This window comes from Vicugna pacos, chromosome 14 (assembly GCF_048564905.1).
Source record: "Vicugna pacos chromosome 14, VicPac4, whole genome shotgun sequence".
Classification (NCBI taxonomy): Eukaryota; Metazoa; Chordata; class Mammalia; order Artiodactyla; family Camelidae; genus Vicugna; species Vicugna pacos.
The window spans coordinates 2,064,956-2,324,212 of record NC_133000.1 but is presented as its reverse complement, the minus strand read 5'-3'; the positions used below and the strand labels follow the sequence as shown (position 1 = coordinate 2,324,212).

The window sequence follows — 259,257 nt, the reverse complement described above, 5'->3', positions numbered from 1 at the left end:
TGCTAGAAGATCCAAACGTGGAACTTTATTTTTTAAAAGAAACTAAGGCACATTGTAGAAAACTTCCCTGATGTCCTTAGTGACAGCTGAGAAAACACGGCTGTCCAGGGAGCTGAAAGCCATAAAGAAAGAACAGGCGGAAAATTTAAAACAGGATAAGCCAACAAGAAAGGTGGAATAGGAAAAGAAACTGCAGAGACACTGAAACACAGGGCAGTGAGTGAAAACATCATCACAGCAGAAAAGAGCAGGGCTGTCCAGACGTCTCCGAGAGCAGGTCACGGACGTGGGGGGAGCGGGCGGCCCAGAGCAGCGCAGCCCGGCGAGGCAGGCAGGCAGACAGACGGCAGCGGGACCGCGTGCTCGCGTCCTCCTGCGTCCCCGGCGCCCAGCACGGCTGAGCACGCAGCAGGGCTCTGGTGAGAACGTGCTGTTCCGTGAATTTAAGGAAACTTTTTTGAGGTGAAGGGAAAAGTGAATGTGATTTAAAAGGGAATCCCCAATGGATTCCCAACAATGTGATGTACTTAATGCCACTGACTATATAGTTAAAAAGGGTTCAGACAGTAAAATGTTTCACCTACAATCTTTTAAAGTAAAATAAGTAAGTGCAAGCAGAGAGAATTCTGCATTCCAGGTCGACACGAACAAACAGAACAGTGAAGAGACCCTCACCTGAACAATCTGCCTTTTCTTCTGAGAACTTACATATAAACAGAACTTAACTGGTAAGCCAGCAGATCCCAAATCAGACATTTCCCCGGAACTGTGAGTGTTCCGTGAACTCCAGAGGGTCCCACTGCTGAACACTGAAAGTGCCATCGCGCTCTGATGTGGCACTGCGCACCAGCAGTCCACAGCGCACCACCCACCTCCCAGACGCGTGAGAGGGCCCTCCCCTTGGAGCACCTGCTGATGACATTTCCAGAAGCCTGGGGACTAACGGCTACAAGCATCCAGCTAGAAGCAACACGGTTACACATGAAGGCATAAAAATTACGACGCTCCCAGAATCCGACTGCTCATCACTGTTAAAAGCCGAAGGACAATGAAGAAAGGTTTTAGGAGGCAAAGCTGAGAAGCAAACTGGCCTCCAGTGTCCGAGGGCTCAGGAAACATCTCGGCTTTGTACCTTTCTTCAAAAATCGGTAGAAGGAGGAGTTAGACCAGGAGGCAAAGCAAAGATCCCTAAGGAACGTCTAAGAATGCCAAGGGGTCACTGCCTCTTTTCATAACAACTGGATGAATCACAACAGCAAGTTGTTTTGTTATGAATGCTTTCCCTTGTGATGGGATTGAGCCTGTAACACACAGCAGCTCCTCTGGGGAAAATTCTCCGGAGTTAGGGTTTACCCCCAGCTTCCAAAAATCCAATTTAAAGTACTTACGAATATGTAAATGCTAAAATATAACCTAGAGAAAGAACTGGAGAATAATGAATAAAATGTTATTGTGACTGTCTTTAGTGTTGGGATTTTGGCCTTTTACTTTTCCTTCTAGTTCAGTCTTTTTTTTTAATGGGCAACAGGTTAATTTTAATAATATAAAATTTACAAAAAGTTTAATCACAGCAGAGCTAGGTTTAAAGCATGTTTCTAACTCTGAAGAAAAGCCGGCTACGATAAGCAAATTCAGAAAACGTCTCGGAGACACTCAGGGAACCGTCCATCCAGCCAGAAACCTTCCTCATACCCAGAGTTCAGCCTGATTTGCTGAAACAGACTGCAGTGGAACCCTGGCAGCCGTCGTGCCTGACTCCACCTGGCATTGTTCAGTTTGGGAAGCGCTTTCCCAGTCGGCTCGCGTGCTGCCCATCACGAGGAGTGGGCAGGGCGGGCGGTGTCCCGACACTGCTGCTGTGCTGAGGCAGGCGGGCCGCAGGGCTGCTCACACAGGTGCGGGACTAGAGCCAGCTCCTCATCCCTGCCCGCCGCCCTGTCCGCTGTACTCGGGGCCTCCGGAGAGGCTGCAGGGCTCTGCAGGAGGACAGTCAGAGTGCTGAGGGGTTACACCACCCATCCTGTCCAACCCCGGGCCTGTTGTCGCGCAGACCTGCAGACAGGCGGAAGACGCGGTGTTCCAGCATCACGCAGGAGGGACGTGGGGCGGGAGGACGGAGAGGAGTGGGAAAGTCATACACAGAACCTGCCACCAGCTGTGTGGTGGTGGCGGCCCTGGGTCACCTGCCACCTACACGCTCCTCTAAACTGTGATTCCACTTGATTTTAGAAAATTGCATGGAGGCGGCGCTATGAGTCCGGGGTGGCCATTAATGTGCCCGTTAGGCTGATAAACTACTTCATCCCCATCTTTAGAGTCAGACCACCCAGCAGCGATGAGCTGTCTGGCCGGCCTGCCCCTCCCCCGCACCTGCAGGGAAATCGGGAGGGCCGTGCGCTGCCTCTCTCAGATCCTGGTGCTACGGGCCCAGGGCACTGCCCTGCCCACTCCATGCACCTGCGTTCAGGTAAGTCCTCCTCACGAGGGTGACACTGGGGGAGAGCGTGTGTCAGCAGTGGGGTGAGGATGGGAGTGGTGGGCCTGCCTTCCCTGGGAGCACAGGTCAGGGACCACTGTGCTTCCAGGGGGAATGAGTCTTCAGCAAGATCTTGAAATAAATGGAGGTGTGATTTGGGAAACTCACTCGAAAGAGAGCTCCTCGTGTCCATGGGCTAAATTCACCACAGCGAAGCCTGAGGCTCCACCTTGCTCTTACTGGAGACACGGGCAGCTTTTTGTAATAGCAAATAACAGGATTCAGGAATTTAAAAGGACCTGACACATAAAGGACCCAGGAAACAACTGTGTTTACTGCATAAAAGTGCACCCGCCCCAGGGAGCCCCAAGTTGCAGCAGCCGGTCTCGCAGCTTCCCTCCCACGGTACAAACCCCCAGCATCGAGGCGCCCCAGGAGGCCCAGTGGCCTGCCATTTTTAGAACCTCAGTCCTGAATGCCGTGTTTTTTCAAGCTGTCTCCCTTCCCTGCACATCTCAAAGATCCATTACAGTTGCCCCCAAAATCACACTCTTCATCCCAGCTCCCCTCTGGGGCACTGTCTGGGTCAGTGGGGCCTGGAACGGTGGGTCACTCCTCCCCGTCCCCGTGGTCAGCACGTGCCCTCCGTGCCCCAAGTGACCTGATCAAGAGCGTCTGAATCTCAGGGAGTGAGTGTGTCCGATTCTTGGCTTCTTTCTGCCAGGCTCACTGCCAGACACGGATTAGAACATCCATAAGAGCCTCCAGTGTAGTCTGGGCGTAACCAGTGAAGGTCCAGTTTAGGGAAAGCGGAGCGGGGCAGGAGCCCGATTCCCCGGGGACGTCCTACACTCCATGTTGTGTAAATGTTTCTCTAGATACTGCTTCTTACACTCAGTCTGCAATATGTGCTTCTGTGTGGCCAGTTGCTCCTGGTGTTCCAGGGAAGGGAAGGGATGGCCCGACCTGGCACCCGGGGACCGGCTGGCCGGCACAACCGCACAGAGGCCGTGGCCGAGGGCTCAACCAGCAAGAACATCCTAGTAAGTGACAAAGCGTAACAGGAACGAAGCGCGTGGGGCTGCCACCAGGTGGAGGGCAGTGCGGGGTACTCGATGCGTCTCCTGAAGGCCTCTTTCAGATGCCCTTCTCCCCAGGATAACAGCACCCCAGCAGCAGGGCTCCAGCGTTCAGCTGGCGGGACATGTGTGTGCCAGGGGAAGCAAGCCTTGGGTTAACAGCCTGTTGCTGTTGGAGAAGAGGAGGCAGACGGAGGATTAGTCTGTCGTGCAGAGAGGGCGTGATGGAGATTAGAGATGAGCGTGGAGGTGACCACGTGCGCCACGGGTTTCTAATCATGCTCCATCTGCAGATCCTTCACTCCACACGCCAGCTCCGCGCCTCAGACGGCTCTGCGGGCAAACTGGTGCCCTGCTGCGGGTTCCAAGTCGCTTCGCCTTTCGGGCTGTGGAGGGAAAGGGCCAGCATGTGCAGACTGAACGTCACGTCCCTGAAATGCACAGATTAAGTCCCGCACCCAGGGCACTGGTGCAGGGAGGGCTGTGGAGGTGAGCCGGTTGCTTTCCAAGGTGAAGCTCAGACCCGCCCTCAGTCTGTCCGCCCGCTTTCCCTGCCGCGTCTGCTCCTTGCAGAAATGCCCTCCCCACCCTCCATTTCTGCTTCTCCATTGGGCCAGAGTTTCTAGCCTGGCATTGGTGTCCCCTGGTCCCCTGGCCCTCATGGGAGGACACACTGGGTCCCACGGCTCAGGAGGGAGGCAGAGCCCAGTCAGCATCTCCCGCAGGAGGGGCTGGTCCCGGGCACTGGGTGTGTCGCAGGCTCAGGCTGCCCGCACAAAGCAGTGCAGGCGTCCGTTCCCCACGGCTCTGGAGGCTGCGAGGTGGAGGCCGGGTGTCAGACGCTGGGTTTGGTGGGGCCGGCCTGCCTCCTTGCCGTGTCCTCTGGCCCCTCTGATGTGAATTGTGAGGGTCCCCTCCCATCACTTAATCCCCCCAAAGGCCTGCCTCCAAATTCCACCCCACTGAGCTTGGGGTGTCATCGCGTGAATGTTGGGGGGACACAAACGTTCAGCCCCTCACAGGGTGCTTTCAGACTTCCTGGAGAGTTCCTCCCAGGAGGTACCACCTCCACCACGGCAACGGGAGCCGTGTGCTCAAGAGTCTACCCGAGAACGAGGTCCAGGCACCAGGAGGCCGGGAACAACCAACACGTGCCTCCTGCCGGCCTTGAGGATGGTGCGGGGGCCCAAGCACAGGCCTGACCCCCACACATGCACAGCAGACGCCTGGTGGGAGGGGCAGGGAGGCGGCCCCACCACCTCTGACCTGCCAGACTCCCAGTCGCGGGGCCTCACTCGCACTCGGGACACAGGGTTTCACAGGAAGGGTTTCCTCATCGCTTGTTGCCATAGCTGCCAGACAGCATCGGTGCCCTGCTCCACTGAGGTGGCAGCATCTCTGCAGCCCCTGACTTCTGAGCCAGGGTCTCACCAGTCCCCCGCGTCCAGGCTTCTCCTTGGCTGCCCTCTGTCCAGGGGTGTGCTGACCCCCCTTCTCCAAGCCTTCCTGGGCCCCACCTCCAGTCACTCGTGGTCATCTGAGTGGCCCACCAGGTCACGTCACTGCCAAGAAACCTGAGTCCCTGCTGAACATCTGCAAAAACGCCAAACTATTTAGCCTGAAACTAACAGCTGCCCGAGCCTGGGCCCCGTGACCGCCCGCCCGGCCCCACGCTGACCCTCCTCCTCCTGCATCACAGGCCCAAGCACTCGCTCACTCGGGGCTCAAGGAGAAAGCCACCTGCCTGAGACCCAGAGTGCCTTCTGTCCATGGGTCGGGATGTGTGACACGTAATTACATCTTGTCAGAGCGTCTGTCGACTCTGTGACGTGTTGTGAGCGTGCATCACCACCCCCGCCGCTGGCCCGTCCACTCCCCGGGGAAAGGCTACGGCCTACCGTCTTGGGCGGGCCGGCTGCACCACACAGCATGCTCAGCTGGGGATAAAGCATATTTTACCGTGCTCTGTGCAACCTGTGGGTTACTGTGCTCTGCCTTTTGTGCCACAAAAGGGAAGGGCCTGAAGACAGCTGGTCAAGAGACGTGGTGGGGGTGTGGTCTGAGCACTTCCCGCGTCCATGGTGCCCAGCAGGCCAGACACAGAGCCACACTCACCACTGAAACGGACAGAAGAGGGCACCGTCAGCGCAGGGACCATGCAGAGCGGGGAGGGTGTCCAGTGGGGGGACAGCCACAGAGGTAGGAGGCCGACTAGTTCTGACTCAGTATGAGGACTATCTTGCTAATAACTTGAGCTAACAATGAACAGGACAGCGACTGTGGTAAAGCGATGAGCCCCCGTTGCTGGCAAGGTTCAAGGCAGAAGCCGCTGACCGTCCATCAGGGATGCTTCAGGATGGAGGCCTGTGTGGGGAGGAGGCTGGGTTAGCTCCCAGGTCTCCTCGCTTCATGGTCTGATGACGAGGACCATCACCTCGGACCCCACCTCTGCACGTCTCAGTTATCAGACTCAGGTCTTTGGAGAGGAAAGCACTCGGCTCATCTTAAGGTCTGGTGTTCCTCTACGTGATCCTGGTGGTTTTGTACTGACATCTCTTAGGTGCCTTTTGGGTCCAGGCTCTGCCAAGGACACCTAGGAGGTTTCCCCACTTTCCTAAGGTTTCCGCGTCTTTTACCCAGGCCCGTTTCTCAGGCCTCAACTGTGTCTTCCCTGCCTTCAAACACTGTCTCCTCTGCTGTCCTGCCTGGTCAATTTCTGCACCCCTTCCTAAGACTCAGCAGGAGCGCCAGTTGCTCTGGGAAGCCTCTCGTGATGTCCCCAGACTGGCAGAGGCCTGTCCCCGCCCACGCTCCACTGTTTTTTAACCACATCTCAGTCACAGAACGGCAAAGAGTAACTGGATGTAAATCCATCCTGTCCACCCTCGTGCCAAAAAGACTGCCAAGCACTGGGGGGTAACCCTTTACCTGGCTCCTAATGTCATTAAGGGGTTTATGTTCCATCGGCCCCAGAGGAGAAGGGACAGATGGCAGTGCTTGAGGTGTAGAGGCAGCTGAAACGGGGGAAATGAAGGTGAGAATAAAACATACTTGAGGTGCTTCCCTTAGGGTTCAGACCTGGGCCCCACTTCAGTCTGGAATCCTTGATGCAAGTTTGCCAGTCACACAAGGTCTGGGCAGCTGGATGGACATGAAACTGGCCTGGGAACATGGGGCTGTGACCCTGCTCCAGCTCAGCCTGGACTCCAAGGAGCCCACGAGAGCTGCGGTCGCGGGCACCTCCCAGTGTCCTGGCATGAAAAGGTCACAACATCATCCTACGTCTGCAGAACCCCGGTCATGTCCACATTTTCACTCCTGAGACAATCTGTTCTGCTATGACGTATGTTTTCATGACAAATGAGGTCACAGATGCTCAGACAACAGAAGAACAGTCACAATTACTGTGGCCGCTGAGCTGGTTCACAGGAGATCCTTATCTAGGCGGGGGTGTTCCAGGATGGGGGCAGCTGAGTTCCAACATCCGCAGAAAAAGAAAAAGCACTCGGCTCTGCGTGAAGGAAACGGCCGCCAGGCTCCGTCTGCAGCTGGGTCTGGGCGCTGCCGTCCTCCCGCGCTCCATCAGCACAGCCCTGGTCCCCAGGCAGCACCGTGAGCATCGGCCGAGATGGCCCCAGCACCCCGAGCTGCCCGTCTGGCTGTGGTCCCCACTACCGATTTGTCCATCTTGTCAAGGGTCTACACCTAGGCTTTGAGTTTCGGCCCCAGCTATTTCTCTCAGAAGCCCTGTTATTTTTCTGGGCTTTTTCACTTTCAGTCTCTTCAAGTCAATTTGTCAGACCCTGTGTGTTTTTAAGAACACGTAAAGCACGCTGTAGTTAACTCACACCGTGTGTGTGTGCCTCCTCCTTTTTGGTTAGTTAGGCTCATCAGAAGTTCATCAATCTTCTTAATCTTCCACGAACAAACTGTTGGTTTTGTTGATCCTCTCATGTTCGTTTGTTTGTTTAACTAATTCCTGGTTTATTATTTCCTTCAATTTTCATTACATTTGTTTTGCTGTTCTTTCTCTTTTGTCCTGGGTGAATGCCTAGCTCATTCAGTTGTCGTTTCCAGCCTTTCTTCTTTTGTAAGGCACGCATTTAGGGCTGTGAACGTTCTTTGAAGTGCTGCTTTAATTATACCCTAGGAGTGTTCACATGTAGTATTTTCATTATCATCATCACTCAGTTCAAAATATCTAAAGTAGGCTAGCGAGTAATTTAAAGTGAGTCTTTATTGCACTGTGGTCAGAGCACATACTCTGCACTATGTCAGTATTTTGAAAGTTACTGAGACCCATTTTATGGCCTTGTGTGTGGTCAGTACTGCAAACATGTTAGATGTGCTTGGGAAGAACGTGTATTTTTTTAGCTACGAGGTACAATTGCTGTTTAATCTACCTTAATACATCTGGAAGGCGTATTAAAAATCTCTTGCCACCTCTTGGATTTATTTGTTGTAACTTGGTCAATTTTTGATTTTTGAGGCCATATTGCTAACTATAACCAAATCTGAATTATTGTATCTTTCTGGTAAATTAAAATTTGTTATCACTGTAACTCGATTCTCTGTCTCCAGCAACACCTGTTAGCTCCGGTTTACCCACTTTGCCTGACTTACTGTAACTGCACAGGTTTTCTCTTGACTGATAGTTGCAGGACGTACTTCCCCTTCCTTCACTGTGTCACTTGACGCTGACGTGTCTTCTATGAAGGCTGTGTTGTTCCTCACTCGGATACTGCCCTTTAACTGGACCACTGAGTGCACTTATGCTTCATGTAAAATACTAATTCATTTCTGTTTGTCTGCCTACATGGACATCAAGGAAGTAGCAGTCTTACGGTATGATTTGTTTGTTTCACCTACTTTATGTTCTCCCTCCTTTTCTGAATTCTTTCACTGATGTTTTTGTTATTACATTGTTTACTTATTTTATTATTCTATGTTTATTATCTTCTCTTAGTCTGGAAGCTGTCTTCTTTGTTGTATATATGTGTAATTTTTACTATCTATGTAGGTGGTATTAAGATTCGAGTACATGTTTACTTTTTCTTTTTTAATTGCCCTTTATTCTTCCCTGCACCTCTCACTTTCCATGTGCAACTGAAGATCACCTTTAGCATTTCCTTTAATGGGGCTCTATGGAAGACCCTCTCGGTTTCATTTCTCTCTGAAGTCTTAATTTTTCCCAGTGTTTTACTATGAGAATTTCTCATTTCATTTTAAAAACATACTTTCACTGGGTAGATAGTTCAATGTTAGCAGTTGTTTTCTTTCATCATGATAGTTAACACCATCGCACAACATTTTGGCTTCCATTACTGCCATTGGAAAGTCTGCTGTCCATCTGAATCTTACTCCTTTGAAGGTTATCAGTTTTTATTCCCTCCTGCCTGGCTCTGGCTCTTTTTAAGATTTTTCTTTGTTATTCTATAGTTTCACTATGATCTAGCTAGTAATTTGTTTATCTTATTATTTTTTACTTAGCCTGTTGGAATGTATTAAGATTCTTAGATCTGTAGATTAATTATTTTCAAACTGTTTTTGAAAAATTCTTAGTCACTGTCTCTTCAAATATTGTTTTGGCCTGTGTCCTTCTGGGACTCCAACTAAATGCACGTTAGACCTCCCTGTGTCTCTTTTTCTATCCTTTGTCTATCCACGCTTCATTCTAGATAGTTTGTACCTAGTCTAACTTTCAAATTACTAATTCTCTCTTCAGTTGTGTCTAATAAGGTATTAAAAATCTATGTTCTTAATATGTGTTTTCTGTTCTGGAAGTTGGCTTTGGTTCTTTTTTTCAAGTCTGCCATGGCATTTTTAATAGTTTCCAATTTCCTTTGGAAAATTTCAAAGTCAACTCATCTTGAACATGGCAAACAGTTTCTTTACAGTTCTGTCTGACAATTCCAGTATCTTTTGTTTCTCTGGCTCCTCGTGTATGCCTGTTTATCTTTCACTGAGTACTGGGGATTACATTTGCAAGGTTCTCTCTAGAAAGAGGCTGGATCCTGTGATGACGCTGTCTTTGTCCAGAGAGCACACAAAGCACTAGCATTCTGGACCACGTGCTTCCAGTTTCAGGACTAACGATTTTCTGGGCAACTCAGAAGGCTCAAAAGTGAGCAGGAATCCATACAAGAGCTACCTTACTTCCAGTTCTCCTTCCTCCCTTCAGCATCCAATCCTAAAGCAGAGATGCAGCTCCCACCCTTCCAATTGACCCTTAGCCCTCGGAGTGGCCCTGCAGGGCTGTCAGAAGTGCAGTACAGTCTCACAGCTGTCTTTCCCAGACTGGCAGACATTTCCAGAGCAGACACCCTGAGTGCCCAAGCTCACCCTTCTAAATTCTTATTCTCCCCCAGACTCAACCAGTTTCACATCACATGGTTATTAGCTCCTGAGTGTTTTTAAGATTTTAAGAGACATCTCAACCAGTTTTTTAAAACTGTCTTCTGTGGGAGAGGTGGTCCAAATGCCGGATCCACCATTACCAGAAACCTCTAATTCTGTTCCTCAAAGAGCTAAACATCAGATTACCATATGAGATAGCAGTTCCACTCTTAGCTTTATACCCAAAAGAACTGAAAGCAGGAAACTGAATTCATATTTATGCACCAATGTTCACTGCACCATTGTATTCACAGTAGCGAAAGGTAGAAACAACCCAAATGCCCATCAGCAGGTGAAAGAATGAACAGAATGTGGAATATCCATACAATGGAACATCATTTGGCCATAAAAAGCAATGAAGTTCTGACACCTGCTATGACATGGGTGAAACTCAAAAAATTCTGCTAAGTATAAAGAAGCCAAGCACAATAGGACAAATATTGTATGATTCCACTTATAGGAAATATCCAAACTAGGCAGATTCATAGAGACAAAATTTAGAACAGAGGTTACCAGGGGCTGCGGTAGGGTAATGGGGGAATTACCATACAGTTAGAGAGGTTTTGTTTTAGGTGATGAGAAATTTTTGGAAATAGAGAGTGGTGATGACTGCCCAACAATACGAATGTCATTAATGCCACTGAATTATATACTTGAAAATGATTAAAATGGAAAATTTTGTGTTATAAATATTTCATCACAATTTTTAAAAATTAATAATGCGATATATCAAAACCATTGAATTATATACTCTAAATGGGTAAGTTTTATGGTATGTGAATTATATCTCAATAAAGCTACTTAACAAATAAATCTATAATTACACCTTTTCTCGTTACCACACTGTGAACAAAGTCAGACGAGCAGCTTCTCACTTTATTTGTTCAGTGAACAACACGGTGTCTGGTATATGGTAGTCTAGCCGGCTACATCTCTTCTTCATCAAAGCATCAGTGATGATCAGCAAATTCTTGCCAAATGATCTTCTGCCTCAACAGTTTGATTCCTGAAGCTGGTAGATGTGTTTACTTCCTCTCCTTACTCATGTGGGTGATAAGATCCAAAACATAATGTTTGACTGGAAGTGTAACTGTATTGATGAAATAATTCTACTTTGTTATAAAACTGTAACTTCTGGAAAGTACCTGGTACATATTAATGCTCATAATCTTCTTTCCCTCCCTTTTCAAGGTATATAACCACTTTTTATTTAGTTTTGACACCTTCAGAAATAGAGAAAAATTGAAGATTGATTTTCTCTTGCTATGCAAACTAACTCTGTCAAGTTATCTTTGTCCTACAGGGTTTTTAGGAACACACTTTACTCTCTTGACTGCAAATGATAGAATGCAAACTTGAATTAGCTTAAGTAAAATGGACGATTTCTTATAAAGATACTGCTAGAATGTCTCACAGTCACCCAAGGACAGTCAGTAGTGGTTAGGATGCTTTTGCTGCAAATAAGATAAATCTAGAATCAAAAATGGGTTAAATCATAAGAAAAAAATTGCCATGTCATATGATTATGGGTGATCAAGTGAAAAGTAGCTAAAAAATGCTTCATCTTCATATACTGAAAAGTTGGCCATTTCGACTCTCACTGCTAAAGGGCTACAGATGGGACACTCAGAGCTAAACCTGCTTGTGCCCTTTATGAAAAGGGTCCTGGCCTCCCATCTCTTACAATAAGGGGTGTTTTCTAGAAGCTGAATTGTCCCTTCTTTCATTGACTGATACATTTCCAAGTACTGTGCATCAAAAGAGTTTGGAATGGGATTTAGAAACGCCAAGCTTAGGAAACAGAGTTAGCTCAGGTGTTTTGAGAAGCAGATGTTGAGACAGGATTAGATGTGGAGATGCACAGGGGAAATGCCTGTGAAGGAGAAATGGGATAGCAGAAGCAGGCAGACGAGCCTTAGACACTGATGCAGGCCTGGACCCTGGGAAAGGAGGGGTGGAGAGGGACTGCCAGGCAGAAGAGCAGTCCAGCTCTGAGGAAGTCCCAGGCAGGCCACTGTGGGGTTCCCAAGTCACAGCTGACCGCCAGAGGGGCCCTGCACTCCACAGTGATTACCCAGCATTTGTATGGAAATGTAAGGGACTCCGAACAACCAAATCCATCTTGGAAAAAACAGAGTTGGAGGACTCACACTTCACAATTTCAAAACTCACTACAAAGCTACAATAATCAAGACACCATATTATTTGCTGAACACTGGCACAGGGAAAGACATAGACTGATGGAATAGAATTGAGAGTCTAGAAATAAAGCTTTGCATCTGTGACCAGTTGATTTTTGACAAGGGTGCTAAAATAATTCAGTTGGGGGGGGATAGTCTTCTGAACAAATGGTTCAGAGAAGCTAGATATCACACAAGATGAATGAGATTGGACCTCTACCTCGCAGCACATACAGAATTTACTCAAATGGATGGCAGTCCTGAAATGTAAGAGCTAAAACTATGAATATAACTATAAATATTTATGACTTTGGGTTAGATAATGGTTTCTTAGATACAACACCCAAAGTACAAGAGACAAAAGAAAAAATAGATAAATTGGACTGCATCAGAATCTTAAACTTTTCAAATGAAACCAACAAGAACATGAAAAGACAATCCATTGACTTGGAGAAAATATTCGCAAATCCTCTCTCTGATAGGGAAATTGTATGCAAATATTTAATTTTTATGACTCAGTAATAAATAACTCAATTAGAAATGGACAAAGGATCTGAACAGACATTTCTCCAAAGAAGAAATACAAATAGCCAAACACGTGAAAGATGCTCAGAATCAGTTAAGCCCTGGGAAATGCAAACCAAAACCACAACAACACACCACTTTACATTCACTAGAATGGCTAGGATAAAAAAGACAGTAAGATGTGGAGAAGCTGGAACCCTTGTGTGTTACTAATGGAAATGTAAACCGGCGTAGCTATTTTATGACTCAACAATCCCCCTCCTAGATATACACACAAGAGAAAGGAAACAAATACATTGGATATTTCTATAAATACCTATGAATATAATCCATTCATATGTATATGTGAAATATATCCACCCCGAATTTTGTATATAAATGTTCATAGAAACTTTATACAGAAGAGCCAAAAGTGGAAACAATCCACATTCACCAACTTGTAAGTGCATAAACAAAAGTATCATATCCATACAGTGGAGTATTACTCAGCAATAAAAAGAAACAAAGTACTGCTACATGCTACAACATGTAATGAAAATATTGTGGATCAGCCTTGAAGATACTGTATTAAGTGAAAGAATGACCACAAATTGTGTGATTCCACTTACATAAAATGTCCCAAACAGGCAAATCTATAGAAAGTAGATTAGTGGTTGCCTAGGGCTACGTGCAGAGGAAATGGGAGTGAGTGCTAACAGGCATGAGGTTTCTTTTAAGGAAAGATGAAAATGTTCCAGAATTGGCGGTGATGGTTGCCTAAATCTGTGACTATACTAAAAACCATTGAACTATACACTCTAAATGAGTGAATTTTGTGTCATATGAATTATACCTCAATTAAACTGTCCAAAATAAAAAAGAAATGGTCCATGCTCAGTCACTGACTAGAGGAGCCCGAGGAAGCGTGGCCCAAGAACAGATGGTCGACCTCAAGGCTGAGCTGAAACCGAGTTCCTCTGCCGAGTTTATGATTAACTGATCTATCCAAAACTTTATTCCCTTTCTTGCTTGGCACCTGTTCCTCCTCAAGATTAAGGAGTATCAAAGTAAACGGGGCAGTGTAAACCCGCAGGACCCAATGCTATGGAGCCTTCGCGGACAGACCCTCCCATCCCCGCCCACATCCTCTGCCTGCCTCTCCTCCGTGGAAAAACTTTAGCTTCCCAGGTCTTCCTCGAGTTCCAAAGAGCAGATTTAATCAGGGAAGTGAGAAAATGCAGGAACAAGGAAAACAGTCAAGCCAGACAAAATAATAATAGTTTAGCCATTTAGCAAAGTCAAAGACCTTTACTTCCTCCTCAGGGACTGTAGGTAATTCTGAGCTACCGAGCTGTTCTGCAGATGCTGAAACTCCCATCAGGTGGAAGACCTTGACTGCTGATTGACCGCCAGGGAGGGGACCCCAGACGGCTGCAGCCAGGTTGATGGTATTGACTCCAGGTTACCCACCACAACCAATCAGAACGTCCACCAGCTGCTCACCTCCACCTCCCCCTCTTGTTTATAAACCTTTTCTTGCTTGGCCTGCAGTAAACCCAGCACGACTTCCCTCACCAGGCCCAGTGTCAGCAGGTTGGCTTTGCGCGTGGGCAGGAGACCCCGGTTTGGTTCAGTAGCACAGGGCGCGGCTGCGGGGGCACGGAGGCCCCCCTGAAGGAGAGAGCGCACGCCCCCACAGCCTCACAGCGCCCCCAGCCCTACGGGCCCTCCCCCTCCCCACGGCCTCCCAGCCCCCACAGCCCCCGGAACCGGGAACCACCGCGTGGGACCCACGGTGAGCCATGTTTTCTGGCAATTCGACTCGCACCATGGGCCGGGCCTGGGGGCGCAGGGACCCCCGCCTCCGGGGCGCAGCCCCTCAGGGGCTGCCCACGCCCACCTCACGAGCGCAGCCCACTTCCCGAGGCGCGGCTCTCCACGGCTCCCACCCCCGCACGCCAGCCCGCTCCCGTCACGGCTGACCCGGGGGACGTTTACACCATTTACATGTGTCCAAGATCAAAAACCAATAAAAGGTCACTACCAACCTCCAAGTTCGGTTCTTTCTGGGACAGCGGTCCTCGTCCTGCCTCCCCGCTGCCGCCGGCAACCGCAGCGCCCCCGGCAGCAGCCGGCTCAGCCCGCAGGACGGAGCATGCGCACCACTAGGAACCCCACCCGGCTGCCGGCAATGCCTGGGCGGGCTCGATTGGCCCGGCCCAGTCACGTGCTCGCCGCTGAGCCAAGCGCGGCTGCCAGAGAATTTGGCGCTAAAAGGGTGGCCCCGTGAGGCTCTCGCGAGGTCTGGGCCCCGTGAGGCTCCCGCGAGGTCTGGGCCCCGTGAGGCTCTCGCGAGGTCTGCAGCTCACGTCCTCCCGAGGTGGAGGCAGCCGCCAGTTGGAGGCATGTGGCGTGAGCAGGAGAGCACCCGCTAGGAGACAAAAGGGCCCAGTGGGTGATGTTTGCAGAAGGGAAGCGGGGCAGGAAGCGGTCGGGGCTCACTGCCCCAGCGCAGGGGCCTGGACAGGGCAGCTTTGCGGCGCGGACACGGTGCAGCAAGGTGCCACGTGGCGGAAGCCGGGCTCTGCCAGGACGGACAGGGTCCCGCTTCAGCTGCCCTTCTTCAGCCCTGAGACGACGACGCTCAGCCCCCTAAAGCCTGGGAGCAGTGGCGTCATAGGCTGCAGGGTTCCAGCCCAAAACGCCTGCCCGCAGTGTGTTAAGATTGGGCACACCCCAGGTGAAGGGCAAGGGTCTCCTTTGCTTCCTTGGAATCCTGGGGTGGGGGGTCTCCCGTGTTCACCAGGGCACCCCCCCCCGGCTGCCTTCAGACGGAGACACGCCCAGACTGCCCCACATGGATGACAGGCTTTCTGGCTTTATCACCCGCAGAGGAGGAGGGCCAGCCTTTCCTCAGTCCCTTCTGGAGGATACCATCTCTTGCCACTGCAAACAGCTACTTCCAGGCCCCCTCCCTTTCTTCTGTCTTGTCTTGAAAAAGTGCCCACTGCTCGTCATTCTCCTTGTCACCACCCTTTAGGTAGGGGAACCGTATCCTGCTCATAAGTGCATGGGACAAACATCAGTGGAGCACCAGGCACAAGCCGATGCCCTGCTGGGAGCTGTGGTCACAGAGATGGAAAAGATAAGGTCCTTGCCCCCAAGGAGCTTGCAGTCTAGTGGAAGAGACGAGACAGCGAAAACTCCCTGCTGTCAGGGCACTTACATTCCTCACAGGGAATGACAGGAAATATAGCACCCAAGTGGTAGGCTCAAAGGTGACAACATCTATGGACAAACAGGGAAGGGAATAAGGAATCTGGGGAGGCACACATTGAAGACTGGGTGGTCAGAGGCAGCCTCACAGGGAAAGTGACTTAAAAGAGGGGTGAACTTACTGGGGGAGAGGGGGGCTGTGCAGGGGAAGAGCCACCAGAAGAGCCATGTGCAAAGGCCCTGAGGTGGAGGTGAGCCTGACCTTGAAAGCTGTGGCTATCTCTGCTAAATACCAACAGTGTATTTTAAAAAGCAAAACCCACAGGGTTTCCTCTCACACTTACTATTGTCTATAATTCTGAAGGTTCCTAAACACCTGCTTGTGAATTGGTCCTTGGACTTAGAAATATACATAACATGAACTCAGACCGCTTTCTTCCTATATTTGGAAAACAGTTAAATATTTAAACATTTAAATATTTACTACATGCTAAGTGTTTATAAATATAAACTCAGTTAATCCTTATAATAATCGTGAAGTAGCTACTACCGTTTTCCCCATTTTACAAGGGGATAAACTGACGCACAGAGAGGTTAGGTTACTTGTCCAGATCACACAGCTAATGGACACCAGAGCTGACATTTGAACCCAGTCTGCCTGGCTTTACGGTCCTTGCCCTTCACCTCTGCCCCCTCCAGCCCCTGATGGGGCCGCATCCCTCCCAGTGGGGAGCTGGCATTGCTCAGAACAGCTCCAAAGATCTGGTTGTGCACATTTCTTCCCAACTCCGTGTACTGTGGCTTCCCCTAGGTAACTAGAAACTGGCCCTAGTGGGAGCTGTGACAACAGGAAAGTCAGCAACCGCTTGGATCAGGGTTTCATCCTGAAGAACCGGCTGTCGAGCACCACCCAGCCCCCTACCCTCCACTCCGCGACGGGTTTCCATCCTCCTCTACGCCCAATGCTCCCACCCGACACCGATCACTCCTGGTTCAGCCAGGTTCCCGCTGTGGTTCCGTCACAGCAGGGCCAGCAGGGTTCCTTTGACCAGAATTCATGTCATCTCAGGTGTTTGGATGCAGTCTGGCGGACGTCAGTGACAGGAAAACGTGAGTGAGGGTCCGGGCTCAGCTCAGGGGGCAGGCAGCCGCTCCTGAGAGATCGCTGTCTCCATCCTCCAAAGTCCTCCGTCCATAAGTCACATCCACTGTGAAGCCTCACGTGGGCCACCATTCGAGGCAAGAGTCAGATCTGAACCCATGACCCCCTCTGCAGCTGCCAGGAGCCCCTCCTCTCAGACACGTCTCTCCTCATCTCAGCCTGGTTCCTGAGGCTCCAACCGCATCCTGTCTTGGGACCTATACTCATGTCCTGTCTCCCCACAGGTCCCTGCTGACCGTTCCTCCCAGGACGTCATCTCCAGGCCCCGTCCCTCGGCTGCTGCACACAGCATCCTCCCCAGGCTGCGGGTTCTGGCTGCACCTCCTCCTCAGTACCGAACATTATCCACCTCGTGTGTCCACCCTGTGTCTTGATAACAGCCCCTCGGTTCCCATTAAGCCCCTTAATGGCAAAGCAGTGTTTTTATCATCGTCTCCCCAGCACATGGGGTGGCGCTGGTCTCCAGAAAACCCTGTTTACAGGCGGCAAGTTCCCCTCAGGTTCCCAGCACACCAGGCACACAGAACACATGGAATGTGTGTGTCAAGAAGAACCTCCAGTCCTCCTGGGTCTGGTGGATGGCGCTCTGGCCATGTGTACCACCCCGGCCCAGGGCAAGGTCAGTGTGGAAACGAGAGGACCCCTTCTGCCCCGGGAGACCCCGGCCCCGCCCTTCATCCGCCGGGAGTTGGGGAGCTGAGCAGGAGTCCTGGCGCCAAGTATTTATCAAAGACTTTGGACTTGCAGACTTCAGTTCTCGGAGCACAGAGCAAACCACTCTCTTTCAAGTGGCCTCTGGCAAGACCGTCAGCCCGTCCTCGGATGGTTCGTGGGGAATGCGTGGGCAGAGGGAGCCGCTGTTAAAATCGAGGGTAGAATTTCCTGGCCTTGGGGCATCTTTTTCATTTTGGTTTCTTCCTCTCTCTTTTCTTACTGTTTTTCAAATGGAGGTACTGGGAATCGAACCAAGTACCTTGGGCATGCTCAGCATGCGTTCCACTAACTGAGCCATACCCCCACCCCTGGAGCACCTTTTTAACTCTTTACATTTCCGCTGCTGCTGTCAAAGGAGGGTCCTTCTCAGCCATCATCCCGCCTTGAAGGTGTCAGGAAACCCAGACTTTCGCCTGGAAATCGGCACTTGGTAATTAGTCGTTCAGACGCCCCATCTCCCACCGACGTTTGGAGTCACTTCTCCAAACCTCAGCTTTTTAAGAGGCCTCAAGAATTTCCAAGCATCCGTGATAATGGAGCTCGCAATTTTTACAAGGCCGCGAGGCAAATGGTCCAGGAGAGGCCCGAGGGAGGTCACGTCCGCCACCAAGAGGCCCTGTTGGCATCTGTGGGGCTGGGTCCTGCTTCTTGTCTGTAAACCACCCAGAGACTTGGCCGCCCTTCCTGAGGTAAGAGCCCCACCCTGGGCCTTGGTGACTTCCACTGTGTTCCACAGGCTCTGTCCAGCTCATTCACGGCCACTGCCCCGCATGGCATGCTCATGGTTTGGCTCCCAGGGTGTGAAGCCCCAGTGGGTGGGCATCGTAAGGGCGAGGCAGTCTAGGGTCTGAGCAGGACGCACTCGGCTTGCTGAGACTGACTCCAGTGGGGCCATGGAGTGGGGCCAGCGGAGCAGGGCGCCTGGCGGCGGTAGAGTCCGGCTCTCCAGACCCTCACCGTGTCCCTTACACGCCCCCAGCACTAACACTTAGGTGATGGAGGAGGGATCGGCAGTGATCGGGGACCAGGATGGTTCTCCAGTATCAGAGGCTGTTAAAGTCAGGGCCACAGGGGAACCCCAAGCCTGGCTTTGACCCGGCCATCCCTGGGCAAGAACTCCACGAAGGAGAACTAACTCTGCCCCAAACTCAAGGGCCAAGTAATACACGCAGCGCGTTCCTGCTGGACTGCAAAGGCCTCTGGGAACCAGGCACGTGGCTGGGGCCCGCGGGCTCCTCTTCCCAAGTCCTGCCCCGGGTCTCGGCTGGCTGGACAAGGAACAAGCACCCTCTCCCAGTACCTCCCAGGCCAAGAGCCCCAGGGCACGGCCAGACACGGGGCACTGCAGTCAGGTGAAGGATTTCATAAGCACTAAAATGTCAACGATTTTTGCTTGGATTGCTAATCTTAACCCTTTGGGCTCACCTGTTTTTGTAGAACTCATTTTTTCTCCCCAAGCTGCCCCACCATTATGCATTTTTTGAACCAAATAATGAAACGCTGACGTTTGTTTTTGTTTGTTCTTTTGGCCACAAGTAAATACATGGTTAAGCAATCATTTCCTATGGCTCCGGGATGACGCAATATAAAAATAGCAACGTGTTTTAATTTTGGTTTTGTAGGTCATGTAACTGGAGAATGGTTTTAACTACAATGGAAAAAAAGTAATACGTTCAAAAATGTAGAAAAGGAGAGGTTGAAAGCTATTTCTCATCTCAGCCTCCAAGGGACCCAGGGCCTGCGTTTGCTGGTGGTACATTCCTGGACCTCACCCTCCGCGCCTGCCCCTCCCAGCCCTTGAGCCATGTCTCCCTGTCTCACCCAGTCACACTGAATTTTTCTGTTTTCTGAACACATGGCCAAAAAGACAGCCACTCTTACTTAATGAACATTTTCTTTGTGCAAGACACAGCCTAAGGCTTTTCCGTACATCCACATGTGTCATCCTCAGAACAACCCTGGGAGGTAGGTACCATTTTCCATCCTTATTTGTAGATGAGGAAACAAGGCACAGAGAGGTTAAGTCACTTGCCTGAGGTCACACAGCTTCAAAGCCAGGCAGAGTGAATCCAGCCTCCGCCTTACACATCATGCCTCGGCAGAGCTGCCCTCGCCCCTTCCCCCGCCGAGCTGGACCCCTTCCTCCCGCAGGATCCCACACATGCCTCCCTCACAGCATCTTCACTGCGGGCCTCAGTGGCCACCCCGCCCCTGGCCGGGGGTCTCATCTCATGCCTCTGTTGTGCACCCACAACCCCAGTGGTCAGCTGCTTCCCCGTCCATCCCCCTGGTCCACGTCCCCACGGGGATCCACGCTGCCCACTTCCACACCGTGGGAGTCTAGCACAGGGGTCCGTATACACTGGCACAGAGAACAGAAGCCTGATGCCCTTGGAGGCAACCGAGGGCGTCTGCTCTCCGGCCGAGCCTTGGAGACCCCCAGGAGACCCTCCCCTGCCGCCCCAGCGCCCACCCCGTCGGGGCTTCCGGCCTGCTGCCCCTCTTTCTTACATCCCCTCTGCTTCCACTGCTGTCAGCTCTTCTCCTAGCTTTGTGTGAAAACACAGGCAGAAAGTGGATCCCAAGAAATGACAGGAAGCCCAGGCTTGGTCTCCGCTAACAGGCAGCCCCGTCCCTGTCCCTGCCGAGTTCAGCCTCTGATGGTGTCCTGGCAGCGGCCGTCTGCAAAGGCTGAGAAAACGCGCAGCCCCTTTGCGCTGAGCACACCCAAGGTGCCCCAGGGGCAAGAGCACAGCTGCTCTGCAGAGCTCCCCAGAGGCCACGGGCTGTGGCGCTACCTGGCCTCCAACGTGGTCCCCCTAGGCCAGGGGGCCTCCGACCTCCACACTTGGTGAGGGCTTGCGTCCTCATCCCCTGGCCTCCGGGGCCGGGCCTGGCTGGCCTGTCCCCACTTGCACTTGCACCCAGGGAGCTGCCCTGGGGATTCTCTCAACCCACCTCCTGCCTGCCGCGCCCTCTGCGGGGCCGCTTCCAGTCCATCCACTGCGTCTAAATCTCCGGGGACTGGCCTGTGGTCTCGGGGGCTCCGGGGAGACTGCCCTCTCCCCTGGTCCATGACCTGATACCTCAACTATGCGATTCACGACCGCTGTGCTCGGAGCGGCTGCTTCCCGGGATCCCGTTACCAGCTCACATATAATTTGTTGACCTCTTTGCATTCCCCCGAGGTCTCGCTCAGCGTTTGTCATTTCCAGACACTTTCTCTCCTTGCCATTAATAACTGTGTTTGGGATTCTGGTCCTTCTCAGGGCGAGACGTGCATGTTTTCCAGCCTGGACCGCCTTCTATTTTCCGCCCTTTACGATCGCCTCCTGCTCTCCGCATCCTGTCCTCATCCTCGCCGGGGAGGCTGGGGTCGTTTGGGTCAATGGGCCGCCACCCCCTCCCCGGGTCTTGTTGACAGGAAGGTGGTGACCGTGGGGCCTCCCCCCTTTTCCTGCCTCCAGTCCTGACAGCCAGGCCCCCGGTGGAAGCTGTGGGAAGCCTCGGAGATGTGATCTCTGATGGAAACATAAAACTCCCAGGACCACTTGACGGGTGTTCCTCTTGTGGGCGAGGCACTCTTCTCTCAAGACAGAGATTAGCTGGGTTTTCCATCTCTTTCACATGATGCAGATGGTTAGTGCTGGGAAAAGACGAGATAAAGCTTCTCCATGGTTAAGCCTGGGGCATGGGATGGGGGCCAGAGAAAGATTTCAGGGGGCTGGGGGTGCACGATCTTTAAAAATAAAACAGGGAGTGTTCTCCCCAGAAGGGCTCAAGTCCAACCCTTGTGGAGTGGGGCCCTTAACTCCTTTGGACTGTCGGCATCTGCTGGCTTTGATTCCAGCCCTTTGGACACTGTTCTCAATAATTCTCTCTCCTTCTTTGTACGTTAACCGTTTATCTCAGCATCTCTAGAATCACTCTGGTTTAGGAGCGTAAGCTGTAAGTTACAAACGAGTGGGTTTACCATGATCCTGTTTACATCTTGATCCTGAAAACTCACTCAATCTCCGCGCATCTCATCCCGGACTCTGTAAACCGTCTACATGTGTGGCGTTACTCAGATCTCAAATTGCACCTTGACCGACAGCGTCAAGATTCACCGTCCTGGCCGTCAGCAACCCTGGGGGGCACTCAGCTGAGGGACAATTTGAACTGAGTCCCTACACCTTGGCCTAGTTGCCTGCTGCCTGCGACAGTTGTTACGGGAAACGTGGCAGATGCAGCCCTCGAAAGGATTATGTGTTCGGCGAACGTGTGGTTTGTGGGGATGATAACGTGATGGCAGGAGTGTCCTGAGTCAGCGTTTTCCCCTCTGCATCTCACTTTTCCCGCATTGATTGTTTATAGTCAGGATTTTACCCGTATTATCTATAGTGAGGGCTTCATTGTACATAAGCCCTTCCCAGCTCCCAGATCCACCCCAGGGTCTGAGCTGCCAAGGCGCGTGCCTCCCCGCATCCCACCCCAACAAGGCTCATAGAATGGGATGCATTTTCACAGAATTGGGTGACTTTTCATAGAATGGTACAGACTTTCCAAAATCTTATTCTTTCCCTAAAGTGCTACTTTTCCAGCTTTTTTCTTTGAGCATTTTTTTTTACAATTTCACATTTTAAAATTTATTTTAATTTTTTGGGGGGAGAGTAATTAGGTTTTTATTTATTTTTGATGGAGGGACTGGGGATTGAACCCAGGACCTTGTGCACGCTAAGCACGCGCTCTACCACTGAGCTATACCCCACCCCCTTTTCGAGCTTTTTTGTTTTCTCAATGATGACTGCAGGCATCATAAGGTCTGGAGAAAGCACACAGGATTCTAGCATCCCCGGGCCAGTCCTGGAGGTTCCCCCAACATCCCTCCTCCTACCCCCACCGCTCCCCTGTGCTGTCATCAGCACCCCATGTTTGTAAAGCCCAGGAAGTTATGACTGAGCCCAGCCTTCTCCCCAAAGTGCAGTGATCATGAACCCACACCGAGAGAGTGGGGTCTCCAGTTTTCTTAGATTAACCTGGACCACAGTCCTCAGAGCATCACAGACGCCACCCTGATCTGTCTCTGGAGGGTCCCGCCAGCCTTTTACAGCCATTGTTGGCTGCATTTGTTACATTTAGGAAGACCTCTGGTTTTCTCTGATTGGCTCGTTATCAGGAAATCCTGAAGGAGGAATCATCTTCATTTTCAAGACAGTGATTTGAGATGCTTCAAATATAGCGAAGCCAGAGACAGTGGTGGCTGTTCCTTGTCCCCTGGGCAGGGGCTACTCGGCTCACGGGGACAGGGCTGCCCACACCCTTCTAGACCCTGGTCCTAGTTGGCATGGCGGGCATTTGGGAATGAAGACGCCGGGGGGCGGGCACCCCTACTCCACCTCCGTCACAGCCCTCCCGCGTCTCCCGTCTGCTCACCCCCAGTCTCATCCGCATGAACACGCTGCAGGCCCGGCCCCTGTTCCCACCACACCGGGGCCCCATCCACAATGAAAACAGGGGTCCCTGTTCAAACAAGTACTGAGACTTTCAAGAGGGGGGTTGAAACCAAGCGCAGTCCACCCTGAGCACAGGGCCGTGTGACTCACGCGTCCCTGGATGCCGGCAAGGCCAAGGCGGGCTTGTCAACCCCGGGGTGGAGGCCGGGTCTGGGGGCTGCCGGGCAGGCCTGCTTCCCGCTGCTGAGGGCCCCTTGTTTGGATGAGAAAATGATGGGTCACCGGGAGAAATCTCACCTCAGCCCCGGAGTCAGGGAAGGGATGCTGCGGTTGGAGGGTCTTCAGGGAACAAAGGAGAGATCCTCCTCCCCGGCCACGCCACGTGACGGGATCGGATGGATCCCCGCCCGCCTGCTGAGATGCAGCTGTGGCAACGCCAAGGTTGCTAGCGGCCCAGGTGAACCCAGGCGGCCCCCGTGCCCCTGGCGTGAGGTCCCTGGGGGGGGGGGCACCGGAGGCACCCAGGTGACCTCCACGGCGCAGCCGGCTCGGTCACCATCTCTGAGCAGGCGCCCCACATCCCACACGGTCCCGGCAGGAGGGGGTCCGGTCCCTGCAGGGTAGGGACCCCCGCACGTGAAGGGGAAGTGGATTCCGGCCCCTGCCCTGCCCACCCGTGGAAGTGCCATCAGCGGCTCCCTGCTGGCTCCCGGGCTCCTCCACAGTGGAAGCAAATGGAAACCGGACAGAACACCAAAGAAACAAACAGCTTTTCTCCCCATCAGCATCAGAGCATCTCCTCCTGGCAAGGCTTGGCCTGGTACTCCGGGTGCTGACTTCTGAGCCAGCGGGTGTGGGCCTCGGTGGGGACACGGGGCCCCTCCTGGGCCGCGTCCCACAGCCTTGACCTCAGGGTGAATGCCCGCTGACCCTGCTTGGCAGCTCTCCCAGGGGCCGGTGATGGCTGGGGCGGAGGGAGGCTGGCCTGAGTGCAGATGTGCCTGCCGCGCCCGCCACCCCGCCCGCCATGCCGACTGCATCAGCTCTGACTGCAGCCGCCTGGAGTTCGGGGACTGGCCATCCAGAGCCGCAGGCGCCGCTCGTGGTCCACGGGCCGGAGCTATTACAGCACAATTCCTAACTATTCACCTCCTGAGCCCCTTACGCTGCATGTGGCCCGAGTGATTCTGCTGTTAGAACCACGTGAGGACGTGTACTCATTCTCAGACTCATGAGGGCAGCTTTGGGCCTGATACTCATCCTGAGCATTAAATTATGATCGAAAGGTGGGGATACAGACACTCAGCTTATGAAGACCGTTAGCTTCGTGATAAGACGCCCAACACTCATTTCTGTCTTTGTTCCCTGAAGTGCTCTGTTCCCTACTCCTTTTTCCCCACTGCGAGCCTCCTGTCTCCTCTCTTACACCAGGTAAACAGAGAAACCACAGCACAGACGCCAGCAGCATCACACCTGAGATTAAACAGGTATTAAGCTTTTTCTAGTGGCTTCAGAGGCTTTGAAACAATTAGCTGCCGCTCATCTCTACCCCCCCCCCTTCTCTTGGGAGGCAAATATATCGACCATCTTGAAAGCGTAGTTTTTTTTTCTCATCAATCAGGATACCAGTCCTCTTATTCCCACTGGAGGTGCTGGGAACGGGCCCAGGGCCTCGTGCAGGCTCAGCACGCGCCCCCCCCGAACACCGATCCTCTGCTGGCGTGTGCTTCAGATCTCGTCTCCTGTCTGGGATCTGGCTTATCAATCTGCGTCTGGTGACTTCGTGAGGGAGGATTTTTCAGTTTGAACATGATCAAATTTGCCAGCTCGTGTATTTTTGTTTCATTAAGAAATCTTTCCCCACCCGAGGCCAAAACAGATTTTGTTCCAGAAGTTTCAAGGACACTTAGATCTTTAACTTGCATGGAGCTTGTCTGAGCATGAACGGGCTCACCCACCGTGTTCAGACTGGTCGTCGGGACGACCGACCGTCCCAGCACCGGGGACCTGCAGGGCCGCCGCTCCCGCGGCGCATCTTCCTGGGCTGCTGACGGGCTTCTGTCGTGACCACACTGCGCTGTCCTCATTGCTTCTCCTTTGTAATGTTTCCACATCTGGTGAGTTTGCTCTTCTTTGTCTTCAGAAAACCCTTGGCTCTTCTTGGCTCCTGGCTCTCGCAGAAGAATTTTAGAATCAGCACAATAATGTTTAAACCATCAGGGTTTTGGCTGGAGCTTCACTGAACTGTGAGAAATGTATTAAAATCTCTGACTGACCGCCACTGAGCCTCACACGGAAGATGGCTAAGCTGCTAAATTACACGTTACGTCTATTTAGCGCCAATGGAGAAAGGCTGAGAGAAGCGGCGAGACTAGCTCAGGTGCCCGCACTGAGCCAGAGCTGGGCCCGCCTCCCTCCCCTCACCCCCACCTTGTCCCCCCTGGCCCGACCGCAGGTGCTCTTTCTGCTGGGCATCAGCTCCCCAGGGTCGGTGGCGTGCACACCCCCTGCCCGCGGTCCCCAGTGAACCGGTACCCGGAAGTGGCACAATGACCCTCGCACCCACCCCCGGCCGTGGACCAAGCACCTGAAGGTGGCGGCAACGGCCCTCCTGTCCGCCCCCTCCCAGTGGGATGGACGAGGACCTGAAGGTGGCAGCTGTACGGTGGGCCGCTGGCTGAGGTCAAGGTCACCACTGCAGGCCTGCCTGCTGCTCACGCAGCCTGGCTGAATGAGTGGTGTCCTGACTCCACAGGGGCTGGGACGGTGCTGAGAAAGGGGGGGGGCTGATTCCCGACGCCAACGAGCCGCAGGCTTTGTTCCCATCTCAGCAGAACAGAGCTTGAAAAGGCGGAGCCCAGACTTACCCGAATCACCTGGGGAACTTGCTCCACCTGCAGCCTTGGGCCCACCTGAGAGATGTGGGCTGGGCCTGGGGAGTCCTGACTGAGATGAACAGACTCCGTTTAAAACACCTGTGGTAAAATACACGTACAATAAAACTTGCCACTCTGGCCACTGTACGAGTGCATCTCAGTGGCACCCAGTCCATGTGCAGTGTTGTGTGACCGTCACCCCGTCTCCACCGACACCTTTGTCCTCTTCACCACATACACTCTGCACCCTTTAAACACTGACACCCCCTACCCCCAGACCCTGGAAACCTCTATTCTACCCCCCGGCTCTGGATTTGCGGGTTCCAGGATGCCTCACGTAAGTGGAATCCTTTACTGTTTGTGCTCACAGTGTGCTCAGGGTTCCTCCTGTGTCAGCTTCCTTCCTTTTTAAGGCTGAGTGACATTCCGTTCTGTGGATGGACCATGTTTTATCCATTTGTCGGTTAATGGGATAAACGTTTCTGAGAGGAATGACAGGATCCGCCGACTTCCCAGGGACCCCTGGCAGCTCGTGCTCCCGGTCTGCACACTTTTTATGGGAGCCTGGTGTTTCTGCTCCACCAGCATCCAGAGATAGTGGTGGGGGCGGGAAGGTGGTTCAGATCCCAGCCAGGTCCTGTTGTTTTCCTGGGATGCCAGTAAAAGGAGGAGGGGACCCTGGGACTGGAACTGGAAATTTGGAGGGGTGTGTGACAGGTGTGGAAGGTGAGCTTGGTGGGTGGAGCCAGGACAGTGCAGTGACATTTGGGCCTCTGTGTGGCCTCTTTAGTCTCCGTAACGGGATTCCAGCTCGCAGACCACAAGGGCCTGAAAGAGCCTCTGGTTCCTTTATTTAACAGAAAAAGGAAAATGGTCCAGAGAAGTGATGTGCCCAAGCTCACCCAGCTGTTGGTGGCAGAACTCAGACTAGCATCTGGTCTCTGTGCCTTCTGTCGCAGTGTCCATTTTCAACAAGCCGTGGCCTTCCTCCCTGGAGTTGGAGCCAGCAGAGCAAGGCTCAAATGGGGTTCTCCAGGTTTACGCCTGTCCATCTGCCAAGTAAGAGTTGAATGATCCTGTGTTGGGAGCAGGGCCTCTCCCTCCCTGGGGCGGCCGCCTCCGAACCCTAGGCTCCGCGGACCACCACACTAGAACTCCCGGACCATCTCTAAGGTCCTTCCAGCTCCATCCCGGGGCTGCAAGGAGAAGCCAGGAGTCCTCTGCCTTCATTCCACAGCCAAAAACCCGAGTCCCCTCTCACCGCACTTCCGTGTGGAAGGTGACTTCCGGCTGCATCGCGTGGCTGGGGGACCACGGCTCGGGGAGTCGGAATCCAATTCACATCCCAGCTCTACCGCGACTGGCTGAAAACTTCTCTGCGTGGTTCCCACCACCTGCTACCACTCACTGACTTCAAGGCTGGTTATTTACTCTCTTTGAATCTCCACGTCCTCATCTGGGAGGTGAAACTTGTCACCTTGCTCACAGGATAGACGTGAAGGTCAAATGAAAGAACAGATGGAGAAGTGCTGAGTAAGAGAGGAGCTGTTTTCAAAGCTTCCATGTTACTGTCAGCAGATCCTCAAGTGAAGAGTCTGGTTCTGCCATTCGTCACCTCTGACAGAAGTGGCCGGTGCTCAAGGTCTAGCTGTTAAGTATTGAGGCTTTAAAATACAAACAAGCCTTGAATATCCAAGCCTTGAAGATTAACTTCAAAGACGTTCCTTGGTTGGGCAACTCGTTATTCTAACATTGCTGTTACTTCAGATTTCCTTCAAACACATCTCGTGGAGCTGCCTCCAAAGCTGGTGTACCCTGGGCAGCGGTAACACTCTCTCCACTGGATTGAATTTCGGCAAAAACCCAGTATTTACACGCATAGAGCTATCGACGGTGAATATATGTGAATACAGGGGCAGATCAAGCCAGATAACAACTCCCACGTTGGCTGGAGCCCGGGAGCCTGGAAAGCTGGAGCCCCAGGTCTCAGGTCACGTGACAAGGGCCACGGGGGTGGGCAGCAGTAAAGGTGGGAGGAAAGTTTCCTTTCTACACGTGCCCACCGCCCTCCCCGCACTTCCTGAATCTTGCATTTGAAGAAACACTGAATTTCACTCTCCCTCTAGGTTTTAGAGACATTAGGATCAACGCATTCATTTTACAGAATATGCTCCTCATCGGCTCCGCCCCTCCCCCCTCGCGTCAAGAGCAGGTGTATGGGGGGTCTCCCTCCATGGGAGAGCAAGTTCCGGGAGGGTCTGGGGTCTCAGTGCTCCATCTCTAGCTGCCGATCACGCCTCTCTGCTTGCACTTACTTGGGGTTCAAATTACCCAAGAAGATGTGGGTCACCACTGGCCAGCGGCTCTCCACCCCTCAGGGATGCTGAGTGCAGACAGGCTGCAACCAGGGAGCTGCGACTCTGCAACTCCGCGGGATCAGCAGTGACCAGCGGGGGCGGGGCAGGGGCATGGCAGGGGTGGAAAAGGCCGGCGCAGGGGGCACCCGCCCTGCCGTGCCCCGAACCAGGGTGGCCTTCCAGACGTCCTGGTGGCGTTTCTAAGACAAGAGCAAGAGGCTGGGAAAAGCTTGACAGGCAAGACTTCAGCTCGCAGGTGAAGGCCACTGGAAGATCTGGAAATGGCTGGAAAAGTTCATCTCGCCCTAATGGTCAACGCGGGTGCCGGCCCGGACCACGGGTCTGAGCTGCAGGCGCAGGAGAGAACGGTGTCCCCGCTGCAGGGGGCAGGGGGGCATGGCCGGGAAGGCTGCAGGGTCCCCACTCCGTCTTCTCAGGTCCTGGGCAGAGCGCTGACCTGATGTTAGCAGGTGGTTCACCTTTTCCCCCTTGGAACTGGAAAAGCCCAAGGTGACCCTATGGTAGAGCAGTCTCAGTCCCAGTGTCCCCAGTCGGGGTGCCAGCCCACCGCTCCCTGCACAGCCAGCCATCCTTTCACTCACTGCGGCTTTTCTGCTGTGGTCAGAGCTCTGACTGGCCTAGACATGCCACCTCCAAGCTCCTGGGAGACCAGAGACAGCAGAGCTTCCACGTCACATCACCCACTTGTTTAAAGGCAGACAGACTCCCTGCAGCGCAGCGTTTGCGCCTGGCTGGGCCACCGCAGGCCCTGGTCCAGCCGGACCCTCCCCTCCCACCACGCCCAGTCCCAGCACTCCCAGAACAAGGTGACCGCCACCTTGAACAAGGTCACCCAGCTCCTGACCTTCTCCTGAACACCGCCGCTCCCTCATGCCCCGGAAGAGTCTGCGCTGCCTTTACAATCAAGACCTATTGTATTGTGTAAGTCCCGTATATAAAATAAACAACAAGGACCTACTGCACAGCACAGGGAGCTGTATTCAATAGCTTGTAGTGACCTATAATGAAAAAGAGCACGAAAAGGAATGTGTATGTGTGCGTAGGACTGAAACATGATGCTGTGCACCAGAAATTGACACCACATTGTAAGCTGTACTTCCATTTTAAAAATGGGAAAAAAAGGCCTATTCTGTAAATACCTAGAAGGCCCATCGCCTTCATATTTAGTGGACGCTTCAGCCCTCGCATAGCCCTTGCAACCGAGCACAGACTCTACACAACTGTATAAATACACAGGGAAGGAAGGACGGGGCCTGACACAGCACAGCCTCTCCTCAGAGCACAGCCTCTCCTCAGAGCGCGGCCTCTGGGGGGTCAGACCTGTGCTTAGATTTTAAGGGAGACAGTTCTCTGACACACTGAGGGGCGAGTGCGCCTGGCTGGGGGCACCTGCCCACTTCCTCTGCACGCACGCACACGGAGGGCTGCAGGCCTGCTCCAGAGGTCTTCTGTTTACTGTAAACAGTCAACTCCGGTCAGAAAAATCCCTCCGCAGGGCTCTGCTGGCTACATTCAACCCCAAACAAAACTGCTGGAACACAGGATTTCTGTCTTGAGTTGGAAGAGTTAATGCCATTAGAAACAAGTACAAAGGAGAAGGAATCCCTTGTCTTTACAAACGAGCACTTGAACCTGCTTCAGAAGGCCCCCATGCTTCCAGAGAAAGTGTTCTGCTGGTTCAGTTTTAAAACTCAAGTTTCCTGGAGAAGCGAATTTGGAAGCAGCCGTAAATCACACTAATTCAGATGCCGCTCGTGGTCTAGGCAAGGCCCCGGCCCTGGCCCGCTCCGTGGCCAGGGCCGCAGTGGGGTGAGCAGCACTGCTGTGAACTGCAGGCTGACTCGGAATACTCACCTCTTCAGAATCACAGGCCAGGCCTTGTGAAATGCCTCAGATGTTCTACAAGATTCTGGAACTTCTTGGAGTGCTGGTTAGTTTCAGGATAACTGAACGCATTTTCCTGCCTTATTGGTTGCCAAGTAGGTTTTTTAAAAAAAATCAGACAACGACTTTGCAAGTTAAAATGGGACAAAGAGACAAATTCAGAATGACAAGTAGACACGCGCAAACAGACGTTAAGCACAGCCGCAGTCCTGAAGACACGCCCTGTGTGTGGTGGTGGGATGCGTCAGGCCCCCGGTCAGGCCCTCCTAGGACCCGAGCTGCCTTGCTCAGTGTGCTGGCGGTGCCCGCAGCTCTCCCCGTCTGCATGGGCCGCGGGCTGGCGTGGGGGTGCGGGTGGGAAGGAGGGAAGAAGCAAAGGTAGGTCCTTCCCTCATGGACTCCACTGTCATCTAACACCACAGCTGAGAGAATACTGGGACACTCTGAAGAACCAATTTTTCCTAGGAAGTCTAAAGTCCTCCCCGAATCCAGTGATGAACAACAGGCTCCTCCTGTACAGCACAGGGAACTGTAGTCAACAGCCTGTGATAACCTATAATGGAAAAGAACACGAAAAGCAATGTATATATGTGTAACTGAGCCACTCTGCTGCATGCCTGAAACTAACGAACACTGCAAGTCAGCTACGCTTCAGGAAAACCTCCAGTGGTGCTTTCAAAGCTTTACTGAGGGGAGGAAGGGAAGGAAGAGGGGGAGTGGGAAGGAAACGAGGAGCTCCCACAGGGACCACCGCTGCCCCGTGGGAGCCCCTCACACCCCCAGCCCACCCCCGCAGGAGAACGCCCCACTCACCTCCAGAGAGAATGAACCGAAAACGACTCCTTCTGTAGACCTGCCCTCTTGGTATCATAAAAGAAAGGGGGGAAGAAAGAGATCGTGACAAAATCTTGGTACCAAAGCTTCTCAGACGACTCAGGACGCTCTTCTGCAGCTGGATGGGCCTGAGCGCTGTAAGGAGTCCACATCGCCCTCCTGAAGCCTGAGGCTCAGAGAGGGACGCGGGAGGGATGGGAGCGCAGGGAGACCCCCCTGCACAGCAGGGGGGAGACACGCCTGCAGTCACACCGTGGGTCGTTTTCTCGCCGGATGTGTTCATCAGAATACCAGGTAGCAATTTTATTCACAAATAAAAAAAAAGGTCTTACAAAACGATTTGTGTGAGAAAACAAAATTTACAAATTCGTAAGTCCCAGCAGGCAAAACAGTGACGACGCACTGTAAACCGGTGCGATCTGACTGCCCTAAAGCGACGATGGAGATGTTCCTGTCCTATGTTTTACTAGCACAGACAACAGTGCTTCACCTAGCAACAGTAATGCTTTACCTAAAGTAGAAAAAACCTATACTTGAAAAATGTACTCCATATACACAAAATCAGGAAATCCATGCCTTTACGCGGTTGCTCTCCGAATCCTAGTCGCATCCGTGGTGACGTGTTTCTGCGGAGCTGAAAGTCACAGGGACTCACGCTCCAGCCCTGTTAGCGCCTGACGGGGTCTTCCTGGCACCAGCACCCTCGCAGCCAAGCCTGAGTGCCCCAGGTTATTCCAGTGATGTGAAATGGTAACTGGATGGTCTTCTCCAGGGTTTACGAAGAGCACAGACTGTAACACCACGGAGTGTTCCGGTAGCAGGTGGCGGTACAATGTCTCCATCTTGATAAACATAACCCAGGACTTTCCAAGTGCGGTATCACAGGAAATCAGTTTTTCACCGTAAGTGTTTCTCTATAGATCCAAAGTGATGTTTTAGGATCTGGGGCCGAAGTTTCATTCCCCATCAACCGTAGCTTTATCCCGCAAGCATGTGCCTTTGGAGTTAATGAGGGCTACACATACGGAAAACACTCAGGTTACAAAAAGGAACACAGTGCTAGCCTACCTGGACCATCCCTCCCCCGAACAAGAGTGAGCAGACTGCAAAGGCGGGCCCCACGTGACTCATGGCGAAGCCATTCAAGGAACCTGCGTTTTCATGGACACCTGTGGTCAGACCCGAAGTGCTGTACATGAGGCTCCTAAAGGCAAGTCTCAGAGGAGCTGGTGAGTACCAGAGCTTAAGAACCTCTGCTCTACGCTAAAATAGGAAAAGAAAAAAGAAAAAGTCAATCGACTGTGGCTGGGCTCCAGGTAGACCCAAAAGGCTTGCGTTACCATGAGCGCTCTGGTTAATTTCCTATTTCAGTCAAAGGAACGGGGTCACACACACGACGTACAAACCCGGGTGAGCCAGCGTCCGCACAGCAAATCCTCAACTGTGGATGGAGGAACAATTCCAGCACAAGGAAGAGGCCTTGCAAGATTTCATCAAAGCCTTGCAAAGAAAGAAAAGTGTGGGGTGATAAGAGGGAAGTTAAAATGTCCTAGGAAAGGCAGATTTCTTATGCTCAGTTTAAATGTCAGGTAGAAGACACTGATTTGGCCATGGCCGGGGGTGGGGGGCGGGGGGCAATTTGGAAACAAAGTTTCTGTGCATTCTCTAATACATGTACATTCAAAGGTCTGTTTCTTTTTTAAGTGCAAATGGGATGGAGCTAAGAGTAATCAGTCAAAAGACAACACCAGAGCTGATCGTGCAGGTTCAAGCAGGAAGACAACCCTGCTCTAGTAACTCCTCTCCAGGGCACAGAAAGAGCAAGCGAGCCGTCCCCTGGTTCACGGCTGGGTTATTTCTGTCGTAGTGCTAGGGGTACTTCTAGCACAGAAATACCAAGGTGGTAGGGATGGAACGCCTTCCTAGAAGTGCTGGATGGTTAACTCCAGCATCCTCTGGCTGATGGGAGTTACCGTGCTGACGAAGCTTACGAGGTCGAGGAGAGCCTACAACCCTGGTCAAACAGCCACGGCAGCTACGCACAGTTCACCTGAACGCTGCCTACAAGCTGGGCTTCTTCCTCTGCTTCTAACATGCTGCGTGGTCTCACAGACGCCTCACCCGGTGCTGCTTCAGCAGCAGGGAAACCTGCTGTGTTGTCCTTTCTAAAGCCTTTAGGATAAAATTCGATGCACATAAAAGGAAATTACAAATACCACTTTCCTATCAAAGAGAAGCTCTGGGTCTTTAAAGCGCAGTCACAGGGACGGAGGCCACAGCTGCTCCCTTATTATGACTTTCACATGAACCTGCTCACCAACAATGCAAGCGTCCAGGGGCTTTAACTCAGGGTGACGGTGGGCTGGTCTGCCTTTTCCAGCCACATCCCCTGACTCCGGCCCCTCCTGCTACTAGACAGTGGCTGAGGTGAGGAGTGTCCATTCTGGAAAAGGTCAGGTCTCTTCTGATTCCCGATTAGGACCGTTAATATCGTCTAATAAGCCCAGGACTCGGGCAGCTGTAGGCGGTCAATTCTCACCTCCGACGCTAATTATTTAGATGATGAAAAAGTGACCTTCAGTCAGTAGACACTCCTCTTTGAACCCATCTGACATAAAGGCGAAGGTAACTAATCTGACATTGACTTCTAGCAGGATAATTGGCTGTACGAAATTATTTCTGGAAAGAAAAGGCAAATGCACATGTATCCTCCGGGTCCGCAGTCCTGTGAGAGCACCCACCAGGAATGCACTCTTGCTCCTTGTTAGGCGCACACGCTCGCTCGCGGGCTGCAGACGAGGCCCAGCGGCCTGTGAAGTCCGGCCTGAGCACAGCGGTTCCCTGTGCGGGAAAGACGCAGAGGTTCACGGGCCCGGAGCCTGTGCCTTGAGGTTGCAGCATACAGCTGGTCTGGCTCAGAAGCCACTGGGCGAAAGGCCGAAAAACGCCATCGGTTTGGTTCAGATTTACTCTTGTCCCCCAGAAGCCGAGCGAGGTCCAGGCGGTGTGCCATCCACACGCAGAGGAGTGAGTGTCCTTGGGGCCCGTGCGACACTTCACTGCAGGAAGAAGCAAGTCCTTCTGGCTTCCTGAAAGAGCGACAGACAGAGAGCTCTGAACATGACAGCTTCCCAGTTAAAGCAGCTGAGCTGTGACTGAAAACACACAGCGCAAAACCTCCACGAGGCGCGCACGTGAGCGCAGACCGCGCGGACAAGTGTGTGTCTGGCAGCAGTGTTCCAGCGTCCAGAGACCCGTGTAACTCCTTGAATGAAAATAAAGATGGGCCAGCAACCTACAGTCGGTGTGCCCAGACGGTTCTGAAAAGATGGAAATGTACCCCAAACAGTGTCAACAGATGCTGCTTCTGCTGATGCTCAACCTCAGACATTAAAGCTTGTTTCCGGGCTGCACTCTGTAAAGCCCTCGTCAGAAAAGACTTTAGGGTCTTCAGTCGGCTCTTTGGAGGAACGCAGATGGATAGTGACTAACGCCATTCTTAAATGTCTTTTGCTGAAAACTTCGGTTAAACTACTGGAGAAAGTTCAGAGTTTGGGAACGAGCCTTCTCTTCTAATGACCTCCCTGGAACACCCCACTCTTCACGGAGCCACCGTCCTCAGCAGAGAGCAGCCGTCAGAGCTGACCTTATTACAAGACGGCAGCGACCTCACTCCAGGAGGGGCCAGGCACGGGGCACCTGTGTGTTACTGCACGCGAGGGAAACATTCATTTATGCAGGAGCATTTTGGGGGGGCGAGAGTTCTGCTCCCTCTGCTCCCCCTAAGTCAGCGCTGTGCCCGCTGGAACCCATCACTGCTGCACCTGGTGGGATGTGTGGGCGGGCAGACTAGGGGTGTCCTCTCTCTCCTGATCTCGCTGGCTTCTGGCCGAGAGCACGTCCTGGGTCAGCACTGGCTCTGGCAGTGAGTTGCTGTGTCTCAGTATATCAGTCGTTTCCGTCACGTCTTCAGGGTGAGCTGGCATTGGAGCAGCCTCGCCGACCAGCCCCCGATGCCTGCTGGGGTCCAAGGATGATGGACTTCCGTCTTCCAGGCTGAGAGAAGGAACATCTTCTCCAGTGAGTCCAGCGTAAGAGTCGCAAGAAGAGGTGTCGTCACCACAGCTGGGATTTTGCATCAGAGGCCAGGCGTCCGAGAACTCGCCACAGACGGACCTTGAAAGAGTCCCGAAGAAAGGCAGAGTCAGCTCCCCCGGACCCGCATTTCCAGACACAAGTGTGAAAGAGCTATAAGCACTCTACTGGGGGCAGCTTCCTACAGAGCAACACTCCAGCCACGCCTTCCGGTTTTCTAGATGAAATGAACAGCAATTTACTAAGTCAGAACTCTAGTCTTCCCTTCTTATAAATTTGTTTCCTTCCATACAATAACTTAACACTCCACTTATTTTAAAACTGCATTTTCATACCTGCTTCTAATCAACAGAGTTATATTTAATCCAGGGTCTAAAATAGGCAGATTCCTGGGGCTTAACTGAGTTTCTTTCATTGCTGTTCTAAAATTCTCAGAGTATGTGTGACATGCTAAAAAAGTACTTGCAGGTGACAGAAGTGTCACAAATTATGAATATAAGTAAAATTAATGGAACATAAAGTATAAGAACGTTGCACTGGTTATCAGTAACCCTGAAAGACTTACCTAATTCTTGCCAAAGGTCCCCCCAACCCCCACAAGCTCCAGAATGTCGCTGATAATACTAAAAAAGTGATGTCCCCAGAGTTTCACATGAAAATTGGTAAATGAGTAGAATGTCTATTTGCATGAGGGAATATGAAATGACATGTTACCTCTCCTGGTGAGCGGCCTTGGAATGCACCCTACACCCAGAGGTCTCCCGGCCGACGACACAGACCCTGTCACAGCACCCGGATGCGGTCAGGCGGACAGGCCCTAGGAAAGCCGGCAGGGCCAGGAAGCACACTTTTACACCAGTTCAACATTGCTCTTGACAACTGAGTTGTTCCCTTTTGGGTGAATTTTTTGGGAGAAGGGGGTATGAGGTTTAATTTTTTTTTCTTTTTTTCTTATCTTAAAAAACGATGAACCACTCCCGTGAAGGACCTGGAGGAGCCAGTTTCCTGAAGACGGAGAGTAGGATGCGGGGTGCCAGGGCGGGGGGACCAGGAGGATGGGGAGTCAGTGTTTCGTGGGGACAGAGTTTCAGTTCTGGAGATGGCAGCGGAGATGTGGCATACAATATGGGTGCGCTTAATTACTGGCCTCGGCTCATCAAAAACATTAAGTCATGAAATGCAAAGGAAGGCAGAGGAACTATCCAAACTGAAAGACCATGAAGAGAGCTGACAACCAAGTGCAACCATGTCACATGGGATTTCCTTTTGCTACGGAGGACGCTGTTGGGACAATTAAAAACATCTGAGTATGCTCCGTAGATGATATAAAAGCACTGGCTTAATGCTAATTTCCTGATCTTTGCAATCATGCTGTTGTGTAAGAGAATGTTCTTGTTCTCAGAAAAAAACACTGAAGTATTAAGGGTAAAGGGACATCATGTCTGCAACCGATCTTTAAATGGAAACAAAAAAGTGTGTGTGTGTGTGTATACACAAGTAAAATACACAGCTGGCCCTTGAACAACACAGAGTTGAACTGTGTGGGTCCACTTATTCGAAGATTTTATGACTCTCTGGATGCGGAACCATGGATACAAAAGCCGCAGACATGGAGAAGCCGCGAATACACAGTCAACCGTAAGTCACACGTGGATTTTTGTGCGCAGGGTGGGCGCCCCTAACCCGGCGTTGCTCAAGGGCCCACCACACTTAGAAAGAGGTAAGAACGATACAGCAAATGTGGAAATGAGGTAAATGTCAGTGCTGGGAGAGCTGGGTAAGGGGTATGTGGGAATTCTTTCTCCTATTGTTCCAACATTTTTCTAAGTCTGAAATCATGCCACAATAAAAAGCTAGAAGGGAAAGGCACTGTCATCGAGGGGGAGGCAATTTACACGACGAGCTGCCCGAACCCGGGCGGCAGCAGGGCGAGTTCTGTCCGGTCTCTCCCTTCTGTTAAGAGGACCTGCAACAAAGCCACCTGTTTTACTCTCCCTTTTCGGAGAGAAGTTACAACGAGGCAGTTTGCACAAAGCTGGATGTGATCACACTTAAAGCTTGAGTTTCACTCTTAAGCAATAAGCTTGCTAACTCTGATCTGGTGTCAGTGCCACGCTCAGCATGTAGAAATCACAACACTTGGCCCATCCTGAGAATCACCGAGGTGCTGTCAGGTGACAATCCCAACGATCATCTTCTCAGGAGCTGAGTCTATTTTTTAAAATTTTAACTTAATTAGAAAATTTTAAATAACTTTACTGTGTTTCCTAATATTTCCATCACTTCCCAAGAGGTGCAACTTTCTAACTCCCAATTTGTCCCTTCCCACCTCTTTCCCCCCGCGTAACCATAAATTTGTTCTCCATGTCGGTGAGTCTGTGTCTTCTTTTTTAGAGTCCACATATGAGTGATATCATATGTTATTTCCTTTCTCTTTCTGGCTTACTTCACTTAGAATGACAATCCGAGTCTATTATCTCTGCAGGCAAAAGCAAAAACACACCCACACACACACCACTGGAGGTCCGATATTTCATTTTCACCTCTAAAGCAAGAGATAGTATGGTTGGTAGAGAAATAATTACATTGAAAATGCTGTAGCCCACACATTAAGTATCAGATTTAAAAGCAGAATCCTTCAATTTCTTGAAAAGAAAGCTCAGACAGTTCCAGGAGGATAAGCACTCGAACTGGGAAACATTTAACATAAAGAATGGTTAAAGGAGACAAAATGGCTCTGTGAGTATGTCACCCAAAGATGCGGAGGGGACTGCAACGTGAGGGGGGCGGACTTCCGCACGTGCCACGGGGACGGGGAGCCTGCTTTGCAGGGTGAGGTCCCGGGGCCGGGGCGGGGCACGTAAGAGCGGGAGCCTCGTGTTGGTGAATATACAGAAATGGCAAAGAAAGCTGGTGTCAGCTTTGCCTGTTTTGCCCACATTAGAAACCAAGTCCCTCGAATTACAGGCAGACCCCCCTTTGCTGTGCTTCACAGATGCTGCTTTTCCACAAACTGAAGGCTGGGGCAACGCTGCACCGAGCAAGTCTGTCGGCACCATTTTCCCAACAGGATTTGCTCACTTAGTGTCTGAGTGTCACATTTTGGTAATTTTCACAGTACTTCAGACTTTTCATTATTGCTCTGTTTGTTATGAGGATTCGTATTCAGTGGTCTCTGATGTCACCACTCTGACTCGCTGAAGGCTCAGGTGATGGTCAGCGTTTTCCAGCAATATTTTTGAATTAAGGTGGGTCCACTGTTTTTTTAGACATAATGCTGTTGCACACTTAATGGACTGCAGTACAGCGTAAACATAACTTTTATATGCACTGGAAAACCAAAACTATCACGTGACCTGCTTTCCTGCAACATTCGCTTCACTGCGGCGGTCTGGAAGCGGACCCGCGGTCTCGCCGAGATCTGCCTGTACCTCCCTAAATTTTCATTTCTGTCCATAAGCCCACAGGCAATTACGGTTTGTGGAAAACGCTGCCATAAATCTCCCTCCTCCCTCTTGTAGAAATCCGAAAAGACACTAAGATTGCCACGTCCACGCTCACGTGTGAATCCACCAGACAAGAAGGGACACAAACTACTACTCTACCAAAGGTTCACATGATTTTAAATCAGTCAACCCAAGACCATAAAGACAAACATGCTTAGAAAGTTACTGAGAAATTCTAGACCTTTAATGAGGTGCTTATTTTCTGTTTAATAGTTAAGAGATGCAAAACACCCCGAACGTCAGGGGACAGGGGACAATGACCGAGCCAGACTAGCTTCCTACACTATCTTTTTTGGGGGGTTTGGGGAGGCAGTAATTAGGTTTATTTATTTGTAAATGGAGGTGCTGGGGGTTGAACCCAGGACCTTGTGCATGCTAAGCACACACTCCACCCCTGAGCTCTACCCTCCCCCAGATCAGCTTTGACTAGAACACCCAGCAGGAGCAATTCTTTGCAGCATGGGTGTCTGGGCTCCTCCCATTCCTAACGGACCCCAAGCGCTAAACTTACCGCAGGTCGGGGGGGAGTCCCGGTGGCACTGACAACACACGCGGGGAGCGGAGGTGCTGAGCCGAGGTCTGTCAAAACAGGACAGTTCAGAACCCTGGTACCGTGGGTCCTGTGTCCTCAGAGACCCTGCGGGAGGCAAGAGGTGGGTCAGCAAGACAAGTTCCCCAGATGGAGCCTGAGAGCATCACAGGGTGACTGGCACTGCCCCAGTTCTTGCATTTTAAAAGGACAGGACAGCTGTCATTCACATTTAAAAAGACTTCTTACACAGAGGCACAAATATGACACAATCTGTCAAGAAAACTCAAGACGCAGAGTAGCTGTGTTGCCAGAACCACGCAGGAGCTGTGTTTTGCGAGGGGCGGGGGCACCCCTGCCTCTTCGGGTCCCGATGAAGTGGTGCCGCCCTTGACCACTCCCAGCGCCTCTCTGGGACCAGGTCCCCAGAAGGTCTAATCACGTGTGCTCTGTCCCTTCGCCTGCAAGAGTCTCACCTTAGGGCGCTCGTGGAACACGCGGGCCGGGGACAATGATGATAAACGCCCTACGCCCTAGTGCGGGGGCTGTGGGGAGGGGGGTGGGGAAGGCGCGCAGAACTCACAGCTGGGCTTTTTCTCCATGAACTGCCGCTTACAGTAGATGACGCAGAGGGTGAGCAGGGCCAGCAGGACGGTGGCCAGCGCGCTGCAGATCACGGCGGCCAGGGCCGTGTCCCGCGGGCTGGAGGCTGTGGACGGGATCCTCACCAGGTTGACCTTGCTGCTACCTGAAAACCACAGGGCTGGAATGGGCACACGCTCCACAAGCTGGAGACAGACGCCCACACTGAACTCAGGGCCCCTGGCAGCCGCCGCCTTCGCGCAACGGGAGTCAAACCCCAGAAACCAGGGGGGTGTCCTGAGATGGCTCAAGCCCTCCCTCCTCTCGGGGGGCATCTGGAATACCGCACCTTACCCTGCGCCCCAAGACCCTGCGCATGTGCCTCCCCTCTGTTCCCACGACACGCACCACACGCAACCCTGACCAGGTGTGGCAGGAAGGGGCTGTCGGGCCCGCGGACCAGACCGTCTGTGAGCCAGGAACCCGTCCCCTGGTTCTTGTGTCCCCGGCACTTGGCAGTGTTGGGCACACAGCAAGCGCTTAAAATCTGTCATTTAATTGGAACCAGACTATCTCCATTTTTAAGCAGACTGGCCTAAGGTATGCTTTTGGGGGCAATTTTAGGGAAAAAACAAAGGAGTCAGATCATTCACAACCTCATATTAATCCCCAAATTTGAGACACTAAACGTTTTTTCTTTCTTTCTTTTGGTTTTGGCTTTGGGGGGGGGTAGTAATTAGGTTTATTTAGTTATTATTTTAGTGGAGGCACTAGGGGTTGAACCCAGGACCTTGTGCGTGCTAAGCATGTGCTCTACCACTGAGCTGTACCCTCCCCAAGTAAACACTTTTTTTTAATTGAAGTGTAGCTGATTTACAGTGTTAGCTTCAGGTGTACAGCACAGTGATTCAGTTATACATATATTATACACACATATATTTTTTGTTCAAAATTCTTTTTCATTATATGTTATTACAAGATATTGAACACAGTTCCCTGTGCTGTGCAGTAGGCCCCTGTTGTTTATCTCTTTTATATACAGTAGTGTATATCTGCTAATCCCAAACTCCTGATTTATTCCTCCCACCCTTTCCCCTTTGGTAATCATAGCTTGTTTTCTATGTCCGTAAGTCTGTTTTTGGTTTGTAACTAAGATTTGTATCTTTTTTTTTCGATTCCACATGTAAGTGATAACATACAATGTCTGTCTTTCTCGGCCTGACCACGAGACAGTAACCGTTTCTGAATGCCTTAGCTGTGACATTACTGAACAACATCTAAGTTTTGTAGACAAAACTAATAACTCACACCGTTGTCACACGACGGGGAAGCAGGCGTGTGTTAAGAAAGTGTCAAGAGAAAGGGTCTATTTCGGAGAGTGGTGCTGCATCGTGGTTAAGGGCAGGGATTCTGGCATCCCACTGCCTGGGTCAACCTCCGGCCTGGGGACCCTGAGCCAATGACGTAGTCTCCCTGAGCCTTGTGCCCACATCTGCCCGAGCAGAGGTCACGACAGTGCCGGTCTCCCCTTCTCGCCGGCGGGGAGAGAGTGAACTGAGTGAACGAGCAGAGACCCAGGACAGGCCCTGCACTCAGCCCTGGAGGGTCGCTGGCTGTCAGTGTGGTGGTGACCATAATGAGCACTTTCATGAGCACTTCAGGGTCCAGGATAAACAAAGGCATTTAGACCAGAAGTCTGTGTTTTGTGGAGACACACTGTGTCCTGTTTAACCAACCTCTAAGGGACGTGAGAGGCACTGAGACCTGACGAGAGGCAGCAAGGCCTATCCCCATCAGCAGCTGCCCCTCAGTGGCTCGGGGCTCTCGGCACAGATCCAGGGAGCCCCCTCTGCTGAGGGCCCCCCGACCCCTGCTGCTCGGTGGAAGCAGGTGTGCCTCCCATGCGATTTTCACTTACCTACAAGCCTTGTTGAAAAGGAAAAAAAAGCCAGGTAAAGTCAATCCATTTTCTTAACGCACTATATCTTAAAATATTACCATTTCAACATGTATTCAACATAAAAATTCGTATTGGCATATTTTGCATCCTCCAGTCCATGCAAAAATTTCCAAGTCCAGTGTGACCTCATGTTGACAGCACATCTCAGTGTGGACCGAGTACATCTCAGAGCCCGACTGCCCGCTCGTGCGGCTCCGGGTGATCACGAAGGGCCCGGAGCTCTGGAGGAGAGGTGTGTATCTGCGTCTGCGCCGCACGGCACCTACGGCCACCTGGCACTTCCTCCCCATCCCTGGTGCCCGCGCCCCACACCCAGCCCTATCCCAGCAGCCTGGTTTCCACTGTGTGACACCTCGGGCTAGACCCAGAGACAAGCTCACTGAATCCTAAAAACAGGACAGCAGGCGCCATGGCTTTGGGATGTTGAGCCTGGCACATCTGAGCTCAGTGGGCCCAGGACACCCTGGTACAAGTTTCTCATTGCCTCAGAAAGGCACATAGTCGCGTGCCTTGGGTCTGGGGGAACAGGACTCATAATCCAACCACACGCTGTAAAGGGTATTTGCTTGTAATCATGCTTAATATTCGAAAACGCATTTTATCATTTCCAGCTATGCAGACTGTAATAGCCAAAGAGCACCTATTAAGGCTTCCGCATAGAGTACGTTAAACAAATCACATCTTCGACCCAACAGAGATGAAATCTAGATCTGAGACAGCCCCCGTCGGTGGCCAGATTCACAGGAGGATGTGCCAACACGCGCACAGCTGTGCAAACACTGGCAGTGAACGCGTGAAGAGGAATTCGTATCTAACGAAAGTTACTCGTGGGCTACTGATCTGGGGAATGTTTAAGGATTCCCTATTCTGACCGAGTGGTGAAGTGCGGGAAACTGCCGCTCCCTCACACTTGTGAGACAGCAGTTTACTTCTGAGTGAGATCAGGCCCCTTCGCTTCAACGTCCCACCAAATAGCCAAGCTCTACTCAATATAGGGCTTCAGCAAAACTGTGATCAAAATGAGACAGAATGCATCTTTGGAGTCGAAGCTCTCAAAGTCCCGAGCCATGCTCACTAGTACGTTGAACTCGTCAATCAGCGTGGTACTGGCTGTTCAGAAAACCCTACGGAGAATCAGGAATTCAGGCGGAAGTAGATGATGATTAGAATCTTTTAAGTTCTTACTGTTTAAAATGTTTCTAAAATAGATCAGTCCACTTACCTGCCTTCAGATAAAAGGAACTGTTTCTAACTTATACATGAGCTGAAATGCCCCCAAATGGGGATTATGTTTTTTAATTTGGTAGTTTGTGACTCAGGATTTAAGCCAAAAATAAAAGTCTTGTTAACACACCTTTCCAAGGTAGGGCACCGACACTGTGATTTCAACGCTATCGAGTTGTGGTAAGAGCATCAAATTTAAAGGTAACTACACCAAAAAAGCCCACTTTCTATGCATTTCCCAGGCAGGAGCATCTGAAGATGAACAGGAGAAACACAGAAGTCTCACCCCTCAGTTTTTGAAAAAGGCATCTTGTTAACGCAAACACCCCCCCGAGGGCCCCCGTGGGAAGTGCGGCTCCGGAAGCCAGGTCTTGCTTCTTGGTGATACAGACAAGTTATGACAACACTTACACCACACACCATTTTTAAAAAATAGGAGATGGGCTCATCGTTGTTAAATCTGTCATATAAGCAGTGAGGAAGAATTACAGAAGCCTTGGGAGGCTGGGCTATCATCTACTTGAAAACAACCCCAGTTCCTGATAAAAGCCTATTTTCTTAACATTTTTTTGACTTGAGCAGTAAAACCAGAGGGGAGGGAGAGGGGCTAGCTGAGTGGAGTGGCTTCTGCCCTACCAAGCTGTGGTTCAGGACAGGGTTTATCTATTACGAACTTTGTTTTAATGGCCAAAAGGCACATGAAAAAGTGCTCAATGTCGCTAATGATCAGAGAAATGCAAATCAAAACTACAGTGAGTTATCACCTCACATCAGTCAGAATCGCCATCATTTAAAAGTCCATGAACGATAAATGCTGGAGAATGTGTGGAGAAAAGGGAACCCTCCTACACTGTTGGTGGGAATGCAGTTTGGTACAGGCACTATGGAGAACAGTATGGAGATTCCTCAAAAAACTAAAAATAGACTTACCCTATGATCCAGCAATACCACTCCTGGACATATATCCACAGGGAACTTTAATTCAAAAAGATACATGCACCCCAGTAAAGATTCACAGCAGCACTATTTATAACAGTCAAGGTATGGAAGCAACCTAAGTGTCCATCAACAGATGACTGGATAAAGAAGTTGTGGTGTAGTTATACAATGGAACATTACTCAGCCATAAAAAAGAATGAAATAATGCTATTTACAGCAACATGGATGGACCTAGAGATTGTCATACTAACTGAGTAAAGTAAGTCAGGCAGAGAAAGACAAATACCACATGATATCACTTATATGTGGAATCTAAAAAAAAAAAGGGACACAAATGAACTTATTTACAAAACAGAAAAAGACTCACAGACATAGAAAACAAACATGGTTACCAAGGGGGAAAGGGGAGAGGTGGAGGGATAAATCGGGAGTTTGGGATTTGCAGATACACACTACTATATATAAAATACATAAACAACAAAGTCCTACTGTACAGCACAGGGAACTATATCCAATGCCTTGCAATGGCCTATAATGAAAAAGAATATGAAAAGGAATATATAATATATGTGTACTGAAACATTATGCTCTTCACCAGAAATTAACACAACATTGGAAACCAACTATACTTCAATAAAAAAGAAAAAGAAAAAAACAGATTGTTTTTCTGACCTGAGGCTGCTGTCATGATACTGAGATTAAAGTTCCTTCCACCCGCCGCCCTGACTAAACTCTCTGACCGCAGCTCACCACGCACACTGCCTGCCGACAAGGAATCTTACCCTAACCCTGCTGGGATTCTGACAGTACTTCTGAGGAGTCTGTAATAAGAATGCCCACATTCTTTGGAAAGTTTTAACTTCTCTGGAATACAAAGGCATGTCTCACCCTAACCAATTAAGTTATTAAATTGCACTATAATCTCAGCTCTACCCTTTGGCAATTGACTTCAGAGTGAGAGCTGTTTCTTAGCTTAAAACTTATGTTGCAAGACATACTTTACATGGGTTCAGTTTCTTACTGTACATTTCCTTAGGGGCTCAGCTCCATTGGACGATAAGTACTGAGTGTTATGAGTAAGACGTCTCGGTCCTACAAGGCACGATGCATGAACACATGAGGAAAACAGAAGTCACCTGCAAAGCCAAGCAAGCACTTCTATAAAGCCCGCCTGCCCCTGTGGGAATCTAAACAGCGGAGACACCCTCCTCACATCTCAGCCTCTAAAGAGGTTTCAGCCATGGCTGGAAAGACACGCATTTCGGGGGGATTAGTGTGGCGGCTCTGATGGGTCACGGGAAAGTCTGAGGAGACCACCTGCGGCCTGGAGCTGACCTCTGTGTGCTTTCCCACATCTGACGCTGCTGACACACCGCCGGTGACTCCACCCTCCTGACGACGGTGCGGAAGTCCGCTGACCACTCTCATTTTATAGATGAGAAAGCCCAGGCTTTGAGTGACTGGCTCAAGGTTACACAGTGACACGGACCAGCTTGAGAATGGGAATCTCGCATCTGCATCCTTTCTAATGGACCCTGTCAGAGGTATGCAGGTAAAACATCTGCCAGGTAATGGTGAGCAAAATGTGGCTCATCTCTGTGGGGAGAAGCCGGCCGGGCCACAGAGACATCCCGGGCCTCCCGACCGCAGGCCTGTCAGTCTCTGAAACTGACACCCACAAGGGCAAGGATGCTTGTCAGTCTGGTCCGTCACAGTAGTGATAACACACATGAAAGGTCCTGGCACGCAGCTGGTGCCCAGTGAATATTTAATAAATGATGAAGTGAATGAATGTCTGTGAAAGAAACTGGAAAACCCCAAGTATTTCCCAAGGCTTAACGAGGAATACTCCCATCGATGAGACGAGATCATGCCAACGACAGGTTTGTCTCGTGCCCTCCGCCCCGGCTGTGTAGCTGGTGACGGTGCAGATGCAAACAGCTGGGGCAAACAGTTTCATCTGCAGGCACTCACTTTATGCAACGTTAATTTCTGACTAAGGGTCAAAAAGCAAGGGTTTCTCAGATTTATCAACACACAAGCCTTGAAGATCACCTAATGCAAACTCTGAGTATGAAACAAGAATTTAGCTCTTTCCTGCCACTTTGGGTCAGCGATCTACAGACCCATCGCAGAGGGATCTTCCTTTAGTCGTTACACATCAAACATAACCTTAGTTACCAACACACACGTAGCAATGACTGATTTATAATGAATTACCAAAGAAGCCAGAAAAGGGGATGTCCATCGCATCCTCCAAGGAAAGCTGCCTGGTGCCAATTTCAGAAACTGACCATGAGGGGAACTGGGTATAGGAAACAATTAAATTACATTCCTATCATTTTATCAAACTAGGCACATTAATCGTACGCTTTTACCCCCACCCAAAACCACTCAGAGACATGGAGAAAGTGATGTGAGTATTTAGAGATCTGCTAACAACAGCAGCCCATGAGTACTATTGGTAGAAAGTCATCCAGATTATCACCAGCATTATCACAGATCCCAAATACCAAACACCTGCAGGGTGCTGGCCCCTTGTTACCCACTTTTGAAATGTCATAATAATCCTCCACAGCAAGGGTTTTACAGATGAAGAGGTCTGTACAAATCTATAAATAATTTTTCATTTAAACCACCATCAGGTGGTTGAATCTAGATTTGAGCCTGGTTTGACTGACTCTAAAATTTATGCTCTTAAAACTAAATTATGCTATGCTCTTTCCAACTGTTTACAGCAGAAATGTACTACAGTGTGAAGGATTGCTGATTCAAATTTTGTACAGACCGGTAAGTTCTAATCAATTAGCTAACAAACACAATGTAACTTGACCTAATTTAAAACATAAAGATGGTTTCACAAATTGAACCCCTGTTACCCCCAAGATTGAAGAGGCTATTGCATTTTATTGCAGTGAAAAAGAACATCTGGCTCCTTGACTTTATTTTTTAAATGTTATTTTTAAAGTCTGTGTGGTAGGACTAGATGAGCTGTCACGTAAACAAGAGGAGGGGAGGGCCGGCTGTGAGTGAACTAACGATGCTTTCTGCCTGGGCTTCCACGTGTGAGAGTTCAGTAACGCCCTGTGACTCCATCAGCATTAGCTCAGCACAAGAAAATTCTACAGCAGGGCTCACGCTGTGAGACACTCGGAAAGTCCAACATAACTGGAAATGTGAGCACTTAACAGGATACCCATGTCTTGGCACATGCAAATTTCAAAAGATTTACCATGTGAACCATTCTTTCTAACTTTTTTTTCAGTTATTTTTTATTTTTTGGTGGGGGGAGGTAACTAGGTTGGCTGGTTGGTTGGTTGGTTGACTGATTTGAATGGAGGTTCTGGGGACTGAACCCAGGACCTCGTGCATGCTAAGCATGTGCTCTACCACAGAGCTCCCTCCCCCACCCACTGTACATGCAATTTAATTAATAATTAGTTCTGGAAGTTAAACATACGAGCTAGAGATTTTCTTTAAAACACTTCTTCTCACGATGTATTTTTTAAATTGAAGTATAGTCAGTTTCCAGCGTTGTGCCCTAAACATTTTCTAGTGATTTTCAGTAAAATATTTTATCTTTGACTTTCATATTTCTTTCAAGTAAACTACAGATCAATGCATTGCTTTCTGTGCCCTTTCACCACCACCAACAAAAAAACCATATCGAATACCTGCTCAACAACATTAAAACCTGATGACTCTATTTGTAGCTAAATTCTTTAATTAAAAAAATATATTAACAATGAGCTCTTTGCGATCTTAACCGAGGCCGGAATATAGCCCAGGAGTGTAAGCTTTGTCTTGTTAATCTAAACTGGTTAAACACAAATATCTATGGTAACATTCAATGTACAAGTTCCAGATGAGCCACAGAAGTTGGCCAGTGAACAAAACAGCTGGATTTTTACAATCCACTTCTACCAGGCCCTCTAACACTGGAAACACGTAAAAGAGTGGGTCTTTATCATGTGCTTGTTTTTCATTTTAGACTTTAGTTTTCAAACTACATAGTTTGTCTTTCAATAACTGATAAAAACAGTATTTGAAAATGAGGTTCTTCTGTTTGCACAGGAAAAAATACATAAATTTAAAGCTGGATTGATTTTTTTTATTGTGATAAAATATACATGAGGTAAAATTTACCATTAATGAGACTGAGGACTTCATTGTGAATTCTACCAGATATTCAAAGAAAAATTAACACCAATCCTTCTCAAAATCTTCCCCAAAAATGAAGAGAAAAGAACTTTCTAACTCACTCTATGAGGCCAACGTTACCCTGATAACAAAGTCAGATAAAGGCGCCACGAGGAGAGGAAACTACAGACCAAGATTCCTCACAGGCACAGACGCAAAGCCCTCAACGGAAGCAGCAGCAGGCCGAAGCCAGTGCGCAGGACAGGACTGCACACCAGCACCAAGCGGGACTTGCCCCAGGGAAGCAGCAAGGACCAACCACCCAGAGATAACCGCGTAATACGCGGTAGGTACACAAGGGGAGCGGGCGCACCGCCAGCTCAGCCACGCTAAGAAAGCACCTGCCAGAGCCCAGCCCCTTTTCACGATAAAAACACTCAACAATAAGGAAGAGTGCTTGCCTGTGCCACCCCAGCCAGCGGCTCTCCGCACCCCCAGCGCCCGGGAGGTGTGCCGTGCGCCCCCCGAGCAGACGTGGGCAGAGCCGGAGGCCGCGGCAGACCGGGGCTGCTGCCGGCGCCGCTTCCCCCCGGGCGGACTTGCTCACCTCAGACAACCACCGTGGTAGCACTTCCAGATCCTCCTCCCAGAATGGTCAACACATACAAGGGCCTTACACAGTGGAATATCAAGAAAACAAAAACAAACAAACAAACAAACAAACAACCTGGATTTAAAAATGAGCAGAGGATCTGAACAGACATTTTTCCCGAGAAGACATCAGACGTCCAGCAGGGACATGAAAAGATGTTTAACATCGCTCATCAGCAGGGAAATGCAGATGAAACCCACAGCGAGATATCACCCCCCACCTGGCAGAATGGCTGTCATCAAGAAGACAAACATAACACGTGATGGCGAGGGTGTGGAGGAAAGGGGCCCTCCCGCGCCGACGGTGGGAACGTCAACTGGCACAGCCAGCGCGGGGACACTATGGAGGCTCCTGAAAGGTTGAAAACAGAACCACTCCATTTAAAAAAATTACTGACCCTGCCCATTGTGGCTGCCTACAAGCTCATCACTGAATGAATCTCTGAACTAAAATGAAACCAAAACGTGATTCTGAGACGTGACAGCACAAAGTGAAACGGGAGGAACAAAGCTCCCTGGGCGTCCACGACAGGCAGCGATCTCGGCGTCAGCAGGACTTCACGCCTCAGTAAGCAAGTACCTGACGTGAGAGGGTACCATCTTCCAAATGAACGACGGAGGACGTGCACTAGGATTTGCAGCTTTTTTGAAGGAATCACTCCGACCTTACTTCTGAAGCTTCGCCCAAATGTATATATGTAATTTTGACTCGACAGCTCTGTTTACTGGAAGCTGAGCCTAGTAAGCACTGGCCAAACTACCTTCTAACACCTGTCCCTGGGACCGCCAGTTGTGTGCAAGTAGAAACAAACGTTCGTCACGTCGGACCGGTTTTCAAACACGTTCTGAGTGCTGAGCTTTCCAAGTTAGTGCCCCAAACGATTTTTTATTGATTTTCCTTTTTGAACCGAGAGCCCAGCAGCAGCAGCAGCAGCACAGCTCTGCAAGCATTTTTCTTTTGTTGAGCAGCGCTGTGACGTTTGTTTATAAATACGGAACTTCTGAGCTTCATTCTTTCTTTTAAGTCCCTTCCAGGCACCGCCCTAATTACCAGTCCTTTCATGATTTAAATACAAGTGAATCAAGGCAGAACCCCAAGGCAGCCTCAAGCTCGCTTTCTTTTAATATCCATACAGATGATTCACAAAAACGGTTTTATTACAAGCAGAACCCACCCCTGAGATGTAAACGTCTGTATCTTTACTTCCCACTCAGTCAGGCTGGGTGAAGCCCCGAGGCTGCGTGAAGTAACCTGGAGGAGCTGAAAGGCTACAGGACCAAGAACCCCGGCCCTGTGATGGCCCTGAGGGGCCCTGTGGGACTGCGGGATGGCGGTGCCTCAGGGCACCGAGGGCGGTGGACCCTGCGATCCCCCGTGGCGCACCCCTGAGCCCTCTCTCAGTCCCCGATTCTGCCTTGATCAATTTCTGCTTCCCTCTGGGCTGCTGCCCATCACGGCTTCACCACTGTTCTCAGCCTGTGACCACGCTCCCTGGGAGGAGACGGTTGAGAAAACGTGGCCCGTCCTTCCTGAAACTGGAGCCGGGAGGGTAGTGGATGTAATTCCATCCACTCTTAAATGGAAAGCGTCAGGAGTGCTTTATGCTTTTCCTCTCAGCCTTACATACAGCGTCCTTCCTTTAGGTTAGCAGTAAACATCACCTCTATTATAAGCCGTTTAAAAAGATACACAGCCGAAGTCTCAAATGGCTCCAGTTATTCCATTACCCTTTGAGTTAAAGACAGAAAGACCAAATCTTGCAATTAAAACACTAGTGATACGAACCAAAGCCTTTGACTGTGTTCTGGGAAGCTTCCGCCAAAACATTTTTTCTGAATTTCCTACCCGAGAAGAGGTGTGATTGGAAAGGCGGAAATTTCCTCTACGTAACAGGACTATCGGTTCTTCTTCTGGCCCATCAGTTCTTCTCTGCAACTTCATCTCTGCTCTTAGAAAGTCTTAACAGAAGCCAGTGGAGAAGCAAGGGAACTGACTGCTAATAATCTGGGGCTGACAGAGCACTATTATGAATCGAAGGGTTAAAGACAAGAACACAGTATCAGTGCTTTAATTATGTGGAAGAGTAACTGCTTCACTCTACCCATGACCGTTACCTGACGGGGTCACTCTCCCTCCACGGGGGGGACGCGTTAGTGGTCAGGGGGTCAGCGATGGCGTGTATGTGTTTCCAATAAGCTGGCTCAGGTCTGAAGTTAAGTAGGAATGTGGGGGTTTCAGATTCTCACCAACACAGCTAGCTACATTTTCTGGTACCAGTTACTCACTTGTGTGGTTATAAAAACTGATTTTAAAAACTCGGGCAGAAGTCACCAAGTCACTACTCGGTGTGTGTAGACATGGGCTTGGGTCCCTATCCAACTGAGACCGTATTTTCCATCCCAAACCTCGTCCAACTAAATACTCGGACTCCCACTACACATTTTAATGGTCTCCGGCAGCCAAGGCCTTCCTCCTGGAGATGGCACCTCCCACAGCCATCTCGACTGCTCCAACCGTCACCAGCCCACATGTTTGACTAGTGCACATGCCGGCTGAGACGTCAAGCCCTTGACGACTGAAGCACAGGTGCTGTGATCCTGTCAGGGGGGCTCTGTTTTGTTCCTAAGCCGAAAAGCCGCAGTACCATTTCACTCACTGTGACTACAACAATGAGTTCTTTGTATGTCAATGGCCAGAAAAATCAAGAATGATTCTAGATTATCCTTTTGCATCCAGCAGGGTGTATACTACTTTGAAAACCATCTTTTCAAATACCTGGATCTCTGTCCTCTCCTTCCTCCCAACAGCCTCTCCTCGGTTCCCACTCCCCATCTCCTCCGCCTGCGTCCAGCGGGCCCTGACTGCTGCCTGGATGGGCCCCAGGGCTGTTCTGTTTGGATCCCACAGTGGTGGCTGGGGCTCTGCCTGTGACACAAAGGCAAGGTGTGGACTCTGAGAGCCGCTAGCTCTCACCAGCACTGGCCCAGGGACCCGAGGAGCCCGGGGAGAACCACCTGCCAGGTGTGGAAGCGCTGAGCTGGGGCGTGGCCCTAGAGCGAGGGGGTGACGTGAGCCGCGTCCCGACCAGACCTGTCGTCCCCCAGGAGCGGAGTAACTGACGCTCACCGGTCACTGTTGACTCTGTTGTCAACAAGGAGTGGTAAAGATGCCTCTTTTCCAATTTCTTTAAATTTGGCCTTGGAGCTTATTTATTGAATGACCTGAAGGGCTAGAGGTCAGAGGGGATCCGGAAGTCCAACCTCAACATGCAGAAGCGTCCCGGGAAGGGAGAAAATCCAGGCAGGAACTCACTCCAGGGAGGCTGAAGGTCGCCGTGGCTGAGACCTGGTCTGTTACTTAAACTCCGTTTCTGTTCTTCTTAATCTTGCTCCCAGATTACTTGGCCTGAGATCTGCTCCCCACCATGACGGTGCAGGTCAAATATGATCATGCCCATCTCTGTGCAGAAAAGGATGCAGAGAGGACAGAGAAGGCCACTGTCACAAGAGAGTGGCTGGCGGGGCAGGGAGGTGAACCTCAGGTCATCAGTGCCCACAGTGCCACCACGGGGTCCACTAAAGACTCTGACCACCCTGAGCCGGTCAGAGAAGAGTCTGTTATGCCAAGAGTGAGCTCATTACCTCAGATTTCTCTTTGGCACTTGGTGGATTCTAAGTATAACTGTTTGGTACTCTAATTACGATTAACACCATCATTAACACAAAAAAATGAGCCACAAAACAGCAGCAGATTGTCTATACCATTTCCCTGCAGAGACAATGAATTTGTTCCTTGCTTTCAAGGATTTTTTTTTCTTTTTTGTTCTCCCACAGCCCTAGAAGGTCTTGCTGAGTTTACTTGACTGAAGAAACAATAAGGCTTTTAAACTTCTGCACCAAGAAACAGAGAAGACACCATAAAAGAAACACATCATTATGGCCTCCAACATCTGTGCTAAGGACACATGAGCTCAAAATGGTCTGGCTTCAGCTGAGACGGGGCTGCCATCTGGGAATCCAAACGAAGAAATGACTGCTTAACCCCTTGCATGCCGGCCTCCACGTGGGACTCCGGCCCCTGTGTCCCTGGAGCGAAGGCACGAGCTCCTCACTTCACCTCGTCCTGGAAGAGGCAACGCCTGGCGAGGCAGGCTTTTGCCTGAGGACTCTGCATCCTCTCATCTTCAGGCTCTGTTGTTAGTCAAGTGAGTAACGCTAACTTACCTCCCTGCAGGATGTGAAGAAGTCATCTGTGAGATGACTCGAAGACGACGAAACTCAAGTTACTTCCGCCCATTAACTTTCAACTGAGAGAGAAAAACGGGCCTGTGTCCTGCCCAGTGGAATGCAGCTGGGTCTAGACTGGAGAGGAAATTTCTGGATGGAGACTGTGTTTCTGCTATCTCCTACCCCAGCAGAACTGAGCCTGCTGTTCATTTATTTGTAACTTGACAGCTGACAGAACTTCCGGGAAAGAGCACGACTCTGGGTTAGGCCGGGAGGAGCGTGTATTTCTCGAGGTTTGGAATGTGAGGGAGATGCAGGAATTCAATCGAGGAGTCCAGCCTCTTTTAAAATTATTAGATCTTCATTTAGTACATGAAAAAAACCAGGACACAGACAAGTAACTTGTCTGAAAGTTAGGTGTTGGCGGGTAGAGCTCAGAGGTAAGAGCGCGAGCTTAGCCTGCACCAGGTCCTGGGTTCCATCCCCAGTGCCTCTGTTAGATAAATAAATAAACCTAACTAACTCCCCCCCCCCAAAAAAAAGGAGAGAAAGAAAGAAAGTGAGGTGTTAGAATCAGAACGCAAGCACCCTTTATCATGAAGATTCAATGAGCTTATCCGCAAAAAACATCAAGCAGATGTTGGTCGGCCTTAGTCCTGGGACGATCAAACGAGGCAGTTAGGTGAGCGGGTCCCTCCAGTGCTAATGAGTATTAGAAGTTAGACAGAGGTCTCCCTGACTTGCTGCTTGGATCTTCATGTGTCCCAGAGCCTAAAGTAATAGAAAACGCTTGTGACGCGGTACAATCTCATGATACGATGGAAAACTGGAGGTCACCTCTTCCAAATTTCTGTTTTGCCCAAGTTTAGGAAAAACTCAACCAAATGTTATTCTTCTGTAATTTTCTTTCACATCACAGAGCAGGCAGACTATAACAAATATTATTATATTATTACTATAACTAATAATTAAGCAAATTAAATGCATTAATTTAATTTAATTAGTTAGGCTAATCACTAACTCTTGAGAAAAGGGTGGAAAGCCTGTTCGTCCAAGTGCAGGACGTGTGTCCTGTCAGCCAGACCTGTTGTATCTAACTGGTCCCTCTGCTGCTTAAGGGGGAGGGGTGGGGGGAGGTAACTGCGTTCTTTATTCATTTAATGGAGGTACTGAGGATGGAGCCCAGGACCCGTGCTTGCTAAGCACGCGCTCTACCCCTGAGCTGCACCCTCCCCCAAGAAGGATCTTTTCAAAACGTGAAGTCAGCTCACGTCACTCCTAAGTTAACAGGGTAAGTTCCCGTCACCCTCAGAGTAAAGAGTGGGGTCCTCACAGCCTGGGCCCAACTTGGTCTACACCTTCCCCCGAGGCCTCCACCCACTCCCTGGGCTCCTGCCTCTGCCACGGCCAGCTCCCTCCTCCAGTGCGTCAGGGCCCTGTCCTGGGGTCCCCTTGCTTAGGCCTTCCCTGGCCACCTTATTTCAAACAGTGTCCCTACTCTGAGGCCGTACGAGGCCGACGCCTCGAGGACGGGGATCTCAGTCCGTTTCACCGCGGGGTCCGCAGCACCCGCACCAGCGCTCAGACAGGAGTCAGTGTATTTGTCCGTGAACAAGAGCGCTGCCTGGCCTGCAGGTCAGGCACAACGTCAGAGACGTGTCTTTGTGCCCTCAGATATCTGAGCTAGCCTCAGGCCCTTAGAACGGATCCCTGCCAGGCTTCCTGAGGGAATCTGACAACACGGAGAATTTTAAAATCGATCTCTCTCACTTTAAGGAAGAGCAGGCCTCCCCGGACCCTGCAGAGCTTTCTAGGAAAGACTGATTTTCAATGTACTTTTTAAGTTTGACGCTGAAGGTTCTGCAGAAAATCACTAACAGACAGAATTCAACATTCCACACCATAACCCTTTGGTCTCTGCATAGAAAATGAAATGTGGACAGAGAACAGTGACAGGTGCCCAGGTGAAGTTTCTCAAATGCAAGAGAAGCAAAGGATATCCAGGACAGTGGGAAGTTGGGGGGGAGAGCCCGAGGGCACTCCAGGTGCCGCTGGAGAGGGCACCCCTGCGGGAGAGGACAGAGATGGTCCGCAGCTTCCCGGGAGATGCTGACGCAGGTGCGCACACTGACCTGGAGGCGGGGGGCCCTCACACACCGCCTCCGGGGAGCAACGGCCCTGCGGCGCCAGAGGGAGTCACTGCTCAGCTCAGACCCTGCGTGCTCCCACTGCAGGGTTGGCAGAACCCGTGAGACGGCTTTTCCCCACGCTTGTTTATTTTCAGCATGTCACAGGTACACACACAAATCACTGTTCCATTTGTAAAAGTCCACAAGGTAATGAAACAGGCCTGCCGGATTTTATATTTCTTTTTAAATAAACTGTACTTAATCTAACATTCATTTAATTTAGTGATGGCCTCCAACAACCCACAGCCTGTTTCTTCGTGAGTAAATATTTAAACCAGCTCATTGACTTTAAATGTCTAAAAGAGACTGAAGATAAAGGCCAAGAAGTTAGATTTCTAGCCACCTGGGTAATGATCAACTGCTCCTGTTCCCAGAGGACCAGATCAAAGTCTCCCGCGCCTCCAGCTCAGAGCATCTCCAGACCCGACGGGAACACGGTCAGCGAACCAGTGAAGGCATTTAAACTGCCCTTTCCTCTGTTTCTCTTAGTTCAGCACAAAGTGAATGGCTTACAGATACTAGGCAATTTTGTCCGGGGGAACAGAATGCATGTAGAAGCACATGATTTTCAGAAGCATTTTTCTCTTAAGAATTTTTGCTTTTCATAATGTTAATGAAACCAGGGCTAAGGAAAGATAAGCCTTTGAAATAGCTAAATAATCATTTGGAGCAGCCGCACTTATCCCTGAGAGTGGCCAAGCCATCAAAACCACCCAGCTATTTTCTCCAACATCCTCGGGCAAGTTTGGTATTTTCAGAAAACGGTTGTTTACCTCCACAAGTAAATCCACTTAAAAAAGGATGAACCATTTTTCGATAGAGATCATTTGAAATACATTACAGCAGCTCTCCCTTTTCTTAAAAAGAATGTCAACAAGTGAGATGGGGTCACCCCTGCCCCACCCCTTCTGGGTCCGGAATAAAAATGCGAACTGTAACCATGGTGCTGAGTGGTATCGGAAGACCCCGGGGTCAGTCGTCGCTGGGGGTGGGGGTAGGTCCACCAGCCCTGCACTGAATGGCACAAAATCACGGTGTCCTTGGTGTTCTGTGGTGTCCTGACCCCTCCCCGCTGGACGCAGGCTGCCACTGCTTGCTGCTCCCCCCGTCTCCCCCGGCCCTCCCCACCACCGGCTGGGCTGGAAGACTAACGACCACAACGAAGCATCAGTGGACCCCGGGGGCCCATAAGGCATCTTCCGGGCAGAGAGCATTCGTGTGGGGACCCTCCCGGGAGCCCTGGCCATTTCTGTCTCCATGGTTTACACATCAGCCTTCCACGACCGCTATTTTAGACTGTTTCTCAACAAAGTAAGGAAAGAACATCATACTGAGGACGAGGAAGGGGGGAAAAGCAGGGAACTCTGGTGAGTGGAAGGAAGAGCAGACAACAGGTCCCTAAACCAGCAGACGAAGCAGCGAGCAGCAGAGGGCGTCGGCTGCCGGTGGGGGGCGGGGGCTCTGTGATCAGCGCCCTCCAGCCCCTGCCCTCCCTGCCCTCCTGTCCCTGAAGCTTCTGCTTCGCAGGAAGGGGCCAGATCTTGAAGAAGCTGCCCTCCTCTCTGCTTGGGAGGCACAGGGTCGCCCCTCTGTCCTCAGACAGCCCGGGGCAGCCGTTCCCTCTTCCCTGCCCGACACTTGCTCCCTCAACGTCCTCGGTAAACTGAACCCTTAATTAGCACAGAGTGGCTTTGTGGCCCATCCTGCAGAGACTCTGGGAAGTCAGGCCACGAAGCAGGAGCAGAACTCTGCTGCAGAAACAGAAAACAGACACAGGCACACCACGCGCCGTCTCCAAAGCAGACGGACGGACTTTCGGATTCCAAGCCTCTCCTCTGTACCCCCTTTTCTGTCACTCGCTCTGATCAGACTCAGTGTTTAAGGGCCCACGGTGAGCGGTCCCGGGCACTGGGACGATGGTGGGAACTGGCTTCTGAACCTCGGGAGTGCAAGTGAGACACTCAGAATTCACCACGAGGAACTTCAACACCCACACAGGCACTGATTTCCAAACACTCCCCACTTACTTCCTTTTAAATTTGTTTTCTTGAAAAGAGGGGTTTACCTGGCACCCTTACTTTAAAACAATTTCGCACTGCAGGCGGAGAGACAAAAATACCAGTGCCTTTGGGCACACAGACACCCTGTGGGCATCCACCCACTGACACCCCTGCGGGACAGCTCCGCACAGAGGTGTGAACAGAGCACTGTGACGGGCAGCCCTGAGGCCCACAGGGAGCCCTAAACCCACGCGGCACCTCGCTCGCTAATGCCGTTAGACTACTGCGTGGGGTAGCGTGTGAAACACGCTCACGTCTCAAGTGGAGAAAGGACACCAGATCACACGTACAGCATAATACACCCATTTTAAAAAACCTAGTAGCGCAGACAGAAAAAAGACTGAAAAGGAAACCTTCAGAATGCTGTAGTTGTGCTCTGTAAGCTCTCGTGCTGGAAAGGTTTTGTTTACGAAGCTCTCCCCTCCTTTTTCTACTAAATTAAAAAAACCATCTTTAGCGAGCAAACAATTCTTTTAAACGTTTATTTTGAAATGACTGTTATTCATTATTTACAAGATGGCCTGCGTTTCCTTTGGAAAACAATCTTTAATAGCTCGACGCATTGCTTACTGGCGCGGAGACCTGCGGTTTTCTGAGCGCATTAAGCCGTGTAAATTCCTGAATCGCTGCAGGTCAGCACAGCTCCCGCCTTCCCTTCTCCCCCTTGGGGCGACTTATCTGATCCCTTATCTCTTCGGAATCACGCGGCTTGTTTTACCAAGCCCCCAAGAACAAAGCAAACATCTAGGTTAAACAGCCTACAATAAAACCGCTTTGAATTTTTTCAAAACCATCTGTTCCAAGCACAGCATTTGCTCCAAATTAAGTCAACATTGCTGAAAGAAATCACACAAAATCTGCATCTCTTATCAAGCCCAGGGCAGGATAGATAGACCTCTTCTAAAATTTCTCACATATTTTTCTCTATTTTTCCTCATGCTCCAGAAGAATGCACCTTGCTAGGAGGTGACGTTACCATGAGGAGCAAAGCCTGAAGCAGGAATTTCTACGTAAAGGGTGCCTTTTTATTTATCTGCAATTTACAGATGTCAACCAGTCATCCTCCCGACTCAGTGCTGTGGGTGCACTAATCAATTCTGTCCACACGTCCATCACTATTGTGCGGGCAGGCGAGCTTAAGGCTTGTGCTGGCTGGGCAGCGGGCGAGAGCCCTTGGGTGCTGGGACAGAGGAAGGTGGCCAGCCTGAGCAGGGTCTTTGCAGCCTGGTGTTCTGGCCACTCGAGTCACCAAAACATCTACTGCAACCCCTTTCCAGGTAACCTTCACTGCTCACCCACCAGTGCAGGCGGACGACCAGCAAGTCGACATCCAAGCCTGCTGCACCCGAGCTCCTCCCGCGTGGGCCAGCTCCCGGCCCCGCAGACAGCACACCTGGGGTGGGCGGGGCCCCAGGGGACGCAGGCAGGTGCAGCCATCATTCGGAAAAGGGCAGGCACGTTTCCTAACACAACTCCATTCAGTTCTACCTAAACCCGCCAACATGGGCATGACTGTCCCCATTTTCCAAGGAACAAGCAGAGGTTCAAAGTGGTGAGGTGCCTGAAGGGATACCACCCATACAAGGCCGAGCCTGGACGTGAACCCGGACTTCTGACAGAGAGGGATTCACATTCAGATGTTCTTTACTACAAACCTGGCGGCAGAGAGCGGACCTAGTATCTGACAGCTGACGTCTCCCCCCCGTTATGCTGTGCCCTTTCCTGTCGAGGGGGCAGGTACCCACACTTGCTGCTGGTCCTTGGACCACTGCCTCTGCTGCACACCACGCCCCTGGGCAGCCACCTGGAACTTTCCAAGGCAGCATCTCCTCCCAAACACCGGGAGATGAGACCTGAGCATCCAGGGTGCCCTGCACGGTAGGAGTTGTGAACAAGGGAGGGGGCTGAGAGCTTGGAGACCCTGCCCACGCCGGACGCTGCAGAGAACACTACAGACCCCTGACTGTTTCGTACGTGCAACAGCCTGAAGCCAGTGGGGGCCGCCCCAGTCTACAGAGGTGACACCTAGCCCCCCAGGAGTTCAGTCACCTGCCAGTTACCCCAGCCAAGACAAGGATGGACCTGGTGGCCCTCTGGAGAGCGGACAGAAGTGTAGGACATTTTCGATCTTGCGTTTTCTGTTTGTCTGGAATCTCAGGAAGCGAATCTCTGGTTTGTTTCGGGCAGTATATAAATACGAGAAAGCGTATTACGTTCATTTACAATTATCCTGGTGTCGGTAACGCAGACAGTCATCCTTTCAAAGACTCGTTTGCCGTCTGCTCTAGGCTGCACGTTTCGGGTACAGCTCACGTGTGTCTCGGGGCAGCTTCAGAGGCGGCCTGAGCCGCCCCCGCGGCGGATGCCATCACGGTGTCAGGGGAGAAGCGAGCAAGGCCCCCCTGCAGCCACAGCCCGGCGGGGCCTCGGGGCCCAGGGCCCGCTCTTCTCTAACGACCTCCCTCCTCTCTGCGACGAGGCCCTCCAGCACCCATGCGGGCCCAGCCTCGCCTGCCGCCCTTCTGTTCTCTCGTGTGAGACGGTCAGCCCCTCAGCTCGCTCCCTCCCTCCAGCCTGCACATGAGCAGACATTCTCTCACCTAAAACCAAAGCCAAACAGAACGCGTCCCGCCCGCACACGCCCCGTGCCACCTCCGTCTGGACCGAGTCCGCTGAGAGCACCTCCACTCCTCCTCTCGCTCTCCCTGCCCACTTCGCCGTCGTCTAACTCCCAAGGCCATTACTCACTAAAACCGTCCTCAGAGACCTCGCGGGGCTCCATCCCAGGGTGCTTCCAGGCTCAGCAGACTGGACCCGCACAGGCGCCCAGGGCTGCAGGATGCTCGGCTCCCCGCTGCCTCCTTCCCAGGCTCCCCCTCCCCTGGCGGGTCCTCTCCATCCTGCTCAGAAGTGGGTGGGACAGCCTCCCTCTGGCTCCTGTGTCATCACCCATCACCAGTTCCTAGAGCTACGGATCCCCCGGCGAGGACAGATCAGTCACAACGTGCGCCAGGTGTGTGGCGTCTGAACAGCGGTTCAGAGGAGGGACCTGACAGCTCCCCACCACGCTGCGTGCTCGGTGAAGGACAGGACTGGGCCGACCTGTGCCCCTCAGTGTGCCGCACGCCCAGTGGGCACCAGACATTTGCTCAGCAGGGAAGTGTGCCTCCCAAGACGATGCTATTTCCCTGGACCAATCGGATTCTCCCCTTCAGGGGCCTGAACAGCAGCCCGCAGAGTGTGGGGGGAAACCAGGGGGCGTAAGCTGGTCCTGCAGGCTGAGAAAGCAGCCGCGGGAGCCTCCAGCTGTGGGGGCCACAGCCCCCAGACTCCAGGGCCGCCTGGGGTCCAGCCTCTCACTACGAGGTACGTCCCTGAAACGAGCCCCAGCACTGCAGGCGGCCTGTGCGGCACCACCACCGTCAGGCCTAGGGGCCAAACCACACAGGAACTCCTCAGGGGAATCGCCGCAGAAGCATCACTCCGCGGACGAGTGGAAAAGCTCAAAGCAGGAGAAATGAAAGCATCAGGCGCCTTACATAATTTCCCCCAAAGACTTCAAGATCTCTTTTGAGGAGATTAGTTGCGTTCTGGAATTATTCCCAAGAACTGTGCCAAAGGCAGCAAATCTTCCTTTAGAGAGATAAGGATTAAGGCTCACTGAAGACCACCAGACTGTGGTTTCATAGTTCAAAAGGCTATTAGCTGTGCATGCTGCATTTCTGACTCTGAAAAATAATTTGTTTTCCTTTGCTTTCTAAAAAGTTTCCTATAAGGAGAAATACATCTACACATATAAATTACACTCGCCTGTTTTCTTTTCAAATTGTAACTTACTCAGGGCTTTACAAGACATTAAAAGTTAAATGTGAAATCTATGCTTAAAGGCTAATTTATGATGCCCAAACTTAGCCAGATCCCCAAAGGCAAAAATTCCAATGCCTCAGACTTATGACTAGATTACATTAAATTTAAACCCAATAAATTAAAGGAAAAAAAAAACCCCCAGTACTTTCCAACTCTACACTGGGCAATACTGATCTCTTTACTAAATGTTTTTATGGTGGTTTGGGATGAAGAGCATATTCTTTGCTTTCTGGATGAAGTGATGGCTGAGCTGACCCACAGGCAAGGCCAGGTTGCCGCCATGTTTTAATTGGCAAGAAGACGTGTCCTTTGATGGGCTGTATTGCAAAGAGAGGCTTTCAGTATCTCCTCTATGTCAGAGTTTTAGCTTTTGTTAAATGATGAACATTAAAGCTAGCAATACAAGAAGAATTCAACATGGAGTGGAATCACGTCAGCCAACAGAGGACAGACTGGACAGCTGGGTTCTTCTCAGGAGACAGTAGGGAGTGATGGCAAGGACACGGTATCTGGAGCCAGACAGACCTGGGGTTGAGTACTGTCTCTGCCAAGTACCAGCCAACAACGGAAAGTTACCAGCCCCCTGGAAGTGCCGTCCTCACTGATGAATGTGACTGATGCTGGGACACTGAGAAAATTAAGTAACGCAAATTGTGACCAGTACACAGCAGGCATTCAATATGGCAATGAATTGTTCAGCGAACGTTGACCGATTATAAAGACTCAGGTCAAGGTACGCTTCTATAAAAGTTAGAGTCTTCCATTCTTTCTGCCTTTCCGTCACTTCAGATGCAGAAAGTGATGCATTTTGGTAAAGGGCATAATTATGTAGGCTGCAAAATTCCGTGACACTCTTGGAAACCAACGTACCACGTGACCTTGTCAAGTAACGAGATAACTTTCAGTTAATTTAGAGGGGGCTTCTGTCCCCCAGAGAAGCAAGAGGAGAGATTCCATGCACGGAAATGCTATCAAAGCAAGTGATAGTGAACACCTGCGTCACTCACGCTCCCCCGGAAGGCGAGAGTTACGTATGCAGAGAGCGCGCCCTCCCCGGCCTCCCTCCTGGACTGTGCTGTCCCCACAGCTCAGGAGAGCCCTGCTCAGCAGACAAGCCCGAGCACACCTGGCTCCTCTCCTGGGCCCCCGCCGCTCCTGGGTTTCCAGTGGCCAGATCTGGGCTCAGAATGAAGAAGCCAGAGAAGCCACTGTTTCCTATTCAAAATCAAGGCAGGTTGATAACTTGTAACAAATACCTTTTCTATCTAAGGAGAAAGTATGGTCAGAACGTTCAACTAATGTTCATACAAAGAGGAAAAGGCACAATTTTCTCTTTACCAACATGTGATGGGTTTTCTCTTGTTACGTATTTGTTAAATGAGAAAAACGAAGGAGCAGACGAAACGAACTGGGGCACCGCTGAATGACGCACTAATTAGGCAGGTGGTTCCCGAGAGGGACGTCCCTGGAGAGGCAGAGGCGCCACCCCACGTCAGCGTCTGGGGACCAAAGACGGGAACACACGGATGTGTGCACAAAGACGTTACGCATTAGGCTCTGGACCCCCTAGTTAATTGGAGTGGCCTGAGTTATAATCGAGAATGAAAAATAGAGGTTTGAATGGAACACGGCAGCAGCAAAATGTCTGTATTTCAAACCGAGATTCAATCAATGGACACAGTTTGCTGACTGCGACACACAACAAAGGGGCTTTATGTCCTGCTGGATGGCCGACAAAAGGGTGCTTGCTGTCAGCCCCGCAGCAGAGGGAGGTTCTGTTCCTTTTGCAACTGAAGGAAGGTTTTTAACAAAGGCCCAGAGCCCCCGTGCTGCCGGCCCAGTGTCACTCACAGTGCGGCTCGTAAGGGGGCGGGGGGTCCCCGCAAGGTACACACTCCACGTCCTGAAAACCGACGAGCTTTGTCTTCCTATAAAATCTAGAAGAGAAAGGAAAGTAACCCTTGTTAGCTTTTTCATCACAGCTCGCAGTTGCAGCAAACACATCTATGTCATAAATCACTGGCAGTCTCCATTACTGGCTCTGTTGGTAAAACCAAGATTCTCAAAGGCCTAAATGAAACAGCGTCTCAGACACATCCTTAGAGAGCTCCAAGCACACAGCAAACACCTAAGGATGTAACTCTACGTGTAGCTTTTTGAGGAGCCTCCATAGTGTTTTCCAAAGTGGCTGCACCAGTTCACATTCCCACCGACAGTGCACGAGGTTTCGATTTCTCCACACCCTCACTGACACCTGCTATTGTCTGCCTTCTGGTTATAGCCATCCTGGTGGGTTTGAGGTATGTGGTTTTTTTGTTTTTGTTTTTGTTTTTGCATTTCCCTGATTTCTAATGACTTTGAGCATCTTTTTCTGTGCTTACTGGCCATTTGTGTATTTTCTTTGGAGAAATGTCCATTCAAACCCATATTTTAATTGGGTTGTCTGTCCTTTTGTTATTGAGTTGTCAGAGCTCTTTATATATTGTAGATAAGACAGTCCCTTTTCACAAACATGATTTACGAATAGTTCCTCTAATTCTGGGGTTGTCTTTTCACTTTCTTGATAGTATCCTTTGAAGCACAAAAGACTTTAATTTTGATGACGTCCAGTAGAGCTATTTTTCCTTTGGTTGCCTGTGCTGTTGGTGTAAGACCACTACTTTTTGCATCTGTGCAGGTGATAACTCTGTGCATAGGGGAAGGCTTGAATCTCTAGGTTCTTCCCTGCCCTGTTTCTGCCCTTTAGGTCCAGAGCGCTACCTGCCCTCTGGCCTCAGTAAAGTCACAGAACTAGCACCGGGCCATCTGGTCAAAGCCCTGACCCTGTGGGCATGTGCTGGCCGAGGGCAGTGAGGCTCTCTGTCTGCAGTGACGTCAAGCCTGGATTCTGGTGGCAGCGCCCTGGTCATGGCTCCAAGCTGCACCGCAGACTGGCTGTGTAATCTTGCCTGAATAACCTTCAACAATGAGCAGGCTGACTTTCTTCATTTTCAAAACACGGTGAACATGGTGGGAGGGTGTAGCTCAGGGGTGGAACACGTGCCTCGTACGCACGAGGTCCTGGACGTGACTAGCATCTCCAATCCCTCCAGTAAATAAACAAATAAACTTAACTACCTCCGTCCCTCAACACACACACACCAAATCTTAATAAAGAAAAATAACACGGTGAACACTGCAAAAATCATTCACGTAAAATGCTCACCTGTTTTATCTGGGAAGTCTGCCCGGGGGTCACCTAGAAGCACTTAAAACTTTAAAATTCCTCCTCCTGAGCTTGGTCTCTCCACCTGGCCCAGGAGGGATCCCCTTTCTGTCCATGGCCTGAGTCCACTTTCCCTGTGGACAGTTAGGGTGTCCACTGTCACCTCCCACCCCCGCCTCTGCCCCTGCTCTCCGTCTCCTGAGCTGCCTGGGCCTCGCTGCAGCTTCGGAAATGCCCAGGTCATGCCCCCTCAGGGCCTGTGTCCACTGAGATCTCACCATTTCAGTATCGCCCACCCTGATGACCCACTTTAATCCTCCAACTGCCTCCCCTGCATCCCTGGGGGCTCCCCCTCCCCCAGCTGCTGTGGACGCTCTTTCCCCAGAGCAATCCTCCCTTCTACCTTTCTGCACAACTTATTTCTCATCATTAACCATGAGCATCTTTTTCAAATTTCATCAAGTCAGAAGCTGCACGTGGGTGGGGATCCTTGTCGCCTTCCCTAAAGCCATGCCCTCCCGCCGCTCCACCAGCACACGCTGAATGACCGGGTGGCCATATGTGTGTTTACCGGATCACCACCAAGGACAGGCATCTTCAGGTGACTACAGACCACCTGTGCCTCCTCCTTTGTGAACTGACTGTTTATTCTTTTGTCCCTTGGCCCACATTTCTTACTGATCTGCAGGGCCTCTGCAGAGCCTGGTGACACCCAGCCTGGGCCGGCGTGCTCACCCATTTCACCCTCAGCACGCCGTCTGGGCGCACGGCGCACAGGACGTGCGGAGAACAGAAAAGCCAGGAGCCCTTGGCCAGTGTGTCCAGGTTCAGATCAGTCGTATTCGGGGGAGGGAACCAGAGAGATGCCTGTTCAGAATCATGAAACAGTCACACGGAAGGAGCGGGCCACGTACCCGGGCAGGCAGTCCCCGCAGACGGCGTCCGCTGTGGCGGAGCAGTTGGCCTTCTGGAGGCGGCTCAGCAGCGCGCAGTCCAGACACGGCTTGCACTGCTGAAAGCCCCAGTCCTCCTTGAACCGGAGCGGCCGGCAGCTCACGCACCGAGCGTCCTCCCCGAAGCCGAAGCCACACTCCTGCGGGGATGGACGGGCCAGAGAAAGCTGTTCAGACACTGTGAGCGCGGGCGGGGGACCAGGAGGTACAGCGAGACCTGGGCTAACAGTCACACAGAGGCAGCTCTTTGAGCAAGTTCAAAGGTGTCTCCTGCTGCTAATAATCTCTCTTTCGACCAGAAGGATCCTTAGTCACCAGCTTGACTCAAGCAGCATTTGAGTAAGAAAGCCCCCCCACCCCAGGATCGTGGCCAGATTCAGGCACAGTTACTGCGCTTCCTCCTCTAACTCAGTCGGTCGTGTGAACGTTCAGAAACAGAAGTCAGGGACGCACTCGCTGACTTACTTATCAAGGCAGAAAATAAGAACCTGATAAGTATTTGAACCCGTGGACGGCCACTTCGAAACGTCACAAGCCTACGAGCCTAGAAATGTGCCCCGTGGACAGATCACATATACATATGACACCCGCTCAGCGGTTTATTCTTGTCTGAGAGTAGGAAGAGGCTTCCACAAGCGCTTACGGGCACCGAACTCCTGTCTGGGTAAAACTAAAGGTCTCAAGATTCTCTGGATTTGGGCATCAGAGCACAGCACTGCTCTCCAAGGGCGGGCAACACGTGTGAGTTTCTGACCCACATGTGATCATTTCCACCAGTTCTGGCACAAAATAAATCATAGCACATCATGTAATGTAGTTATAGTGCAGCCACAAACAGATGATATAAAAAAGTGTTCATGATCGTTTAAAAAATAAGTTATCATACAGAAGTAAAAATATGTTCCTTTTTCTTCTTCTTCTTTTTTTTAATGGAGGCACTGGGGATGGAACCCAGGACCTTGCACGTGCCAAGCACATGCTGCCTATACCCACCCCCCGTTTCTTACAAAAACATTAATAATCAGTGCTAACACTTATCAGATGCTTACTCTACACCGCGACCTCATTAATTCACACACCCACCCCTCCCATCTCATGGTGGGAGCACGGAGCTTCACAGCAGGCAGGCACCTTGTCCAGAGCGGCACTGCTACTGAGGACCTGGATTTGAACCTGCACGGTTTGCTTCCAGGATCAGACGTCACGCTGCTACACTGTGGGTCTCTCAGGCACTTTATCTGACACACACACAGAAGGATGTCTGAGAGACGGCACGTCAGACGGTGACACGCTGATCTTTACTGCGTGATGGCTTCTACAGAGCCCGGGCCGTCAGGAAAACAGCAGACAGCAGCTCAAGGGCTGCAGGCGGAGCAGCGCGGAGCGCGTGCGGGACCAGGGCTCGGACAGCCAGACGCGAGCGGCGGCCCGAGGGCTCCCACCTGCAGCCGGCTTCCTCCTCTGTGACCCACAGGCGCCAGAGGGCAGACCCACCAGTTCAAAACTCCCGCTTCTCTATAAAATGTACATATTTAACTTTTTCATCCATATGTATACACAAAGTCACCTGAACAGTACTTGTGGGCCAGAAACTAAATCCAAACCAACACAACAGACAGCAGCCCCCGTACTCCACACACCACCGGGCCAACAAGGATGAGTCACAGCGCCTGAACCCAGACCTCCTGCTGGTGGCTGGCTCACGGCGGGGAGGCCGACCCCGCCCTGCCCACCTGCCATCTCTCCGCCTGTCTTTCAGATGTGCATCTTGAAGGCGCACAGCAAAGAGCAGGGGAGAAAAGCTGAAGTACAAACTCACAACTTAGAATTTCTTTTGAATTGTTACCAGGGATTATCTTCTGAGGGAGGCGGGTAGTGGAATGATGAGGTGTTTTCAGTTTTTATAATTACGTAATGATCTGACTTGCTCGCAAAAAGCTTTTTGACTAATCAGGAAAACACCAAAGACACACATTCAGGGACAATTTCTTGAGACGAGACTTAGTCGCAGAGGGTTCTGGGGGTTGTGCAGTGTGACTCTGTGCTGGGACGAGTGCGTTCGCAGCTGAGAGCGCCGCGTGGACATCCAAAGGCTTTCTTTAGACACCAAAGGGAGTGTCCTGGATCAAAGCGCGTGCGCGTGACTGCGGGGGTGGGGACCTCCCGGCTCACAGGCTCAGCGTCTCCATGTCAAAGGTTCACGAGGCAGCAATTTCAAAACCGTGCTTTGATCTGGGCGGCCTGGACTGTAAGCATCTCACCCACAGGTTAACCCACAACACAGAGGGAAGGGAAAAGGGAGGGGGAGGAAGACAGGAAAACAAAGGCAAAGAGACAGGAGAAGAGAAAGGTCTACAAACTGGTGGCAAACGTCTGGAGTTTTGCTTTTCAAGCCAGGCTGATATGGGGGGAAAGTGTGTATTTTCCTACACGGGAGCCAAAGACACAGTGTTTGAGAGCCAACTCTGCCACTTGCCAGCTAAACTATTTTGGGGCCTCTCTGACCTTAGACTCTTCATCTGTGAGAAGGGATAATAACACCGGCCCTACAGGGTTATTGAGAGGCATAAAGAGGAAAATATATAAAGCCTCTAAACTCTAAATCAAGCACAGGAAACCATCAAACACATGATACGAATGGCTATTAGTATTTTGGACTCTACAGCCCAACAGACCAACTTTCCTGAGTCAAATAAGATAAAGCCACACTGGGCAAGAAAGGGATCTCAGACCCCGATTTTTTCCAGGTTACTTCAAACATCACTTTCTATCTAAAACATTTTTACTGAATTAGAATCTTCCTAAAATGAATCGTGACCACCTGCTCTTGGAAATGGGTACGTAAGCTATAATTTAACCTTTCTTGATGGAATCCTGCCTTAACATAAAGAACTCAGCAGCCCTGCATCTGAGGGCGGTTTTGTGTTTGTAACGCCCCTGCTGAGCGATGGAGCCATGGGGGAGGGGGGCTTCCTCCCTCCTGCTGAGCATCATGGGGGGGGGTTGCTCCACTCACTTCTTCTCTATTTTGATTCCTGACTGTGTTCTAGAGTTTGTGTGTACACGGGGACCATTTTGACCCATGAGTTTTTGCCATACATCATTGGGTGTCATTTACACATCATTAGACTTTGCAGCATGGGGATTTCATGAACCTTTTTTTTTTTTTTTGGTTCATTCTACACTGGACCAAATCGCGTATAGAAAGCAAGCAAAGCCAGGCTCCAGGCGCATCGCAGCTCACCTTCGCTAACTAGATACTGACTTGCTCTTCTGCCTGGAGTTTGTATGTTTTGGGGCAGCAACAATAATTGTGGGGGGCAGGTAGGTTTAGGTGAGGGGTTGAAATAAGACTTTGTCTCTGTGACTGTCACACAGTAGCACCCAGATTTGCAGAGCACACACCGCACGACACGCTCGTATGGAGACTGATCGTCTGGCGGAGTTTTACTTGAAATGTATTTTCTCTGAAGTGTTTGCCATTTAAAGGAGGTATGATTAGAAACACAGCCTGCGATTATTTTTAAACTTTTAAGGATACTATTATAGCCTGCAGTTCATGATAGTCTCAGAAATGTATGAAGTGACCACTCTCCATGTTAAGTTACCTAGACATCTTGAATTAACTAGTAATTCAGAGAAGTTATTTGGAAGCAATGAAATGACTACCTAGCGCCACAGCACCAGCCGCCTTTAGAGCTGATTCGCCGTGCTTCTAAAGCATCATGAATGTAGAGATGCCATAATTACTTGAAATCCAGGCTAGTAAGTAAACAGCATATAAATATCAAATTACCCCCAACATAAATGTCTACTTTGACGTTTTCATTTCATTCAGTAAAATGAGGTGCTTAAGATGCCTTGAAATCTTCCCCACTAAGTTCAACAAACAACTATCAGGAGAAACAGGAAGGAGACAAAATGACAGAGAGAGACAGAGATAGAGGGACAGACTCCACAACCCTGGCCCCACCGTAACCCCCTCTTCCTGTCCTTGCCTCTAAATTCCCATCCCCCCAACACACAGGCAAACACTATTGCCAGGTTTGGGGAACCCTCCCAGAAATATCCTCCTCGTGTGTGTACGTGCTTGTGTGTGTGCGCGCATGTGTGTACACGCATGCATGTGTCTGCGTGTGCATGTGTCTGCGTGTGTGCACTGCGTGTGCATGTGTGTACGTGCGCGTGCATGTGTGTACGTGCGTGTGCGTGTGCATGTGTGTGAGCAACTGTTCTGCATCTAGTTTTTCCTTCTCCCCATCAGCGCTTCAGGGGAGGGCAGGCTGGCTGGCGTCAACCCAGGGGACGCATTTCCCACGCAGGGATGCCGCCGCGTCATGACCCTCATCCCTGCACCCCTCGTGCTGAGGCTGGGAGGGTAACCTTCACGTCCAGAGAACTGCGCTGGTGAGGGTCCCGGGATCTAACTGCATCTACGAAAATAATCTATCTTTTGTCTCTCCTCTCATTACTTGAGGGTAAAAGGGGGCGATTTCCTTAGGCACATTATTTTCAGCGGCAGGCTAGCTGACTACCCCTGGGAACAGAAGGAAAGGTGTGGCTGGGTCTCTGGAGAGTACTGGGGGGAACGGGGCAGGCTGGCCAGGCTGGCCACGCTTCTTCTGCACCTTTGACAGCCCCTCTTTGACCAAACTACAGGCTTCTCTGAGCCTCTCTCTCAATTACGCCCTGTTCTCAGGCCTTGTCTTCAAGAGCCCAGGTGTCCAAGGATCCTGTCTAATTGTAGCCAGAATCCCCCATCCTCAGTGTCTGCTTCTTCTCCATATCTGATCGACCCTCCTCACCCCGCCACCCTCAGGGGATGTCTGCTCCCGGGCCACCTTCAGCAAGAATCCCCTTCCATCTCTCCAGCCAGAACCCCCTCCTCGATGTCTCGTAGTTACCCCACCCCGCCCCACCCCTGGGCTGTAGTCCCCACATGTCCATGCTGGATTTGGAACTGAGCCCAGCTCTGTCCTGAGCTCCCTCCTCCCCTGGTGCAGAAGTTCTTGAACAGAACTGGGGACTTTTACTGCTTTAACCTCGGTCCTGCTCTGGTTCTCTGACACTTTCCAGGCTGTACCGAGTTCTGCCTCTCACCATTTAGTTAGAAGGACTGTGTGTATGTGTGTGTGTGTGTTCATGTGGGAGGCTGGGGGGAGGGCAGAGAGGGGGAGGGCAGAGTGAGTCGGTCACTGGCCTGGGCTTCTGAATTAGATGCATGTTTTATTTTTATGAACACGGTCTGTCATTAACATCAATGGTAGATGTGAGTTTAGGCTTTAAAAAAAACCTGCAGTCTTTGTTTTTGAAATCGTGACCTGGTAGCTTACAGGGACTCCTAGGACTCCCCGAATCCCCAGGAAGACCTTTTTATGAATGAACTTTGAGGTGGGAAAATATACACATGGATTAAAAAAAGAATGCAATTTTCAAAAAGGCTTTGCTGTAAGGTTCCCACTCACTTCCCCGAATCATACAGGTGGTGACTCCTCCTCCCCGAAGCCCCCGCGCCTGGGACCGACAGGCAGGCTTTGCTGGCCGTGCCCGAGTCGGGCTTCTGGACCTCGTCCTGGTCTGTTTGTGCGTTTTCCCTTGTAAAATCGAGTTCCAGCAAGAACCCACAGGTCAGTGTCACCAGAACTGCCCAGCCCAGATCCTCAGTCCCTACCCTCCCCCAGGGGATACCTGACCACCCTGGTCTGTTTTCAGCAGGAGCCCTGTGTGGTCGGCTTTGGTCAGAAACCCCCCTACTCCAGCGCCTGCTCCTGGTAACTGCACCCTCCCACTTGCTGCCCCAGCCCCGCCCCGTGCCTGTGACTCCCCGCCTGTCCCGGCTGTATTCGGAGGGGACCCAGTCTCTCCCCCGCACCGCGAAGACCCTCCGCCACGGCCCCCACGCCTACTGCAGAGCTTCTGAGTAACACCTGCCCTGCCGCCTGCAACACCGGTCACTGCTTTTTAACAGCCGGTGAGTAGCAGACAAATGCTCACTGAGGAGCTAGACGGACGCACACAGACTGAGCAGTGCGTCCCAAAGGGGACGGCGGCCATCACCACTGCTAGTGTCATGACTTTATCCCAGGGAGCCAGGGCCCGTGATGGCTGGAGCAGCACCTCCCTGCGGGCAAGGCCAAGCGCCCCCCGGGCTGGTAGGGGGCAGGGGCGGCAAGCTTCCCTCATCTTGGTCCTGGGCTGGGTCCGGCCGGGCTGCTGCTGCCCACGCTGCAGGCAGCAGTAGCTCTGTCACTCTGCCCAATACTTTTAAGCCACATTTGGTGGCTTTCCAGCAGCAAAATGACTCAGAGTAAACAGTCCTCAAGCCCTCTTCTCCCTTTCTCCCTCTGCAGATCCGGCCCTTAACAAAACACCAGCCGCTCCCACCTCCCGGCCGGAGGGCCGTCCCCGACCGACCGCGGGGAGAGCCTCACAGACCGTCGATTGTCCGGGAGGCACCTTCAGGGGCCTCACGTCTAAAGCACTGTTTATTTGTTCAACCAATAAGTAGTCACTTCGGTTCTTTGAACTTTAAAAACTCAAATTGGACAGAGAAGAAGTTACTTATGGAGAAAATCTAGAGCACACAAATGGAAATGACAAATTACATTCAGGTGGCTGGTGTTTAGAAATCAGCTTTTTAATTTCCTTTCATAAAATACCACCAAAGGCATACTCTCCCCAACTTTCGGTTTATGCAAACCGTAGTTGAGTTTTCTAGACAAAATTACAAGCTAGGGCTTGTTAATATCTGCCAAATACCACTGGGCTCGATTAGGTATAATTAAACGTAAATAAAGTGAGCAACACTGTAATTAAGTGGCAGAAATGAATCTTTTTATGCCTGAAAATTACATTAGTTTTGTGTGGGTGACTTTACTCCTAAGGGTGAAAGCAGTTTTCTGAAAGGTAACGTCTTTGAGAAGGTGAGGCCCACGTGCACCCGCGTGGAGGGAAAGACGCTGCTGTTCACGAGAATTAATTTTTTCACATGAACCAAAGTCATCCCAATAATTGGTTAGAAAAGCTTACTTTGAAAACCGTGCCAGAGACTTGAAGTCTGTTTCCAGAGGCTCATGCAAAAACTAGTTTCCTGATTTACTGCTGGGAGGCGACCGTGTTGAAAGCACATTGTTGGCTTCAGGCTCAGTGCGGAGGAGGGGCCAGGGCTGGGCAAACGCTGGCCGCTGCGAACTGAAGCCTAACGTGGCCGTTCGGGAAAACACAAATCCCCCGCCCACAGGCCCCGATGCTGCTCGCTCTCAGGAGCCCCCAGGATGGCGCCCCCATGCCCACCCACAGCCACGGCACGTGCTGCTCACAGAAAGCTCTATGCGTCACGGAAACCAAACTGGGTATTTTTTTGCCTTGGAAATAAGAAAAGGCATTATTCATGATCTTTAAATTTTCAGAAAATGTTTGAGGGGGAGGTGCTTAGGTTTTCTACATATTTACCTAATGGAGGTGCTGGGGATGGAACCCCGGACCTCGTGCACGCTGAGCACACGCTCTACCCCTGAGCCGTCCCCTCCACCCCATTAATGATCTTTATCACACACTTCCCAAAACTAAAAGCTAAGCCCCGCAGTGGGGAAGGGAGCAAACGCGGCTTAAGGGGATAAAAGCCTCAAAACAGACTCCAAATGTCTCAGTGATCCTTCCCCTATTTTCCCAAAGATTCAGGAAAACGACTTTAAGCTGAGTTACGAAAATGAGCCTGAATGAGAGAGACAGTGCTTGGGGCTTTTGTGGGGATGGCCCTGGGGACCAAAAGGGCTGATGAGATGGGGGGAGCCAGGAGCAGCAGGGACAGAGATGGGTGGGGCTGGGGGCAGATAGCCGGGAGCAGGAGGGAGAGGAGAGGGCTGCGGGAGCTGCTCCTGCCCGGCACACGTGCTGGGATATACGTCTGTTTTAGAAGTTGGTCCCAAAGCCACCACTTCCGGAGGGACGTCGCTCCTTCTGGAACTGCACTGTCCAATACAACAGCCATAACCTCACGTGGAGAAACTTCAATTTGGTTACTTGAAGGAAACGAGATAAACAACCTGTTCCTCGGGGACACCTGCCACAGGTCAAGTATTGGGAGACTGCAGTGCCTGGTAGCTCCCCTGTGGACAGCACAGGGAGGGACCACTACATCATCACCCTCAATTCAGGGTACCAGAGCATCATCGAAAGGAGAGACAGATCGTTACCCCAAGAGGCTCCACCACCTTCCCCAGGGGTGCTAGGCAGATCAGCTAACCTCCGTGTCTCTGGTCCCCCATCCATACCCAGGTAGTCACACTCCCCATTTAGGACACATGCTGGAAGGATTCCATTATCTCACATACGAAGATCACAGAAAACCTGGCTCATTACAGTAAATGCTAGCCAATACTATCTATTTTGGTGTCATGGTATGTACTACAGAGTCACAATGAAAGACACTGCAGATAGAGTCCATATTTTTTATGTTAAGAGACCTCCTGCGGATGAACATACTGCAAAGGTGGAAATAAGTCCTCGTCTAAAAAGTGGCAGAAGATGGGGGAGAGTACAGCTCAGTGGTGGAGTGCGTGCTTAGTGTGCATGAGGTCCTGGATTCAATCCCCGGCACCTTCATTAACAAATAAAAATAAATAAACCTAATTACCACCCCCAAATATTAACAACAACAACAACAAAAAGCGGCAGAAGATAGGAAGGGTGTCATCTCCAGAAGCAATAGCACTCTTACCGGACCTCGAGCTGCTGAGACGTCTTACTGCCTCACACTCGAAAGGAAGTGAAAAGAGGTCGGGGAAACACGGACCACAGGCCGCAAGTGAGCACAGCTCCGTCCCGCTGGCCCCAGGGATGCTATCTGGACCGCGTCCAACAAGCCCCGACTGCACGCTCTGATAGTGGAGACCTGACAATGGGGGAGTAAGCCGGACACCTTGCGAAGAAGCAGGAGTGAATGCCTTCCAAAGAAAATAATAATTAGGAGCAATAAAACCACAGATGGAACCTGCTTACCCAAAGTATTTCCAGGCTTGAGTTTTAAGATATAGATCCACGTTTGTACTTCAGAGACCTTCATGAGCCAGAATTTGTTATTTACACAGATATGGACAGAAATCTTGAGTTATGTTCACTACATAAAAACAAGCTATAAAATAACGTCAGAATAAAGCTCTTTGCTGAAAATGCTCTTTTTTTCAGTCTTAATATAAAGAAAACTTTAGTTGTGAATATTGATCATTTGATCCAGGCTGTCCACTTCTCCATGACTAATTAAAAAGTAACTATTTATCATAAGCCTCAGTTTAAAAGGTAAAAAAACTCTTATACTCATTTGCTTCATTACAAAATAACACCTCCTCCAAACAATCTATTTAGTATTCCATGTAAAAAGCGATGAGGTTATTTATAAATGTAGTTATCCAGAATTAAAAAAACCTCATCTTAGTGAGAAGAATAGATTCTACCTTGAATTGCAAAGCTTAGAAGTGATAATTAACCAGTTGACTATAGTTGTTAATTCAGTGATTTATCTGATTTTAACACTCAGAACTTACTCTTCTTTCCTCTGAAAGATATACAGTATTGCTGAAAATTTACTAAAGGCAGCCTGGAAAGGAGAAACTGCAAATTCAAAGTGGACAGCTCAGAAATTTCTAGCCCCAAAGTTTTCTTATTAAAAAAACTCACTCTCTTTGCCTTGATTAGTGAACTGGGAAATAAAAGTGTATTTATACTTTCATTGGTGTGTTTGAACCCTCTACCCTCTTTACGTTTTTGTACCTTAGTGTACGAGCAAGGCTCACTTGCTAATTTTATTTACTAAGAGCTAAAACCAAGATAAAAGACTTGGCGAAACATACCATAATGCACACAATCACAAACTCATTAGCCTTTCTATTACTGGATGTAAACGTCACCTTTTTCCCCTAAAACCTACCTGAGGCTGACTGGCTTGCTTCCTCCTTTGGCAAAGACACGAGACGTCCAGGTTCTTTTGGGGGGGATAATTAGGTTTATTTATTTTTATTTGTCCATTTTTCAACAGAGGTGCTGGGGATTGAACCCTGGACCTCGTGCATGCTGAGCACGCGTCCTACCACTGTTTAGACAGCTGGAAAGCTGACAGGGCTCGGCTGCCCGCAAGGCGGACTCCTCAGGACACATAGGAACAGGCTCTACATTTGTATATCTGTGCTTCCAAGTGGGTCTTAAGAATCTAGTATTTCAGGCACATCATTACCTTCACTATTACTCTTTCTCACTCAATTTGTCTCAGTCTTTTTTTTTAATGAAGAAAATGATCATAAACATTACTAAGAAAATAAGTACACACAGACGGAAGTATTCCGATTGCTCCCTTACGGCTGCTTGTACTGGAAGAGGGCTGGACAGTTGTTTCAATACTCAGGGAAGACTGCTACCTAATAAAAGAGTATTTCTGCTGGATATCCACGCGAAACGATGAAATATGGAAACTGTTATCAGGTAATCTCAGAAGATGGATTTTTTAAAACAAAACAATATTAGAATTGATAGAACCTTCATTCTCTAAACTGATTCTACAGAATCACATTGGATTCCCCAGGAAACGACGGCTAGAGAGCAATTTCTTAGAAACGATTTACTCATCTCTTCCAGTCTGAGAGGTTTCATTCAGATTTTCACAGAGATTTGGGAAAAGAAGCAGCTTTGAGGGTAGAAACATCGTCATCTATTTCCCTCCCAGGGAGGACACACTCAGCCTCTTTGTTGACAGATCCCAGGTTGCAGATGTGCTGCTATAAAGGACCTTTCTGTATCCAACAGGGCAAGACATATACCTGAAAACGCACGTCACTACCATCCACAGGGGTCACAAAGCATCGGCAGGGCTGCAGCTAACCAGACATCGCAGAGCTCGAATGTCAGCCTGCGTCCACCCCAGGGCACTCCCCACGGTGCCTAAAGCCAGCACTTGTTTAACGCACACCCAGAGAGGCCGTCCACCAGGAGTCACTTGCGGAATGCAAAGTTCTTGTTTTCCCTGGTGTCTGCAGCTCATTGATCAAAAATCTACGCAGAGACGACTCAACTTCATGGGATGGTTGTCTGTCGGGAAAAGGACTCCTCTTTTAAAAGTCACTTAAAATTAAAAAACACATCTTTTGTTCCTTTCTCCAACAGGAAGACCTTGATGCATTATTTAGAACAAAGTGATAACAACTGTCCACAACCGGTAACGTCGTCAAAAGCTCATAAAACAAAGCAAATGGACGAGGACCTCTGAACGTGCTCACGACCAAGAAGGTGCCCAGCACAACCGACTCTGAAAACCTGCCAGAATGCATTTTCTTCACAAACTGTGGTTCAGATGAATGTATTTAAAATGCTCCTGGGAATAGCAGACACTCAAAATGGGGAAAGTAACAATACTAGTGGGCATTGTCAAAGGATGTTCAAAGCCATGGCTGGGAAAAGAGTTGCTCCCTTGGATCTGGTTACCTAAGACACTGCCAGGCTCCCTTCCGGACCAGCAGTGGTGACTCTCGTTTCAAGAAAAGGAAGGAGGGCCTGTAAACAGTAGCATCACCACTTCCTGTCATCATGATGCTCTACCTTTACATCTTTAGTCAAATGTAGATTCCTCTTAATTCCTGCAAATAAACCTGAATGATTCTATCCTTTCAGTGAAATACGATAAACACTAAATTACAGAAAACAATGACATTTATTGAATTGCAGTTATTAGAATCTATTTCTTTTATCTCAGGAAGACACATGAATCACAAGTATTGTAAAGGGAATTGCATGATCTCTGGCTACAGGGACATGACGAACCAAGAAATCTTCACTAGTAATTAACTGAAAGAATTCAGCTGAAAAGGACATGTTGCAGATACAAACTACTATAAATAAAAGAGATAAACAACAAGGCCCTTACTGCATAGCACAGGGAACTGTATTCAGTATCTTGCAATAACCTACAATGAAAAAGAATATGAAAAAAGTACGTGCGTATAACTGAATCACTATGCTGCACATCAGAAACTAACACAACATTTTAAATCAACTGTACTTCAACAAAAAAAACAAAAACAAAAACAAAAACACAGATGGACAACTTTACCACACACCCGTTAGTTACCTTGGACAACTCCATGCCAGGCCCACACTGCTTGCAGAGAACACAGTTTCCCGATCGATCCCTGAATTCCTGCTGGCCACAGTCTCCTGTTTCACACGTTCCTTTACATGCCTGCAACGAATGTTCCACAAAACGTTATCTTAAAGTAACTTAATTCTATTGTTTCTGAGACAGGAAGGCTTTCTTCAGTATTAGTTACATAATCACTGAATGTAAACAGTAATTCGGACTGAGGCCAATTCAGTCTTCACTTTAGGAAGAAAACCACTTTCTGAAAAAGTCAGTGGAACAAACAACAAGTCTGATTCCTCTTTGCACTCCCTGAACGAGATCTCCCTTTGCTAAGTAAGAAGACACACAAAGGAATGGTTATGCAGAGATGCAAGGTCCTTCTGCAACCCGAAAAATTCTGAATTCAAAAATTACATTCTTTGATCTTCAAGAAATACAAACATATTCACATATAATGAATTGAAGACATAGGTAAATGAAACAGACCAGACCCAAGAACTCCACTGTTATCCTTTAGACAGATTTGCCTTCCAGTTCTGATGACGAAGTTTCCACCTCTTTCAGTTGAATTCCATTTACTTAAGAGTTCATCTTTCAAAAAATACCATCTGACAATCATGAGATCACTAAAATTCCTGACAATGATGAAGATGACAGTGAGGGCTCAACTCTCTGGACTCTTCAAAGTACAAGAGTGATGGAAACACGAACTCACTGTCTTACTGATCCTCATTTACTTCTAACGTGGGTCCTAACGGGGTACTTTGGTTCACAGCATAGGACTTGAATGGAAAGATTACCTACATTGCAGAAACAAGGTTGTAAGTCATTTTCCAAAATATTGCCTTTTATTTCTTATTTTATCTGAAAACAGTAAGTTCTTTGTATACACTATCATTCTACAAAAGAGTGTACACTTGTTTCTTAACGGACAGTATTTTGTTAAAAATGTTGGTCTTCACAGAATCTCTGACGGGCGATAACGTTCAGTTCAGACTCTTAGGCTGAGCAGGAACTCCCTCGGTAACACTCCTGACTGTAACTCGGTCTTCGTAAATGACAACAGAGAACGTCAGGAAGCACTGGGGGCACAGGGACTCTGTTTGGTACGACGCCTGTCACACAAGGTGCACGGAAACTGTTTTTGACAGTTGTAACAACGGGCAGTTATTCACATAAACCACCGCCACCTTGAAGCAGAGACATCTGCAAGGACGTCAGTTAATCTCCTTACACAGAACCAAAGTCTTCAGCTCTAGAGCGGCAGGCAGGAGAACTCACGGTGGGGTTCAGGACTAGAACGTGATTTGGGGCTAACGGTCTAGTAATCACCTCCCGCCTCTCTTCACCCCTCTGACAACCAATCTTGGAGGAGTTCAGTTTTATTTAAGAGGGAGAAGAGGCTGCCCTCCACCACAAAGACCCTGCACTTGCTTTGAAAAAGAAACATCACAGTGTCTCTTCCAGACCGTTTCTTCCACTGTTTACAACCTCAGCTGCAGGAAGGGACGTTTTCCTCACATCTCCCTGGATCTCAGACTCCAGTCGGACCCCACTACCTCTTGCTTGGTCTTCCAAGAAGACTTCAGGTACTGTCTTCAGTGGAAATAATTTTTTTATATTTGTAGATGATGACTATCTCCAGATTAAATGTCTCAATGATTCTTTTGAACATCTTCATAGACCTTCTGTGTTAAGCTTTCAAACATTAAAATTCTCCATCCATCTTTGAGGCTTTTTGGAACCAAGAGGGATATAAACAAATATATTAAAACAATAGAATTTTATTATTTTTTTAAGTTCTCACTTATTTTGGGTGGGTAATTTATTTACCTTATTTATTTATTTTTAGAGGAAGTACCTAGGACTGAACCCAGGACCTCGTGCATGCTGAGCGTGTGCTCTGCCTCTTGAGCTACACCCTCCCCCTCCCCAACAGGAGCATTTTAAGAATCAATTTCAAATTCTTCATAAACTGCAAAGTCATGGGCCCCACACTCAAAGCTCCAGTCTTGTTAGTCTAGGCTGTGCTGTGAGGCCCATCTGCCTGTAAACTCAACGCAGCCTTAGTATCACGCGGCTCCAGGTAACGTTGTGATTTTCTGACTTCATCTAGATTTAAACACAGAATTGCAGGAACTGTTACAAAAGGCGAAGGCCCAACAGCAACCCTGGATTTACTAACTAATCACGAGAAAATGTAATTTGAAAAAGGGTTTAAAATACGTGATTGGAAATAGAAAAGAGACTGGATCCTACTTATATACATTCTTACCCCACATTCTTATGAAAGTGAAGAGTTGACTTACCAAACCGGCTAGCAAGACCAGAATCGGGAAAAGTGCCTTCTGCCGCTCCAGTAGGACTTCAAAAGCCATTGCTCTTACTAAACGCCTTTCTGGCTGAAGGGTTCTGAAAGATAAGAAGATGCAGTGAACATTAGTAACACCAGTGAGTGCTCTGTACTTACTCTACGGTGTTTCCCACTTACTGTATACACTACGTAATGTTATTTATGTCTTAAAAGAAAAGTCACCTTTAAAAAAGATCCAAGAGACAAATAATATGCAATTCTTTAAAACTTTAGGTTATAAGAACTGAAACTTTGTCCACCCACCCATCATACACAAAACTCCTACTGGCTCTGAATTCCCAGACCATCCATGGCTTTATTTTCTTTCTATCCAGGTCTCTACAATGTCCAGTCAACTTCACCCAGAAAAGAATTACATTCAAACTGCGACTTACAGAAACCCAACAGGATAATAACAATGATAAGATAACAACGAACACTGCCAAGCGCTATATGCCAGGTACTATGTTTAACGTGACTTAGTTCATCCTCACAAGTACTCTAGAAGGTTAGTACTACCACTATCCCCATTTTAGAGATGGGGAAACTGAGGCTCAGGGAGGGCTGAGTCACTTGCCTGAGGTCACATCGCTGCTAGTAAGAGGCAGAGCTGGATGCAAACCCAAGTGTGTGGCTCTGGTGTCCCTGTGTCACACATGTCCTGCAAACAACCTGCTCCACTTAATAAATACACTGTACCCGGGTGTCAGGGCTTCCGCTCCACCAAGAAGCAGAAGCAGCTACTACCTGGCACCGTGAGCTCTTCCAAACCAGTACAGGTAGATTGTCTATCAACAGAAAAATGAATATTCATTTAAAAACACCTAAAGATCATTTACAAGTGATGAAGGTGGAGACACTCACCTGACATTTTAACAAAAGATAAACGAAGCCTCTTTATCTACAACGGAGAAACAAACCCGTTGTGCTTGGTTTTCCCAATTCACACAAGGTCAAGAGAAGAGATGCATTTAACACATGTTTTTTAAGTGAAGACTGTCCTGGGAGCGCCAACCGTCAGGCAGACACAGCGGTTCCGTTCCTCTTTAACAGAAACCTGGAGCAGGTAACCTGACGGCCTAAAGAGAAGCCCCGAGCAGAGAACCAGTGCCACGGGCCGAAGAGCCCAAGAAAAACAGTAACAAAAACAACAAAGCAAGCGGACGAGCAGCCAGCCAGGGGTACACCCGGACCCAGAGGCACAACCCGGGTGGTCAATCCAGCTGCCCGAGCAGGTCCAATGATCAGGGCAATGAAAACCCATTTTTAGCTTGGCTGAATGAATGACCCTTTTGAGTGAACTCAAACAGCTTTTTTTTTTTTCGCTTTTGCTCTTCTAGCTTTTTGGTCATAGCTTTTTTTCCCTCCTTGCATATCTCAAAATCATCCAGCAAGCACCCAACCATGCAACCTGCTGTGTAGACACAGGATTGGGGTCAGAAGATAAAATCACATTCCCTGAAAGGTAGGCTTTAGGCTCTCTCTTTCTCAGCATGGTCCTGCATTTTTTTAATGTGCTGATTTTTTAAAAGTAAAAAAAAAAATCTATATAGATTAAACTAACATGGAAAAGAGGGTATAAATACCAAAGCATTTACATAAAATATGAAAAATAAAGAGACATATAGCCTATAATATAATAAAAAGAATATGAAAAGGAATATATATACATATATAACTGAATCACTATGCTGGACACCAGAAACTAATACAACACTGCAAATCAACTATACTTCAATTGAAAAAAAAAAAGAAAGAAAAAACATAGTCGGTGCATACCATAATCCAGCAACTAGTTTGGACAGAAAACTCCACTGAGATACTGTGCTCGTCACTGTGGAGGGCAGACAAACGCTGTAGCATCTTCTAAAGACAGTGCCATGCACATTAAGCTACAAGTCATGGCAATATGATTCTATCTTCATAAGAGACACCCATTTTATGTACAAAAATGAACATGCCAAAATATTATCAATGGCTTAGGTTTATACTGTGGCAATCCGGATGAATATTACCTTCTGTTCCCTAAAAATTCTTTGTAAATATCTCATTAATAATGAAAACAATATATGTACAGTGCCCTTGGGGCAAAAAGGTAATTAACACGGTCCTTCTCGAGAGTTTATAAACTAAAAAAGGTCATGAGATAAAAACCACATAAACACTACCAAAGAAAGGAGAAAATTAAGTAAAGCACTGTGATTTTTGCATCATAAAGGTCTTTTTTAGATGCTAGGATAGAAAAAAAATCAATGGAACTATAAATCCAATGTGCCGGTTTGCATTCTCTTCCCAACACACATGCTAAACTGAATAGTTTGAATGGGAAATACAAAAGGAGCATTGCTACGCCTAACTTTTCAGGGGCACAGGCAGGTCTGTCCCTGCAAGTTATCTTCTAAAATCCCTATAGCCTGGTAACCATTGGCCTGCTGGTCTCACCACTGGTTACCACTCCCACTGCCCATCCAGCTCAGCCATGCCCCAGTACCCACATTTCTTCTGGACACCATGATCTGCCCTCCTGCACAGGCTGGAACTGTGGTCTGGAGAGCCTCTCCCTGTCCAAGTCCCTCTGAGGACCAGCTCGGCTCTCTCTGCTGATGCTGTCTGTCCATAATCATGCAGAGAAGAGAGCTGCTCGCAGTGTCCCCACAGCCCCTCTCCACATTCACAACAGTATCTCCCACACTATGTATCAATTTTACTCCGCACATTGAATGCTCCTTTAAAATAGGGTCCATAGCAGAAAAGGGAACTCCTTACACTGTTGTTGGGAATGTAATTTGGTGTAGCCATTATGGAAAACAGTATGGAGATTCCTTAAAAAACTAATCTTCGACAAAGGAGGCAAGAGCATACAATGGAATAAAGACAGTCTCTTCAACAAATGGTGTTCGGAAAACTGGACAGAAGCATGTAAAGCAATGAAGCTAGAACACTCCCTCACACCATACACAAAAATAAACTCAAAATGGATCAAAGACTTAAACATAAGACAAGACACAATAAACCTCCTAGAAGAAAATAAAGGCAAAACATTATCTGACACACATCTCAAAAATGTTCTCCTAGGGCAGTCTACCCAAGCAACAGAAATAAAGCAAGAATAAACAAATGGGACCTAATGAAACTTACAAGCTTCTGCACAGCAAAGAGAACCATAAGTAAAACAAAAAGACAACCTACGGAATGGGAGAAAGTTTTTGCATATGAAACTGACAAAGGCTTGATCTCCAGAATATATAAGCAGCTCATACGACTCAATAAGAAAAAAACAAACAACCCAATCCAAAAATGGGCAGAAGACCTAAAAAAGCAATTCTCCAAGGAAGAAATACAAATGATCAATAGGCACATGAAAAAATGTTTAATATCACTAATTATCAGAGAAATGCAAATCAGAACAATAATGAGGTATCACCTCACACCAGTCAGAATGGCCGTCATTCAAAAATCCACAAATGACAAATGCTGGAGAGGCTGTGGAGAAAAGGCAACCCTCCCACACTGCTGGTGGGAATGCAGTCTGGTGCAGCCACTGTGGAAAACAGTATGGAGATTCTTCAAAAGACTAGGAATAGACTTACTGTATGACCCAGGAATTCCGCTCCTGGGCATATATCCAGAAGGAACCCTACTTCAAAATGACACCTGCACCCCAATGTTCATAGTAGCACTATTTACAATAGCCAAGACGAGTAAACAGCCTAAATGTCCATCAACAGATGACTGGATAAAGAAGATGTGGTATATTTATACAATGGAATACTATTCAGCCATAAAAACTGACAACATAACGCCATTTGCAGCAACATGGATGTTGCTGGAGAATGTCATTCTAAGTGAAGTAAGCCAGAAAGAGAAAGAAAAATACCATATGAGATCTCTCATATGTGGAATCTTAGAAAAAAAAAAGGAAAATAAATACAAAACAGAAACAGACTCATAGAATGCAAACATGTGTTGCCAAGGGGCGGGGGGTTGGAAGGGACAGACTGGGATTTCAAAATGTAGAATAGATAAACAAGATTATACTGTATAGCACAGTGAAATATATACAAGATCTTATGGTAGCTCACAGAGAAAAAAATGTGACAATGAATATATATATGTTCATGTATAACTGAAAAATTGTGCTGTACACTGGAATTTGACACAACATTGTAAAATGATTATAACTCAATAAAAAAATGTTAAAAAAAAGAAACTAAAATAAATAAATAAATAAATAAATAAATAAATAAAATGTGGTATATATAGACAATGAAATACTACTCAGCCATAAAAAAGAATAAAATAATGCCATTTGCAGCAATGTGGATGGACCTAGAGATGATCATATTAAATAAAGTAAATCAGACAGAAATACAAATATCATATGATATCACTTATATGTAGAATCTAAAAAATGACACAAATGAACTTATTTACAAAACAGAAAGACTCACAGCCATAGAAAACAAACTTAAGGTTACCAAAGGGCAAAGAAGGCAATAAATTAGGATTTGTGGATTAGTAAATACAAACTAGAACATACAAAATAGACAAACAACAAGGTTCTACTACAGCACACAGGGAACTACATCAATAGCTTGCAATAACCTATAATGAAAAAGAATATATACATGTATAACTGAATCACTATGTTGCACACCAGAAACTAACACAGCATTGTAAATCAACTATATTTCAATAAAAAATTTTTTAAAAACAGGGTCCACACCTGTGACTCTCCGAGTTGCGGGTGTCGTGCTCAGTCTGCCACATAAAGATGCTCAGTGAACATTTGCTGAATTAATTAACAGAATGAAGAGGTGCAAAACAATGAAGAATACATGGTGGAAAACACCTGAAATCTGGTTGTGTATAACAGATTTAATTCTGTGGTGAACAGAATGAACATTCGATTTCAGATCTGTAGATACAAAATCTCATTACCTCTTCCGGGCATTAAGTGCATTAGATTAGGAGACAGGATTAAATGACACAGCGCATTTTTAAAACCCTAATTCACTTTAAAAAGGCAAGCAGTTCTTCACAGAAGAGTCTGTGCACTGGGAGCTGGAGGCTGAAATGTACCACTGAAACGTGCCAGTTCTCTTTTCTGTGACTTCTTGTTTAACCTGGCTTTTTCTACCTAGAGGCTGGGAGGAAATGTAGACTGAGGTGGACCTTCCTGAGATCAGTCAGGGTGCTATAAAGGCCAGGTTCCAATCATTTTCTGCAGGTAAACCCACCAGAAGTAAAATCAGTCTGGGTGTTTTTGGGAACTGTCAGAGGAAAAGGGCATCCAGAACACCTGGGTTTTCAGTTCCGTTTCTAGGCAAAGTCACTTTGAGATCACACATCTATCGAGATAAACCAGACCCTTTCTCACGGGGGGCGGTGAGGGTTTGCTAAGAGAATGCTCAGCCTAGGACCTGGGACAGAGGACAATTTAACGGACGACGGCCACTGATGTTGTCGCGGTTCCTGCTGCCTGAGAGCATCACTTACTAGCTGTGGACTTGACCCACGTCTCCATTTCCTCGGCTCTGAACTGGTGAGCTGGGGGCAGCGACAGTACCCACCTCCTGGGACTGCTGTGAGGAATACATGAGTTTAACAGCTGTAAGATGGGGCTGTTTCTGGGACCAAAGCACTCCATATGTGTTGGCAGTGGTTGCTGTCATTGCTAATGACATTATCATTAGAAGCCAATGATCCAAGGTATGTGGCAGCCCCTTAAGGCTGTAACCTGCTGGGGAACCGTGAGACTCACTCAGATGCTCGCAGTCCAGGGGCAGGTAATGCTGCAGACCTCTGGACCTGCAGAAGGCTGTCCAAGGCTGAGCGCGGGGTCAGTGCAGCTAAGTATTTACGGTATCGAGGGATACGTCAGTGCTTTATAAAAAGTACAGCCTTCTTCCCTGCCACCGACACTCTGAAGTAGATATTTACCCCATACAGTGGGAGAGAACACTGAGGGCCAAAGGACACGTGTGCTAGAGATGGTGGGAAGCCAACCAAATTCACACCTGGTGACTCAAAACGGGGATGGGGGCTCTGCCAGGTGACACAGGGCTGCCCCCGCTGCTCTGTACATCCAGACCCCCCCCCCACTAAGCATCACAGGGCTGCATCGGCAAACTGGCCAACACTAACAGAGCTTTAGAACAACATAACACATTCAGCGATGTGGCCATTCATCCCTCAAACCTTCATTAAACAGCTATTAGGAGCCTGAAAGGAGGCGGTGCCGTCTGCAGAAGCTTAGCAGGGCTAGTGAACCTTTTAACACCGCCCGGCCAAGGACCAGTTAGACATAAACACGTTAGCTGGTGGAGCGTTATAAGCGTGACCTTGAATTTCCTGAAGTAAAATGAAGTACCTTATGAAAAGCTTTGGCATTCACAGAAAAGAAGGAAAATTTAGTGAAATAATAAGTATTTAAATAAAAATATTTTTAAGTAAAAACAAGCCAATAAAAAGGTATTTGTTGAAATTGCTTTTAACTTCTGGGCATTCAGGGTCTGGCCCAGGTAAAGACATGCTATTATATACTCGGGTCCTATTTATTCGGGGAGGACTTCTCAATCAAAAGACATACAAATTATTGAGATTAGGTACAATGGGTCCACTGGAGTCTTCTGAGCTACACAACATGTACTAACACCCTGGCATCCAGCTTTGCAAAACGTGTGCAGAGAAACCTAGGAGAGCAATCAGGAGAAGACAAAGGATGCCTGGTTTACGGAAACCTAGGCATGTGGGCTTCCCGCCTCACCATCTACTCTCCAACCACAGCGAGCAGGTATCAGGAGGACCAGGCCAGCAAAAGAGAAGACCCAGGAGCCTAAACGCAGAGCTGGCAAACAGTCCGTTCATCGAAGTGGAAAGTGACTGCACATCTGACTAAGCCGCTCAGCCTGCTCATTTGCAGGAATGGTAACTGATTGGCGTCCTGATTGGCCAGCCTTTTTTAGGGAATAAACCCAACAGGGGCTGAGACTACACCCCTTCCCTTCCTCGTCCGGATCCTGAAGACCTGTGCTGGGGTGCCAAAAGGCAAAGCAGCAGGGTTTAGGGGAGCAGCTGGGGAGGACCAGCCCCAGGCTTCCCCCTTCCTAGCGGGGCAGACCACAGCATCCAAACCACAGAGGCTCCATCAACCTGCACCCTCCCTGAATCTACCAGGGGCACCCTCCTTGATGCTCCCAGAGCACCCTGGGTGACCCTCTGTCTCACAGCGTAATTACCTGGCTTTATCCTTCTCTTCGGAGCCCTTGTACTGCATCTCGCCGGGAGTGTCATTTTCTTCTGTCAGGACAGCATGTAATTTCAAAACTATGTTTTCAATATTAAAAATGAAGAATTGGCCTGAAAAGTTAGAAAGTCTGGCAACCATGAGCCCCAGGTCAAGGCAACACTCGCTACAGCTGAACATCCGTTGTCTCTGCCATGGAAGACCGTAGGCTTCTAGTGTTCCAGTCTCCACCCCACCACTGTCACCCAGGGCAGCCCTCCTTCACTTCATCACCAACCAAGCCATTTGGATTTACCACCAATTAGGGTTTGAGGACTTAATGACAAGAACTGTGATCACTCTAGAATGGCAACTCACCCAAAATATGTGCCCAGTACATGTTGAATAAATGAAGAAATCCATTAACTCTAATATTTTTACCTTAGGGTCATTGTAAGGGCTAAAACAACATATGGGGGAAGTTTGTGTAACCACAACTTGATTTTGAAATATAAGTCCCTGTGGTAGAACACAGTTCAGGTGAGGACCCATTCCGCACGGAGTGCTACGACACTGACGAAGACCACTAAGGAAGAGCTGCATGTCGCTGTCTAATCTTAACAACTCAGCAACCTTTCTGAGGCTGGTCTTTATTTTTGATCTTACAAATGATCAAACAGATGACTCTTAGAATAATTCAAATAATCTAGATAATTTTTTCAGAATAAGTTACTTAGTTTTCCTTTTTTCCCATCCCTTCAAGGCGACTGGATTTCTTATCCAACACGCAGAGCATGCACCAGGTAAACGTTGTCTTCTAGTAAAACTGTATTAACATGATGTCATGATGCTACCTCCAACTCATACATTTTTCCAATATGCAATAAACTGAATTTTTTTTAAATCAACATTAAAGTAAACTGGAAGGCTTACAATGTATAAAATCAGCATTGAAATAATGCCAATGCTAAATGTACGGCCTTTTATGTTTTAACGGTGGAACATAATCTTAAATCATTGAGAATGTCAGTCCCATATGCTAAGGGACTAAAACAGTAATCAGAAATGCAGGGTCCCGCTATTTCCAATCAGGACAACAAGCCCTAGCCTCCAGCTACTCTCACCTTAGCCTTCAATGCCACTATCTCCTGAAGATCATTCCTACGTGGTAGAGTTGGCAGCCTTTTTTGTAGCCTAGGAATCTCAGAAAGGTATGCTGTAATAAAAATATACATATTGTTGTTGGCTGCGGAATGAGAATCATTTCCCTTTTCAAGTCAAGAAATATTTTCTACTAAAAACTCCACAAGCTTTTAAAACGTTCTGCTGCCAAATACAATACCCTCAATTCCTCTGAAGTTCAAAAGCACTAGGGGCCGCTCACTGTCAGGCTCCTGAAACTTTTTTTTAACAGAACTTAACCGAGGAGAGGGCTTTTTGAGACTAATCCTTTTTGGGGATCTGAGTTGTGGACGCTATCATCTTGCCTTAGGAAAGTCAGCCATGCAGTGTTCTCAAAGCACCCAGTCAACCGCAGGTAGTAACTAAGGTACTCTTCCCAGTTCACAACATTTCTCAATCCTAAAATGCACATGGAACAACTGTAACATCCAGGTCTAAGGGTGCCTCAAACATCGACACGGTCTAAGAGAATCGTGCATAACAATGTCTGAAACACAGCTGCTTAAATTTTCATTTTAAAAGCAAGTCTGCATAGATTCCAAAGCTTGTGTGCAGTTCTCCACCGAGAGTGGCCTCCATTCTCTTGTTTATTAAAATTCTTTTTTTTAGTTCAGTTTTTGGGGGGTGGTTGGAGGTGATTAAGTTTTATTTATTTTTTTGATGGAGGGACTGGGGATTGAACCCAGGGCCTCATGCATGCTAAGCATGTGCTCTACCACTGAGCTGCACCCTCCCCACCCCCATTCTTTTAGAATTTCCTCGTATTAGGCCCATACGAGAAGACTGGATGGAAGAGCTGGCTGAGGAACACTTAATCTTCAGACAGACAAGCTCCTTTGTCTTATACAGTTGCTGAGGTTGCTTGTTCTCTTTTTAAAAGCCCAGGTTTTAAAACTTCGATTTAAAAGGTATTCTGTGATGTGTGGACTGGACGATAACCCAATACTGTTTAAACATCTTACTTTCAAGTGTAAACATTTGAGACAGATAAAATACGATGAATGAACTCCCTGCTCAACCGGTAAATCATGAAAGGACGCTGTGTTCAGACTGCCTGGCTGTCCTTTTTCTCCAGCTAGGAGGTCACTTTGAAGAGGCAATGGACATTTAATAATCAGCTGCCATGAGACAAATCATGTAACTGTTTAAGTGTTCCTGGACCTCTCATGACAGAAGCAGCTGTCTCTTTATGCAGGTGTGCATTTATTCAAGGTGAGTCTTCATCCAACCTGTAGTCAACGAACGGACAGAGCAGCCTGGCCTTTTCCAGCATTTTTAAATACTTGACTTTAAATACTGATTTATCAGACTTGAGAGGACTTGGCTTTTTCATGGATTACAGATGCCTTTGGTTTTGGGTTTGGGCTGTATAAATTTCTGAATAACTGAACTGGTCGTAGAGGATTGGGTCAAGCTTGGGTTCAGAGATCTAAATACATGGAAAAGGAGAATCAAATTCTCCTCCTCAGTGTTAGCAAAATTCCTCAGTCATGTTTCCTAAGTCCCCAGCACATCCTAGATTCGTGCATTAGAGCTGTAAAGAGTAAATTAAGTTAACATGTTACATACGTGTGACTATTATGTGTAGTATACATACTTTATATATATGAATTAATGTTCATGATCATCTGAAGTTAAAAAAATAATTTTCTGTTCTTTTAAAAAGCCTCTTACATGCTACTGAAATGTTAGCAATGTTCCTTATTCAAGTCTTTCGGATAGAAAGTGTAGTTTATACTGCAATTTTAAGTGCATAGAATGTCTTCATATAGCCTTACTTTCAAATTCAAAGTCCAGCCTGGACTCAGGGTCTAAAGGCACTCCCACCAAAGAAACAAATGACTTCCAGGAGTGTCCCGGAAAACACTAACACAACATTCCAGAGCTAGCACTAGGTGTAGGAAAAAATTTCCAAGTCAGCAAGGCCATGTGGCCTCAGTAACAAAGCAGATGTCCTGAGACACATCTATGGGCTATAACAGACTTTCAGAGCTCATGCATCATGTATTGATGTCTGAGCAGTATTTTCAAAATGAAATTGCATTTCTACCTTTTGTATTATTTCTAGAACTTGATAAATATTATGCAAAGAAAAATTCTTTTTAAGTACCCACATCTCTGCAATTAATAGTCAAAAACTGTCTTCTACAATAGGGCTCCATTTTCACCCCCTCTAGTTACATATCTTTAAATCACATAATAAGTAAGTGGTGCTTGAAATAAAACACATTTTTAAACTACAGGAAAGTAGCATGGACAAAAAAAGCCTACAGTGAAACTGCACAACAGCGTAAATCCTGAACTAATGCAATGGAATCCTCCCTTTCGCCTGTAAGTATCTGATAATGAAGTAACAACATATTAAAACAAATTCTTTTGTTTGCATAAGTCATGTTTAACAAGAACTGTTTCCTGTTTATATAAAGAAACTGTTTTCTAGTAAAGGAAAGCTGTCATTGGAGTAAAAACCACACATTCATAAAGAGTTTGAGTTGAACTTTCAACTAAAGAAATATCCAACAATGTTTATGGTTTTGTGTGTTGCAAACTTCCAAACTTCATCTTCAAGTGTATTAGCTAAATTTCTATTCCCTGAAATGGCATGCGAACCCAGACGAGGGCTGGGTTCTCCGCCCCTCCCATCATTGTACTAACACCCACCGCGGACACTTGGAAACTTTCCTTTTCCGCAGAATGAACGTGTTTATGGACTACCGACACATCCTCTAAGTGTCCTCCCTCCTCCGCCACAACCGGGCAGGCCCGCCTGCACACTGCTTCCCGCCGGGACGCGCGCGGGCGGCTCCGGGCCGGGCTGGAGCGCCCCCAGCCAGGCCCCGGCCAGCCTTGCGCACAGTGACTTACACACACTCACGCACCTTCACCACCACGCACACTTTCTATTTACAAGATCCCTGGACAGTGCAGTCTCTCCTGTCGCCCACGGGGACTGGGGGGCGTTCACACCCTCTGGTTCCTGCAGCTCCAGCAACTTGGTGCCCCTGGCTGTCAGTCCTCCAACAGATCGCCTCCGGCGGCCCCGTCCGCGCGTCCGCGCTCAGCACGCAAGCAGCCCAGGCCGGCGCCCCCTTCCTCCGCCCGCGGGCCCCGCCTCTCCGCGCGCGTCCCGCCGGATCAGCCGGGGCGAGGGCTGGGACCGCCGCGCGGCGCCCACCTTCCCGGGTGCTTGGAGGCTGCCCTGCAGGTCTGGGCGGCAGTCGGAGGCTCCGGAGCGCGCGCGGAGCCGGGCTGGGCGCGCAGCACGCGGTGCGCAGCTGGGCCGGGGTCCCCTCCCAGGGCTCACGATCCGAGCTTCCCTGCGCAGCCCGCCGCGCTCTCCCGTAGCCTGGCAACGGCCGCCGCTCCCGGCCCCGCCCGCCTAGAGCCCCGCCCCTACAGGAGCCCCGCCCACCCCACGCCGCTGGGCTCCCGGCTGTGCCTCCAACAGCCCCTTGGGTACGCTGACCGTGGTCCAGGCACTGGTGGCCCCTGGGGCTGCGGGGGCTGCTGACTGCATCCCGCAGGCTGACCTGGGCGGGGAGGACGGGGCGCAGCAGGACCACCAAGGGCAGAGCTGTGCCAAGGACCTGCCTGCAGCCAGGGGCGCGCCTATGTGTCCACCCTGGACTTGTTTCCAGGCTTTTGTGCCTCTGCGCTGCCGGTCACTTTCTACCCCAGCCCGGAAAGGCCCGGGAAACGATGTGACATGTGTGCGCTGTGGGTCCAGATCACCAGGACCTGGCCCACGGGCCACCCCATCATTCACGACGCTTTTCCGGGGCAGGTCCTCACGGGACATTAGCCTCCGGAGGTCAGTGTGCGTCCACCACCAAGATGCGGGCACAGCCTGCTGCAACCTAGGCCCCCAGGCATCGTGGGGAGCCCAGGCTCGGGCTCCGTGCCTCCACCCACGCATTGTGGACGGGGTCAAAACTTCTCCACTTTGTGCACTTATGAAGCGGGGCTAATGGAGCCCGCTGCGCAGATTTGGTGGAAGGAGTAAAAGAACCATGTACATTAAAAAGTCGTTTTTTTGGCAGTAGAATGCTGGAGAAACCTAAGCAATCATTGTCCATCTGGCCAGTGAGTAAGTGGACAAACTTCCCTCCAACCCAATGCTGCGCAGTGCGTCGGTGGAGAGGCGCCCACACTTCCTGTGTTGGTTTTGATTTCCTGGCACAACTGCGGGTCTCTTTGGATGGAACCAAACCGTATATTTCCTTTCTATACCCCGAGGCCCACAGCAGCCCTCAGTAAATATTGGTTGAAGGAATGAATACCTTGTTACAGCTAATTACTGATAAGCCCATCCAGGGATCCCGCACTGGGAGCTCCGAGCGCAGGACTAGTACTTGTGAAAGAGACATTAAAAATATCCTTCCAAGTGTCCACCTCAAGGTGGTCTACTTCCAACCTAACATGGCTGGAACACAAATTGCAATAATGACTTATTTTTAAGCGTTCACAAACGATATGCACAATCTCATCTGAACCTCAAGGCCAAGTATACGTCTCCCCGGCCTCATTGTCCCCTTACCTAGGACCAACGCACACTCGGTGCTGTACGAACAAGCTCGCTCTTCTCTGGAAGTTACCTGTCTAACTAGACCTCACCCTCCCGAGGGCACATCTTATTTTCTTAGAATCCCAGAGCCTGGCACAGAGGGGATATTCTGTCCACCTTGGTTGGGCTGAATGATTGCTTCTTTGTAAGGTGTCACACGATCACATTCACACTTCCTTCCTCTTTCTCTCTTGGTCCCACCACCTCCACCACCCTGCAGGCCCTTGGCACCTTCCACCAAAAAGCCCAGCTGCTGCCAAATCTCCCTCCCTGCTGCTTCCTCCTGCCTTTCATCACGGTCACTGGCCGATGAAAAGATTTGACAAAGGTCCCTCACTCTAAAGAATGGCTTCTCAATGCCTTGAATTAGCAGTCAGGGATTTCCAAGTTTGGGCTCCACCCACATCTTCAGCCTTATCTCTTCTTCCTCCAGATCCAACACTTTATATTCTGGCCAGACTGGTCTGCATGCCTTGCCTCCAGGGTGCCCTAAACCTGCCCTTCCTCTGCTCTCCAAGTGTCCTCTTTAGACTCACCTGTTTCTCTCAGCTCTCTGACTTCTTAGCGACTCAAAAGCCACGACTCCCATGAGCCTCCCCGAGGCTGGAGGAGAGACGCCAACTTCTTCCTCCAACCACAGCACCGGCCACGTTCTCCCTCCTGCCGGAAGTCTCTACGACTTAGCTTTCTTCCTCAAGGACTTAAAAGGAATTCTGCTTTCAAGAAGGGACATATGTTGCTCAAACTTGCACCTCTGATGGTATCAAGCATCCTCACAAATGTCAACAAATGTTTTCTCAGAGGAAGTTAACCTGCCAGCTCAGGAAAGACTTCTTTGACTTCAGCCGTGAAAAAATGTTTTTTCGCTCTGGCCTCCCCTCAGACTTAGAGACACTAGCACATTATGTCGTCCACTCGTTCTTGCGCCGTTTCATGTATGTTTGACTGATCTTCCCAGTCAGGCGGCTGGCTCTCTAGCGAGAGGCCCTGCTGTTAACCGACATGGCTTCTGGCATCCCGTAATCTGGCCCTGGATGCCAGTCTGCCACTCAATAGCTGTATGCCTTTGGAAAAGTGACTTAACCTTCCCAAATTTCTGTTTCTTCAACTGTGAAGTGAGTTGCTTCATTGGTCATTGTTAAATAAGATGAAGTATTTAAAGCGCTTAGCCCAATGCCTGGCATACTGTAAGTGCTCACTAAATGCAGCCACTGTTAGCAGTGGGGGTACCTTTTGTAGAGGATACAATACCAAGCATCAGAAATCAATGACAACTGAAACATTTGACAGTGGGGACAAAGAGCCTTGAACCTCTGCTATTAAGTGCATCTTACTCTTTAAAGAGGCCGGTTAGGGTAATAAATACTCGCCCACAGGAGACAGCGTCCAAAGGAGAGCGCAGTGGTGGTACAAAAAGAACACGAGTCCCAGGCTCATTCAGGATGAAATCAATGCTTAGAATTAGGGCTGAAAACATTCTTCTCCCTTTAAAACACTATTATTAACAAGTTGAAATTTTACTGAAAAAGCCAAGCTGTTGTGAGAATCTTGATACAGGTGTTGTTTGTAAGATTATGTTAAGGGTTGGCTTTCTGAAGCTGATTTTAGCGATATCTAGGCTGATCCATGGTGTATTTGTTTAGAATATTTTCCTTCAAAAGTTGAACTAATGAAATAATGAGATTCTTGAAAAAACAGTTTCAGTGATAAGCAGGCTCACTGGAAGCAAATTTAAGGGAACGTCGTTTGACTTTCTAGTACTTCCTAGCGTTAAGTCACTATTTCATGGGGAAGGGAGCAGCATGCCAGCTATGTGCAAATCCTGGGTTTTGTCTGTTAGTTCACACTGCCTGGCACATAGTAGGTGCTCACTAAAAATCCATGGAATAAAGTGATAAAGGGGGGTAAGAATCTCAACGAGTAATAAAATCTGCCAAATATAGTCACAAAAATTAGGCGGAAAACAACCAAGACCCAGCTATCTAAGCAGTTCCCGCCCCTGCTGCTGACAGTCATGGACTGGCCATGCAGCGCGGGGCCTGACAGGGAGCGACTTGCCCAAGGTCACATACCAGGTTAATAACAAAGCAGGAGCCAAAATCCAGGCTCCCCGAATCCTAACAATCTTCACCACACCGCTGGTGCACAAACTCACATACGTGAAAAGGCCAACAAGGGTATCCATTTAGCTGACATAATGCCAAACTCATGACATTTATAGAGCAAAGTTGCTGTAAGTTGCAGCACCTGCACTGGCCTCAGTGAGTTTACACAAGGTGCTGGCCAGACTCTTCTCGTGTGGCGCCTGAGGGAGGAAGCAAGCTGCTGACTCTCCTCCTGCCCTTTCTGATGAGCACAGTGCGCGCCTCAGCATATCACAGCATGCAGGACCAGGCGGGCCGGCAGCAGCCACGAGGCAAGGCTGCAGGCTGCTGGATGTGGGGGTCACTTAGGGCGATGGGGAAAGCTGAGTATCAAAGCTCCTCTCGCAGAGACTGTGGGCAGTGATAGAAGAGATGGTTTGAAAGCCACTCAACATCCCCACGCCCCTCCCGCCCCCTTCTCACGAAAGAGCAGAGTTAAGACACAATGGATGGTTTCAAAGTACTTCTCAGTCTAAGGAAGTGAGACTTGGTCACCTGGGTGGTGACTTCAGCAAGAGGGTGGATCTGGGGCAACCGGCAACAAAGCTGAATGGCTGGTGATAGTCAAGGAGAAATTAAGTGCAGCCACCAGGGTGCCTCCTGCCCGCTTTTCATAGCTCATGCCTCCAAGTGGTGCTGACAACATTGTAAGGAATCACTCTTCACAGGGGCACTAAATTCATCCTCCCCGGGTGCCTTGGCCCAGCCCTGCCATCACACAGTCTGACTAACCAAACCAGCATGGGTGCTGGAGTGTGGTCCAGTCCTGAAGCAGAGGAAGAATGAGTCCCATCCTGAGGCCCTTCACAGCTGACAATTCTAGGCCAACTGATGGAAAACGCTACCAAAGAATTCTAATACTGCTTGTAAAAAAAGAAGAAGGAAAGGAAAGGAAAGGAAAGGAAAGGAAAGGAAAGGAAAGGAAAGGAAAGGAAAGGAAAGGAAGGAAGGAAGGAAGGAAGGAAAACTAGAGCCGATTTTTTGTCCAAAATTTTGGCTGCCAAGCTCAGCTCTATGGATTGCTTACAAAAGAAAGAAGTAAGTGCCCGGTCCTGGAACAAAATGACCCAACCTGAAACCAGACAGCTAGACGCTGGTGGTGCCACTTGACCAGTTAGCCCTGTGACCCTGCACTTGCTATTTAATCCCTTTGAGACTCACTTTCCCCATCTGTGTAATTATATTGACAAAGTTAATTGCCAGAAATTTAAATGAAATGGCGTTCCAAAAAGTACTGGTCAAGTGCCTGGCCCACAAGGACTCAGATATTAGTGAATTAATAAATGCTAGTGATTGTGATAAGTAATAATCTATAAAGCTCTGTATGAAATCTTTATGAGGGTGATGAGATGTAAGGGATATTTGGCCTTGAGAGCAGTGGATATGGGCAAAGTTTACAGGCAACAAACACATTTATTCACAAGAAATATATTCTTTTTTACCCAAGGGAAAAACCCAGGAAGAGTTCATGAAAACATGTTCAAGGATTCTGAACATAATCAAATGTAATAGGGAACATACAACATGGACAAGCCCATATTGAATCTGCAAGCTCAAATCTCACAACATCCCACTGGGAATCTCCCCGGAGGAACAACAACTTTTATTAAACTTTTCATGGACCCCACTGACATCCTCTAAGAAAATGTCAATTCCTTGGAAACACACAAAGATGTGTATATAATGTCAAACTTGTGTGTATATATATGTGTACATACACACACAAACACAGACAAGTATATATAATTTCACATTGCATTGATATATTAAGTTTTTTGTGAAAATTATTTTAAGTGCTATGGTAAATTATGTGTTGCACTAATTGGAACTGCTTGGAAAATCAGAAGCAAAAGGAACTCTCGGGAAATAAGCAGACTAATCCAGTTGACTGAAAAGTCTATCACGGAAACAAAAAAACTGCAGTGCAGAAGGAAGTGGCTGACTTGATCTTTCAAACTAACACTGCTCTCTGGTCAGCAGGGCATTTGTTTTAGCAGGTGTTGGAAAGTATGCATGGTGAACAGGAAAGAACACGAGCCCAAGGCTTGCAAAACTGGCCATGTGACCTTAGTTAAGAAAGTCAAGTTACTTTTCTCCCTTCTCAGTTTCCTCATCTGTAAAATGGCTATAAAAATTCCACCCTGCTTACTGCAGGAAGATGATCTGATCAACTCCCACATGGAGAACACTGGGCAGTGAAGTGACTCTCTGGAGGTCACATAGCTAATCAGTGACAGAATCAGGACTAGAAATAAGTCTTTTGAAGACTTGGACTTTCTGCAGCAACAAAGCTGCCATTGAAACAACAGATAGGGAAGTGCTTTGGAAAATGTAATAATAGTAAGGGTTTCGTTCAGTGGATGTGTGAGGAAGTATTTCTACCAAAACCTCAGTCAAGATCATCGCCTGGCAATTCATTAAGAGATGCCTTATGAGACTGTCCCTGTCCCTTCAGCGATAGCCATCCTTCTTTTAAAGCCAAATACAATCTGTTTCATTTCTCAACCAAGACACAAGAAGTAAACAATTAACTGAATTAATTCAGGCAATGAAGTGGATTTTCAATGACCTGACTTGTCCAAGCTAGTTTTCTACAAAGCCTCAATTAATCAGATAATTGCTAATTCTCTCTTTTGTTTTGTGCTGAAGAGAGTCTGTGTTTGTTAAAATGAACTGAGTAGCAGAATAAATAGTCATTAAAAATTTTTTAAGTCTCAAATCTGAACTAAATGACCGAGTTCTTGAGCATACTATTTCTTTAGGCATCTTCTCCAGTCATTACTTGAAAAGTTTAATTTTCTTTATCCTAATGTGAACATTACTACTGCTTTTGTGATTTAATGAGGACTTTTTAAGCAAACAAATGAAAAAATCAACCTAAGCTGGTAATTCAGAACATTGTGAACATGTTTTGTCACACTGTCAGTAGAACAAAAATTTAAATGCCTCTCTTGGCAGGACTAAAAACAGCAGTTAAATCTTTTAGATTAAATTCTTACTGACACATCTTAAAAACATAGTATGGTTTTAAATAATCTTCACTTAACAGCAATCAGAGTTTCAAAATTAAGCAAACAATGCTAATTATCCACCTTCCAATACTAGGAGGAAAGTTGAGAGAGCAATTTAATTAACAGGCTCTGAGAAATTAATCACATGTGAAACGAGATTCATTAGGCCTTTCCTGTCTCATAAGAATTTCAGACAAATGGCTAACTGGTCTCATCACTTACAATTTCTTTGTGGTTGAGCTGGCATTAAGTAGACTATTGTGATGATAAATATTTCACCCGAAAAACTTTTAAGATTAGACCATTACAATGAACTAATGTGAACATGGCGCTCTTACATTTCCACTGTATTTTCTAGCATCTCAATGTGAAGATCTTACACTGTGTGTGTGTGCACGCGCACGTGTGTGCAGGCACACATGTGATCACTGAGTTCACAAAACAAGGTAACTTTCCAATTCAGCACAGCCATATATTTTGGTTTCGCCATGCTGCACATAAACCAGTGAAAATGTGATTAAAAACTCTACGTGACATAATAACTTGATTACAAAGATAGTTTTCATGAACAGTTGGCCGATTTTAACTGACAACAGCTGTCACTGTAAATTTAAAGTAAATGTTAATTTAGGATATTAACCTTGTGAATGTTTGTCCATAAGGCTTGTGCTAGGTTCCAGGAAATCACTAGAGGATGTTTTAACCAAACTTAGCACAACTAAACCCTCACTGTTTGAAAATTCTTCAGTTTCACAAAGAAAGGGCTTTAATCATACTTGAATGCCTCTCCAGTGAGTCCCTTGAGAATACACACTGTAAGTAAATGTATTTGCTAGGTTGACATCTTGGAGGTGAGAGAATAAGCTGAAGAAACAGTATTGCCAGAGACGCACTCTGCGCTTTTATACGAGGAGACAAGGAAAGCGTTGGCGTCAAGTAGGGTTCCTCCGCCTGTTTACCGAGTAAAGCGACCTGTAAATACTTGGAGCAATTACAGCCCCAGACCTCGGGCTCTGCAGCGCCGGGTGTGTGCTAAAGTTAGCACTCCCTGTTTTGTCCTGTTGGAGCAACTCATTTCCAAGTAAAATGTGCACGACAGATTGCAAACCCTTTGTGCAAACTACTAACACCGCATGGAACAGCGTGTTTCCTCTGACCCGGACACGCAGCACAACGCTCGTGCTCCGTGGGCTAAACGCATCTTTTCCGAGAACGCGCAGGAAAAGTGAAGTGAAGAAGTGAACGCCACAACAGAACACAAAACGCCGTACCTTCAACGCACTGAACTCTTTCCAGGACTCACCCTTTCGGCGCCCGAGTTTCTCCTTGGCAGCACCTCTGTGCCAAGTGCTTCTCCTTCCCAAAAATGTCTGTCAGCACAAGCCCAGACAAAACTTCAAATCCAGGAAAATGGAATTAAGCCCGCAGATCAAAGGCAGACGAGCAGGGAGATGAAATGCGTAATCTGACCGGTGATCAGTTGCAGAACATCAAAGGAGGCCCGGTTTGCGTGTGCGCAGGGCCAGCAGGAACGCTGGCTTCCAGCAGGTAGTCGCCCTCCCGCCTCCCGGCCCTCGGATTCTTTTGTTTGACCCGGATCGCGTCGTTTTCCTCCTGCTTTCCTGAAGCGAGGCGGGACCCGCGGCTCCCCGGCGCTCGGGTTCCCAAGCTGCGCCGTGACTGCGCGCTGGAAGCTGCGCCTGGTGCCAGCGGGCTGCGCTTTATCCCTTTCATCTCGCGGAGCCGCGGATCCCATGACATCACCAGCGCCGGGGGCCGGGCGGGAGGGGCCCGGGCGGGAGGACTGCAGCCGCCGGTGGGGAGCGGGCTCCGGGAGGCCGGCGGCCCGGCCTCTGACCGCGCTGGACGCCTGCGCCTCGCAGCCTCTGTCCTCTGCTGCCCAGTTGGAAAGCGTGGCCATCGCTGCGGGACGATTTCAGTAGGAAGAGACCCCGATCCATCCTGGCTCCGAATGACAGCCCCTTCCCTGCAGAAATCACAATTCTTCACAGAGACCGGGTGTCAGATGTCCACAATGGTTAAATATATCTATCACTCTACCGCCATTCGGAGAAGCACCAGGGGCACTGCCAGAGGGAGGGTGACTTCTTCACAGTGTTTGTTTTAAATGTGACAAGTCCTTAAGCATTTTAACTAAGCTGCTTTTTCCTTGAAACGTAAATTATTAGGTTTTGACTGCCAATTAGACAGTGGTGCTTTAATTAAAGTAACCAGTGTCTGGTATCTGTCACCTTCTCGCTTAAGCCCTTGGGCATTTAGCCTTGGTCTTAGTTTGGGATTCAGAAAATCAGATTTTAAGGCAACGTGTGCTTCTTGGATGGGTGTAATTCATTAACACCTGTCAAGTACCTAAAAAATCCACAAAAGAAAAGGATGATGTAAAGCCTCGCCCTGTGCTTACCCCAAATCTGTGTTCTCTGCCTTTTAGGGCTGTTTCTCTGAAATCTTCAGTTCCGACTCTTCACTCACTAAAATCATCACATTGGTCTATTTCTTCATAATTTAAGATTAAACCTACTGCACATTATTTAGCATTATCTTAGTATCTTTCCTTAGCAATAGCAGTTTCAATAAAGTAAGATTATCTTATTTTTAGTATTTATCAAAATAGAAAATAATAAAAAATTTCATCTTTTTTTTCCAATTCAGGATACAGTGCATTTCTGAATTCCAGATCACTCTTTTATGGACTGAAGGAAAATTTTTTACTTTCCAATGGCAACTTGCCAACTTTTAGAAGGTCAGTTCAAAAATGTTTGCAAAACTTCAAAGATAATAAAATTTAATTTATGTAGCTTATACAACTTCCCTTCCTAATTAGTTTTCATCAAATTTTTTCCTGATGCAATACTTGAAAATGTGGTTCATGGTGTGTTTATTTCCAGACTTCTATGATGCTCTTTTTGCTTTGAGCAGTTAACGAGCTCAGGGTAACATGTAAATGGTCATTTCCTCCCCCTGCCCGCCAGCATTTCTTTCATAATTTTCCTACCCTACACATCACTTCTCAAAGATGCGCAGAATTCAGGTAGTGTTTGAAGCACAGGTGTGATTCTCTAGGCTGTCTCAAAAGCAGACCAGGAAAACTCCTGTGATACCTGAACTCCACACAATGTTTCCTGGGCAACTCCGAATACAAAGAAAACACTTAAAAGGACAAAATCTCTCCCAGTGGGCACGTGCCCATTTCTTCTCTGAGTCAATCCAACCTTGCAACCAGCATGAAATCTATATTCCATCACACTGCTCTCGGAAGTGAGGTTTCACGATACCCTGACGCAGGAGATCCTAACACCGAGATGCTCTTTGGAGCATCAGGTACATCCTAATGTCTGCACAGAGTTCAAGAGTGACAGAAATAAATAGGTGAGGGACAGAATTAGGATTCTTGTAGTTCCACCAAAGCTGATAGGAGGCATTTGAAAAAAGGGACTCCAATGGAAACCACTCAAATGATCCTCAACCTGCACAAATCTCACCAAGGAAGATCTGTAGTTCGAAGTGCATCTAGCCTTGCAATGTCATCGCCAGTGGAGTTTATTCACCGAGTGGCTGAAAACTATGTTGACTTGGTTCTCTTGCGGCTGACAACCCCTACACGTGAGATGAAAGGGGAACCAGGTTAGGGCTGCATCTGTCGCCTGGAGCAGAGTGGCTAAACGGCCACCTTGAAGGAGGACTGATCCTGACCCGGCCCATGGAGCCCCCTGCATGGTGGTGACACGGCTGCATCCTTGTTCCTTCTGAACAGCTACACCAGGGGCGCTCCTGCAGGAAGCCCCTTCCCCTCCAAGAAGCTCCGATGAGGGCAGGGTATAGCTTGTGGTAGTGTGGATGCCCAAGGTCCTGAGGTAGTGTGGATGCCCAAGGTCCAGTACCTCCACTAAAAATAAATAAACCTAATTACCAGCCTCCCCCCACCCCCAAATAAAAACCAAAAGCTCAGATTAGAGAAATGAAACCTGATCTACGGGGTTAAGAAGTACATCACCACACGCTACGTAAGGATTTGCTTTAATAACGCTGAGCGGCAGTGTTTTACTGCTGGTTCCCAGGCCATGTCATGCGTAGATGGCTTCCTTTGCTCTCCTCTTCGAGGTGTCACCTGGCTGTGTCGTGGGCTAGGCGGCCGTCCGATCTGTTGGAAGGGGCTGGGGCTGCCTTTCACTGCACTTGAGACTGAGGAGACTTCAACTGTTCATGTCCAAGGATGGAGGGGGTCTCATGTCCCCCCTGTTGCCACTATCTTGAGTGGTATTTTCTTCCCCACACCTGAGACGTGCCTCCTTTGTTTCTCCACCTTGATGGGCAAATCACATAAATTCCAAAAGTGTGAGATCTAGGCTCAGGGAACACATCATATTTTTTTCCATCACTTTTCAGAGTTCTTGGGGTTACCTAGAGATCATCTCCAATGCCATCTTTTCTAAACCCTTCTGCTCAGAGAATACATCCTGGATTACAGGTGATAAGCACTGCTTTCTATACATAAATTAGAAGGAATAATTTTAGGATTCATTTCATTTACACACCTGTGTGTGTTTAAAGTAGCTCAATGTTAAGAAAGGGGTATGGACACAGGAGCCAGAAAGTCTTGGGTTCAAATCTTTCTCATCTCTAACTTGGTAACAGTTTGGAGAATTTGGGCAAGCTTCAATCTCACTGAGCTTCGTTCTTCTAAATTATAAGAAAGGGACACCATCTACCCTGTTAGTGTTGATGAGCCAAGCACTTCTGCAGAGTACCCAGCAAATCCCACTCCTGAGTATTTGTCCAACAGAAAAGAAACCACAATCTTGAAGAGGCATCTGCACCCCCATGTTCACTGCAGCATTGTGCACAATAGCCAAGACACGGAAGAAACCTAAGTGCCCATCCACAGATGAATGGACAAAGAAGATGCGGTGTATATATAATGGAATGCTATTCAGCCTTGAAAAAGGAAATCCTGACATTTGCTACAACGTGAACTTGGAGGACATATGTTAGGTGAAGTAAGCTAGACAGAGGAAGACAGACATTGCATGATAATTCCACTCTCTTTTTGCTTTCATAGTTTCTTATGAGAAGTCTGATGTACTTCTTAGCCTTGTTTCTTGATAGGTGAAGTGTTTTTCTTTTCCTTGTTTTTATTTTGGTTTCTAGATTTCTTTCAAGATTTTCTCTTTGTCTTTCGTGTTCTGCAATTTAAATAGGGTATGCCTAGGAGTAGATTTTTTTGTGTTTGTCCTGGTTGGTAGTTTCTGGATTTCCTGGATTTGTGGTTTGGTGTTTGTCATTAGTTTTGGAAAATTCTCAGCCATTATTATTTTAAATATTTCTTCTGTTCCTTTCTCCCATTCTTCTCCTGCTGACATTCCCATTATTTGTGTGTTATTCCTTTTGTAATTATCCCATAGACCTTTTTCATTTTTTTCTCTTTGCATTTTAGCTTGGAAGTTTCCACTGATATTTCTTCAAGTTCACTGATTCTTTGCTTCACTGTGTCCAGGGTACTGATGAGTCTATTGAAGGCATTCTTCATTTCTGTTACAGCATTTTTTATTTCCAGCGTTTCCTTTTTATTCTTTTTTTAGAGATTGCATCTCTCTGCTTCTGCGTTACATCTGTTCTTGCATGTTGCCTAGCTTTTCCATCAGAGCCCTCAATATATTAACCACAGTTACTTTAAATTTCCTGTGTGATAATTCTAAAATCTGTATCACATCTGAGTCTGGTTCTGAAGCTTCCTTTGTCTCTTCAGACTGTGTTTTGCCTTGTCTTTTAACAGGACTTTATAATGTTTGTTGAAAGCTGGACATGACATATGAGGTAATTAGATTTCCAATGGAATGGTGAGAACATACAGAAAGAGACAGTAAAGATAAATGGTCACTTGCATCAGGCTGTACTGGCTTGAATTCCAATATTTTCACATGAAATTCTGAGTGTGAATAATTTACCTTAAACTTCATATTCCTTGTCTCTCAAATTTGGGATAATAAGAGTACTTATTCCTTAGGGCTTTGGTCAATGTTAGAATAGTAATGGCGTGTAGTAAGGATGGAACACATCTGAACTCTCAGCTATTTAAAGTATTGCTTTAAAAAAAAAGTCATTTCTGATTGTAACAGGTAAAAAAAAACTATTTCTCTTTGGAAGAGAAAGGCACCCTGTATTCTGCTTTTTCTAACGATTTCTCACAGTTTGCATTTTGGCAAATAACATGTTTCACAGCATTTGAAAGTGAACAGCTTTGATTTTTTTTTACAGTGCTACTGTGATATTTTAGTATTACATAATCAAAAAGTCCAAAGTGTATCATGACAATTTTCAGAGGAGATATTTCATTCATGTTTGTGTTAGAATTCAAGGTCAAGGATTCATCATTCTTTAGATGAATGTATAAGATTATGAGTAAACTTTTCTCAAAATAAAAAATGAAGTGTAAATTGTGTGTGTAAACTTCAATGATTGAAGTGGACTTTCACATACAAGTGCAGCTGGACAGTGAGTGAGTCCTCCACTATCAGAGGGCAGAGTGCCCCCAAACAGAGAAGATGTTTGGTCCTTCACCAGCAACGGGTATGGAGGAAGGCAGGAGTCACCACGGAGACAGGTGGGATAACAGAAACACAGTAGAGATGGTCTATGTGTGTTGGGGGTAGTGGGGGGACAGCATTTTGTGAGTCTGCTAGCCTGGTATGGGGCAGGATTCCTAGAGTGAGGAGGGCACAAACTCTGAGCTGCTAGGAAGGCACAGGACCTCTTGTGCTAAGACTAAAGGCATGATCTGGAAGGGATGCATGCAACATGATGAGCAGCAAAGGCAGTAAAAGATGGAGGAAGTCCAACTGGTAAAAAGTCAGAAAGTGATCAGAAGTGAAGGACCCTGGGGCTCAGCGCACGTGGGATGCTGCCAGGAGACGGTCTATGATCAGAGACAGGAAAAGAGTCCAGCCCTCTCTCAAACACCTTGATGATCTGACAGCTCATCTGGGGTCTCCGAGAGGCTGGGCAGACAACGGACCTCTCAGCTTCCATTTGTGTTCTGCAGAGCTATGAGCAGTACTTCCTGGTGAACTGCCCCCTTTCACCTGGTTCTCTGCTAGATTCAACACCTTCCCCAGTTCCCAGGTCAGGAGACCAAGGGTCTGAAAAGCTATGTCAGCCTTCTGAAGTCACATGGTTCAAATCGACCTCAAAAGTGTAATGACCTTGTTTACACAACAGAAATGGAAACAAACTTATGGTTACCGGGGGAACAGGCGGGGGGAGGGATAAACTGGAAGTTCAGGAGTAGCAGATACACACTACTGTGTATAAAACAGATAAACAACAAAGTCCTACTGCATAGCACAGGGAACTACATTCAGTACCTTGTAATGGCCTATAATGAAGAATATGAAAGGTATATATATATATATGTGTGTGTGTGTGTGTGTGTGTGTATACATATATATATATATAATATATATATAACTGAGTCACTATGCTGTACACCAGAAATTAACATGACACTGTAAACTGACTATACTTCAATGAAAAAAAAAAGAGTGTAGGACTCTAAAGTTGTGTTCTTTTACAAGATCACACTATTTCACTTTCTTTTTCTGTCAATTAAATATCTCTAAAACACTGTTTCACTTTTCACAAGTAGGGAATGTTGCATTCACTGCCAATGCAAGTGTTAACAGCCTCTGTAAACCAACCTGCGCTTCTTGGGCTGCAGAAATCCCCCAGAGGAGGCTTGTGGGGTCTCCTTTGAAAAATGTTACATTTCAAGGACTGGGTTTTGTTTTTTTTCTGATTACAGAAACAGCATATATTTGTTAGAGAAAACTGGATAAGTAGACAAAAACAAAGTAAAAACCATTATTCATTTCACCTATAATTCTAATTTATTCTTTTTAAAAAAATTATTATGAATTTAAGTAATTAAAGCAAGAGCAAAAGCCTTGCCTGCCCCAAGAAGTAACCCCCATTAAACACTCTTGAACATACTTCTAGAAAGATATTCCTTTGATTTGAGGACACGAATAGCTCAGTTGCCTCCTCTCTCGTGACCACCGTTTCCATCACCGGCAAGTCCTGAACAGAGAAGGTGACTAGACCTCTGGTTCTTGGAAAGGGCATTCTTCCTTTTCTGTTTATTTAACCTTCTGGTCGGTATCTCAAGTGCTACTTCAGTGTGATATTTAATACAGGAAATGCAGTGCCGCTGCTTTGTCTCATAATCACATCTACGTGCAAAGCTTTATGAAACAAATGTCTCCGACAATCACTCCCTTTATGGGAAATGTCTCTGACACCGGAGGGGGAGGGGCGAGGAGACTGCAAAATAAGACACTGTCCTCAAATGCGGTTCCAATGAGAAAAGGTCTCTTGTGTTGGAATTCGAATAGAAATTGCACCATTTCCTCTCTAAAGGTCTAGCATGAAAAGAGAAACATGACTCAGAGATCAGAGCATCGGTGCAGAAGTCTGTAATAAAAATTCAAAGGACATAGAAATGTGTGCAGTGAAAATGAACTCCTTCCTTCCTTCCTTCCTTCCATTCTAATCCCATTACACAGGCCAGTTCTGCCAACCCGGTGCCAGGAGACCTTCCAAATGTGCATCTGCGCAGGCACACACTCCACATACACGCCACACCACGCACCCATACACGTTTCATTTCTTTTAAACAAAAAGGTGGCTATGCTATACTCTGCTCTACTGTATTACAACTTACTTTTTGTACACTAAACATATCCGAATACTAGCATATTTCCTTATTAACAGATATTCAGTTATTTCCAATTATTCTGTTAGTGTAAATGGTATCATACTTAATATATTTGCCAGTAAATGCTAATATTTCTTTGGGAAAGACTCCTAAAACATTGCTAGGTCAAATGATACGCATTCAACATTTTGTGGTAATGCTGCATTACTCTCCGAAAGGTTGCATCCATTAGCGCTGTCGCCAGCAGTATGTGACAGCCACTTTTTGACTCTGTCACATTTGCTTCACATTGAAGTTTACCAGCACTTTCCATTTTTTTGTCAATTAGATAGGTGAAAAGTAATATCTCATTGTGTTAATTTGCATTCTGTATTAGATTACACGTGAAGCGAGGTAATGTTTTACGTATTTATTGGCCAGCTGTATTCCCACTACTGTGATTTCCTATCTTTTTCTCTTACTGAATGTGTTATGATTTGAAACAATAATTTTCGTATTTGAAATAATACTTTATTATATGTTGCAAACATTGTCTCCAAATCTGCTACTGCCTTTTCAGTTTTTCCGTATTTGTAGGCGTATTCAGCACAAACTGTTACACTCAGCTCAAGGCACACTCTTCTCTGCCCACAGACTCACCTGATGAATTTTACTTTATTCTATTTTGTTTCGTGGCTTTCTATTTTACTTCATTTTATTTTACATGTCTTCCTTTCTATCCTCATTTCTAATTCATTTTCTATTTCCTTCCTCCAGCATCTCCTATGGTATATTAATGCATAATGAAACAATTTTACATTTTATTTTTCCCATGATTTCTGGATTTTGCATTACAATTAGGGAAACCTGACTTCTCTGAACTACAGTCTTCTTGTTTTTTGTTTGTTTATTTTTAAAAATTTTGTACTGAAGTGTAGTTGACTTACCATGTTAGTTGCAGGTGGACAGCAAAGTGATTCAGTTATACATATACATACATGTATACTTTTCAGATTCTTTTCCATTATGTGTTATTGTAAGAAGTTGAATATAGTTCTCTGTGCTCTAGGGTAGGTCCTTGTTGTTTATCTAGAGTCTCCTTGTTTTTAACAGCCATGTCAAGCTGTCCGGTCACCTCTGGAGTACTCAGCGTACACACTGACGTGTTTTCAGCATTTGTACATCTGATGTGACTTACAATAAGAAACACGTATTTGGTCCGTAGGACGTACTACCTCTGTAGGACTCTCTCTGGCGCTTGATGTCTCACTCATAGCAGCCGACACACAGTGCTATAAACTGGTCTCTGCTTCCACTTTGCCCATTAGACCCTACGTTCTTGGAAGGCAGGGACCACGTGGCACTCATCCTTGCCACCTGGAGACTAGCTCAGCGCTGAGAACCAAACAGGTAGTCAACGGAGTGAGCGCAGGGGTGAAGCGTACCAATCATCACCATGCGATGCAGCTCACCCACCTCAACCGTCTTGTCACCAGTGAAATTTTTCGGTAGAAATAACCATAGTCCCAACTTTCAATATTTCATTTGGTAAGTCTGTCCCAGACTGCGGTGAGAATGCTACAGGGGTTCTTGGCAGCGCAGAGTCTTCCTGTTCCAGGCTTAGGTGCGCCCGCGTGAAGCTGGATCTAGTCAGAGAAGGTGGACCAGGCAGGGGGGAGAAACCTCCCCTCTCAGCTCAAGCCTTCCCCTCACCGCCCCGAGTGAAAGGCCGCGGGTGGGCTTGCTTAAACCTCATTTTCCCATTAATGAACCTCATTTGCAAATTTAAGTATATCTATTCTAAGCAATAATGAAAGTGTAAGAATTCGAAAATCTGGCAAAGTAAAAAATCTCCTAAAATTTGCTCATCATAGTTTTAAGAAGAAAGCTAAATTGGGGCTGTCACACAGAGAGAGCACTGCATTCTGGGCAAGAAAAAGGTATTGTCACATACCGGGAATCAAGCCCATTTTTTCTCTGCTCAGTCTTCAGGAGCACTCAGGAGAAGTCACCCAGCCACTCTTCTGGTTCTTCCAACCCTGTGATTCTAAGTGATGCTCACCAACCAAGACGCTGCACGCGGTATACATACAGCGATCGCCACTATTCAAGCGTATCTGTCTATATAACTTGGCTACATAGAGCACATTCTGCCAAAAAAGTAGGTATAGTGTCATTGCCGGGACTTGAAGGAATCTGAAAGCATCTGGGCAACAAGTAGGAGAAGGTGGGTTAGTAAGTATTCAGTGACAGATAAGAGAGGCAAGAGAGCCAAGGATTGACAAATCAGGGGAGTCATCTGTTAGTTCCTGCTGTGGGCACAGTGGACCTATTTCTTCGCGTCGTCTAATGCTGCAAAAACCTCAGTTATCTGTTGGAAATAACTCCCGATATTCTGAAGGCTTTGTTCTCTCTTTAGTTTCACCTTTACTGGTTCACATTACGTCACCTCCAAGGAAGCAAACTAAGGACCTGCCTTCTCTGGTGTTAACACCTTTTAAATATTCGTAGAACTGTTTTCGAGGGCCCAAGCAGGAACCCCTCTGCGCCATTGCTCGGCTAGTCCACACACCACCAGGCCTTTTGATCTCAGTGCACAACCCATCCCTTTTATTCTTCTGGCGCTTTGCTCCAGATCCTCTCCACTCTGCCGGCTCACCTCTGTTAACAGGTGCTGCTCTGCGCGTTCCAGCTGCAGTCTTTGTAGAAGCAGACTGCAGAGAAGATACTTCTTTGCTGTTCCAAGGTGTAAATCCCCGGAGTACTTGACCCAACCCAAGACTTTCTTTTCGACTCTAACCAAAGTTATTTCAAGCTCGTGGTTGAATAAGCTGGTCTTTCAAGTCCCTAGGAATAATACGATGTGGGATAGTTTACCTGGGGGCAGGTAACGGGAAAGACCCCGTGTTGTCGTTTCTGTTGATGGACATCTCCACCTTCTTCCGATTTGCTTTACTGGAGCCAGTCAAGCATTTCAACGGAAACAGATCAGTTTTAAAACATGAACACTATCGGGAGACCTAAAGCCTCATTAAGAAGCAACTGCACCGTATATATTTCCTAGAGTGTTTTTAATCCCGGGGCCTAGAGTTAGAAGATGAACCACAGGGAGGGAAAGTAGGTGGGAGAAGGCTATGAAAAGAAGAGTGGGAAAACAAAGATAAATAAAATTAACGTTGTGTTGTGTGTTTCACAGTTTGGCTCAGGACCCGTCCTGCCCTCGGGGCTCCTTCAGGGACCAGATCCATGCCTCCCGTGAGCTGGTAGCTTTCTCAGCATCTTATACGGGATACCGCTCGGCAGATGGCCAAGAACTAGTTGCTGGATAAAGGACTCACTTCAGGTAGGAATGATCCTTAATGATCCCCCAATTTGATCCCCTGGATTCCGTTACTCTCTCGATGAGTGGATTAGCACGGGTTCTCTTTTCTAAGCTATGCCTTATGTTGTCATATGTCATCTCCATTTTTTCCTCTATAAATTCTTTAGTATTATTCTCCAAATCTATTTTTGAAACTAACGTTTCTCGATTTCACACGAAAATTTCACTAGCCTACCTAGTCCTATTTTCCATCATTCAAAAAAAAAAAAGATGGATTAGGTGTTCAGAATTCTGCTTGCTTAATCTAATGTGAATTAATAGGAAGATTACTAAAATGACACTATCTTCTTTAAGACCAAATTTCATATCCCCTGAAATTCAGATCTTTGCCTTAAAAGCAGTAACTGCCTGCTGTCTTAATTACCGTGAAACGTGCAAGGGAAAGGGAATTCTTACTGAGACAACAGAGCTTTGTAGATTGCATCCAGCCCCGCCGAGTTACCTTAAGCAAAATAGAAACCTTCTGTCAGAGGCCAGAGAATCCAGGATTCTTCATGACTAACTTTCCAAAGCAGACATTGCTACAGAAGGCACTTGTCGAAGTCTGTGAGTGAGATGCAGAGAAATTCTCAGAGGAACTTTCCTACCTGAGGCTGCAAAGGGGCAGACAGCCCTGGCGGCACCTACCAGACGAGCTGTGAACGACGCACACACTTCACAAGGCTTTGAAGGCAGAGATCTGTTTCTCTCTCCTAGTGTATTTATCCTGAAATACCAGACGCTGTGTCTGGGAAAGGGAACATTTTCCAGCAGGAACAGGTCCTTCTTCTTAAAGTGCTAAGACTCTTCCCTGGTGTATAAAATATTTAGGAAAAGACTTCTGTCTTGGCTTCCAAAGCGACCAAAAGTTAAATCAGTTAAAAAATATTTAGTAACTTTTTGTATCATGAGCCAAATGCTGTATCAGACTCAGAAGGCATGAAACATAGCCCTGACCTGGAAGAAGCTCGTATCTTCCAACAGAAGCAGGCACGCACCCAGATGACTGTGAGCAAGAAAACAATTGGTGCGAGGCATGTAAACGAAGGCTCAGGCTGGAAGAAGTCAGGGTTCAGATTTTCAACAGAACTTTATTCAAAATAGATAAACAGCAGGGGCCTCCTGTAGAGCACAGGGAACCATATTTAACATCCTGTAATAACCTGTAATGGAAAACAATCTGAGAAAGAAAATATATACACACATCTGTATAACTGAATCACTATGCTGTACACCACAAACTAACACAACATTGTCAATCAACTATACTCAATAAAATAATAGTAATTAAAAAAATGCCAAAGCCTACCGGCTGGTGTCCTCATACAAAAGATATTACAGGAGGTTGTGAGTGGTACTGTCAGCTTAGAAGACATTTTGCCTGTATTCATGAAGTTCTATCTTAACCTCCATCTCCTTTATCTGCAGTGTAGCAATAACCTGGGTTGGATTATAATAATCGGGGAAACAAAGAGCCCCTACCTCATCTGAGGAGATCTGAACTACATCTCCTAGAGTGTGTGTCCTGCTTCTGTTGGAAGACACAAGCTTCTTCCAGGTCAGGGCTATGTTTCACGCCCTCTGAGTCTAACACAGCACTTGGCTGTCCTCTCTAAAAACTACCCTCCTTGTTGATCTTGGAGTTAGAGACAAGTTAATCCAACATCCAGCAAACGAAGAAAGAGAGAGGATAAGGAAGGAGCACAGACGGAAAGAAGAAAGGAGGGAGGAAGAGGAAGGAAGGAAGAAAAAAGAAAGAACGAAAGCAAATGTGAAGTATACGGCAGGTTATGTGAGATGATGTGTGATCTGAAGTTTACATGTATAGATTTACACTGCACCCACTCTTCTGCAGGTCATTTTCCCTTGAGATTCATCCATGCTGGTGCTCACTGATGTAGACTGCTTCATGTGCTGTATGATACAACTTGGTGTGAACCCACGAGAACTCATTTATTCGTATATATCACAAGTGTTTATTGATCATCTGTCTACTAAGAGCCAGGCGTGGCTCTAGGTGCGGAGAATCCTCTCTGCCACGTGGATCTTAATGTCTCATGCTTGTTCGCTGCCCTGGGGATGGGCATTGACGTTGTTTCCAGCTTTTCATTGCTACCGAACGCTGCGATGGACATCCACTGACCATCTTCATCTGTGACTCAGGTGCACGGGTGTGAGAGTTTCCCCAGGGGAACCCATGTACAGAGTTTCGGGATTTGCTAGCTGTTGCCAGCTTGCTTTCCAGGTGGCTGTTCTGGTTGTCAGTGCTCACAACCCCCAACCAATGCTGGGTGTTAGGCTTTGGCCACTTGATGTGTATGAAGGAATATTTCATTGTTTTTAGCTTCATTTCTCTGATTACGAGTGAGGCTGAATATCTTTTCAAATGCTTATTAGCCATTTAGAGTTCCTCTTCGTTAAACCAACCATTCAAATACTTGCCAATTTCTGCTAGGTTTGTCTCTTACCTACCGATTTGCTGAATGTTATATATAAATTTTGATACCAATTTGTGGCTGCTTATATGTGTATCAATTACCTTTTTAAAAAAATTAGAGTGTAATTGATTTTGTGTATTAATTACCTTTTATCTTTGCCTAAGTTTTTTTTATACTGAGGCTAAAGGTTAATATAACAAAATTTACAAATCTTTTTGCTGAATTGATAAGGTATTTGCTTTTTCCACCTTATTTAAGGAATATTTCCTATTCCAAGATTATAAAGATATTCTCTAGTATTTTCTTCTATTTTTCAATCTTTCACTTTTTACACTTAGATTTTTAAAATGCATTTGGAATTTATTTTTGGGTATGGAATAAAATAGATGTATTTTTTTCCCAAGGGACTGCCAATTATCCCATTATATGCAATACAAATATTTGCACACAATAAAATTATATTTGAAATAGTATTAGGAAGAGATGAGGTTTTTAGCTTTTTATTGTTCCTTTAAAGTAGTTCAGATTTTTAATCAAAGATTGCTAGGACCTTAAGATTACCACAGAAAAAAGTAAAGTCAAACTCCTGGGTGGTAAAAGGGACATGACTGGTTAAATATTTTGTGTTTTTCTCACAGATTCATAAAGCTAACTGTAGCATCACACATACATTAAATATATCTTTTAAAGTGTTCCTTGGTTTTCATTTTATTCCACAGATTTATTTAATCTTAGATTTGGGTATAGTACTTTTCAAGTTAAAGAAAGTCTCTTCCATCCAGCAATCCCACTCCTGGGCATGTATCTAGAGGGAACTTCAACTTGAAAAGACACCTGCACCCCCAATGTTCATAGCAGCACTATTTACAATAGCCAAGACATGGAAACAACCTAAAAGTCCACCAACAGATGACTGGATAAAGAAGTTGTGGTATTATTTATACAATGGAATACTACTCAGCCATAATAAAGAATAAACTAATGCCATTTGCAGCAACATGGATGGACCTGGAGATTGTCATCCTAAGTGAAGTAAGCCAGAAAGAGAAAGAAAAATACCATATGATATCATTTATATGTGGAATCTAAAAAAAGGCAAATGAACTTTTACATTCTGTTACAAAACAGAAAGAGACTCACAGACATAGAAAACAAACTTATGGTCACGGGGCAGGGAGAAGGGGGGTGGGAAAGGATAAATTGGGAGTTTGAGATTTGCAGATACTACTATGTATAAAATAGATGAACAACAAGTTTCTACTGTGTAGCTCAGGGAACTAAATTCAATATCTTGTCGTAACCTATAATGAAAAAGAACATGAAGACAAATGGATGGATGTACATGTATGACTGAACTACTATGCTGTATACCAGAAATTGACACAACATTTCAAACTGACTATACTTCAGTAAAAAAGAAAGTCTCTTCCATTTCCTGTTTGTTAAATTTTTCAAAAATCATGAATTTGTGAGAAATTATATGTCAAAACTATGATACATCTTCTAACATAATCATAAGATTTTCCTCCTTTTATCTATTAATGAGATGAATCAAGTTACTAGATTTTTCTTAACTTTCTTGGGAATAAACCAACTTGGTCAATTACAAACTGATCTAAGTAAATTTGATTACACATAACTCTTAGCTCCTCTTTGGTTGAAAGCAGGAACCTCTGAAAAGTTTGAGGTGGGAGAAGGTTAGCTGCTGCCCCACAAGCGCCCTACCAGGTATAATAAAAGTGTATCTTAGACCAACTTCTGCACAGATACTAACATTTACTACACAAATACTGATTAAAAAGTAGACATAAAGCTGGTTCTCTAACCTAGATCAAAGTCTAGCTCTCTGCACATGTGAGTGCTGTGACTACTGCTTTGCATAAAATGCACAAAAACATTTCATAGTTGGTATCAGGCAAACATATTTTCCTAGAAATCGCTGGAGGCAAGATTGTTTAGAGATTGAGCCTTACAGCTTCACTAAGGCTTTACACTACAGGCTTACTGAATTCTTATGTCCTAAAAGGGTGAGGAATGTCTCTGAAATATGCTAGCCTCTCCCCATTTTCTGGATACCTTTAATTTCACCAGTGAGAACCCGTGTTTCACATACATGTTGATAAGTACTGATGCCTCATATGCTGACTGGTGTAATACCAGCCAAACATCCCTGGACGTAGACTCGTGATCATGAACACTGACTGGGCCACATCAAAACCTGAATTTACTGGAACAAATACAGCATCATTCTCTCCTGGCTAGGGTACTTTAAACTGCAGGAAAAAAAACTGACTCAAGAATGTAACAAATATTTATGGTATATTTGAGATAATGGAGATGTAGCTGGAAGGAAACAGACTGAATTCCCTGACTTTATAGAAGTTACATTCTAGTCGTGAAACTGAAAAAAAAAAAAAAAAGGAACGGGGGAAGAAGGTTATATAATTTGTGTGTTAGAAGCTTATAAACAACTTCTACACTCACTCACGTTGCAGTCGTTGTCACGGACTTGCCCTCCTGCCATAGAGAACTAGAAAAGGAGACGAGAAATACAAAACAACTGCTCGAAGATGTCAGACCACTGAGAGAACAGGCTGTGATTCCAGAGGGAGGAGAAACCACAGTGTGAGCCCTACTGTCTTCCAGGCTTCAGACCTGGAAGAACTTAATCACATAACTTCTAGAGTTGAAAAATAACAATACCTGGAGAGAAAAAAACTCAACTCAATGGGATTAGCAGCAGGTGAAGCACAGCAGAAATAAAGAAATCAGCACTGTCATTTGGAGAATTCAACACCCTCTCTGTAACAGACAAAACACAGACACAGAATGCCAGTGACATTGACGCACTATCGACTGGGCCTAATTTAAATGTACAAAACACCACGCTGAACGTCTGCAAAGTATCCATTGTTTCCAAATATATGTGGAACATTCACCTAAAGGGACCATGTTCTGGACCATAAAAGAAATCTCAATAAACTTAAAAAGGTGGAAATACTGCAGACTATTTTCTTTGATCAAGATGTAATTAAATTAGAAACCAATAATAAAAATATTACTAGAAAAATTCCCAAATATTTGGAAAGCAAACAATACACTACTGAATAAACAACCTATGGTACAAAGAAGAAATCGCAGTGGAAATTGGAAACTGTTTTGAACTGATTGAGAGTGAAAACGCAGTATGTAAAAATCTGTCAGGTGCAGTTTAAGTAGGATTTAGAGGTAAGTATGTAGCTTTAAATGCTTATGTTAGCATTCTCTTTGACTAATGGTTTTTTCTTTTGAGATTTATAAAATTTTTGAGTCAATCATAATTATTTTCTAGAATGGTTTGTGCTCTGTGTCATTTTCAAAGTTAATGGAGTATAGATGTTCGTAATATTATCTTGCTACTTTAAAACTTTTTACTGTGCCCTAAGTAGCTAAGTTCCAAAAATAAGACACTGTAGCACAACTATCTGGAATCCCACATAAAAGGACATAATCTTCAGTGGCCTGAAATAACATGATTTCTCTGCAATATATTAATAAAAACACATCCTAGTAATTATTTAACTTAGAAGTTATAAGATATTCTGTTCTAGAAAAATTACTAGAAAAGATCTTTTTACAAAAAGTGAAAGATAAAAGGACTGAGTATGTGTGTGTAGATAAAGGGGATTGAAATAAATAATGCTGAGCCCCTCCAGCTCCTAAACTTATTCAGATTAAAACCCTCAACCTCAGTTTGAACATATTTGTACCAAGTTCTGCCATAATTTTTCTCTCTTCTCTTCATTGGTATAAAGCTGAGTCTATTACCGCCTTTGTAAGTGTCTAAAACACAACTGTGTAATTTGCCCCATCGAGTCAAAAAAGTTTCTTTTTCAGGAAAAAAGAACCCTTTTCATACTAAATGTAAGCAGTGCCTGTAAGATGTATCATGAGTTCAGAAATGTTAAATTACAAAGAGAAAAAACCCTAATGAGAAAAATACGGTAATTTATTTTCCCTGCTCAAATAAATCAGCAACTTGGCAAGGATGAAATACTGGCAGTGGTTGGATTAAAGGGATTATTGACAACTCAGTGGGTATTTGATCATTAAAACAATTCTGGTTGCAAATAATACAATGTCCAACCAACAATGGCTTGAACAGTGAGGAAAATGTATCGTCCCACACAGCAAGTCATACAGAAATGGGGTGGTTTGATGGTTCGTTTAGCAGCTCATGGTGTTACCAAGCATCCTAACTCCCTCCATCTTCCTTCTGAGGCTTGACACGTTGGCTTCGCCCTTCAAAGTTGCAGAAGGACAGTCCAGTGCCACGTTGCACACCCAGACCAGACAATGTCCAGCCAAGGAGGGAACTTTCTTCCCACACATCCGTTCATAGTGAGCAGACAACCCCCCAGTAATCCTCTCTCGTGTCGCTGACCAGAATGAGCAGCACCCTCCCCTAAACCACCACTGGCAAAGGTGATCGGGATTATCTGGTGTCACGGCGATCGCGGGAAACCGCCTGAGTCTGGGGCACCTTTCCTGAGCATGTTGTGAAATACTAGAACAAACAGGGTTCCTTGGCAAGGAGGTGAGGCCGTGGGTATTGGGTGGGCTGGAGCAGTACTTGCAAAGAGAATCTGGGCTATAAAAGTATGTGCTGGAGGGTCTCATGCGGCATAAGGTTATGACAGTGAGGCGGGAAGCCCCATAAAAAAGACCGGCAGGACCCCCAGGCAGGGCCACTACTCTCCTGCCAGCACCATCCGGTTCCCTGGCCCAGAGACTCTGTCTCACTTTTTGCCTCTGAAACAGCTTACTTCTAGGAAAGTGGAACTTACCCCTAAAATATTATTGGTTTCCTGAGCTCACTCCTGATTTGTTATTTCCTTCACTCCTGATTGGTCCATTTCCCTAACTTCTGCTTGGTCCATTTGTAGTAGTTCATTTGCATGGAGCTTACTCCTGATTGGTTATTTCTCTCCCTCCTGATTGGTCCATTTCTACAAAGCTTGTTCCTAATTAGTCAACTTTTGTTATACCTTATTTGCATATGATATTGCAAAGTGTAAACTGGCAGCCCATAAAAGCCTGTGTAAACCTACAGACGGGGTCCAGAGCTTGGAGTGATAAACTGCTGGTGTAATAAACCTGAGTTCTCCAACTCTCCAAGTGCTGATTTGTCTCTCGCCTGGATCCAGGTTGCTGTCACAACTGAGCTGTAACACCGAGCTGTAACCCCAAGCTGTAACACTGAGCTGTAACACGTTTTTCTCAACAACAGGAAGTCGGTCTGTGTAGACCACCACAGATGAAGCTCCATGAGCTCTGGCAGGCTTCGTACTTGCTGGTGGACCTTGAAACGCACAGATATCTTGAAGCAGAGCCTTTAAAAACCAATGTGCCCAACTGACTTGCTAAATCTTTGATAGCAAATTAAACACCACTGCTTTTCCTCACCACCATTTCTATTTTAGAAGTTTCTCCAGGTAGAAATCTTCCTTAACTTGTACATTATGACACCAACTTCTTCCAAGAAATTAGGAAAATCCATTTATTTCTCTAAAAGGTTGTATCTCTCCCTTTCTTCTCTCTCCCCTTCTGCCAGTTTCTCAAAGAATTAAGCACATTCTGTATGTGAGACTCTGTGGCAAATGAAGAGTGAAATCCTGACCTCAAGGAAATCACCGTCATATGGCTGGTGCACAAGGTCTGAACGGAGGAAGTGCGTCTGGAAGTGTTGGTGGGACCCACCGTGGGAATGCCACGTGTGCCTGCTGTCCCACTCTCCCTCAAATCTCACTGCTCTGCTTGTTTGTAACAAACATCAACTCTTAGCGACTTTTGAGAACCACAGAGAAGTTGTCAACATATTGCAAAGAATTCCCACAGACCTCTCACCCAGTTTCCCTGTCGCTGACAGCTCGCATTGGTGCGGTGCCTTCGTTACAATTAACCATCAACACTGAGGCACTGTTGCTGATTAAAGTCCATACTTTGTCCAGATTTCCTCAGTTTTTCCTGGAGGCCCTTTTCTGTTCCAGGATCAAGAACACATCACATTTAGTCATATGGCCCCTCATTTGATTCTGGTCTTTGACAGTTTCTCAGATGATCCTTATTTTTGCTGTCCTGGACAGTCTGGGGAGAACTGATCAGGTCTTTTGTAGACTGTACCTCTGCTGGGGTTCATCTCATTTTTTCTCACCATTAGACTCAGTTTTGGGGAGAAAGACCACAGAGGTAAAGTCCCTTTCCACCACATCATACAAAATCAAGAGCATGGGCTGTCAACATGATACGTGACTGTTTTTTTCAATTGAAATGTAGTCAGTTTACAGTGTTGTGTTAGTTTCTGGTGCACAGCACAGTGATTCAGTTATACACACAACATCTATTCCCTTGCATATTCTTTCCCATTATAGGTTACTACAAGATATTGGCCACAGCTCCCTGTGCTGTACAGCAGGACCCTGTTGTTTATCTATTTTATGCATCGTTGTTGGTACCGGACTGAGGTCACCCGGCTGAGGTCGTGTTTGTCAGGCTTCTTCTCCGCAGAGTCACTCTCCCCTCCCCTTTCTAGAACGTACCCTCTGGAAGGAAGCTCCCTGTTCTGTCAGTTGAGCTGATCTGGGAAGCCGAGTGAGGACAGGAATCCTTGTTGGTGTCAGAGCCCCTTGTGACGGGCTTTCTTCATCAGAAGTCCTTCTAGGATGATGTCACCTCTTTGCTTTCTACATGGTGTCCAGGTTCTAAATGAGCTTTCCCAGCTCTGCTGTGTGAGCAAGGCCAGCACTTTGAGATGTGCCGGAGACCCCACCCCACCAAAAATATTGAATTAAATACTATGAGGTCATCACCTCCCCTCCTTATTTGTCCTAAAAATTCCCCTTAGGACAACACCTTGGGCAGGGTCACATAGGACAAAGTATGAATAGTGCCCTCTGCAGCTGCACTGTGGGAGTGAACCACAAAGGAAACCATTAAAACGTACCTGTGCTTTATGGCCTCAGGGCACCTGCCCTCTCTCGCGGCATCGCAGGCTCTGTGAGAGCAGACAAGGCTCACTCAGGGCACCGAGACCTGCACAAGACTCACGGAGGAAGGACGAGGGCCCGGGGGGGGGGCGAGGCACAGAGCTGTGGGGAGCCCCCAGAGCAGGGTCCGGGCATGGGAGGAGCGGGATTGGGGGTGAGTCACATTGTGTTTGACTAAAAGCTGGGAGGGTATGGAAGCCAGGGCGTGGCAGACATAGACATCTTAAGAGAACTAAGGAGACAGGAGTGTACGAGACTCGAGGAAAGAGAAGCCTTACAAAGATTGGATGATCAAAACTGAACGCTTGTTGTGACGTGGCTGAAACTTGGTGGTTCTCAAACGTTTGCACACCTCAGAGCCACCTGGGTGGCTTCTGATTTAGTGGGTCTGAAAATCTGCATTTCAAATAGTCCCTGAACTTGAACCCAGGCCATCGGACCCTGGTTCTGGATTTTAAATGCTCCAACTGCACAGTGTCCCATACAATTAACCCCACCAGAGAAATCTTATCCACCTAAGACAGCATCCTGGCCAACTGATTGCCATCTAATATAGTTTGAAAGATATTATCCCCAAGAGGCAGCAAATATTTGAGAGTTGGTGAAATAAGCTTTATATATTGACAAAAATCTTAGTTCCAAACAAAACAAGATCAGTCATTATACTGTCTTTCAAAGCAACTACATTAGATACTGCAAAAGGTAGAAGTTAACATAATGGGTGGGTAAACCTTATAAAACCTTCCAATCTTTCTGGAATTTCAAGCTTTAACCCTGAATGTGGATTACTGTTTGCGCTGAATTGAAAAGCTTTTGAAAATCTATTTACGGTTTTCTTTTCTGGCTTCCCGCTGGGGTGAGCTGGTCAAAACATGTTCTATAAACATGACAGAGAGCGTTTCCAGGTGGAATCTGGTTATTATGGAGTCTGCAGTTTAAGGCCGAGCGGGCGGATAGGACGCATGTCATCTAATGACGATTGGGGTTGCTGACCTGAGTGGCATCTGATGGGCTCCAAACGGCTATTAAAAAAAAGCCAGAGTAAAGGCAGCATTGATCCATCAGTGGTCAGCTCAGTTCAGAAAATGAGAAGAAAAAAAAATCTAGGTAATAATGTCTAAAATCACTTGGGTCTTCAGAAAACCCTCTGTGAGTCTACTTTCCCCACGACCTTGTCCCAAGGAAGAGCATGGGTGTGGATGGAAGAGACTGACGCACGTGCAGCTGTGGAGCAAGGATGTCCCTGTGACCTTGGACTTACTTCACAGCATCAGCAGCTGGTCACAAGAGTGGGAACAGTCATCACCACGTGCCGATTTTCACTGTGTCACAAGATTGGGAACCCCCAGTCGTGGGGTTCCGAGATGGGTAAGAGGTGCTCAGGAAGTTGTCCATCTCACTCCAACACTTTCCTTTTTCGGAGACGAGGCTCTCCCTGCACCGTAGGACATTCAGCAACACCCCTGATCTCTACAAGAGAGCAGCTGCTTCTCCCAAGCCCCAGTCCCGATAATAAAAATATCTCCAGACATTGCAGGGGTCCCGTGGCGGGGCAAAAGCCCCCCTCCATTTGAGAACCACTGATTGCAACCATTCATTCATCATCTACCTTAAATCATTACCACTAAGGGTGAGGTCGGCTTTACAAACATTGGAAAGAATGATGAAGTAACCCCTTTGATTTTTTTTCTCTAGATGAAACATCTTTCAATTGCAAGAGGTATCTTCACCTGCCTGCGGGCCCCAGTCTTCAGAGCTGGAGAGAGTGTTCGAGATCTCACACTCTAAACACACTATCCAGATGGGGCTCGTGCAATAATGTATCTGGTCCAGTTCTGTAAGAGGACGGACAGAAGACAATGGTTCAAAAGTGTTTGAAAAGAGAAATGCTGAATTACAGAGGAAAGGCTGCTCTGACCAGGACCCTGAGAAAGGTGACACTGTGCTCAGTGACGGGAGAGGCAGGCGTGCACCAGCAGGAGCTCCGAGCACGTGGCTGGGCTTCCCCGCCCTGGGAGCCCCCTTGCCAGCTCTTGTCGTCCTGTGAGTGAACACGGGCAGTTTGCCTCTCAAGAAGCAGCTTAGTAAACAACATTGTGCAGTCACTGAACCGAGGCAGAGACATTAGAGAAACAAAAGACAGTGACGAGCGATTTCAGGGACACGCCAGAGCTTCAGACAGGGGCATGGAGCTCACTAGAGAGGATTTCCATCCAGCAGAGAAAAGCGCATCGGGAAGAAGAGGGAAGAGGTGCTAACCCGTGGGCACATCGCTCACTCACAGGAAAGGCACGTTTGTGTGCACGACAATGTGTCTGTTATTCAACACTTTAAACGAATCTAGGGTTAATCAGTGTTCAGTAAGAGATAAATCACGTTTCAACAAGCAGTCAATAAACATGTACGGCACACTTGCTCTTGCCAGGGGCCCTGCTGGGGCTGGGGTGCCGTAGTTTGCAAAGAACTCAGCTGCTGTAGCCACAGAAAATCGCAGTGGCTTCCCTAACTCTGTCCCCACGCTGGTGTTTTCAGGTCTATTTGCGGCAGCAAAATATTACAGCCAAGTTCTTATTGGTATCTTAGCTGTACAGAACGCTAGTAGAGGGCTCTATTCTATCCGGACTCCCAGCACAATGGATCCAGCTTCACGTGACTGTTTACGGGGTGAGAAACTTCACCTGCCCCCATGATAGGACCGCACGATAGGAATCATCGCACAGAATTCTGATCAAAGGTCATGGTATGAAGTGGGAAAGAGTGCGCTTCAGCGAGTCAGAAGATGGCAAGTCTGACGCCATTCTTCCCTGTGCTGAGTGGACCATGCACACCAAGTGCGGACCACACGTACTGAGTGTGGGCTTCCCCGAGGCTCAGTGCCCGCACCTGAGTCGAGCATCGTGGTAATAACACTGCTTGTTACCTCTGCTCTCGGCTTGAACAAACTGAACTACAGGAAAGCGCTTTGCAGACAAGGAAGAACTATGCTAACTCTATCTCTACTAGTGACAGCACGATGACAATGTAGGGCCAGTCTTTTATTTTAAAAGCACCTAAACGCCAAGCACTGTTAAGTCACAGCCCACTTTGAATCATGAGTATCATGAAAAATCACGATTCTGAGAAACCTGAATGGGGATCCCTCTACCTTCAGCACCGCTTCACCAGTTCGGGTCGCTGTAACAGAACACCAGAGACCGGGCGGCTCACAAGCGGCGAGCTTCCACTTCTCGCAGGCCTGGAGCTGGGAGTCCAGGCTGAAGGCGCCTAGGGCAGACTCAGAGTCTAGGAGGGCCGCTCCCTGGTCACAGATGGCTGTCTTGCAGCGGTAACGTCACCCGGTGGAAGAGACGACGGAGCTGTCCGGGGTCCCTCTCAAAAGGGCACTAATCCCGTTCACGAGGGCAGCACCGTCAGGACCCACTCACCCCAAGGCCAACCCCTAATACCACCCCCTTGGGGTTAGGACTTCAGCCCACGGCTTTTAGGGGGAATACGTCGGTCCACAGCAGGCATTTTAATGTGAAAGTGGTGTCATAAGAAGTGTGTCGAACCTCAAGGTCATGGTCCAGGGGCAGATGTCACCAGCTTCTCCGTAGCCCCCTCAGCCAACGCTCCTCCCTGGAGCCGGTCGCTGGGGGAGGGGGAGGCATCCTTTGCTCAAAAAGGGGACCAAGTGGGGCCTGAGGGCAGAGCTGCTCTGAGGGCACAGGGCGGGGCTGCTTCCTTGGAAGCCTGGAAGCTGGGGAGACGCCCTCCTCACAGTGGAAGCCCCAGCTGCGTGCTGTTGCCTGTGGCCCGCATGCAGCTCCCTGGCCGGGGCCAGTCACCCCAAGGAGGCCAGACGTCTCAGGCCACCAGCAGCGCCAGCTGCAGAAAAGAGGCCTTGTGTGCGCGGGCCTTGACGTGGCGGGAACCTGCACCCGCGTTCTCTCCAGCCGCGCATTCGCCCCTGAGTGAGGGTGTCTCTACCCCGGCTCCACTGTGCTCTGAGGTACTTCTTGCCTGCGTGTGGTGTTGACCCCATTATTCTCCTCTGGCAGGACGGCCCTGGCGATTTCCCCTGGCGGGTAGTTTTTAAAATCCCAAGGATGGCAGGACTGGGCACAGTGGTCCAATAATCATAGAGTGTCTTTAAACAAAATGATTGCAAAATAAACAAACCCACACATCAAAGCAGTGGGAAGATGAAACGTGATGCAGACCAAGTGCGCGTTAAGAGAGGACTTCAGAAGCCCTAAGTCGTGCTTAGCTTTCATGAAAATGAGAAGCATCACCATTAGTTAAAGTAGGGTTCTAAGAGAAGTGCTTTGCACTGTTTTGGCAACATTATTTAGTTTGAACCCACAGCTACTAAATTACCCTTTGAATGAAGCCAAAGGGCCCTGTACCATCTTGAACAATTCTGAAGTAACTTTCCAGAAATGTGCAGTGAAATAAGATATGTTCACTGGAGCTGTCCAATGAAATGCGTCATAGCCTTTAAATAGCACTGTCTTTGAAACAAAACAATTATGAATGTCTCCAACGAGATGAGGAATGTGGCTGTAAACAGCTCACTGGATGTGTGTCTGTAATGCCCATCTGTTCTCTGATTTGGAGTACATGGATTAAAAAAGAGAAAAAAACTCAAGTTTTAAATTCTTGCACTTGGTGGAAGCTCTTATTAAACACACATTTCTTAGGTATTTGATTTCGTGTTGTGCTGTGATAAACACAGGAAACCTCCTGGGCCAGAGTTCAGTCTTGCTACCACCACTTCCATCGAGCAGCTAGGATAACCAAGTCCCAGAAGAGACACTCAGTGTGTCCTCAGTGGAGAACTAACAGCCCCGTGTCCTGACCGAGCAGAGGTCCTCGGAGAGGCGGGCCTCACCTCCCTGAACAAGACCCCCTCAGAGCCCCCTCCAGCAGCCGGCGGCAGTGCCCCGGCTTAGGGGCAGGCGTACTCTCAGTCTCCTGGGCTCTCTCTTGGCCTCCCTGCTGGTCGCAGCCAAAACAAAATCACTTTGAAAGAATCTGCCTGGACCACGGAGGACTTCAAAAGGCACCCCAGAGAGCAGCGCCTTAATGGGTGCTAATGGGTATGACCTTGGCGGAGCAAATCTGGCCTGGGCTCTCGGGCCCCTGCAGGTCTGAGGAAGGCTTTCAGAGAGACAACAGCTTCCATTCTCTCTGTGCTGAGCTTTCTGAAAACAAGGAAGCCGACTCCCTATGCTGCCTGAGCAAGTGAGTCCCCGAGGCCTCTGAGGCAGGCTGGTCAGGACGCCAGGAGACCCCAAGGAAGCGTGACTTTCTGTGGGTGGTGCCTCCCGGTCCCTGACACTCATCTCACGGCTTAGCCTTGTCAGGTGACTTCTGTCCTGTCTGGTTTGCACAACCACTTAACGCCACTTCAATGTCCATCCCATCCCCCTGCCCCTCGTCACTCTTGCCCCAACATTCGGAACTGGCTGTCTCCACGGCAGGTGGGACGTCTGACCCATGTAGTGCTGGATACCATCATTTATTTTCTAAGCTGGACTTGGTTGCTGAGGCTCAATATCTACCTGCAATCTGCATTCTGGCCTTCCTTCAGAACCCAGAAGACTGGGGTCTACTGAGCCAGCACTCCCTCGGAGGGCCCCTAGGAGGATGTCGTGGTCCTACCCCTGCTGTACCTCGCAGCCAACTCCAGGCATCCTGGGGCCCTGAGAATCTGTCAGCTTCCACCCTTCTTCTGCGCCTCTCTCAGCACGGGACGCCGTGACCTCTCTGTGGAAGTCTGTCTGATGTGGCGCGCCCCCTCTCCAGATGCCCTCTCTTCTCCTCTGTGCCCTTTCCGTTGCTTTTCCTGTCTTCTCTTGAACCTGTACATGTAGGTAAAGATCTACCCTCTGTTCTCTTTCCTCTTTGTTCACTCTCCCTCGCATCTCCACGATTTAAATCGGCAATGCTCTGTAAAGACGATGTTTACATCCCTTTGTCAGTTCACCAAATATGGCTGCGCGTGAGTGCAAAGACGAACACAGGGTGTGTTCCTTTCCTTAAGCTCAGCAAGACACGGGTATAAACAAATACAGGGCAATGTGATGAACACAGCGGCGTCCACAGCGGGAGAAGCCTTCGAGCCACATTTTGGGGACAGGGCAGAGAGTCACTGTAGGAATGAATCATACTAGAGGGTAAATTTTACAGTTTTTGTTTCTCCTTTTAGGAAAGCGTTTGAAACTGCTTGCTCCAGACCTCTACTTGAATATTCTGCTGGTGACTAAATTAAAGACACCCAAATCCAATCTCTTGTCAACCACCTGCCACACACCACCTCTTCCTCCAGACGGGGGTGCTTTCTTGAGCCGTTCTCCTGATAATCTCACGTCAGCGATGCCACCCTTGGCTCCTCCCTCTGACACTCAGCCACGTCAGACTCTGAGATCCCCCTGTTACATGTCTCCGGAAGCCACGCTCTCCTGGTCTAGGTGACACCGTGCCCTCTCAACCTACGAGGACATTGGCAGCCCTGTGGGCCTCCCCTCTCTGCCCCTACCGCCCAGGCCGCCTGCAGCCCGGCTCTGAAGATGACCCTGCGTCCTTCAGGGCCGCACCTTCAGGGCCTGCGTCCAGTGCTTACACGTGATGGCTTGTTGAATCCTCACTGCAACCCAGGAGACTGACTGTTACCCACCCAGTAACTGGGCCCCCATCTGGGAAGTAACAGACTGGGCTTTGGCCAGTCTCCCGGGACCACCCAGCCTCACCACCTGAGCATATTCCTGCTGAAAACCTGTCATGAGTCCCCTTGGCCTCCCAGATACGGTCTCAGCTTCCTGGAGCCCTGGAGGCTCTCAATAGCTGGAGTCTCAACCTGCTCTCTCACTCCCCTCTCTTTTCAACTTTCTTGGCAACTCTGTCCTGAGCACAAGGTGTTAACACACGTGACACGCTTACAACAGTGCTGAGGGCGCAGGCAGGGCACAGCGGAGTCCCACCGGCTCACCTGGTCACCTGTCAGTTCTGAGGATCAGCCCCACAATGTGTCTTGGGTCCACACCCTCCTTTCTATTCAGGCTGTCGCTACTCCCCGCCCCTGCTCCCTCCCCAGCTGCAGGCTTCAGTAAGAGGTCCACTGGTCCTCTCTTCTTGGAGTTGGCCATGCAGCCCCTGACTGGATGCCCCTCTGTCATTATCCTCAGGTGCACAGACCGCCATCCCCTTCCCCCTCTCCAGCCTGCCCTCTGCCAGAAAGATCTCCCCCTCATCTGTGCTCTCGACACCTTTGTTTATGCCTTGGAGACAGTCCTGCCCCAATCTGCTTGTTAGCAGAAGTGGGTGTCCTGTCTTAGTGTTTTCCCTTTTCAAGATAATCAGCTCTTTGAGGGCTGAGAGCATTACTTCTTCTTTTTTTCTCTTCCTTCCTTCCTTCCTTCCTTCCTTCCTTTTTTTTCTGGAGCTAAACTCAGTGACTTGTATTTGGTTTATATTTAGTATTTACTGAGTAGTGTGATTGATAAATGACAGAAGGGCTCTGCTATCACCTGGTCACTCATTTGATAAACTTAACACAAGAACTGAGCACAAAAATTAGGCACAAAAAGAATCAGCAGCAAAGAATCAAAGAGGTATCCAGCATTTGCAGTCTTAAAGGCGATACCAGAACACAGTGGGATCGAAATGTGTCTTGAGGTCAGACATCTGCAAATATGAGAGCCAGCGGGATGAAGAGGATCAGTGGAGACTAGGCCAGCTGACACCAGTTCACAGGCAACGCAGAAAGCCTGTAGACCTCATTCCCGGAGCACAGAAAGCCCTGCGTTTGGCTGGAATTAAGGGGAGAACCTGAGCGGCCCTACACCCTCGTGAAAGGTACGTGCACGAAAACACGATCGTAAGTAAATAAAGGGGGTTTGTCTGAGAACGTGGGAGTCCTGGAGGCTGGCGGGAGAGACTGTCCCGGCCCCCAGAGCGGCTCCTAGGAAGTCCTGGTGCTGAGAGTGCAGGAAGGGGGGTGGCATGCAGAGCCAGGTGCCGGGGGCCTGCCTGCTGGGAGCACTGGGGTGCAGGCCAGATAAGGGACGAGAGCCACCAGGGGGACCGAGCCTCAGCTTTGGAGCCGAAGGGCTGGGTCTTGGAAGCGGTCCAGGTGCCAGTGAGATTGTGTGCGGCCTATCAGGTTACGCGAGGAACCCCCTGACACCACGGGAGAGTGGGGAAAGGGGGGTCTGCCTGCTGTCCTTCCGGAGTCTGAGTGCCTCGTCCTCTTTTGAAAGGAAGCAGATCACGGGCTCTCAGGCAGCCAGCTGTCTCTGTGACACGGGGCAAAACGGCCAGTCTTTCTAGCGTGTGTGTCTGGGAGAGGCACCCTCTCTGATCAGCATCCCTGTGACGTGTGTTCTCAGCAGCTAAGCAGGACCGCAGTGCTGAGTGTCGCTTTCGCCTTGCTCAGATCTGAATGCATGAGCCTGTAACTCAAGACTGAATTCGCATTTGTGCATTGGTACATGAAGAGAAACGCACTGGGAGACCCAGCTGGATTCTGCTTTGGGTCCTGGAGCCGTCCCCCAGTGGCTGTCACACGGGAGCCTGGGAAGCCTGCAGCACGGCACAACTGCTGCGGTAAGTTTACTAAGTGAGTGATGCGGGCAGCAGCAGCACCCGCCTGGCACTGATCATCTCAACCATGCTGTTCAGTGAATACTTACTAAACATTAAATTTAATTCTGGATAAGAATGAAATCTGGGTCTAGTTCATTCTTTTTCCTCTGGTGCTTACAGTTCATCAGACTTCCCCTGGGCCCCCTCTTGTCATGTGGCAAAAATAAGCAAAGAAAGAAACTGACTGGGGCACAGAAGAGTTAAGGAATTTGAAGATCATATAGGAAATAATCAAGCAGATTTTAAACTATTCAACATTTCCACGGTTATTTTAATTTACAAAGTGTTTCACGTCTTCAAACTGATTTTGTTTATTCTCCACAACACATCTCATGGTTGACTACTTCTGTCACTAAATCATAACAGTAAATTGCTCGGGACCAGTCTTGCTTGTGCAGAATCTCATCTCTGATTGGAGGCAGAGAGTGAGGTGGAGAAATGGATACAGAAGACAGAGTCCACCAGATCGGAGGGCCCCAATCTAATTCTGGGCCCCACCGGGTGAGGTGACAAGGGTCACAGCACAGATAACTTGCCTTCCTTGGGAAGAGCTAGTGATCTCATGCTGGTCCACTGTCAGCCTCAAGGAGCTGGGCGAAGCAGAGGAGACGGGATGACAGCTGATAAGCACAAAATTGATCGTAACGGCCAACGGGGACCAGCTCTACATCCAGCCAAATGTGTGGAGTTAGCGAGGTGGATGGGGGGGGGGGGGACATGTTACAGAAGTAGCATTTGCTGGTGTTAAACAGGGAGCTCCACCATCACTTCTTCCCAAAGCAAGGTCCACGTGTACCTAACTTCCAGTCTGAGACATTCTCTTGTTTGTCTGTGATCATCTCTACAATACGGTTTTTGCACCACCTGCTGGCAAAGAACAGTGATCCCACCTCTCACTGAAGGAAGGCACGTTATCTACACTGCAGGTGAGCAAGGCGGGGAAGACCAAACCGACTTTGTTTACTGGAAACACGCAGCTACCCCTGGTAAAGGCATTGATTCCTTGTCACGACCTTGTCAACAAGTTTTAAGTTGTGCCAGGTGATACACACAGGTGTTTTCTTTCTAAAAGTGTCATAATAATAGATTATTCTGGATGAAGTCAGCAGGAAAGGAGCCGTTGTTCTCAGTGATTAAGAGGGACAGGCTATCAAGTACACCTGACACAGAGACTCACCTTTTCTGGGGGAAGCACTTCCAGGCAACCCCCGTTTAAGGATGCTGAAGCAACATTGTTTACGTGTCTGTCTGTTGCCAAGGAGCCGTTTAGATTTTTGTGATGGAGCAACACTTCTGGAACCATCCAGGAGTATCACGTCCCACCGTAAGCGTCTCAAGTGGCTTTCCTGGGCAAGACTCCAGAGAACATATGAGGTGTTCACATTGTGCTCTCTTTGCCACTTCGGGAGGAATTTGGCTTTTCTTTCTTTCATTGTTTTTCCCTTGGGGATGAGACGGCTGAGCTAAATCAGCGGAGGGTCAGGGAGACTGAAGATGTCACCCATAACTATGCAACCCCTCGTCATCCCTGCCCTTTGCTGTTCTCCAGCTCGTGCCTGGTCTGGGGACCAAATGTGCGTGGAGCCGCAGATGCACCCGGAGTCAGAGCAGGGACATCCCCTCCCTCCCGTTTCTGCATGCAGACCCTATTTCATGTGAGGGAGAAGTGGCTTATAAGCACATGTGATGGAGCTCAGGTACTTTTTTGTAAAAGGGCAGGCACTCTGCTCTCTCTTAGTTGCACTGAATAACTGGAATGCATTTCTTTGTTCTCTGCATCCATTTTTGTGAACTTCTTTTGATTTTGAGCACATGCCTCGAACCCCCTTCCATTTCCAGTCCATGGTCTGTCCTTACCTATTCCATCCACTCTGTCCCATCCCATTCCTCTGCACCCCAACATTTACTGAAGCGTTACCAGCAAAGGCTCTGTGTTAGGAAGACACTAGGGGAGACATAAAGTGAAGTGAAGATGAGGTTCATTTCCTCAAAGAACCTCGCACTGACTTTGGGACAGAAGACGTGTATCCCAGTCTCCTGAGCTCAGTGGTATCATTCCCCTCAGAGGAAGTTAAATGAAATGAAGTGAGGAAAGGCAGATTATTCTGGCTGAGAGAATTAGAGACAGACTTAGGAAAAAACACACAGAAATATTTAAAAGGAACTCTGTCCTCGAATCTTCATTTTTCTTCTTTTAACTGACTTCTTTTTATCTCTATTTTTTCCCCTAATGAACGCATCTTTTCCAGACTCTAATTCTTATCTGTTCATGTCACTGGTTTCCTTCCCGTGAGGTCCAGGCGCAGGAGGGTGGGCCTTGGACAGACTCCCTTAAGCTCTCTCTTTTGACAGGTACAAAACACCTCGGCAGCCTCCCGAAAAGGACAGATTAATGTCTTTAATCAGCAGAAGCTGGAGCTGTTAATGATAAGCATTGTTCCAAACACGCCTCCACTGGGAAGTAAACCATAAAGCTGTTTGTTATTTCAAAGTGGCATCTGGAAAAATACTTTTGATCTAACACTGAAGGCATCTTCGGCTGTTTAAGCTGTTCCACATGGAGCCAAATGCACAGAGAGTCTTGGGAGGCGACTTCAAAGACTGAGGAACTGAATTCGCGTATGGTGGCAACATCAGTGTCTTCCAGGCCCTTAGAACCCTTTTGTTTTTCAAATAAATCCATGAAACAGATGTGACCAATGGATGCCAACGTGAAGCGAACCAGCCATGTTAAAACAAAAGCACAAGGGCTTCCTTCGGAAACGGGGCCTTGGTTTGCAGTTTTGGATCTTGTTTAGATCAGTTGCAATTCTGTCACAAGCACGAGGTCATGCTCAGTGCCTTTTAAAACAAAGGAGCTAATCCAAAGGTGATGGTGTTTTGAAATAGCTGGTACAAATCTGAACAATGAGACCTGATGAAAAAATCTCAGCAGTTTTCTGACATATAAGTTAAATAATTGCAAGGAACACATTTTCTCTCAAATTTTATCTTATTTGTTCTTGCATTTATGAACAGTTTTTTTTGTTTTTTTATTTTTTATTTAAGTATGGTTGATTGACAATGTTGTGAATTTCAGGTGTACAGCATAGTGATTCAGTTATATATATATTCTTTTTCAGATTCTTTTTCATTATAGATAATTAAAAAGTATTGAATATAGTTTCCTATGCTGTACAGTAGGACCTAGTGGTTTATCTGTTTTATATATAGTAGTGTGTATCTGCAAACCCCGAACTCCCAATTTATCTGTCCACTCCCCTCTTGGCCCTCTGGTAACCATAAGTTTGTTTCCTGTGTCTGTGAGTCTGGAAATATACTTTATATTTGTAGTCAATTAGAAATGCTCTGATCAAATACAATCTTAAGTGATTTCAAATGAATGAAAAAGTTGTTTGAGGGGAGGAACAGATTTAAATTTTTTTCAAAATATTTACTTTCCAAATAACTCTTATCATTAAAAAATAAATATACAGTCAACTAATTGATAAAGGTTAAGTCAGTCTAAGAAACGGGACTGTGAAATCGGGGGATCTGCTATAAGCGCTCAAAGAGAGCTGATCTCCTGGCCTAACTATATTCTGAGCTATAGGCTGGTTTAGTTCTGTAACATCCCTATCCATCTGGTTTCTTTTTCTCCCAAATGTGTTTCTTATCTGACAGTGATTGGCTGCTCTTCTCATCTGAGATGCAGGACTGGCATTCATCTTTCGTCTGGGGAAGGGCTGGGACTAGCTGGCTTCCAGAAACACACCCTGGCAGAGCTGGGCACACAAGAAGTCAGGCAGACTTGGCTCTGTTCTACTGCCAGAAAGCCATCAATCCGCACCGACTGATTTTCCTGTCACGCAGGAACTCCCACCCCCACCCTGATCCCCATGCTGCTCTTTCAAGGAAATCCTCATCTCCCCCTGGGCTGGGCACAGTCCCACCCGCTCAGAGGATGCCCTGGGGGCCCCCTCCTGCAGGAGCACACCCACCCTGACCTCCCTCGCTGCTGGGGCCCCTGGCCAGATACTCAGTCAAAAAGGTATGCACTCTCTGTTTGGCAGTCTAGGATTTCCAATACCAGAACTGAAGTTTTTAATTATAAACATTTGACTTCTGGTACTTTGTAATTTAAACTATAAAAAAAATTGCTTCAGAAAAACTTGTAGCATGTGGCCCTTATAACAGAGTTACTGAATTTATAACTTTATTAGGAAAAAAGTAGTCATCTGCCATTATTTAAACTTGAGACTACTTGCTTCAAAACTTGAAACAACAAACTTTTGGTCAACTCATCTTCGACAAAGGAGGCAAGAATATACAATGGAATAAAGACAGTCTCTTCAGCAAATGGTGTTGGGAAAACTGGACAGCAGCATGTAAAACAATGAAGCTAGAACACTCCCTTACACCATACACAAAAATCAACTCAAAATGGATTAAAGACTTAAACATAAGACAAGATACAATAAACCTCCTAGAGGAAAACATAGGCAAAACATTATCTGACATACGTTTCAAAAATTTTCTCCTAGAAGAAATAAAAGCAAGAATAAACAAATGGGACCTAATGAAACTTACAAGCTTCTGTACAGCAAAGGAAACCAGAAGTAAAACAAGAAGAAAACCTATGGAATGGGAGAAAATTTTTGCAAGTGAAACCGACAAAGGCTTGATCTCCAAAATATATAAGCAGCTCATACGACTCAATAAGAAAAAAATAAACAACCCAATCCAAAAATGGGCAGAAGACCTAAAAAAGCAATTCTCCAAGGAAGACATACAAATGATCAAAAAGCACATGAAAAAATGCTCAATATCACTAATTATCAGAGAAATGCAAATCAAAACTACAATGAGGTATCACCTCACACCAGTCAGAATGGCCGTCATTCAAAAATTCACAAATGACAAATGCTGGAGAGGCTGTGGAGAAAGGGGAACCCTCCTACACTGCTGGTCAGAATGCAGTTTGGTGCAGCCACTATGGAAAACAGTGTGGAGATTCCTCAAAAGACTAGGAATAGACTTACCATACGACCCAGGAATCCCACTCCTGGGCTTGTATCCAGAAGGAACCCTACTTCAAAATGACACCTGCACCCCAATGTTCATAGCAGCACTATTTACAATAGCCAAAACATGGAAACAGCCTAAATGTCCATCAACAGGTGACTGGATAAAGAAGATGTGGTATATTTATACAATGGAATTCTATTCAGCCATAAAAACCAAAAACATAATCCCATTTGCAGCAACATGGATGCTCCTGGAGAATGTCATTCTAAGTGAAGTAAGCCAGAAAGAGAAAGAAAAATACCATATGAGATCGCTCATATGTGGAATCCAAAAAACAAAAACAAACAAAAACAAAGCGTAAATACAGGACAGAAATAGACTCACAGACAGAGAATACAGACTTGTGGTTACCAGGGGGGTGGAGGGTGGAAAGGGATAGACTGGGATTTCAAAATTGTAGAATAGATAAACAAGATTACACTGTATATAGCACAGGGAAATATATACAAAATGTTATGATAACTCACAGAGAAAAAAATGTGACAATGAGTGTGTATATGTCCATGAATGACTGAAAAATTGTGCTGAACACTGGAATTTGACACAACATTGTAAAATGATTATAAATCAATAAAAAATGTTAAAAAAAAAACTTGAAACAGTATTTCTGTTTTGTACAGTCTTCAAGTGACCTCCGCGGGAAAGCTGATGTTAACCTCGCTGCTGGGGGTGCTAACTCAGACAGACGCTGTCTTGCCTTTTCCAGGCATACACAACACTAGTTAGAAATGGTAACTGCCAAGGACAAGTAAAGACAGAAAATGCAGACAGTAAGAAAGCACATTGTTAAGTAAAGGTGCTGTTATAATGGCCTCCATAGCTGGGAAAAAAATAAAATTTTTCCACACAGACTTTGTCTTTATGTTCCTGAATCATAAAGCTCAGTGGAAGTCTGAGTCTGTTAAGTGCCTGACCCAGACTCACCAAGCTCTGGTGACTTCAGAGAGCCGGTATCAAGGAGGCTTAAACTAAACTATCTGGATTGACTGTGTTAATCAAATGACCACACATGAATTGCTAAAATGATTCATGTCCACTTCTCTTTGTATTATGTAAACCTTATGCGTTGCTTTTCAAAGTCCTGTTGTGAGAATGTATGAGGTCTTGCCGAAATGCAGCCCTGATGTGAAAAGTGGTAACTGTGTGGGAGGCGCTGGGTCTCCTCCCAACGCTGTAACCTGACTGAACCTCAGGGCGCTGGTTAGCCAGGTGCTGCGGGCACGGGCCTCAGGTCATGGCTGGACTGGAATGTGAACCTTGGCAAGCGATCAGAGCCCCGGCCTGGCCGGGCGCCTCCAACTCAAGCGCTGGACATAAGGAAGGAAGGCAGACGGGGATGAGAACTGCAGATCCACAGCCAAGGGTGTCAGCAAAACCGTCAACAGACACACCCTCACGCTGCTCCAAACCATCCATCACCTTTGGTGATTCAGCCTCCACCTGGGTGTAAAAGCTGCAAAAGAACGACCCCCCCCCCCAGAAATGGCAAAAAACTGGCTAATCTACAAAATCATGACTTTTCTGGAGCTGATCAGAGAGCCGAGGTTACAGGCCACCAAGCAGACGGAGTTTCAAAGAGGGACCAGCCCCTCCAGGAGAGGCCAGGGCAGGACCGCTGTGCAGCACGAGGAAGGAGGCAAGTAAGGGGACATCAGGCAGAATGTTAGCAGATTTCCAAGGCCGCGAGCGGCGCAGCATGTCCCGTTGGAATAGCTGGAGGTCCAGACAGAGAGGGAGACCCCAGCCTCTCACAAAGGAGACTGGAGCCCCTTGGTGCCAGGGACAGACGTGAGCACCTGCCCCTGCGGACCGGCCCAAAGCCCACCCATGTACCCTTACCTCCTGGAGGAGTAAAAGCAGAACCAGCTGCCCAGGGGGAGGAACAGAAAGCCCCTCTGCCCCAGCACACAAGTAACGCCCCTTGGCTTCCCCGGGAGAGGAAGACACTTAGTGTCCTGCCCTGGAGGAAGAACGGGACACCTCGAAATTGTGGATCAGTTAACATAACCCATGTCTCCACATTTTCACTTATCTATTTAATGATTACTATCTTCCCCAATTTGAGGTAGCTTAGGATAAAATATAATTAAACAGTAAGCTTCAAGAAACCAAAATCAGAAAACACTCTGCAAATGTATGTGTGTATACATGACTGGGACACTGTGCTGTACACCAGAAACTGACACATTGTAACTGACTATGTTTCAATTTTAAAAAAAAGGAAACACTCTGACTATAATGGCTGGTCTCATTGCTGTCTTTGAACATGGATGCTATCTGGTCCTGATTTGGCAGCCAGAGAAAAAGCTAAGTTTAGTGGGTTAAATAATTCTAAGTCTAATATAGGATGCTTATAAATTCCTTAAAGGAGACAACATTCTCCTGGTGGCAAATCGGAGGGAATCACATTAGATTTTACACAAAGGGACTTTGGGTGGTAAAACAGTATTGTTTATTCGTTCGTTGGATGAACATTTATCACTCATCAGGTCAGACTGCTGGATTCAGGGATAAAAACACATAGTTCCTGCTCCCTGGGGACTTTCAATTGAGTCACTAAGAGAATAGGATGTGCTACCAAAGGAGTAAATGAGCTCTTGTTATAAACGATGAGACATCGGGCCAGAGTTCTTGCTGGAGCAGAATATCTAACACAATCCCAGCCCACGTGGGCAGTCAGGGCAGCTGCAGGCAGACGTGGGTTTCCCCTCAAAGTTAAGCTTTGAATTCATCCAAATATTTCAGCAAGGATTCGTTTGAGACTGTGGAGTTCCTGCCGTGATACATGGCAAAGATCGTCTTCACCGAGAAACTTCTGCTTGTCCACATCAGGGACACTTAGCACCCCTCAGGGCAATACCTGGTTCTGTTCCCCATCCGCTTGTCTGGGAGGCCGAATCAGCTGTGGACGTTTCCATGTAAGTTGTGCTCTCCAGGTGAGAGGAGGAGACAGCCCTTCGGAGTATCACACTTGTGGTCACAGGGTTCAGCAGTTCACAATGGAGAAAGATGTTTAAAAGACAGCGAGGTCAATACTTTGGTTAAGATAAATTTTACAACCTACATTTTGCTAAGAATGAAATAAAACTTAGCTGTCACCAGATGTCTTATTACAGAGACTGAAACATTTTGTAAACGGTGAATTAGTACTTTAAGAACATCAAGGTTGGCTCTGTCTCTGTCTTTGCTTGTCTGTCTGTCTGTCTCTGTCCTTAGCACCTCTGAAGTCCTCGGATGGAGAAACAGCTGCTGTGATTGGAGCTTATCGGTCACTATGTGGGATTTGATGCCCAGGGAAGTGGAAGTGTCCTCTCTCCTCACAAACCATTTTCCAACCCATGAGAAACATTCAGGAAACACCCTGCTCGGCAGACGATGCCGGCACTGCAGAGAATCCCTGGGATTTAGCATTCCAGGAAGAGGAAGGCTTATGGCCAAATATTCATTCCTGGATAAAGGCTCTTTAGCCAGAGCTGCGTCTGAACCAGTTCATTGTCTCCAGAGGGAGGCGGCTGTCACCACTGTGTGTCAAGGACTTTGAGGTTCATCCAGAAAAAATGCAACATAACCATGTTTCAGCCTATGGTTACCAGTCACCAGCATAGGGACCTATTATTCATTTCAATACCTAATCTTTTCATAGTACATCAAATTATCCAAGCAGTTGCTTCCTATTTGAACTTTTAAAGAGAATTTTTTGCATTAATCAAAATGTTTTTATCACTTTGGAGAGTGAACTTTCTTCCGAGCCAGCTGTATGAAGTTTATTGTGGGGGCAGATGATCATCTACAGAGCTTCTGGGGTGTCTCCTGGGGCGAATTTATGAGCAATCTAGTCATCAACAACTCATTTTGCTTATTTTTAGTTCAAGGAAAATTTCAGAAATTTTACATGAGGTTTTATTCATGTAACTTTCAGCCAATGAACACATATGGCAGTTACTTCTTGCTTCCTGGAGGATGAGCTGGTTTTAATTCAGTAAAGGGAACAGATACAGCCAGATGGTCACTGAGCATAAAATGAAGCAGAAAGGTTTATGTTGTTTTTTGCAATATTCATTTTTCAAAAGTGCTTTGTGATTCAACTAAGATAGAACTCAATAAATTGCGAGTTTAGGATTAGCAGATACGAACTACTATATATAAAATGGATATAAACAAGGTCCTACTGTGCAGGACAGGGAACTCTATTCAATACCTTGTGATAAACTGCAATGGAAAAGAATCTGAAAAAGCGTGTGTGTGTGTGTGTGTGTATAACTGAATCACTACGCTGCACACCTGAAACTAACACAACGTAGTAAGTCAACTACACTGCAGTAAAAAAAAACTGAACAAGACAGGACTCAAGCCCATGTCTTAAGAACTGCTTTAAATCCTACAGAAAGAATCAATTGTTCTAACAGATGATTGATCTTTTATTGAAAATAGGTAAAATTAATGTTAAATATTTAATTTTAAAATTCTTCAACTGTAACAGTGCTACATTACAATTAATTAAACTCCAGACTTCATTAAACTATAAATTGAAACAGGTTTTCCCATTAATGTCCTTTCCCTGTTCCGTGGTCCCATCCTGAACACCCTACTGGTTTTCTCCTCATGTCCCCTTGGCTCCTCTGGTCTGTGACAATTCCTCCATCCTTCCTTATCTTCACAGCCTTCACAGCTTTAAGAGTATGAGGCAGGGATTTTGTAGGATGTCCCTTATTTGGGTGCATCTGATGTCCTCGTAATTGGACCCGGATGATGGGTTTCTGGACAGAATATCCTCAAGGAGACGTGTCTTTATCATGTGTCGGGCTGGGGGCACATGTCTCTATGTGACGTCGCTGGTGATGCTAAACTTCATTGCCTGGTTCAGGTATTGGTCAGATTTCTCCACTGTGAAGTCACTGTTTTTCTCTTCTCGTTGCTTTATTTTTGGGAGCAAGTCACTCAGCCCAGCCCACCCCCAAAGGTGGGCGATTAAACCCACGTGTACTGTTTGGAATTCTTGTGTATGAAAAGCCTGCCTCTTCCCCCTCATTTAGTTGTTCAGTATTTATTGATCGAATCGTGGACTTGTGCACATTTATTTCACTTTGGGCTGTAATCCAATACGCTTCTTCCTGTTGTTCTGGCTGTCGGGAACTCTTGCAGGTTGGATCCTGTGGCCCTTTAACAAGCTCCCGTTCTTTTGTTTCTTGAGCACCGTCTCCCTTTCCGACCCTACAAGATGCTCCAGGTGCACTGGGGTGTGTGTCCTGCCCCAGCCTTAGAACCAGCTGTTTCTCCAAGGACTCCGGTGTCTTTCATTGCAGGATGGTGTTTACCAACCAAGATCTGGGCCCTGGGTGTGCTCGGTGCCACCTGATGTCATAGTCCTTAGACCCTCCCAGCAGGTAGTCACGATCCTCTCAGTGTGCAGAATTTTAAAGGGTTTTAAGTGGACCCTCCACAAGGCTTCCAATACAGCATCGGCCCCATGCACACATTTCTTACCCCTGTGCCTTACTAATCCTCACCCGTCTTCTCCCTGACTGTCCTCCCGCTGTTTCCTTCAGAGGCTGCCTTGCGCTCTCAAGCCCCTCTCTCAGCCTTCCCTTCCTCTCTGCACATCGTTCTGCCTCTGCTGCTCTTTCTCTTTCTGGTTAGTGAGGGTCCCACCTACTCATCAAGAAGGAAAATAATCTGCTTAAATGGGTTTTTCCTTAGAGGTGCAGGACTGACACTGTTGAAGCGACTGGTTCTCAGAACTTCGTGTGCGATGACTGGGACTGAGGTGTTGAAAACACAAACACAGGCCCCTGGTCCAGACTGAATGGGAAGCTGACGGGCAGTGGGACGCTATGACGTCCATAACCTTATCACCTGAATGGTTTTGTGTCTGGGACTATATGCCCACTGAGACCACGTTGGAGACAGAGATGATTAGGGTGTGTGTGACCTACTTTACACAAACAAGTGTGCACACGTAAATGTATGTACTTTTCAAGCTTTGGAAAAATCAGCTTCACGTGTTGTCACGTAAATCAACTGCTTTGGTTCAAATACCGCATGTGCTGGTTTCTCCCCGTTTTCCCCTCCTCTTCCCCGTCCATCCCTCACCTTTGGATGTGGTCAGAAGACGCAGAGCAGGAGGGAGGGAGCTTGGCGTCATCCTCCCCCACTGCACTCCCCGAGTCGGCCTCACCGTTCAGGTGGTAATCGTCCCTCCTCGAGTGGACCCTGCCACACCCCTCCTCTCCTCGCCCCGTCAAGCCCGGGTGGCCCTGGCTTTGTCCTAATGCTGCTGACCTCCACCTTTGGCGGTTCCCTGGGGGTGGCCCACAGCTCTGTAAGAAGTCTCTGCATCGAAACTGTGCAGAGGGGTCCCAGGGTTGGGTGCTGCCTCCCACAGAGGCTCTGAGCGGTACACGGGGGTCAGGGCCTGCACGGCTGTGGGGCCAAGAGGCAGAAGAGGGAGCCCCACTATCTCACCTGAGGAGTCTAGGCACCGCGATTCGTGAGCAACTGAGAGGGCTGCACGTCTCTGAAGGAGCCCGGCCCCTGCAGCTCCCGTTTCGCTCCTCACACGCCGTGGTTAGGGTTCACCGTCCAGTTGCTCTGGTCGCGGTTAAGGTCGTATCAGCCCCAACCCAATCAGCTGTGGGTCCAGCCCACGCTTCTAACGCATCATTTTAGGACAGTCCGCTGTAGGGTTTGGGATTAGGAAGCTGGCCCAGAACTTCATTTCCAAAGGCTTTCTGGGTTGAGATGCTTCCGGGGCAAGAAAAAAGGGAGACACACTGTCTTGGGGAACGGGGGGAAATTTTACTGAAGAAGTCAGCCCTGACTCAGACATGTTGGCTTTGAAGTTTTACAGGCTGCACCCCCACCATTTCCATGAATTGCTTTATTACGTTCCCTTTCTGACGATACTGCCTGCCTGAGATGGGACGGAATTATTTGTACGCATTTCCCCAACTCTGCTGGCAAAGGACAACTCAGTAAACCCAAACAGATGGTGCAGAACAGCGAGGCAGCCTTTGCTTGTGCCATTTTTCTTGTTTCCACAGCCTCAGACAAGACTGTGCAGCTCTGGCCTTTCATGCTGGATTCCAGGGTCCTGGTGGCACCGACGTCTTCTTCCTACCTGCCCGCCGGATGCACTTCCCATGACCGCGGCTTGAGCCTTCTCTTTCCACGACTCCCTGCAGGCTGTCTCCTCACCGAATCTTCCTCTTGCAAACTGAGGTCAAGAACGGCTGGAAACTCCCAGAGCTTAGACCATCTCCATCCACTGATGAGAAGTCAACTAAGAATGATCACACAGAGCCGAGATCCCAACATCACCCCCACTTTTTTGTGTAGCTCTGCTTCCTTAAATTGATTCACTGGATCAACAGGAATGAACGTTTCCTTTTTCCTTTAATGGAGGTACTAGGGACTGAACGCAGGCTACGTATGTGCTCTACCACTGAGTTCCACCCCACCACTCCCCGACATCGCCTCTTCTCACGTGGGCGAAGATCACTGTTTACCACGGATAAATGTAACCTACAGCATGGTTTGTCTTCCGTGGAGGCATGTGCTCAGACACTGAAGCTATAAACCTAAATTTACAACACGTATTTTCATAAAAGAATCTGAGCTCTTTAAAGCCAGGCTTCTGTTTCATAATGTGAGCCATTTTTCACTTCTAGTACATTTCTTATTATGTGTTAATCCTGAAGTTGTAATTCCATAAAATTCCACTAATTTCTAACTACAGTCACTGTAAGTGTATATGTCTAAAGTCTTTCTCTTTCTTAATTGAAGCCAGTTTGGATAATTATTTGGTCATTGGGAGCTCCGGGTTTCCAGTTTTATGGGATCAGAAGCAAATCCTCTTGGGGCCAACCCCTTTGTTAATTGGGTTATTTTTGTATATATTTTTCTCAGCTTTAACATTTATCAGAGGTATATCATGCCCTTAGTTCAAGCCAACAAGCTGGCTGTGAAAAACAACAGACTCCCTCCCTTCCTCCCCCTACTTTCTCCTCCGAGACACCCACTTTTACCTCTTCTAGCTCATAACTGTTGCTCTGCCTCCGTTTCTCTGCGTGGCACGCTTCCGCTTCCGCTTCTCAAATTTCCAGTTGCAGGTTATTGTTCCACTAGGGAAGGTGATAACTTAACATGTTCCTCCTCTTCTCCCAACTCCAAAGACAACTACGTGTAAAGCAGTGCCCCACACTCGGTGTTCACACTGTCACGACCACGCGAACGCCGCCTGCAGCTGAGCCACACGGCAGACCACGACCACCCCCCCTTCTGCGCAGTCTTGCTTCTCTTGGCATTAGTAACAGTTTCCCCGACTGTGTCCTGCTTGTTCGACCTCGAGCTCTTCACAGATGGCCGTCTTCCCGCAGGCCTCCCTCAGCTTCTTTCTGGAGCAGCCGCCTCTGCATCCGCCCGCGTTCCTCCGGCCAGGCTGCTGGTCCTCCTCGCCTGGGACCCCGCTGTCATCTTGGGGTCTCTCCTCACCATTTCTGTGCCCCTTCCTGTGCTGAATTCGTATCTTCTCTATTTCCTATCTTTCCCCTTTATTGGCGAAACTCATCTCCATGTAGCTTTTTGTGAGAAAAAGCTCACAAAAGCCTATACCTTTTTTCGATAAGGGACACATTTTTTTTTGTTTTGAGAACATGTACATTTAAAAATGCCATTCTTTGTATTATGCTCCTCACGCTTGATTCTCCCGTGGGCTTGGTCTGTAATTCTAGGATGAAGACGTTTTCTTTAGAATTTCAAAGGCGTTGCTCCACTGCTTCTGGCCTCCCTTCCCTGCTGCTGCAATGTCTGCGCTCATCTGCTGTTTCCTTGTTTTCATCTTTAGGGTCTTCTCTTCGTCCTGGAATTCTGAAAACCTCTGATAAGGTGCTCTGATGCGCCTGTGCTTCTTAACTGCTTGGCCCTTTCAGTACAGAAACCAGTGACTCTTAGTTCTGAGAAATCTTCTTGCATTATTTCCTCAGAGAGTCCCCACTCCCCACTTTGTTGACTTCTTATGGAACTCTGACTTTCAATTTTTAAAGGAAAACAGGAGAGGAAAAATAGCCTTCTTTACTCTGGCTGTTTAGATATCCCAGGGAAAAAATGGTAGGCAAATGACATACGTCCACTGGAGGTGAACATAAGAGAATAGGATCCAGGGAAACTCATGATAATTATTCTACATCTTTTTCCTTTTTTGAAGGATAAAATGATTGGGCTGGAATAAAGGTAAAGAGAGACCTGAGTGTCTCTCCATGACTTTCTATTGGGGGTGGAGAGGAGTGAAGGTGACCAGTCTGCCACCTGCTTTTGGGTTGTTACAGCTGGGGAATGTGTGTCCCAGCAGGGACCTACGTGCCCTGTAGGGAAGGACAACCCCTCTGGTAGTGCCCGTGGTGAGCCTGTAAAATCTCCCAACTCCCTCATCACCTTGGCCTGGGGCTTCACATGTCAGCTGATAGGGCTGGAAAAAGGGATAAACTGAGTGTGCAGAGACTGATACTAATCATTTATTCTTATTCATATTTTCCTAATTTGATGTTTAAGATGTTCAGTATCATCTTCATCCTCCTGGACACACACATGCACCTCTACCTCCACCGGTGGGCTCACAGCCCCAACATCAAAGTGGATCTGAACAAAACACACACACACACATATGCACAGACACATACATGTACACACACACACACACACACACACTCCGCAGCTATTGTTTTACGCTCCTTAAGTGCTCTGCATCTCGTCTGTAACTGCTGAGAAAGTTGAAGGACACTTTTAAACAGAAATAGGATTCTGAAAAACGAGCAGACTGTCACTGGGCAAGACTGAGAATCCGAGCTGAATACGGTGGAGCAGGCCCAGAGGCAGGCGTGTTTCCACTTCTTGTTTTCCCACGTTCAGAACGACTTGGAAGCCACCCGTCCGCTTGGCTGCACGCAGTCTCTCTGACGGGTTGATTGTTATTAACAATGGCGCACTCCACTCTAAAGTGACGCCACATCTCAGGTTTCTGGTTAGCTGGCGACGTGCTCCTGAGAGACCCCACGCACTTTGTCGCAAGCCTGGTGCTGAGTATGCTGGTTACTAGACCAACTGCAAGGCCGTCAGCTCGCTGCTCTGAGCCCTCAGGATCCACCACATCACTTCACGTCTCAAAGACGCCTGATACTTGTTTTCCACAGTCAGCAATCTCTCATCAGCCACCGTCTCAGTTTCAGGCCAGGTTAAGAAGACTGCCTCGTGAGCCTTAAAACCCAAGCGTAGAGGTGGTCACTCTGGCAGCGTTCTTACACAAACAGACAAAGGCAGCTGAGGCCATTAGTGACTTTGCGCGTCATCTCGTTTCCTAGGCACTTGCGTCCCTGAAAGGTATTTGTGTGCGATCTGTTAACCCATGGCAACCACGTAACACAGCTGCACCAAATGTTGTTCCCGGGGTGATCAGTTGCTCATCTCCTTTGCGCCATTCTATTTTGGGAGTGGTGCACACTTCTGACTGTGCTCAGCTGAGATCTTGCTTCCACCGAGTTACCACTGGTGGCTTTTGTAAGAGTCTGCCACTTGGCTTTGGTCTTGAGAAGAAAACAAATTCTGCTCATTCACCTAATGGCATTATTACTCATATTTAAATTCTAAAAGACTAAAAATAGAAATTTATTTTCTGCATCAAGGAATTTAAATGCTCAAAAAATTTTTTTAAATTTTTATGTGTTGATAAAAAATTAAAATAGTGTAGAAAAATCATAAACAACAAACAAAAACAGCCCCCATTTCACTTCCTCACCTTGTCCCATGGCTCCTAGATCATTAACATTCTTGGATCTGAGTATGTATAGTTTAACAGTTGTATGAATTTGTAACTTCCTTAGATTTATATTCTACAAATCACCAAGCTCTCCAAGATTAAGAGCTGGGCCGACAAAATGGAAGCCCTGAGAAGCAGGTTGGTTGCTGAGCTGAAGGCTGCCTGGCCCACCTGTGAAGGTCTACATATAATACAGCCAACCTGCTGTGTATGTATTATAGGTAAATTTGTATAAAATTTTATAAGTTGTATTTATAAATTATAATGTACAAATAATTATAAACAATATACATGACCTTAATACATGTTTATTAAATATGTGTGATATGTATTATTCATACATAAGTTTATATTACACATTTCACTTTTTTGTATAAAGAAGTATATTGGTGTCTGTTTCTTTTAGGTCTGTTAAAATTTGCCTTATGTATGTAAGTGCTCCCGTATTGAGTGCATAAATATTTACAAATAAATACGTATTTGTGTAATATATTTCTCTCATGCATGAATTATGCATTCAAATGACAGTACATTATACTAAATTACTATAGAAGCTCTCACCTCTAGTTGACCCGGAGGCTCTGTGCGAGCAAGAAGTGCAGGGAAGGCAGAGCTGTGAGCTGCCTGGCTGAGTGTTAGAGGCATGACCCACGTGTGCACAGAGGCCTTGGGAAAAAAACTCGGAGGCTTATTGCTCTCAGAGGTTTGAAGAACTCTCTGTCCGAGCTGGTTCAATATAAACAATCCATCAATGTAACATACCATACTACTAAAGTGGAAAAGCCCATGTGATCAACTCAGCTGACTTACAAAAAGCATCTGACAAAATTAAACCCTTTTATGATGAAAACCCCTCAACAAACTAGGTATTGAAGGAACTTCCTCAGTCTGATGACGGGTATCTATGAAAAATCCATAGCTGACATACGACTTAATGATGAACAACTGAAAGTCTTCCCTCGCAAGTTCAGGAACAAGACGCATTACTGGAAGTTACAGCCAGGGCAATAAGGCAAGAAAATGAAATAAAAGGTGCCCAGGTTGGAAAGAGAGAAGTGAAACATGCTCTATTCACAGATGACAGACTTTATACACAGAAAGCCCTAAAGGTTCCACACACAAAAAGTCTATTAGAGCTAATAAATGAGTTCAGCAAATATGCAGAATACAAGACCAACAAACAAAAATCAGCTGCATCACACAGCAACAATGAACAGCCCAAAACTGAAATTAAGAAAACAATCCCATTTAAAATAGAATATGAAAACAAACATATGTATGTCCATGCATAACTGAAGCATTGTGCTGTATACCAGAAATTGACACAACATTGTAAACTGACTGTACTTCAATAAAAGTATATATTAAAATTTTTAAAAAATAAAATAGAATAAAATACTTAGGAATAAAGTTAACAACGGAAGTACAAGATATACATGAAAACTACAAAATACTGTCGTCAAGCTGGGAATGCTACCCAAACTGATTTACAGTTTTAACGCAATTACCATCAAAATTTTTGCTGCCGTTTTTCCCTGCAGAAATTGACAAGCTGAGCCTAAGATTCATACAGAAATGCCAGGGACACAGAATAATCAAAACAATTTTGAGGAAGAACAAAGTTGGTGTAGCCACATTTCCCAACTTCAAAATGTACTACAAAGCTACTCAGTAATCAAGACAGGGGACACTGAGAAAAGGCTAGACACACAGAACAGTGGAACGGAACTGAGAGTCCAGAAATAAAGCCATGCATTTATGGTCAACTGGTTTTTTGACAAAGGGCACCAAGACTATTCAATGGAGAAAAGAATACTCTTTCTAACAAATGATGTCAGGCCGACTGACTGGCCAATCAAAATGCACAAGAACGAATCTGGACCCCTGCCCCACAGCATGTTCAAACACCAGCTCAGAATGGACAAAGCACCTGCACTTAAGGGCGAAAGCTACAGTAACACGTACATAAGTCTTTATGACCTTGGTTTAGGCAACAGTTTCTTAAAGATGACCTCCAAAACACAAGTAAGCAAAGACAAAATTAGACAAATTGAACTCCATCAATACTGGAAACTTTTGGGCATCAAAGGAAACTATAAAGAAAATGAAAAAACAATCCAAAGAATGGGAGCAAATGTTATAAATCATGTATCTGACAAGGGTCTAGTATCCAGAATACATAAAAATTTCTTACAACTCAATAACGAGAGGACAAATAGCTCAGTTTAAACATGGGCAGATGATTTGAGTAGACATTTCTTCAAGAAGAAACACAAATGGCCAATAAGCACATGAGAAGACGCTCAACATCATCAGACATTAGGGAAATGCAGGTCAAACCCACAGAGTTATTATTTCACACACACTAAAACAACAGCCACATTCTGCTACTATTTTTAAAAGGAAAGAACGGGTGTTGGCAAGGATGTGGAGAAATTGAAAACTTCATATACTGCTGGCGGGAATGTAAAATGTGCAACCATTGTGGAAAATAGTAGTTTCCGGAAAAGTCAGACACCAAGTTACTATCTAACCCAGCAATTCCATTCTTAGGGACATACCCAAGAGGACTGGAAACATGTTCTGACACAAAAGCATGTACGTTAGTGTTAACAGCAGCATTGTTCATGATAGCCAAAAAGTGGAAGCAACTCAACTGCACATTAACAGATGAAAAGATAAACAAACTGGGATCTCTCCATACGATGGAATACTATTCAGTCGTAAAACGGAACAAGATACTGACACCTGTTACAATATGGATGACCCTTGAAAACATTATGCTCAGTGAAAGAAGCCGGACAAAAAAGACCGCTTATTCTATTAACCCATTTGTATGAAATGTCCAGAGTAGGCAAATCCATAAAGATAGAAAGTAGGTTAGTAGTTACCGGATCCTGGGGGGAGGGACACTGGGGCATGATCACTAACAAGTATGAAGTTTCCATTTGGGGATGAAAATGTTCTGAAACTGGATAGCACTGGTGGTTGCACGGTTCTGTGAATGTACTAAAAACCACTGAATTGTACACTTTAAAATGGTAAACATTTTTGGTGTATAAATTTTATTTAAAAAAATAAAGAAAAAGTACATGGAAACAGTTTAGATAAGTATTATTTTCTGTGAATAGCTCTGCTGATGATCCAATATGGATTAAATACATTAAAAAGCAAGAATTGGGCTCATTTTTTACAATAAAAACTTTCAATACTTTTATATGTGATGTCCATCCAAAGCTTACAGGTTTTAACTATTTCTTTCATAACCTCTAGTTACAGCTGCAGAATGCCCAAAACTTATTAATATAAGATAATCCTCTATTTTAATTGCCTTTATGCTCGCTTTCAATAAATATTACCATTTTTTATCATTCTTTTCTTTTTCCCCTATTTTGTTTGTTTTGATTACATTCATTAAAATATAATCTTTGGATCTAATAGTAAAACATTTGGGCTTGTATTTGGTCTGTCTTTGCCTTTAGATTTTTGTTTTCCTAGTAATCCACAAGGAAGATTAATTTATAACTTAATATCTTTGGTGAGTTTTCTTTCAGTTTTCATTTTTTGTAATTAGGATTGTTCTTGCTTCATGAAATAAACTCAACAGCATCCTTTGTTTTTTCTGTAAGTTTTAGTATAATTTTTATAGCATGTGAATTATGTATTACTGGAGAATTTAAAGAAACCTATCTGTAAAGCCACATAAGACTAGAACAATGGTTTCCAAACCTAACTGCATAGTCAACTTACAAGGAGTTTTTAAAAATACCAATACCGGGATATGCCCCTGATGAACGAAATCAGTCTCTGGGTTGGGACCCAGATATGAACATTTTTAAATGCAAAATAAAATGAAAGGCCTAATGGTTTATAAAGTTTGTGCTAGATATTATATTTTTGTTATTTTGTCCATCCAACTGTAAACACTGGTCATCTGTAATCTGCTTGGTACCAGCGAACGGACAGAGTCCAGCAGGCACACTGGTAACAGCAGGGCTGCAAGCTCGCTTCTCTGCCTCCATCTGCCTCTACTCTTACACCAAACTCAGCAAGGTGAGGCGGATAATGTAACCACTATCTTAAAAGCAGATGAAATGAGACTGTGGGAGGGTAAGTGGCACGGCCTCTTCGCTCCAGCCATTTTGTTACTTCAATCAGTAATAAAGTCTGAAGACCAAACAACAAAACAACGGATGACATGCAAGAAGAGACACACGACCCCATGAACTAATCAGGAGGTCTTATTTCCAAAGAGTAAATCTGATTACATCGCGGTCTGTTTAAACCCTTCAACGGCTTCCTTGTGCCTAAAGGGAAAAAAAATCCGAATTTCTTTGTGTGGCATAAGAGGTCCTTTGTGTGACACAAGATCTGGGCCCTCATTACCTCTCCAGCTGTGTTTCTCAAAGGCCCTCTCCTGCTCCTTATTCTTGGTCATGCAGAATGTTCTGAAATTCTCCAGATGGTCTGGCTCTTTTATGCCCATGCCTTTGCTCAAGTTAATTGCTTTTTTTGAAAAGTCTATCTTCCAAAACCATCGTTTTTCTCCCTCTAACTCTACTGACCAATTTATTTTTAAAGACCGATTTAGTTCAAAGGCTGCCCCCTCTGAAACTTTCCTTCCTTCCTGCTTCCAGAGTTCCCCTATAAAACAGGGACCGCCCAAAGGGCAGCACCATTGACTATCCTCTCCACGCTGCCCAGAACAAGGCCATGGTCGGTGTTCAGTAAAGTGTTGCTGAGCAAATGAAGGCTGGCTGTTGTTCATCTTGACCTCCATATTTGAAATATGTAAAATGTACAAGTGAAATGCATTATAATTCGGATAGGGTGATGTCAGGGACTGCAGCAGACCTGCCAGCTGAACCCAAGGTCCTCCCTATTAAGCCACACCACCCACTGCCCAGGCTCTGTCCCCTGGTTCATTGGGGCATCTCAGCAGACTGGGAGGCTGATGTGCTCTGCTGCCAACAACATGTTGTTTTGCTAATTTCAAAACTCATTCCTTTCCTCAACACTGGTCATATAAATTAGAAAAAAATAAAAATACACTAGGAAAAAAGAAGTAGGGGTTTCTTCTTTCGTCAGCTGTTACATTTTTGATGAAGCAAAAGTTCACAGGAGACCATGATTACAAAGACAACAATTCGGTTGTATCTGTGACCGGCCAGTGTCCAGCTAGGTGGGAAGCCTGGGCTGGGATCCCCGTGGCAGCTTCATGTCCTGGGGGCTCATCTACAAATCTGGCTGAGAACAGGATTAATGCTGGTGAGAAACCTGCCTGGTTCTCTGCACAAAAGAAGATGTCAGGGTGGAAGGTCGCCAAGGGAGGATTAAGAGCAGGAATGCAGGTCTATGTTCAGGAATCTGAGAGTGAGTGAAACGATGAGCTTGGGAGCCGCCTTGGTTCTGACTCAGGGGTGAGACTTTCTTGCTCTTGTTTGGCCTTCAACATTTTAAGCAAAGATTTGAAAAAAAAAATCTAACAGGAAACAAGGAACCACAGTGAAACTTGGGGAGAGATCTGGATCTGGAGAAATATTTGTTCAATTGGAGAGGGCAGAGAACAGTACGACCCTCAGATATTTCTCATTCTCTTGTGCGTGAGGAGTGATTGTGACGGGTCAAGACCCTGAATTCCTCCCTGACCACTCCTTCCCACGACGGCCCCTCCTGCTTTGAACTTGCACTTGGTGATCTGACACATATTAGTACTTACTAGTTCTCTAACTACACCATGTGTTTTAGTTCCTCCTCTCCAACAAGATTGTCATACTCCTGACAACAGAAGAAACGTTTTTTAAATAGCCCAGTGCAGCCCTGGGCATGTTAAAAACTGATATGCAGGTGTTAACTGATTAATGTATCACAAATGCTTAAACAATTAAGCAAATGGCTATCATTTTTATTTTTTGGTTTACTTTAAAAATTACACCAAACTGAAAACTCTCTTTCAGTTAGTGGAGACTTCCCACACATTTTTTTTTTTTTGAAGGAGTGGGGAGGCAGTGGGCGTGCTGAGTTTTCAATTAGATATTTTGTTGCCAAGAAGAGAAACTTAGAGTATAGGAAAAAACAAAATCTGAAGCCAAACAAAGCTGATATTTTTCAAGAGCTCACTTAATTTCAAAACCACAGCATTTTTCATTGCTTTTTACCTTAAAAAAAAAGAGAGAGAGAGAGAGAGCAAAGCACATCTGCTCAAAATTCAACCCAGAGATGAAATAAAGCTGTGTCACACACACACAGCTGAGACATCCACTGTCAGTGCCCAGTGCTGCCAGGGGACTCGCTTGGACAGCCCAGGGTCTGTGCCTGGGTGCCTGCCAAGTGGCCACACAGCCCATGAAAACCATTTGTAATTTCAAATCGGAGATGCTGGATTCTTGCAGGATCCGGTTTTGAACAGTTCCATCTGAGTTTACATGGGAACAAGCTATCTCCAGTCTTCAATGCCAGGCTCCAGGCACAAGGCTGTAGAAGGAACAGGTACCTAAATTCTGTGCCTCCACTTGCAGGAATTCTAAGTTTTTCTTCAGAAGTTTGCTCAGGTTGGCCGCCCCCTTCATGGGATTAACTTTACTAGGTTGTGTTGGAATATTTATTCTTACCTCCTCCAATTTGTACAAAAACTCTTACAAAGGACATTGTCCACCATTTCTTCACTTAAAGCCATCATAGAAATCCTCACACACAGCAACTCTTTATAGATTTGGTTTCCAGGGAAATAATTTTTAAAAAAATTTACGTTCTTCTGTTTGCTGATATTACTTATTTCTCTTCTTTCCACTTTTGCCTTGGCCTTCAGGAAGCTCAGAGCCATGCTTTACATTCAATCACAGAAACTATGTTGCACGTTGTCATCGTTGTATTTACTGAATTTTTTCCGCTTGATCCTTAGTTCCCATCTCATTCTTCTTTTATTAGACCTTTTGTATGCTTTTTTGATAAACTTTATCAAAACCATTTTAGGAAAGGGTACGGTTTCTATAAATGATAAAGCATAACTGTCTTTTATTGTCCAGTTAAATTCTCTTTGTTTTGGATTATTTGCCTCTAGAAGAAACAGACTGCACCTCTTTTAAGAAATGAGAGGCTGGTCTCTTTCTTTGTCCTTTTTATTTACTGCATTACTCTGGAAAGGTTAACAAGGTTATATGTAAGAAAAGGTACTTAATAAAGTTACAAAGACACCAGCAATTAAGTTAGAATGATTGTGACTACATACAGTAAAATTGTTAAGTAAAATAAATTTTTTAAGTGGCAATGTGTCTAAATGTCAGACTCTCAGGGCCCAGAGAGCACTGACTCCGTCTGTTGGTGGGTTCACTTCAAAGCCCCCTGCGTTAGTGGCTGACGGTGTGCAGGGCCTTGGCAGGCAGTGCTGCCCTGCATGGCCTGTCCTGACAGCCGTTCACACTGGATCCTTCACCAGACTCTCAAGAACTGAGCCTCAGCTCGTCAACTCTGAGTGGAAGCGAAGCCGGCAGCCACGCCACTCCACTCCGTGACCCGGGGGGTGATCGCTGGCCCTGCACGTGCAGCCGAGGCTGGTTAAGCCCTTCAGGATTCCACGTGTGTCCACCGTCCTCCTTCCTGTGCTGTGTCCTCCTTGATTTCCCCTCACATCACCAGTTCCTTGAGTCTGGAAATGATGCCGGAGTTTCCTGGGCAATCCTCTGCTGCACACAGTGGGGCTCCTGCCCGGAGTCCTCCTGTGTCCTCTGAGCTGTGTGTGGCCCTCGCCCAGCCCTGGGCCCTGGGCTCTGGCCAGGGCACGGCGGGTCCCCTGGAGAAGCCGGGAGCATAGCTGGGCCACCAGCCACCTGCGTACCTTGGGAGGCAGAGGTCCTGCAGGTTTCTGGCCTTGGTTTTCTCATCTACAAACTGAGGGCATTAGAACAGGCTCTGTTTTGAATAAGCCCGTTTGAGTTTGTACTAGAACAATTTATTACAAAGACAAAAAAAATCCCCCAAAACCTCAAGCATGGGTCTTTCCCCCAAACCCCGAGGTCAGCAGCAACTGCGAGAGCGGAAATTTTTTAATGATGCCACTGTGCCCCCCTGTGGTTGGAAGCAGCATCATCAAGGCTGGTGGTGCCACTGGCTGTGGGGAAATGCAGGCCTGGGTGGGCCACGTGGCCCAGCCCAAAGATCAGTACAAGTCCACCCACGAGCCCGGAAAGCACTGCACTGCACACAGACTGGCCGCCAAGTGTAGCAGAGAGGCCCTCGTGTCACCAGCCCCCAGACTGAGTTCCACTTTTGCTTGGACAACAGAAGTGAAGTGTTTTCAGTTCCTTCCAATGAAGTCCCAGCGTGCTGAAGCCCCCAAGAATCATCTCCCTCTGCCACTGGAGCCAGCACCAGAAGGGCCCCCAGGCCACACCCAGCAGCTGCAGGAGGGCCCTTCTGTCCAGGACCCACCCACCAAGTCAGGAGGATCAGCCGCGTCACAGCAAAACCCACTATCACCTCCCAGGGAATGGAGATCGAATCCAGGTCATGAAATCATGTCTAACCGTTCTTTGTGCTGAGTCTAGTTTCACTAGCTCCCAGGGGGCTGCATGCAGGACTTCAGACCAGAGCTCCTGGTGTGAAATACCTGCGCCATACCTTGGTAGGCGCTGCAGAGACGCTGCACCAGCACTGGATCTGGAGTGTGAGCAGCATTGCCGTGCCCACCCCGTGAGGACCGCAGCCCCCTCCCCGCTCCTGGGAACCCCGTAAAGCAGCCCTGCCCATGGCCTGACGGGGACCCCGGGCTCTGGCCAGCAAGTTCACACTTCTCCAGTCTCAGATCAAAGGAAAAAGCTTTCCTTTGCTTCTGAACTGAACTCAGTCTCGTTCTGTTGGCTGGAAGGACACCAGGCAGGTGGAATCTTGTCCGACTCAAAAGGGGTGGTAAAAAATTTTAGCAACCATGAAGGGATGCATCGTGGCCTTTTCACCTGCACCCACCCACCAGGCTCTGGGCTCCCCCAGCTCAGTGGGAGGTCGGCGAAGGCTTTGGGAGGTCTGTGTGGGGATGACTGACTGGTCTCTGAGGACACTATGACGAGGTAAAACGTGGCAGCCTTTGGCTGACTTCAGAACAACTCTGCCGAGCAACCCAGCAGTTCCGGTGAGGCGGGCATACGGTGTGGCCCCCACAGTCATCTGGACGGCACTCCCTTGAGGGATCACACTGCAGTACCACTGGAGGCTGGAGACTGAAGCTCATGCCTGCCTGCCTGCCGCCTTTGGCTGGCCTTCCCGTAGACCTGCTGCCTGGGGACCGTGGGGACCTGTGGACCAGAGGGAGCCACGCAATCTTGCCTACTGTCTCCCCATCAGTGCTGTCCTCCTGACCCCAGTACAAGGCGCAGTGGCTGCAACGGGGCTCTCTGCCCTCCTCGCGGACCTCCGGGGCAACAGCGGCATTCTCCATGGTCATTCTCAGTTTGGTAAAGGAGTGGCCAGTCCCCTGAGCCAAGAGGCGAGATTGGGAAAAGGCGCAGGTGATGGGATACCTGACAGAACGGAACGAGGATGCTCGATCCCAGCTTTGGAAACGATCGCCAAGTACAAGAGGGCCCCTGGGTAGGTACCTGATGGCCTGATCACTTCCGGTCAGCACTAGTTCCTCTAAAGTGGGCTGGGGAGCCCTGTGAGCCTCTTACAAGACCAGGAACTCTGCTATTGGAATGTCCTACAAGCTGCTGGTAAGAAAAGGAAACACCCACTGCCCCACCTCTCCTCCTCCCTCTGCCTGTGAGGCGAAACTTGGGTGACTCTTCATCGACCGAGGTTCCGTGGGCCCCCCTCCTGGGATCGGCAGAGAATACCGGCTGCCCCAATTGTCAGGTGACTACCCTGTGGGAATCCCTCTCGGTTTTATCTCCTAGCCAACAGGAAGTCTGAAAACTCCGCATCTTTGGCTGAAAGGAGGGAAGAGAAGAACCCCCTCAGCTGTGCCACCCCCAAGGAACCACGCTGGTCAGGACCTAACGTGGCTATGCTGCTCTGGCCTGAAGCAGCCCCGTCCAACCTTCTGGGGGACATTCTGACTGAGGAGGGACTGACTGTCCCAAGCACGGACTGTTACAAATTCAAGGGGGACCCCCTGTCTTATCAGAGTCCACACCATTTGGACACCTCCCACTTTGGTCTTCTGAGGAATCCATGAACTGGTTTCTGCTGGTTCTGAATTTCTCAAATAAGATTTCTGATCTTATTTGGGTCAAATCTTACGTCATTTGTGGGCCAACAAGTCACTCCAACTGCCCCCTCAGTAGCTGGAAACAAATCTAAAACAGAACATCTAAGGTGAGGGAACCAGACGTCCACCACCCTCAAAGGCTAGCCTGTTAGGTGCATGCTGCAGACATGGAAAATTTTCAGTATTACTCCCTGACCCGACCCTGAAATACTTAATCTTCCCATATAATACAGCCTGGCCCCAGCACCGCTGGGAGATGGGGAAAGGTGGCCTGTCAGTGAGTCTCTAAATTACACCACCGTTTTACAAGTGGACCTGCTATGCCTGAGACAAAAGAAATGGGATGAAATGCGCTCTGCCCAGGTTTCTCATGGCCTTACAGCAGAACAAAGGCGTTCAGAAGGGATGTGCGCTCTCCCCAACCGACCCACCGGGGTGATACCCAGCATTCACCCTCCCCCGAGGGCCTTCTTGGTCTCCTCCCTCACCCTCCTCTACCACTCCCTCCCTGATCCCTTCCTCATTTGTCCTGATTTGGGCCACAGGCCCGAGGGGCCTTCCTCCACACCAGCCCCTTCCCCAGAACCCAGTCCAGCAAGCACACGAAGCCGGACTAATTAGCAGCCAGGGTCCAACGACCCCCAGTAGAAGTGCTCCCTCTGAGGCAGGTCCCTGACAGAGAAGGAGGCCTCACCCAGGTCCACGTCCCATCTACCACTTCTGGTCAGCGTTACTAGAAAAGCCACGGTAAGGGGCTGAGGGGAGATCCGGGGGGGGGGGGTCCTGAATCTGATTAGGGGGAACTGTCAGACCTGTGACCCCCACCTGGCTGACATCCAGGGCCTCCTCCATGTGCTCCCAACAGGGGAAGGAAAGGCCAGGGTCTTCTCAAAAGCCCAAAAGGAAGCAAAGAGAACAGAAATGACGCAGGTCATGCTGCTTCCAGACGGGGACTCAGGTGGCCCCTGGTGACCAGCCTGGCTGGGACCACAGAGACAAGGGGGAAGGGGAGGAAGACAGAGGCTGACCCTCCATAAAAACATGGTCCTCAAGGGAATCCAGGCAGAGGGAAGAAACCCGTCAACTGGAGTAAGATAAGAGAGATCCACCAGGAGCCGAAGAAAGCCCCTGGCATTCCTACCTCCTGAGGTCTGGGCCCAGGAACGGGTGGGACGAGCTTCAGGAGCCAGTCCACTAGAGTCCGTCTGAAACCTGGACATTCGTGGCCCAACAGAAAACAGCTCCCTCTCCCATCGCAAGGCCTTGTTGGCCCTGCCCCTGTTATACGGGGCCTAATTGACCAGGGCCTCCTTCGGCCAGGCCAGCCAGCCTGTAATACCGCCATTTTCCCCATAAAGAAACCCAGTGGGGAATACTTGGTGGTACAGGACCTCAGGGCAGGAATGAAGCCACCGAGGACACACGTCCAGTGGTCCCTGATCCCTGCACCCTGCTGGCCACTCTGCCGTCACCAGGGCCTGGTGTCTGTATTAGATTTAAAAGACGCCTTCTTCTGTATTCCATTAGCCCCAGAGACAGAAGAAATTTTTCCTTTTGAGTGGCAGGACCTAAACACGCAACAAAAACAGCAACACTGCTGGACAGTCCGGCCCCAAGGGCTCAAAAACCCCCATCTCTGGGGAAACTGTAGCTAAAGACCTAAGAGACCTGCATCTGGAGGAGGGGACCCTCCCTCAGTGTGCATTCCGACCGCGAGCCCCAGTAAGGCCGCCTCCGAACCACCCTGCCGATAAACGGTATAAGGTGTCCAAGAAAAAGCTCAAATGTCACAAACTGGGCTTCGGTCTCACAGAAGGTCAGAGAAGCCCACCCCCGGAAAGGGAAGAAGCCATTTGCAGCCCCGCCCCTCCTAGAACTAGAAGACAGCTTAGGGGTTCCTGGGGGTAGCGAGGTTTTGCGCATCTGAATCCCTAACTGTGGTCTAATGGCTCGGTCTCTATATGAAACGTTAGAAGGGAAGGGTGATGATCCTTTTGAATGGAATTCAGAATGCAAAGGGGCCTTTCAAGAGCTAAAAAAGCAGTTACTTCAGGCCCCAGCCTAGGGCTCCCATCCCCAGAGTTGGCTAAACTCTTTGACCTTTACATTCACGAGAGAAGGGGAATCACCCTTGGAGTATTAGCTCAAAAACTGGGACCCCTTACTCGAGTGGTTGCTTCTTTCTCTAAACAACTAGATCAAACTGCTAAGGGATGGCCTTCTTGTCTATGGAGGCTGCGAAAGGTAGCTGAAAAGCTGACATCTGGTCAGTCTGTCACTATGTGGACTCCATACAGGAGTCAGGCTTTAGTAAGACCTAAAGGAACAGAATGGTTATCCCGAAATGTTGGTTCAAGTTCAGGTTATGCTCTTAGACAACCCAGTGGCCACCATAAAAATCTGCCACATGCTGAATAACTCCTGCCACCCCGCCAACCACAGAAATGGGGCCCCCGGAACATGGCTGAACGGAAAACACAGGCACGGTCCAGTCCAGTCGCCCTGACCCAGGAAGTGAGCCTCTCCCACACCCCGAAGAGCAACGGCTCAGACAGGAGGTGTTTTACGAGACGGGGACAAAGGCTGGAGGGACATGCACTGACCTCCCAGACTCGAGTCACAGAAGCAAGAAGCCAGCCTCCAGGGACTTCAGCCCAAAGGGCGAAGCCAAGAGCCCTCAAAGGAGCCTTAGCGCGCAGGACGGGGGAGACCTGGGACGTTTCACAGGCTCCTGGTACGCGCGTGCCATCCCACGCGGGCAGGCGGGGGCCGTTCGGAAGTTAAGAGGTACACTTACCGCGGAGAACAGACTGGTGACTGTGGCTCGGGCCCTGAGGCTCTTAGGAGCAGTACAGCTTCCCAGGAAGGTGGGAGTGATTCATCGCAGGGGCCACCAAAAGGGGGCGGAGGGGTCGTAAAGGGAAACAGTGAGGCGGACAACTGCCTCCAGGGCGGCCCTGGGACCCACAACTCAGGCTAGACCCGTCCAGCGACTCCTAGTCCATACCAAGGGGAACTGGACAAAGCCCGACGTGGGGCTTCAGCCAAGATCGAGGAGGTCCTGGGGGCAGGTGACGAACACGGCAAAACTTCTTTCCCCAAAGTGGGGCAGACCCCACTCGGAGCCCCTCATCACCCGCTCTGTCCCCAAGCCGCAGGGATCACTCCATGGGGTCGTCACAGACAAGGGAAGAGGCCCTGAGCCCCAACCGCGGAGACGACCAGAGGCAGTGGACCCCTCGAGTCCTGCTGGGAACCTCGCTCTGACCCGAGCTTCCCGTCCGGAAAGCACCCAAAGCGAGCGCGGGGAGACCCGGCCCGGCGCCGAGCCTGCACCCCAGACCCGCGCCTCCAGGAACCGCGACCCGTGACCACGACTCCCCGACATCTGGGCCCCGTGTCCTCGGCCGACTGGGGTCCTCGGTCCCCAAGAACTCAGGCACGTGGGGGCCACTCAGGGAGACGGACCGTCAGGGCCGAGGTCCGGGCGCAACCAAACGCACCCAGAGGCGGCCGCTCCACCGGTCGCCGCCCCGCTGCCCACGCGGCAGGGCGCAGTCCCGGGCCGGGCCGCGCCCCTCGGCGCCTCCACCGCCGGCAGAGGGGCAGGCGGCAGAGGCCGGTCTGTCACCGGCAGAGCCCGCCCCCATTCCCGGGAAACAAGGATCGAATCTAGGCGGCAAGGTGAAGTCTAACCTTTTCCGTCCTTTTCCTCGTGCTGAGTCTAGCTTCCCTGGCTCGCAGGGGGCCGCGTGCGGAGGCCTCGCACCTGGTACCTCAGACCATTTTCCTGGAGCCAAACGGCTGCGTCCACCCCTCAGCTCAGGGCGCTGCGCCCACGCGCCCCAAGATGGCGGCGGGCCGTGTGCAGAGCCGCCCGCCGGGCCCTGGACCCAGCGTGCGCAGCACCACTGCGCCTGCGCCCGCCCGCGAGGCCCCGCCCCCGCCCCAGCCCTAAGGGCAGCCCCGCCCCCGCCTGTCTACTGAGCGCTGGCGCCTCCCCGTTCTCTTGTCCAAGAGTCAAGCTGTCCTTTGCTTCCGAACCGAACTTGGTCCCCTCTTGGCATGAGTGGCCCCAGGACGCTCGTTGGAGCTGCGCCACCGCGCCCCGGACCTGTGGCAGGCGGCGAAGGCGTGTACCCCGGCTCTGCGTCGGCGGGAGCCTTACCTGGTCTGCGCGAGCTCCTGCTTGCCCGGCTGTGAGCCTGGTTTGATCGTGAGGTTTGCTGTGAGGATGGAAGAAAGTGGCAGGTGCAGAGTCCCGGGCACGTCCCCAGCTGAGGTGTGCAGACACACTTCTGGGTTCCTCTCTAGGAACGTAGACTTTCCGGTTAGTAACACAAACTGAGGAGTTTACGGTGTCTAGTCAGAGTCCAAACCGCCTCTGCAGGACGTGATGCTGCAGCCGCGGTGCTGGGTGGTGGGACGAGTGGCCCCTCTGCGGGAGCCCACGGTGCCCCGGGACTGCACAGTGACAGCCTGGGTCAAGGACCCTTTGTTCCTTAACGTCATCATAAATGAGCATTTGCTGAGCACTTTCCAGCGGTAGAGCACTGAGGTAGATGAATAAGAAGAGGAAGTAAGGAAAACCCTGGTCCTGGTTTTCCCGGCAGCTGCAAGTTCAACGCTCACACATAGGGTGCCGGTAAGCCCACCAGCCCTGCTCAGATTCGGCGTCCTGGCCTTTGGCTCTGAAGGATGCTAGAGATTTAAGATGTAAGATGGTGCTCAAGGCAGTTTTTGAAGGCATGCTGGATTTCTCCACAGTCAATTCCGGTGTGTGTGTGTGTGTCTGTGTGTGTGTGACCACTCTGGTGGGCAGAAGGAGTCTTGAATGTAGCTCTTCCTGCATCATTGGGGCAACCACACACAGGTCTTAGATTTCTCAGTACTCAGGGATCCATTTTAATAGCGGTAACAGTAATCAACTTTGTCGTATTTAGATTTCCTATACAATGTGTCTATACTACGAAATATTATTTAGCCATTAAAAACTATGTATTTAAAACACAGATGGTAACTTGGGGAAATATTTTATAATGGTCAAGAAAAAAACGTCAATTCAAATTTCCTTTGTTTGAGTGATGTCTCCTTTGGCCACCAGTCACGTGGAACTAGCTCAGATAAGCGGGGCTTTAAGGAAGTTTTGATTCCCGATGAGAATCAAAGCAGAGGAATCCAAGACAGAGGTCTCCTGGAAGTTGGGTCTGGAACATCACTGAGGTTGGGCTCCCCCCTTGGGCTCCTGGGTTTCCCCGCATCTGCTCCCTGTTGTCTCTCCCCACCCCACACCTCCTCCCCCGAGGCACAGCCTGTGTGGCCACACTGCTGGGCTCAACTTCCCTTACATCTCACATCTATTCATCTTGGCTTCATCACTCCCCACCTTCATCTCTCCACCTCCAAGTTCAAAATCCCCAAGCTGATGGGCTCAGCACGTCTTTTTGAGTCGGACCACAGCTCTTAGGTCGTGAGTCAGTCTCAGAAGGATCCAGCACAAGAACTTTGTGGGGACATGGTCCACAGTGGGGACCAAAACAAAGCTGGCTAATGGAGTGAGGCGTGCGGAGGAGGCTGAGCTGGAAGGATGCCTTGGGCACCGCGGGGGAACGGGCCGGTCCCGCATGTGGCTTCTCCTGGGCTCCCTGGATGCTGTAGCTTTGTTCGTATGTCACCCGGAGGGCCACGTGTCCACAGGGCACCCCTCCCATGTTCCACACACTCGTTCCTGGTGAGGCGGTTCTGACACCTGCCCGGCGTCGTAGCAGGGGACTCACTGAGCCATGTCACCTATGACCTGAGGCAGCTGCTCTGTGCAGACACATGACCCCATTCCCCTTCTGTGGAGCAACAGCTGCTCTCGGGTGACATCCCCTGTCCTGTCTCCAGCACCCTCGGGCCTGAGCTATTTCCTTTTATGAACCAACGATTTGTTCTGGCTGAGCAGTTGGCTCTCGGGATAAAAGAAAACCCAGCAGCCTGAGTGGCTGTGCTCTTGTCTCCCTGTGATCCCAACACGAGGCACCGTGCCTGGCCCTGAAACACGTGTGGTTAAAAATTTGCGGCAGAGACAAGCGAGGATGATGGTGGTGGGGGTTCCTTAGGGAAGGGGTTGAATTCCGTAAGAACGCTTTTGCGGGAGGCGGTGGAGACAGTGAGGACAGACAGTGGTTTTGTCTGCGGTCCAAGTGCCCCTCTTCCTTGGGGCAGCCCTTCATTTCAGGTTCGAGTAAGGACAAGCACCTTCCCCAAAGCCGGTGCTCCGGCTGCGGTGTGCACAGGGCTACCCGGGCTCATCCAAGAGCCGGGTGTGTGGTCTGGTGTTTGACACCGCCAGTGAGGAGAGCGAAACCGGCCAGAGAGAAACAGAAAACAAAGGGAGTCCCTGTGCCATTTCAAACCCTGGTTTTAGGACTTTCCAAGGCCAAATTCCCCCCTTTTAGCTTCAACTAGTTTAATTAATTTCCTCCGAACCAAGCCTCCTCACTGTCAAGCAGTGGCGTGCCGGTGACAGCCAGCGTGCCGCGGGCTCCCTGAGTGCTGGCTGTTTTCTAACCCGGAAGGGTGTCGTTGGCCCATGCGTTTACCCAGACCCAGTGCCTCTTTGCCTGGCTCGCGTACTGTCTTCCTTCAGTTTCCTGAAACTCGTTTTATGATCTGCAGTTTGTGGATTGAACTGTGAGGTTCACTGCTACCAACATCTCATGTGTTGCTGCTAAAACAGGTATGGGTTACAGTCCCTGTTTCTGCAGCTGGTCCCGAGGCTCTGCCTTGCACTAAAGAGTTTTCTTCTTCACGGCTCATTCTGGATTCCCCTTGTGTGTGGCCAGCGCCTCAGCAGTTGGGGTTCTGTACTCTCATGAGTTACTGAAGCCCTCAGTTTCTAGGGACCTGAGCCTGCGTGTATAGGATGTGAGTCTTGCATTAACCTTATGGTTTTGCAATAAGATGGGGGGAGGTGCCCTCAGGTATCATTACGTCCCTCCACCAAGCTCCCTGCCTGCCCTTGTCCCTGCATAGCGGGGACACGATTTTCCTGCAAAAATGGAGGAAAAGAGATCCCACTTAGCCATGTCTGACAGCAGGCAGCCTGCAGCTTCAGCTCCTCTCTTAGCGCTGGTACGTCAAGAGACACTTAGTCACGGAGGAGCTGAAGGACATCATGGGTGAGGTTGATGTGATAGTTATAAACTGACCTTCACACTGTTATAATAGAGAATTCAGTCTTTTACTTGGACCCAAGATGCACGGAATATTATTAAGTTTACAAAGACATTCACAATAAATTAACAGAATTGAAATAACATAATGCATAATGTCTGACCACACATTTTTAATATAAATAGACTGAAAATGAAGGTTAACTACTTGGAAATGACAAAATTCTTTCTTAAATCACAACATATGGTTCAAACGAAAAAATTAAACCAAAATTGTTGAATACCTACATAATAGTGAGGATAGGACCACGATGCATCAGAGGAGAACTGGTTAAAGCTGCATCCAGAGGAGCACATATACCCTCTAACACAGATATTTATTTAAAAATAAATAAAGATAAATTAAAGGATTCAACTTAAAAAGTTAGGAAAACAAAACCAAAATAAGTCAAACTAAAATAGAAGGAAAAAAATACGATTGCAGAAATAAATTAGAGCACAAAAAAGAATGGACATATCTAATAACTAGTTTTTTGAAAAACAATTAATATAGATAAATTCCTAGTTAGTAATTAAGGACATGGTTGACGGGGAGAATATTTAACATAATTAGAAATAAGGCAAGGAAATAGACAATTATACAGAAAAAAATTTTTAAGTTATGAAACTATTTTGCAAAACTCTGCACAATTACGTTTGAGAACGTTTATGGCTAGAAACTATGGCTCAGCTTGAACAACAACAGAAACATCTGTACATTTCAGGCCAGTGTGCAAAACAGGGGTCAGGATGAGTACGGAGCGTTGTCTGTTTTACCACATGATGGAGGGCTTCCTGGAGGAATCAAAGAAACACGTCCTGGACCGGGAATCACGCGGTCTGGGTTCTGATCAGAGTTCTGTGGGTACTTGTCACTTGACATGTTGACCGAATTACCCACAGGAAGTCACTTGGCCTCTCTGGGCCTCGTTTTTGCACCCATAGAACTAGGAGATCTGTGATTCTGTGATTCTATGATTCTACGATTCGTGAGCCTGATGAAGCCTACTGTGAGATTCACAAAGCTTTTCTTTTCTTATGCATAAGAGACAGTCATGCTGTTTCTGCTTTAGTAGTTTCTTACCCAAAGGTGGAGCACCAGAGTCACATGACTTTAGACCTAAGGATCAAGTGGAAAGGATTTATTACTTGAAATTGCCTGCCATGAATGGCTAACCAGTTTACCAGGAGGGACCCCCAGTGCGGTCAGAGAGGATGGTGGAGAGAGGCCTGGAGGGGCCCGTGGCCCAGCCCGCCGGTCAGCAGGCAGTGACTCAGCTCAGTCAGCTAGGCACGCATCTGTGGGGGGTGGGCACAGGCTGAAGAGAACTCTGCTGTCTCACTTTTCCCACAAGAGGGAAAGAGCCTGGAATGTTCCACAGACAGTCCCCAGAGCAGAACATGAGGCCGTGCTCTGAGGAATGAGCTAGCGTCCAAAATCCAGCGGACAGAGAAGGTTCTGGTTCTGACGGGAGGGACTGCACAAAGAGATCAGAGCCCTAGCCCTGCAAGTCCTCCAGCGACCTTGGCAAGCTCACTAATCCTCTGCTGAACCGGGCACTGAGCGCACGGCCAGCTGCTGGGAAGCCCTGCACTGGGGCCCCGCAGCTGGTGGCGCCGGGTCACCTTGTGCCATGTCCCATGGTTAAAAATGAAATTGCCTGCAAAGTCCAAATGTGGCCCGGCTGCGCAGCTGGGGCAGTCGCTGTGTTCACAGCCTCTTCTGGTTGCACGAGAGGCAGCAGGGAGGAGCAGGCATCTGTGGATGCCGCGGGGGGGCTGGGCTGGTCTAGGACCCCAGCCCCTCACCCTGACGCGCGGCTTGACGGCGAGCCCCCGCTGCCGGCCCTGACACACCTGCCCCGGAGAGCACATGCCCCACAGCTTCCTGCCCTGTTCCGTCCAGCTCCACAGCCCTCTCGAGAGACGTCTGTTTGTTTTTCTCATGGCCCTTCTCCTTCTCAGAGAATGTTCTCGGTAAGAGGCTCCCAGGGGCCAGCTCCAGGCCTGTTCATATCCTGTGTGATGCTCTAATTGTTGGCTTTGTGCAGCTGCAGACACTGAAAGGGCGAGTGCCCCACGGTGCATCTAGGGAAGGCGGGACACAGGTGGCAGGGCACAGGACTGCCTGGGATACTGAGAGCATCACCGGACAGCACAGGCCAGGAGGGTCAGCTCCAGGACTGAGACAGAGTCTTGACGTACTGAGTTTGTATCTTACACTGACCACTCTGTTGATTTCATAGTTTGTGCCTCACCGTTCTCAGCCGGTAGTGGTGTCTTATTGGAGCTGAGTGAAGAGAGCCCTTCAGGTGGCATTTCAGAGAGTTGCCTGGACTAGGGGGGTTCCCGATGACCAAGACAGCCCAGGACAGCCATGCCCACCAACCCGATGAGGAGGCCCCTTCCCGGGACCAGCAGCCACGCTGACATACCACAAGTAAGGGTGGAGGGGACCTGTCAGAGGAGACACTCAGGTCTACAAAGACCATGCGCCTCATCGCTGGTCTTTCTACAGACATGGATTCCTATCCTATCTGCTTTATTTTAAACACTTTACCCCCAAATTATACCATGAAAGTATTATGGGAGGTTTTGCTAAAACTCCGTCATATTATCACCTGAACAGCTACTTTGACTTTTTGAAGTTAATTCCCAGACTTTGGCATGTGCACACACATTCTATGTAATTATAATCACATCTATCGCTTCCTGTGTTCCATTTGCCAATGAACATATTGTAAACGTTTTCTGAGTTTCCAACAGGGCCAGTTTCAGGAAGGCCCACCGATCCCCTCTTCAGAAGGGCCCAGTGTTGTCACCATCTTGAAGTTCTTAACAATTGTGAACAAGTTGCCCAGCTTTTCCATTTGGCACTGGGACCTGCCAATTATGTAGCTGGTCTTGGTTTCTCTTTTTATTTTGTTTTGGTGATGATACTTTTTTTTTTTTTATAATTTACTCTATGCTCACTTAAGCTGGATTTAATACAGATAACACTGGGAAAATAACTTTATGTCTGTGGAGTTTCGTAACGTTAAATTATTCAGGATAAATTCTGGACACGGGTTCTACGTGCGTATGTTTTTATGTCTCATGTTACTGTATTGTGACGTGATATCTACCTTTCTCCACTGACAGTGAAATGGAAAATGTATTGGAATGAGAAAGAAACCAAGTTACCGAATCCACAGGCCAATGGTATCAGTACCATTATAATCGAACATTACATTTCGCTCTGAACTTCCCAAGAACAAGGCAAAAGGACAAACACACGTGCAGGGGTAACTGCCGTGCCCACCAGAGGAAGATCTTCCTTGTAAATAAATAGGCAGACGGGCTTCCTAATAAACCCCTGGATAAACCCGTCACGCGGGCGAGGGTGCGTCCATGGGCGCGGAACGATCTTCCCTCTTCCTGCTGGGTTCTTTGGCTGCTCTGATAATTGAACTGACACAAGACAGATTAAGAGAGAAAAACAAATTTAGTTCTGTATGTACAGGCTCCCCATGAAAATACGAAATTCAAAGAAATGACCAAAGCAGGCAACTTCTTGTACCTGCTAGACAAAGAAACAGTACATTTGTGAAGAACTGACAAGACAGAGGAGTTTGGTCTTGCAGTAGCAAACGGGTGAAGAACCAACTAGGTTTGGTTATCCAGCCTTTCCAGCCCTGAGCCCCCTGTCTCTGGTGATCAGGGATCCTGCTTTCCTGGTACAGGGAGGGCACATGTCACGTGAGAGATTTATTTCTTGATTTCAGGGGGACAAAGGAAGGTCAGAGTGTCCTTCTTACACCGACTGCTTCTCAAGTAACTTTTTTTTCTATTTAGTTTTTTTAGGGGGGGAGGTAATTAAGTTTTTTAATGTATTTTTTTAATTAACATTTTTTTTTTGGCAGAGGTGCTGGGGATTGAACCCAGGACCTTGTGCGTGCTAAGCACACAGCCTACCACTGAGCTATAGCCTTCCCCTCTCAAGCAACTTTAATTCAAAATAATCAATATGCCAAAGAGGCGTGTTGGGTTGATAGATTTTGTCCACCCTCCCTGTCTCTGTGTCCGGTTCATAAACAGTCCTCGGTAAGATGCTGAATAAATGAATGTTGGCGCTTAACGCTGCTCATTCCATAGACAACAGAGAGGTTGTGATAAAGGCTTGCTAATATCTGTGGGAGAGCAGGACCAGGTGTCGTGCACACAGCTGCACGTATGCAGGCTCGTTTATTCCACACACACGCCCAGTGGGGTATTAGCACCCCGTTTTACATTCAAGGACGCTGATGTGTAAGGACAAGTCGTGTTTCCAGGTCCCCCGAGGCAGGTGTGAAGCCAGGTGTTGGACATAGCTGGCATGTCCTCACCTGGCCTGCCACGTCGCCCCACATCTCTGTGGGGCCCTTCCACGGCGGGGTGGGGTCGGCGACTTCACAAAGTCCTTCATGACTTCCTCATACCTTGGAAATCCTGGGCAGCACCTGCAATGCTCATCTGAAACCAGACGTGGTCATTCTCACCCCTGCTGGTGGGAATGTCAACTGGGGACGTCTTTCAGGAGGGCAATTTTGCAGCTGGTATAAGATGCTTTAAATGTGTCCATCCTCTTCGGTCCACTGTTAACTTCATAGAATATAGCATAAGGAAACCATTCTAAATGCACAGCTGTGATTGGATGTATCTGAAATATTCAGCAGTAGAGAAATTGATAAAAGCCGATATAATACACCTAATGCAATGTAATGAACCTCTGTTAAAAACTGTCTTTTTTAAAAAAAATTTTATATATTTTTTTGTGCATGTGGATCTTCTTTTTGTTTTTGTTTTTGTTTTCCCCTTTGGGTGGAAGTAATTAGCTTTATTTAGTTAGTTATTTTGATGGAGGTGCTGGGGATTGAGCCTAGGACCTCATGCACATGGAGTATGTAATCTACCGCTGAGCTATACCCTGCCCCCCCCAAACTGTCTCTTAAAAGGACACTTGAATACATAGGAAAATGTTCACAGAATTTAGTTATATGGGAGGAAATGCAGTCTTAAACAATAAATATATTGTAGCTCTAATTTTGCAAAGGATGTACTTCTGGTGGAATTTTAAACCAATACAAGAACTTTAAATGGATGGAGTCATTGGACAGTCTGTATCAAAACTTAAATCCTACACCAATTCCACACCATAGCTACCTGCCTTAGGAAAACAGTCACATGAACATAAAGAGGCAGGTACTGTCTTGGTTTTTAATGTTGCAATTGGACATCATCTTAACACCTGTCAAGAAGGGAAGCATTAAATGCATTGATGGGTCGTAACTGCACAGTAGCAGGCAAGACTTAGAAAGATTGGGGCACTGGCATGAAATTTAAGAATAGTTTCTGACAGATTGTTAGGTGAAAAATACAAGTTGCAGAAAGGAAAATCTAATTTATATTCTTTGAAGACTCAGTACAACCTGTTACTATGTTTGTGGTCACACACATATCAGAGGGTCGAGAGGGTCTAGGTTCCCTCGCGCTGTATGATTAGGGTTACTTACTCTGAGATGAGAAATGGGCGATGTGCTGGTTATAAAGGAAGGTTTATTTTAGCTGGAGTGTTTGAATCATTTACAAGGAGAATGCAATTGTGTGTGACTTGTGGAGTTAAAAATAAACGTAACATTTTGAGTGTTAAAGAAAAACATAATGAAAGAAATACACGAAAGCGTTGAGTGACTGTATTTGGTATTTTCTTTGATTATTGTTGGCTTTAATCTTGTCAAGTTAAGAATTGTAACTCTGATTCTAAACCTGAAACTCCTGTATCTCTTAAGGCTGGTATACGGTTAAGTGTCCAGTAAATAATTTTTCGTTAAACCCCTTCTCTCCCCAGGCTCTCACTGTCTTCCCTCACAGCCTAATTTTCTTCTTAACGTTTATTTACCACTTGGCACATGTGTTTATTGAAGTACATTCGGTCTCTCCCACTGGAACGCAGGCTCCGCGTGTTTTCTGCTGTTTGCGGCACGTGGAGCGGGGCCTCATGCGGTGGGGGCGGGGCGGGGGGGAGCTCAGCGCAGAAATCAACAGTCGCTGGTGACACACAGATGCCCAGGAAGTTCCTGGGAGGATTTATACCTGCTCAAAGGCCAGCAGTGTTTTCTGAGTGGTGGGATTGTGGTTGATCTTTGTATATTTAAAATGAGCTATTTTTCAAGTTAAAAAGAAAACAAAAAAACCCGCAGGAGATGGGAGGCTGATCTGAGAGAACCTCCAGTTGAACAGACTCTGCTTTGCAGCCTCACGGAGGAGGTTTGGGTTGTTGACAACAGTGTTCCTTTCCTGGTGAGTCAACGATCCTGTACATTGTCTATTTTTTTTTAGGTAACTAGGATGGCTTCAAGCATCACTCGAAAAGTCGATCATAGTTTTGCCTCCACAGCATCTTGTGGCAGACTCGGGGACGCCGCGATTAAGATGCACAAAGTTTGCATTTCTTCTCTGTGATTCCGCTCTGTCTTGAAGCCCAGGAAAGCAGAGCACGGCTGTGGCCCCATACAGCGAGCTATGCACCAGGAAGGGGGCCGATGGCCCTGTTTCTGACGGGGTGAAGGGCCCCGGAAAGCCTGGTCCTTCTGGAACATCGCAGGACGAGACGGCTGCGGGCACCGTGAGATCAGAGCTGAGCTCAGGGACTGACGGCCCAGAGAACAGCTGACAAGTGACTGTGGCTGGAGGGGAGCAGAAAGCCGTCCCCTACCCTCCTTGGGCCTGCCCAGACTCTGGAATGACACTGACCAAGGACAAAGTCACAGGAGTAAAGCACGTGGGCCTTTTCGTAACGCCAGCCCCGCGCGCACACCCCGGAGACTCACTGATGAGCCAGAAAGGGGTGGTGAGAACGTGCTGCCCTCGCTGGACCTTAGCAAAGGACATGGACGTGTAGAGGTATGCGCCACAGAGGAGGAGGGGTTTGGTGCCGGGCCTGGCAGCCTACGGTGGGGAGAGCGCAGGGGGCAGCCAGCAGGAGGCGCGGCTTTGGCGAGGGCGGTCCTGCTGATCCCCCAGCGGTGGGCGCCCGGAGTCCTCTCTGGTGACTAAGAGGAGGATGTCGCACTTTTCTGGGTCTGCTGTTTCTCCGTTGTCTTCAGGTCAAAACAATCCTTAGGCCAAAGTGGCCTATTCTGGTGCCCCACCTGCACAGAGAGGCACAGGAACAGACTCGGCCTGGGGAGGAAGAGCGCTCTGCCCCGAGCTCCTCTGTGCAGCTAAGACTGGCCTTATTCCATGGCACCTGCCAGGGCCAGAGCTGTGGGGCAGAGGAGACGCCTTCGGTGTGGCCAGTGCCTGGCCCTGCTGGCCCCGTTGTACGAGGGGCCGCATGCTCACGGGGTCCTGGCTGTGGTTGTGGGTTTCCGATGCCCCTCACGTTCCCACGGTTCAGGGGCCACATGTCCTTCCTAGGAAATGCCATGGGATCATTTTCCTGTGGGTGTGACAGATGTAACGGGATTTTCTGAACACTGAGCTGAGCCTACACAGGTAGTGTTTAGGGCGAGTGTCTCACCCCCACCTCTACACTTATTCTCGAATGGGGGAAGCGTCTTGAAGCAGGAGCTGTAACGCACAAAACGAATAACCTCCATGGTTTGAACACCTAGAAATTATTGATCACATGCCGAGCACTGTGCACTCCCCCAGCGGAAGGTAGTGTTCCCATTTCACAGATGAAGAGACTGAGGGTCAGGAGCACAGGGGACTTGGCCAGACGCCGACTGGCTCACAGGGCGCGAACCCACGTCTGCCTGTGGAACTGTCCACAGCAGCTGCTGGGGCTGGGAGAGGGCTGGCTCTGAGCATGGGCCAGCTGACAGGGTCTGGGACGGGGGTCCAGAAGCTGAGACTCCAGGCTTACGGGGAGGTGCTGGGATGCGCTGATGTCTCTCAGGGTGAATGGCGACCGCGTCTGAGTTGATAGGGATCTGACAAGCAGACCACTCTGTGCAGGAGGCCCGCGCGGGCCACGCGTGCAGAGAGGGTAGCCCCACGGTGTGGCTGGAGAGGAAGTGTGGGCCGTGGCGAGAGCCACAGCTGGGGGTCTTCCAGGAGGACAAGCCAGAGGGCTGCTGGTGCCAGTTCTTTAAAAGTCCTGGACAAGTGGCAGAGTTGTCCCCCACGGAGTGCCGGGCACAGGTGATGTGAGCTTCATTCACCTGGTGACCACCCAGACGGCGCTGCTAGAACTGAGGTAGCTTCTGGAGGGGCAGGCTCACCTCCACAGGTGCCTGCCACCGAGGGCCGGAGTGCTGGGGGCGCACGCAGTTCTGTGGTGAGAAGCAGGGACACCCTTTCTCCCCAGCAGAAACGGGCTGTCACCTAGTGATTCTGTTAGCATGAGACACTTCTCTGCTGTCTCCTAGGACATTATATAATGTGACTCTTTGAGACTAAGATGCCAAGGAAATGCCAGCAAATTTGGTGTCTTAAATGGCAGCCCTGTGCAGGGTCGGTCTGCAGAGAGGCAGGCGGCTCTGGTCTGGAGTGAACCTGACAGTTGGGGGCCTGCTTTGGTCTCCCCAGGGAAGCGCTCCAGATTTTGCTGAGCTAAGTTAGGTATTTTCCTCCGAGGTAAAGCAACCCAGAGCTTCAAGGTTCCAGTGGTTCTGGATAAGCCCCACTGATGGAGCAGCCTTGTCTGCTAGGAAGCTGTATTGAGGAGGATGGTTCGCCCAAGGTGGGTGGAGGTGAGGGGTGAGGGGAGGGGTAGGGGGTAAGGCTGGGGAGGGGGTGAGGGTAGGGGTGGGGGGTGAGGGTGCAGGTAGGGGTGAGGGTAGGGGTGGGGGTGGGGAGGTGAGGGGGGTGGGGGGCTGTCCATAAAAATCTGACTTTCTTGGTATTTCCCAAGGTTTCCAAAGCATTTTGAGCGACTGCTTTTTTTTTTAACCCTTTGGAACCGCACTCCCCAATCCAAATAAAATGCAGAAAGCACCTTGTGAGCCATAACCTGCAGGGCAAACGCAGGGTGTGGTCCTGTTTCATCAGCAAGCCTGTAGCTGTTTTTCTAGTTAATTCTAGTAAATTACAGGATTTGTAGACTGGACATTGCTGGGTCACACTCTTCATTTTCCACGAGGGGGGAATGCTACCAGAGGCGCCTTGTCTGTGTCACAGGGCCTTGGGGCTGTGTGTGTCCAGTAGAGCCCAGGGCTGGTCATACCCTCCTCCCGAATGAGTCCTTGCAACTTGAAGAGAAAAGGCAACGTGCTTACTGCCAGCAGCATCCCCAGCTCGAGCGACCATGCGCATTTTGCAGCATGATGGAAAACTAAGGTTGACGCTGGTCCTATCTCTTTAAAAAGAAAAAAAAAGCGTCTGGGCGGGGAGGGGGTGCTGCTGACTGCGGCAGGGCACCCAGTGGCCTGGACCAGTGGCTGCGGCGTCAGTCACGCTGGAAACTGCTGATGTGACAGAAGGACAACAAAGGCCGGGGACGCGACACTGGCCGGGATCAGGGACTGCGCGAGGACCCGGCTAGATGTCACAGGAGGGGCCGGGAGCCCACAGGAGGCAGGCGCGGCTGTGGGGCCCCGTCCATCTGCTGAGAGCCAGGCTAGGACCCGGGCGCCCAGGCTCTGAGGTCGTTTTCCAGGACGGCTGGTCGTTGCCCAGGGATTCCGCCTTCTGAGAGGACAGAGGTGCTTCTTTACCACCTTGTGCCCTGTAAGTAAGGGGTTCCTTTAAAAATTCCCAGTTCGGCTGCAACCGGCTGGCTTGTGGGTGAGCCGCAGCTGCAGCGTTTCTGGAGAGGTGCTCAGACCTCCGGCTTTGTCATTATAATTTCCACTGAGGGTGGAAGGTTTGCTCACAAAGGGTCTATTGCTCTAATGTGGATCCTGGGGCCAAGACTCCCAGAGTGGCTTCCAGTTTAGTTTACAGTAATTGTCCTCATTTAAATAGCATGCCCTTAAATCATTCCACATGTGACTGTTATCTTACGTAGAAATATCTGAAAATCCTGCTTTTAGTTAAAAACATTTTACTTAGTTATTATGTCTTATTTTAATAAGCGATTGTTGAATTCTTAGAAAGAGCATCCCGGTTTTAAGCACCACCACGACAAAAAATCTCTTGCTCTTTATCTTTTGCTTAAAACGAGGTTGATACTGCAGTGGGGAGTGCTGGGCTTGTTCCTCACGAGCCCGTCTGGGGGCTTCAATATTTTCCCTCTCTATGCAAGGAAAGCCTGTTTGTTTAGTAGAAGGCGGAATGCAGGTCAGCTCATATGCTGCCCTGAAGTTACATGGAGGGGACCTCCCATTGCTCCCCCAATGCGGATGAAAGCAACGGGCAAACTCCTGCTTTATTTGTCACTTAAAAAGCAAATCTCCCACATCGTTTTCTTAAGCTGTTCACTGATAGCCAAGCACGTACTCGGTGGATGCATGGTTATCACGTCCCAGTGGTTTTATTTGTGACTAACCAGTTTTCCTTCCCTAATCTTGCCGCAAAGTCTTACTTCATGTCGGGGACAAATGACACCCAGTGTCCTCCTTCCATGGCCGTCCCTTCATCCTTTCTATACCTCCCCTGGCTTTTTGGCCCATTTTCCCTTCTTTACTGTCGAGGTCAAAGCTCCTTCAGTCTCCCTATCAAACGAATCAAGCCAGATCATCCATCTTCCCATACTTTCCTGGTTCCTTGCTTGGTCGGTAAGATCTTTTCCATGACTAACATGGTGTTTTCTATTCTTCACATAATTAGGAAAAGAAGTCTAGTTACAGCCTTGTTTTAAGACCAAGGTTGGCAGCATCTCCTGTATTGCTGCTGTATACTGGATTTGCTCTCAGCAGCTGTGGGTTCAGATCTCAGCTCTGCAGCCCCTGAAAATTCACTCAGCTCCCGCGGGCTTCCATTCCTTCCCGTGTCAGAGATGTTGTTCACATAGTTTTGCAGGGTCGAAATGAGCCAGTGCACCTGAAGGCACCTAGCGCAGTCCCTGGCACCATGTGGCTGTTAAGTGGGTGTTCTGCCCACCCATCCCCCAGGCTGCAGGCTCGAGTAGTTTCTCGTGCCTTTTCCCTAAAGGAACGAATGTTGAAATGGTCTTTTGACCGAGTGCTTCTTAAGCAGCACCAAGTACAAAAAATGTGTTCAATACTTGCTAGGGACCCCTCTCTTAAAGTAGGAATGCTGATTTACACGTGGCTGCAGGAGTGCGCTGCTGGAGGGGAAGGCCACCTCCCTCTGTCTGCCTCCTATTAAACCCCGCGTGACGGCAGACTGGAGGACGATATTGACTGTCCTGCCCTGAGTCCAAGGGAGTGAGGACCACTAATCGGCCCCGTGCAAAGAGTGCCAAACTGGAAATGGGAACGGTTCCCGTGGCCGTTCTGATCTTGGACGACCTGGGTGGTAATTTGCTTTCTGAATTGCCAATCCTGTTACTATTTTAGTTTGTGTTATATGTCCCTTTCTCCTTGTTGACTTTGCGTCCCTTAAGTGCTGCGCGTAGCACATGGTGTCAGATTTAGGTTGAGGGTGGAGCCGCCGTGCCAGTGCCTAAGGGAGCCTGAGGAAGTGGGAGAAACAGGGGACCCCTGGACGGGGACCAGGGGCGTGGCTCCACCTGGGCCTCGGCTCCTCTTCGTGCTGATTGGGAAGTCGTGTAACTTCATCTTTAAGAGAGGGGCTACAGCGCAGGGCATCTTTAAATTTCCTGCAAGGCCTGGTGCACTCAGTTTATGGCAGTTATTCGATCAAATACCGCATTTCATGTATGTTGTCTCTCCATTCTCACAACAGCCTGATGAAATAGGCAGCCCTGTTTTGCAGATTATAAAATGTCACATTAAGAGAGAGCAGAGCCCCAACCGTTTCTTATTTGTGGAAGGAGGGGTCTACTGGATGGCGCCTAAGTTTGCCTTTCTCGCTGCACATCAGTGAGCGCTCCAGCTGCCGACCCTGAGCGGTGGTCCCTGCACCAGTGTCCCTCTTGGGGGTCTCAGGGCACACTGACATGAAGCCCAGGACAGCTTCTCAGTTTGTAAGGGGGATCAGTGGTCCACTCGCAGCATCATTCCATCCAGACGAGCATTCCTTTTCAGTATCTGCTCTGGATTCAGCCAACAGTCTATCACCCAGTCAAGAAATTGTGGCCTCTGCAGTTCACAGGTCCTGTTCACGTGTTCTGAGATGACAACATTTAAAAATGATTCAAAGCCACCTGAATATTTTTATGGGTGATCATTTGAACTTCACAGATCTTACTTCATCAAAGTACCCAGTGCCGGAGAAGAGTCTGAATTTGGGCGTCTCTGGACTTTGTGCACTATTTTAACGTAGTATGAGAGGTTTAGTCCTTCTCTTTGTTTTCAATGCAGTGATGGACTTAACCATTAAAGAAAAGTTCTAACAGGGTTGCCAGATAAATGACAGAAACTACTGCAGAAGATAAACAAATGCTAAGAAATTGTTTGTTATTTACTTGAAATTCAAACTTAACTAGGCATAATTTCATTTGTGAAATCTGGCAACCTTACATAAACAGAACCTTAAATGAGAAATTAAATGATAGTTACTCTGAGTGTAAAGATCTTAACTTGTTAGGTTTTAAATGTAAACCATAAATGACATCTAGGGTTCATTTATTTGATGGAGGGACTGAGGGTGGAACCCGGGACCTTGTGAACGCCAAGTACACGCTCTGCCTCTGAGCTACACCCCCCCCAAGACGTAAGTTACACCTAATCCTGATCAGTGTCCGCTGATACGTGAACCAGCTCACGGGCTTTATGCACCGACGCTCTGGTCTATTACACGCTGACGCGCAGTGACTGTCCTAAGGAAGTGCTGATCCTGAGGAAAGGCTGCCGTCCACTCACCTTCATACTCCCCTGGGGCCCTGCTAATGCCTGAGAAAGATTACCTGGGATTTTAAATTTACTTCCTTGGGGTTAGGTCGACGTGGCTTTGAAAACTGGCTCTGTATCGTGGAGCTCTGTTACTTCGTCTCTTGGCAGCTCGGTTTCCTCCTCCTCAAGCAGGACCGAGGCTAGCTCGGCGGTTCCCGCCGCTGGGTCAAATGGCAGGTGTGCCAAGCCCCCGCCAGGCTCCCAAAGAAACTGGTTTTCAAGCGAATGAGTGTCTGTCAAAAAGCCAGATAATAATAATACTAGATAATATCAAAAGAGATGAATTTCAGTCATAGAATCTGTTTTTAATATAGTATCATTGTTTTTTAATTGAAGGATGGTTGATTTATAGTGTGTTGGTTTCTGCGGTACAGCACAGTGATTCAGTCATATATATATTCTTATTATTTTTCACATTCTTTTTCATTCTGGGTGATTACAAGATATGGATGATAGCCTCCTGTTCTCTTCAATATATTATTTTTAAAAGCTTTATTGAGGTATAATTCACATACTATATGATTCACCCATATGGTATATTACTTTTATGTAAAATTTCATTTTTGAAGATAACTGAGCTTTCAAAGGTAAACCTAAGAGTCCGAGGAGTTTGTTCCAGTGCCAGTCCCTCCAGACCCCTGTGCCCCCAGCAGTTAACAGTCCTCGCTGACCGACCAAATGCTGAGGTTTACATCAACTTTGTTTAAGATGCTCTGTAAAAGCATATGTGACTTTTATTACTTGGAAATTGGCCATAGTGAGTAAATTATTCATTCTTTATTGAGTGCCTTCTGTATCCATGGTCCTACCTCTGACCAAGAAGGGGCAGCAAGGAGAAATAACACACTCCTGAGGAACTTCCAGCCACACAGACACGGAAGAGCTATACAACGCAGAAGGGATTTGGAGTGCGGAGGGAATAATTCACACACTTATTAAATCTCGGATACAATATCTTTTCTGCTGTACGTTTTACTGGAAATCTTTAATTACACACACACACGCATCACTCACCTTCATTTTGGGGCTCTGTAAAGTGCATTTATGTAAATCTTCAGCTTGGTCTATTGATTTACAGGGTGAATTAATCTGACTTCTCCATTTTGCAAAGATGCCATCTTAAAGTCTTTGCTGACTCATGCTTTGTTCTGACATTAAGGAGAGCAAGACCGTTTTTCTGAGGGTAATGCCAGGGGAGGTTTTCTGGGGCCCGAGGTCTCTCTGTTTTGGCTCCTTGTTCCTGTAGTGTGAGGGACTTTCATGGGTACATTTTCAGCACATCACGGAGGATTTAGCTGCCTCTAGATTTGTTTGATCAAACATGATGAAAAGTAATGTTGACTTTTAATTCCCATCTTTAGGGGAACATGTACCCCATTTGCAGGAGATCACTAAAGCCGATTCTGGCTCTATTGTTTGCTATAAAATGGGTGAAAAGACTGTTTCTAGGGAAACTGCATCTGCTGCAGAGGGTGGCCCTGTGAACCAGGGGGACAGAGAACAGTGAAGGAGGAGGGGGCACCCGAGGCGTCCCTGTTTCCTCCGGACATGGCCCTGGTCACACAGTGGTCATGGTTTAAGGCTGGGGTGTCCAGGCTTAACGTTCACCTTGGTGAGTGGATGGAGCTGGCGTGTTTCTCTCCTGCTCCATAAATGACGTCATGTATGTGCCAAGTCCGCCTGCTCCGGGGGAAGCCCAGGTTGCCAAGATAGGGCGTCTCTGCTGGGAAGGTCAAGAAGTCTTGGATGGATGGACACACTGTGCTCGTATGAGCCGCAGGCAGTGGATTCAGGCGTCAAAGCCAAATGCGTGGACTCCGTAGCTGGACAGCCAATCCCGTTCCCCAATAGCAACGATGGTTTGGCTCCTGAGGTGTGAGAGAAAGTCGAGAATCAGTGGGCAGAGAACGCTGTGCACATCCCATGTCCCTTTATGATGTGCAAGAGAATATTCCACGAGCAAAGAATGGCTGCTCTTATGGCAACACTTGCCTGCAGGTGATTAATAGAGCTTTTAGACAGAGTGGAGGCTGGTCCACTCTGGATGAAGTGGTCAGCGGATGGAACAAGTCAGCCCCGGGTTGCAGATGGGGAGGGCTGGGCACAGAGAGGGGATGTGGCCCTCTCCCCCAAAGTGATGCAGTGGGAGCAGCTTCCTTCCCAATGAGGGAGGGTATGGGCATAGAAGGAAATAATGTTTGAGTGCCTGCATTGTGTCTGGCACTCACTAGTAACACTAAGGTAAGAGATGGGGGTGAAGGACCTCACTTTAAGTCCCAGCGTGAGATGGTGCTTAACTTTGCAGGACACCAATTTCCTTATCTGTGCAACGGAATGAGCAGTTTCCTACCAAATCACTAGGCTGTTATGAGACTGAAATAAGATAATATCTATGAAATCACTTTAACAGGTTAAAAATACCGCACTTCCACAGTCTTGCTGAACTGAGTTACAACTTTACAATCAATAGCGTTTCAACTACACACAAAATTTAGGATGTGCTGATTTTCTTGGGCATGTTAATGAACTCTGTAAACATAAAATTATCATGAATGCAGTAAGAACAGATTTATCATATAATGATTGATTGGATTGTCTTGTTGAGTAGTTGTCAAATTTATTAGCATGGATAGTTTGAAAGTTCACATTTCTTATTTTTAAAATTGCATCAGACTGCTGTTCAATCATATTAGATGCCATAAAAAGGTTACTAGCTTTTATCTTCCAGGCAATGTCAGTATTAAGGATTTATAAAAGAAAGTGTGTGATGTATTGAAGCTCTCAAAAATGGGTACATTATCAGGCAAAGATTTATACCTGAGACACATAAACCATATAAGAATAAAAATCCTGTATGATGTAAATCATATAATCAGTAAGGAACAAAAACAAAAAAGAAGTTTAAAACTATAAAAATGAAATAGAATTAAACATATACTTAATTTTAAGCAGAGATGTGTTCATATAGCTACATATTTAGAATGTTTACCCATAGCACACCAAGAAATAGGTATTTGCTGAACTGGATAAAGGTGTGTGATACTATATATAAAATAGATAAACAGCAAAGTCCTACTGTAGACCACAGGGAACTATATTCAATATCTTATAATAACCTATAATGGAAAAAATCTGAAAAAGAACATATATATATATACACACACACACACATGTGTATGTGTAACTGAATCACTATGCTGAACACCTGAAACTAACACAACATTGTAAATTAACTAGACTTCAATTAAAATAAAAGGCATGACCCCTCATGTAACACCAAGCAATTAAAAAAAAAAGGTCTGTGGGTGTGTGTGTGCACGTGTGTGTGTGTGAAAGAGAGAAATCATGTACTGGGGATTAAAAAAAAGACATAATATTTCTTTTGTCTGTGTATTTTGACCTTGAATCAGTACAAAGCAGTCATGAGAATAAGTAGAACATACATAAGGCTGCGTAAATGTTGACGTAGTCTACACACTCAGCATCATTACATGAAAGCAGCCTGGTTTATTGTTGAGGTCCCTGACCCGGGTGCTAGAGGTCTGCTGGGGCTGTGCCATGTCCTCAGTGTGGCCCTGTGGTGGCTCTGTGACGGTGTGCACACCCTCTCCCTCACACTTCGACTGCAGAGCTCACGCCTGTAAACTGACATGGACAGGTCCCGAGGACTTCTGTCCTCTTGCCCTTTCTCTGTGACCTTAAGGTGGGGGCACATCCTCCAACCTCTTTAAGCTTTAGACTCTTACCTGCAAAATGAGGAAGCCTCTGGTCTACCTCCTTCAAAAAGTCATCTTGAGGATCACATGAAACAGAGTATGTGATTGTAAAGGATTGCACACGTGTATGGTACTGTCGAGGAAGAAGAAATTTTCCTCAACCCTCTGAAGTTCTGCTGGCTGGTCTGAGGATTAAATGGACATGAGACAGAATAAGATGAGAAATGCAAATCTGCATGTGATAAAATTGCATAGAACTTCAGACGCATCAGAATAAGATGAGAAATGCAAATCTGCATGTGATAAAATTGCATAGAACTTCAGACGCATCAGAGTAAGATGAGAAATGCAAATCTGCATGTGACAAAATTGCATAGAACTTCAGACGCATCAGAGTAAGATGAGAAATGCAAATCTGCATGTGACAAAATTGCATAGAACTTCAGACGCATCAGAGTAAGATGAGAAATGCAAATCTGCATGTGACAAAATTGCATAGAACTTCAGACGCATCAGAGTAAGATGAGAAATGCAAATCTGCATGTGACAAAATTGCATAGAACTTCAGACGCATTCAAGTGCATATAAAACTGGCAAGATCTGAGTAAGATTTGTGATTGAACCCATGTCAATTTCTCAGTTTTGTGATAGTTATTAAGTTTTCATTGGGGGAAACTGGGTGAACAGTACATGGAATCTCTTTGTACTTCAACTTACTGTGAAGCTGTAATTATTTCAAAATAAAACAACAGTAAAAAAAAGAAAAAGAAGAGAAAAATCAAACAAAATTTCATCAACACGTGTATATGGAGAGTCAGGAACTGAGTAACTCACTGAAATGGCCAAAGCCATCCCCTTAAATATCATCTTTGGCTAAAGGCAGGAGGGGATATTGAGAGTAATGGTTTGGGACTTCAAAGGGGAGGAAGGCAATTTACAAGAGGCTGGAAAAGCGAAGGTTTGGTAAACAACTGTTGGCTGGACCAGGCAGGGACAATGGGACACGGAGAGGAATTGTAGCAGACTCTGCAGGCCCCCCATCCACACGCCCAGTTCTATAGTAATCTAAGCTGATGGCATCCTCCCTGAACAGGGCTTCTGCATACTTTTAGGCAGCTAGCAGGAAGGTCAAAGGTTCGTCCTGAGTCTTTGGGGCCTTAAAAATAATCAGCCTAAGTTAATTCTCATGTCAGAGAGACACCGTTTGGGGTGGTAGATTTTGCTCCCCTGTAGCACTATTATTTAAGTACCACACACAGAACTTTATGCTTGTGGGGAGGGGTTTACGGATCTTTGGAGCCCTGGGGAATACTTTGGAAAGCTTGGGGACTAAGCTCTCAGGGGGTGTTTTGTAGGGAGCTGGACACTTGCCCTGGGGGCAGAGAGGGCATGATTGGTGTTTAAAGAAGGAGTGGGTGCTACTCAAGGAGGCACCAAAAAGATGAGGCCGTGCAGTGAGGGGGTGGCCTTTTTTGGCAAATCCCTTCTCTCCTGCTTCCCTCTCCATTTCTCTTCCTTCTTTCCTCCTTTTAAAAACCTTATTACATAGACTCTATTATTCCATCTGTACCTCACTCTTAATTGACAGCCAGTATGATCACAGATGAAAGATGTTAAACATACCACTTCAAGCAGATGGCATCATAGACTCTTCAGCATGTTGCAGACATATTTGCAACATTATCCCATGTAGGGGACGTGATTTATAACACACACTTAATGTTTAGCATTTCAAATGGAAATACATCATGCGTACAAAAGCATATCTGCAAGTTAGTCTCTTGGCCACTTTTCTTTGAGGCTATTTCCTTTTTTATCTTCAAAAGCACTTCAGTGATTATATTTGTGACAAATATATTCTGATTTACGTAGCTTGCTTTAGGTGAATGGAAGTTCTTCATTTTAATGTGATTTGAATGTAACCATCTCTTCTTCTATGGTTAGTGCTTTCTCTTTGTTGTTTAAGGAGTTCTCTCTACCCTGAGGTTGTAGAGATATTGGGTTATATTTCTTTCTAAAAACTTTAAAGTTTGATTTTCTTACTTATGCCCTTAATCATCTGGAATTGACACTTGTGTGTGGCGTGAGGAACAGAAACATTTATGTTTCTAGGTGGATAAGCACTCGTCCCAGTAAGGTTCTGAATGGCCCAGCTTTCCCCACTGCAGACACCTCTGTCACGTGTCACGTCTGCGTTCACGTGTGGATCTGTCCCTGAGCTTTTTGCTGTTTGGTTGTTCCTGTGTGGATTCCATGCTAACTAAGTTATGACACTTTTATATTACAGTTTGCGGTTTAGTAAACAAGTCTTTCCCTCATTCTTCTGAAGGAGTATCTTTCTTTATTCCTGTCCCTTTGTTCTTCCATAAAACTTTTAGAATCTCAGGTTTTGTTTTGAAAGGGAATGCCTCTGAATTACAGACCAGTTTGAGGAAAGCTGACGTCTCGGTGGTGCCGAGCCTCCCTGCCTGCTATGAACGTATTTTTAAAAGGGCGTCTTTTGTTCAAGTGTATAGATTTTCTATCTAAAATTTTTATACACCTTCTTTTGTTATAATTATTCCAATTATTATCAATGATTGTCTTTAAAAATACCTTTTTAAGAAAAAAGTTTGCACAGAAGCAGACTCGCAGACATAGTAAACAATCTATGGTTACCGGGGAAAGGGGATGGAAAGGGATAAATTTGGGAGTTTGAGCTTTGCAAATGCTAGCCACTATATATGAAAACAGATTTAAAAACCAGATTTCTTCTGTATAGCACAGGGAACCATGTTCAATATCTTGTAACACCCTTTAGTGAAAAAGAATATGAAAACGAATGTATGTGTGTATATGCATGACTGAGACATCTTGCTGGACACCAGAAACTGACATGTCATAACTGACTGTACTTCAATATAAACAACAGAACAGAAAACCCACGCTACTATGTAGAAGTGCAGTTGAACTTCTGTCAGCGACTTTGGTAAACCCTATCATTAATTCTGCTCATTTGTCTGAAACACTTTTCGAATGTTCCACCTGTGAATGGGGACAGCTTTGTCCCCTCTCCCCCTGCCCCTCCTGCCTTTCCTCCTTTTTTGCCTCATCCTGGTAGCACCTCCAGGGAGATGTTTACTAGAAACGGACACAGTCCAGTATGAAGTTTGCCCATTACAGACATTCCCACTCACTTCCTGTTTACTAATAGTTTTCATTTTTTTTCCTTTTTTTTGGGTGGTGGGTCCTTAACAGATATTTAATTTTATCCTTTGATAAATCCAATCAATTTGGCCATAAAGTAGTATCTTTATTATACTGTAGATGCTACATTCAACTTGCTAATATGACCTTTGAATTTTCGCATCTGTATTTGTTCATGAGTGAGACTGGCCAGTGGTTTTCCTTTCTCATATGGTCCCAAGCTGGTTGAGATCATTAGATTTGGGAATATTATCAGCCTGATGAAATTATTTGGGCATATTGTCTGTTTCTATTCTCTGGTACAATCTGTAGGTTTTAGATTTACCTGTTTATTGAGCATTTGGAACAATTCAATAGCAAAATTGTCTAGCCTAATGTTTTCCCAGTGGGGAGATTTAAAAATATCAGTGATTGAATCTACTTAATAGAATTGACTTATTTCTTGAATTGGTTTGGTACTTTACATTTTTTTCCAAGAATTTATCCATTTTCAAAATTTGAAAATTCATTACCTTGAAATTTTAAAATAATATTCTCTGATCTTTTTAATGTCTAATGCATCCCATTTTTCATCCCAATATTTTTTTGAACTTGTTTTTATCTTGATCAGTCTTGCCACAACTTGGCCAATTTTATTAGTCTTTTTAGAGAACTACTTTTGTTTTTGTTGATATTTTCCATTGTATCTTTGTTTCCCCATTTCATTAATTCCACTAATATCTACTCTCAACCTTATTTTCTTTGAGTTTATCCCCATTATCTTTTTTCTGAGTTCTTGAAATGGTTACTTAATTTTCAGCCTTTCTTCTTTCTGAATGGAATTATTGAAGGCAATAAATGTCCTATGTATTTACTAATCCCCATTTATAATGAAGAAAGAGCAAGTCAAAGACTCAGTGTTTTTCATGGACACTTGTTTTCAACCAGAATTTTATAAGATTCCTTTTGTATTCCTTTTATGTATTTTTAGAGTTACCTTCTATTTGTGGAGCATGGTACTGGGTTTCCATTTATACTGTGGATGGAAAGTTTCCTTTTATAATCCATTTATTTAAGTAGAGAGTCATTTTAAGGAAAAAACATTAGGTAAATAATCAAACAGGTGGCACACAAATAGGCCAAAGATCCCCAAAGTGGTATGTTGCATCTCAGACATGAGGCAGGTTAGATGACCACTGTTTGGAACTTTAACTTGGGAAACCGCTGTTCCAGGTAACACGCTGCCTTCTTTTATCCACGTGCATGGTCATTGGCGTATATGGTTGTTCAACCACAGGGAGTGATTTCTGAGCAATCAGAGGATAAGACAGGTCCTGGGGACATGCATACATACAAAGGATCCAGTGTCCAGAAAAGGACGATAGTTTATGGAATTCTAGATTATGGGTTAAATGTTCACAGTAGAAGTGATATTAAAATTAAAGATCAGATTACTAGTGAGAATTGGTGAGCTGTTAGGACACGGGGACCTAGAGTGGGTCCTTCAAGAGCACAGCCTCGATGCCCTTCCCCCTTTGAAAGGTTGATAGGCTGGCAGCTCAGCGGAGGTCAGGAGAAAGACCGTATCTTGGCTTTAACAATATGCTGGGTGAAGTCATCGCATCCTGCTAGAAACGATGGAAATGCATGCGTTTGATGTGCAATCATGAGAGCTCGGAGTGATTCAGGAAGAACTACTCAAAGACTGTTCTTTGTAACCAATGTCTTCTTGTCCATCTGGAGGAAACTTACAAAAATTAGCCACAGGGCGCGCTGCTGTTTAGCAGTTTGTCGAGCATACCAGGTAATATTAAATTAATTAATATCCCAGATGACAGAATACACATTAAAAAGATGTCAGCAAACTGGAATTCGAGATGGAAACTCATTCAGTGAGGTCGGTAAGCATGAACGCGCAGTGTTCTTAGATCAATACTCCTGTTTACCTTTAAGGTTCCCACAGAGGCCGAGCATCCTGAGCAGATAATCTGTAGTCTGCTGGCAAAGCCTTCAAGATCTTGCTTCGAGTACAACCCCTTCCAGATTTTCCCTGAAGGCTCAGGTTTTACCGTAAACATTCACATAGAGCCTGCATCTGTTCAACAATACATTCACGTTTTACGGCTATCTTTAAAAATCACATTTTCATTATCAAGTTTTTTTTTCATTTAAAACACATATTTAGATTAATTCCAATGCTCAGAATTGATGATGAGTTAAAAACATACCTACTTGTCTAGAATCATAGAATTATCAGGGTGCTGATAGCTTAGAACACTTATTCCAATTCTCCTGTTTTACAGAAAACGAAATCAGCCCTAATCCTCCACTTTGTTATATATAACCTCTCTTAATCTAAACATTTCAAATCAAAGAGGTTTTAAAATTCATTATCATACAAAAGGCTTCCATTCTCTTGCTATTATAATTCCTTAATTGAATTTGACTTCTTAACTTTTAACTTTAAATCTAGAATTCTAATCCTGGACACGTGGCAATCAAAGTTTTTGATCTATGATTTCATATAAAAGAATATTAAGATTTTAAATTGGTTCGGGTCCATTCATCTCACTCATGGTGCTTAGGAATAACTTTATTACAGCAAGTCACTAAGGAAGTGCCTAGGGGGATGAATTTACAGTGAGTTTTGAGTTTCTTCCCTGGGTCTCAAAGAATCCAAGCATCTATAGTGTCTTAAGTGTAGCTTAGACTGGTATCTCTGTGTTACTTTTGTCCACAAGGACACACTGTTGGGGATCAAAGACAGAATAAGAAGCCAGGAGCTGGCTTTCCCGTGTCCAGTCCCTCGCGTCTAGCCCAACGAGTTGAAGCGTGACTTCTCACCTTCCTGCTCTCACACCCGGCAGTTCAGCCTCTCTCGTTCTCTCTGCTCCAAAGAACTCTTAAATGCCATGATGTCTAAGACAGCAACTTGGAAGTTATAAAGTACTTATAACCGTGGTATTTGTAGGAGTGGATAGAAAATTCAGTCTCATGCATCTCTCTGGATAATCATTGTGAACCTTTGTCATCTTTTTCTTCTAGTTTGTTTCTTAAAGCGTCAGACTGTTGCAGGCACCGGTGGTTATTAAGAATATTACTAGTTAAATAAAAACTTCCTGATGGATACATTTTCTCTTCTTTTTTTTTGTTTAACATTGATGTTTCATTTTCAAATGCCAGCTATAATGTGTAAAGTCCTAGAATCTGGGGATATTGTTCCTGAAAAAAGGACACATTGTGTGAAGCACATATTCCACTGGGAAGAAGCCAGGGAAATAGAGGAATGAGAATAAATGCGTGGGGAGTGAGAACATGAAACCAAATTAAGTAGACGTGTTTTTATTTACAGAGAGTGCCATGTAGCGTTGCCATGCGTGTCTGCCTCTGGTGCGGGGAGGGCTGGTGCCCGGCTGTGGTGCAGCCATCAGTTTATAATTAGAAAGTCCCTAGAGCTCAGAACCACGCTGTCTCCCCTGAGGAAGTGCACTTTCAGTGTATCTTACTTTGAGTACTCTCCCCTACTCCTTCTTTACCCTTCCTTGATTTTTCTTTCAGGATCACAGAAGTGATGCCAAGATGCAGGTGTTCCCAGAGCAAGAAGAAAGACCCTGGCCGAGGAGTATTTCACGTCTGCTGAGATGAGGGGGGGACCACACGGAGCCCGAGAACTTCTACAGCATCTCCCCGCCATGTTCAAGAAGAAACACCAAAGCTCCTCAGATGAAAAGAGCTTACCTTTGCTTCGGGGAAAAGCCAAAAACCACTAGTTAATCAAAACCATTTTACCTTAAGAACGTCTGTGGGTTGTTGGAGCAGAAGGATCAGAGCCCAAGGAGGCAACTCTTTGAGACTGGAGGATCATACTGTAAGGACCCGAAACACAGAGCACAGCAATGCTCTTGGACATCAGGTGATGAAAGGACACTGAGGGGAAAACAGCCTTTTCGCTGGCCCGGCGGAGCTGAGCCTGGAGCACACGTTTAAGGCAAACACAGAGGAAAGACTCAGAAGAAAGAAAACATATTTTCATGGTTTTCACAGACACATGTTCCAGGACAAGTGATGACGGAGACCAAGGATAATAGGTAAATGTGTTAATGTTTTCAGTGACGACAAGTTGCATGGAGGTTTTAAGGCTTATTGGGTTTTCCCAAATGAAACAGATGCAGGCAAAAACAAACGAAAGCTCTCTAGAGGTGAAGTGAGCCGACCCTGGATCCCTGGGTCTAACAGGGATCGTGCAGGTAACACTTCACGCCGTGGGCTGACAGCCACCCCTAGTATTTGTCCAGATGCTTTTGGGTTTTGCTTCCTGGTGCGGCTCTTGTGAAGGACACTTGGTTAGATGTGTCCTGTTTTCTCCTTCGTAACATGTGTAGATTGGTGCCTCTCACCGGCCATAGGGTCATTAAGAAAATATTAAATAACTTGGAATTACATCAAATAAGCTGGGAGGAGAGAGCTCTACTTTTCCTTTAAACTATGATGATAAAAGATGACATTTGCTTCTTTCCTCAATTTAGCTGCTAGTTTACAAGGACACATTTTATCAGCTTGAGGATTTTTGTGAAAGTATAATATTAAGGTGTATGTACAAATGCACCTTAAATTTCTCTGTGCTCTTTTTTTCTTAAGCATATAACAAAATACTCTTTCACTGAATCTGACTGCTGTGCTCCAGTAGTGCATCAAGAATTGAAAATTTAGGGCCGCAGAGACCAGGTAAGGCGTCACGTCTTGGAACCCAGTGACAGCAACAGACAGGAAGACTTTCTAAGTCCGGCTTTCCAAATTTGAAATGTGGAAAAAACCCAATGTTTGTTTTTCTCTTTACCTTTTGAAATATTTTATTCATTAGGAAGTAAGTGTAACTGTTTCAATAGAACTTGCTCCTTAACAAATCAAGATTAATTCTGAGACTGATTGTTATTCAAATATGTGAGTCACACAGGTATTGAGACGACTTAATGGGTCTGATTTTTGTTGACGAATTGGAATATTTGATTTTTTTTTTTGTATTTCCAGTGGTATAGGAAGTCATCTGAGATGACTTTTTCTCACTATCACCAATGCTAGGGAGAGAAGGACGCTCATGGAACGTCATACTGTTATGTCACAGTATTTCTGTGGCTTTTTTTTTTTCACCTTCTAAACTGTTTCCACGTAGTGCTTTCCCCTTGTTTTGAAAGTAGATGTTTTTCAAAATTAAAAGGGAACTCATTTCCATTCAACTTACAGATTGGCTGCCTTGTTGGAAGTAATTTCATTTATGAACTTATTTTAAAGAGCAGTGATAACACAGAACCCCTGCTGCTGACACTAAGTGTACATTTTCGACCATCAGGATTGATTGGAAGCATCCAACTGATGTTGAAAAACCAGATTAGGTCATCTTTGCGGTCTCTGGTAATAAAGTCTATTTATAGCTAGAGCAAAGTATGACTTAACTTTGAGAAGATCTTTGCAGAGATTTCCATCTTAGGGGCTTTGGGTGCTTTAGAATTTCCTCAGAACTTAAAATTTACTTAAAGCTAAAATGCCAGTGACTTGATACAGCAGTGTTTATGATTACAGAGAGCAGAGTATGTGGGTTGAGAATCAAAGCTTTGATTTAAGATTATTTTATAAACACGCTTTTATTAAGACATTTAAGACCTGTGTTATTAAGACTGTAACTACATAAAACTTGATTGCTTGGTCTTTTTGTCCCTGGGGCAAGGTGATAATTTTTAAAACTAAAAAAGACTTAGGGTGGGTTTCTTGATCTCTGGGGCGCTGTATTCTGAGTTCTCGGGGCGCTTTTGAGCCGTGGGGCTTGCGCAGAGCCACTGCATTCCCAGGGCACTGGCTTTATGGAAGTATCCAGGGAAAAGAAGTTAGATGACCTGTGTGATCAGCCATATAAAGTGTTGTGCTAAAATGAAAGCAGGTGTAGTATTGAATTTCCTATCTGAATATTTAAGCTAAAAGTTCAGACAGTCTCACTTGTTGCAGGCTTCTTTGGGGCTGGTTCCCTTCCATTGCCTTCAGGAAGACTCTGGAATGTCAGTACGTGACGTGCAAAGAGCAAGTTCCAGGATACTGAGGGCTGGACCAGATTTGGGGAAACTGCCCCCTAGGACACCAAGGAATCAGCTCTAGGTAGAGGGGCTTGGTGTATGTGGGACTGATGCAGGCTGGCGGCGATGTGTAAGACGACCCCTCTTCGTGTCTGAGCTGATAGATGAGAAAACCAAAGTCACGTGACTTGCTCAGACTCACAGGGCTGGTTAAAGGAAGCGTTATCCTGACGCTTGGTAACATGGGAAGGAGGACTTGACTTAGGGGCGGAGCTTCCACTCTCTCCCCAGTGCACCCCACTCCCAGCACCGCCGTGGGTCCACCAACCTGGAGGCTCCCTTAGCCTAGCCGTTGTTTCAGAGTTCTCATCCAGGTTTCACTGGGCAGGTGCGATTCATTAAATCATTGGCCACTGGTGGCTGAAGGGGCTGAAAGTTCCAACCCTCTAGGGACCAACTCCCCTCCATCCTGAGGCTGTCTGCGGGCCCCGCCACGGGTTAGCTCATTGGTGTACAAAAGACTCTGTTAACACTCAGGAGATTTCAGGAGTTTGGGGAGCTTTTGCCAGGCCCTAGAGGCAAAGACTAAATGTTTGTTTATTTATTTATCTGTTTTGTTGTACCATAATAGGAGTAACAAAGATTCAAGTGAGAGAGCAGAGTCCAGGCTTCAGGAGAGCAGGCAGATAAGCTGAGTCCAAGCGTACGAAAGCTAAGCCTGGACATGGAGGAGCAGGTGGGCAGCAGGCAGCCAAGGAAGCCAGCCAGCCTGCCTTCTGATGAGGGATACAAGTGGACTCAGGCTTGGAGCCACGGATCTAGTGGCAGCAACCCAGGGACAGAGCCAGGGAGGGGGGGCCCAGAGAAGGAACAAGCGGACTAGCAGTTACCCCACACCTCCTGGGCTTCAGCGGTTCGTGAGTGTAAGCAAGGCCAAGTAACATTTACACCCGTGTCTCCGTGACCCGGTGAGACCTTGACCCCCATGCGCTTCCAGTCTGCCTAAATTCTTCCCCGGCTACTTCTGGGCGTCCTCGGGGTAGTGACCTCTCCTAGGGGCTCAGGAACGAGTTTGCTCAGATTCTTCCTGCTTGAGTCTCTCGGTCAAGGGGACTTGTCCAGACCTCTGCGGCTGGTGCCTCTGTAAGAATTCATCCCCTGCGCGCAGTGGACCCCGTGGGACCACCTGTGGAAGGGGCCGTCAGGGGAGAGGAACGGTCTCTTCTCAAGCCCGTGCTGATTTTGTTTCCTAGGAGTGAGTGAGGCAGGGCTGCGTGCACATACTCCCATCCAGTATTTCGTGAACACTTGTCCTTCACTTTCTGTCCTCATGGGCTCCAAACTGGTCCCTCCTGCACGGCCAGAGAGGGGAGGATGCGTCCCGTCCTGTCCCCTCCGTGTCTTCTGCACCTCTCTTCCTTGGATACCTCTGCATCCAAACAAAATAAAACAAACTCAGCACACACCCTCTCTGCTCTTGTAAGAGAAAACAAATTGTGTAATGGAAACAGTAGCAACTTATGAGCCAGACATACTTGGTTTGAATCCCATTTACTAGTCATGCAGCCTTGAATAAGTTCCTTTTTTTCATATTATGGGGGAAACAGTGCCTACAATCAAGTTGGGGTCAGAGACTGTGAGCGTAAGACACTTGGCACAGCACCTGACACGAGTTCCCAGGGAAAGGCAACCACTGTTCTCCCGGCGCTGTCCTCCAGAAACGAGCGCAGAGCGCAGCCTCCTCTGATGGCTGTCCCACAGCCCAAAGCACTGCTCATCGAGCCAGTGTTCCAGGAACAGTGCTGCCACCACCATCCCAGCCTAATGAGCAGTTGCAAAGTGGTCTGTCTTGTCCCTCTTGGTTGTGGCAGGGACTTGGGTCCACATGTGCCGTGATCTGTTTTGGGGAGGGGTTTGTTGAGTGTCATGGCCATCAGGTGCAGGAAATACGAGATACAAGGAGAGGAACCGGGGAGAAACCTGGAGAACACTGCTTGGGCCCCACTGATGCAGTCCACACGAGCCTGCCTGGGGCGCAGCAGACCTCAGGGCTCCCTGGGGGACCGCCCTGCCGTTTAAGAAGTGCCCCACACAGATGCTAGCCCAGGGCCCTGCCACGAGGGCCGGGAAAAGACAGGACGTCTAGGGCTCAGGTAACACACTGACGCAGAGAGAACAAGGGTGGGAGAAGGAGGGCTCGGCCGCAGCCAGGGGGAGTCCGGCGCAGGCACCAGAAGCACTGGAGCGCAGAGAGCGCCGGCGCCAGCAGTGGAGACACACCTGGCATTTAACAGTCGCACGCATCAGAGTCGTTGCCCTTCAGACTCTGCTTAGGAGGGTCTCTTTCACTGAAAAATCAACAAGAAGCTTTTCCTTGAGAATAATATCAAATTAGTGTCAAATCAGCCAGCATGAAATTGGATTTTAAATGATTTCATTTACAGACTCTCCTTGGGGAGCCGTGGTATGGGGGAGGGAGTATCACACAGAAACGATAACTTAGAGTCAAATTGACTCAAGATTTTTTAAAATTACGCAGTAGGAATAATAATTTATATGTGAAACTTTAATATAAATTGCCCTCATTTCTGTTATGATTGAAAGCAGTAGCATAGAAAAACTGCATAGAAACAAAACACCGATTCTTTTCAGAGCCAAATGCTATCTGAAACCTACAGCTCCTCCTAGGCCGAGTGAATGAACAGGTTCTGCAAAAAAAGCCTTTGGAGAGTGAATAGGAAAAAAAGTCCCTTGAACAATCATACAAAATATAAAAAGCAAAAGCCGTGTAAAAGTGACAGCATATTATGGTGATGCCTGGCACCAGTAGGCGCAGCCTCGCGACTTGACATTTGGACCTAGAATTCCGTTGCTACCTCCTCCCCGCTGCCCTCAAAAAAGGAAAAAAACCAGAAGACAGGAACTGGCCTTCCTCATGTTGCCAGAAAGTGGTGGCTGAATCCCGAGTCCCAAAAGAACAGATTTCAGACACTGTTTAATTTGTTCCTTGAACCTGCGTGCAGAAGAGTGGAGCCAAAACGTGCCCTTCCAAGAGGCTGATGTACCAGAGACCCGGCGAACATGTTTACCGGCCTTTTTGTTTTTCTGACTCAGGAAGGTTCAGCTTCAAGCTTCGGCTGAGTCCCGGAAGGAGAGGACAGAGGGCTGCAAGGAGAACAGGTGCCTTGCAGGTGTTGTATGAAGTGCAGAGGCACCTGGCGGCTTCTGTGCCCGCTGACCACAGCCACTGACACAGGCGGACACTCGCAGAGTCATCCTGTCTGCACTTCACAGGTTCCTAGGACCTCAGCATCACCGTCCATGGGTCCACAGGTCGTGCTATAATCAGAGCTTATTAAAAACTGCTGCTTCCTGCACTGGAGCAGGGAGCTGTCACTCTGCATTTTTAAAGTAAATACCATGAATGTTACCCAGTTAACTGACAATTATTTAATGAAGGCTGCTCAAAGGGTGAGGTTAGGTTTAGCCCCTTCCCTCAGTTCATAGTGTGGATGCTCCATGGATTAAGTTGTCTTAACCTCTGCGCCCAGTCAGTTGACTGGTTAAGCCATGCTCAGTTATTAGGGCTTTATTTTCACTTAAACATCTTTAAAACAGAATGTCCAGTTACACACACACACACACGCACACACTCTCTCTTACTAGAGACTAACACAACATTGTAAATCCACTATGCTTCAATTAAAAAATAAATAAATAAACCAAAAAAAAAAAAAAAGAGTATCAAGAGAAATGTGCACAAAAAAGAACAAAGACGCGAACCTGGCTTCAGGCCCCTGGGAGGACACCAAGGAGGGAGGGTCGGGGACAGGGTGGGAGAGGTGAGCCTGCCTTTGAAGCCTTTGGACTTGGACGTGAGTACAGAGTGTTGATATGCTGGAGAGAGGCTCAGTCACACGCCATTATAAATTAACTTCGTGACTGTAGGAAGGATTAATTGGAGGGGAAAGAATCTGGGGCCACAAGAATGGCGGAGACCCTGACCTCGTGGTCTGAGAAAGAGAGGGCAGGGACCTGAACCAGCAGGAACAGGCGGACGGAACGGATTCAAAAAGCGCTTAGCAGGGCTGAGCACTTCCACTGACGGGATGTGCACGGAGAGGGTTTGCTAAGAGTGCCCAGCTTTCCTCTCCTGGAGTATTTGTTTTGTAGCAATAATATCGTTAGTTTATTTAACCAAAAATGGAAAATATTTAGAAAACAGGGAGGTGACTAAAGGCTTAAAAGACAGACGCATGTATGACTTTAACTGCTAATGACATTAAATATATGTTTTCTGAACTACGTTCAACTGCCCTAAGTAGTTTTTCAAATTGATGAACTTTTAATGTAAATTACTTAGCCATTATATTTATAAAGATTATAGAAATAGTTGACAATCATATGGTTTGTTTAGATTTAGATTTGGGTGAATTCTGAAAAAAAATGCTTGTGCTTTTGAATATTATTATATGCTTTCTCTATTTAAAAATTGTCCCTGGTGCTTCAGAAATATTTCTTTTATCAGCAGTCAGTAAACAGACATCTTATTTTCCCATTTTATAACTACCTGATTTGTCCAATCAAATCCTATCAAGAAAAAATTTGAAATGGTTCGGGAAATGAGCAAAATGTTGGATTTTAACAGATGAAGCATCTCTTCAATTGTAGTAATCATGTAAAATTCAGTCTTTTTTTTTTTTATGGATTCATTCCCAATTTTCCTTATAAAGCTCTCTTGACCTATTTCTAGCCAGCATTTCCTTTGTGTCCTCTCCAGCAGTGGCTGCCTGCCAACTGCTAAAATTGTTCTCCAAACGGCACATGCGTGAAGCCATCCATAAACCTCCTGTGTGAGGAAGACGGTAGCATGCTCCCCTTTTCATATAAAGCAAAGAAAAACACCGAACATTATTTTTCACAAGCTCACAGATCTGTGATTTTGTGGACATGGTTTCTATGATTCGTATTTTCAAGTTATTTTGGCATTGGCTTTGCACAAAAATAAAACAGTGATCATCTGGTGAACTGGTCACTGACAATATCACTCCAAGCCCAGATATTTAGAAATGGGATAAAAAAGAACTTTTTCTTAATTTAAAAAAATCTTTAATGACTGTAAACAAGAAATATTAAAAATAAAATATGACAAAAGAAGAAAGATTCCTTTTATTTTTTATAAATAGGCTCATTTCTCAAATACTTCTGACCAGAGGATGGGAGTTTAATCCAATTAGGGTCTAAAGATTCCATCTGAGACATCCCTCCGCAGCTAAACAGAGGGGAGTGAATTTTTAACCAAGTAACACAATTGGCTACAATTGACTGAGCAGAAGCAGTAAACTGTAAAATCTCACCCTCTTTGCTGAATGTCTACATCTCTATTCTGTAATTCACGCTTATATATTTATCATATTCATTCAAAAGCTTTTTCCAGCATGTGATGCCTGCTTCCAGCCAAACCATAAAATTGCCCCTTGCTTGAAAATACAAGATCATGATTAGCTCTTAGGAGAGAATTCAGGGCACAGTTAGCCCTGAGGCATGCTGACTGTGCGAGATTTTTAGAATCTTAAGCGAAGTGTTTCCCCTATACTTCAATTCCGGGGAGCAGCACCGAATAAGGAAATTGTATAGAACCTGGGTTCCAATGTTAACTCTTGGCATTTGCAGGGAAACCTTAGACATACTCCTTACCCTCTCTGGGTCCTGAATCCTGAGTTATAATTACAGATGATAATGTCTCCTTTGTTGATTTACCTGGGAATTAAATATGCTAGTGGATGTGAAAGATTCAGCATGTAGTTGGTGATAAATGAATAAAAATGAGTATTAACACTCCACCAAAACTGAATCAAGAAGAAACAGACAATTTGAACAGACCAATCATTAGAGGTGAAATATAAATGGTAATAAAAAACCTCCCTGCAAACAAAAGTCCAGGACTGGATGGCTTCCCTGGGGAATTCTACCAAACATACAAAGAAGAGCTTATCTCAGTTCTCAAACTTTCCCAAAAGAGTGAAGAGGAGAGAACACTCCTAAACTTATTTTGTGAAGCCAACATCACTCTGATACCAACACCAGAAAAAGACACTACCCAAAAGGGAAATTACAGGCCAGTATCTCTGATGACTACAGATGCAAAAAAAAAAAAAGAAGTATTCTAATTGTTGGAATATTTTTTCTTACAGTGAACTCCAAATCTGTCTGTCTTTGGAGCCAGAAAATTCTTATACATGAAAACCATTCTCCTATTTGAATAGTATTATGTGTACCTTGCGGTCGCGTTTCCCCAGGATAAACATCTCTATTTGCACCAAAAACAACCCCATAAGGGGATGTGGGCAGGCAGGCTAGGGGTTTGCAGGAGTGGGGTTAGATCCTGGTCCTGTGTGTGGCCTTGGGAAGTTGTGACCTTTCTGAGTCTCTTTTTCATCTGTAAAATAGGAATAAAAATGCCTCGTAGGGTGTTAGTGAAGATTAAGTTAGAAGTGTTCGGTGCCCAGTAAGTGTTTCATTAATGGCAGGTATCATTATTGCATTTGGTTTTGAACTTGTCACCATTCCAATTACTGCTTAGAGTGAACACTGGTCTTTGCGGTATGATTTCAGAGGCAGTTGGGCGACTAACTTCCCCAGACTGTGAACCCAGTCCTCACACAGCAGTGGCGATACAAATACAAATATCCTTAAGACAGAGGGAAGGGCTTCACTGCCCCCTGTGGGGAGGAGCCGGCAGGGACCAGAGGACAGCGCCGCGGCATGGAGGGGTATATGATGGTAACAGTTACCCCATGTGCCAGCGTGTCTGGTCTTCTCCAAACAAATCCTGAAGACTTGGAAAGAAAAGTAAATTCTATTTCTGTACACACACAGGCACATGGAAATGCACAAGAAGGGACTCCCAGGGCCACTTTGCAGTAGGACTCTCCGTGTGCGGGAGAGTGGAGGGGCTGGGGTGTGCCCAGTGGGGAAGTGGACCCACAAAATGTGATGGATGGAGCTGATGTGAGCTGACCCTGCAGTGTGCTTGGAAATAAAGATCACGAGGGAAGAAAATTTAAAAACCCAGATCTCATTCCAGACATAAAACCAACCAGGAGGGCAGTCTCTTTCCTGACGGGGACACGAGGCTGTGATGCGCATCCAGGAAAGCCTGTTAGAGGAAGCCAATCTCGTGACATTCAGCAGCAGCTCAGATCTTAGGCAGCTTCCTTCATTTCAGCGCTTTCCCTTTCATATTGAAGGTCTGTGTGTGCATCATTCCATTCATTGAGTGCCTGATGGGCAGTGGCTGTTACTAATACCATTATCAATCTTGGACTTCTGAGCACGTGACACACTGCCTGCATTTAGGATGTGCATAGGGAAGTCCTGAACTCAGCAGATCTGGGGACGCAGTGAGAAAAGGGCAGAGCCCCGCAGAAGAAGGAGCTGAAGTTGAGGTCCAGAGGTTAGAGGGTACCCAAGACACCACTGGTTTGCTTTACATTTTTTCTGGCATTGACCTTGACTGTTCAGATGCCATAGCAAGGTGGTGGGGGGATGAGGGTGAGAAGAAGAGTGCAGAGATCACTTTCTCGTGATTGCTGCCTGGTTGCCGTTCCCATGAGCTGATGCCCCTAAGACAGAGGCAGAAACTGGGCTCCTTTATCAGGATGCCAGTGCCCAGAGCCCAGTGCATCATGGCTGGTACCCATTTTTAACATATGAATAAGTGCGGCTCTCCCAGGTCTGAGACAGCCCTGCTTCACCTCCCAACAACCTCCCAACAACCCCGAGGACAGGTGGTACAGGTGAGGAAGTGAGCTCGGAGCGGTTACAGCCCTCCCAGCTGGAAGGGGTGAGAGCTGGTGGAGGGAGAGGGAGGGTCTTACCATCAATTCACCACCCCATAAAGGGCGGACAATGCAGACAGGTGGAAAGTGAAGAACAACAACTTGTGTAAATAGGACAAAACAGAAGGAAAACTATTATTTTCCCAAAAGAAAAGCAAAGAAAAATGTCAATAGCTGAAAGAAACAGACAAAGGGAAGATGTGTATTATAGTGTATCACGGTATTTGTTGCTCATACTGTTTCCTTTTTTAGGTTCAATTTAATCAGTTCTATGATGGAATGTTTTATAGGTTTCTGTTTCCTACTATTGTGTCCAGGGCTGAGACTCCATTAAAGCACTGTTAGCATGCAGTACATTTATTTTAACGTACATACTATTATAGTTAGCTCACCCTATCTCAGTATTTTGTATAGAATGCTCCAAGAGAGTATATTTAATCAAAGGGCATCATAAATGCTAGAGGAATTCAGAAACCACTTGTGGTTTTATTGTTCCCTGAAATGGCTAATACAGCTCAAGATAGGTCACTTGTAGGACATCCGAGGGCTTGGGTCACTTTTCTCCTCTCTAATGCAAAATGCCTTTGCTCACTACGGCGCTGCATGTAAGCATGATGACATCTGGGCCCTTGCTGCTGAGTTTTGCTTTGGCAGAGCTGTGTTCGAATAAGCCAGGATGTCTGGCAACCAAACCACTGCCTCCCATGAACATTAACAATAAATTCACAAGCATCCTGTAAAGGCTGCCCAACCCTCTTTTCTCAAGACTGTTAGGACTTCGGGGAATTCATATGGCCTCTTTGGAAGGAGGAAAGGCAGGAATGTTAACTCAGAAACATGACATCATTTCCCAAAGCATGTTCAACGTAACTAAAAGTAAAAGGCCACTGTGTCTACATGAGCACAAAGAGAAGTTTTGTCACCTGTCTGGCTTATTGGTTATCGAACAGGGCCTGTTGGATAACCTCTGCCTGGGCCCCCAGCATTTCTGGTTAAAGATCAGATCCTCCCTTGCAAGGACCACTCTGCATTAGGCCTTAGTGATGGAGCTTTGGACCCAGAGCTTAGGGAGGAGGCAGAGAGGGGAAAGCCACGCACGAGGTGGATACCAGGCTCACAGCCGCAGTGCCCTGTGAAGCATCAGGCCTCCCGACGAAGGACACTTGGGGTGACTGTGAAGGAGGAGCGGACAGGAAGGAGAAGGAAGGAAGGAGACCACAGGCCAAGGCCGAGGGAGAGAGCTGGAGAGGTACTTTGATGAGGTTAGAGCAGAGCCCACGAGGGTAGGTGGGAGGCAGTGAGGGATGAGGGTGCAAAGTCAAACTGGAAAGTTCTCCTAAGAAGTGTGTAGTTCATCTTTTCCTGTGTGTACTTGAGAGCGAAGATGCCAGTTCTCACCATTCTGGGAAAAGACCGAGAGCATCTTAAGAAGATAGTTAGACCAACCACTGGACTCACTGGAAAAACCCAGGCAGCCCATTAAAATGTGTTTGTGCCCAGAGGGATTCTACACAGGGTGCTACAGGGAATCCTTTGCCTTCACGTCTACTACAGTATTACTATTATTTTTGTTATTATTATTATTATATGTAATTCACATATCATAAAATTCACCATTTTAAAGGGTCCAATCCAGCATTTTTAGGATCTCCACCAGGATATCACAATCTGGAACATTTTCTTCATCTTCGAAAGAAATCTATTAGCGGTCACTCCCCTTCCTGGTTCCCCTCCCCACGCACCTGGGCAGCCACTTACCTCCTTTCTGTCCTGAATGTGCACACTCTGCAGGCTTCATAAAGCAGAAGCACGTTTGTGTGCTCTTTAGTGCCCGGCTTATTTGGCGTAGCTTCAGGATTCATCCATGTTGTAGCAGGAATCAGTGCCCCATGAAACTCTAGGCTGGGTTTGGTGGGGAGGGGGTGGGGGATGGCAAGTGACGGTGCAGGGTCACATGTGACACGGTCTGAGGTTGTGCTGTAGAATGAAGGTTTCCTCATTCAATTGTGCAGAATTTCTTGGGGGCACAGACAGCCGAAATCCTGCCTTCCATGTGCCCAGGCAGACACCTTCAAGGCTGGGCTCACACCTCCGCACACACCCGCCGTCCTCTGGGAACCTCCACCAGAATGAAATGCTCCCCCTTAAAGTACCTTAAAGCAATGGTCCTTGCACAGGGAATTAAAAGCCCAAACCAAAGCGAAACACAAAGTTTCATCAGCGTGAAGAAATGCTGACTTTAGGAGAGACACTCCTTTCAGAGATTTGTTGTGGGCAGAAAAGGCAGGATTCTGCTATGAGTACCACCATCTTCCTATTAAATACTTTAAGTAGAATTCTGGTGAAAAGGTGAAGTGAGTTAAGGAGAATCAATTAGAATAGCTATTTTCTTTTTGATGGAGAAGGAATCATGTGGGTAAGGGGTGGGTTTCGCCTCTTAGGAGCTGGGTGTCGCTTTAACTGCTGCAACCCTGGTGAACTGTAGTGCTGGGATGGAAGGAGTGAGTGAGTGTATTATACACCTGTCTCACACATTTTTGATTTACATGCTGTTTATATTCTCTCCTCTTGGGCCCTATGACACTTGTTCTGCTGGCTATGCATACCTAAGGTGAAAAATGCTAATGTAAAGTGCCTCCTACCTCAGTTTGGACGGTGGCATCACATTGCAAAATGTTCCAGGGACAGACCCTCCCTCCAGCGCAGTTACAAAGGGCCTCACAGCAGGCCCGGGGGCCGAGACCCCTTTAGCGGGGGAAGGTGGGAGGGGCGGCTTGGTAGAGAGTTCTTTGGAGAGGGATGCTGCCAAGGGTGGGAGGGTTCGCCTCCTCACACCCGCCCGGTGAACAAGGCCTGCCCTAAGCCGGAGAGGCTAGGGCTGAGGGGTTCTCTTCAGTAGGGTCTGCCTGAAGGGAGGCGCCTATGCATCAAGGGGCGGGGTGGTGACTCGGGATCAGTAAAGTGTAGACAGAAGGGTGACTCTCGGAGTGTTTGCCTGTTTCAGTGACTGTGGCGGTGGCAAAAATATTAGGAAAAAAATTACAGAAAGTTCCCCAAAGCAATACTTGAATTTGCCAGGGCTGGCAACTATTCACTGCATTTACACTGCAGTGGGTATTATAAGTGATCTAGAGATGACTTAAAGTACAGGGAAGGTGCGTGAAGGTTATGGCAAATACTCTGCCCCTTTATATAAGGAGTTGAGGGTCCAGGGATGCTAGTGTCCACCCAGGCTACCAGCAAAAACATTGCCCAAGTATGTTACATACGTTTTAAAGCGTCACAGGATATGTTCGTGTGCGTTCTCACCCACCACTTTCCTGCTGGCACTCCTTACTCCAGAAAACTGAATCACGGATCCTACTTTTGTGCCTTAAAAACAAGCAGGAAACGAAGACACCTGCGTCCTGCAGCTGCCACGTTCTCCTCTGGTGACTAAGAGGTCCCCGGAAATCTTTGGAGATGCTTCCAGAGACTCAGCCACTAGGGCTGAAGGAGTGGTAGGCCCCACGGCCGTCCAGTTCTGCCTTTCAGGGCACTTCTGAACGCCGCCAGGGGAAACACGGTGCTCTCGAAACGTGCTCGAAGCGTGCGTTGAGCGGCGTTAAGCGTTTGAGCCTGTGCCCCGCGCGGCCGCGGCCGCGGCCGCGGGGCGGGCGGGGCGGGGCCTGAGGGAGGGCGGGGCCCGGCGGCAGGGGCGGGGCCCGGCGGCAGGGGCGGGGCCCGAGGAGCTGCTGGCCCGAAGGCGGGCGAGTCCTGACGCGGGGAGAGGCTCCTCAGCTAACAGCCCGGCAGGCGGGTCCTGACGGGCGGGCGGGGCGTCCCCTGAGCTAACGGTCCGGGCGGGCGCGTGCCCGCGGGCGGCGCCTCCGGGGCCCTGGCGGCCGGGAGCGCGCGCCGCCGCCTCCGCCGGCCCCTCCCCGGCCTCGCTTCCTCCGGCGCTCCTGGTCGGCGAGGCGGCTCCCGGGGCGGCGGCGGGGCCGGGCGGGGCGGCGCCGGCCTGAGGCGGGAGCATGGCGCGGGCGCGGCGGCGCGGGCGGTGAGGACGCGCCATGGGCGACAGGTGAGCGCCGGCGCGGCGGGGGGCCGCGGGCCCGCCCGCGGGGCGCCCACTGAGGCCTTTGCCTTCGCACAGGTGGCTCCGGGTGACCGTGCTGCCCGGCTGCGTGGGCTGCAGGACGGTGGCGGTCCCCGCGTCCTGGACGGTGCGCGACGTGAAGCGGCGCCTCGCGGCCGAGACTGGCTTCCCCGCGGCGGAGCAGCGGCTGTGGCTGGGCGGCCGGCAGGTAGGGCGGCCCGGGCCCGCGGCGGGAGGCCGGGGACGAGGAGGAGGTCTGGGGACGCGGGCGGGGGTGGGGACGGGGTCTGGGGACGCGGGCGGGGGACGGGGACGGGGTCTGGGGACGCGGACGGGGGTGGGGACGGGGTCTGGGGACGTGGGCGGGGGTGGGGACGGGGTCTGGGCGCGAGGAGGAGGTCTGGGCCCGGGGCTGCCTGCCGGGCTCCTGCCCCCTGGAAATGATGCCTTGTGAATGCCGATCGGGTGACGCGGCTGCGTGCCTGTCACTGCTGTGATTTCTGTGGATGAGCCGCTTCAGCAGTGTACCCCCCGCCCCCACCCCCGTTTTGTCTGAAGCTTCACTTCCTGAAACTACGGTACTCTTGATGGGCTTTATGGCCGGAGGTATTTTCTTTTTTTCTTTTTGGTTCGCTTCTTAGGAGCCATCATCATTGAAGTGACCTAATCATTACTCATATTTTTCTGATTGTGTTATGCGTTTAACTGGAATGCAGCTCAGTACTTTGACCTCATGTCTTCCGTTCCCCCCATCTCTGGATCACGAAAATTTAGGACTGAAAGGATCTTCATGGAACCCGTTATTTTGAGGAGTAAATTTATATTAAATCTCCTGAGGTGCAAGTGAATGACTTAGCAGATCAGAACTTTGGAAAATAGGAGTATTTCATATTATATATATCCTTTAAGATTGGTGGAAATACTAGTTTTCTTAAAGGAGGAGTTAAACGGAAGCATTTTAATGAAAATTAACTTAATCTTTCATCTTAAAAGTAAATATCTTCACTTTTTATATAGTACAAGAGGCAAATAAGAGTTGAACCAGATGTACAAGAATGCTTGAGCCACACGAGGTGGCATTTCAAGTATTTGATTTCCTTACTACCCAGTACAGATTCTGGTGAAATGCTTGGTGCCAGTGACTTTCAATCCCTCGGTGTAATCTTGGCCTTCTGCGTGCCTGGTTGCACCCTCTGGTCGCTTGCCCTCTTAGACACAGATTTTAGGTTAACCTGTTCTTGAGTTCCTCCAGGGATCAGTCCTCCTTACTGGTTGGTTCCCCAGGGTGTTCAGTGGGAGACAATGTCTTGATTGAGGATTTTGGACAGAATTGAGGAAGGAAGCTTGTCATTCTTGCCTGTTTTTCTGCCCCTGCCACATGTCTTGACCTTCCTGTGTGTCCTCTCCTGGTTCCATACCTACTTATTTGGTTACTCCTCTGGTTCTGCTTTGTCATCTTATCCCTTAGACGTGGTCATACCCAAAGACTCAGCTGTGCCTCAGTCTTGTCGTTAGCAGTGTTTTTGGAGGTGTCTCTGCAGAGCATCGGCGTGGGCCGGTGTGATGGTGGATGTGAAGTGTTTCAGATCGAGCGGGCGGGCAGTGGGAGTCTGGTTAGGAAACTTGTGCTAGTATGAAGTAGTGAGGTTCCAGACTTTGACAATAGAGCTGAAACTGAAAGGAAAGGATATGCAGGGGACTTTGGAAAGGACAGAAATATGGTAGTTTGGTACCAAGTGGATGTGTGTATTTGTGTGAGCAGAGGAAGGGGTAGTGTCGGGGTGGGTATTGGTTGTAGAAGGGAGAAGACCTTGTCAAGAATGTTTGCAAGCCTTGAATCAGACCAGGAAAATAATGGTCCAGTGAGCAGAGATGAACAGGTTCAGAGAAGGGTAGGTTTGGGGGACAGTGGTAATCAGTTTGCTTTTACACATGGTTGAGCTGATGGCAGAGCATAGCTGTGGGTGAAGACCCAGTGTAACAGGCCAAATTAGGTAACACGTTAGAATCTTTTCTCCTGTTTCTGGTAGGAATGGGATAAAATGAATTCTAACCAATTCTAAGGTCTCTGTTATGTAAGAGTGTAGGGCATGGTAGTCAACAGGCAGCTATAGGTCTGCAATTAATATTGTACTATTTGCTTAACAATATGGAGAGAGTTTATTATTTCATAGTAAATGAAAATGAACATCTCTAAGGTTTTTAAGAGACATTGAGACTGGCCTGGATAGAGACCCTGATGTTCAAATTATTTTATAATCATTCTGTTTTAAAAACAAAATACAAAGATTTCATTGCCTCTGGAGATGAACATGACCAAAGTCACTTTGCTTGGTGGAGTGATTTATGGTTCAGAGAGAGAGACCCAAGCAGAATCCCCAAATCCTGGCAAGCTCACGAGGAGAAAGCAGGTAGCGCTGCTGAGCTAATGAGGTTATCTCTGCTGCTTGATTTCTCTGCGAGAACCACTTCCCTGTAGACAGGCCACTGATTACAATCTATCAAAAGCATTCTTCATCAGACTCACTTAGCCAGTTCTGTCTGTTTTCACTAACAAGTTTCCACTCCATGTATTCTTGCTTTTCAAGTCTTCTTTAAGACCTGGAAAGATCTCCCTGCATTATAGATTTCCTTCCTTCCTTCCTCTCTGCCTTTCTTCTTTGAATGTTCCTTAGCTAACAGAATTGGACTACTAACCCTTGACTTATACATATCTCTCTTTAAGTAATTAATTAGTTAATTAATAGAAGGAACACTGTGATGACATGATCCAGCTGGAGAATGAGAATGCTGCTAACGGCTTCTCTTCACTTCGGTGCTTCTCCTCCCCAGCCTGTATGCCTGTCTCTTTCCTCTGACCCCTTTGTGTGTTTTGTCCTGTTGCCTTTTTTGTAGTTGTTTTGGTGACTTTATCCTATGTGTATGTGTATTACCTAAGTAATACACTGTTTACTGTTAGTTGTTTGTGAACTTTGTAAAAAGCTTATGCTATGTAGCAACTGGGAATTAGCTTTTTTATTCAATATTATGTTATGAAAGTTCACCCAAATTTATGTAGTTTAGTTAGGTCATTTTCATTGCTGTGTAACATTCCACTGTGTGAATATGTCATAGAATTTGGGTTGTTTCTAAATTTTTGTTGTTAACAATATTAGTGTTATGATTATTCTTATCCATACTTCCTGTGCATGGAATTTTTTACAGGCTTGCTTTAAGATTCTGTGGGAATATGTATGTGAAAGTGCTTTATAAACTGGGAACTGTAACAGCTGTTAACACTGTATTCAGATTTGTATTCTAGAAATGGGGACTAGAATGAAGATGTTGTATAGACAGTAAGGAGACCAGATGGGAGAGTGTTATAAACATCCAGGAGATGCTGAGAGTCTGAGTAATTGGAAATGGGAAGAGCAAGTTAAGTATGACAGGAATGGGGATGGACATGCTGGGACCTGAGGATTAACTGGACTTGGGGGAGAGAGCTTCTCCCTGAGCTTTCCCATTGAAGCCACCAGGTAGAAGGTGCCACTGTTAATTGACATGCAGAGAAGATGGGAGGTGAACGCTGGAGGAAAACTAGTGAAGCCGCCTTTTGGCAGCAGGAGCTTTGGGAACCCTGGGGGTATTGGTATGAGATGTGTGGCGGACAGTCGGAAATAGAGATGCTTTGGTGTGGCGAGCGAGGCCTTTCACCTCTGTCAAGAGTAAGTTACAGAGGTGGTTCTTGAGGTGAGCATTTGAGTAATGTTTTGCAGACTGTTGACTTGTAAGTCACCCCCACAGTAACAGTTAAGAGTGGCCTGCGGGGGAGAAGTGGGTCTGGCTTTGGATTATTTACCTCATTTTTCAAAAAAGGCTCTCTGTTACCTTGCTCCTGTGGGTCGTGATCACACACATTGTACCCTGCCTTCGTGAGAGACAGAATAGTCACCAGAGAATGAGTATCAAGGCCTCTTTCAGGACAGCCAGCTGGGAACATTACAGCCCAGAGCAGCCTCAGAGGTTGGGGTCCTCACTTGTCTTTCCCTTTCACATCACACCTCTTTTATTGCAACAACTATAAGCGGTTTTCCAGTGTATTTCTAGGAACGATAACTTATAAGATGCTCTTTGAAAATAAATGAAAAAAAAATTACTGCTAAAATTTGTGAAATACCATGTAGTCTAATCCTTTCTTAGAAAGTTACCACAATACTGGTATGTTAAATGCCCTAAAAACGAAATTATTCCAACTATTTTAAAACTTTTTTTTTGGTTCTCTAAGATCTATTGAATCCCATGGTGCTCTGTTGTAAGTAATACACTTTGGAAATGCTGATCAAAAGAGGGACTTTGTTTACATTGATAATCCTGATTCATTATAAAAATTTAAAGTATTTTAAAGCAGAAATGTGTGTATCTTTACCTATTTGTAATTATTTAAGGAAAAATCATTTTAATTTTTAAATAAAATTTTTGACTAAATTTTTGTTTTTTAGAATATTCACTTCTTCAGAACAGCTTATTTCCTGATAAGAACACTTAACAAACATTATTTCTTAAGTGAAAAAAATGAGGTAAAGTTTTGACTTTCCAGAATTAGGAACTATATTGCTTTTCATACATTTTCTTTTCTTTTTTTCAGTTATCCGACTGGATCAAGATTGGAGATCTGACTTCCAAAAATGGTCATCTTTTTGTAAACCTTCAATCAAAAGGCTTAAAAGGAGGAGGTATAATATTGACTTTACCAGGAATAAATGCCATTTTCAGTTACATAAAGATCATGATTTAAAAGTGAAATGAAAGAACATACCATTGGGATGCGATGAGGGGATGTCGGGGCCAGAGGAAGAGGAGGGTGGGCGGAGCGGAGCCTGCGAATTGGAAGCGTGGCTGGGGTGGAGCAGTCTGTGGGCAGAGCCCCATGGCCTTGGTCCTGCGGATGCTTGGTCTTGGTGATTAGTTGTACCAAAGTGATGCAGATAAATGTATAGTGGTGATTTTGTTGTAAGCACAGATTTCTTTTTTACTTATAAACAGATTTTTTTTATTCCGTGCATCCGAGAAATTACTTCTCTCCCTTTCCCTCCACTTTGGTGTCACCTGTCTGAAGGTGACCTGGTTGGTTAGTTCTGAGAATCTCCAGTTTGGGGAAGACTTAGTGTATTTGAATTGGATAGCCATTGAGACAGTGACCGTGCTGAATTTCAAAACAACCAGAACACTGGTTGAGTTTGAGAATTTTAAGAATGTCCTAACAGTGCCACCATCTGTGGCATGTTATTTAGTGGCTAAGCACCCACAAGACGGTGCCATTTATTTCATTTTCTTTGGCAAATAGAATACCACCATGCTCTTTATTTTTGAATTAATAATCTTACGTGACATATAGTATATTTTGAACATTTTAATAAAACCTAATTTGTAGTTTGATTAAAAATCTTGAGATTTGATAAATGGAATCTGCTTTACGTCCTGCCGGACCTGTTTCGTCAGGTGGGTTTTCATGCCGGAGTGCCGCAGTGAGACGTGTGAAGTCAGAACTTGTGTAATTTTCCTGTCTTAGAACCAGGTAACACGTTGGTAGCAGGCCAGGGGAGTTTTTTTCTAAGTCACTCTAAGTGTGTTCTGTATTTTAGGTCGATTTGGTCAAACAACTCCACCACTTGTTGATTTTCTCAAGGATATTTTAAGAAGATATCCTGAAGGAGGACAGATTCTTAAGGTAGGTAGTTGTGTGCGTGTGTGCATCCACACTAGTGAAAACGAGATGGGGTAAAATCACTGGGAGGTTCTATTTGCATTTACATGACAGAGATTCTGGATTTGAACGGCTGTACCTGTGTCCTTCTGCGCCTGCAGTGCGCATGCTGGATGGGCTGGGCTGAGATGCAGTCAGTGTATATACAACCACATGAGGGTTCAGGGCGGAGGAGCCCCCGGCTGCTGTGTGCTGTAATCAAGCAGTGTTGCTCTAGGAACACTTTTGTAATTTTTTGTAATTACATAATGTAATTTTATGAATTTCATGTACCACCAACCAGCTGACCAAATAAAATAATACAAAGCCCACACCCAGGGGCCGTGAGCCCATGCCTGCTTGACTGCCCTGGACTTAGAAGTTTGCTTTTTGACAGAGTTTATTTAAAAGGATAATTATTTTGGTTAAGTACTTCTATTTACAATATATTCTTTCAGTTTGAGTACACTCATAAAAAAAGCAAACTGAACAGCCATAAAAGAAAGTAATAACGGAAGATATTGCAAAAATTATATTTTGTGTTTAAGCTTAATAAGAAACCTCCTTAATTAATTGTAAAAGTAGATCAATTATTAAGCATTTTTTCTCATTACTTTGTGTTTAAAACCTTCCATATCTTAGCCTTTATTATCTTTTCTAGTTTAGGTGGTAAAATTTTAGAGAATAAGCACTTTATTCTCTTTAACTTGCCTTCAGTAGCAAATGGCCATGCTCAGATGCTGCTTGAGGACTGCTGCATCTTGAGGGACTTTAATAATGACAACGTAGTGGAGCAGTGTAAGTCCATCTTTCAGAATAGACATCAGTGGTTCATGGAGGGCTAATTTGAAAACTTTTTATATTGAGATATCAGGAAAGTGAAGATGGGAAGAGTGTTGTTACTGGGTTGTTATGGGGGTAGAGAGAGGCAAGCAGAATAAATTTAAAGTAGGATTTAGTGGGGTCTCATCAGTTCAGAAGTGCGTGAGCGAGACCCCACTGGGGGACGAGGCAGTGGTCACGAGCAGGGGCTTAGAACGTTTCAGAGTTGGCAAGAGCTGGTGTGTGGTCCTTCCACTCTGCTCATTGTGTGCCAGCCAACACAGTATAAGTTTTGTTCCTTGGATATTTTAGTGAATTCGACTGTTTTAGATTTAATAGGAGTCTTAGAATCACCTAGCCTTAGACCACAACCTTTTGTGATGTTTGCTGAAATAGGTCCAGAGATATTTTAGCGACTAGCCCAGGGTCTTATGCAAATTGGCACATTGATTGCCTCTTCTTCTCAGAATCAGTTTGAAAGAGATCCCCTGAGAAGAGTCACCCCATCCAATTTTTTTGTCCAATTTGAGACTGATAATTGGAACCTGGGACTTGGGATTTTATCTCTAGTTTTCTTCACCTCTGCTCCCTAAAATGCACAGAAATCACAAATAGCTATCCAGATGCAAGCAAGATCAGCCTCTGAAGTGCTGCCATTTGTAAGTTAAACTGGTATTTTGCTCCCTATTTAACTTTTATTTCTACCTTTAATATTAGTTTATGTTATATCCTAATGTAAATAAGATGGCTAAATTTTAGGGATTCTGTTAGACTAAATGAAGTGGGAATGGGTCTTAAAATCCTGTGAGAAGTAGGCAGTTGTGTAAACAGGAAGACTGGGTAGCTGATGAGGAGGTAGGTAGAGGTGTGGTCATGTTCGTGTTGGGGTTGAACAGCAGGTGGAATTGGGCACCCCCTACCCGGCCTTTTGGTGTGTGTTGGGTGAGCTGACCACGGACCTGGCCTCAAAACCAGCTCCTCGGCTGCACCTTCCAGTGCAGGGGCTTTGCTGCTGCCGTAGAGAGGTATCAGTGTGTGTCCTCTGTGCTCTTGCCCGCCCCTGCCCCGTGTCTAGTGACTTCAGAGTGCTGGGAAGAAGAAATGGTGCTCCTCAGAGTTAGAGGTCCATGCGTGTTCTAGTACAGGGTGGATTATTATGTCTAAAGACCCATCCATTTAACCACTTGGTTTGGTTTGGTCCAAGTCACGGCTCATCCAGGAAATTGTCACCTGTTTCTTACTTCAGACTAAGCTAGGGATAGTATCTCTGGAGTTCATTCCGAGTTTGATGATTATGGTCTTGACTCTAGGAGTTGGACTCTTATTTCAGAGTCTGGAGCTCCCCCCTGATGGCCCAGAGCCCAGCATGCTTTTGGTGGGTGCACCAAAGTGACTGTGGTGTTGAAAGGGGGACTTTGTAAGGCTAGTGAGGGGTGTGAGTCTTGTAGTCTGCCCTTCCCTTTCTATGTTACAGAGCCTGACTCCCCGTCCACCCACCCACTCACCCCCCCATCCACCAAAGCGGGAATTTACTGCGTTCTTTATGAAAATGATGAGTCAGTTTCTGACCCCAAAGGAACTTTTCTCTTAGTACAGGAGAGAGACATGCTCCTCTGTCAGATTTTCAGGATGCAGCATACTAGTTAGCATCCTAAAGCACATGCAGACTGACACATTGTTTTCTAAGGGAAAGGAAGTCTGGGAAGCGAGTAATAAATAAAGGTCTGTTTTGGAAACCACCGGAGAATGAAGAGCATCCTGTGCAGCTTTTGGAGATAGGGTGATTTCTTTTGAAAGGAGGCTTTGTAAATTGTTGACTGTAAATAAGAGACAGAGTTGTAAATAGTTTCAGGATTTGTGTTTAGAAGCTAAGAGATAGCAAGTTAGAAAACCACATTTTTGGTGTGTATAATTGGAGAAGATTCGTGGTCCTCTCGGCCGTGCTGCCTTGTTTCTGTAGCAGTTCCTCTCACGTCTTGGTGATGATGCAGATAGCGGGTTTCCTTTCCTTACGTGTGATTACTTTTTAAATATTAGAGGTATATACAGAGATGGCAGTGGATTACTGTATGATTAAATATTACTATTTTTGGTGTATTTCTTGACCAGGAATTGATTCAGAATGCAGAAGATGCTGGGGCCACAGAAGTTAAATTTTTGTACGATGAAACTCAGTATGGAACAGAGACCCTTTGGTCAGAAGACATGGCTCAGTATCAGGGTAAGAACCAATCATCAGTCAGGGACTAGTCTGATTTCTAGTATCTTACAGTCCAGTGCTTAATGAACAGTCTAGCTACTGCTGGTCCTTTACTTCTTGGCATATTTAACTCCACTCCTTCAGGCTTTCTCTGCTTTTCGTGGACAGGTATCTCTGCTAGTTGGAATTTTTACAGACCAAAGAATGAAAATGTTGAAACTCGAAGTATTAAGCAATGTAAATACATAAGCCTCTTACTCTGTTGAAGTGTTTTATATCGTTAGCAAGACAAAAGGACACCATTTCCAAATAGAAGAGTTCTATGCATTTGGAGAGAAGTGGATGAAGAAAATGAAAGAAAAGACAGTAAGAGAACCACAACCAATACAAGGGCTCCGGAAGTCCTGCACTCTGAAGTGCTGTGTTGAAAAGAATAGTCATAACTTTCAGTGCAGCATAAAGCCAGCAGGATGGTTGTGAATGACTATACGTGGGAGAAGTTATTGAGGAAAGGGAGGATCAGCTCAGACTTGCCTGGACATGTTTTTAAAGAGATGTGAGTTGCTTATTTTTTAAAAGAGGTTTTGTGATTTAGGAGGATAACAACATTATTGTTAAATATTTAAATATTTAGCATTTATTATAGCTAATATGTTTATTCTTAGGTCACATTTGTGATATGAAAGTTGCATTTTTAAGTTTCACGCGGAGATGCAATGAGATGTAATACGTCAGGAGGTTTTTGTTCTAGTCTTTCCTCCTGCCACCTTCCTGCCTTGGGCAGGTCATCTCACCTCCATGGTTCATCTTTGTAATGAGAGGATTAAACCAGTCAGGTTTCCTGGCTCTAAGATGCTATGATTTAATGTAATCATTGGTGTAAGATATCAAGTGTGGGTACGAGGGACTTCCGTTACCCTGTTACACATCTCCACGGGGCACTGGTGTGTCGAGGGGCAGCTCTGACCCTCATGTTTACTCACTGTGACTAAGCAGAGTGCTGGGCCTCGCTTACCTGCAGTCTGCGCACCTACTGACTGGTAATAAGAGCACAGCCTTCCTCCCAGGTTCTCGGAGGATTGCGTCAGGTCACGTACGTAACGACGTTTTATGTCTGGTGTCATACGGATATTGTGAGAGTGCTATCAAACCATAAAGGTGAGAGTGTGAGAAGATCCTGGAAATATTTCACTTCCAAAATCTATCTCATATGTAGAAAGTTTTGCTTCTAGCCCTCATTAAAAGAAAAGTTTGAAATAAGATTGTTTAGCTGAGTTTGGATGTAAGCATACTTAGAGAGAGGCTCTTTAAAGTGATGTCAGATCAACTGCTTTTAAAAAATGTGGACGTACAAAAGGAGGTGGACGTGATCTTTGGGCTCTTTGATTGACAGGCGTTTGAGGGCCCTCCGCGCTGCTGGTGTTTGAGGGCGTCTTTCTCTTGCGATCAGGTGCGAGCAGTGTCTTGGCTGATACCATCTTCTTGGGTTGCAGCTTTTCCCTTTACTGACAGTGTTGTAGATGAGAACTCTTGAATTCAACTTACTTTAGTTCCTTTTTATATGATGAGATGACAAAAAGCTCAGAATGTCTAATCTGATGAAGAAAAACGAGAGATCTTACCCAGTTTCACACTTTACTAAGGATGTCAAGAGTATAGTTAATTAAGAGACACAAGTGAAGGAGGCGTGAAGTCGGGGACCTCCAGAGCTCCCCCCGGGGAGGATACACCTCGGCCGAGGGTTGGCAGAAGTGGCCTCTGAGTGCTTGTCCTGCCGACAAAAGCCTTGGCTATTCTCGTATCCCTGCTTTGACTACTTTGCAAATAGCAGTCACACCATTTTTGTAAAACAGACTGTAGCCTACACTGTCGTACCTGTGCTTGAATTCATAGGCATGTGAGAAGGATTATTTTTCACCTCATGAAATAATATGTTAACAAGGTTTCTTTGGATAGCAACTCTTCTCAGTACATTTACAAGTAATTCCATTTACATAAGCAAGCAAGCAAGCAAGCAAGCAATTTAGGAACAAATTTTACAAAGTAGTATACTGTGATTGACTTTCTTGGTTGCCCTGTTTTGAGTGTCTTAAGTACCATAATTTTTCCTTTTTGGATTTTTGGTCAACAATATCATATTTCTTCTGCCTGTAATTTTTCTCCATTAATTCGTATTTCTGTTTTTATTGTGAAAATAACCAAACTGTAATGCTGAATTCAGTCACTCCATTCACTTTTTCCGTCTTCCCGTCAAATAAGCAATGTTATACAGAGAAAGTTCTTGACCGAGAGCTGAACGCTGTGGCTCACTTCTTTGTCCACCCCTGCATGTGTGTCGTACCGTCCAGGGCCAGCTCTCTACGTGTACAACAATGCGGTTTTCACCCCGGAGGACTGGCATGGCATTCAGGAAATAGCAAGGAGCAGGAAGAAGGACGACCCTTTGAAGGTTGGAAGATTTGGAATTGGGTTTAATTCTGTCTATCATATAACAGGTATAGTATTTGGCTTTTCAGTTTTGATACTGAAAGTTATTTTAGCCTATATTTTGTAGTTTATTTGGTTAACATCAGAGGTGCTACTGCTTTAAAAGCTATCTTTCCCAAGTTCTCCGTCAGTGGCAAGAAATGTCAATGAAATATCAGCGTGTCTTGAGTTCTCTCAAATTACAATGGTAACTATACTGAATCTTTATCATGTGATGCTAAAAGTTAATGTCATCATTTCTGGTGGAATCAGTATAATATATGAAGTCATTTTACGTAAGGTTTGAAATGTAGGTGCTGAAGGCCACACAAAATTACTACTCTAAAAAATGTTTACGCTGCAAATCTTTGAGTCAGGCAAGCTGATTTTTACAGATTTTCTTGCACATGTGTTTGCATAACAGGAAGAGGAAAGTACAATAGCCCAGTGTATTGACTGACAGTGGTCTTTACAGTGATTCTGGTTTTTCGTTTTCCTCATAAAAATCTCGCTGTCTTTAAACTTGTAAGCATTTTAACGGTGACTTTAAAATCATGTTTGGACTCTAGAAAGAATATGAGGTTTCTGATTCATTGTTATAATAGAAAATACTTGGGACTCTTTAGGTAGACACGTATCTCTGAGTATATGGCTTTTCTTCTAGAATCAAAGCTCTTAGTATTTACTATAGTTTTGTGGTAAAATTTTTTTTATGAAATTGACACTTGTTATATGGTTTAATTGCAAACCATTTTTGCATTTTGAATTTGTAGGAGAGGGAGGGATTGTGCTGGCAGAGCTATAGCTGTAGCTAGTGTGACCATGTAATTTATCACCCAAACTGGGCCACTCCTGAGAGTAAAAGAGGTACTATTATTCTCAGACAGTGGCCTGAATTGGAACTGCCCTGGGCAAGTGGGACATAGGGTCACCCTCACTATGGCCCACTTATAGTAAGCCTATTTTTAAAATTGCATTTACATTATTGGAACTGCCCTGGGCAAGTGGGACATAGGGTCACCCTCACTATGGCCCACTTATAGTAAGCCTATTTTTAAAATTGCATTTACATTATTATAATGTACACTAATATATTAAGTATTATTAATTACATATTATATAATAAAACTTGTTAAATCAGTACAGTATTATATAACTGTTACACATGACTGTTCATATATGTGAGTCACCCCTCAGGTCCGTGACATGTGCTAGTTCTCAGATTCTGTGGGGGCACACTTGTGTGGGGGCCGCTGTACCAGAGCAAGCTGTTTAGACAGTCCAGCCGACTGCCAGCGTCTGTGTTGCACTGTGGGTTTGTTCACTGCTTGAGAATGAGCACATTTATGTGGGGCAGTATTAACCAGGGTGCTGTTTTCCAGTCTGAGGATTTGTGAAGGTCATGAGTCACGCTTTACAGCCATCAAGAGTTTCCCTGACAACTTCAATCATGGGAGGGGAAAAGGGGGTGTGGACAAAGGACCACATTGTTGACTGACATGGTGGCTTGATGGATGTAACATTTCCTACTTAAAACACCTGAGAGCTTAGGAGTTGGCTGTGACAACTGGGCCTGCAGTTGATGACCATAAATGTTACAGGTGTACATCCCTGGACCTGCATGTTGCATGAAAGTCAGGTGCCCATTTGAGATGCAGTCCAGGGTGCACGCGCTCTGACACACACAGTGGGTGGAGTCGCCTGTGCTGTTCTTTCTCTCCCCTCTTTTTCAGAGAATCTGTGGTTGAAGCTTTTATTTTGAGCATAGGATGCAACTCTGTTCTGTTTAGTTAGGTTCACATGGCTGGGGGAGCAGAGTAATTATCCGGATACTTTACATATTTTAGTTGTTTAATATGTATTTTAAGATATGTCCTAGGTTTTCACAACCATGTAAAGTCTCTCAATGCCTGGTACTTTTTGAATCAAAAAATAAATCATTATTTTTCGTGTTCAAAGAATTATATTCCCAAAGCTAAATTTAATTTCTTTTTAGATCAATCTGTTTAGAATCATTTTGTGGCCCATCCTTTTTCATGTGTAACATTTTGTGAGTAATGATACATGGTGGTTAGAATTACAATTGTCCATTAGATTTCGGAGTTGATGATGACTGTTGAATTTTCCTTTTCAGATGTTCCTTGTATCTTCAGTGGTGACCAGATTGGGATGTTAGATCCTCATCAAACTCTTTTTGGTCCACATGAATCAGGCCAATGTTGGAATCTCAAAGATGATAGCAAAGAAATTAGCAAGCTTTCAGACCAGTTTGCACCATTTATTGGGATTTTTGGAAGCACCAAGGAAACATTTATAAATGGCAGTTTTCCAGGAACATTTTTCCGTTTCCCTCTTCGCCTTCAACCCTCCCAGCTTAGTAGCAACCTCTACGATAAGCAGAAGGTTCTTGAGTTGTTTGAGTCTTTCAAGGCAGATGCAGACACGGTGCTGCTCTTTCTGAAAAGCGTGCAGGATGTCTCCTTATATGTCCGCGAGGCCAGTGGAACAGAGAAGCTGGTGTTCAGAGTGAGCGCTCGTGAGGGCGGGGCCCTGGGACGTGAGCGGCCGGATTCTGTGAAGATCCTGGGAGGCGCCATAAGTGACTACTGTGAGAAGATCCCCAGCGGCAGCGTAACCGTTGTGACGTACCCTGTAGACATAGCTGTAGAAGATGGGAGTGCCACGGGCGCGCAGGAGGCGTCTTGGCTGGTGTGCAACAGTGTGGGCGGGCGAGGGATTAGCAGTAAACTCGATTCGCTAGCTGATGAGCTGAAATTCGTCCCCGTCATTGGCATCGCCATGCCTTTATCAAGCAGAGAGGATGGAGAGGAAGGAGCAGTGTCCGGGTTCTCAGGGAAAGCCTTCTGTTTCCTTCCTTTACCGCCCGGGGAGGAGAGTAAGACGGGCCTCCCGGTTCACGTCAGTGGGTTCTTCGGCCTGACGGACAACCGCAGGAGCATCAAGTGGAGGGAGCTGGACCAGTGGAGGGACCCGGCTGCCCTGTGGAATGAGCTGCTCGTCGTGAGCGTGGTCCCAGGGGCCTATGCTGCCCTGGTCCTGGATGCCATCAGACGCCTGCAGGCGGTGAGCCCCCCCGGCCTGCCGCTGTCGGTGGCCAGCGTCTACGGGCTCTGGCCCGACACGGACCAGGTCAGGGCGCACTGGCAGCCTGTGCTGGGGCCCCTGTTCAGCGAGCTCTTCCAGCACGCGGTCCTTCACTCTGCCAGCGGCCACTGGGTCAGGCTGGAGCAGGCATGCTTCTCCGAGCTGGACGAAAGCCTGGAGTACACGCAGTCCGTGCTCAGCTACCTCCAGAGCTCCGGGAAGCAGGTGGTCAAAGTGCCGGCCCACGTGGCCGCGGCCGTCGGGCTGGCAGCTCCCAGCACCAGGCCGGTGCAGAAGGTGACGCCCGCCTGGACGCGGCAGGTGCTGCGGAAGGCCGCGCACGCAGGCAGCGCCACGGAGAAGCTGCACCTCCTGGAGTTCGTGCTTGCCGACCGCGCCTACAGCGAGCTGCTTGGGCTGGAGCTGCTGCCTCTGCAGAACGGCAGCTTTGTTCCCTTCTCCTCCTCTGTGTCCGATCAAGACGTCGTTTACATTACCTCAGAAGACTACCCACGGTGAGCGCCCAGCGCAAGTGCGCGCTCAGCCTTTAGGGATGCCCCTCTCGCCCGCACACAGGCACCTGCTGAGACGTGGCGGGTCCCAGCCGACTTCACAGTCGGGGAGGTTCTGCAGGGCTGCTTTGATAAAAGGTGGTTGGATACATCTTACATTCCAAAGTGAAAAAGCATTCAGGTGTTTGTAAGTTGAAAGTTAGCCAAGCAGTTGTTTTTCTTGGAAATGCCAATAACAGAACACTGAAAACAATGGTTATAAAGAGCTGATAATAACTAAAATTAGTCAAAATGAATTATTTTGAGGAAATTAACTAAAATGCTATATTAAATAATTCTTTATAACTGAGGATGTGTGTTGACATTTCAGAAAATAAAATTAGTTTCATGCTAAGATGTTTAGACTGTTTCTGGGTTTGAATATGGTACATGACCCCTCATGTTTTAAAGCAGAGCCTGGATAATACTTGCTCAAAAAGTATTTTTGTAGTGTGTGATTTCATGGGTACGTTATAATTTATGTAAAATAGTGAGTACATTTAACTGGCTTGAAATTACGTGATTGTATTTCTTTATCTTAGAAGATTAAAATTGTTGTGTTTCTTTCACTTTTTAGGTCCCTTTTCCCAGGTCTTGAAGGAAGATTTATTTTGGATAACTTGAAGCCTCACCTTTTAGCTGCTTTAAAGGAAGCTGCCCAAACCCGAGGTATTATTGTTGTTTATTTTTTTTTATTTAATAAATGTGTTTATAAAAATGTAAACAGTTTCTGTAAGTTTCCTATTAAGTTGAACCAATATGAAATTGCCAGTGATTATCCGTTTTAGGCCTGTAACTCAGCAATTTCATATGGTTCAGCCTCATATCATTGTTGTATTTTAAGGGATCTCAGTACTGAATTCTGAGACCTAAAAGAATCCAAAGGTGATTATTAAAAATCTGTCCTGTCTCATGGTATGGTAGTGCGCATTTATCAGAACAATTTATCACACCTGCACAGTGCTTTACAGTTTTTCAGTGCTTTCCCATTTCTTTCTTATTTGAGCCCCCATCCTCATCCCTTGTAGGCTGTGTAGCAGTGAGGACAGCTGGTGTCAGTTTGGTTGCACGGATGAGGAGACAAGGTTGTCAGCCTTGTTCTGCTGCCCACACCACCTGCCCCCACCGTTCTGTGCTGGGGCAGCTTCAGGGAAGTCTAGCCTGATGAAGTGACCTCTGCAGCAAGGTCAGGAAAGGGGACTTCTGGGGTCATAGCAAAGGATGGGTGTCCTACGCTGGGAATTCTTTTTAGGAAAAGACAGAATAGTTGGGGAAAAAAATAACTGTGGTTCTAAGTTTAATATCTTTCAACTTTTGTGAACATCCTTTCTCTTCTAAGACTGTTGCCTGAACTTTTTTTAAGTTAGACATGGGGCTGAAAAATTCTGGATTGTTCTACTGGTTAAAGTTGTGAAGCATATTCTTTATGATACATCTTTTATAGTCTGTGCTGTTTTCAAAGATAATGGCCAAAGGAACAGTTGCTGATGATTGTGCATCTTCACTCATTTAAATATGGACCAAAGGAGTTGGAATGGGAGAGGCAAGTTCAGGATGAGCCAGAGTGAGGCTCGAGGGAATGAGAGTGTGAACACTGTTGCATGAGGACTCTAACCGGGAGGCGTCACTGTAACGCTGGTGTTCCCTTCCTTAATTAGGAATTGTCATCTTCCAAGTGTCCTTTTTGGGAGCCTAACTATGGATTCCTATAATCTTAACATTCTTTGCTGCAAACTTATAGATATCCTTATCTTTCAAATTCTCTACTATATTCCTGTAGGAAAACGTTACACTGAAGTATAATGTACCTGCAAGAAAGCATATGTATCTTAAATGTAGGCCTAATGAAGTTTTACAAACTGAACACGCCAGATCAAAACCAGAGGACTCCAACACCAGGGCCCTGCTTTTCCATGAGAGGCACATCCTCTCAAGGGCAACCGTGACCCTGACTCTTAATGGTGTGGATGGATCGAGCGAGTTACATACGTACTTCCGGGGAGAGGGGCCTTGTGGACTGTGCTCCTGTGCTTGTGAGACCTCGTGTTTTATCTGTGGTTCTTGGTTAATTTTTTTGGACTGTTACACTAGACGGGCCGTCTTCACTGTGTGTTTGTCTCCCATCACGTGTGGCTCAGTTGTCCCACAGGTTGTCTTCATGGTCACTTTTCTTTGTCCTGCTTTGAGGAACAGCCTGCCATTCTTGTGACTGTTCATTACCCTGCCCCCAGCCTTTCTAGCACTTTACTGGCTGTATGGGTGACAGGTGACTGCCTCCTAAGCATCCTCCCCATTATTTTTATACCATTAATTCCAGACAAAAATTAGATTTGATATTTGTTTATTGCCATTAACAGTTCTAATGTTTTGGGGACATTATAATATAGGGGCTGATGGGGACCCAACAAATGACACATTTGCTCTCTTTTCCTGAGACCTGAGTCAGTGAAGAGAGGTGCAGAGAGGACCCCAGCAGATAGATGTCCGAGATCACCCCTGTGTTACTGACAGCTCTGGTATCGAGATCGTGGCGTGAGGCCCACAGTGGACCGTGGAACTCCAGAGTCACAGGGGTAGCTCGCCAGGCCAGTCCGCAGCAACGCTGGAAGCCCACAGGCCTCCCTCTGTGCGGGGCCCAGCCCTGCACAGCGGGGTTGGGGGAGCCATCCTGGGAGGCTTCCTGGGCACGGGCAGAGTCTCCCTCTAAACTGACCGGTCGATAAGTCATCCCACTTTCTGGTGGCGTGGGGAGATGGGGGATTGGTGAGGGGGAGAGGCCGGGAGTGTTGGTTTCTCGAGCGCCCTTCGTGTGGTAGGAAACATCACAAGTACATGACGTTTCATCCTTTTGCTCTTAATGATGATTATGCAGTTGTTTTGCTAACTCAAAGCCCTGCAGACTTCTGTTTACCAATTTTCAGTAAAAACTGATTGGTCAGCTTTGAAAGTACTGTTGTATGTAGTTCAAATGTGAAGGTTTTCTCTGCAGTGGGTATTTCTCTAATTCTGTAACCCAGGCAGAATCTGTCTAATTACATGGTAGTTTTACCTTTTACTTGTCTCATGTTTAAAATCCTGAGCTAACTGTTAAACTGCTGTTTGTACTTGGCTGTTTACCTCTGTTGCCCCTTCCCCTTCGCAATTACATGCTGCGGTCTTTCCCGTGGGGGGAGACAAAACAGGCCTTGCCTTTGACTCGCTGTCTGCATTCTCCACGGTCCAGCTTCTAGAAGGAGCGGTGTGTGCTTACGGTCTGCACTTCCTCATCGTCCACCATCACCGCAAACGAGCTTTTGCTTCTACTCTTATTCCAATAACCTTGTCAGACTGAGGTCAGCAGTTAGTGATTTTTTTTATTATGAAATCCAGTGAAGTTTTTTCCCATAAGAGCACATCTGAGGCCCTCAAGACTCAGTGACATCGAATATGCCAGATTGCCTTATTACCAGCTGAAATGAGAAGAAGGCTGAGGGGAGGGTGGTGGACAGTCACAGCTCACTGCTCAGTGTTCCCTGGTTTGGCATCATGGCAGGAGGACAAGTTACTGAAAACCTCTGTGGAAGCGGCTTACTCCTGGTGGGCACTGCACATACTAGGTACAGTGACACAGTACCCACGCTTAATAAATGCTGAGAAGGGGCAGCTGTTGTCATTTTGCCCTTGGAGTTCCTTAAGTATCTCCAAATCCCCATTTGCACAACTTGAGTCTTCATCCTCTGTCTGAGTGCCCAGAGAGACAGGCACCCATCATCCACGCGCTCTCATTCTCCAGGGTCCTGTGACTCAACCTGCTGCGTCTGTCCCTCCCTCTTACCGCGGTGCCACTGCTGGGTGCAGGCCCCCCATCCCTGATGCATCACTGCAACTTCTCAGGACTCCTGCCTCCGGTTCTCACCCTTCCGCCCACCCACCCCTGCCCTGCTGAAGCTCTGCCTGTGGACACTGATCGGGTGGGGCTCGTCTTGGGAGAGTGGGCTCCCTCGCGTCTCTCCGCTGTGCTCGTTGCCTGGCACGTGCGGACTGACAGACTCGGAGCGGAGCCCGAGGGGTCTGTACCAGCGTGCAGCCCAGGGCCTACAAGGTGGCTGCTTGGTCAATTTCTTTTTTACTCAAATTATGGTTTTCCCATTTATGGACATTGTGTTCCATTTGCTTAGAGCACTCTTCCCATCCTTCACTCTGCCTTGCTGACTTTTACTCAGCTTGTGACATTCAGCCCACACGTCTCCTGCGAGAGGCTTTCTGTCACCTCTCCCCACGCCCTGCCCTCCTGTGCAGATCTAGGAGATGCCTCTGCGTCACTCCTACGGCCTGTCCTCCTGGCCTGATGACAGCCATGGTTGTCCTGTGCTGGACTTTGAAATCCCGAGTGCAGGGGCGACCTCTTACTTTCTTTTGTGTTCCCAGCACCTAGGGGGCGAGCTGATGCTCGTGCCTCCCTTCCTGGGCCGGGCGGGATGCACTGGGGGCAGGGAGGGCAGGGTACGAGGTGAGCAGGCAGGGCTCCATGTTGGAGTCAGTGTTTCTTTTTCAAATGTGTATCTTCAGTATCTTACTTGTTCTCCACAGTCGTGAGGTGATACAGCCTGCATCGTCTTCCTCCTCTGAGGGACGGAGACACTGAAGCTGAAAGGATTTAAATGGCTCACCTGAGTTGCAGAGTTGGAATGATGATTCTGCTTTGTTTTGTTTTTTCTATTTACAGGTCTAGATCATTTCTGTATTAAGTTACTTGAGTAAATGGGTGAATGGGTGACCATCAGAAGTTAGAAGAGCAGGTAAATTGGTTTTGGAGGAAAACAGAAAAAAAGAAAAGTCAGACAAATGGTAGGAATGCCTAACAGGTTGGCACCAAGATCCTAATTATATTTAAATTTTGTACATCTATTTATTACATATGGCCTCAGGCCTTGTTCCATGTCACAACCGAAGTCTCTGCAGTGAACACTTGCTGGCATTTCCCCTGCATGCCAGGCATGGTGCCAGGTGGAGAGGACGTACAGGTGAACGGGACTGAAGGGACACACAGGGTAACCAGTGCTGGTGGCTAGCGGTGGGGCCTCGGTCAGATACTGAGAACAGAGTCGGCGCTCGGAGGGCTGGCAGGTCAGGGGACCTCAGAGGAGCTGGGCGTTCAGGGCAAAGCCTGCAGACTGCACATCTGGAGGGGTGGTGTGTTCACACTGTCCACTCCCACACAACCATGCGATCACTGAAGTGTTCATCACAGAGAGACCGACCTCACACGTATGCGGGCAGAGAGCTGCAGAAAAAAAGTGTCAGTTTTGGGTGTCAGCCCCCGGTGTGTGGATCAGAAGTTTCCTAAAGATTCTAGTGCAAGATTTGTGCCACGGGGGTGTTGTGGGCTCCTCCTTCCGCAGCGACTTCGGACAAAAGGACTGTGTCTTAGGAAGCCCACCCCTCACGCTTTTTGAGGTGGTGTTTCTCACCTCGAATGTGGAAATAACCTCGGAAATCTCCCCACGTTGATTTTTGCCTCTCTAGTTAATTCCACACAGTACTGCTAGGATTATCTTTTTGAAATAAAAATCCCTCCCTTCTTATCTGAAAATCTTTCAGTGGCTTCATCCCCTTTGTCTCTGGAACAAAGGCCAAAATCCTTACCACATGAGGCTGTCTATGATCTGGCTCCATCTTCTGTGTTGCAGGGATGCCAGTACCTGGAAAGGGTCTGCCGGCACCTGCTGCTACTGTGATTGTTGGCAGTCCCCACTTACCTCCCCGGTTGCTTGTGTCCAGAAGACAGCATGTTCTTTCCCCCCGGGGTGCGGTATACAGGGCTTCCTTTGCCCTCCTCGCTGTCTGGCTCCCTCGTGCTCTGCTTTTACACGGCCCATGTGTACTGACACAGCTCTGAGCCCCTCGGAGCACTTGTACACTTGTCCCTGCTCGATCATTAAATCGTGTGTCTACCCACTGCCTCCCCCAGGAGACTGCAAGGCAAGGCCTAGAACCATGTCTGTTCTGTTTATTTCTGTATCCCTAGTGCTCAGTCAATACTGACTGACTGACAAAATGCCTCTAAAGTAACTGGAAGGATGCTATGACCAGCAGGGCTTAAATCCCTTTGCTTAGACCAGTGGTCTCTGTGTCAGCTGCCCAGTGGAGCACATGCGTAGACCTCTCACCGAGTGGGAGAGATGTGCCTGCTGTAGGCAGAGGAGGTTCAGATGTCCGTGGAGCAGTTCCCTGAAGTCTGTAACTGTTGGTGGTCACCGCAGGCAAGCAGTGGAATATGTGATAAACCTCCCTTTCTTTGTCATAAGGGCAGAATTAATTGTGCTGTACTGGGATTGTACAGAGATATTCCAGAAATTTTCAAAAATCTGATGTCTTTAATTATCTAGGCTACCTGAATATCATGTGGTGATCACCAGTACAGAAAGGCCACCGAGAGCTTATCAGCTGACTGTCTTTATGTTGCTGAGAAGTAATTTATGCATAGAAAGTACATAATCTTTCTTCTTTGATTTCTTTCTGTACCGAGATTCTCCACCCTTAACGTAGTGTGGATTTAGTTTGCAGTGAAATACATCTTTAAATCTTAAATGTACATTCTCCTATGTTTGGAGGTTTGTTTATGGCTTTTCTTTTACATAATGATGTGTAAAGATTCTGCAAATAGTGTTATCTTAAGACACAGAATAATTTCTATAGCTGTCATGTGAAAATTGTGACAATGCTGGCTTTTTCTAAGAACAGATTTAATTATGTTCTAGCACAACAGCTTCTCTGGGGATATTCAGGTATGGTGACTGACTAAACGTTGTGTTCATTTATAGCCTGATGTTTTTGTTCATTTGATTCTTTGAATCCTGTTTTTTCATTTACCTAAGTAGCTAGAAATTACGTCAACCTTTTTTTTCTGATGGTAATAACTACTAAAGGAGAGAGGAAACTATACTAACAGGAATTTAGGTGATTGTTACACATACCACAAGAAAATCATATTTAAATGACTTGGAAACATGCATTTCATAGACCATTTAGTCTCAAATGAAAGAACAATGCTGAAATTTGTATTTTAAGCTGTGGTATTTTATGGGAAAGTGTGAGAGTGCACACACCTGTGAAACGGTGCACATAAATACTGAGACTAACAGGATGAAGGTGAATCCATCCTGGGACCTGTGATGATGAGGCGAGGAGCCCTCATGCAGACGGGCCGCCAGGAGCGCGGGCGGCCCATGGCTTGCGGTCAGAACAGTTGGCCGGTTGTTCTTGCAAGGCCAAGTGGCATTTACTGACTGTCTTTTTTTAAAACAAGTTTTAACTCAATTTGTATTATTTCCCCCCAGTTCATGTTTCACTTGGAAAATTAGAGGATGTAGGGCTTGCTTTATAAGAAATTGTTTTTATAGTAGACATTATATTTGGAGTCAGTCTATTCCTTGAAGCAGGCAATACCTATATTACAATTAATTTAGAAACCAAGTCACTGAGAATTCATATAAATATTAACTTTGATTTCTAGCTTGTGCTAAAAGTGGCTTCTCAGTCACAGCTGCTGTGACTCCGCGCTCTCACGTCTCCTGGTGTGACCCACGGGAAGGCAGACTGGGTGTGCGCTGCCGCCCGCCGCCTCCTGCCCGGGCACGCCGGCATCTCCCCGCCGCGGGCCCTGCCCTGGCTCACGGAGGTGGCGGCAGCAGCATCGTGCTGACTTCTGGAGAAGTGTGGTCACAAGGGCTCTTGTGAACCACCTCGGTGCCTTCCCTCTTAGCCGGTAGGTTTCCACTGGCCGCTTGGTGCGCCCTGTGCTGGTGCCGGGCTTGCAGGGCGCCCGGCGGAGGGCGGAGGGTTGAGCAGCGGGCAGGATGCCCTCCCCTTCCTCTGTGCGCTCCATTTCTTTCCCTTTTTACATTTTTGATTCTCTGGGGATTTGACTGATACACAGCATACCATTTAAGTGGACCCTCACCTTATTCTGAAGTAGGCTAATATCCTATTTCCATCCATGTTGAAAATCTTTCTCAAAGTTAGTACTGAACATAAACGCAGAAATAAACCAAAAATGGAGCGCGGTCTTTGAACAGTGATTCACATTGCTGTTACTATTTTGAACTGATCTACAGTAAAGCACAGATGACTCTTCGAAGAGTCATTGCTAGATCATCATATTTGGTAAGAGTTCAGATAAAAACTTTCTATCTCCGGGAGCACCTGCAGTGCTAGACAGTTAACCTCGTTTGGCAGTGCTGATAATTGTAAAGGCCAGGCCACGAAACACAAGCCATTTATTAAAATGCTGTGAGATTACTTTGCTGATACCTTTAGAGGTGTTTCACAATTTCAGTGCCTTTCTAACCCAGGGCATGTAGACTTTTTCGTTTATACTTTAGGGTTAAAAGCTAAAGGCGTAAATACAAAATAAATAGAAGTCAGGACTTCAGACTGAATCGACTTATGTATTTAGAATTGGCTCTTACTCCATTTTCTCTCTCCTTTATTTTCTAAGATGCTTTTTCATTTGAGCATGACTGGTGTTAATCGCATGTTACATGTGGTATGTGTGCTTTATTGGCATTTATTTATACATTGATATTAGATAATTTTCCTAAAGGTAGGTATGTGTTTTATAAATTGCCAAATTTCATGCAAGGATATTGCATAGGATTTTGTACAAAATGCATGTCATGTGGTGATTATTAATACAGAACACAGTGTGGTGCATATTTGACTTTTTTTTTTGTTTTTGAGTGTTCTGAATTTTAATTTCTAACTCTTTTTTCTTATCTTTGGCATTATATCCTTGCCTTATGACTTAGATATTCTATTATAGTTAATTCAATTCAGTAGGCATTTTAAAAATATTCAAAAATTAATTTAACAATTATATTTTAATGGGATTCATAGACCAAGGAGGTTATACTAGTCAGACTGCTGCAAGATTTTGACTTCTTAAATACTACTACTTGATTTAGTCTAAGTCTACATACAATGTAGAAACTGTAAATAATCAGAACGTAGGTAAGAATGTGCCCTTGCTTAAACTTCTGTGGCAGTAATTTTAAGTGTCATATTGTAACATGAAAGATAACTTTCTTGGTAGAAGGTAAGGTCATCTTCCTGATGTGTGAGTCTGTGAAACAAGGGTGTCCGTCCTGGGTTAACAAATAATGATACACAGACATTCCTAGGGGCTTGAGGTGTGCCCTCTTTTATAGCTTTTCCCAAAATTAGTCTTTTAAGAAATTGTATGTACATAGGGGGAAAATGGAGTATTAGTTTTCCATAAGATTGAATTTGAGATGCTTTTTATTCCACTATAGGGGTAAATATATACCTATAGGTATAGAGTGTTATTTTAAAATTTTGTTACTATGGTATTATAAATACTCTGAAACACAAAATGCACTTCGAAATAAAAAGTTATTTTCTAGACTACTGGGCAGAAATCTTTTTCCTCCAGACAAAATCTTACTAGTCTCCTAGTTACAAAACACCCAGAAGTGGAGCTGCTTGGTGGGGGGAACCCCTGCCTTCACAGTCGTGCTCTGCTTGCTCCCGTTGCTTGTCCCTGAAGCATTTCTGCAGAGGCCCAGAGCCCAGAGGAGCGCACTTTGGTCAGTGATCGGTCCCAGGGAGGGTTGTGAATGTGCTCCCTCCCTGGACACGTGCACAGAGCAGTCTTAGCACTAGGACCCATCCCCATCCTTTCTCCAGTTGATAAATCAAGTCCCAGAAAGCTTACATGACACCTAGTTCACCCATCCAACTAATGGTGCAGAGGAAACTCCACGTCTCCTTGTGGCCTCAGCTTCTGAGGGCGTTGATCAGCTGGGACAGAGATGCCAGCCAGCCCCTGTGCCCTCACCTTGGGCCCACTCTTTATTCCGTGCAGCCATGTGGCTCCTGGAAACACGAAAAACAGAAATTCTTATTGGGTTTACTTATAAATTACCCTTAAATAAAATGGTTCTTTAAAAAAAATTATCCCATTTTCTTTGATGCTTTTATTTGTGGACAAATAACCACTAAAAATTGTTTTCTGTGTTGATTCTATTTGTAGGACATTATAGGATAATTTTAAAAACACATGTAAATGCATTTTACGTATATTTAAAATAAGCACTTTCCAGAGAGAATTATTGCTCCCATAGGCAATTATAAATATGGATTAATGTGTGATTCTCTATCAGCTCCGTTACACTGAATTTTTGCATTTTTACAGTATACTTAAAACTCTTCAAAAGACTTTCTAGTGCTATCTAATCTGTAAGAACAGAAAGTTAAATAAGTTACAACAGAATTTTATGTATTCATAATATTTCTTTATGTAATTTACAGGAAGACCATGTACTCAGCTGCAGCTTCTAAATCCAGATCGTTTTGCACGTCTTATCAAAGAAGTAGTGAATACGTTCTGGCCTGGCAGAGAGTTGATCGTCCAGTGGTATCCATTTGATGAAGACAAAAATCACCCGCCTGTTTCATGGCTTAAAATGGTTTGGAAGAATCTCTATATACATTTTTCAGAGGATCTGACTTTATTTGATGAGATGCCACTTATCCCTAGAACTGCGCTAGAAGAAGGTCAGACGTGCGTGGACCTCGTTAGACTCAGGATTCCATCCCTAGTCATCTTAGAGGACGAATCTGAAGCACAGCTTCCCGAATTCCTAGCAGACATTGTACAGAAACTTGGAGGGATTGTTCTCAAAAAATTAGATGCCTCCATACAACATCCACTTATTAAAAAATACATTCACTCGCCATCACCGAGTGCTGTTCTGCAGATAATGGAGAAGATGCCTTTGCAAAAACTCTGTAACCAGATAGCTTCGCTCCTTCCAACGCACAAGGACGCCCTGAGGGAGTTCTTGGCCAGCTTAACTGACAGCAGTGAAAAGGAGAAAAGAATCATTCAGGAACTGACAATATTCAAGCGAATTAATCACTCATCCAGTCAGGGAGTTTCCTCTTACACAAAACTGAAAGGCTGCAGGGTCTTGCACCACATGGCAAAGCTGCCGGCGGACCTGCGGCTCTCGGTCTCCGTCATCGACAGCAGCGACGAGGCGACCATCCGCTTGGCAAACCTGCTGAAAGTAGAGAAGTTAAAGACTACCAGTTGCTTAAAGCTTATTTTAAAAGACCTTGAAAATGCATTTTATTCACATGAAGAGATGGCTCACCTCATGTTATGGGTCCTTGAGAATCTATCCTCCTTGAAAAATGAGAATCCAAATGTGCTTGATTGGTTGATACCATTAAAATTCATTCAGGTCTCACAGGAACGGATGGTCTCAGCCGGTGAGCTCTTTGATCCGGATATACAAGTATTAAAGGATCTCTTCTACAACGAAGAGGAAACGTGTTTCCCACCACCGGCTTTTACCTCACCAGATGTTCTCCACTCTTTAAGACAGATTGGTTTAAAAAATGAAGCCAGTCTCAGAGAGAAAGATGTTGTGCAAGTGGCGAAAAAAATCGAAGCCTTACAGGTCAGTTCTTGTCCAAATCAGGACATTCTTCTAAAGAAAGCCAAAACCCTCTTACAGGTTTTAAATAAGAACCACGCCTTGTTGCAGTCGACTGAAGGAAAGATGACACTGAAGAAAATAAAGTGGGTTCCAGCTTGCAAGGAAAGGCCTCCAAATTACCCAGGCTCTCTAGTCTGGAGAGGAGATCTCTGTGACCTTTGTGCACCACCGGATATGTGTGACGCGGCCCATGCGATTCTGGTGGGCTCGTCACTTCCTCTTGTCGAGAGCGTCCACGTAAACTTGGAAAAATCGTTAGGGATCGTCACAGAACCTAGCGTCAGTGCTGTCTTACAGCACTTTAAGATGGTTGTTGACTGGTACACCTCGAAAACCTTTAGTGATGAAGACTACTACCAGTTCCAGCATATTTTGCTTGAAATTTATGGATTTATGCATGACCATTTAAATGAAGGGAAAGATGCTTTCAGAGCCTTAAAATTTCCATGGGTTTGGACTGGCAAAAAGTTTTGTCCCCTTGCCCAAGCTGTGATAAAACCGTTCCATGATCTTGACCTTCAGCCTTATTTGCATAGTGTGCCTAAAACCATGGCAAAATTCCACCAGCTGTTTAAGGTCTGTGGTTCAATAGAAGAGTTGACATCAGATCATATTTCCATGGTCATTCAGAAGATATATCTCAAAAGTGGCCAAGATCTCAGTGACCAAGAAAGCAAGCAGCATCTTCATCTTATGCTGAGCATCATCAGATGGCTGTACAGCAATCAGATCCCAGCAAGCCCCAACACACCAGTTCCTGTACATCACAGCAAGGACCCTTCTAAACTTATCATGAAGCCAATTCACGAGTGCTGCTACTGTGACATCAAAGTTGACGACCTTAATGACCTACTGGAAGATTCAGTGGAACCAATCATTCTGGTGCATGAGGACATCCCCATGAAAACTGCAGAGTGGCTGAAAGTCCCATGCCTCAGCACGAGACTGATCAATCCCGAGAACATGGGATTCGAGCAGTCAGGACAAAGAGAACCACTTACTGTAAGAATTAAAAATATTCTGGAAGAATACCCATCAGTGTCAGATATTTTTAAAGAGCTACTTCAAAATGCAGATGATGCAAACGCAACGGAGTGCAGCTTCATGATTGACATGCGAAGAAACATGGACATTAGAGAGAACCTCCTAGACCCGGGAATGGCAGCTTGTCACGGGCCAGCGCTCTGGTCATTCAATAATTCTGAGTTCTCCGACTCAGACTTTGTGAACATAACTAGGTTAGGAGAATCCTTAAAAAGGGCAGAAGTTGACAAAGTTGGAAAATTTGGTCTGGGATTTAATTCCGTGTACCACATCACTGACATCCCCATCATCATGAGTCGAGAATTCATGATAATGTTTGATCCAAACATAAACCATATCAGTAAGCACATTAAAGACAAATCTAATCCTGGGATCAAAATTAATTGGAGTAAGCAACAGAAAAGACTTAGGAAATTTCCTAATCAGTTCAAACCATTTATAGACGTGTTTGGCTGTCAGTTACCCTTGACTGTAGAAGCACCTTACAGCTACAGTGGGACTCTTTTCCGACTGTCCTTTAGAACTCAACAGGAGGCAAAAGTGAGCGAAGTTAGCAGTACCTGCTACAACACAGCAGATATCTACTCTCTTGTGGATGAATTTAGTCTCTGCGGACACAGGCTTATCATTTTCACTCAGAGTGTAAACTCAATGTATTTAAAGTACTTGAAAATTGAGGAAACCAATCCCAGCTTAGCACAAGATACAATAATAATTAAAAAGAAGTCGTGCTCTTCTAAAGCACTGACTGCACCAGTCTTAAGTGTTTTAAAAGAGGCTGCTAAGCTCATGAAGACTTGCGGCAGCAGTAACAAAAAGCTTCCCACTGATGCACCCAAGTCGTCTTGCATCCTTCAGATCACAGTGGAAGAATTTCACCATGTGTTCAGAAGGATTGCTGACTTACAGTCCCCGCTTTTTAGGGGTCCGGATGACGACCCAGCGACTCTCTTCGAAATGGCTAAGTCTGGCCAATCCAAAAAGCCATCGGATGAGTTGCCACAAAAAACAGTGGAATGTACCACGTGGCTTATATGTACCTGTATGGATACAGGAGAGGCTCTCAGGTTCTCCCTGAGTGAGAGTGGGAGGCGGCTGGGGCTGGTTCCTTGTGGGGCTGTAGCAGTTTTTCTGGCTGAGATCCAGGACCAAAAGTGGGCTGTGAGACCACAGGCTGGAGAGGTGTTTTGCTATTTACCCCTACGAATAAAAACAGGATTGCCAGTTCACATCAACGGGTGCTTTGCTGTTACTTCAAATAGAAAAGAGGTCTGGAAGACAGACACAAAAGGCCGCTGGAATGCCACCTTCATGAGACACGTCGTCGTGAAGGCTTACTTGGAGGCACTCGGCGTCCTCCGGGACCTGGCCGCCAGCGGGGAGCTAGTGGGTTATACTTACTATGCAGTGTGGCCTGATCCTGACTCAGTTCACGACGATTTTTCTGTCATTTGTCAAGGGTTTTATGAAGATATAGCTCACGGAAAAGGGAAGGAATTGACAAGAGTCTTCTCTGACGGATCCACATGGGTTTCCATGAAGAATGTGAGATTTCTAGACGATTCTATACTTAACAGGAGAGATGTGGGTCCAGCGGCCTTCAAAATATTTCTGAAATACCTCAAGAAGACTGGGTCAAAAAACCTTTGTGCTGTTGAACTTCCTTCTTCAGTAAAATTAGGATTTGAAGAAGCCGGCTGCAAACAGATACTGCTTGAAAATACGTTTTCAGAGAAACAGTTTTTTTCAGAAGTGTTTTTTCCAAATATTCAAGAAATTGAAGCAGAACTCAGAGATCCTTTAATGAATTTTGTTCTAAATGAAAAAATCGATGAGTTCTCGGGAATTCTTCGCGTCACTCCATGTATTCCTTGCTCTTTGGAGGGGCATCCTTTGGTTTTACCATCAAGATTAATCCACCCTGAAGGACGAGTTGCAAAGTTATTTGATATTAAAGATGGACGATTTCCTTATGGCTCTACTCAGGATTATCTAAATCCTATTATTTTGATTAAATTAGTTCAGTTAGGTATGGCGAAAGATGACATTTTATGGGATGACATGCTAGAACGGGCAGAGTCAGTAGCCGAAATTAATAAAAGTGATCATGGCGCTGCTTGTCTAAGAAGTAGCATCCTTCTAAGTCTTATTGATGAAAAACTTAAAATAAGGGACCCCAGAGCAAAGGACTTTGCTCCAAAATATCAAACAATCCCCTTTCTTCCATTTCTGACAAAACCAGCAGGTTTTTCTTTGGACTGGAGAGGTAACAGTTTTAAGCCTGAAACCATGTTTGCAGCAACCGACCTTTATACAGCTGAACATCAAGATATAATTTGTCTTCTGCAACCAATTCTAAATGAAAATTCACATTCCTTCAGAGGTTGTGGTTCAGTGCCTTTGGCTGTGAAAGAGTTTTTGGGATTACTAAGGAAGCCAACAGTGGACCTGGTTGTAAACCAGTTGAAAAAAGTTGCAAAATCAGTTGATGATGGAATTACATTGTACCAGGAGACCATCACCAACGCTTGCTACAAATACCTTCATGAAGCAATGATGCAAAGTGACATTGCTAAGGCATCAATTATTGAAAAGCTAAAAACCTTTAGTTTTATTCTAGTTGAGAATGCGTATGTTGACTCAGAAAAAGTTTCTTTTCATTTGAATTTTGAAGCAGCCCCATACCTTTACCAGTTGCCTAATAAATATAAAAATAATTTCCGTGAACTTTTTGAAAGTGTGGGTGTGAGGCAGTCTTTTACTGTTGAAGATTTTGCCCTTGTTTTGGAATTTATTGACCAAGAAAGAGAAACAAAGCAAATAACAGAAGAGAATTTTCAGCTTTGCCGGCGAATAATTAGTGAAGGAATATGGAGTCTCATTAGAGAAAAGAAACAAGAATTTTGTGAGAAAAATTATGGCAAAATATTATTGCCAGATACTAATCTTAAGCTTCTCCCTGCAAAATCTTTATGCTACAATGATTGTCCTTGGATAAAAGTAAAGGATACCACTGTGAAATATTGTCACGCCGATATACCCAGGGAAGTAGCTGTAAAACTAGGAGCAGTTCCAAAGCGACACAAAGCCTTGGAGAGGTATGCGTCCAACATCTGTTTCACAACCCTCGGCACTGAATTTGGACAGAAAGAAAAACTGACCAGCAGAATTAAGAGTATCCTTAATGCCTATCCTTCAGAAAAGGAAATGTTGAAAGAACTTCTTCAAAATGCTGATGATGCAAAGGCCACAGAAATCTGTTTTGTGTTTGACCCTAGGCAGCATCCAGTTGATAGAATATTTGATGATAAGTGGGCCCCTTTGCAGGGGCCAGCGCTGTGTGTGTATAACAACCAACCTTTTACAGAAGATGATGTCAGAGGAATCCAGAATCTTGGAAAAGGCACCAAAGAAGGAAACCCTTGTAAAACTGGACAGTATGGGATAGGCTTCAATTCTGTCTATCATATTACAGACTGCCCATCTTTTATCTCTGGCAACGACATCCTGTGTATTTTTGATCCTCATGCCAGATACGCACCAGGAGCCACATCCGTTAGTCCTGGACGCATGTTCAGAGATTTGGATGCAGATTTTCGGACACAGTTCTCAGATGTTCTGGATCTTTATTTGGGAACCCACTTTAAACTGGATAATTGCACAATGTTTAGATTTCCTCTTCGTAATGCAGAAATGGCAAAAGTTTCAGAAATTTCTTCAGTCCCATCATCAGACAGAATGGTCCAGAATCTTTTGGACAAATTGCGGTCTGATGGGGCAGAGCTTTTAATGTTTCTTAATCACATGGAGAAAATTTCTATTTGTGAAATAGATAAAGCTACTGGAGCTCTAAACGTGCTGTATTCTGTAAAGGGTAAAATCACTGATGGAGACAGACTGAAAAGGAAACAGTTTCATGCATCTGTAATTGACAGTGTTACTAAAAAGAGGCAGCTCAAAGACATACCAGTTCAACAGGTAACCTACACTATGGATACTGAAGACTCGGAAGGAAACCTTACTACTTGGCTCATTTGTAACAGGTCAGGTTTCTCAGCCATGGAAAAAGTATCCAGGAGCGTTGTGTCAGCTCACAAGAACCAGGACATCACTCTCTTCCCACGGGGTGGGGTGGCTGCCTGCATTACTCACAACTACAAGAAACCCCACAGGGCCTTCTGTTTTCTGCCCCTCTCTTTAGAGACGGGGTTGCCCTTTCACGTGAACGGCCACTTTGCTCTCGATTCGGCTCGGAGGAATCTGTGGCGGGACGATAATGGGGTCGGCGTTCGAAGCGACTGGAACAGCAGCCTGATGACGGCCCTGATCGCTCCTGCCTATGTCGAATTACTAATCCAGCTGAAAAAGCGGTATTTCCCCGGTTCCGACCCAACCTTATCAGTTTTACAGAACACGCCTATTCATGTTGTAAAGGACACTTTAAAAAAGTTTTTATCATTTTTCCCAGTGAACAGGCTTGATCTACAGCCAGATCTGTATTGTCTAGTGAAAGCACTTTACAGTTGCATTCACGAAGACATGAAACGTCTCCTGCCTGTTGTTCGGGCTCCAAATATTGATGGCTCTGATTTGCACTCTGCAGTTATAATCACTTGGATTAATATGTCTACTTCCAATAAAATGAGACCCTTTTTTGACAATTTACTGCAGGATGAATTACAGCACCTTAAGAATGCAGATTATAATATCACAACGCGCAAAACAGTGGCAGAGAATGTCTACAGACTGAAACACCTGCTTTTAGAAATTGGCTTCAACCTGGTTTATAACTGTGATGAAACTGCTAATCTGTATCACTGTCTTATAGATGCTGACATTCCTGTTAGTTATGTCACTCCTGCTGACGTTAGATCTTTTTTAATGACGTTTTCCTCTCCCGATACCAACTGCCACATTGGCAAGCTGCCTTGTCGCCTCCAGCAGACTAACCTGAAACTTTTTCACAGTCTGAAACTTCTAGTGGATTATTGTTTTAAGGATGCAGAAGAAAATGCGATTGAAGTGGAGGGGCTGCCCCTTCTCATTACACTGGACAGCGTTTTGCAAACGTTTGATGCAAAACGACCCAAGTTTCTCACAACATACCATGAATTGATTCCATCCCGCAAAGACTTGTTCATGAATACATTGTATCTGAAATACAGTAATATTTTATTAAACTGTAAAGTTGCAAAAGTGTTTGACATTTCCAGCTTTGCAGACCTGTTATCCTCTGTATTGCCTCGTGAATATAAGACCAAAAATTGTACAAAGTGGAAAGACAATTTTGCAAGTGAGTCTTGGCTTAAGAATGCATGGCATTTTATCAGCGAATCTGTAAATGTGAAAGAAGACCAAGAAGAGACACAGCCAACCTTTGACCTTGTGGTTGACACCCTAAAAGACTGGGCCTTGCTCCCTGGGACAAAGTTTACTGTTTCAGCCAATCAGCTCGTAGTTCCTGAAGGTGATGTTCTGCTTCCTCTGAGCCTCATGCACATCGCGGTTTTCCCAAATGCCCAGAGTGACAAGGTTTTTCATGCTCTCATGAAGGCTGGCTGTATTCAGCTTGCTTTGAACAAAATCTGCTCCAAAGACAGTGCCTTTGCTCCTCTGTTATCATGTCACACGGCAAACATAGAGAGCCCCACAAGCATTTTGAAGGCTCTGCATTATATGGTCCAAACTTCAACATTTAGAACAGAAAAATTAGTAGAAAATGACTTTGAAGCACTTCTGATGTATTTCAACTGCAATTTGAATCACTTGATGTCCCAAGATGACATAAAAATTTTAAAGTCCCTTCCATGCTACAAATCCATTAGTGGTCGCTATATGAGCATTGCAAAATTTGGAACATGCTATGTGCTTACGAAAAGTATTCCGTCAGCTGAAGTGGAAAAGTGGACACAGTCATCCTCTTCTGCATTTCTAGAGGAAAAAATGCACTTAAAAGAACTGTATGAAGTGCTCGGTTGTGTACCTGTAGACGATCTGGAGGTGTATCTGAAACACCTCTTACCAAAAATTGAAAATCTCTCTTATGATGCGAAATTAGAGCATTTGATCTATCTTAAGAACAGATTATCAAGTGTTGAGGAATTGTCAGAGATCAAGGAGCAACTTTTTGAAAAACTGGAAAGTTTACTGATAATCTATGATGCTAACAGTCGACTAAAGCAAGCCAAACATTTCTATGATAGAACTGTGAGAGTTTTTGAAGTTATGCTTCCTGAAAAATTGTTTATTCCTAAGGACTTCTTTAAAAAATTGGAACAACTTATAAAACCCAAAAACCAAGTTGCATTTATGACATCCTGGGTGGAATTCTTAAGAAATATTGGACTCAAACATGTGCTTTCTCAGCAGCAGTTGTTGCAGTTCGCCAAGGAAGTCAGTGTGAGAGCTAATACTGAAAACTGGTCCAAAGAAACACTGCAAAATACAGTCGATATCCTCCTGCATCATATCTTCCAAGAACGGATGGACTTGCTATCTGGAAATTTTCTGAAAGAACTGTCTTTGATACCATTCTTATGTCCTGAGCGGGCCCCTGCTGAATTCATTCGATTTCATCCTCAGTATCAAGAGGTAAATGGAACACTTCCTCTTATAAAGTTCAATGGAGCACAGGTCAATCCCAAATTCAAGCAGTGTGATGTGCTACAGCTGTTATGGACATCCTGCCCTATTCTTCCAGAGAAAGCCACACCCTTGAGTATCAGAGAACAGGAGGGGAGTGAGCTTGGCCCACAAGAACAACTGGAACAGGTTCTAAGCCTGCTTAACGTCAACTTGGACCCGCCCCTTGATAAGGTCATTAATAACTGCAGAAACATATGCAACATCACAACTTTGGATGAAGAAATGGTAAAAACTAGAGCAAAGGTCTTAAGGAGCATTTACGAATTTCTTAGTGCAGACAAAAGGGAGTTCCGTTTTCAGCTGCGGGGGGTTGCTTTCGTGATGGTGGAAGATGGCTGGAAACTTCTGAAGCCGGAGGAGGTGGTGATAAATCTGGAGTACGAGTCCGATTTTAAACCTTACCTGTACAAGCTACCTCTGGAACTCGGCACCTTCCACCAGTTGTTCAAGCTCCTGGGCACTGAAGACATCATTTCAACTAAGCAGTACGTTGAAGTGCTGAGCCGCATATTCAAAAACTCCGAAGGAAAACAGTTAGATCCTAACGAGATGCGTACCGTGAAGAGAGTAGTCTCTGGCTTGTTCAGGAGTCTGCAGAACGACTCCGTCAAGGTGCGGGGTGATCTGGAGGGCGTCCGGGACCTGGCTCTCTACCTGCCGAGCCAGGACGGCAGGCTGGTGAAGTCCAGCATCCTGGTGTTTGACGATGCGCCGCACTACAAGAGCAGGGTCCAGGGGAACATCGGCGTGCAGATGCTGGTGGATCTCAGCCAGTGCTACCTGGGGAAGGACCACGGCTTCCACACCAAGCTCATCATGCTCTTCCCCCAGAAGCTCAGGCCGCGTCTGCTGAGCAGCATCCTTGAAGAGCAGCTGGATGAGGAGACCCCCAAAGTCTGCCAGTTTGGAGCCCTGTGCTCTCTGCAGGGAAGGCTGCAGTTGCTCTTGTCCTCTGAACAGTTCATCACCGGCCTGATCAGAATCATGAAGCACGAGAACGATAATGCTTTCCTGGCCAATGAGGAAAAAGCCATACGACTTTGCAAAGCCCTAAGGGAAGGACTGAAAGTGTCCTGTTTCGAGAAGCTTCAAACAACGTTAAGAGTTAAGGGTTTTAATCCTATTCCCCACAGCAGGAGTGAAACGTTTGCTTTTCTGAAGAGGTTTGGGAACGCAGTCATCCTGCTCTACATACAGCACTCAGACAGCAAAGACATTAACTTCCTCTTGGCCTTGGCCATGACGCTTAAGTCGGCCACTGACAACTTGATTTCTGACACTTCATATTTAATTGCTATGCTAGGGTGCAATGATATTTACAGGATCAGTGAGAAGCTTGACAGTTTAGGAGTGAAATATGATTCTTCGGAACCCTCAAAACTTGAACTTCCAATGCCCGGCACCCCAATACCTGCTGAGATTCATTACACTCTGCTGATGGATCCGATGAACATCTTTTACCCGGGAGAGTACGTCGGGTACCTCGTGGATGCTGAAGGTGGTGACATCTATGGGTCGTACCAGCCAACGTACACGTACGCCATTATTGTGCAGGAAGTTGAAAGAGAAGATGCTGACAGCTCTAGTTTTCTGGGAAAGATATATCAGATTGACATCGGTTATAGCGAGTATAAAATAGTCAGCTCTCTTGATCTGTACAAGTTCTCGAGGCCCGAGGAAAGCTCTCAGAGCAGGGACAGCGCCCCTTCCACGCCGACCAGCCCCACGGAGTTCCCGGCTCCTGGTCTGCGAAGCATCCCCCCTCTCTTCTCTGGGAAGGAGGGCCACAAGACCTCCTCTTCCAAGCAGCACTCCCCCAGAAAGCTCAAGGTGAATTCTTTACCAGAAATTTTAAAAGAAGTGACTTCAGTGGTGGAGCAAGCATGGAAGCTCCCGGAGTCTGAAAGAAAGAAGATTATTAGGCGGTTGTATTTGAAGTGGCACCCTGACAAAAACCCAGAGAATCACGACATTGCTAATGAAGTGTTTAAACACTTGCAGAATGAAATCAACAGATTAGAGAAACAGGCTTTTCTTGACCAAAATGCTGACAGAGCCTCGAGGCGAACATTTTCAACCCCAGCATCCCGCTTTCAGTCAGAAAAGTGCTCGTTCCAGAGATTTTATACCTCGTGGAATCAAGAAGCAACGAGCCATAAATCTGAGAGGCAACAGCAGAACAAGGAGCAGGGCCCCCCTCCTGCCGGGCAGACCTACTCCCAGAGGTTCTTTGTCCCTCCCACCTTCAAGTCCGTCGGGAATCCCGTGGAAGCGCGGAGGTGGTTACGCCAAGCCAGGGCAAATTTCTCAGCCGCCAGGAACGACCTTCACAAAAATGCCAACGAATGGGTGTGCTTTAAATGCTTCCTTTCCACCAAGCTGGCCCTGATCGCTGCCGACTATGCTGTGAGGGGCAAGTCTGACAAGGACGTGAAGCCAACGGCACTTGCCCAGAAAATTGAGGAGTACAGTCAGCAGCTGGAGGGGCTGACGAATGATGTCCACACATTGGAGGCTTACGGGGTAGACAGCTTGAAAACAAGGTACCCTGACTTGCTTCCCTTCCCACAGATCCCAAATGACAGGTTCACTTCTGAGGTCGCCATGCGGGTGATGGAGTGCACCGCCTGCATCATCATCAAACTGGAGAATTTTATACAACAGAAGGCGTGAAGGTGCTTAGAGAAGAAACAGCAGGGCTGGCTGTTGAGCAGGCTGTAGCACAAACACAGACAGCGTCCTTCCTCGGGCCCCGCCGCCAGCTCTGCAGGGGTGGCGAAGCGCGCTGTGGACGGCGTGGGGGCGCTGTGCAGTTGTCTGAACGTGATTGTCGACGGAAGGCTGAGTCAGAGTTGTTTTGACGACGGTGGTGACTGCAGAATCTCTGGCTGTGCTGGGCTGGCTGGGATGGCACATTTTGAACAGCACTTTATATAACCAAAGCTTAGCCATTTGTTAGAGAAGAGTGTGTGTCTCTGGTTAGGAGGAAGTTAATTTTATGTTTTTAACATGATATTTTTGAAGGAGCTCATGAAACACTGGACATATCATTGGTTTAAACGAAGAAGGGGAATTAAGTCTTTGGAGTTTATCACTTCTTTAAGTGGACCCTCTCGGATGTATTATTTTCTTATCAGCTGGATCTGATTATGAATTTGTTGCAATTTTACATATTAAGCCCTCAGTATGTGTAACAAATGGTACCGCATTTTAATCCTGAGTATTACTTGATTGCGAATCTGCAGATCGTACTTGCTGGGTGCACTTTACGTCCTTACCTTCCATGTGTTTCCGCCCTATGTTTACAGGCCTCCGAGTTCACGGAGATCACGCGGGGGGAACCCCTTGCTGGCAGTTCTAGCCCGGAGATGTTAACGCCGCTCCCAGGAGCTGCTTGCCAGAGCAGCGTTTGTCACCTGTTAGGACATCTGCTTTGTTTGTGCATATTCCCCACAAATGTCGGCATTTAGGTGGTGTGGTCGAACACGACGCAATCTTCTGTCGTCTACAGGTGCTGCAGTGAACCCCTGTTGCCCCTCAACGTGGCACTTAGTGCAGGTTTTGGATTTTACTTTGAAGACGTGAAGCAATTGTAAAATCATTGTGACGATATCTAGCAGGCTATAAAGAGGAATTATCGGCTTGTGTTTCCCCTAGGAGTGACTCAGAACTGGCATTCAATTTTTATCATGTTTGAATGTCCTACGGACATATTTCTTTTGCAGAGTGTAAGAGAAAGGTGATGATAATTAGTTCACATAAGTGTGCTGGCTGTAAATGATGCTAAATGTAATATTTTATGCAATGAAGGGCTTATGGAACATACTGAAACTTTTTTACTTTTCTTGGTCATAAGGAATGTTTGCGCCTCCACTATTGTATTGCTTCTGGATGTGAAGCCATGTGATTATTTCTGCTATTAAGTGCCACAATTTTAATAAAGCAAATGTACATATGAAATCATTGCAACTGGTATTTCCTGAGTAGTTCCTTGAAAATCAAACTTAGTATCTTACTATATTAAATTTCCTCGTGTGTGTATGTTTATTGGAAATATTAGGATAGAATTTTCCCATGTATTATACTGGAATTTTAATGGTTTCTTTTTTGTGATAGACTATTAAATGCTTGATATACACTAGGTTTAGTAGGTGCTCACTGATTTTGTTAAGAGTTGATTCACCTTTTTAGGGAGTAAGATTAGCTGACATAGAGGGTATACAAAGGTATTTGGAAACAGATTCATTAAATACGGTCCTTCTGTAGGTAAAGGCTGGATGGGTGCTTCCCTTGCTCAGGAGAGGGCTGCGTGCCTGGGGCTAGTTCCCCCTGGAGCCCTGGCAGCAGGGGTGTCCATCTTTATCCTGGAGGCACAGGTCTTCGAAATCAGGCAGACTGGGCTGAGAGCTCTCCGCTCCGGGCTGCTCAGCCTCTGGGTCTCCGGCTGTCTGGGACTTGAAGTTCTTGCTACTTGAAAGCTCAGATTCAGCACTTGGAATATATGTTATTGCTTCTGGGTATTAAAATGTACACAGAGAACCTTGTCTGGCCGTTATGGTAGCTGGTCTAGTTGGAGTTTTGTGTTTTTTCCTAGACTTTTTTTTTTTTTTTTTAAATACAGGTTCATGGTCCCTTATATGAAGCCCTTGCATCTAGATGTATTTCGGAATTGGATTTTAGGAAGTTAGTGCAAGTGCACGTAAGCTGTGTTTTATGAAGCACGTCCGTCAGCGCTGGGCAGCCCCCTTTAATCAGACGCACCAGTCCCTCTGCAGTGAAACCCACGGACGCCCCCCGCGCTGCACGGACCGCGGAACAGCCTCACCGAAGTTTAGGTCACGTTTTGCCACCAATAGTTTGGCAGATGTATTTGGAAAGTATTCATTTTTTGAAGCTTTTTAGACTTTGCAATTCAGGGTAAGGAATTTTGGACCTGAGCTAATTTTAAAAATTTTACTATTTTATGCTTTTCCCCATTTACCCTGTTTTGCTTTCCTTATGAAAAGGAAAGTGGAAAGTGTCAGCTGGTGTGGGAGTGGCTGCCCATGAGGGAGGGGTTCGGGCGGCCTCCTGCATTTGGGCCGGGGTCTGGGCCGCTGGGCCCGCAGCCTCCGACACGACGAGAACCCTGGGGTGCCAGGGTAACTAGTGTTTAATGGACGGAAGTTGTTGACTGGTCTGACCTGAGGACGGGTGGGCTTTTCTTGCGTCGGTGCCAGCTGACGTTTCGTGCTACTCCACACAGTGCAGTTATCTGAAATTTTAATTAGTCACATCTTTACTACTCAGGCTTCGACCAGAGAAGCAGAACCAGCAGGAGACACACAGGTGCAGGGGAGTGAAGAGGTCTTCCAGGAGCTGACTCGGGGCGGAGCGCGGGGGCTGGCGAGTCCGCGACCCACGGGGCCCGCCTACGCCACAGGCATGAGCTGAAGCCTGCAGGTGGCATTTCCTGGAGCTGGCTTCTGAAGCTGCATTTCCACGTACCTTGTTTTGACAAATTTGGCTTAAAGTGGCATCATTCACTCACTAGCTGGTGTGGAAGCCCCCCCGAGTGTTCCAGGGCTGTCACGTCAGGTGTGGGAGAGGTGGGGGCACACCCTGCAGCTGCCGCAGACTGGGGAGACTGCGACAGGAATGCTGGCGTGAGTTAGAGCTTACTTAAAAATAAGAGTTATGTGTTTACAATTTGTGCTTCTTTCTCTTATAGCTGGTAAGTGGCCAGGCAGGTGCGCTTGCTTGCTCTGGACACAAAGCCCGGGTCTCTGAGAGGAAGACACTGATGACACACTGTCTGTCTCGCTGAAAACCACCTTTTACTCGGTGCGCTTAGGTTCTCCTCTGGCACCTGCTTGTTTACACTTGATACAAAGTTTATTTGGCTTTTAAACCACAGCAAATTTGAAGTGGAATTTAAGAATATGGAGAAAACTGCTAAAGCCAGGTGAGAAGTGATGTTTTGAATCAGGGAAGGGGGGGACAGAACGCTACCTGCAGCAGACCCAGCCCAGCCGACTTTGTCAGGGTGAGGATGCTCTGACCTTTCAGAAAAGTAGCTCCCACCCTGATTTGCATCCCCAGAGGGGTGGAGACTGACCTGGGGGAGCCTGGGGCGGGGGAACCTGAACACGGGCAGGAGCTGCAGAGTTGGAGCTTAAGGTCTGCAGGGATGGGGAGGGTCACGTTGTTCCGCTGAAAGGCCTTAGATTCTAGTCCATTTTGCTGCGAATTAAACTTTACTATTAACACTGGTATTTTGATTTTCATCTTTCTGACTCGTGTCTGCTTCTCAGTTGGCTAGGAAATTGGAAAAGAAATATGGATGATTTTTTGGTCACAAATATTGTCACCCAGCAGTTAATAACCACCTGGTGTGTGGGGCTGTCAGTGTGTGTGCCTCCTTAGCCGTGTCCACAGTCATGACCCTGCACCATCAGTGAAAATTCAGACCACTCTGTGTAATGTATTTAAGAAGACAGGTCTGTGTAATACATTTTAGAATACAGCCTATCTAAAAGTTTTTATTCGAATCAAGGATAGATTCCTTACCACTCGAGAACACAGCTATAAAACGTCTTTCATGATGATTCCATCCAGCAAAGAAACAAAAAAATCTGATATATATCTTTTGTTTAAAAGGTTCTATTCCCCATACTTTCTCCTTGATTCTTTTTCTCTACCTCAGTTTATCATCTACATCGTTCTTTTGGGCCACAGACTAGGAGGATCAGACTAACTTAGAAAGGTCCGTGGTGGTCCCGCATTGCATCTGCATCAAGTGGGCGTGAAACATGGTACAAGGAGTAGATGTGACAAAAGAGAAAGGCAACACTGTTTACCCTCACACCAGGGATGTCACAGCAAGAAAGCAGCATTAAGTTTAAAAATTAGGACCTAACTGAATGGAAAAGGCAAATACCAAATACCGGCCTACAGTCTAAATCCCCTGCCCCCAGCACACCCCTACTAGGAGCGCTGCACTCAGAGCTGGGTTCGCGCTTAACGTAGGGAACGCCGCGTTTTTGTTTTGTAATTTGAAGTGTTTATGACTCTGGTTAAGTCAGAGACCGAGGAGTCGGTGTAAGTGTGCTGCGCTGTTAACACCTTGTTAAAACAGCGTTCCTTCATTTAGAAAGTCGAGGTGCTGCTGGCCCCACCACGTCTTGTGCTGTTTGGGGATCCTAATTAGAGCAATGGAAAAAACACACACCCAAACCAACACCCACCACTCTTTACGAGGAAGGCATTTCACAGGTGAGCGAGTGGCCTGCACAAAACCAACCTGTGCATGGGTTCAGGGTGCCCACTGGACTTACATACAAATGACCCAACCAGCGATGGAGACTGAGAGGTTGATCCCGAGAGGCTTCACCAGGGCCCTCCCCGTCCACACGGGCTGGGCCGCTGCCAGCCCCAGCCTTCGCGTGGTGTGATTGTGGTGGGTGACAAACTCCCCTCAGCTTTGTTTCTTCACTCGCCAGGCACCAGCCCGTCTACACAGGTGCCCCGTGGACTGGTGACGGGGACCGAACGAGACACATCAGAGTCTTCTGGAGTGAAAACTGATGTTGCAAAGTAGGCTCACAGTTTAGCTTTAATAGACACTGTGTGACCTGGGGAGTTGTCCCATCTGAACCTGTTTTACCATCAGTAACTGGGGGAACAGTAACGCCCACCTCAAAGAGCTGTGGGGAGTCAGGGAAGGAAGACAAGCTGTGGGGCCTGTGAGAAATGGCGGCTGGCTTTTATTGCTCACTGACTGAGTATAAAGAAAGTGCGATCAGTTTTGTATCATTTATTCCTCTGATTATGTATTAAAAATCAGATCAACCTCCACGTCCCTTTAACACAGGAAGATTTTCTTGTGAAACCGACACTGCACGGAAGTGGAGGGGGCACTCACAGCCCTGGGGCGCTGTGGTAGGGACCCACGCTGCCTCCGGGGGGGCCCACAGCTGGACACCACAGCTGACGCCACACAGCAGTTCAGGGTTTCACTGCAGGTCCCACGTATGCAAAAGGGAAAGCCACAGTGATTCTGACGGAAGTTAGTCTAGTGGAATAAACACTTTGCTTTGTTATTTCCTTGTTGTGTCTCACGCCCACCTGCCACTCTGAGATCATGGGGTTCCCAGGAACACGCTCCCTGGTACAGTTTTCTTTCTGAGCACCTTTGGAGAGCGGGTGCTACGCCCCACATGCCGTCTCAGCTTTACAGGATGTCTGGCTGCTCCAAGCGCGGTGGCTAGAGGTCGGCCCTCGAAAGCTCCCGGAAACGAGGCAGGTGCTCTGTGGCGGGTGCAGGTGGTTCAGAGACAGACATGGCTGCTCTCATGGCACGTGGTACCCACGCCAGCCGCAGACAGGTAGAGTTTCCCATCTGGACACACGCAGATTTCATAGAGTACCTGTGAGCTGCCAGCGGGGCCCAGGGTGCCCTGAGCCAGCGTGGGCAGACGCACGGTTTCCGCATCAAGCACGAGCTGCTTGGGAGAGAAGGAGGGATGAAGTGGGGGAGGGGGTGGAGGAGGGATGACGCGGGGGAGGGGTGGAGGAGGGATGACGCGGGGGAGGGGTGGAGGAGGGATGATGCGGGGGAGGGGTGGAGGAGGGCTGACGCGGGGGAGGGGTGGAGGAGGGATGACGTGGGGAGGGGGAGGAAGGAGGTGAGCCCCACTCATCTTCTCAGAATGTTCTGGACAAACTCACTTCCTCTCTGAACCGAACATGACAGGCACCGGGCTTCACTGGAGTCATTACGATGATCTGATTCTCTAAAAGCTTATCTCTAGTTCACATTCAGGCAGGGACTTAATAAATTCCTTCTCCAAGTTTGAGGGAAGTCATGTTTTCCTTTTACTCATTGTGCTGGTTGAGCTAAGAAAGGTTATGATGTGGCACTCCTACAAAGACCCTTTGGAATTATTTGACGAGAAATAATGACCCTTTTGCTGAGTCCCATTTACCCTGTGATCCTCTCTGATGCCAAGCGCCTCCTGCCTGTTAGGATGTAGTTCAAGCCACAGAACTAGATTCATCTTAATCATTTTAACCTGTGAATGTTGGCACTTCTGATTGTATTCTCCTGTGAGAGGCAATTAAATTCCTAGTAGCTGGCAACCATTTCCTCCAACTTTTAAAAATATTATTTGAAACTCTGCGGCCTTATGTTAGCTGTGGGAAGGCAGCAGACATGCAGGTAAAGCCCACTGAGATAAGGTGAGAGCCACCAGATTTTTTTGTTCCTATAAAGGTTCAGTTGAACTGAAATGCAAACAAACGGCCACTGGTTGAGATTTGGAAATCTTCCTGACAACCGAAATGAGCATCGTTGCAGTGCGTAGCCAAGCCCGACCCCTCGCAGGGCGCTCGCGGGGAGGCCCGGAGGGCTGCCCTGCCCACGGGCCGGGCTCCTCCCTCACTGTGGTCGGGCGCCTGCCAGGCGGCTCTGTGGCCCGGGGCATTGTCACGGCAGGAGACCGAGGGGTGGGGTGTTTTTTAAAAGCAGAACCTAGTTAGGTTTTTGTCCAGTGCTTAGGGTTCTGCCCAATTCTTGGCTTTCCCCTGACTTGTTGGCTTCCCTCTCTCCGGTTAACTGGTTCATTTTTTTCTAGTTATTTTTCTCCTGTTCTTCCAGGAAACCCCAGTCCCTGGCGATCCACAGACTGCTTCCTCGTTCATCTTTCTTTGCCTTTTCGGGAGAAATATTTTGTGGGAGGCCAGACACCCCTTCACTTTGAGCTAGCTCCCAGGAATATCAGCTTTATTTACAGGTCAGGCTGGAATGCTACTCATAAAAATGACACCTAATTCATGAAAATAAGTAATATTATTTCAAAATTAAAACCAGTGTAGATTTTCCCAAGGTAATACATTTTCAGTAAGCAGTGACATTATGATTTAGTAGGAAGATTCCCAAATTCTTGATTCCTACTTTTGCCTTTGTCTGCTCCTGGTGTCCCAACTTTCTCAGTTACAACCTGCAGGGGCTTCAGCGATGACTTACGCGTCCCGCCAGCAGGACGGGGCTGGTGCACACGCAGGGGCTGCCCCGACCACATGCCTTCCTCTTAATATTAAATCAGTATAACTGCAAAGTCATTTTACTGCGCGGGGGTCTCAGCCTGCCGCGCAGTGAGGTGTCATTTCCCCCATCTGACGAGTGAGAAGACAGACCAGAAAGGCCTGTTAACGGCCCTGAATTCAAACAGGAGATCAGCGAGCTGACCTCACACTAGAACCAGTCTGCGCTCCACGGCCCCCACAGGACTGCAGCTCGGAGCAGTGATGCTTTATTTCTGGACCTGAAGTTCCAGACCTTTCCTTATGGTAGCTCTTATTTTTCATACTTAATTTTCATGTAAGCAGCACTGGTGTGAGCAATCAGTTCTCTGGGCAGTGACAGGTTATGGCTGTCATTTACAAGTAATGCCCGGTGACGGCCGCCTTAGGGGGAGCCCAGATCACCAGGAAATGGCAGAACTGACATTCTCTGTGAGCCCTGAAGGTCGAGTGTTTTTTCAAAGCTTGATGGCACAAATACCAGTCAAAGAGAGTGGTCTGGACCCAACACAGAATTATTTTAACCTTTCTCGGCCTTTCTTTCAAGTAAACTGTCTTTTCCTTCCTACATTTTCTGCTCTATGCCTCTCACGATCTTTCTTTACAAACTACCATAAATTTAATGCACTGATGCCTTCATGGACGTGTCACAGTGACTTACTGGACACGAGGACCATACGACAGGGCGCCCTCGACTGTACTCACCACTCCGTCACTGCTGCACAGGACGATGTCCATCTGGGAAAGGGCCTCCATTTCTCCTGCTTGAGCTTTAATGTGAACGCCCTTCGGGGCGTCCATGCTTAGACTCCGTGTTGGGGATTCCAGTCTGAAACGAGGGAAAGAAACCGAGAAAAAAACAGCATAAAAAACAGCCCCCCCCCCAGCCCCTGGCCTAGCACAGAAAACAGAACCAGTAGGGGATCCAGTGTCTTCACTCATTCTCAAGCACCGGTATCTGGTACGTTGCTCGTTGATGAATCCAGAAATACTGTGCCGTAAAGAAGTGAACTTCCCATCAGTGAGAGTCCATGGGATACGCATCCCACACGAAGACACTCGACAGTCCCAACCCTATGCAGTAGCTTCAGGCAGCGGGTAAGCCTCCACCGGCACACCCACCAGGAGAAGACGCTATTTGTCAACCCCTTTGTGACGCTGTTTTTTAGCCAAAACACAAAAGTGTTTAAGAAAAAGGCAAATTTAAGGGCAACACGTTCATTTGTTACATGTTCATAAAACAGGATGTAAGCCTGGCCTTTGGGGGTGGTTTGCTTTTTATGTTTAAATATAGGAAGATTCCAGGGCAGATGCAAAGGCTCTTTTTGGAAAAATACAGGATGGACGGAGTTGATAGAGTGGAAGTGGCCTCAGCTGGCTTTGCGTTTGTAAAATTTATCAGAATCTCCTTGTGATTTAGTCAAATGTAGAAGCAGAACCATGAATATATGGGCCAGAAAAACTCCTATTTGCCTCCGCCTGGGAAAGCCTGAATTTCCACCAGATGGCACAGCGACCACTTGGAAGGTTTCCAGCTGCTCCACCCCCACCCCACCCCACCCCAAAGCTGCAAGGCTGATTTCATTGAATTGTTTACAGACCAATGAGGAGGACAGGACAGAATCCCTCCAGGGCGCAGGGTGAGAGCAGAGTGGAGGTGGGAAGGAGGGGGAAAGCTGAAAGCTGGTTTAAGAGGAGAGAAGTGCCTGATAATGCATCTGCGTCTGAACTGACCGTTTGACAGACTAAATCAGAGAAGTTGCTAATTTCTTGTCTACCAGCATTTGCACGTAAAACAAAGCTTCATTTTCTTACGTCCATCTCTACGTAGAACTGGATCTGTTACACACCTTGAAGTCTTGGAGTGTTTTGAGGAAACGCTTAGAGACGTGTATGGAATTTATTGGGGAAACACTCTGGGAAGTGTGGGCGAGCATCTTCTGTAACACAGCCTGTTTACAGTTCAACAAAATCCTTACCTGAGGTCCTGCAGTGGGTCAGGTCTCAGGAGGGGCGTCTCCACCGAATGTTCAAAAAGAGCCCCTTCAGGCCCTAAACGCAAACCAAAGACGCAGCGGTTTACACGAGTGAAGCGAACGACAGCCCACAGCGGAGCGTCCGTGCTGCCTGCTACGGGCGTCCGAGTTCCGGCAAAAACAGCCACAACCGCTTGCCGGCTCTCCAAGGACGCCGCGACTTCCCTCGGCTCCTGTACGCAGAATCAGCGTTCTAAAGCAATTGCAAACGCCCAGCTCACTTCAGAACTGCAGAGCAGTGCAGCCCTCAGGTGGGAAGAGGAATTTCTGCTGAAAACTGCGTACGTCCATACATTTTAGGTGATAGTAATTTGGTTCTTTCTCTCGATTTCATGTGTAAAAACTACCTTGTGTCCTCTGTTTTCTTAAGGCACATCAGGAAATTTATAGGAAAATCAAAACTTCAAACATTTAAAACTGGCCTTCTGGTTACTGGGCGTCAGTGTGTTGCAGCTGTCTCATCGGTCGGAGAACCTGGTCTCGCGCGGGACGGGCGCCGCGGAGACGGTGCGGGCCCTTCCCGGGGGTGCAGTGCGCAGGACCCCGCGAGGCAGGCCGGTGAGTTTCCTGTTTTGGGGAGGAGGAGACCGAGGAACAGAGAGGCGAATTAACGTAGTGGCAGGGCTGTGATGCGAGTTCGGAGCCCCACCGGCAGACTCCCGGGGTGAGACCCTTCGCGCCCTCGCCGTCCAAGCTGGCTTTGACGGGTCTTCCACTCCCTCCAGCCGCAGGCCGCAGGGCGCTTAGCGCCGGGGCAGGTCACTCCCGCGCGGGGCGGCGGTGGACGCGCTGGCTTCGAGCTCCGGGGGCGTGGAGACCCCCAGCGCCTCCGGAGACCTGTCTCCGCGTCTTTAAGGGGCCCGGACCGCCCCCCACGTCCGCCTTCGCTTCCGCAGTGGCTGGGGTCCGCCCTCCGGGCCCTCCGCTGCCGGCGGCTTCGCGGTGACTCAGCAGCCCCGCGCCGTCGCTCGTGACGCCGTGCTGCCCGCGGCCGCTGGGGGGCGCTGGGGACGGCGCTGCCCGCCTCCCGAGGGCCGGGGCCCGGGCTTCCCTCCCAGACGCGGGCGAGCGGCCCGCCCGGCAGCTCGTGGCCGGGGAACACCTGGGGCAGCCGGCCAAGGGCATGGCGTGCCTTGTCGTGAAGAGGGCGTTTTGATGCTATTTCAAGAAGACGTTCCAGAACAGGGGTTAGTGAGAGAGACATGCTGACTCTGGTCACTTGGTAACAATTCTATTTTTAGGGGGAAATAATGAGACTACTTAAAGGCCGAGGTCACTTTCAAACTGGTGGGATTTTTTCATCTCCTTAAATCTGACTTAAAAATGGTTCTTCAGTTTCCTAGCTGACCGAAGGGTGCATGGAAGCGGTTTAAGAATGAACGAGAGGTTTCATCTTACTTTTTGGGAACTGAAGACAAAGGCAGCGGCAAGAAAACACGACTTGATCAGAGTCAAGAGGAGCAGTCGGTGCAAGTCAGGATCCGGGGGGCAGCTCCCTGGAGGCAGGGCCCCTCCGCCGCTCCCCGCACGCCCCAAGCCCGGCGCACGTGACCGACCAGGGCGGGAGGGGAAGCTGAGCCCGGCTCTCTGTCCCCGCCGCCCAGAGGGGCCCCAGAGGGGCTGGTGGGTCGCGCTGCGCCCTCCTCGGCTGCCACCTGCTGCTGCTTTTGCTGATCCGAGAAACTCCAACGGCCACCTGGAGCCAATCCATTTAAAACAGACCAACTTTTTACAGTAAGTGGCGGAGGAAAGCTTTAGTGGGCATTTATTTGAAAAAATTAACGTTTATAGAGATATTCTTACTGTGTTTCATATTTAACAAAACTTATCCATCGCTGCAACAACTCTGGAATCACATGAAACAAAGGAGAAATCAAGTTTTGGTTTCTGGTGCAGTTTTCCCTGAACAGCTGAACCTGTGTGACGGCTGCCGGAGTTTTCTACGTCTGTTACAAATTATGACAAATGCAGCTGCTTAAAACAATACCCACTGGTTAGCTCACAGCTCTGCTGGTCAGAAGTCCTACCTGGTGGGCTTGGCTGGATTTCACGCCCGGGGGTCTGACCAGGCCGAAGTCCAGGCGTAAATGCCTCAAATGGTAATGGAGCAGCAAATCCTGTTTCTTGGTGTTTTCCCTGCAGACCTGATTGCCCGCAGTGCAACAGTGCTCTCCCGAGACCCCTGCTGTCCTCGGCCCGCGTCAGTCCACTTCCTCCAGCAACACTAACACAGCTGCCATCATCAATTCACTTTTAAAGGTGAGAGAACAGCCAACAGAGGTTGAATAATTTGCCTGAGGTCATGCAGCTAGTCATTGTTGAGGTCGGAATAAAATCTCAATCTACTAAGCTCACCTTTTCCGTACAACGTAACAGTGGATGTGTGATGCCCAAGGCCCTTGGGTAACCCGGCCATTTCTTTATTAGGCAATGAGCAGTTTCCTTTAATTAGATTTCGTAGTGCCCTTTATTTTAGTAAGAAAACCTGGGCACCTGTTGTCTGAGAGTGTGCTGCCACATAGATGATTTCCACAGCTTGTTTTGTTAGCAATTACGTATTACACAAAATTCTGCATTGGGGTTGCGTCCACTTGTTAGGTCAGGAACATTATTTTGTTTTCACTTATGAGTATTGGCAGTAACGTGAGAGAATAAAGTGTCTTCTGGTTTTCCCACAGGACCCAAAAGTCCTGGAATGCATTTAACTAGGGTCTGCCTTTTTACATCTTCTAGTCTTTACAGGAGGTCGGCAAATAAGTTTAGAACAAGTTCTGAATATATTTAAAAATAAAATTTCTTCTTTCCAGCCCTAAACATGAATTCTATCAGAACCTCATCCAACCTTTATTACAAAAAGGGAAAATTTTTTTGGTAAAAATATAGGGAATCCAAGTACCTAACACAATGGGAGTTAAAAAAAACTTGGAAGAAGGCTTTTCTGCAAAAGCCACGTGGAAAACAGACCCGTGAATACCTTACAGATGATGGGGGAATTTATGACAAGCCTTTGGGTTACGCCACTCGGAAAGACATAAAAGCAAACAATGTGGTGGAAGAAAAAAGTGGGTAAAATTTTTGAGGAGGCGTTCATTCTTCTAAGAGAGTATCAAAGAATTTCAAAAGAAATGCCACGAAGAAAAAGTCCACACATCCAAACTACTTTTCCTTATTTGCCTGACGGACCTGGAGCAAACTTGCCGAAAGTGCAACTTGCTCTTGCAGAAGGGCCTTCCACGAGCCCCTCCATGGGTGACTGTTTTTCTTAAGAGTTGCTGCAGATGACTGGATAAAGAAGCTGTGGTATGCACACAGTGGAATACGACTCAGCCATAAAGAGTTTGCAACAACTCTTTGCAACAACGTGCATGGACCGTGAAGGAACTGTGCTCAGTGAAATAAGCCAGACAGAGAAAGACAAATTCTGTGATACCACTTACATGTGGAAGCTCAGAAACAAAACAAAACAAAACAAAAACCAAACTCAGAGAGCAGACTGGTGGTTGCGAGACATGGGTGTTGGGAGGTGGGCACATGGGTGAAAGTGGGCAAAAGGTACAGACTTCCAGTTACAAAATAAAGCCGCCCCAGGGACGTCACGTACAGCCTGGTGACTGTAGTCAGCAATACTGTGTTGTGTATTTGAGAGCTGCTAAGACAGAAGTCTTGAAAGTTCTCATCACAAGAAAAGAATGGTAAGTATGTGTGGTGATGGACGTTAGCTAGACTTCCTGTGGGGATTGTTTCAGAATATATACAAATACCGAGTCATTAAGCTGTACACCTGGCACGAACGTTGTATGTCAGTTATTCCTCCATGAAAAAGAAAGAGCTACGACTTACCAGTTACTCGAAGCTTATCTGTACCGACCGCAACGTCCTTTTCATCAACAGTAAACAGTGGCCTGCCGTCCTTGGAGTTGATCTGAAACTGTGGACTCTGGACCTCGACCATTCTGGGACCTGAAGAATTAAATAAGACAGTTTGTTATCGAGTGCTCACTCTCAGCACTGTTGAAGGCTCTGTTTTCACACACACCATCTTGCCCAGCAGAACTAAATCACTAAACATTCGGGATTTGTTACTGTTTTTTTGATTCTATGATTAAATCTTAAGTCCTAAGCCTAAATCTATTACATTTTTAAAATTAATGTAAGTCTCACATATGTTAATCTATATTCAATATTTGTATGAATAAATTACTTAAAAATTAATTTTTTCAGGTTTTAAAAACTTGCCAAAAATAATACAGTTCTTCCACTCAGATGAATTAAACTGGTATTCTTTTGACATTAACCAGCTAAGGATTCTGTATTGTGAAATGTGAGCCTTGAGAAAGACCGTCTCGTGGATGACTCAGGTTCTCGCCTCTGCCCTGCACCTCACCTCCTGACCGGGAGAAAGCAGGCATCGCAGCTCTCTGCCCTTCCCTCCATCTGAGGGACGCGCATCTGTGGACTCCACCCCGACTTTCTATTTCAGTGAAGGGGCATCTCCTCCAAGCTTACTCCCTTCTTCACAGGAACTTTAGACCCACTGCCTTCCAAACCCTGGCTGTATTCAGCAGGTGTTTAATGGGTGCCACTCTGGGCCGGGGCTGGGGACACTGTTCCTTCAGTGTGTGAGATCTCATTCAGTTTCTCACGGGCACATCTGCGTATCCATCAACTTGTGTTTCCTAATTTCTCCTCATGCCTCCAGGCTTTCAATCCCGGCAACATAATGGATTAGTCTGTCTAGAACACAGCTCTCAGCACGCGCTTAAGGAGCTGCATGTGTTTCTCAATTCTCTGGTTAGCACCATATTCTTTCCTAGAAAAGTAAGTTCAGAGTAAATGGATACTTAACAGAGTTTGTGTCTGAGCCCCTGAGACCCTCACAAGACTCATTCAAGGTGCTGGTCCCTGCTAGAAATTAAAGAGGCTTTTCAGTGAGTACACTGGCCAGTTTTGGATATGGTCACCAACATATTCTTATGTTATTTCACTAATTTGTACCTCAAAACCCTCCAATGACTCTTCATTTAAATGTGTGCATGTCTGGTACAAAGTAAAACTTGTTTTTTCCTCTATGTTTTATCTTCTTTCTCTTAAGGAACCAGGGAGTCCTATAGAGTTAGAACCGATGTAACCACGATACGTGGAAATCTGGGCACAGATACTCTGAGAAGGAGGCGAACACGGTGGGGGGAGAGACAGAGAGAAAGGATGAAAGCTTTGGCTCTCAGCCCCTGGCTCTGTCTTCTTGAGGGCAGCTCCTTTCCTGGTCTCTGTGAGGTGCTCTGTGTCCTGCAATAACCGCTGTGTTCCTTGTGCGACCTTAAGTGGTCCTCTGCTTCTTGGAATCAAAGTGGCTTCAGTTAAAATAATTCAGACTGCCCCCCTCCCCGCCCGCCTGCCACACTATTCTCTGTGGTCAGCACAGCGTGGTATTTAGAAGATTCATACTTTGATTGCTCATAACTAACTTTGAATTCTCCAGAAGAAAAAAATAAATTTATCCATTTGGCACAACTGTTCACGGACCGCACACGTGCAGAGCTCTGTGACAAGCTGGACTCACCCACTTTTAACCTGCCTGTGACCTCTCCGTCCGCGTCGCGCGCGCTCACGGTCACGTTCTGGGTGGACTGCAGGAGCAGAGATGAGTCCTAAACAGGGGTTGGTTCACAACGTTACCCAAGTACGTACTTTTAAAATGACCTTATCTTTGTATTTGTGTATAAATTTAGGATTTGTACAAAACTACCTCTCCATTGTCATGGATACTGTGATCCTATACATTTTTGGCTAAGATTATTTTTAAAACTTGAATTATATTATGTTAAGGGGGTCAATGCATTAACTTTTTTTCACAAAATATAACAATCTCATAAGTTTATAGTGCTGTGTGCACTGGCCACAATGGGCCAGGTCTGCTCTCAGGTCGAAAACAATCGAGTTTTAATCAGTATTTTTTCTTTTCCAAGGAATTAAAATTTCATTTCTTGTCATTTTACGTCCAGGACATGATCTATTTTTAAAAGATAAATCAGAGAATGGTTAGCTCTTCTATAATAAATACCTTGTTACTTATGTTCAAAGCGCAAAGGCTTCTCATCATTTCAAAAGAGCTTTTAAAATTTCTTAGGTGCCTCTGTTTTTAGAGCTTTTCGTCGGAAGGTAAAGTGGCGTTAGGAGCACGTGAGTGTTTTCTGAGGGGCCGCAGTCTGAACGGGGCTTCGTTTTACAGAAGACGGCTGGCTCTTACATAAAAAACCAGTTTTCTTCAGAAGGAACGCAGTGCCTCGGCTGTTGGATTCAGGTGGGCTGATCACTCAGAGGGAACCAAACACCTTGCAGAGCTGCGGGGGCACGACGTGATTCTCAGAAGGGAAGGCGTTTGGGGGCGCTCTGGAACTCAGCAGGTCCGAAATCCTCCAGCCTGCTCCGCGGAAGCGGGTGGATCTATCAGCCTCTGACCTTTCACCCGGCGGTGTGACCCTGCTCCTCGTGCTGGCGCCGCCATAAAACTCCTGGTGTGATGGGAGCTGGCGCGTCACCAGCGGCTCGGGCACCAGCCTCTCGTTCCGCCCTCCGCGTTCCGAGGGAGGCAGCGTTACTCCTCGCGCACGGACGAGGAAACGGGTCCCCAGGCAGTAAATCACAGCTCGCGCAAAGCCGCAGTTGGCAGGTGGCGCTCCAGGACGGAACCCGGTCTTCAGGTGCCCACCCCCAGGCTCTGTGCCACCAGTCTCCCTGCACGGAGGGCAGCGCCCAGGCCGGAGCTGTGAGGCCCGCTCCCGCGTCTGGACGGAGCACGCTGTCCGGGGGCCGCTCTGGCCGTCGGGCTCCCTCAAGCCCTTCCTCGTTCTGCCTTCCCCGGGGGGTGAAAGGGCGATGGCCTTCTCAGCCTGTCGTGCGGGGAGGGGGGCCCAAGTGACACAGTTCTGGCCGTTGCTGCTGGGGTGGGGCTGGGGTTTCTAGGCAAGGTTGTGCTTTCCTGGTGGAGGGGGTGCGCCCATCGGCGCTGCCCTGGCAGACGTCTGGTGAGCACGGCGGGGTGGGTGGGCGGACGGCAGACACCGGCCTCTCTTTTTAGTAATTAGGCTGATTAGAGATTGATCAACTTTTAATGATCTTCCACACAAATCGGCTTTTGGTTTCACTGATCTTCTCCCTTGTTTTTGTTTTCTATTTGGCTGATTTCTGCTTTTCAGTCTTTCATTTCTTCTCTTCCTTCTGGTTTAATTTGTTCTGAAGTCTCAAGGACGGTGCTCTTTCCATTCATTTCCAGGCTGACTGTCTTCACTCGGTTGGAGGTCAGTTCTCTTTTGTTTAGAGCCGACTTGGGACCTTTTCTGAGATGACGTTTTCTGTACGCAGTTTGACGTTTCGGTGTCAAGCTCCCCAGGTGGATGTGACTGAATTTCTGCGCTTGCCCAGCCGTCGCAAGGCTTCACCACTGTGCCCTTCAGGCCGCAGGGTCTCTCGTCCTGTGACAGTGGCTCAGGCTTCTGTCCTCAGGGGTATCAGGGTCCCCGCCCCAGGGCACGTGGCCAGCTCCCCGCCTGGCCTTGCTGCCTCACGGGGCCTGGCGGGGCTCTGGCTGCGCAGACGCCCTGCGGCCTCCGGCCTCCGTGGGCTTGGACTCTGAGCTGCTCCTCCTTCTCGGGGCTGTGAGCATCCGAGCGGCTTCCCTTCAAGAGCACCTTCACCGCTCTGTGTGTTTCTGCTTCGTCTCGTTTTGACCACATCTACATGTTTTTAAATACAATCTTTTTGTCTCACCAGATGTAATTCCTATGTGTTTTGGATAACGGGCAGGGTGGGTGGGTTTACATCATGAAGCACAATCTTGACAGGACCTCACGGACTAGTGCTGAAGGGTTACCGAGTAATCGCACGTTAGAGGCCGGAGTACCGTGTTGAATTATATTCATAATGAAGAACTTCTCTCAGCCTAGCAATATTGATAAATGAATTATGTGGCAAATTTTGTAAATTCATAAGGTAATTGCTGTAACTCTATGGGACATTACTTCCCAGACTCATCTTTGAAAAGGCGATGTAACCAATACGTCAGTGTGTACAGAAATTGTAGGGCATAATTTTGCTCAGTTAATCCTATCATTAGAATGCCATGTTAGTTACAAAATACAGCTGTTATCACATAATGTTATTCCAAACGTTTCTGTAATTTCATGCACTGATCACACTGAGACCTTAATATGTGACTGTCTAAAATAATGTACATAACTTTGCTCCTCTTTTTTAAAGTCTACTGGAGATAGAAAAGTCCGCTAAGATGATGCAGAAGGGTCACTAGTTCTAGAACATTTCATTTGCTGTGCTCTGACCACCCAGTCGCAGGCTGCTCTCCCACGCTTACTCGCCAAAAACGTGACAGGAGCTCAGCCAACGTATCTCTGGGGAAGAAGGCTGAGTTCTAGTATTTGAAGTCTTTGTCCCCATCTGCCGTCCCTTTTTGCAAAAGCCTGTGTGAATCCCCCAAGTTCTGCAGGCCGGGCTATTCAGTGCGCTGAGATGGCGCCGCGCTGGGTGTGCTGTCTGAGCAGGATCGCGGCGTCAACCTCACTGTGCGTCCACAGTGACACCCCAGGCCGTCTGCCTGCCCCGGCTGCCTCGCAGGCGCCACCAGAGGGAACAAACCCGGGGTGCTGACCACGGAGTGCTCTGTGCTCCGGGATTTCTGCGTTGCAGCCGGCACGGATGTGACGTTTCAGGCCCGACACCGCAGTCGGAGGTAGAGCCTGGGGCTGTCCCGGTCTGGCTGCAGGCGAGCTCTCTCTCCCACGAGACCAAGCGTCTCAGTCCTTGCTTTTGGTTGCTGTCTAACTGCCCTGGAATAGCTGATGCAGCCTCTGATGTAGGAGATACTGCCCAGGAAAGTGGGAGGAGAACAAGGCTGTGCTTTTCACCAACCGGAGAGTTACAGTTGGATGGAGTTTTAATCTTTTTTTGAGATAAAAGCACCTTATCAATAATCTAGCAAAGTGTCTATTTCTACAACAAAGCCTACAGCATCACATAAGGAAAAACAGAACATGTAACAAAAATCATTTGACTCTAGTTTATGCTTGATTCTCCTTGTTAAAAATTCCATGGAGGTAAATGAAGATAATATTAAAGCAGATTTACTTTTAAAGTCACACGATTATTTAATGGTGATGTTTAACCTGTTTATGGAAAATCCTACAGGACTATCATCTCTAATTTGTATAATTAGTACAGGACATTCCACTAGGAGACCAATTTCTTTCTCACCTTCTCATTTAAAATTTCTTGAAATAAATGTATTTTAATTACTTGGAAAGAAGTGTAGATTGCTTTTGATGCAGGTTTTAATAACTAAATCTTTACTTTATTATGGTCTAAATTACTCAGGCTGCCAAATTCGCATCCGACGCACGCGGAAGTGGAGTCTTTTCAGAACGTGACACCAGAAACAAGCCGCGCAGCCTCGCAGACAGGCTTGTGGTAAGGGCTGCGCCAGGAATGTGCGCCCTTGTGTACAGTCTAAGGACCCTCCTCTGAAATACGTTCAATTACTGTGCTTAACCATGATTTATTTTTCATAAAACACAAATTACGTAAATGAGCCATCATTTTCTTACCACTCTGGAGCGGATCTCTTTGGCGTACAGTGGGAATAAAAACTCTGACTCCCCTTCCAGGCGAAGTCCATCGCTTGTGACGAGCAAGTGCCCCATCCCTGCCTGCAAAAGGGACAGGAGAGCAGGGAGTTTGTCACTGCTCTCTCCTTCATTGTTTTCAGCATCAACTTACGTTACGTGTGCATTTTCATGGCTCTCCTATTGCGTTTTCCTCTATTTCTCTTCATTAAAATTGTAGTTGTTGTTTTTCAGTATTCAGTATTTTGTCATCTTGCATGAATGCAAAGGACTGTTTAGGAAATGCGTGTAAGAGCTGAACAATCACTTTATAATAAACGCCAAGAGCCCGACCAGCATGTAGGGAAAAGAATCTTACCGTTTCTATCTAATTTTTTTAAATTAAGAGGCAATGACGTGGACTCCTGAGGCTCACAGTGCTACGAGTTTTAACACATGCGTAGGTCTGGGTAGCCACCTGCACAATCTGGGTACAAAACAGTCCCATCACCAGGCCCCCAAACACCTGAAACAGCTTTTTAAGTCAGGCTTCAAGCGCGTCACGCGAGTCCACAGCGTAACGCTACTTGTGTGGGCACCACGGAGGATGTGGAGCTGTGTCCCAGGTGCCTGCTCGCAGGGCGTTTCCATCATGAAGTTTCCAGAAGGGACAGACTTCACTCTGGAGATTGCCAGTGACCGGCACACTATTAAATCTTGGGACACTTTAAAATGTCCTTCCCTCTGCGTTCTCAGCAGAGTTCAACACTGGACCTCTTTCTCCTGGAAACACCATTGTTATCTGTCTTCCCTGACACCTGCTCTCCGGGTCTGCCTCCTGCTTCAGGGGACGGGCGGCCTCTCCTCCCTGGCCCCCCACCCCCACACCCCGGGCCCCTCAGGGTCTTCCCCCTGGCGAGGGGCGGTCTCCCGGCCATCTGCACGGCCGAGGGGCTTTCTGCAGGACACGCCTTGACAGACCCCACAGTTTAGAATCTGAGGAGTTCAACCTTGATTCAATCTCCAAAAAATGTCCACTGCAGCATCTTTTCTCACTGCGACTATCTTCCAAGACTAAGATGTTCTGCGTTAAAAAAAGTTTGTTCAGGAAGTACACTAAGTATTACAAGAGCATCTACAATCACTCAGCCGTCTTGAGAAGAGAATCTGAATTCCTTAGGACTGCAGATTTTTTATTCACTAAGTTTGTTGTCAACTGTTGAAGTGTGGACGTGAATCGATCGGATATCAGGATGGAGCTTTTTAAAAAATGAGAAAACAGCATCTGAATGTTAAATATTTATAATTAATGAGATTAGGAAAATATGATTCATAAAATGTTACCAATTAATGAGTTAAATAATCTTAAAGCAATCATGATGCAATCAGCCCAAGCTCAAGATCATGACCATCTTTGCCTCGTGCAAAGATGATGACTAATGGAAGACTGCAAGGAAAACAAGCCGAAAAAGCAACGCACTCTAGTTCACAGTGAGATTATAAAAAACGGTTAAAAAGGAAAGTAAATGTTACACGTATTTTTTTTGCTACTGAAAACTCTGACCCAGACAGGAAACAGACGTTAACTACGTGAAAGGAAGCTTCCACGACACCACGTGGACAGAGTGACAGCACAGACAAGACGAGGGCAGGCCGGGCAGGGAGAAGAAATGCTTACGGGGGAGAACCACATCACTCGGAGAATCCACACCGCCAGAGCCAAGTTCACGAGGAGGAGGACGAGCAAGAGGAGGACGAACAAGTAGAGGCAGCGCTTCCTCCAGCCGTAAATGCCGATCTTGTAGACATTCTGGTTCTCTGGCCTCTCCACCGGGGCGCCGTTGGTGGCGGTGGTGTACTGTTCCCGCACCATCTGCCCAGGGATGGGGGAGGGAGGGCGGGGATGCGGGCAGAAAGAGAGAAAATCTGTTTGTCAATATTGATTGGCCATTAGTCCAACAAAATATTTTTACCCCAATAATAAATTTCCAAAATTAGTGATTTTTCAAAAGGGCAGTAACTATTACTTTGAAACATGTCACTGTATTTCAACCATAGTGACAACCTGTCATGGGAAATACTTAGATGTGCCAAATCCATGTGAAACCCAGTAACCGTATCTTCAGATTTTAATCAATCAATTCAACATACACACAGCTGTCACAATTCTGCAGGATTTAACTTGGAATTGAAGCATCAACTAACAACAGTCAAGCCATCAAGTCCTTAAAAGATCCAGTAGGAGGAGTAATTAAGCTGGTACCTGTAAATCCTCTTAAAAAGGCCCGATCACTCCATTTTCTGCCAGTTGACTAAATTCCATCTTCCTTCAGCTACTAAATTACTCAGAATTAAAAAGGCTCTTTACAAGGCGCCTCCCACATCAGCTCTCGCCTGATATGAAGGCCTGAGTATTGACCTGCTTCAAGATCAGTGTGTGCGCGTACAGACGTCTACAAACACACACTGTTTTATGTGAATTAGAGTAAGAGCTTTAAGAACAGTTTCAACTCCATGAAGAGATTTTTAAAAGCTGTTTATTTTCCCCTTTACACAAAGGAAAAAAGGACATGGTTTCAATTTTTTAAATTAAGATTAGAAATTATGATGACTTTTCTGTTTGTAAATGTTGCAAAATGATGACTCAGAACAGAAAATCTTCTCCCCTGAGATTTTTTAATGCGTTTATTTTTAGGAATGGTCTGCAGGTGTCCTTATTTAAAAGGCCATGGTCTGAAAGAATTCTTTAAGTTTCTTTCCAACTTACCAGTAGGCATTCTCCCATGCTCTAACCGTCTCCAATTGTTCTGTTCATCAGTGTTTTTCAAATGCTCAGGACCGATCCGCATTGTTCAAAACCTCGGTGGTTAAGGATTTCAGAGGGGCACCCTTTATCTACGCGGCTTTGAAGCCCTCCAGTCTTCTATGTTAGAAAGTTCACCGCCACTCACGCAGACGCTCCCAAGTCTCAGAAGTCAGTCTTCTCCTGCTTCCCTTCAAGCCCCCCACCAGCAGGTCTGACCTCCTCTGTCTTCATCCTACGCCCCAAATCTGTCTCTATTTCCACTGCTACCACTCTAGCACCAGCCGCCACCAACTCTCGTCTGCAGCCCTGCAAAGCCTGCGTTCCCCGTCCCCTCAGAAACCCCTCTCCACCCAGCAGCAAACATGGAAGATGTAGTCAGCTCCTGTCCCTCTGCTGTTTCAACCCCCCCCCCCGCCATGGCTTCTCCCCGCTGAGAGCACCCAGACTCCTCCGTCGGCTCGCGGACCCTGCGGGAAGGACTCTGCTCACCTCCGACTTCGCCTGCTGCCGCTGGGCTCGGGCTCACAGCGCCCCGTCGCCCGCTGAACAGCCAGGCTCGCCCTCAGGTCAGGACCACTCCGGCACCCTCTCCCCTGCCACCCTCTGCGGGCTCCTACCTCTCCGTCAGTACCGGCCCACCTGTCCCCTCCTCAGAGAGGCCTTCCCTGGACACGCACCGGTCCCATCGCTTCACTCTCTTGTGTTTATTTCCAAGCACCTGGCATCTAAACAACGGTGGCAAATCCAGACTTTCTGTGAAAGATGGGCTAAGAGTCTGCAACTGGATTCGGAAGCGTGGCCAGAAAACTGCACTGAGAGCAAGCACTGCACTTTACAGTACTGCTGCAGATCAATAAAAAGAGCAGTTTTCCCAGAACGTGTGGTCCCCCTCCCCTCACCCACGGTTTCCAGCTGCTGCGTAGTTCTCTCCCTGCATTTACCAGTTTCCTGCTGCTGGTGGAACAAATGTCCACACCCTCAGTGGCTCGACCCAACACAGTCTTGTTCACGTCCAGGTGTGGGTCACCAGTCGATTATGAGTCTTCTGCAGCGACAGACGAGCGTGTGGGCAGGGCCGCGCTCCTCCCAGGGCCCCGGGGTCTCTGCTCCTTCCGCTTTCCAGCTTCTCGAGGCCGCCCGCCCTCCCTGGCTCCAGCCCCTCCTCCTGCGCTCAGTCTCTGCTCGGACTGTGACACATGGGGACGCCCGTGATGGCGTGGGCGCCCCTGGGTAACCTGGGACCCTCTCCGCACCTCAGGGCCTGACAGTCGCACCGCGCAGCCGCAGCCCCGCTCGCCCCGAGAGGCTCCGGGGCGCAGGGCGTGGACGTCTCCCCACCATGGGAAGCTCTTGTTCCCACGTAAAATCGAGAAAGCTTCAGCACCGCTGGCGCCAGGTTTGCCGTGGTTTCCAGGAGGGCCGGTGGCCGTTCCGCTACGAGCGTGGCCCTCAAACCCCCGTGCAGCCCTGGCCCCCGTTCTGCGTGTCTGAGCGATCCCCTGCCTGCTGGCGGCCTCTCTTTAGCACGTAAACCCCATGGGACTCTTGTTGATTGCTGTGCCCCCAAAATAGTGCCACCGGCAGATGGCAGGTACAGGAGACAAGCCTGCAGGGGGTGCACGGAGGAGGGAAGG

At 47.1% G+C, this 259,257-nt stretch overlaps 3 protein-coding genes and 3 long non-coding RNA genes across 22 annotated transcripts; 3 read left to right on the top strand and 3 right to left on the bottom strand.

Annotated features, from left to right (window-relative positions):
- Positions 1–19,202: 19,202 nt before the first annotated feature.
- TNFRSF19 (TNF receptor superfamily member 19) lies at positions 19,203–158,531 on the bottom strand. 13 transcript variants are annotated; one of them, XM_072976013.1, is made up of 9 exons: positions 86,980–87,047; positions 79,695–79,797; positions 77,374–77,484; positions 65,223–65,401; positions 62,955–63,040; positions 39,848–40,012; positions 39,247–39,372; positions 31,114–31,160; positions 19,203–30,853 (listed from the first exon to the last, which is right to left on the bottom strand). In XM_072976013.1, exons 1-9 carry the CDS (start codon positions 87,015–87,017, stop codon positions 30,836–30,838), a joined length of 873 nt encoding a protein of 290 aa, XP_072832114.1. In that variant the 5' UTR covers positions 87,018–87,047; the 3' UTR covers positions 19,203–30,835. The 13 variants fall into 13 exon arrangements, with proteins under 13 accessions (XP_072832114.1, XP_072832111.1, XP_072832109.1 ...); XM_072976010.1 differs by lacking the exons at positions 19,203–30,853; positions 31,114–31,160; positions 86,980–87,047 and adding exons at positions 31,423–35,310; positions 35,944–36,046; positions 158,270–158,531; XM_072976008.1 differs by lacking the exons at positions 19,203–30,853; positions 31,114–31,160; positions 86,980–87,047 and adding exons at positions 31,423–35,310; positions 35,944–36,046; positions 157,798–157,942.
- On the top strand, positions 129,350–130,657 carry LOC140701059 (uncharacterized). Its single transcript, XR_012079823.1, has 3 exons — positions 129,350–129,400; positions 129,576–129,723; positions 130,379–130,657. It is a non-coding gene; the product is annotated as an uncharacterized lncRNA (long non-coding RNA).
- A 29,137-nt stretch (positions 158,532–187,668) lies between the features above and the next one.
- LOC116283364 (uncharacterized) lies at positions 187,669–198,602 on the bottom strand. The gene is made up of 3 exons (XR_012079821.1): positions 198,238–198,602; positions 196,727–197,306; positions 187,669–188,556 (listed from the first exon to the last, which is right to left on the bottom strand). It is a non-coding gene; the product is annotated as an uncharacterized lncRNA (long non-coding RNA).
- Positions 198,603–198,722: 120 nt separating this feature from the next.
- Positions 198,723–237,068, top strand: SACS (sacsin molecular chaperone). The gene is made up of 9 exons (XM_072975996.1): positions 198,723–199,031; positions 199,104–199,254; positions 203,671–203,758; positions 204,668–204,753; positions 207,700–207,811; positions 210,139–210,285; positions 212,391–213,876; positions 214,490–214,581; positions 224,224–237,068. The coding sequence occupies exons 1-9, from the start codon at positions 199,021–199,023 to the stop codon at positions 235,779–235,781; spliced, it is 13,731 nt and encodes a 4,576-aa protein (XP_072832097.1). The 5' UTR covers positions 198,723–199,020; the 3' UTR covers positions 235,782–237,068.
- A 3,820-nt stretch (positions 237,069–240,888) lies between these two features.
- Positions 240,889–257,713, bottom strand: SGCG (sarcoglycan gamma). 2 transcript variants are annotated; one of them, XM_072975998.1, is made up of 8 exons: positions 257,585–257,713; positions 256,496–256,690; positions 254,821–254,922; positions 250,767–250,854; positions 249,047–249,166; positions 245,150–245,222; positions 243,876–243,999; positions 240,889–241,594 (listed from the first exon to the last, which is right to left on the bottom strand). In XM_072975998.1, the coding sequence occupies exons 1-8, from the start codon at positions 257,600–257,602 to the stop codon at positions 241,418–241,420; spliced, it is 897 nt and encodes a 298-aa protein (XP_072832099.1). In that variant the 5' UTR covers positions 257,603–257,713; the 3' UTR covers positions 240,889–241,417. The 2 variants fall into 2 exon arrangements, with proteins under 2 accessions (XP_072832099.1, XP_072832100.1); XM_072975999.1 differs by having other exon boundaries at positions 240,889–241,591.
- On the top strand, positions 244,750–257,718 carry LOC140701056 (uncharacterized). Of its 4 annotated transcripts, none has more exons than XR_012079820.1 (5): positions 244,750–245,487; positions 245,577–245,764; positions 246,542–246,940; positions 247,349–247,465; positions 257,636–257,718. It is a non-coding gene; the product is annotated as an uncharacterized lncRNA (long non-coding RNA). The 4 variants fall into 4 exon arrangements; XR_012079819.1 differs by lacking the exon at positions 257,636–257,718 and adding an exon at positions 254,591–255,015; XR_012079818.1 differs by lacking the exon at positions 257,636–257,718 and adding an exon at positions 248,014–249,272.
- Positions 257,719–259,257: the final 1,539 nt, after the last annotated feature.

Bases quoted from the DNA above. Each gene is read 5' to 3' on its own strand.
- TNFRSF19 (XM_072976010.1), bottom strand. From the start codon at position 79,763: ATGGCTTTTGAAGTCCTACTGGAGCGGCAGAAGGCACTTTTCCCGATT. The intron at 40,013-62,954 runs GTGAGTGACACT...TGTGGTTTTCAG, and splicing joins GCCCCCTTACGAGCCGCACT to GTAGCAGCAAGGTCAACCTG. The intron at 39,373-39,847 runs GTGAGTTCTGCG...TGCCTCCCGCAG, and splicing joins CATGGAGAAAAAGCCCAGCT to GGTCTCTGAGGACACAGGAC.
- SACS (XM_072975996.1), top strand. The intron at 199,255-203,670 runs GTAGGGCGGCCC...TCTTTTTTTCAG, and splicing joins TGTGGCTGGGCGGCCGGCAG to TTATCCGACTGGATCAAGAT. The intron at 210,286-212,390 runs GTATAGTATTTG...TTTCCTTTTCAG, and splicing joins TTCTGTCTATCATATAACAG to ATGTTCCTTGTATCTTCAGT.
- SGCG (XM_072975998.1), bottom strand. The intron at 250,855-254,820 runs GTAAGAAAATGA...ACCCCTGTTTAG, and splicing joins AAGAGATCCGCTCCAGAGTG to GACTCATCTCTGCTCCTGCA. The intron at 241,595-243,875 runs GTGAGTACAGTC...TTCTCTCCCAAG, and splicing joins TGTGCAGCAGTGACGGAGTG to CAGCTCGTGCTTGATGCGGA.